Raw genomic sequence first — 288,358 nt, forward strand, 5'->3', positions numbered from 1 at the left:
CTTCAGCACGTGAAGTCTCTGAGAAGAGCAGCATGCACATAAAATGATGCTTCCCACTCACAAAGCTCCTTCTCAGTCCTGCTTATACAGCAGCTGCCAGCATGGGGCACGTTCAGTCAGACAACACACAGCTCTGTGCCTGAAGCACTTCAAACTTGCTGTTCTCCTCCTTCAGCTTGGAGACACATTGCTCAGCATGGCCCGAGAGGTGACTCTTCATGTGGCACCTGGTCCAAGCAAGGCCACTGTGACAGTCCTAGAGGGGGGCACAGTTTGCAGAGACCTGGAAGAAACTGGAGTAGCCATGCCGCTTGCCAAAGGAAAAAAATAGGTGAGGGGTGTGAGATTTCCAAACACTGAAAAAAAGCCAGCTAAGGGGTGTAGGGAACAGGTGACAAGGACAGACATGGCCAAAGTAAGACTCTGGCCATTTCGCACCAAAGAGGAGCCCTTCTAGCTGAGGTAAGGGGAACAGCAGACACTGACTGCTACTGTTTGAGACCCTGACAGTCTAAAAAGTGCAATGAACAAAAAAAACCCCAAAGGTGGTGGCTCTGAAAACGAGCTGGACAGCTACATGATGGCTACTGACAACAAAAGTTCACAAGTGATTTTGAAAAGCTGTCTAAATGACTAGCAAGCATAATGTATAGTGATATATGGCTTTAATGGTTACCACAGAGCTGTGGTAAAGTCTCTTGCACAGACACACCTCCCCCTTAATCTAGCCCCTCCTTAGAGCCATTATCATTACTGGGTAAGATTATACTTAGTGGCTTTTCTATTCTTCATTGATTAGAGAGTGAGCAAGGCTTTGCTCACCTACCTCTTTCACATCTGAGAGCTAAAAGCAGCTTATTTGGAATAGCCAGCTTACCACAGGTCAGGAGAAAAACAGCTTAACTGTGAAAACCTGCAGCAATTTTGTTATTAGTCACAGCAATAATGTAGAGCCTGTCCTTTCTATTGCACACCCACCTAATTTCCTTAGTCACCACTAACCCTTGAGCTGGTCCCAGTTTGCACTTGCTGAGGGGGGAGGCTCTCCTTCCTCTGCTTGGCAGCAGGATTGTCCTCAAGGAGCTGTGAAGAGCAGGAGACTGCTATGTATGGTCTGTCACAACTTCTCACGGTTCTTTATAGTTTCTTCCCCTTCCACGAGTAGTGCAGCTCATTATTGCTTTCCAAAATAACTCCCAGATCACAGCCACTTGTTAGTCAAGGCATATATTTTAATCCTGCAGGAATAGCTGAAATACTGCTTGACGCAAAGCCTGTGTGAAGAACACTGCGCCTGTTATGCCTTTGAGGAAGAGGGGAAATCTGCATTACAATAGATCATTTTTTGTATTATGGGACCTCTGAGTACCCTCTCTGGTGGGTCCCCATGGATGCCCAGGGGTTTTCTGTGCACATGCACTGAACTCAACAGTCCAACCAGGAGTGGCTCCTCTGTTAGCTGCGTGTAAAAGGAAGAAAAAAATTAAGACAACTTTGGTGGTTTTTAATTTTCTGCTTCATGCAAATGCAGTCACATCCAATACAGGTCCTGCCAGAGCTTCTGAGAATGAGTCCCAGCTGCCTGTGGCACCAGTCACCAGCACCCAACCTACAGACGGACAGAGTGGCTCAGACACCCCCAGCCTAGGGGGCACACACTCGTGGTTCCAAGCCTGAGAGGCTTTCAGGTGCCACCAATGCCCAGGAGCACAGGAAAAGGAAAATTGTAATGGATGTGACACACTTTAGATACTGCACAAGAGATGGAGCTGAAGGGTGTCAAGGCAGCCTCAGCACCACTCCCTTTAGCTTTAGCAACATAAATTAACTACTCCGAGAGGAAAAAGGTGTGTGCACTCTGTACCCAGTAGAGATAATGCCAGGATTCAAAAATCTCCTCATTCCTTATGCTGGGAATCAAAAAGATCTGGGTGTGAACAAATTAAGCTAACATCAGGATCTAACAGGAAAATTTTGACCACAAATGAGGCTGCACCACCTTTCTTAATATCCAGGGACAGCTGAATGTGTAAATAGCCTTAGGTAGCTGCCTATCAGCACCTTTCAGGAACAGAACAAATTTAATGGGCTACCTGTGGCTTGTGCCTTCCCCAGCAATGGTCAGCCTGCAGGTAAGAGAAATGCATTATATCCACAGGGATTTAAGAAAAGCTTTATAGATGGTTGGGTAGCTGAAGTGAATCATTGCAGACAGCTACATCAGCCAGCCACTGAAAAATTAAAGTTTACTGAAGAAGTAGCACAGAAATATAACTTCAGTTATGACCTGTGGCATTTAAATTGTATTGGCACTCCCTCTAGAGCTGATCATTCTTGACAAAATTAATTATTTTTTATGGACCATAGCATTTTCCTCCCTGCACTAGCGCATTTGAGTTTCCAAAATTAGGTGGCAAAAATAGAAGAACTGGAAATGATACTAGAAGGCCAGAAACAGCTACACTCTTCATAAATTAATTAAAAGGCAAGTCAAGGAAAAAAATAGGTCCAATTGATTTTTTTATTTTTTAGACTACTGCCAGAAGGGTTAAGGTTGCTTTAGGGGCTCAGGTATGTGGGAAGATTACTGTATAGTAAGCCATAATTCAGAGATAAAAATAAGCATTTGTGAGACAGTTCTTGAAGTGATGGTATTGCTAATTTATAGTTATGTGTTTCTTTACTCTTGTGGTAATAGTTTTGTGCTGAGGTGGTAATTCATGATGAAATTACAGGCTAATAACTTGCATTTGGTCATATATTTGCTCCAGGCCACTTCAGTGACCCCCCCCCCCACTGCCTTTCCCCAGCTCTTGGCATCCTGTCTCAAGACTACCCTTGGATCCACCTCTGTTGACCCACACTTCACACACCACTGCTGGTGCCATCTGCCCAACCTTCACTCAGGATATTCTTCTCAAAGTCCCTCAATTTGATCAAGTCCTGCCAAACATCACTTGGTAAAAATAAGAGACCTACAAAGGGTCTGAAGATGTCCTGCTTGTCTTGAACAGTTATGCCAATAACCATTGATACCATGGACAAGTGCAAGTTGGGTATGAGGCCTGACATAGGTGTAAGGCTTTAAAAAGCATGACAACCATTCAAAATAAAATAGCACACTGCTTTTGAAGTACCTGGGGGCTCTGAACTTAGGGGCTCTTAGTTCATGCTGGCTGAGGAAACTTCTGTTTTAAGAAAAATGACATTTTAATACTCATAAGGTCTTCAAGCTAAATCTTTAAAACTTTAGGGCTGCTGGCAGTAACATGAGGGCACTCTGACACTGGCAGAGACAACTGAGGCAGGGTTAAGTATGTCAAGTATCTCATAGCTCCTTCCAGCAGGCAAATGGTGACCCAGAGGGCTACAGAACCTCCAGCCAAAGGAGCCTCCTGGGCAGTCAGTCCCATTTGCCCTTGTGCCAGTGTTGTGCTTCCCTTTCTTGCTTAGCCTCTCAGTGAGTGTAACCTACAAACCCACCCCCTCAGAAACCTGTCTGTGTTTCTTCTGTAACAGATTTTCCTGGGTAAAAGAAATGCAGCAGATTCAAGCTACAAATGCAAGTATCCAGGGCCGTACTTCAGCTATATTATATATTACCTCCATTTGCTGCCATGACCTTAGACTCTGCTCCCTGGTCTACACTGGAGTCAGAGCAGCCAGCTTGCAGCCTTCCAGTACACCTGGCCATAGCTGCTGTATTTGCTGCTCACAAATGAGAGGTGCCCACCCCCATTTTACAGAGCTATTTATGATTTGTGCTGGCAGAATTGTAATTTCATGCAGTATTTCATGCACACTTCCTGTACACTTTCCTGAAAGATGTTTTTTCCAATTTAGCTTTCACTGAATAGCTTTACTTTATATTTCTGCCTGTCAACTTCCACTATCCAGGTTGCATGTGCAGTGTTATCATTCTAAAGGAAAACAAAAATAAATACTTTATTTTGACTTGGGGCTCCATATGGATTATCTTAGCTTTCTTTCCAGTTCTCATGCTGAGAGTGCTCAATACATTTTCCTGTTATCATTAGTTCTTCTAAAATTCCTTCTGCTTAACCGTAAAACTCACCAAAAAAGATTGCTGGAGAGCTTTGAAAGCAATCTATTTCTCTTCTCTAAGCCCTGCTTGCAGGGAGCCACTTCTTGTTGAGCTGTCTTGGTCCCATTGCTGAGCTCCCAGGTTTATTAATGCACTCCCTGTGCCACAGCTGCTTAGCATTTCCCCCCCAGTGGCAGCCCTTGAAGAAGAGACCATAATCTTCCTCATATAGAAAATCCACATGTGTAATAGATACTGCAGCACTCTTTCTGCCCCCAGTTTTGTAGGCTGGGAGATTGGGACTGTGGAAGGAAATTCCAATGCACAACCCCCTCAGATCTGCACATGAAACTGCAGTGACATTTACAGGGTCCCCCCAGGTAAGAATTAACAGCAAAGCTCATACTTTCCCATTTCTCATCCACGTGAACAGAAACATCCTCATGAAAATGCCCACAAGTGAGCAAAGCTTTAAAAGAACCAAAACCTCTTCAAGGTTTCTCAGACACTCCTGCCTTCATAAGTACTTAAAGTAGGGCTGCAGGGAGAAAGCTTCAGAACTGGTAATGATGGATGGAGCTGCCAAAGTTAAGCTTGTTTTAAACCTACACCTGTGTCATGGAGCAGCTTAAATTTGAATGTGGCTGTGCTTCATAAGGACTTGAACTTAATAAGGAAGGGGTAAGCAAGAATAGAAAAGGAAAGGAAAAAAAAAGCAAAAAGACAAGGCTTGAGCACATATATTTCACAGATGCAGCTGTTCATGAGCATCTTGGTAGCTACTTCTGACAGACTTCAGGAGTTCACTTTCTCTAATGCCTTTTTTGGATTTCTTACAGGTTTTTATTCATCCTGTCTTTCAAGAACAGGACAGTTTAGTTTCCCCAGCTGCTACATACCAACACTGAAGTTGTGGTGAATTAGAACAAAAGAAGCACAGACTCAATCTTCTAGGTGAAAAATCCTTGTATTGGCTGAGATTCTTTATATGTGTGTTGCAATTAAACCCCTGACACCACTGGCAGCAATAAATACCATAGCAACACAGCATCCTTCCCAGCATTTTCTGGTTGGATACACAGCCTTACTAAGCAGCCTAACTCCTGGAGCAGAAGGCAAGCACAGAGAGCTGCTAATCAGCCAAGGTCTCCCCAGCCTCAGTGTTGGGGTGCAGCAGCCACTTCCCACTGGGTGAGGGGGGCTCAGGGCTTGTCCCTGAGCTTTGGTGGGGTGTCCTGAGCATTGCCCTGCACCAGGCACACACACTGCTGGGATACTGAACAGGAACAGGTCTGATGTTTCCTTCGGGCTCTGGGAGCAAATAGAACCCATTGCTATTGCACACATGTGTGAGGGGGAAGGATTTGCTGCAGTTCAGTCCTGCTGGCTGTCACAGTGCAGAAGAGCTGGTTTATCCTGGCTGTCTTTACTCCATTGCAAAAAGCACCAGAGACAAAGTGCTTGACTTTGACATGAACACTAAAATGCACCACAGAACTAAAGAACCTCCACTACCAAATGCAGAATGTAAAGCTGTGCAGGCAGCACTCACCCCCCCACAAGCTGATGCACTGCTGACTGCCCCCAGCAGTTCCTGCTGCTGCCCCAGGGCCACACGCCCAGCTGGGTAAAGACCCCACATGCCTGGCAGGGCTCTCCAGCAGCTGCACACTAATTCATCACCCAACAGAACAATACCTGCAGCTATTTCTGAGAAAAATCAGAAGCCACAGCACACTCCCTGTGCTTTAGAAACCTGTCCCTGCTGTGACAGTGCTCTCAGGTGGCGGGGATGAGGAGCAGGGGCTGGTGCATGTGGGCCCGAGGCTGCTCACAGCTGCTGGGGCTGCTGCTGCCCAGCTGAGCACAGGGCTGATGGGCAGCCTGCAGAGCATGAGACTTTGCAATCTGGCATGCAAACCTGGGCAAAAAGTGCTGTAGTTAATTACCCTTGGTTTGAAATATGTGGGGCTGCTGAGAGGAGAGAGACTCTGATGGGGAACATTGTGTGGCCAGTGCTACCCATCCTGTGCTCACTGAAGCTTGGAGCACTGCCAGGGAGGCTGAAGAATGCAGGAGCAAAGAAAATAACAATTCAGAAAATAAGCACAACAGCCTCTAGAGACCTAAAAAACAAAACACCAAGTGAAAGTACATGCCTTCACTATGGTAATTTTCCCTTTTCTAGTAAGGACACTGTATAACATCATGCAAAAGAAAGCTGGATTTTCACGCTGGCCAGAGAAATAATGTGAGTGATGAGAGATCCTGTCACACCCCATGTGACAGTGGATGCAGAAATGGTGTTAAAAATAGCTGCTCATTGTGCTCCTTGGCTGCTCTCTGTACAGTGCCGCCCCAGCACGGCAGTCTGAAAGCTTATGCCTTATTGCTGTTCTTTTGGAGGTGAGATTGACAATCCCATGGAGTGTCTCAATATAGGTGTCAGCCACATTCACCAGACCCTTGGGTGAGAGGAGGGAGAATGAACCACAGAAATGGCTGCAAAGCTCACAGGGCCCAGGCTGACGTCCTGAAGACTAAAACTTTGTATAAACTTCCTTCTGGCCTGCAGGAATGACTGCTTACTGTGATCCTGTCACGTGTCCATCCTGATCTGAAAGGATCCCCCATTCCCATGACCTTTGGCTATTGATTCCTTTGCTGAGGTAGCCAACAAAATAATATTCATTGCTACCTCCTGCAGCAGTGTCACTGCCAGGGGCTTCCTCTGTGGGGTTCACCTTTGTGTAGGTCCATGATGAGGTCACTTTCTTCTGCAGCAGATGACAGGAAAGCAGAAGGTTCTTTGATCTCAAGTTTTCACGAGTTTTGTAAAAGTTCCCAGATACTGCAGTAGTGAACATAGTCTAAAACACGAACCAACTACAGACATGTCCCTTCAGGACATGGGATGATCATTTCACACAGGTCACAGCCAGTCCTCTGGTGATCTCTTTGCTCAGCAGATACCTAGGCTAGACTGAGGTCCACAGGACACTGCCTGGGGTGTCAGGATATTCACTTTACAAAGCACCTGAATTTAGTTTACAGTGAGCCTGGAAATGTGAATCTCTTTGCGCTGATACACAGCAGAAAGAAATCTGAAAAAAACAACCTGAATAATTTACAACCAAAGCAATAATATCCCACTGCTCCACTGATATCACTTGAGATACAAACCAAAAGCAACAAAACTGCTAGCCAGAAGTTCCAGAGAGTAATTTAAAACCACCTTGCTGATCTTAAAAGCACATATTCGACACAGAGAAAAGCACACCAAAGCAACTGTAATGTATAAAATATTTTATTACTATAATAAATAAAATTAAACTTCTTTTTTTTACAAATATTATTTGTGCTTGTTTAAAAATGTTGACTAGGGATATCATTAATGGAGGTGGCTGCATTTGAATCTGAAACATTCCCAGACAGTGTGTATACATACATACATACACACACTGTCTATCTACTGGCAGCTGCTTTGCTGACCACAAAAATAGTATCTACTCATTCTCTGTTTCTAGTCATGCTTCATTGAACAAAGTGACAAATGCAAAGAAAAAGAACTGAGAGTATTTGGTGGATTTCTGAAAGGATAAAAACAAGTGAAGTACATTGAGAAGCGCCAAAGCAACTGCATTAACTGCATATCAATCAAGTGTCCATGCAGTGGTGGCTAAATATTGAAACGCAGACAGGTCTCCAACAGATGTACAAATATTGATTGTATGTAGCTACAATAATATAACACATTCATTGGAAAACTTGGTATTTCCTTATATAGCAGTTCATCCTGATACAAGATTATTGAACTTCTTTCATCTACAGCTAAAATGATTCTTCTTCTATGTTAGTGGTCACAGATTTAGTGGGAAGGAGAAAAAAACCCATGAGCCTTTCAGAACAGTAAGTGAAAACCCCGAACTGTTTTGTTAATATTAGGCATTTGGATCCAGTTACAGAGATGTTCTGGGATTACACATCAAACATGTTTACACAACACTCAACAATCAGCTTGAAACAAATTACAGTTGCAGGTAAATTCACATTAACTTTGTTGATTTGTAAAAAAAAGTCTCTGAAACAAACACTTTTGCAATATGATGGGTTGGCTCCCTGATACACAAAAGTGTTTAGACAATAGCTATCTCTCTTTGTTTTATGAGGGGAGAGGGCAATTGGAGTAATTAATTATTCTAATAAGAAGGCAATAAGTGGAGAAAGAAATGTGATTACCAGCAAGTGATTTCCATTAGATTTAGAAAGCTAATCAAAGTGCTTCATCTTTAGGCAACACTGTAAATACTACAGAACATTAAGAAGGAAGAAGAATGGAATCACAGTTTGAATTATATCACTCATGGAAGGGTCTTAAGGCTAAATGCTGGATATATCTTATTGCAAAAAAAGCTTTATTTTTATTTAATTGAATCAATGCTTCCCACAACAACGTGGTCAAAATGATGTCAGATTGGAGGATACAGTATCCTACTGTGCCTCACTTCAAATTTCTGGAGCTTCCCCTGCATGGGACTCTCTCTAAAAGGTTTGTCTTGATGTATCACAAGTGCAGCGAAAACACAGACTTTGTTATTGCCAACACACCCACAGGAGACTATGTGGAAATGAAAAATTCAGTAGAAGATGCTTTTTACCACCTAACACCAGGACAAGAAAGCAGAGGTGCAGCAACCATGTGTTATGCTGCCCATGAGAAGAAGGATAGGCTCAGCACCTTTGAGACAGCCCCTGGTACCAGAAAAAAACAAATTCCACCATCTCTCTTGCAGGAAAAGCCATGAGAAACACTACCAGGGCAGCTTGGCTTCAGAGATACTGTGAACAACAAACACCAGCTTATGAGCCTTATCCCCACCAACTAGGATACAGCATTTTTCCAATTTCACATGCATTTCTCCTTCCTGACTATCATGACCCTCACCAGGTCTTCTCTCAGTCACACTGTTTACCAGAATCACAGTATTAAGTTGAGGCCAGCTAGAAAAATCAAAAATCATGGCCTTAAAAAGTTCAACAGTTAACAAACAAGACACTAACAGGACACTCAGTGGATGTCTACTGGGAAGATTTAAGCTCCCTTCTTGGACTGGAGTCAATGAGGAATGTGCTTTTACTTAACAGAAATGCAATCCATAGAGTTATCTATACATAGATATTATATATATATGTGTGTATGTACACGCATCTGCACAAGCGTAATCATACACGTTGTTTATATAGTAAAGACAAATTATGTAGTAAATTTTTTCACAGATTGGTTAAGAGTGATTGAAAAGATATCACCAGATAGTCACAGTAAGTATCTTGTTCAGTTCATTAAAGGGAAGTACTGTAGAACAGAACATCACCTTCGAAGCTGTTAAACGGGGTGTTCGCTGGGATTCAGGGCAGAACTGTGGAAGAGATTTAAAGGAAGAATGGTGTTTTCAAAAGCATACTTGTAATACCAGACAGAAGTAAATGTATCTGAACAAGGTAGGGGTGAGGGCTGGGGTTTGCTTTTTTAATCCTTTTTCATGTGCTGCGTATTTGTATTCTTTGTAACCATTTAAGCATGAACTTTCAGAAGTTCCCATTTGACCAAATCATAACACCTTCTCTCAACTACCTTGCTTTGGCTGAGTTTAATTAGACAATAGAGTCAAAATGCAACACATCATCTCTTTTGGAATTGTGCAGGTCATTTAGAAGGTTGTTAAATGGCAGAAGCACTATGCCAGAACGCAGTTAAAACTGAGGCTTAGGTTTTTGTTTGGATTTTTTCTTTATACTATCTACAAGCATTTACTTCTGAAGGGGCAGAGTCTTATTTTGACATCCTTCAGTTCTAAGCTGGAAAATGATTTAAGTGAAAAGGCTTAACCAACATAGAGAGGAACAAGAGAAAAAGGAAAAGCTGACAAATAAAATTAAAGAACTAATAACAATTATGATGGATCCACATGCCATCCAGCCATAGGCATCTGTCTGAGTGTAAGGCTCAGTGGAAAAAGATGGATTTTGTAACACAGGGGCTTTTAGCCACCTTTAAAGGAAAAGTGCTGCATCAGCAGAGCCTGAGCACCATAGCACAGGTTCAGATTAGTCTGGGCTCAAAGAAGTGGGAATGGATCTGTTCATTTTTTAAGCTCCTAACAGTCCAGAGAATACAAACACCAAAATTCATCCTAGATAGTATTTTTTTTTCAGATTCTCTTACAACAAATACAGGTTGCTGAGGGATGATGAACTCTCCTACAATCAGTTTTAGTGCCTGACAGTTCATAAAAATGGGCCTAATCTCAGTTACAGCTGGACAGGTCTGACACTGCCTGCTGTCAGGCTCACCAGGAGCAGACACCCTGAAGATGTCATTGTAAGGAGCAAGCAGAGTTTCTCTGCCATTTCATGACCATAACAAAATTAAATTTGGCTATAATCTTCAAAGACATTAAATTTTTAGTGGACTTCAGGAGTGTGCTACAAGCTTTGAAGGCTTTAAAACTAATAAATGTCTTTATAGGCCATTTTAAGAGCCTGAAAAAAGCCTTAGAAAAGGACTGGGTGTCCCCAGCCACTGTTATACAGGATAGGGAGGAGTTTGGTATCATTCTGAGCATCAGGCTACACCAGGAGCATCCCCAGAAAGCGGGGACTTGTCTGCCTTTGTTCACAGGCCTGGGTAATTACTACAATTAGGGGGCTTCTGGGGCTGGTTCCAGGCTGGGCAATCAGCAACAGCAGAATCACCTTTAACATATCCCTGAGGGCACACAAAAGTATCACTGAGAAACATCAGTTCAGTATCAGCATCAAAGGGGCAGGAAACCTGCAACTGCATGTTTAATTTTAGGTCTGCACTGCAATTTGAAAATACTAGGCACATACTTGGGAGGCTGTAAACATTTCCTCCCTTGTCCACCTGGGATAAGCTCATGTCCATGTTTATCCAACTGCAGGTAAATGGGTGACACTTACATAAAGGACTTGCTAAGACTTTCAGCCTTTCAAAAATGTTATGAAAAAAATTGTCATGAATATCATGCTGGTGAGGATTTGCCTGGATCAGGAAGCTGAGTTGCAAGGCAGTCTCTAAAACCTTGCTTAAACTTTTGGTAATCAATTACAAATCCTTGTGTATCAGTACACCTGGGGTTTACTTAGGTGATAGTTTCTGTCTAAGAAAACTAGAAAGAAAAAAAAATCATGACAGTTTCTCACAGAAACTGTGGATGGATGGGTTTCTGTGGCAGCTATGCCATTGCTGTTGCAGGTAACTGCTGCCACTTACAGCAATTAAAGCACCAAACACAAACAGCGTGGCTTTGGTCAGAGAGCACCTTCCTCAGCACTGCAGGTCTGCAGTGAGCAGCTGTAAAAGACACCAGGTGCCACTGGAAAAACCTACACATGGAACCAGAAATAAGTTAAGGAAGTAGCTTCTTGGTTTCAGAGCAACCCACCTCCCTGCTTGCCTTTTCTTGTGGGAGGAAAGAAGGTAACCTACAGATTTGAACCCAAGAGTTGTTTCTCAGGAGTATTTCAATCCTTGGGTATGAATTCACAATCTGTGGGCACCTCCATTCCAAACCAAGGAGTAAGACAGTGAAAGCCAATCCTTAACCACCTGCCTCTGGACTTAGAAATGGTGGTGCTGTGCTTGGAATAATAGTCATCTTTGAGAGCAGGGGCAGTTACTGCAGCAACAGGTACAAACAAACACTGTGACAGCAGGACCTGAGCTGGGAGCTTTGCACAGCACGGCCTCACCACTGTGCCAGTCATCAGTGGATATCCCAGCTCCCCAGGGATGTCTGACACAGCTCTGCATTGCACTGTGCAAGCATCAGGCCAGCAGAAATCATTAAAATTGATCGTGTTCCTTGCCTTGCCTCTTCTGTACTTAACATGAACAAAAATCTTCCCCCAAAAAATCCTGTGTTTCTTTGTAAATGACTCAGTACCAAGGAAAAAGAATGAGATTTAACACACACAGTGTTAAGACCTATTGCCATTAAAAATGAAAACCCCTTAAGGTGTGGTATGGTACCATGCTTCTGAGATCTAAGCTACTGTTGAGCAGTGAACATACCAGATCAGTGGAGTGAATATATTGTGAATATACACCTGTATCCCAAGGTGAGAACACAAGTCATGACACTATCTATGCTACCCTACATGAATAATGAAGAACAGTTTTGGTAAAGTGCTTCAATCTTCTTCTGAAAAAAAGTTATGAAAATATAAGTTTTGGAAACATCTCCTTCTTTAAGAAGCAGATCTCTCTGTTTCCTTGCTACAATAGCACTTGCATACAGTGAGCACTGTATTTCTACCTCTACTATCCATTTGCTTCCAAGCTAGATTAGATCAGGAACAATACATCTGGATGTAGAGGAAAATGCCACCATCCTAAATCGTTAAAAATTCTGTGAAAGCCTTTGGCTACAATGAACATTATCAAAACAGAAACTTCTGAATAATAATTTAACAAGAATTAAAAGAGCAGATTCATAGCAGAACAGGACATAAATGCCACAGTATATTTTCATCAGAAGTAAATCTGCAGGACCTGTTAGTGATGTTTTAAAGATGTTGTGCCTTGGGCTGCTCCCAGGTACACTGCACATCCAACCCTCCAGCAGCTGGAGCTGAAAGCAAGAGTATTAAATGTTGAAAGACATCTGAAACAGAAGATAAGTCTTTTCAAAACACAAAAAGTTTTGAAAAAAACATATCCTTGATTCAGTGAATGACAGTGTGGAAGATGCCATTTATTAACAGATCTGAAATACTGCGGGTATTTTTGAAGATGTTGTCAAATGTAATTGTTTTAGCAATATGTCAGTTTGAAATAAAAAGTACCATTATTTTTTCATCTTATTAGCCCTTCCTTGACTACCCAAAAGAAACTTCAACACACAATGAAATACATGTCTCCTACTGCTCTTTGCATTATTACAGATATATGAAAATATACTGTGGCATCCAACATGCTATAGAGGTGACTGAGACAGTGACAGCAGCAACAAAACAAAAAAACAAACAACCCACCAAACACTGAAAATATAAGCACCCTGGCAAGTGCTTATTCATATAGGCATAACCCGAGCTAAGGACATAAGGCATGCTTCAAAAACCTCAGAGATCACCTGGGGCTCACAGGGGTGGCTGCTGCTGCCAGAATTCTTATTCCAACATCCCCAGGGAGAGAAGGGGGTTGGGGGGGGGGCAATGAGGACAAAGGGTGAAAAGAAAAACTTTAGAAACTGTACCCTTGCTGTCAAAAAGGCTTCAAAGTCAGCTGCCATCTTGACATGAGGTTGCAATTCCTGTTACCACACCTTTTTAGACAGAGGGAACATGCTTTGTGAACGGGTCCCTCACTCGTTTTCAAGAAAGATTAAATGTAAAGTGTTAGGGGGGCTGTTTCTTTGTTTGTTGGTTTGTTTGTTTTTAAAAAGAAACACCTCAGCTAGCTCCAAACACGTCTTTTTCTGATTCTGGAGACTGGGGCCTTGATATTTCAAACAACTCCTGTGGCGACTGGGAGCTTCTTCGTGAGGTTAATATCCTAAGTATCTCAGCTAGCTGATTTTCTATATTGGTCATTTTTGTGTTTAAAGCCTTGATGTCCTCTTTCAACTCGTGTTTCACTTCTAGCATGGTGGCCTGAAGAGTCTGTTCTGGGATGGGATAAAAGGAATGCTTGACCTCGGTGAGGACCGGGCTGTGGTCCTGCGGGCTCCTCGTCTCCCCGGCGTTATCCAAGCGCAAGTCGCTTTTTGTAATGCCGCTGTCGCAAGAGTCCGTCTTCTTCAGGGTAGCTTCTCCCGAAGCTTTAGTTCTCTCGGGTAAAGTCTCCATGGACTCTGCCTTAGAGACCTTGTTCCAGTCCTCCCCTTTGCCGCAGGCCTCCCTGAACTTGGCCCAGCCCTTGCGCCGGGGGTGCTCGCCGGCCGCCCTGCAGGCCGCGTGCTCGGCGGGCGGCGCCTGCAGCTTGGCCTGGTCGGAGGCGGCCGAGGCGGCGGCGGCCTGCAGGGACACGGGGGTGGCCGGGCTCTCCCGCACCGTCACCACGCTGGCCTTGACCACGGCGCGGCCGGAGGACTGCTCCCCGCCGGCAGTGCCCTTCTCCACGTCCGGCTCCTCGGGGTCGCGGCCCCGCTCGGCCGCCAGCCGCGCCTCCTTCTGCTGCCGGAACCTCTGGAACAGCCGCCGCACCGGGTGGTCCGGGGGTAGAATCAGGGGCGCTTCGTTCTTCCTCTTCATCCTCTCCTCCTCCTCCCGCTTCACGTCGCTGATTTTCCGGAACACAATCTACGGGGGGAAAGAGATTGCACCCTGTCATTAACTGCACTTTAAGGGGGAAAAGTTGGAGAAAAAATAGATTCTTTCAAATAATTCTCACTGAGAAGTACACAACCTCTGCACATTTATAGCAACATTTTCAAATGTCTCAGGTTGTGTGGAACATGGCTTATTTCATTATTTAAGAGCAGACACCATCTGTCTTATAACACCAGAAAGAAAAAAAAAACAGAAGAAAAAATCCTTCACCAGGTCTGACAGGTCAGCAAGGCAGAGCCATTGAAAATGTAGTGATCCCAGGAAGATACTTGTTCTATTTTGTACTGAAAAGTGACTTTTTGTATTTGTTTTCATCCCAGGAAGATACTTGTTCTATTTTGTGTTAAAAAGTGACTTCTTGTACTTGTTTTCCTGACTCCATGGTTTAGCACCAAGTTTCTAATGTTACAGAGCCATTCCCATCAGTCTCAGCTCAGAGCTCACTCACAGCAAATGATCTGATATTATTTTAGTGCAGCTTGACCACTCGTGGTGCCAGTACAGCAGAGACTACTCTGGACTCTTTAACATTAGTTTTTAAAGTGCTTCTTGTCCTCCCTTCCTCTCTCCTATTCTTCTAGAGGCAAGGTGCAGTTTCAGGATGCAAAGCTTCAGTCAGTCCCAAAGCCAGGGGCACAATGGGAGATGGGCTCAGCAAGACATGGGGAAGCTGCTCATGGCTTGATTACCTCAGAAGCTTGTAGAGCTTCATGGCTTGATTTATCTCTTGTATGCAAAAGAGAACACTTTTGCACAAAGTAGCATTCATTTTCCATCTATCCTGCTAATTGTATCTTCCTGAGCCTCTAGGCTAAGCGATCTCCATAGGAGCAGCCCAAGGATCCCACAGTACTGATAAAAGCCTCACAGCGCCCCAACCTGTAGCAAGCAAAGTTTCTTCCTTGTATGTGATGGAAACACATTCTCCTCAAAAACTCGGTGCATTTTACATTAGTATGGGTATTTTTCAAGCAAACTCAAAAACTCCTGCACTAATGAAGAACCAGTAAGTAGTCTTGTTTGAAAATGAGAGGTCCCCAAAGCTGAATTTTGCAATACAGAGTGTAAAAGATGCAGCCTCCAGCTTCTATTGAACCCTGATACCTAATCCCTTTAGCTGCTTCTGGGAAAATCCACTCAAAGACCTTACACTTCAATGCAGAAATAACTTTGAGATTCAAATCATTACTAGGAAATGTGTAAATAAACCCATCCCTCTGTTGCAAACAAATTTAAATTAAACTAAAGTTAATAAGCACTTCTTTACTGGCACACACAAAATGAATGTTTCTCCAGACTGCAATGCTTCTTGACAGTTTTGTCATTGTGGAGCAGGGAAAAAAAACATCTTAACAGTGCATCTTTGGAAGGAAGAAGTTGTCAGACTTGGCAGCATTTCCTAAATACAAAAGAATAAAATTAGCAGGAAGGATATTTTATTTCCAAGCTGCAATTTAGAAACTAAATATGAGATAAGAATAAGAAAACAGGGTACTTGACATTCTTTTTTTCCTTCCCTCCAGGAAACTCACCCTGCAATGAGCTCAGTAAAAAGTGGACAAAGCAGCAGAATCCTTAGAAGTGAAAGAATAGCACTCACAGGGAAGGGAATTCAATGCAATCCTGCAGGCTAATGGCTTCCCACACACTGGCAGCCTCCCACTTTACCTGAGGGATGAGTGTCAGCCTAGTGTTAGGGCAGCTGCCCTGCTCACTCTGCTGGAGCCCAGTGATGCCAGGAAGGGTCTCAGGGGGTCACTCCAGCAGCATCCTGAGGCTGGCTCTGGGGACACAAAGCCCTGCAAACCAAGGCAGCTACTTGACCAAGGCAGGTCAATTTGTCCCTGCAAAATTCTGTGTCCCCAAGCCTTCCCTCTCCTGGAGTTTGTATGCTAGCTGTGGACATCCACATCTGTGCCAGATGTAGCTAACAGGGCTCTGGGTTGGCTCCTTTTAACTGACTCCTGAGACACTGGAGAAACAGCTGTCAGAGAGCAACTTCTCTTTGGGAAGCTCAGGCAAAGCTGTCATTTGTCTCCTTTTTTGCAAGTTCCCAATGCCATATTTTCTCCAGACAGCTTCATATTTATGTAGTAAGCAAAAATATTATAGCTATGCAAAACTCAGTAGTAATTGAAAATAATTAACTCCATTTTGGATTTCTTTTCTGTCTTTTCTTAAGATTAAATGCAAGTCTTTAAAAATACACATAACTTTAAAATGTACTCTTTTCTTACAAATGCTCAGGAAAACACAGTTTTTAAGCGGTTTATCTTCAGCAGCAGCCAACTTATTCAGAAAATCTGGTTGATATGCCAATGGATGTACACCTGCTCCTACAAGCAGTAAGAATACAAAGGAAAAGAAAATAGATTTCATTTGTTATAAGGAAGAAAAGTCTGGACCCACTCAGAAATTTTCATATGGAATTTGACAGGGCTACAAATATGCAAAGCACTCATGTCTGTCTGGGAAGGGATACAGCTTTATACCCTCAAAATCTCCTAGCCTGTGAATCATACACTGCTCAAACAGAGGACTTCACAAGTTATGCAGTTCTCCATAACATTGCACTCTTCAAGATCTAAGCACACAGGTCCCACAGAAAAAACCTAGTGGAAGCATTTTAACAGTATGTCAAAACCAAAAGATGGACAAAGAACCTGAACTGAGATGAAATAACATGAAATATAAACACCAGGCTAAAGTTGCATATTTCATACCTCCAATCTTAAATCTCATTTCATAATTCTACTTTTATTAAAAAGGTGCTGAATCTTGTACCTCCACAGGGGAGCTGCCCAAGCTGCCAGAAGCTGGAGTATTGTAGAGGTGTCAGTCTAGATTTGCCAAAACCTTGAAAAATAGCCCTGTTAGACATAGGTTCTTGCAATCATATAAACATTTAACCAAGGCATGCCGTGATGATGACTCAATAACACTTTTATTTTTTGGAAAATGCACTCAGAGACAAGTGGAGAAATGCACTGACATGTTCTGGTGCACTCCTGCTCCCCTATGTCCCCACAGACCTATGACAAAACACTCTGTGACCATATTCCTGTCTGTGCATGAGTCCTGTCCAAGAAAGATGGGGTTACACCAAGCACTTTTCCCTTTTCTCAGTATTACCTAGTTGTGAAGATGAAGTCTTAAGTGACTTGGGGTAAAAACTCTGCCTCTTTTGGATCATCATAGAATTTTCAAGTTGTGTTTCTAGAATCAATGTTTTAAAAAGTATTAAAAAAATGAGGTAGACGTAACTGAATACTTGGTTTTCAAATGTACCCAGCAACTGTTACAAGGATTTTACTGTGCTCAGCACTGAAACCCAAGCATCAGTTAAATAATGGAGCATGGGCATTATTTGTGAATATGACTTTCCTAATTTTTTTATGAAAAGACCAGGAGAACAGATGGCAATGTGACCCCCAGGCATAAGGCAGGCCATAGGATTGCTCAGAAGGGGCATTCCCTGGGAGGAATCTTGTTACCACTAGATTGCATCTTTTAGAAAAACATCCAGTTTGATGGCAGTAAAGAATCCATCATGAAATCTTGATGAAACATGGCTTCAATTTTTGATTCAAGACTAAGTTTCATAGAATAATAGAACCATAGAATGGTTTGGGTTGTAAAGGACCTTTAAGATCATCCAGTTCAAACCTCTCTGCAATGGGCAGAGACACCTTCTACTAGCCAGGTTGCTCAGAGCTCCATCCAACCTGGCCTTGAATGCTTCCAGGAGTTCCAACTTCTCTGGCAATCCTCACAGTGAAAGATTTTTTCCTGCTGTCTAATCTAAACCCACTCTTTCAGTTTGAATCCACTCCCCTTGTCCTGTCACTACAGACTGTTGTAAGAAGTCCCTTTCCATCATTCTTGTAGGCTCCTTTCAGGTACTCTAAGGCTACAGTTAGGTTACCCTGAATCTTTTCTTCTCCAGACTGAACAATCCCACTTCTCCAAGCCTTTCCCTGTGGGAGAAGTGTTCTGCTATGTGGCCCACTGTCTGTAGTTGTTCTTGTCATGAACAGCCCACTGTTGGTTGTTTACAAACCCCACCAGAATGGTGGTGCTGCCAAGTCATGGCAAGTCATGTCCTTTGCCTCTCCTCACACTGCCAGAAAGGGAATCAACAGAAGGGCAAGGCAGGAATGATGTATTAGCAACCACATTTTGGACTTGCATGCCAGCACTGCATGAGACTTAAAGATCAGTGGATGCTATATTTAGACATATTGTGAATATATTGAAAACCTTACCCTGGCAAACGCTGAAAGAGACCTGCTTGCACCTGCAATGAAAGGAACTTTTTGTCTTGTGCAAAAACATCCAAGTTTTTTTTTTCCAGCTCTGGTTTGTAAGGACTGACCCAAGACCCACAGGAATAGATAAAAGTACGGATTTCATCATGTTTTGAATTAGACTGTCATCATGGAGTTACAATTATGAGGCCTCTAGCCACAAAGCTGCTGCTATTATTAGCTCTGCAATCTTCCCTTCTTTCCACCTCTAGAACATGCACAAATACTGCAAGATTTGGCAGGTCTTCCTCAGCATAACAGCAAGTAGCATGGCATTTTTCTCTGGTGCCTAATAATTCTCTTTCACAGATACAGAAACAGATTCCCAGAGTCTGGAAGTGCCAAATATCATAAACAATTAAAAGCTTAAAATTACTTCATACAGTGCTCACAGAAAATGAACTTAAGCATGAGAAAAACAATAATGAAAAGGCATTCATTATTACACAGTCCATCTAGGATCTGCCAAGAACTGATGAAAATATCTTCAGGCTGATGTTAGTCCGATGAAAATTGGATCCAATCTTTCTTCCTCTTTAATTTAATTTTTTCAAGAAGCAAAAAGGGAGGAAAAATGGAAAGAGACAGAAGGCTCAACAATAAAAATGCTTTTGACATTGATGTTAAAGAAACCAAACTGCATGTGATCAATGTAGAGTGTGATGATGAGGAAGCAGTGTATTAGCAGGTGCCAGGGCAAAAGGAGTGTCTTTTGCAATTACATGGGATGGCTTGTCAGAAAGGAGGGAATCACTGGTCCTATGTTCTCATTAAATATAGGATCAAGAGAATGAGCAATAATGTTGCAGATGTCATTAAGTTCTCTGTAGTTTTACTGCCTATAACAGAAGAATTTTCTTTCTGCTTCTGAAGAGGAACGAGTTTCTCTCCAGTTAAAGCCAAATCCCTTCTTGGCATTCCCAGATATTTCTAGTTTTGATTAATTATCTGAAAATTCAAAGCAAACTAAGATTTGGAAGGTCCTGGCAGTGGGGCTGTAAAGGAGTGCTAGTACCAGGAGTGCTGATGTCAGCAAACTTCAGGGATCCCTGGGAGACACAAAGCCCAAGAGCCAATGTGGATGGGCACAGCCCTTTGTCATCACCCTTTGTGGGGTGTCATCACCCTGCCCTTCAGACAGAGCAGTACCCACTTACTTCCCAAAAACCAGACTTCTGTGCACTTCATTAATAGACAAGTGCTTGGAAGAGACACAACTTCATCATTTCATGAGCATCCAGGCTATCCAAATGAATAGAGGAAAAAGAGTTTCAGTCCCTACAAAACAACATCTGGGCTAAATGTTGCTGTCATGAGCACTATCAGCTTCAACAGTGCTGAAGTTCTTCTCAGTGACAGCCTGCTTTGTAGCCTGATTACAAATTCTAGCAATACCAACTCAAATATTAGTGTTTAATCATGTCACTACTACTTATTTAGAAGTTCTGCACAACTCAAGGCTCTACTCCTCATTCTAATTCATGTATACAGGCTGTGCTAGTGTTGAGTGAAAAGGGAAAAGCTTTTACAAAATACTACTGAAAGTAAGACAGAATTATGTCTAAAGCAATCAGTGGAAATAATAAAAAACCCCTGCCTGATCTGCAACAGACTCCCTAGTAGGTTTTGAGGCATTAAGAGATGTCTCTCCCCCAAAACAGACCCCAAAACACTGTTGACTGCAAACTTAGGCAACTGCCCAGCTAAAAACAAAATACCACACCTGTTTGGATAGACACAATTACAGCACATTATAGCTCATTTAGCAACCTCCTTCACAAATATAGAACGAATGCAAGAGAAACAGGGAAAAAAGAAACCATTGAAATATATACATATTACTAAAGATCTACTAGAACTTCATTATTCTGAAAAGTAGCTGTCACAAGCAAATAACTAATGTATGAACAAGAGCTTTAGGGAAATTATGCCAGATCTGAGCGGTGGAATGTTATCCCCCTGAGAACTACTATGTCCATCAAAATGTGAAATGCTCTGTAGGACTTTCTTATTTCTAGTAAATGAGGAAAAAAGGAATGTTTATGGGTTTTGACAGCCAAGTGTCAGCAGTTTCCAGCAGCAACTCCTATAAAATACTATTTTCTTGTTTGTTTGGTGGGGGGGACTGGTGTTTACATTGTTTTGGGTTTTTTTTAGTTTTCTTTTTTAGCACATGGGGTGCTTTTCTAGCTGTGGGGAAATATCAGAAACACTAACAATTCATGTAGTGTCATCTTTTATTCCAGATCAACATACTACCTGCATTCTTGGGCAGACAACACTGCCTCACAAAGTGCTTTAAGGAGAGCCCAAGGCACAGCAGGAACTTACCTCTCTGTCACCTAAATTACAACTATACAAAACGTCATATAATCTGTACAACGTGCCTTCTCAGGACTCAGAGTCTGTTTCTCTAAGCTCCCTGTGGCTTGCTGCCATTTACTAAGTGTTTCCTGGAAGAAACCAAGCAATTTGTGAAAGTCAAGGATTTGGGATTTTTTTTCCCCCGCCTCTAACTCAGACACAATTTCACTTGAGATCTGAAATGGATGCAGAGGTTGTAGAGCTGAGAAAAGCAATGATGTGTTGAGGGAATAGTTAAATTGCATAGTTTGCTTTCTGTGATTACATTTTGGATAGTAGCTTGCCATTAAGATAATTTCCTCTTCGCTAGTATCTGCATTCACTTTTTTCCTTCTGCTCTCCCTCATCTGCCTTCTGTCATTAGGCTTACAGTGATTGACAGGTATTTTACTTTTCAAGAGAGGAATCAAATATATTTTCAAATGTATTCAAATTAATCAGAGCTTACCAAGAGCTTACAAGTCATTCAGCTACTTTCAAATGCCCACTCACAAACCAATCCACACAAATACAATGCTCCATATTCCCAATGCACAAAGGTTGTGGAGCTCTTGAAATTATAAATTGAGAATTACACTCAGATGAAAGTTGCCTGCATAAATTGCCTAAGAGAACATGAACTCTCTTTTATGTGTCTCTCTCTGAGTTAACAGGCCTAAAGTTCAGCTATAATATTGAAGAAAATAAAATAACCTGCAGCCTTGCACAGAAAGAGAATAAATCTACCCAAGTAGGTGGCCCAGTTTGGCTGCACAGTCATGCACAGTCAAGCACCCAGTGCCACCCAACTGGTGTGTTCTGTCCCTGGTCAAAAGCTTGGATAACATCACGTGAGAAGGAAACAATCTACTTATAACTGACTGAGAATCAGCAACAGAAAAAGTGCATTGCTTACCATTTTCCAAAGTAGCTGTCAAACCCTTTCAGCCCTAACTAACAGCCAGGAGCCTAAAACCTTGAAGGGAAGACAAGAATTGTCTGTAGTGAGGTGTTTCAGACCTTTTCATTACAAGAGCTCCTCTAAATTCGCTGTTTCTAGAAACAATCTCTGCCAGTTTGCCATGGTCCAGTTGCAGCTGGTGATGGGAAGTGACTGCCTTATCAGTTGTCAAAACTGAGAGCTGTCTCCCATCTGCTAAATCCAGAGGTGAGCTAATTAATGTAGCCAGGACTGACTGATCCCTCCAAGTAACTTCACAGAGAATCCTTTAGAGCCGAATTTCTTGGTTTTGCTTCAGGTATTTTAGTTCTTGTGAAAGCAGACACTTCAGTCCCATGCTGAATGTAGATTCCAATACTGACAGAAGTAGATTTCTGTCTTATCAGTGCATTTTATTCCCAAGAATTTTATAGCAATTTGTCAGTCTTCCCAATATGAACAATGCCATTATTTTTATCACTTACATGGCACCAATGCTTAGGGTTCTACTGGGCTTTCAATTTACACACACACAGAGCAAAATCTCATTATTCAATGAGATAAAATGACCTGTTTCATGGGAAGACATCACAGGCCCAGCACATATTGCAGTGTCTCATATCAGCCACACAAGTATTTACCAGCAGTTTGAATTGTCACTTGTGCAAGACATCCCTTTCTGATACAACTGGTGAGAGTTCACCCTTACAAGTTTTAGATAAGAGATCCTCAATACAATTTGTCAAGTGATTTCAGACGCACTAAACTTAAACATTCATTAATTTCTCCTGAAGAAAACACCTGCTCTAGAAGAGGAAAACCAGTATAATTCAGCAGAACATTGTTTCTTCACAGCAGACTGAAACCCTCATTTTAAAAATATTTACAATCATCTGTATTCAAAGAATGACAAAGTTAGATTTGAATGTTGAAAGCCTCTACACACCTTTCACCAGGAGCAGTAGGAACTGCAAACTCCAGACTCTGAGACCATCAAATGTGAGTCTAAATAGCCTCTTTTTGTATCTTATACAGATATGGGCAGGTACATCGTGGTTAATTCATGCCCAAATGCCTTTCAATCATAATTCAGGCTGCATTTGAAACCAGTTTTATTAAAATATTTTGTTTAGAAAAAGTGTGTGCTTGCATCTGATGCTTGGACACCATGGTCATGGTTTTGTCTACCTTTTTTTCCACGAGTAGTTGACACTACTCATAGACAGCAGAAAGTAAATCCCTTTTCCCCTCTGCCAAAAGGATTTGAACAGCTCTTTAAGGAGCACAGCTCTTAATTGTCACCACATTATGGGGACAAAAACTCACTTCAAACTCCAATGTGCACAGAGATGGGGACAAAAACTCCGCTCAAACTCTGATGTGCACAGAGATGCTGTGAGATGCTCTCCCTCTCCTTCCTTGCCTTGCCAGAGCTTTGCCCTGTGATGAGGTGACTGTGATGAGATTCCCACCCACTGCAAGCCAGACAGGACCAGGATGGCTGAGGTTGCCTCAGGGAAAGCTGCTCCAAGTCTCCTCTGTGTTTCATTTTGGAAACACACACACAACAGGACATCCTGCCTTCCCACACACGCTACAGAGACATTCAGAGCCAGTGTTTCCTACAAGACAGGCTGAAGGAAGTTCTCCTTCTAAAAGTGTGAATTGGAGCTGAGGTGCCCCAGCTTTACTGAGGCAGGTGACAGGACTGGTGCTCCAGTGTGGAGACAGATCCTCACTTCTGGCTCCTGCTTCAACAAACATCCTTACCACTGATCCAAAACAGAAAAATCTCAGCTGGGGAGACAATGACACCTAATCCCAGAACCCTTCCTGGATAGCAGCTTTACCATTCTCTTCATCTTCTCAAATCAGTGAGAAAAATTGACTTCCTGAACCTGAAAACTATCCCATTTTTATCAAATAGTGCCCTCCTTCTGCTCTGCAACTCTAACCCTTCATTTCCCCGAACTAGAATGTTTCATCTCATCTTACAGACAGCTTTTCATTTAAGCTTTCTCCTCTTCTCCTATTTTTCCACTTCACTGAGACAAATGCAAAACATTTAATTTTCATTTGAGAGGCAGGCAGGTTTGAAGAGTTCAGCTTCAGCAGCTGAAGTGAGGCACAGCACAGAGTGTACACTGACGTGGCTACATGATTTTAAGTAATCAATAAAATATTGATTGTTTACTTATCATGCTTTGCCATCTCTACCTCTTCCATGTTCTAATGTTTGGGCTAAACTGAAATACTTCAGGTGACATCTCCTTGCTTCCTCCTAAGGAACATTGTTAAATCAGTTTTCTCCTTGATCCCCTGTTCTAAGAGGGAGATGTGACACAGAGCTCACCCTTGAGCAAATTGCTTCTCTTCCACTGGTAGTACTGGAACATTAAGCCTTAACCTCTAAGCATCACTGAAATGGGATATATTTTAGTTTCAGATGTGTACTGGTATCCAGGAGAAGCCACCACCAATGCTGTATCTCAGGTTAGGAGTGCAGTGAAGCTTTGTAATCTCAGTTTAACTCCTCCTCACACTATGTCAAAGGCTCCTTAGTTCCTCATGTGCATTTATTTTTAAAAGAAGAGAGGCATCTCTCAAGGAGCTTGTCATATTATGTTTTGTCACCCTTTTCCTAGTCTCATCTTTCACATGAACATGATTCTTATCCCAAGTATAGGAATGTAAAACACCATCATCCTGATCAGAGATAAAATCTGTGAGCAGCATTCTATACTCTCACTTTACTGAGAATGGGAAGAACTGCAGCCATGCAGAGGCTGGAGAAGCTGCTGGAAGCCAGGTGGGTTTCATGGTGCCACAGAGCCAGAGCAGGTGCTCCAACATTCTGCTTTGTCACCATCACAGTGTGAAGTTGTGCTTGAGTAGAGGAAATGAAGGTTTTCCACATCCCTCGTACAACTTGGGGGACACAGCCAAGGCATCAGGCACTTGAGATCCAGTTGGGAACAGTTCCCAATACTGTAAAGTTTTTCTGTTATGACAATGATTATGTGATTGACTACAGTGTACAAATTTGTTTATATGCTCAGAATTAAGCAAAGAAAGGCAAAAAACCATCTCTTCATGTCTCCATGAGAGCTCTTCTCTTCTTTCTGCTTTCTCTTTATGTCTTTATAAGACATCTAGTCTGCAAGAATTACTAGTCCCAAAATTCACTTAAATTTGTCCTGGTGAAAAGATGTATGATCCTATACCACAGGCATAGGCTGAGACATTAAAATTATTTATCAAGGAAAGGAAACTATATCCTTAGCAACTGAAGAGTGCAGCAGACACTTCAGCAGTTAAGTACATGTAGAAATAATACCAGACTCCATAAAGAGAGTATTTCAATATAGTGGAAACAATTTAATGGAAAATGCTATTTTGAGATCCAAAAAAAGACCTTTTCCAAAATAATGTTAGTCACAGATCTAAACTCAAGACAACAGCAGATATTGCCAGTGCATCCCCCTTAATCTGAGTAAACAATGCCTAGATAATCTTTAATGTGTGCACACCTGACAAAGACACAGCTGGACAATCTAACAGAGAGCTCAGAGAAAATAAAAGTGTTTGCACAAACAGCAAACCCTGCTGAAGAATCTCTTCCTGACATTGTTTTCAATGAAGAGGTTACAATCCTCAGAAACACAAAGCAGTCAGCATTATATAACCAGCACCAGCAACTAAAAGCTGAGTTTTGGCAACAGCTTCATCATCCCTCAGAAATGAAAAGTGCTCTTAATTTTTCACATCCTAATCAAATGAACTGCTTTTAAGACCATCTCTCTTACTGCATAATAACCCCACTTCTCATGGGAACTCATTCACCAGTTTGAATCTGCCACCTAGCTTCTGTGCACCCACATCCCTGCTGCAAGCACAACCCAAGAGCAGGTGGACCTGAGCCATGGCTGTGCTGTTCTAATCACAGACTATCCAGGGGCTGGGAAGGACTAACAGATTTTAGAGGACTCAGAGGCCTGTCAAAGATATATCTCATCCTCCACCCATGCTGTGCTCTCAAATGCCCCATCTCTTCCATCTTTCTTACCAGTCTGCCCACAGCACAGATTTCTATCAGGCTTTATCTGGCTCTGTGCTACTGATCAAACTGGGCCTCACTGCAGAGATTTTGGCATCAGATTCATAAAAAGAAGCTACAGTGCTTTCAGACTTTCAGCAGGTTTTCAAAAGTCCACAGGACAAAACATTTTATCTCGAGATGAAACAGCCCAATTCCTACAACTCCTGGCATGGGGGCTCCACAGTGACCCTGCTGAAACAAGCCCACGGCACATGCACACACCTGGGCTACTCTGCACAAGGCAGGCTTGCATGCTTTTAATTTATCCATTTCCCAACACTTGGAGCTACTATTATACACCAAATAAAATCCAGAAACTTTAAAAATGTGACTTCTGACCCTCCCTTCATGATTTTTATCTAATGTTGCACTTCCCAGCAAATACTTGACTGCAAAGGCATAGAAGGGGCAAAGAGATGGTGCACTCATTACACCAGCCCACTGGCAAATTTGCTTCATATTCAGATGGAAGCCATTTGGCCCAGAAGCATCATTGCATAGTAAATCAGCTGTTCTTTCCATTATTCTCATTGTGCTGTAGGGGCATCCAGCCCAAAATGCCTGTTTGGCTGAAATGGATGGAACCACCATGCAACTGCTGGATCCAGCTTTTGTTCTTCAGTGACAGAAGGCTCTAGAAAATGCTGTCAAGGAGGCATGGCAATGCTGGCAGAGATCATTTAATCTCCCTAAACTCCAAAACCTGCTCACTTACAACTTGGCTCTGATGCCAGCTCTCAGGACAAGAGTCCTCCTGGCAGGATGGCAGTACTGGAGCATCTCTTGACATGCTGCATGCTTTCATTATGTGGAAAAGCTGTTCTCCAGTTCAGTGATGGGTACTGAACTCCCCACTGTGCTCCTCACCTGGGTGCCTGTCCCCATCCTCAGAGGAGAGCTCTCATGACCACCAGCCCCACAAGCAGAGGGTGACACATCAGGTAAGTGTCATCAGGGTGGCACATGTAGGGTAAGTGTGGTGTCCTTGCTGCAGGGCAATTTGGAGAGGGGAAGGCAACATGCTCTAGGGCTCCCACTGCCTCCAAAAAGTGTCTGAGAACAGCAAATGCACTGCCTGCCTTTGCCCTCTCAAAGCCAGGTCTTGCACCAAAGGAGGTCAAGAATTAAAATACTTGCCAACAGCCCTCTTCTCTCTCTCTCTGTCTCTGTGCTCCCCAAAGCTCAAAAGTGGAACAGGCAGGGCCAAAAATCTTTTCCCAGTACACAAAGGCCCCTCTCTCATGTACAGACAGTAGGGAGTGCTGGAGATCACCAATTTCACCTGCAGCCCATTTATCTCTAACACAGTGCCAGGCCTGAAACTTCTTAGGAGAGTTTGGGGGATGGAAAAAAAAGTTTTGAAAAATAAAAAAAAATAAAATAAATATATTTGACTTCTCAAATCCTAGAAGGCCCTTGGGAAGACTTGTTAGAAATGTTCTGTGTTGTTGAACACAGGCACTGGCAGGAGCAGGAGCTGTCTGCATGGGTGTGATGAGCAGGGTGGTGGGAGGTCTGCAGGCAGAGCTGCAGACCTTGGCAGCACATGAGCTCAGCTGCTAACAGGCATTCCCATGCACACAGATGCAATAACTTCCCCAGCAGTCCAAGCTATAAAGTATGGGTCAGTCATGATGTTGGACTAAATGAAAACACCCTTTGAACAAGTGGTGCTCAGGAATGTTTTCAATTTTAGTTGCAAATTCACTTCATCTCCCCCCAGTAATCTGAAAAGGCCCAATCCAGCTGCTATTAGATACTTTTTCTAACAGGAGAGTTTGCCAGATCTGGTATTTGAAACAGATTTTGTCTTTAATATGCCTTTTACTTAGCATTTGCTGTTTCATACATGACTTCTTAGGAAATGTGGTTTATTAATAAAGAGGATTATTTCTAGAACATTAGTTTGCATTAAACCAGCTAAAATTCTAACTATTGCTCTTCAAAATCACCATCCTCAGAATACTATAAGTTAAAAAGCTGTTGCTTCAGTAAGTCAATTTTTAGCATTTATCTTAAATATGACTATGTCTCATCACCTGTTCTGCAACCCAGCTGCCCCCAGCACACTGTCTGGAACTGAGTTTGCTAAAAATAAGAGTCTCTCCTGAGCATCTTCTGGTTTTTCTTGCTTTGCCTTTTTTTTTTTTTTTTTTTTTTAAATACATTTATAGCATCTGCATCCAACCTTCCAACCTTGCTCAGGTGCAGGGGTGATTAAAAGAAGATCCTTCAAACTTTGTTATTAGAACTTCTCCCCTGTGAGAGGCCCATGTTTGCTGCTAAAAGGTGCAGAGCTGCCTGTGAACAGCTGCTGCTGTAACGTGCAGACCCAGAAGGACCCAGCAGCAGCACAGGATGCTGCCATCACCCCCTGTTAGCTGAGTCCAATTACTTCATGGGACATACTGTAACTAATCAGCACACAAACCTCATCTTTGCCCAGCTCAAGAGAGAGGATTCCCCAGAGGGAAGGCAGAAGTTTTTCTGTCCTAATAGATGTTTGGCATATCATATTGCATTTGATTATCTTCTTAAAGAAATCATTTGCTGGATACATCTACCATAGCAAAGCCTGAAGAAGCAGTCATGAGGCAGAGGAGACGATTCAAATAAAGAGAACACTTTCAGCCTCTATCTTGGGAGCAGGGAGAATCTAGGCTCATCTCTGCATCACACCCAGCTCTGAAAGCACTTGGTCCTTGTGCCTGCATGGTTATGGAAACTGCCTCTTGCCAAATGATGTCCAGCCCTGGTGTAAAGCCGTGAGTCACTCTCGACTGGCCGAGATTTTCCAAGGCATTTACACGCTCCAATACAATTCTGTTCTTGTTCTCAGGGAGGCTTCTTCACATTCAAACCTGCTCAAGGACAAACCTACTGCTAGCAGCTGCCAACAGCAAAGCAGTGCTGAGACAGACCCAGATGTTGCTGTTGTTTTTGTGGTTGGTTCTGTTTGTCACAGTGCCAGAAGCTGCGCAGTGCCCACCCCCATTAGTGCCCATCCAGGACTGGGCTGGGCTCACAGCCCTGAAAGGGAGGCAGGGAGAGGGAGCAGGGCAAGGGTTCTGCTGCCAGGTTCATGCAGCAATTCACTGACCAGTCACCACATCTCAGATGTGAACCTCCACTCAACCCCAATGAAGTGGGAGTGTGATAGCAAGGCTGTTCAGTATGATGGTAAAGGTGCCCCAGGAGACACAAAGAAACCTTCTGCACTGCATGAAAATATTTTGATGGCAGTGGTGACACCTGCCAAAGAGATGAAATCAAACCCCAAACAGACCACATTATCCTTTCTCTACACACAGACCATTAATTCTCCAAGCTGTATTCTGGCATGATGATGCCATATCTATTTTTCAGAAAGGGAACAAAAGACAGAAGAAAATAAATTATTTCTTAAATACTGCCAGAGATATCTTTTAGCAGATCAGAGATGTAGATTAGTATCTCCCAAGTCTCACATTAATGCACCACACAAAGGTTGTTCTTTCTCTTGTAGGTTTGGACTAAGTGAAAAGAAGCTTTTTATGATACCAAGCACTTTTTTTTATTGATACCAGGCACTGCAGAAGTCCTGCAGGACCCAAGTGCTGCATAGTCTCTGACAGACTGAGGCAGTGACAGGGACATCCAGCTACGCCTCTCTGGGTTTGCAGATAGCCACACACACAGCAGGCAAACTCAGAAAGCTTCTGGCTAACCAAAATGCCTCCAAACACAGCCACAATTCACAGACCAAACACCCAAGTGGAAAATTGACTGGCCTATGTCCTCACTTTGCAGGAACAAATCAGGCAACAAATTTGCAAATGCATCATACACTGCATTGAGATGTGTTTTGCATGTAAGGGAAGAGGGACTGGCATACTTTAGACTCCCTGTGGCTGATGGCAGCATCTCATCTATTTCTGGCTTTTGTTAATTTGCCCTGACCAAAGGCATGAGGGTCAGGAGTCAGGACAGAGCTGAGCTTCCACTGGGAAGATCAAGCCCTCCCAGGCAGTGCAGGATGCAATGGGAAAATTCATCACCTCTGATGAGGCCATTGCTCCAATGAGATCTTTCAAACTCTGATGGTTATAAAAGGAGACCTAAATGCCTGAACAGGTGAGGGTGACAGTTCTACTTTCTCCTTTATGTTCTCAAAGCTGAGATAGGGTCTGCACTCTGCTGCATTTCTTCCTTCTTCCCACACTTCACTGCCAGATTGAGCCCTAAATTTTGTGCTTAACTATAGCTGATGGCACCCTCTTAGCACTGTCAGTTTTAGGCAACAAGCAGATGTCACTGTGCCTCTAACACATTGGTGGACATAGCTTTAAAGCATCATGACTGTTGAGAACCTCTCCAGTTTGCATTACTATTACAAAACCAAGCAAGTAGAATAGAGACAAAGTTCAAAGTGTTTAACAGATAACAAATTCTGCTTCACAACACCCAGGAAATATGTGTCACAAACAAAAGGTTCAGAAAATCAAAGCCGGGCCTCAGCTGAGGAACTATCCATACAATTTCATTTCCTGGCCACCTTCTATCAATTCTGTAAATATCTGGCAGTCAAAATGTCTCCTGCACTCTGTCATATAAAGGACATGGTCAACACAAAAATAACTGTCAGAAGGAAAAAAAAACCAAACCCCAAACCAACAAATAATTCAACTACAGGAAGTGTCCAATTTTTACAGGAGCTTTCATACTGAGATGAATCACCATACTTAAATCCCTTCACAGGACAATGACAGCACATCTCTTAACTTTTTATATCTTTCTCCCTATCTAAAAAGATCCTTCTTTAAGATTAGATCTAGATTTAAGTCCAGCTACAGTGTCTAGGTCACTGAAGGTGTTTGGGTATGCTCCAGGAGCTCAACAGTCACTATCCTCCTCACAGAATAGTCCAAGACACGAGCATCCAAAAATTCCCACTGATGTAATGACAGTGAGGAGGAAGACAGAAGGTCTGTGTGAAGCCCTTCATTCCAACTGAGAAACTATGCACTGTCAAACAAGCAATCTTCCTCCTCACTGAGAAAATAATAATCAGTAAAAAATCCCACTAAAATACATGCTTTAGGATTTGATCTAAAATTTATAAGCAACAGCAGTGAATTTCACCTTTTTTGCAGGTTTTCTTTTGGTTTTTTGGGGTTTTTTTTACTACTGATCTAGGCTGTGGAATAAGCCTTGGTCTCTCAAACACCTTTTGCCTGGGAATGTTAAGTAGATTCAACTTTGTAAAAGCTTCTGAGGCAAGGAAAATATTTTGCTGCCTAACTGAAGAGTAAAGACAGAATATTCAGCCTAGCCTTTAAACTAGATGCCTGCAGTAGAAAGAAAAGCAATCCTTGTTTTCCCAGCAATACAGGATGTTCATTGTAAGAAGAAATGTTCAAAGGGGTCATGTATGCTTGCAGAGCAGTTACAGATAGTGCACTGAATTACCAGTGCAGTAAATAAATTACTCTAGCTTGTGTAACACAACAGGAATAAGAGGTCCCTTCTTTTAGTTCAGTGTGATGGGCTGCTTCCAGGCAAAGAGAAAGACATGGTGGTAAAGCATCAAACTGCTACCATCACAATAGAAAAGTTAGTTTATCCAAGGGCATTTATTTGACAGTGTTTTACTAGACCTATCTACAGATAAAATAATTCACTTCAGGTAAATGCAAATGGACTTCAATCCCACTATGGTGTGCAGGTCCCATGAATGTCCATTACTGTAAAGAAGCTCATATTGCAAGGTTAAATTTCTCAAGTAGAAAATACTGCATCTATAAAGTATGTCATTTCAGAGATCATAGAATAGTTTGGTTTGGAAGGGGCATTCAAAGTCTAAATCTAATTCCAAAGCCCTTACCATGGGCAAGAACACCTTCCACTAGACCAGGTTACTCAGAGTGCCATCAAACCTGACCCTGAAAATTCTGGGGAAGGGTCCTGTCCCAGTGCCTCACCACCCTGACAGTGAAGAATTTCTTCCTAATCCAATCTAAACCTTCCACCTTTCAGTTTGAAGCCATTGCCCACTGTCCTATAACTACCTGCCCTTTTTTAAGTCCCTTTCCAGCTATTGGAAGGTGCTCAAAGATTTCTCCAGAGCCTTCTCTTCTTCAGGCTGAACAATCCCATCTCTCTCAGCCCATGTGCACAGGAGAGGTGCTCCAGCACTCTAACTATCTTTGTGGCCTCTCTAGACTGATTCCAACAGGTACAAGTCCTTCCCATGCTGGAGGTCCCAGAGCTGCAAGCATTATTTCTCAATTGCCAGAAGATGACACTTTCATTTCTGACTGCTGGGGCATCCCAGCAATTTCAAAATCAAAACCAGTTTAATTTAAAAGCTTAAATAGCTAAATTCTCAATGGAGCTGAACACCCTCAACCTCCCCATTTCTCAGTGGCTACACAGAGTGCTCATCACTGACCTTAAGCAGTTTCTCAGCCTCTGAAACCCCCCAGGCATCCCTCCCTCACACACACATGGAGGCAGGCTCACAAACTGCACTGGGGCAAGGCTCAGGCAGACCTGCAGCATCACAAAACCTCCAGCTCTGGTTGCCTCTGACAGCCCTGCTGTCTGCCTGACATTTCTGATGAAAGCCCTGCCCTCTAGCCCAGGGCTCCTGTGTTGATGAGCAGTGCTGAGCTCACCAGGTGCTATTTTTCACAGGGCTTGGCATGACCTGTCCATCAGCCAGCAGCATCCAAACCCTGCACAGCCAACAGAGCCATTTCCTCCTGGACTTTGGGTGCTGCAGTAGCTTTATCCTTTCCAAAGATTAATGAATTCCCCTTTGCAGTGCCCTGTGACATTTCACTACCCATGTACCCACAGAAGAAGGATTGCACATCTGCTCCTAGTATGTACTCATGCTTTATAATTAAGCCAGATTGATTCTGTAATATCAATACATGCAGTTCATCCTTTAACTTAAATCAATATGGATCAAAACAGGTTATGACTTCTGTGCAAAAAAAAGAAAAGGTTTGAGACAGTCTGTGAACAGCTGTATGGATTTTGCTGAGCCTGAAGGATGGCTTTGTTGAAAGGATGGAAAGTTGCACATTTTCAAGTAGTTGGAAAAGGATGGAAATGTCATCAGCTAGTGTCAGTGCAAGTGCACCTCTCAGGAACGCCAGAAACTAAGCAGGACTGGGGAAATGATTAAAGCATACTGCAATGCAACACTCACACAGACACCCCAACCCATACTCATTATATATATACAGATTATATACATATATATATATATATATATATATATATATATATATATCAGAATGTAGGGAGAAACCATTGAACTATACCGTGATCTGTCTTCTTTGTAAGATGTTTGTCTTTTTTCTAGGCAGCTCTCTAGGAAGAGCCAGATAAGAGGAAGAAACAGCAGTTGGAAGCAAGGGATTTCCTAAGAATAAGAATTCTATTTTCAAGGAATCTTAAAAACATCCAAAAGAAATAAAATTGTAAGTGCATTGACTTTTTTTTTTTTGGTAATGAGAACCAGCCCTTGAAAATAAAATAATTTTTAAAAAAGCCTTTGCATGCTAGGCCAGTAAAAATTTTCCTTAAGTCTAAGGAAAACTGAGACACAGCACAGCTATTACTCAAGAAAATGTGGCTTCGGAAATGTCTGGTTTACCAGTTCGATACATTTACATTGAAGAATGTTAAAAGCCCTGTGCAACGGAACAGAAACATAAGAGGCATGAGTCAGCAATAGGACAGGATCATCTTTCTTTTGATTTAAAAGAGCTTGAAGAAACTCTGAAGCACAGAAGCATTCAGATGTAAGCAATTTGAAGAAGATTATAATTTTTTCAGTCTATACAGTGGGGACTGACTGGACAGAATTAATGGGTGTTTTGCAAAAGCCCTGCAGTCATAGCAAGATGATTCATGCTACATTGTTCTTATATAGCATATGTGTATGGAAATCTGTATGTCATATTTAAATGCTACAATATATTCACATTGTATGCAGGATTTCATGGGATCAGAGCAAGAAAGCTTTTCCACACTGAAAAAACATAAATTGTGTTTTATTTTAATACAACTGATACCAAGCAAAGAACAGTCTGACATGCCCATACTGTGTTAAGCCACCCTCACCCTGAAAAGAAGGAATTGTCAGCTTTCCAACAGGTACCTGCTGTAACTCTGCACTGTAGAGATGAGACATCTAATGGGGATTTCATTCAGTGAGATGGCTAATGGAAATTTCATTCAAAACAGGCAGTTTTGAGACACCATTGAGCTCCAGCAAGGAACTACTCCTACTGCTGATGACAGGATAATGGAAGAATATCCTGGACAGATAATTTTTTGAGAAAAAAAATCCATGTAATTTTTTTTTTAAAAATCAAATAATGTGGAAAAACTGTACTCAGCTCATTTCAGATGGTACCAAAAGGCCAGATTTCAAGACTGGCCACACAGAGCCACAGGTTTCCTTAGTCTCTAGAGCCACCAGTGGCATTCATATAATCATACAATCATAGAATAGTTTGGGTTGGAAGTGGCCTTTAAAGGTCACCTAATCTGACCCTCCTGCAATGACCAGAGAAATATTCAACTAGATCAGGGTGCTTAGAGACATATCCAATCTGACCTTGAATTTTTCCAGGGATGGAGTGTCTGCCATCTCTCTGGGAAACATGTGCTAGTGCCTCACCATCCTCATTGTCAAAAATTTCTTCCTTACATCTAGTCTGAATCTACCTTCCTTTAGTTTAAAATTATCAACACATGTCCTGTTGCTACAGGCCCTACTAAAAAATCTGTCCACATCTTATAGACCCCTCCTATTCTCCTATTTTTATTTTTAGGAAAACATAGTGGGAACATTTCTGTGAAGCACCACAACATGATTGTGATGCTCCTAAAAGAAAACTGTAAAGTGGGCATGGAACAGAAGCCAAGCTTCTTGAGCCATAGTGAAATTAAATGTCTGACAAAAAGGCTGAAGTGAGGTACCTAGTCCTCAACATATCAAGATAGCAACTTGATTGTTTGGTGCATTAGAATTAGATTTTCAGAAGTCAGTTTAATCCTTTACAGATGTCATTGCTTTGTTTTGGTTTTCCTGCTAGACTGAAATCAGTTATCTCATACATTTTTAATTATTGTGTCCAAAACAGAACTTATTCTCCACGGTTCAATCATCCTTTACAATGACAATTTTAGAGGAGATCATTTTGCCCTGGCTTCACCTCTTTTATTCTGTGGGAAAGATAAGGATGCTGAAAATGGGCTTATGAACCTGCTGTCAGCAGAGCAGGTGACAGTGCTGTGACAGAAGCTACAGGCTCCCTTCCTGCATGGCCACTTGCATTAGGAAAACTATTGTGGACACAAAATTGTGAAGGACACAATGATGCTACAGGTGGTGCAAGGCCTGGGAGGTTGCCATGACATGGATAGGACAGTAGGTTTGCTAAATTTCACTATGGGCCATTCCTGCCCTGGAAATGGCCAATTTAGGAGGGGCCAAGCCCCCAGTCACATCCTTCAGAGGTGGAAGTTCTGCACAGCTTCACTGACATTCCTGGAATTATCTAAAGAGGAAAGCAATTACCCAATAACTGAAAACCCTGCTATACAAAAATCTATCATTGAAAAAAAAAAAAGAAATAAAAGGGAGAGAGTAATTTTTGAAGATACCCAACCCTTATTTTGTGATCACAAAAATAAAAGCTTTAAAGCTTTTAAGCTTAAGTTAAAATAAAGCTTTAAATCTTTAGTTGAAGTAAGCTCCACAGCAAGCTGGAATTGGGGGGCCAAGTGCTGACAGCAGCTGTAGTTAGAGCCATGCTGGAGTTCTTAGGACACCTGAGACCCAGCACTTACAGGATTAAGTTCCCTACAGGTCACTAGCACATCTGTTGAAGTGCTACATACCTTTATAGCATTGAAAGAAAAAAAAGGTTTTGTGACAAATTAAAATATTAAAAATTTCCAGTATCTGACAGCATCTTACAGGGATGTTCAAAAGTTGCCTCCATGCAGTTTTTATTCTGCCTTTATTCACTGACCCACATCACTTCCTTACTGTGCTGGATTTTAGAGCCAGTCTTTTCACATTCACATTTTGCTCAGTCTGAATCTTTAAATGTCCCTATTTTACCATTCAAGATAAGTTAAAAAGTCCAACTGAATAGCAGTGCACAAATGAGCAATTCTGCTACCTATTGGATAAATTTTTAATTTATCTTCCCCATCTGAGGGATGCTTTAAAGCATCAGTCTAGGCTCAGATCTGCAGTGCCAACCTGCTACAAATTCAGTACACTATGGTTCAGTTCAAGTATGCAGCCTGAGCCGGCTTTTTTGAGAGATGTAACTCTAGGGAGTGAGAAGTAGTGAGGAACTCACTTAATCCATTACCACTCTGTCCTGCCTTTAAAATCCCATCAAAGCTGGTGAGAAAGGCCAGTGTGTGCACATGAATGCTGTTCTGGGTCTCTCTTCCCATTCTAGAAAGGAGCTCTTTTGAGGTTTGCTGGTCCAAAGTGTTGATGCAGATGCTCAAAATTGGATAGGTTTCCTTGGAGTTTTTAAAAGTGCAGACATGGAGGGGTTTTGTTTGGTTTTGGCTTTTGTTGGTTTTTTTAAATTGAGGTTTAGTATCTCTGGAACAGCACTAGAGAGGCATATGGATTTAGTATGGCTTTTGGGTTCAGAATCCAAAAGACCATATCAAATCACTTCTCACGGATACACATTGGATTTCCTATGAAGTAAAGTCTTATTCCACTACTGTTGTGGTGACTCACAAGAATACAATGCCAATTTTCTTCATTTCAGTGCTTTGGCATTTAAGCAGGTAAAAGTTACTGCTCAGGCTCAATAAACTGGGAAATACAGGCCTTATTGCTCATCCTTATGAGATGAGCAGAAAGGGTACAGCTTTTAAACTTTTTTTATAACTGCATTTGTTCAATTGCTGCTGAAAAAAACCCTCCCATGCTTAAACGAGCAGATGTTTTTTGCATGGTTTGTCCTCAATTCACACATAAGATACAAGAAATTCCATTGCAAAAAAAAACAAAAAACAAAAACCAACAAAACAAAAACAGCTAGGACAGAGCAAAGTGAGAGGACATCACAATTGAAACAACAAGATTATGCTTGCGTGCATGACCCTTGCATAAAAATACTTCATTTGCTTCTGCACGATGCTACCCCACAAAAAGGTCAGATCTACTGTATTACCAACCTATAAATAATTCAGGGTTATAAAGCTTCTTATCTGATGCTGAAAATGCAGAGGGCACACAAGAGTGCTTTTTGAACCAAGTTTTCACAAACCTTGCAGAGCAGAGAACACGGAGCTGCGCTGCCTTTACCCCAACCCTGAGGAGCTCTGCTCCCTTCCCCTGCAAAGGGCAGGGCCCTGGCATGGCTTGCACGAGGGGCCAGAGAGGATTCCCTGCAAAGCAGCTCAGCCAGCCCAGCAGCTCCAGGATGAGTGCACAGCCTAGGCTGGGCTCAAGAGACACAGACCAACCTTGGATTTGCACAAGGGTTCTTTTGTGCCAACAAGAAGAGCCCATGTTGTCCAATGAGGTTTTGTCTAGGTGGTCAGGAGAGGAAAATTCACTTTCTACCATCACAGACGTCTGTGCAGACAGAGCTAATTATCAGAAATCAGGCTAATATTAACTCCATATGCCCATACTTTAAACCCAAACACTGCTGCACCTGAAACAGGAATCCATTCTGCTGACAGCTCTGATGCCACTATCCAGACATTGCAATTATCACGTAATGCTGCCACTTCCTTTCACTAGCTCCCTTTGCAGAGAAATTTTAAAGAGTAACATCAGAACTTTTGTTTTCACAACTATTCCAAATATTTTAGCAAATGGCTTTTCATTTTGTTGAAGTAAACCTGATGTGAAACATCAAAAGGCTAACCATTTTAGAGTATTTGTCATCTTCTGAAAACTGCTACCAAGAATTAAATCCTCTTTCTTTTTTTCCTTACTTGTGACTTAGAAAATTTATTCTGGTTCTGTATAAAACAAGGAATTAAGGAGATAGCTTTGAAAGTGACTGGACTTTATTAGCTAAATCAAAACTAATTACTTTTCATTCTCAATGATGTTTTAGAATATTTGTAATAAAGCAAAAATACACCCTTAATCTGTTTGAACCATTTTTCTTCTTTATATATTTTCCAACTCTTTTTATGGATTAAAAAAATGCGTCAAGATGAAACATCTGTTTGACCTTAAAGCACACAATCTGTCCATTGTGTCCTATGGAAAACAGAAGTTATATTGATTTTCCAGGTTTTTTTCCTTCTCTGCAATGAAAATTAGAAAATTACTTCAGCATGCTTAGACCTTAACCTAGACATGGAGGACCCAGCTGGTAATTCTCTAGGCCACATTGATTCTTTGGGATTTTTTTTCTGCCTCTGCAAGTATCTTTTCCAGGTATCTTTTCCCAGAAGAGATTGGGAATAGCTGCAGGGGATGACTGCTCAGCACTGGCAGGTGACTGTGTCTGCTCCTACACCCGAAACTACAGCCACAAATCCCCTTTGGTGGCAGGAGTGGGGTTAGGATGCACCTGAGATGCAGAAGAATCAAACATCAGTGGGAATTCAGGGGGCATGGAGGGGGAGCACGATCCATCTCTACAACTCACAGGATGGATCTGCAATACTTTTATCTGAATAAGCCACTGTCATGGCTAGCTGTTTAAATAGCTGCTGTGTGCTCCACAGGCATGCAAAAAGTAAAATCCTTGGTTTAAAAGGTGTGCTGTCCTGTGCTATACAGCTACCACAGAGACAGCCTGAACTGAATTGTCTCCTCACATCTTTGAGCACATGTGTAGAGAAATGAGCTACCTGCTGCCTGACCAGGGGCAAAACATGGGGGAGCCAATCCCTGCCTCCTACTCTGATGAACCATCCACCCAACACAACGGGGAAGAACTCCACTGGTCAGGTCAAGTAACAAACACAATGCTTCTCCTGGAGGCTGCAAATTACAATTTTCTCGGAACAAAGTGGAGAAGTGGTAATTTTTTTTGGATGGTAAATCCTTTCCAAGGTGCTGTGAGGAGCAGCACAGCTACATACTGCAATTTATAGAAAGATGATGAACTGTGACCAAAGCCCATACTCCCCAGGTTAAATCACTGCTTCTAGAGGACTGAATTCTACCAGAGACCTACTGCAATCAATCCCATTCTCATAGAATTACCAGCCCAGAACATACAGCAGCAAAGCAGCATCTCAGATGGGAAGAGGAAAAGGAAGAAAGCCTACAAGCAGCAATTGTCACGATTTTCATTTTCTCAGTATTATGCTTCCTTTTCACTTGTTTATCTTGTTCCAAAATTCTTATTTCTCAACAAAACAGGAAAGTGGGTCCCAAATGCATTATATAAGTGCCTCAATAATACAGTCTTAAAAATTTAAAACGAGTGCTTACAATGTTGTTTTCATTTTATTTCGGTGAGAGAAATAATTAATATTAATGCAGGGAACACAGTATTATTTTACATTCATTTTGTTAGCTGTTAAATTGCTGCACATTCCCCACTCACTCCTATTACTCATCGCTGTTTTCCTGCTCCCGTGGTAGCTGTAGGAGTGAACTCCTGGCTGCTGTCTGTCCACAGCACGTAGCTGTCTCTCAGTCAGCTTCAGAGCCTTAGCAGTCATGCTCTGATAAATCTGCCATGGTAGGAACAGGATTTGGACTTACGTTGCTTTAGCAGGATCAGAACTAATCCTTGAATCCTCACACAAACACACACACACACACATTCTCACACTCACAGAGACGTGCCAGAAATCAAAATACCTTCAGTGCTCCCACAGCCCTGCAGAACCTCAGCTTTGCACCACTTATAAAGATTGTTAAGCAGTTCCCTGGACAGGAGTCCTGTGTTGTGTGAGCCATAGAGCAGGGATGGACAGCAGCTCAGATGAGTGGGACAAAGGAGTCCCACCACAGCACAGCCAGGGACAGCGTGTCTGCCCAGGAAAGGCATGGCAAGGGATGCTGAGCACAAGGCATCCTGCCAACAGCCTGACCTGTCTCCTGGGCTGCTGCCACACACCAGAGACTGCCTAGAGCAAAGGGGATTGCAGTGCCCAGCAAGGAGCTAAAAGAACTGAGCCCTGTGAAGAGCTGTGCAGGCGGCACCTGTGGCAACAGCACAGACTGGGTCCTGGGCTGCAGGAAGGCCTAAGGCTTTCCAGGAGGCTTTCTCCTCCCTGTCCCTGTGCTGAATGCCTGCTCTGGGAGCTCTGGCCAAGCCTTCTTCCAGGTGCATGGGTGTCTTAGGTTGCAACACAGGATGTGACCAAAAGTATGTATTCTATCACCATTTGCTGAAACCAGGTGGGGCAGTGATTTCCTCATCTCCGTGGGATATATCCTCTGCTAATGGGCCATATGTAAAAACCAGCTGGGGCAATCATCTTTATCTTTTCCCCAACCCATCCTTCCTCCAGGAGATATCATCTGCTAATGGGCCATTGAGTCCCACTGTATGACTGATAAAATTACATCATCCCATTGGGAGATGCTCCACCCAGGGGGAGGAGCCAAACCTTTCCTACCTAGATAAAAACTGAGACTTGGAGCACCAAGGCTGCCTTTTCCACTGGATTCTAGAGGAAAACTGGACCTTTCCACATCATCACTGGACCTTCAGGGGAAAACTGCACCCTTCTACAGGAGCACTGCTTCAGCTGAACCACATCTGTCGCTCCAGAACTGCAACCACCACTTAATGGGACTGCTACCAACACCCTGACTGACAGGGTGTCAGGTTGTATTCTGACTCTGTCAGTGGTTTTTCTTTTGTTCTATTGCATGTATTTTATTTTTCTTTTTTTTCCCTATTAAATTGTATTTCTGACTTGGAGTCTCTCACTGCTTTTGCTTTTAAAACCATTACAATGGGACAGGAGCACAAAGAGACACATCCTGCATCAAACCCCTTGTGTGGATATATCCTTAACCTATGATCTGGAGAACAAGAAAGCTTCCTATGCTCACCATAGCCCACATGTTAATTAGTTTTGCCTTAGAGAGCCAATCATCTCACTTATCCAGCTGCAAAGACATGGCCCCTTCCACACACTATAGAAATGGTGTGAGAGCAAACAGGATGTTCTTGAGATCCCACAGCACAGGACAAAATTTGCCTTGAGGACTTCTATTCAAGTTTCCTGTCATCAGTCTCCAAAGACAACTGTTGTTTCATGTAAGCACAGACAACTGTGACCCCCAGTTGGGGCAGAACTGCAATTACAACACAAAGTCACAAATAACTGGCTATACCTACAAGTATCTCTTAAAGAGTTATATGGAGATCAACTATCACAGCAATATATAAAATGGAAAAGCCTATTTTGTGCAAAACATACAGCAACAGAAGGAAGTAATGGCACATCTACTACTTTGCTAATTTTTTGACATATTAAAGTACTTCAGAAGACAAAGGTAAATCCTCTGTCACCTCTAATCAGATGCAGATGCAACTATAGAATGAGCAATGACACCAATGAATATAAAATCTACTTAGCTGAGTGGACAGTCCACTTGAACATTTGGGACAGTCCACTTGAACATTTGGGAATCATACTCTTTTTTCAAACCTAGCTGGTAACAGGCACATAGGCACACAGCAAGATAATGGAGAAAGACTTCTCTTGGCCTTCAATGTCTGGCTAAGCTATTCAGTTAATAATAACTCTACAGTGACTTATGAAACTTAAGATATCCAAACAGTTCAACTTTGCTGCAACATTATGGTATTGGGAATTTACTATTTCCTCACAATAAGGAAAAACGTTAAAAATGCATTTTCTAAATAAAAATGGAATAAACAGATGGAAATAGTCATCACAACCAATACTTAATATTTTGCTTTAATTTGTCTTGGTCTTAAACCCCTGATTTATAAGAAAAGAGGGAATGCTCTTAGATGGCACACCCCAGGCACGCAGCTGGCTTGGGGGCACATGCTCTCACATAGGCAGTGCCTGACCTCTGTTTTCTCTACTAAACCCTAAAACTGCCATGCAGCTAAACCAGATATGAGCAGCAAATGCCTGATGATCCACTTGCAGTTACACTTTGCATATTAAAGGAATTATTAAAGAAAAATAAACAGTCGGAAAGGGGCAAATGAAATTTTAAAGGTTTCCCTTCCCCCCAAAAAAGCTATTTCTGGCTTTGCTTTAAAACTGGCTGAAAGATGTCAGACATGCAAATTCCCTCCCCCAGCATCAGCTCCAAGAGGAGCAGAGCTGCAGCAAAAAGAGGAGCAGAGACCAAAGCTGAGCATCTGCTGTGTTAAGTGGGAGCTCTGCAGCCTCCACAGCTCTCCTGGCTCCTTCCAACCCCTCTGCCCTGCACCACCCACCTCTCCTGTGAGCCACTGCTCTCAAACATGGGCCCTCATCCTTTATTTCTCCTTCCAGTCCTGCAGCAGCTTTCTTGGAGCAGAGTTGACTCCTCTGCTGCAAGGTGCACTGCTCCTCTGAATTAGGAGCACCCATCTCCCACATGGTTGTCAGACAAAGCCTGAAATATTCCAGGTACTCTTCTCAGTGAGAAAATACTGAGCATTTGGCAAACATTGCTACAAAAGAAACTGCTACTGGATTGGGGAACCACTTTAGGAAACCTCCAAGGGTCAGCAGAAAAAGGGCAAGTAGAAGAGGGAAGCTAAGTTCAATCTCACTTGCAAAGCCCTGGGCAGAGTATTGCTGTATCTGCTGTATTCTTCTGGGACCTGTGCATGTGAAAGGATAAGTCTATGACACATAAGTACTTATTTCCAGAACATACCTTTCCAGGGAAAATGCTCACTGAGCTCCAAGTTAAGACACTGTGACTTCCACCACTGTCCCAAACAGCATTCATTAAAATGTTTGTGCAGTTTGTCACATCAGCCACCAGCTGAACATCCCCTCCCACCTTTTCAGAGAGCAGGAAAGCCTCATTCTGCTTCTGAGGAAAACAGCATCAATATTTGAATTCAACAGCAGCAAAGAATCCTCATTCCTGTAGAAAAGCAGAGGCAAATCTCATGGGCCACTTGTGTAAGCATGAAATATCCATCTAACCATGAGACAACAAACACATTTCCTTCAGTGTGTCCCCTCAAAAAACCTGAAATATATCCCTGATTTCTAGAAAACCATTCTGCAGGCTCTGGTGAGATGCTTCCCAGCCTTCCCATAGAACACACAAGTTTTTTTTCAGCTCAGTGGCAGGATTTTAGACATTGCTTTTGTACAACAGGAAGGACCATCATTGTCCATCTCCACACGCTGGCTTCTCAAATATATGCTACAGAGATGTTCTCAACAACTAGCACTGATGTATTTAGCTTCAAAAAAGGAATGAAAAATTCTGATGAAAATTTGTTTCTGCTTCTCACAGGAGGCATTTTCAGAACCATTGCACTAACATGGCACAGCTGCCCACAGAGAGCTTACAGCAGAAGGGCAAAACAACAGCAAAGAGGATGTTAGATAACCACAGCATACAACCTTCCACAACAGGCAATATCCATGGGTATGAGAAATGGTAGCTATCCCTTTAGTGCAGACCTCAGGGAAGACAAGAACTAGCCTGGCTGGAGAAAATTGAGTATCTGCAAGGTGTAGAGGAAACATCCACTGACACATACCTCAGCACAGAGTCAGTACCTGCCACTGAGATTTCATTCAAATAAGTTGATAAATAACTGTATATACATCACTTCTGTTGCATTAGTCAAGCTGACAGCTCTTGCTTATAAAATATAAATAGGATAGATAACAACAGGATTAGTTCAGTTTCATCTAACTCGGCACTGTGAATATCTTTTCATAAAAATGCACTCAGGAGTCTGCCTTGCAATCATCCAGGCATAACTTAGTTATCATGAACTAATTATTATAGACAGTTTGCAATGGCTACACATTTCTGTCTCTAGTAAACAGATTAAATCACTGAAATATGTCTACAGCAATAATCAAGCAAGACTGTTATGGTGAAAACTCCATTTGCTAATCTTTTTCCTTAATGCTCTGTATATCACAAGCAACTGATTCACTGGTGAGGACTGCCAGTGAATGCTCTAGGAACATCATAGGGGAAAATGCTGACATCTTTTGTGGAAGAGTGGGAGAAATATAGCTTCAATTTTTACCTCACCATGATAAAACACTAGCTCAGTGCTACAAGACACACTGAGTTAAATAAAGTTCATGGTCTACCACTACACACATGATCAAAACCCACAAATATGAGCTGACATACAGGACAAAAGAGACTGGACAGCCCACAATGGTGCAGCAACAGCATTGCCAGTGACTTACCTACCAATGTGATGTCAAGGAAAAAACCCATCTCACTGATGGTTAATTTTCTACCTGGGCCTCACCACTCTCCTATAAATTCTCTCCTGGAATTTACTGGAGTTGATAACCACCCAAGAGGCAGAAAGCAGGCACACCACCCATACAAACCTTTTCCAAAGCAATTCTTTGCTTCTGGTGTTTTGGCAGCTCCAACTGAGTGACAATAAATCACAGCTGTTGGCTGAGTCAAATGTTGCTTTAAATGCCATTGTCTGTAAAAACTCATACCAATTTACTGGTGCTATGCTCTGATGAATGGAAGACAGCAGTGTTGAAATCCATTTTAGAGTGACACCTTTACTGTCAGTATTTTGTAAACAATGTAGAGGCTGATCTGGGTATCAAAGAGGAGCATGTAAATATTTTGTTACAACATTTGTTGGTGGTATTTTATAGATAAGTAAATTATATGAATGTATATACATAGAAATTGCAATTAAAAGTATTGGTTGATTCTGTTCAATCCCTTTGTTCTCTGAAGTAAAATTCAGTCTTGTAGAAACCTCACAGTATTGTGAACATCTAATTGGAAATGGTTATTTTCCACCATTTAGCTTTGATTATCTCCCACAGAAGCTTTGTTTTTCTCCTGGTGACAAAATAAACTTGGTGCAAAGTTCCAGACATTAGTTACACGTATCTGCAGAGCCTAAATTATAGATTTTTCCAATATTCAAAAATAAAAAAGCAGGAGTGGGTTGTCTACACAATGAACAGCTCTTTACCTTGGTATTAACCTGAGGCTTGAAACCAGACTGGCTCAATAATCCAAGAGTTTCCTAGAGCCACTTTTATGAAGAGGATGAAAAAAATGAACAAACCGACTATAATGGAACTTGGTTTTATCACTCAATTGTCTAGAAATTACCAGGTACATTCACACTGCTGTTGGAAAACCATTATCATTAACAACCATATCGATTCCCACTTACAAAGAAGACTTTGAAAAAGATAATTGCCCAGTCTGACTAGACAATTCCCTTTTAACCACACAAAGAAATATGTGGCATTGCAAACCCCCTACACAACAGGGTGCTCTCTACCTTTGCTGTGAGTGAAGATATAGTAAAGAAGCTTTTTGTGATCTATGGAATAATTCCATTGATGGCACTGCTTTCTCCTTTACTGTCCTCCCAGTGGCACTTAATACAGACTTAGAAGAACTGTATGTGGAATTTCTGTCTGTTCAAGCTTTGTGTCAACGAAATATGTCCATCTCTCTATCTTAAACTGACAACCAACCAATGGCTCTTGCTTTGGGATGTACACCTCCCCTAAAAAGGGGCTGTTGGTGCTGTTCTGCAGGTCCTTTAAAAGAGGAGACTGCTTGCTGAGGTGCTTGGCTGAAGGGAACACTTGGTGCCCCTTAGGAGACCTGCTCAGATTTCATCAAAAGCTCGGAACAAACGGCAGGGTACTGCCAAGAGCCTGCCTGAGTGGTGGAGCAGACATCCAGGGAGGAGTGGAGCTGGTCAGGGGGCTGAGCACCCACACAAAAAGGCAGGATCTGCTGCTAATTTTGATCTTGTTGCTGGTCTTGTGCCTACTGCCTGTTCCTCAGATCAGTCTGTTCTGAACCTCTCGAGGGAGGAAGAACAGCTATCAGACCAACACTTGACCCCACCTACACGAAATCAGCAGACAGTAAATGTTCTTCCCAAAGCAAGTTCCAAAGAAATTACAGATCTCCCTGTGACTATCTCTTTCCTGGAAATAAAACTTCTGAGCTATAAATTTAGAAGTAGAGACCAGTAACAGTGTCAGCATCTTCAACAAGGATAATTTGCCAGCAAATCCTAGACTCTAATTTGAGAAGGAAATAACATATTTAAATTACACTGCAGGTTCAACAGTTCAAAACAGATTTCTCTCAATTTCTATGAGAAAAAGCTTTTCTCTTAGATCTTTTATAATGCTTATTCGCCTTTTAACTAGTTTTCCTGCAGGCATATACTATAAAGCCATAAAAGTGGATTTTTATACTGCCATATCTTAAAAGTTGTGTGTCTGCAGCTACCTTAATGTTATTCTTTATTGGAGCCAGCACCATCAAATTTATCCTCTCATCATTTGTAACCCTCATATAGCTGATACAACTGCATGAAGATTCAGACACATTTATTTCCAATGCATCTACTTTTAAACCATTAATTTTGCTTGACTGTTGACAGTCCTACATGGTAATAGAAAACATTTTTTATTAGCTGAAATAAAGCACCCTTCAAACAAATGAAGTCTTGATGAGGGTGTCATTTTCTATCATTGACTGAATTTGTTGAAGTTCTCAATATTTAAAGTTGTTTAGACTAGTTGTTCACTTGGGTTGAAATTTTATTTTTTACCTATTTGTACTACAGTTTATAGATTACTTTGATCCTGAATAGAACATCTAGGATGAGGTAACAGAAATATTTCAGTTGTTGTAGATTCAAAGGTTTACAGTGTCTGCTTCTGTGTGCAGGATGGAGCCAGAAAGATCTTAGAGTTTCTGGGATTACATTTTTTACTATTTTGAACCAAGGTCTTGGCTTCTGCTCTTCCTCTCTATAACATTTTCTACTCATCCTTCTATCCATTAGAGCCACTCAAAACTTATAGCTACTGCCCACACCATCACCTGTGTGATCCTCTCTGGTGATGTGACACAAACCAAACATTCTTCCCTTCTTCTTTTCTCCAAGCAAAACATCTCCAGCTCCCTCAGGTGCTCCTCACAGGACTTACTCTCCAGACCCTTCACCAGCTTTCTTAAAGATTACACAGACAATCAATAAAAATCTAAAAAATGGATTGCCTAAATAATTCTATAAAGGTTCCTTTTCTGTTCAAAAAGGCAATTTCAGCTAAACACACCCTACATATGCTGGGGTCCTCAAGTGAGGCTCCTTGACAGTGGCCCACCTTAGGGAACAATGGAAGGAGAGATATTTCAGGCATATTTCAGTTTCCCTTGATATTTAATTACCCACAGTCATCTTTATTCAATCCTGAATGCTATTCTAAACATCAGCTCCTTGTTGCATTAAATGCCTCTGCACTCCCAGCAAGTCCTGCACTGAAAGTACAGGCTCTGTAAACTGAATGGAAGCAAAGAGCAGATTTGGTGTGCAGGGATGGATGAGGGAATAGGGAGAAGTGTTCCCCAGCAAAAAGTTCTGTGCTTTTCTATCTATAACATGACAGCCAAGCCTTGGGGAGCTTTAACAAGATCACTGCTAAAAATGGATTAGGAACAATCTCACTCTTCTTTGCTGGGTTCTGCTTTAAATATGCTAAATGAAAGTCAATTCAGTTTGTAATCAGCGGGCAGCTAAATCACAAAATATCTTTTTATCATCTCTTCACTGGGAATGCTTCTGCACTGACAAAGTATCAAAGCACACACTCAAATTTAGCAAACAAAACCTGCCACTTCTAATGAATGTTGTGCTAAGATTGATTTTTAGAAGGCAGAATCACCAAGATAAAGACAATGGTACTGGAAGCCACAGTATAAAACTGAAATTCCTTTAACATTGACTTTTCCAGTCATGGATAAGTGACAAAGAATCATTTAAACTTTTAAATATTGGCTTTTTGCAAAGTGAACTGCAGTAATTTTGTTCTCAGGAACACATTTGAATCCTAATGCAATAAAGCCATGTTAAAAATCAGCTAGCAGCACAACTTCTCCATAGAATCATAAAATCACAGAATGGTTTGGGTTGGAAGGGACCTTTAAGATCATCCAGTTCCAACTCCCTGCCATGGACAGGGACACCTCCCACTAAACCAGGTTGCTCAGAGTCCCATCCAGCCTGGCCTTGAACATTTCCAGGAATGGGGCATCCACAATTTCTCTGGGCAGCCTGTTCCAGCTCCTTACCACCCTCATAGCAAAGATTTTTTTTTTTTTCTTAATATCTAATCCAAATCTATTAACTCTTCTTTCTCAAGAGGAGATAGAACAAATTCCCACTTTGCAATACTACAGCCTTAGCAACAAAGCTAATTTTTACTAAGCTGTTACTTTTACTGTTTGTTAAACATTAATACCACCATTTTAGAACAAGATATACTACTTTTGCATTTCAGTATGCTGCTTTAAAGAATTTATTAGGTTATTATCAAATAAGAATCTAGCCCAGGCTACAAATAGACTTGAAAAACAAAATGGCACAGACTCATAGTAATTTAACTTTCTATTCTGTAAGAGAAAGATTTCACTTATTTAATTGCCTTTAAAGAAAACACACAAAAAATCACTTAGCTTATTCTCTCGTGGTAAGGAATCACATTAGAGGTAGATACAGCATTCCCCTCTCACTCTATTTTCCATGTCCAGGCCAGACAGTCCATTGGCAAGAGGCAGATTTAGCACAGGGGGTGATTCCAGTGACTCACAGACACCTCACTGTTGTATAATCATGCAGAAGGAGATGCAGAGGCTTCAGCACAAATTGCTCATTTGTGGAAGCAATTTCAACTAAGAGCAGAATAAGAAAGTTGGTAGATACATTTATGCTATAATCCAGGGATGATGGATGCCAAAACACAGGCAGGACATTTGCTGCATAAGTCACTTGGTGTCTCAAGACTGACAAGAGCAAGGAATGAGACATAATCAGAAGGAAGCAATTCTGGAATAAACACTAACAGTGGAGGCACTGTAGACATCTCAAGGCAAAGACTGTTGCACAAGTGTGTGTGTAAATGTTTGTACACTCAGACCTGTCTGTAGTAACAGCAGGATTTGAGAGGGCAGAGGAAAGGGGAGTGAAGAAGGGAAATGCCAGACATAGTTTTTGGTCCCTCCTGGCTCTGCCAGCGCCTCTGGCTGGGAAATACTGTGAAACAGAACTGACTCAGCAGCTTTCAGACTTTGCACCTCAAGCATAAATACCCTCACGCAGGCATGATCCTAAGTGCCCATGTGATTCCTCCAGAATAAACAGAGCTATAAAACAATTCTTGCCAGCAGGACAGGGAACAGAGGCTTGGAAGCAATGGCACCTCCTCCAAGTCCAACCGTGTGCTGTCACAGACAACTGCAACCTCTTCACTGGCTTCACAGCTTTTGTCTTTGACCTAATTTGACTCTTACTCATATTTAAAAGCCACTTACAACATCTCATCCTTTCCATAATAAGAAACCTGATTTTGAATTCCATCTAAATTTATCCATGATCAATGTAGATCTCTTTGGCATAAGCCTCACTCTTTTTTTAGTAAGTTGTGGTCATTAAGTCCCATTTTATTTCCTCTTGGAATTCACCACTATAATATTTTATATCAAAAGTAAGACTATGCCATTCTCTGCTTTCAAACATATTGTCAGAAAACGATTTGACCACCAACTCTAAAAGAACTGAAGAACAGTATGTCTTAAAAGTCCAGCACATGAAATGATTAATGACAGATGCCATACTGGTCTTTTGCTGCCCATGGAGCATTCGTTGTGGCCAAGAAAATGTTTTCAAAAAGCCAAATTTGGCAGAAAAGGCAGCCTTCCAGCTGGCTGGGAGGTTGCTCTGTACCTGTAAAAAAACAGTACCCTGTTTCCTATTTTTGGAAATTGTTAGGAATTCTCCACAGTTTCTCCAGGTAGCTTTTGGTGGGGTTTTTTTTTGCTGTTGCACTATTCTTATTTATTAATTATAAAAGAAGGATCATATTCCTAAAACCAGCTTGTCACAATATGTTTGTTTGTTATTCAAGTAAATACAGTAGGTGGAATTAAAAAAAAAAAAAAGGTTTAGAGCCTTTTACCCAATATTAATATATCAGTAAGTATAATCAGACGCCTACAAAAGTTAACTGCACATGCATAAATAAATAAACAAACAAACAAATAAATAAATATATTTACATTCATAAAATATATAAAACATACTACTTCTGTATGAGTGTATGCCTACATCTTTAAAACACAACAAAATATATCTCTGTGAAAACCTTCTCATATCCAAAATCTTTAATGAAAGTCCTATGTCTTGTGACTACATTCTTTCTCTTGCCCTTTATTTTATAATGAAGTAGCTATTTTATAAATATTATAGGAAACAAATATATTTTTTCATCATTATTTTAGTATTTTAAAATTAAAACCTAATTTAAATAAAAAAATAAATTTATTATTTAAAATATATTGGCTATATACAAAACAGAGGATCAATATAAGACCTTGAAAAGTAATGCTAAGATTGGTATAAAATAATCTTGCTGCTTTTTTCCTCTTCAAAACAGGGAGGAGATTATATTATCAACACTAGTATTCCTTATCATGCAAATGAGTTTGGAATTCACAAGATTAGGAACTAAAAATACCCTGCTTTTTAGGTTTTGTATTGCACATTTCCAAGTATTTGTAAGTGTGGGATTCCTAAATGTATGAGTTGTGTTCCTTGCATAGATGCTTGTATCCAGGAATTGTGCCATCAGGGGGAAAAACACCAAATGGAACCTTTTCATGAAATTACAGGAGCTGGCAAGCGCTGCAACTCTTGCTATTTTATTGTGAATCTTAAAATATAAAGTGGGGGTTTTGAAATAGCCAAGTTCTCAGAACGAAACGGTGTCTGCAAATGAAAATACTTTCAGTAAGCAAAAAGAATGAACTTGCTGTTGGTCTGTAACAGGGGGTAGGCTGGCACTCCGAAGTATTACTTTAAATACGTGGTAAAAAAATTCTTCACCATCGCGTGAAATGAGATTTCTGGCACATCCTGACCCCTTCATCTTACACCATCTGCTCTACCTCTCCTCTCTTCTGAAGGCAGCTCTATCCCCACCTTCCACCTCAGTGAGGCAGAAGTTTGTGCTGCTGAACATTGGGCCAGCGCACGTTTTTTCTTCTCCAACCCTTCCATCTTCAACACGACTTGTTTTCCTAACACTATACTAAAGGAAGCAAACCAGTCAAATACAAACCATTCATCATCTGGACAGAAGAGTGCTGGAAAATTAAGGGGGGAAAAAAGAATACATGAGTTTTTTGGTTTTTTTTTTAACAGAGGCAAAAAATGAAAGTCCACCAGAAAACAGGAAAACCATTGAGAATTTTCGCAGCTTCAGAATCTGAAAAACTCGAAGCGACCGAAGTGCAAAAAGGAAATAGTTTGGAGCCTGTGTAGATTCATTACACCTTATTTATGCTATTAATGCAGCCTCAGGTAGTTTTAGGAAAGGGAAGAGCACCTTGGAGTTAAAGGCTGCTCAGAGCAAAATGCAGTTGTGCATTAGGATTAGATTCCATGCAGCATTCCCTTCTCAGCAGAACCTGGAGGCAAAACAGTGGCAGGGAACAGAAGCAAATGGAGAAGGAAGAGCAATAAATGAGGAAGAGCTTTATGTCATGTTGCTGGAGTGCTGCTGTCAGTCTCTGCCTCACCATTCATTTGGCAGACCTTAACTAGGCACAGACTCTTCTAGAATTCCAAGCATGTTTTACCTTTCCTTCAAATTAAAAATTTAAAGCCCATGCCAAAAAGCAAACAATTTATATTGTAATATTTTCATTTTATTCCCTCTACTTTGGGAGGTTCTCAGTACTGCAGCTTTTAAAGCAATATCAGAGACATTACAACGATATAAGGAAAATCATGGGCATTACTGTAGAAAAATGAAGTCAATTTAGCACCTGAAAAATGACCTGAATGCTGAGATACTGAACTGCAAAATGAATGGAACCAGAGTAAAAAGCAGGCTGCTTTTGAATACCATGGTGAGGTACATTTGGAAAATAAACAAATTAAAGCCATTTCTATTAACATCAATGACTTTGTTCCAGAGGAATTACTCAGACCCGCTGCTTATCCCCATTCCCCAAGACTGATCAGTATCCAGCTTACCTAGAGGGCACTATGGAGAATCTTATATAGAAGACAGATGTGCCAGGAGGGAAGAGGGGCTGGGAATGGAGGAGGCAGTACTGGAATTGCTGTCATTGTGAGAGAAGAAGGCAGAGCAGGCTCAGGCCACAGACAGCAATGAAGGGTCACCAGCCCTGGATCTGAAACCTGGAGCATCAATCTGAAAAGGCATCAGTCTCAATAAAGAGTGTATTCCAATGATGCTGTGGGGGAAACAGCAAAGCACTTCTCAGCCAAAGTCTTACAACCAGCTCCCCTGGTTGTACAGCAAAGTGGTAACAAGCCTGCACTCCACACTGCTCTCTGTGGCCTGGGACCTGACCATTTGCCACCACAAAAACTCATTTACTGAGGCTATTCTCCAAAAAGGCTTGAAGCAGCTTGTTCCCTTCATCTCACCCCCTCCCTGTGTTCAGCAGCTCTCCAGAGCTCCTGCTTTAACAACAGCAAGAAATAGCCCAGGCCACTGCTCATTTTGTACCACTTCTCTCAGTATTGCTGGCAAAATAACTCTGATGTTAATATTACTGATTGCAACCAAATGCAATGAATTCATTACAGATTTCGTTTCATAAATAACTATTTTGGTCTTGCATTCTTAGATGCTTTCAGAAGTAATAAATCAGTTAATAAACACAGCAAGTGTCTTCTTTTTCAGTGCTGACAAGGTACAAATTTTGTTAATTGCAAATGTCAAAGTCTGTCATTAAACTAGTAGGCATACTCTGCATAATAAATACTAAACAATCACCCTTAATTCTAATTTATTTTCTGCACTATGACAGTGCATTTACATTTAGAAAAAAAAAGAGTAGTTTTAAATTATGCAAGATGTGACTAGTTATCCTGAAAAAAATTAGGGGGAAAAAGCAACTTGTTATCAGATTGTTTAAATTTCATTATCTATGTTTTAATAATTCTACTTTTTCCGAACAAAACTTTGTTTCTCTCTGGAATGTTCTGATTGGAAATCATAAAACATATAAATTGGTGACAAAATTGTAAGCAAACTAGTAAACATTGGTAAGAACAGCAACAAATAGGCAATTTAATTAGAATGCCTGCCTAACTATGAAACAACTTTGTGCTTTATTCTGTCTGGAAGTGTTGATTTGCAAACACTGAGGCAAGTTATATGGTTCTAGATGGAGATTTGATTCTCATAGCAAAATGGATATTCACACTGTGGCAATATAAAATATTTTTTTCTTTGGTATCAGAGGTAGAAAACTGCAACCTAAGCACTGGAAACTGGAGGGAAAATAAGCAGACTTTAAAGTAAGCCCAGAAGACTTGAAAAAGGCCGTGCTGGGAGGCAAGTGCAAAATGGCACCATGGTATTATACTGAAATATTCACATTGGAGCCCCTTGTTCCATGCATCTGTTTCCAGATATGTTTCAGAAAGTATTTTCATATTCTCAAAGAGCTGAGGTTGAACTTGGCTTTTAAATTTATTCCTCTATATACTGAAGAAAATGTTTCTTTAATAAAGACTTCTAAATTCACCTCAAAAACTCTGACACTCATTTGCAGCACGTTTACCTTTCCAGCACAAAGTAACATAGGTAGAAATCTGATCTGATTCTTTTGTTTCTGAAACACTCAATGGCATAACTCAAATGCAACCAAGAGAAACATGGCAAAATTAATTTATCCGTCACGAAAATTTTATGATCATCTAAATTTTGTGCCACTTTACAGGCCAATCTGAACTGAACTGAACAAATTAAATATGAACAAATTCCAGAACTGAACAAATTAAATACGTCAGATATGTTCAAAAACATTGTTAAAAATTTAATTAGCCCAGAATTAATCTGGGGAAGTAAGGAATTTTTTTTTGTTATTTAGAAAAAAGCAGAAAGCACATGAGTGCCAAAATTCAAATACAGTTGTATTTAAAGGTTCACCAAGAAAAAGATTAACAGCAGCAAGGAAACAAATATTTTATGTACATTGTCCATCTCACATGTTTTGTCATCATGCTATGGAAACTGAGGTTCACTCCTTCACTATAATTTCAATTCCCAGCAAATACAACTCTGGTATAGAGCTGTGATATTCCCACTTCAGCCTTCACATATACAAAATGAGATGCCATCATGATGTTAAAAATGGAAAAGGGAGGGAACTGCCCAGCCACCTATTCCACTTCTGAGCCAAGGAAGCATTTTTGTTTGATTAGTTTGGGGTGGTTTTTTTATAATATATACTTCAATGATTTGCCAAGAATAGATGGGCAATGTGATTTACATTTCTTTTGTCATACTTTTTAATGAACTAATTAATTCTAGCTGTAATGACCTAGATAGTGCTCGAAATTCTTCTTACTACAGGAAATAATTTGCATAAAATAATAAAACAAGAGAATTTTTTTTCTTGTTGGACCTTTATTGAAATATGGCACACAGAAAGTCTTATCATCTAGTATGTTGCAGAGGACCATCTATTCATCTAGGAAATAATTCAGACCACACAAAGTAACAAGCCACTACTGCTTGTCCCTTGCCACTATTGCTATTTGTGAAAAAGCAAACTGGGAGAGACCCAACAGTTGCAATCTGCTGGCTTTGAACTACCCACTCATTGCTATTCACACAATTACCAGCCAATATGTGCATTTCTATTTCTCATTTCTTCTTGGAACTAATCTCTGAGCTGAATCATAACCACATGAAAGATGACTTTTCCAAGGCAGCAGCATTTCAAAATATAGTGTGTACATCAAATATGGCTTGCTTGTTTTGATCACATTGCTTTTACTGGACACTCCCTGAATTACTGTGAAAAACACCCCACCCTCTGCTGCTCCTATAGCCAGTGGACTCTCTGCAAACCAGCTCATAATGAAAAAAATAGAAAGGTTTTGGTAAAAGGGTAGTTTTTTGGAAGTCTGTCAGCCTTCCTCAGCCAGAAAAAAACAGACCTGATTCCCTACATTCTTTTCACAGGCAAAATGAGCCACTTGGTCTCAGCCACGGAATGAAGAAGTTACTGCTGATGAAGGTTTCAGGCAAGCGTGAAAATGCTCTTTAATTGGAAAATCAATCCCAGTATCTTAAAAGAAATGAAATCCAAATGTTCCATAAAGACAGAAGAACTGCAAGAAGTTCTTATGAAATATAAAGGAGGGTCTCCTTTTTGACATACACATCTCACCCAGACACTTCAATCTCCTACTGAGAGATAGGAAACCAGAGACTGAAGGTCAGTCAGGAAAAATCCAAAACCAAATTATGATATCCCTCTGGGTTCCTACCCTTTTAAAGATGCCAGGCACTACTCTAGAGTATTATTAGGCCTACAGTTTACTACCCATGTTTTGGGTTTAAAAACAAGAAGGAAATTAATAAAAACATAAATCTGAAAACCACAGTAGGTTCCAAAATCATTCACTGTTATCCTGCTGGCACAGAGATTATTTGTTTTTAATTTCCACCCAGTGAGCACTACGCTCTTCCAGAATTTCTTACATGCACATCCAGAATTCAGCAGCTCACTCCTCTGAGTGACTTTGCATTGCCATCTCTTGTTTTTCAAAATGCCTCTGCTGTGTGAAAAATAAATAGCTTCCCTCCTCCACAGCACTACTCACTTAACATTGTGGTGTTAAATAAATATTAATATAAGACCAGGCTCCCACTGTTTTATTACAAGTGGTACCTTACTCTGCAAATATTTCCATTCTCTTCACCAGAGCAAGGTATTCCTCTGCAGCAGGGAAGGAAGCAGAGCCTGGCTCAGCCCAGCAGCACCACTTAGTCCTGCTCCCCCCAGCTGAGCTTGGCCCACTGTGCAAGCACAGAAACCTGTGAGCAGGGCAGCAGGGAAAGAGCCCTGCAGGACACCACACCTGGCTCACAGCACCATGGCATGGGGACAAAACACAATCAGGAGTCACCCAGGCTTATAGCCACTGTCCCACCCAACTAATTCACCTTCTGCATATTGTCAGTTTGCAAAATATTCCCCTTGCTTCAAAGACTCGTCTATTCTCTCCAGTTTTACTCTGTGATAGAATAAAACAACAAATATTATGCTGCTCTGTGATATTTCTCCACAGTAAAAAAAGTTCAAAGCTGCAACTTCTATTGCTCTTATTTTCTGCTGTTTGATTTTTGTTTTCTTTCTTAACTATTTGCAATTTAATTCATAGTGTATTGAAAGACCATATATTTTTTAAGAAACTGTTTAAAGGTATTTAATCATTTACCATATTCTGAGCTTCCTTCAGTTTGTCTTCCTACATTATTCTAGTAACATCAACATGCCAGCAACTAGGTTGCTATAGGTTCATGCTATACACAAGTTACATTTTTTAAAAAAATACATAATTAAGAGTACATTTGAAAAACTCATATATTCATATCTGCATTCCCCATTTATTTTCAGATTTTGTTCCCAGTTTTATTACACTAATTTGTCTAGAAGGTCCTGACCATATGTTTTCTTCTTCTAAACAGTGGTCTCTGACTTGCCACTCTAAGCTCTTTTATAAGCCTGTGCTGCTTTGGGCTGGGATAGAGTTAATTTTCTTCCCAGTAGGTAGTGTAGGGCTGTGGTTTGGATTTGTGCTTAATAAAGGGTTGATAACACAGCATTTCCACAGTGATCTCTGCTTCAACCATTTCAGACTTCTGATTGGAGACAGGCATAGATATGTTCCAGTTCACAGAAAACAAGGTCCAAAATATTCCAATCAGACAATCAAAGACTTTACCACCCAAAAAACAGAAGTACCAAGCCATAAGGGTTCAAGCAATCTTTAGGAATGCCTCTGCCTTAGTAGCCAGGAGCAAAGTAATGTATTCAATTGCACAGTGTTTTAGATTTATTGAGAAGAGTCAGATATCACAGTTAATAAATTCTGCAGAGTAATAGAAAAGGTTTTATGATTCTGCAGATTAGCTATAAACACAGATTAAGCTAAGCAAACACACTTGGAGTTTCTGAAGTTGACAGTTTGGTTCTAAGAAGACTAAAATTGCCCTGTATCCATATTTGCCTGGAGTTTTGTGCTATCAACAACAAAAAAAAAAACAGAATAAAAGAAAATATTTAAGCAGAGGGTTCTTTGTGTTTTATTTTTACCTTTCTAGTAAGCAGTCAGACTGAAACTTTCAGAATTAAGCTGATGATTAGATCACAGCTAGATGTTGAAGCAGTCAGAAGAGGTACAGCTAGAAACCAGAAAGGGCAAAACCAAAACCTCTTGTACCAATATCTGCATGAAGGCTGCAGGGAGACCAACCCCTTCATACTGACACCTGGTTCTGTGCAAACCCTGTGCATCCTGGATTTTGGCTAGAAGATGGTTCCCACAGCTGGGGTGGAGCCAGCCAGTGCTGATCTGGCTCCCACTGTGGAACAGGTGGAGGTCTGACAGCTGAAAGGCTGCAAGGCAGCACAAGGACGGAGTGAGACAATTCACTTCTTCAGAAGAGAAAAGAAAATCCCTGTTATCTGCTATGTACGCTTGAAAAATGCTGATTAACATGGAAGTAAGCTCCTGAAAACATCCTCAAATTATGTACTTTGAGGAAAGAAAAATGCTTCATTTTCTTCTCAAGGTTTTTTCCTTTAATTATATTGGTTTGTGTTTAAATGTTTTTTTTTTTGTTTTTTTTTTTTTTTTTTTTGTTTTGTTTTTTTGTTTTTTTGTTTTTTTGTTTTTTTTGTTTAATTTAACCATTATGAAGCGAACAGCGGACTTTGAATTTGTGAAAACAATTTTACGTCCTAATTTTTTCTCATCACGCTTTATTAGTCAAATTCAACATGAAGCTGTGAATGACAAGTAGTCTCACACCTACCTTGGGGTGGGGGAGAGGAGGAGAAGGAGAAGGAGAAGGAGAAGGAGAAGGAGAAGGAGAAGGAGAAGGAGAAGGAGAAGGAGAAGGAGAAGGAGAAGGAGAAGGAGAAGGAGAAGGAGAAGGAGAAGGAGAAGGAGAAGGAGAAGGAGAAGGAGAAGGAGAAGGAGAAGGAGAAGGAGAAGGAGAAGGAGAAGGAGAAGGAGAAGGAGAAGGAGAAGGAGAAGGAGAAGGAGAAGGAGAAGGAGAAGGAGAAGGAGAAGGAGGAGAAGGAGGTGTCTACAGAGAGCTATAAAATCATTAGTGTCACATTAAAGGATGGGGAAATGCTGCTGACTCTCTCTTCTGATGACAAATTAAGTGGTATTGAATGGTATTAGCAGGTTGAAAACAGAAAAGGCAGCTTTTCTCACACAGCTGACTAACCTTTAGATCTCTCTGCCATAGACCTTATGGATTTTTAAGTCTTAGTTTTAAGAGGACTCAAAAGGTACCAGAACAAAGTCACAGAAGAAAGATACACAAAGGATTACTAAATACAAACAGACTGCTTCTGATCCTCTCTCCTAATTGGTTGGGTGCCAGAAGATTATTGCAAACAGCACAGTGACATTTTCCTCCTGTACTTGTGCTGTCCCCCAGGCAGTACTGCTGGACACTGTGTCACAGCAGACACCCAGTTAGATGAACCTCTGAGAGGAAAAATCTCTCTATGCTTGCACCTATGCTCCTAAGATGGTTGAATAAATATTTATTTTAAGACACCAAAGCAGCCTGAGTCCCAGATCTTTGTGTTACTATCCTGGACCATGCTTGTTTCCCCCTGTTTTACATAACTGAGAGAAAAGCAGAAATTCCACTGGCTTTGCAAAACTGCATTCCACCCAGACGAAGGTTTAGCAACCACAGCATGCAAATACATTCTCTAAAGATGTGCTGGTGAAAATGCAAGCACAAGCACTCTCATTTATCAGGACAAACTGAACGACTGCATGCACAGTTCTGGAGCAGGAATGCACCAAAGCCATGCATGGTAGTGCTTGAAGACAGACAGGACTGTGGACTAATTCTTTGGACTTAGTAACAAAGAGTGCACATTTTCTGAGAACACACTGCAAGCTTTCATTAAGGTAGCTAACATAAAACCCACAGACAGCAGTTTCAGCAGCAATGTAAACTAAAAATTCCAAAAAGTCACAAAAAGAAAGGAAATAATTGTAAGCTGGGGATTTATACTTAACAGACTTTTTCATGACATGAAAAATGGCTTCTTTTATGTTGCTTTGTAATCTTGAAATTCTAATACAACAACACAAATCCTAGATAAGAGCTGGAAGTGGGCAGAATATGTCTCTTTGGACTTTACTCCAAACCTATTCCCTCTGCGCAGAAGCAAAAGCCAGAGAGGTAATTTATTTCTAACAGTTTAGAGATCTATTAATTCCTACTAAGCAAATATGTTACTGAAAGCTACATGCAGCCTGCTAACCTTTATCAAAATCCTTCCTTACTTCAGTGCTTGTAGCAAGGCACTGCCACTGTACAAAGATCTGAGAGAAAATAAGAAAGATGCTTGCAAGAGGCACAAGATTTATAGGAGAGATTATTTGCATTACAAAAAAGAGGCTCCACAAAACAATGACAGATTACAGGAGCATCCCATTGTGATGTTTGATAGAATAAGAAATGCTTAGTATTCAATCAGACATCTTTACTGTAATGCAATAGAAGAGTGTAACAAAGAATCCTCCACTGTTCAGGCTGATGCACAAGGCTAGAAAGAAAATCAACATTTCTATTTTTGGTGTCTGTGACGTTGAGCACATGAGGTACATGGAAGCCTAACAACTACCATTTACTGATTGAAAACACTTAGCAGGCATGCTGACAAACTCTCCCCTGTAGCTCTGCACAGACAATGCCATGAAGGAGATTTAGCGTGAGAAGGAAAAGCTGGAACTGAGAGAAGTACTACCAAGGCACAAGGGATGTTAGAACATTCCCATATGCTGTATCTGAGCCTGCTACCATAGATGCAGCTGAAGGCACTTTCACACCCCAGAGAAGGGTGGTGAGTGGAAGCTCAGCATGGGTAAAACCCACCCAGCTCTTATTCTGCTCCTGAGGGGCCCTATGGTGCTGAGTATAGCACCAACCAGACTGTCCTTGGAGGTTCACAGGTTGGACACTCCTCCTCTAGGCAATCAATTTTCAATCTCACAGCAAGAATTTAACAAAAAAAAAGAAAAAAGGATTTTAATTCAGTGTCCGCCCTGGAGACAGCAAAACTGTCTCCAAAGAAAGGGTAAGGAGCCCTCTTAGGATGACAGAGCTCTGCTTCACTGTCTGAGCTGTACCCAAAAGCTGGCAGGAGACTCCAGCTCACAGAGAAACCTCTAAAGGACACAGCTGCCCCACTACATCTTGAGGCCAAAGTCAAACTGCCACAACAGCACAAGGCACAAGTGAAATTAAATTGCAGTCCCTCACTCTCTGAAACTTTACCGTCAGATAAATGACATCACCACAAATTAGTCATTGTGAATGTATATAATTAAGTCAAGGTCAATTTGTCTCTACGTTGGGTTTTCTAGCTAAGCACAGGATTGTGATTAAAGTAAGACTCAGAGATTTCTATAATTCAATATTTCAAATGGTAGTTTTTAGTGATGTGTCATTAAAAGACATGCTACTACTGAGCAAAAATGGCTACAAATGCAGGTCTGCTTTGTAGTTTTCTAGTCTAAGAGATATTTTGACTTTCCAGAACTGCCACTTGACCTACAGTCTCTTTTTCAGGATCTAGCTTACAGAAGAGCCACCCTAGAAAGTGCCTGAGGACCTGGAATGGGAATCTGACCGTCTGGGTTTAGTACCTGGGTCTGTCAGAGATTTCCTGTGTGAACCTTGGCAGGTCATTTAATGACAAGGGACAAACAATAAGAAATATGTAGAGCAAAACTATTAATAAGGTTTAGTGACTTTTATGGGCAACTGGACCCTGACAGCCTTAGGGAATCCCACAAGGTACTGAACTCTTCTGTTGCTTCCAACTCTTCAGAGAGAGATTAATTCCCCATCACTGCAACAGGAATCATGCATCCTCTGCCTTAACCAGTCTGGCTTCAGAGCAGTATCTTTGACATGCTGACTGAAATAGGCAAGTCCAAGGGTCTCAATTTGCTAAGGACACTTTTCTCTTACTGACCAGAAATCATGAAATGCCACCATCACAACCACTGTCCTCAACCCTCATTGAGGGCACAGAACAGCAGGAACTTCTCAGCACCTTGCATTAACATGCATCACTGCCCAATCCCAACTTTTAAAAATTAAATCTGGAGTCAGAATAGTGTCAGACAAGTAAAATAGCCATCACTGGCGTATTCTGTGGTCTAGGAAAGATCTTTTCAAGTTAAAAAACAAAGTAAGTCTGTGGTGGTTGGCATAGCAAAGTCAATTCATCTGCTCAGGAGGAGTCTGAGCAACATTACTTTGACCATCTCAGCTGTCTGACAGAGATTCTGTCCTTTCCTCTTTGATGCTGTGCTTGTTAACTCAATTCATTCTTAATTAGACTACAGACTAACACAATTTCTAATTATTGTAGACCAGCAATGCAAATCCTCAAGACCATTATCTTTTCTGATAAAAACACATAAAATCTCAACTTCTCACTGAATTCTTAAGGAATGTAAAACCTTGCTCAGTTTCCCATTTTCTCCCCAGTCCTGTAACTTCCAGGGGTATGTTAAAAGCATTTCAGTTTTAGAGGAAAACACAAAGTCTTGTGTTCATTGGTATGGAAACTACTTTGTAGTGTAAAGGCAAACTCAACTCTCCCCCAAGGAAGAAGAATCTGCCTAGAACCTGAGAAAAGACAGAGGAATGGCAGCATGACCCACAGCTCATTGCAAGACTCCACCAGAGAGGGGGAAAAGGCAGCAAGAGACAACAAACCTTTTTTTTCCATAGGGAAAATTACTGCAACAGTTGAATCTATCAGGTTGTTGCTGCCAGAAAGGGGGAAACCTCACTAACCTTTCCACTCCAGCAGCTCACTCACCCCTGCTTCCCAGCCACCTCTTGTCCTTTGCTCATACCCCATGGTGCCCATCAGACTGGAATTCCCCTGACCCTTCCTCTCTCTTTCTGCCATGTCCCTGAACTGAATGGGGCTGCAGACAGGGTCTGAAGAGTGTTGGAGCTGTCAGACACAAAAGAAGTGCCAGAAGTATGCACCAGAAACAGGGAGGAGGAGACAGCAGGGATTCCTTGCTATCAGCCACTGAAACCTACCAGATTCAATCAAGTCACCTCATGTGATTCTAAATTATTTGAACTACTCAAGCTTTTAGAATATAAATTGTCTTTCAAAGACAGAACAACCTGAGAAGGCTTCTGTGTAACTTTTTGCATTGGTGGTGTGCTCCAGAATCACAAGAAGAGAATGCATTTTCAGAAGATTACAGCACTGCTGGAGTGCAGAAAAAGTATCCCTTTGAAAAAGAATACAGAAAATCTGCCTACAGTCCTGAAATGTAATCCATTCATCATTGTTCAGTGGAAATGCAAAGCTGTTTTTATTGTGAATTACTAAGATCTTTATTTTTACATATACAGAAAAACTCCATTTTTCTCAATACTCACAAAAGCTCCTCAGGTATGAGATTTCACAGAAGGAATTGCACAAATGGCTCCTTACATTTCCCAGAAAAGTGGAATGCTTAACAGGTCAATAAGAATGATAATAGGTCTGAAACACTGAAGAAATGATCACAGCTAATGAAGAAGAACTGTTCTAGCAGAGGAAGGCAATTCAGAGTAGGCTTCAAAGTGACTTCCTGCAGTTCCCAATACTATTAAGGGATGATAAAAAAGAAACTTGAGTAAAGATAAGACAGATGAAACAAAGAGGGTGAAGATTAAAGAGCTGCTGGGGATGGAAAGGACAGGAGCTATAAGCAAGAATAAAAGTGATTTTCTAGCTTTCTTAATGCACAAAGTATGGGGACATGTATTAAAGGAGATGACGTTGAAAAGAAGTCGTTCCAAGAGACAGCACCACTGCTGTGCTTGTGCAAGAGCCCAGCTCATTAGAGATGGAATTGGCATTAGGAGATGCAATTGGCATTAGGAGGAGGATGAAGGGAGCACCCTGAGGCTTTTCCCTGCCCAGCCTGGCCAGTAGGTGTCACAGCAGTCAATGCTATCAGTGCACAGCAGCTCCAGGCCACAGAGGTATCACAGAGTTTGGAGAAGGCTAAATTACTGTACTTAAAATAAACCGGCTTTAATTAAAATTAAAGAGAAAAAAAAAAGTCATTAGTCATGTCTATGACTTTCTATCAGATATTTCAAGTATCCTTGAAGGGTTTGGAAAGAACGCAAACAGATTGCCAAACATGTCAGCAAACACCACAGCTCTTACACCTGCACTTAGGGCTTTAGTGAGGCATTAAACACTCTGAGCTGGCACAGGTTAAAAGAACAGAGATGCTTGCTGCCCCCTCCCCAGCTGTATCAGCCAGCCTAACCAGCACACACAGCTCAGGTTTGCTCCCAGACATGCCTGGTCTGAGAACTGCGCCTAGAAAACATGAGGTTGTCACAACATGAACATAAAGCCAGAGCAGTATGAGTTACAGAAGCAAGAGAATTTAAAATAATTTTTTAAAATTTTCTACTTCAAAGGAAATTGAGAACAAATATATCTAGGAGAGCTCCTTGGGTTTAGTTTCTTTTTTTTCCTGGTGCGAATGCTCCAGCAGCAAAACTTCAGGCTGAGTGTTTTCCAACCCTTTCCCAGCACCAAGGGAAGCAGATGGGCTCTAATCATGCTCTGATATAGCACAGAGAAGAAAAGCATATGATGGCATTCCCCATCATGAGTCTGCCTTAATGCTTGCCAGTCAGCTGTGCACACATAAAGCAATCATGACTTTGTTTGGCATTTCCTCTGGAACATATGGTGATTTGCTATGCAGTTTCCAGCATGTATTGACACTGTTTTGAATTGCACTTAAATCCTTCCCTACTACACACAAAAACATAAATACATGTGGCTTATGATCAGGGTCATGTCTACCTGATAGCAGAAGGAACATACCAAGAGCTACAGAGCAGCTGCTGGCAGCTGGGCTTTATTTTTGGCGGGAGAATATGACAACTTGCTACAAAACAAGACAGCTTTAACCAGATCTTCAGTGCCCAGAGAAACCCCACTGCCTGGCTGAGCACACCAAGTAATTTCTGTTCATCAGCATCCAGTCCTGCCCTATCCTTTCTGCCTAGTTCCACTGAGTAGTGGGTTGCATAATGATCCAAAAATAGATCACTAAAATATGAAAATTATTAGACATACTTAATAATAATCCCTGCAGCTAAATTTTTCGTAGCAGGCAATTGGCTGGCAGGTTACACAATACAGCATCCAAGATGTGAGTCAGAGCAAAAAAGGGAGAAGCTGAAGAACATCAGTTAAAAAAGCCCTGGAGATTTTAGGCAGTGCTCTCAGTTCATTACCAAAATACATCAACTGTGGCAACTGGACCTTCAAACCCTGTGCAACTTTGAAACAAGTAATAGTTTTCTTTTCTCACCAGTGGTTGAAAAGACCATCCAATAATTGATTTTCTCATGTGAGGAAACACACTTTTTTCTTCAGTAGCACTGGTATGAAGAATATAAGTTAGATTTAACAGTCACTCAAATTTTGTAAAATCAAGAGAGTTACTGAATAAAAAGCCCATGAAACACCAAGATTGAAATATTTTTTATTGTATGCTTTTCTTAAAATAAAAAAAGGAAATCCATTGGATTGCCACAGTGTCTGCTGATTTTTACACAGTCATATTTGTTAACACTCTTGAAACACTTAAGAGAGGCAATATAGTCTTTTAGAAGACAGAAGTAATTCAAGTGAGCAACTCTTTAGCCCTCCACTCATAGGGAAAATAACCATACTGCCCACAAGATGCAACTCATCAAGAAAATGTGATTAGGTATAATTACTTCACCTTGCTTTTAATAAGCTATTACCATTTGCTGTTCTTGGTGCATAGGCTCCACCTTCTTTGATATACATGCACTAAAAATCTTAACCAAAGTAAACCAGGATACTGAATATACATTTACTTCTCCAAGGAAAAGAGATGAGAAAGAACAAACTACCTAAGGCAGATGCTTAGATATTAGTTTGTAGGTTTGCTTTGTGCTTCACCAAAAGACACTGGGATAACACAGTGAAAAGGCAGTGAGAGCCTTCATAAACCTGGATAGAACTAGAAAAAGGAAAAAAAAAAAAGCAAATATTTTAGCAGTACAAGAATTTAGCCTAACCAGGTGAAAACAGGCTATTTATAGCACTTTTAGAGCCTGAAAAAGCGTCACTCAAGCAAGAAACCTGCCTTTAAACATTTAATCTTGGATTGCATTAAGCAAGCCAGATAAGAAGCACTCATGATTGCTCAAGGCACTTGGGTGAGTGGTTCTCTCACCCAAAGCTCCCACCCATCTGCTAAAAGCTGCTGCCTGCTGGCTTCCAGCTCTGAGATTTACTGAGCCCAAGAATGACCTGAACAAGAGTGCTGTACAGTATCACACTCAGTCATCAAAACCTTAGTTTCAGCAATGGTCTGATCAAAACAGGTTTATCAGTTAAAATAATAAATAGAATAATGCTATTGTTGTTTTGCAAAGCCCCTGCTCCAATCTCACCTAATGCTGCACAATCCCCACCTAAAAGGGTAAGAAAAAGCTTTGGTGTTCTGCATTTGGCTACAGGCTGTAATTTCCAAGCTCTGTAGAGCCCTGTAGCTCAGTCCCTCACTATTTAACTCATGCCAGGTTGTAGAGGGGAGATGTTCTCTGGAAAGCACAGGTTTCAAGGGAAATCAAATGGGAGCTCCTATCTGGGTGGCAGCACTAGAATCATAATCAAGGAAATAAAAGGAGCTTGATGGCACCCTAACAAGCATGAGTCAATGTATTTCATGCTTGTCTGCCATCAGTAAAGCAGAGACACTTTACCAGTGCCCAATAAAAAGAGCAGTTTAATTTCCAATGTCTAGCAAGCAGCTTGTTCCAAATCTGTTGTTTGCTTCATTGGAGTATAAAGCAAAATCAAAATTAAATCGTTTGTCTGTTTCTCTAAATCACTTAGGATGTCTAAAGGCAATTGAAGCTTTTTAATAGGAAACAAAGAATATTTATAGCACAAAACAATCTTAAACAATTAGTATTATGCTATTAAAGTGTTACTCTTTTTCTGCATTTAATGCAAGTTGCCATATCAATAACCTAAACAAAAAATAAAATGGGAAGCTTCCTAATGCAATCATGATTAGTATGTCCTAAGATAAGCATGTGGGAACTAAAGACTAATGGATCTAGCAATATCCATGCTGAAGTTAGTAATTATTTAGTTAATAATGTTAGTAAATATTTGTAACTCCTATAAAATAATTATTAACATTAGCTTTCTTTACATTACAAAGGTAATTTGTTTAGCTTATCATTATCATTATTACAGTTGCATCTTCACACCCCATATGAGCCCTTTGCATGAAGTACTCTATCTGTATACCTTAAAATGTGCAGTAAAGAAATTCTGACATGTAATAAAATTATTAATAATAAATATTATTAAAGCTGATTTGGTAGGGGCCTTATAATTCTATGAAGTGTGCTTTTCTGAACAGCTCTCTGAAGAGCATGATGGGGTTTGGAAAATCCTACAATTGACTGGAAATGTGGTGAAACAAGCAATATGCAATCTTTAATGGGAGATTCTCAGAGAGCATACCAAGAAACATCCCAATATTTTTGAAGTTGTGCCTTCACATCACTAACAAATATGCTACATGTAATAATAACAGAGCAACTGCAAATTTAGATGAGCTTTTATAAATTTTGGGAATGTATTACAAACCAGAAGCTACAAGTTTTCCAGACTCCCTTCATGGCTGCATCTGTGTTACAGAATGGTTTGGGTATGAATGCTGAAGGTCATTTTTATGAAGTATTTTGATTGTCAAACACAAATGACCATTTTCAAGGTTGCTGAAAAAGACCACTGTAATGCTTTTATGTTACAGGATATAACTGATCCCAAATGACATTCCAAATAATAGCTTTTCATTATTTCTTCTTCCACTCACTCCCATGAATTTGTCATTGGACTAAATTTGAATCTCCTCTTTCAGAAAGGGTACAGGATAATTACTGAGAACATGTAAGACACTGAAACTTTTACTCCTACAAGACTTGCTGCTTGAACAATTTGAAAAATGCAGACAAGGAAAACCAAAGGTTAATATTTCTAGACTACATCAAATTTCTAATGGCAAAGCCAATATCCATTTGTTAGAGCTAACACTATTTCCTTCCTCTATTATTGCTTTGCATCTTAGCATGACCAAAGGTTACAGCATCCTCATATTTCCACTCTAGCCAACTATCTGATCAAGTATGTGATGGAAATCAACAGCAATTTTGTTTTCATTAATCAAGATAATAGCTGGCCATAAATAACATCTCTGCAGTTACTGTGAAGCAACAGCAAAACCTTGAAAAACAACAAATTGCACGTCTCCCTACTTAGAGGAGGACTGCAACGTGCCTCACTTCTGCAGCTCTACAAAGAATGCTGGAATTTACATGACATTTAAATTTTATACTAAATCCAGGCATCAGCCTTGAAGATGAGAGACACAGATGTATCTAGTCCAGTCAACCTGGGTATAATATTAGTTCCTTTTAAAGTATTTTGTTTGGGTTTGGTTTTTGGTGGGTTTTTTTAAGAGTCAAAGTAAACAAGAAGGTTTCAAAAGAGGAACATAATTCTGTATTTTCACACAAAGTCAATGCTTACAAAAGTAAATAATGTATTATGAAATTATTGTGGCAGAAATTTTCTTGGATTCTCTGATGTCAGCTGTGTAAATGAATAATGAAAAAATTTTGTTTTGTAGTATATTTACTACAGAGCATATGAGAGAAATGACCAACCATGAAGTATGTCAGAATGGTGGAAGCACATCCTCTGAAATTTTAAGATGGAGGATGAATTGCAAGGCAAAGCCAGGTTGGGGAATGATGGGGAAATGTTGTAGATGTGGTTTGCCAAGTCACAAAGACTTGGAACAGAGAAGTACATTTCTGTGTTTGGAAAAGACCCCAGGAGATGGCAACAAAAAAAACCACAAAGGTATATGGTAGTAAAAGCCCAAAGTATTCAAGTCCAAACATTTCTTTAATTGGGCATTAGGTTTTCACATGCATAATGCTGTAATAATTAAAAATGGGATTAGCAGACTTAGCTCCTGATAAAAATCTGGTGAAAACATTATGGAGTCTCACAGCTGCATAGACAGACAATGGGTGTGGACCTGTGGTTAATTATGATCCCTTCATGTCCAGCTGCATGGCTTTTTGTGGACAGTGAAATTCCCATTCCAAGTCCTATAAGGACAGAATTTTGGTACAATGAGTATACTCAGAGTAGGCTACCACTGTGTGCTCCTGCTTCAGTTGAGGGAGGTTTTACTGAACACACTGTAAATATATATATGTGTGTGTGTGTGTGTCTTTATATTTTTATATATACACATTTACAAACACACAAGATGCTGAAGTTCACATCCCATTTTGTAATGCAAAAAGCAAAACAGAAAATTAATGGGAACAACAAAAAAAGTCATTAAAAGAGGGAGAATATTAATATTTTCAAGCAGAGCTAAGACTCCTCTGCAGTCTGCTAATTTAGAAAAAATTACTCAAAAAAACACTTAGTAGAGTCACTTGTATAGGGATTTTACATTCTACATCAGTGTCAGGTATCACATTTCTGTTTGAAAAGCTAAATTCAAACAGGTGTTTGACACAGCACATAACAAAGTGCACTTCCTTTTGAGGAAGGAATCATACACAGTTTGAACAAAATCCCAGTTGCTGGCTGCAAAATTAATACCAAATGAGAGGGGATGATTTGTGATCCTACTCTAAAGGCACTTCTCAAAGTAAGTCCTTATACTGAGCCACAGCCCAATAGACTCCTTAACACCTGGTTTTAGCTGTAGGAATAGCTGGTAGCTGCAGTTATAGCAGATGACTGGCAAGGTGCCCTATCAAGCTTTGTTTGCAATTGGTTCATTCCCACTATGGCAAAGTGCACTGGATTTTAAATTCAGAAACTCTCACGAGGCCCCACCTCGTCACTCCACTTCAGATGCAGCAACCAAACACTCCAATGTCCTGCTGGAATGGGCAGCAGCCTGCAGGGCAGGTTGACATCAGACACTGAGTTACCTGCCTGACTTTTCACAGCAGACCTAAGGAATGTGGCACGCTCCTGGCTATTGTCCCCTGGCAAGATGCTCTTTCAGAAGCAACTAAAAGGATTCTCAAGGATTTCTCAAAGGAAAAACATGTATCAGCTGTCTACACACATAGGTTTTACCTCTCAGTGTTTGAGGTTTATCCTTCCCCAGATCAAGCTGTGAAACTGCTCTGGTTTACACAAAATCTTAGCAGGATTTATTGCATTTAAGGTCAACTACTTCTTTTATGCCCATCATGTGGCATAGCAGATAGAGCTCTCAGAGGAACTGAGGCTGAGGCACACAGAGGGAAAGGACCTGCTTGGTCTCACTGTCCAAGAGCTCATAGTTGTGATAAAAGTCTCAACATCTCAGCAAGGAAACAGAGGACCTGGAGGAAGGGTTTGGTCTGGAGCCAGGATCACAAAGTGTCTACACAACACTAGCTGCAACCTCCAGAACTTAGTTTCTTCTACTTTCTTTTTTTTTGTTTGTTTGTTTTCCCATAGGGGGCAGTTGTTTCAGCTTTCATTGCAGTGCCAAAAAAGGATCAAATGGATCACTTAGTGCTGTTGGATGCTGCTGGAAAGCAGGGAAAAAGAAACCTTGAAGCCTTAAGTTTCTCAGGCTTCACAAGGACAAGAAGGTAAAACAATGATTATACACCTGCAGGGGGTGTGAGAGCCGTGTGAGTGTCTTGTGATATTTTGTAGAAAGCATATTTTCAGAGAAGTGTAGTCTTCTTGGACCAATGAGTCTTTTCTACCTTGTTTTGCATATATTACCCTACATATAAGTGTAATGTTTCTTTGAATAAAGCTCTCTTTTTCTGCTTCTCCATTGCACAAGGAGCTATGTTCCATTATCCTTTTTGCCACTCACCTATAGCCTAAAATGCAACAACTTAGATTATAATTGATTGCTCAAGGATGTAGGCTGACCAATGTAACTCAGCTTTCATATTGCACAGTTTTTCTGCATTTTCTCTCCTTCATGGAGCACCTTGAACAGGTTGTGTTTGGATCTGCAGTCGTATGAGTTCAGCCCTTTCTGACCCTAGAGAAGGCCAGAAGGTCAAAGCTGTTATGCTAGGAAATCATTTCCTTTTAATAAGTTTGTCCTGGACCCAGCTGCTTCCCAGCCCAGAAAAAACATTTTTAGAAAAACATAATACAAGAGGGTATGAAGCCACTGTTCTGTCTTTTGCTTGGTCAGTAGTGCTTCACAGTGAAGCACCTGCTTATACCAAAACATAAAACAACCAGGCCACAGAGGTTGTATTGTATCATGCATTATAATTACACTAATTATGTCAATGCCATGGTGGCATTGACATAATTAGTGCAATTATGATACATGATAGAATGTGGCACACACATTCAAAAAAGCCTGGGTAGCAGCATGAATGTATTAGAAAGAGTGTGTGACATTGGAATTACTTGGAAGCTTCAGCAGTAAGTCACTCACTGTACACACATATTTATACACACATATACACAGACAGAGATGGCAGGCACCAAAAAAACCCTGTACCTAATTTTTTCAACTAGAAATACAGGAAATATTTCAAACTCTGGCCACTCAGCCATGGTTGCTTTGGAGAAAGGGTAGGAATTGTGTGAATTCCCCTGGAATGTCCCCTCTTTGCAAGCTTGGTGGAGGATTGGACTAAGGCACCTCTTTACACTTGGCTGTGAGCAGGTGGTGGAGTGCCACACATGTACTGAGCACAGCACGCAGACAGACTCCACATATTACACTTCTGCTTCTAAATCAACACATCAGTAGGAAACAGCATGAGTTTAAATTTGGGATTAATCCTTCCTTCTGTAAAAATGCTAGCAAGAATTTCACTGTTTTCACAAGGAAGACTAGATTCCCAGACTGTGTAAGAGCGGTTACACTGTCTTTTGGATTGTTGTCTTCTGTCCCTGGTGGTGGGCCAACATATAGAACTTCCTCAGTTCCTAGGAAATGCATTTTCTGTTTTAAAAAGGCTTGGGGGAGCTATTCTGGGGATTCCTCATTCACTCTGAATAACTTTTCTCTGTATTAATATTATTTCTATGCTTTTGTCTACGTGGGTGGAGGAGGGTAAAAATCAAAGCAATGCATTTTCTTCTGTTGGGATAAACAAGTTGTTGTGGGTGGTTGTGCATGTTAAAATGAGACAAAACCCTTTTTTAATGTCAACTTCCTATTACTCATCTGAAAATAGTTTCACAAAAGCCAAATGTGTCTTTTTTTTTAAGGATTAAAAAAGTATGAAAATAAATTTTATTTTAATTCACCATTGGCCTTGTTAAGTGCATTTTTCATCTACTCAGAACAGCTTTCCCATATATGGAAAGACTTTAAGAACACTCTATAGATCTCAAAAAAGTCAGAATTTTTTCTTTTATATTTAAGTATAAAAGTATACTTTTACTGAGTATTTTATGGGTGACTAAGGAAAAAAAAAAAACCCTTTCAAAAACAAATCAAGCAGGTCTTTTCAAAATGTGATAAAACAAACAAAGCATCAATTCACTTTTTGGATTGATGAATGAAGTGCTTAACCCCAATTGCTGGTTGACCAGAACTCACTCAGTTTACTGCATTTTTCTTCCAAATACTGACATAGAATTGGAATGCCTTTATTGACATAACAATTACATAATTTTCTATACTTAAAAAACATATTGTGAAATAGCCAAAATTCTGGGTTTGCAAATTTAGTCTGAACACATATAATTCCTAATTCAGTGATCAGAATGCAAATGATAGTTAAGAATTTAGTGACCAGCATGGGAAAACCTATAAATCTACAATAGAATAGGAAATATTCCCTTACTGAAGGTACTTCAAGGCAGTTATGGTTTTATTATCAGCTTCATAAAAGAATCATATTCTTCCATTTTAAGGTGAATTGGAATTTGAATTTCATCCATACCAGCTCTTCCATCAATTTTATTGATAATTATTAATACCTATTGATGGCTGCATTATTTTAATGGGATTTGCTAGTAAATGGCCTATCAGAACTTCAACAACTTAATATTTCTATTAAGAAATACACAGCTTGCTTTGTATGGCATACTAAGTTACTTCTTCATAACAACTGTACAGACATTATTCTACAGCACCTAAATGCATGAAAATTGCTCATTATTCATAGTAGCAGAAGGCATCTCAAACATGTGATGAATTCATTAAATCAGTTTGGAAGGGATTAGTCATTTAGGAGCATTCTAAAGAAGCATTTTGCCACTTATCTACAGAGTTTTATCTCAGTCACAGCTAAAATTTACATGACAACATACCATGTAGTGAGTGACAGCAACAGAAAGAAATGGCAGAGAACAAGTGTTATGAACCAACCATAACTCCCATTCCCCACACTCTTGTCCTGCTGAGGGGAAAGAAATAGAAGATTTGGGAGTGAATTTGTGCCTGGGAAGAAGGGAAGGAATGGGCAGAAAGTGTTTTTTAGATTTTTTTTTCCTTATCTGCTGTTATCCCACTCTGATTAATTGATAATAAATTAAATTAATTTCCTTCAATCAGATTTGTTTTGCCCATGATGGTGATTGGTAAGTGATCTCCTTGTCCTTATCTCAACTCACAAGCTTTTAATCTTATTTTTCTCTCCTTTTTCTATTGAGAAGGGGGAAGTGACAGAGAGGCTTGGTGGGCACCAGCCAAGGTCAACCCACCACAGTGTTTTAGAACTTCCCAGTGAACTATGTTTCCTGTAAACTATTTGTTTGTAGCCAGATTTTCCTCTCTATAGGGCTCCAGGCCGTAAGTACTAAATAGAACAGAAATAAGTTTAGAATTTTGAACTTTTGGAAAATAGATAATGGATTTACTTTGGCTTGAACACAATCACATATGTCAACAATCACTGTAGGTGTATGAATGTCAAAGGCTTGCAGTTCATCAAATCTTCTCTAAGGGTGGCTGTTAATGTTTTACGTGGAGGGGTCCAACAAAGAAATCCAGGGGTGCATCCTCCCAAGAGAATGAGGTTTGAACCGTAGAGCACTGAAATCATCCACAGTAGATGTGCAAACTTTATGGCACACAGTGCCCCAGAGCACCTACAGAACAGAGTGTAAAGTCCATCTGACCAAAAAATCTGTGGGCTAGCTAAAGAGTTCTCTGTTAGAGACAGAAGTTAAGATGTCCAAGGCCAGAGGAAAGATGCAAAATTGCAATATGGAATCTACCAATGATGAAACAAATAAAATACATTTTGTTGACATAGAGAAACTGTGAATACAAGAGCACCCGACTCCCTGAACAACTTTTAAAAAGCAGCATGGGAAAGAACACAGTGCTTAGCTGTTTATTTACATTTGGACAGGTTTTTTTTGGAAATTGACAACTTTGTTTCCTTGGGAATTTGGCATAATTCCCAAGCCACAGGCCCTTCCAGACATCTCAGTCATGTCCAATGTCCTCGGTTTTCAGGGCTGTAAGATGCATGCCAGTCAAACATCAAAATCCTCTTCCCACAGGACTTGTGGGATTGTTTTGGGAGAGTACAAACACAGGAGAAAGGAGCAGGCTGTCAGTTTGACCATTATGAAATCCATTATCAAATGGGACAATACTCTAAAATTAAAACCTTTCTCTTCTCAATGTAAGAAAGCTTTGTTGAAACCTTCCAGCAAGTCTGGCTTCTGTGTACCAGAAAGAACTCTGGCATACCATTTTGAACCTCTAGCATGAAAAAAAAAAATCAAAAACATGTCAAATGGAAGGGCAGAATATAAGACCATGGACTGCCCCTCAGAAAACAAACTGCTGCCAACACCTCCTGAGATTTAAAATCAGGGCTTGAGGCACTCCAAGCTGAAATGAATGTTTTGAGAGAGGTTCTCTCTCTTGTGAGAGCTTGCACTATCAAAAGAAGAAAGATTAAGCTCATGCTGAAGAGGAAAGCACAATTACATTTTAAAATTGGTTTTTGAAAGAGATGCTGGGAGTCCTGTCCACTGGCACAGCTGGAATACCATGGAAAAAACACATCACTACATGTACAAAAGCAAGTAATCTTACACTGCCAAGGAGAGAGACTATTCTGTTACAGTCACTGCTCTCTCAAGTATGTTCTGACTAGGAGCTTTGGCTCTAACTCACTAAATCATATTTGATTTGTAAAAATGCAGACCATTCTTTGCCACTTCTTTCACTCCAACAAAATCCCCTTAACATACCTAGATCCTACTGCCTTCCTTCTTTTACAACAGGATACAAATTTCAGCTTCTGCCAAAGCTACTTGTGCTTTCTATCATGACACTCCAAAGTAATCAGAATTAGTAATTTAATCTCTATCCAAGCTAAAATGGCTTACTAGAGAAATCTCAGCTTAATAAATTATGTATAAGAATTCTCTCTTTTATGTAGTGTGAGCAGACATTTGAGTTATAACATCATTTATGGCTGCAGCAGAATGAAATGAGCAAATACAGGGTGGTACAACCCAGCAGAAGTTAATGTTGGTCACGAAGCTCATACACATGGAAAGAAGCAAGTCCCAAAGCCAGAACATTTGCCAAAGGCCTTTCCCATTCTTAAAGACAGCAAACTTGCAGCCCATCACAAGCCAAAGACAATGACAGGTAGGAAGAAGCAAGCTTTTCTCTTCTTATGCTTCTGCCAGCCTGGAGCTATGATGTCCAATTTGGAAACCCAGAAGTGTTTTAATATTTGGAAAAGCCAGACCTGCTCCTTCCAGCCTGTGAATCCTGCTGCCCTCCCCACCTGCAGAATTTCTTTTGTCCAGCATACCCTTCATGAGGGTGAATTTGTCACCTAACAATCCTACAACACCCCCAGTCTCTACACTCTGGTTCCCCTCAAAGATTCCAAAAATGGAGGGAAACGTCAAGTTAACCTGCTTTGATTTCAGAACATTGCTACAGCAAGTATTGCTCTGAAAAACCTCTGTCAGCTTCCTTTCAGCTGCAAAGTCTTCAAGTCCAACACACAGCACCTGCAGGCACAGATTGCAGTTTCAGTTTCTTAGGATGCTGGAAAGAGAGATGCAGCAGATGATTATCCCCCTGTTCCCACTTAGATGAAAATTTCAGTGACTGGCAGCAGGAGGAGTTAATTAAAGGTTTGCTTTCTCTTTTCCTTTAGGAAAAATAAAAAGTTTTCTAAGTCTGAGCTCCACTCTGAGGTAACTAGACAGCTAATAACTTCAGGAGGGATTTTAGTCACTTGAGGAAACTGCTCAGGGAGTCACCTGACAGCAAGCTGACACTTTTAGAAAAGAGGATATTTCACTGCCATTTGTTGAGAAAGTGAGTGAAAGGAAACTGCTTTCACAGCACAGACAGGGACAATGATGACATGCCAGGCACACTGGAAACTTTTCCCTTGGCCACCAAGTCTGTAAGTCTCACAGGCAGCAACATTTTGTACCTGCAGGCCAGCTCTAGGGAAGGCATGAAGGGGATACAGGGACTGTCCTGCCCTCCCAGCTCAGCTTAAACCACATTCAAAACAAGTAGGAAAAGCAGCACAAGGAATGTTGCTTTTTACTTTGCCTAAATCCAGCTCTAGGTTTAGCTTAGCTCAAGACCAATTGACCACTTTGGGTACCTTCCAATGTGTCTGCCTATTTCTGTCACAGCCATCAGAACATCTCTTCACTGGCACCAAGGAGCCTGGGGCAGGGAGCCCCAGCTCCAGCAGGGATCACTACAGGAGACCCAGCATCCAAGGAATGTGTGAATATGGAAAAAATATGGACCAATGCTCACTTGAGCTGAGTGAAACTTGGCTACAAAGCACTTAGCACTGCAGAGTGGGACTGGGTACCACAACCAGCTAAAGGCATAGGTACCCTGAAGATGGGGATACCTCAGAGGAATAACCAAGTCTAAAATATGAAAAAAATACCCAAAGCTGCTTTTTCATGTGTTTGGAATCTGCATTAATATATTTGGGAGGAATATACAGTATCTACAATTCAATCTAGTTGAATGCTTTTGGAGGCAGAGATGGAGCTGTTTATTAAAATGAAAAGTGTAATTCTGGTATTTATATTCCAAAGGATATGGAATACATCACAAATGTAACTAGCAGAAGGTACCAGTTCATCTTAATTCTACAAAATTCCATTTGCAGAAATAGACTAGAGAAGTGTTAGAAGCGACAGGCTGGGGAGCTATTTCTAAAAAAAAAAAAAAAAAAAAAATCACAGATATTTAAACCAGAATAAATTCTAAATTCTATAAAGTTGCCTTTTAATGTGCTTCACCTCAAATCTCTAATGTATTGTACCTTCCACACATTTCCAAGAGCATATCTTATTCACATTATTTAACATTTGCATTCTGATTGCAATCAGCCTTCTTTTAATAAAATAAATAGTGTTACAATCTGTTAACCTAGAACCATCAAACTCTTGCTTCCATTATCAATCAATGCCACTTTTCTGCTGACTGCAACTCAATTAAAATCCAATTATTTGAATAACTGGATGGAAATTGCTATCATAAGATGTACATTTTTATTAGGAACATTTTGTGTAGAAAATTGACAGCACAGGAGTTGTGACACTATGGTTAAAAACTATTTTGTAACCTGGGCAGGGAAAAGCAATGCAAATAAACATGGAAGGACAGACTCATTTCTGAAGTAGGTATTTGATCCTAAAGTTGGGTTTTTTCACTCAAAGCAGGTCCAAAATCAAGTGAATTCTGCTAGCATTACTATGAGTTTTGAAAAAGTTGGTCCTTCTAAGCCTCAAAGCTTGCTATTTCTACAGATTTTAAGAAAGAAAAAAAGTATTTATATTCTAAGAGCATCTTATCACATTACCTATGCAGTTAATTATAAAACATGTCAGTCAGTGATACTGATTCTTGAGGTGATAGCAATGTCAAATTCTTTCATTTATTTTATTTTTTACATTAGCTAAGACCAGGTAAGGAGCTGTTTATTAACAGGACATCTCTCTTAATATGCTTGCACCTGTGTACCTTATAAAAAATGTCTTAGGAGGAAATCCCCAAGTATAAATTTGCTTCTTAGTTTTTAATTACAAAGCTCTGATTTATTTCACCAAAGAGTGGATAACACATTCCTCTTTCATCCAACACTTAAAAGCTGAATACTTTTATACTGATAACACACGCAGATAAAAAATATCATCACACTACTTTACTTTCAGTATGCCAACTCTATATATTAAAAAAAATCTTTAAAAATGTCTAATTGTAAAGTGTAATTTTACTAAATAGATTTAAAATATTAAAATATTTCTCTTTTTCATATCTAATTATCTAAGACTCACTTGGCACCTGGAAATTGCTATGGAGAATCATTTTTAGGAACAAAAAAAGTCTCCATCTAACATATTTCTTTAGCTGATCTCAAATACCCTTATAAAATAAGTACAGGTTCTCTAATATATTTCTTTTCAATGTAATATTATTGTCTTCTACCCTGCATCATAGAATCATATAATCTGAATTATACCTACTACGGTTTTAATAAATTTCTGCAGAGGTTGTTCACTGAAGATTACTCAGAGGATTTAAACTGGGCTATTAGATTATGATTACTTGCATTTGACAAAATAACTTGAAATGGCACACAGCAAGGAATGAAAAGAGCCAAAGAAACCAAGGAAAAGAAAATGGAAATATTATAGATAAGCAAAGTAATTCCAAAATGTGATTTTTAACAGAAGAAATAACTCTTGATAGAATGCCATGCTGATATTACTTTTCCATCGTGTTTACTCTACTTGACTTTTGTTCCATATATTAGATTTTATATCTTCCCTGTCATTTTCCTTGTGATTTCACGCAACACCTCTAAAATATTTTTAGTTGCTTTACAAGCTGTGAAGTTGCATTAAGTAGTGAACACTGTTTATCACAAGTGCATGACAGTTTTCATATATGCTGGAACCTGTCTACTTCCTGGAAATGTATATACTTTTACATACCCACAGTCTAGCTCCCTCTGAAGCTAATAATAAATATGTACTCGTAGCCTTTTGACTCTACATGCTGGCAGGGACTCTTAAGCAAGCTCTGAAAAGTCATCTTATAAAAGGGGTCCACTAAAAATTCCAGAATCCAAGCCACTCATTTTTTTTCACACAGACAGCTCTTAAAAGTGAGATAATTTACATGATGTATGTTAAAATCACAGCCACTTACCCTTTTTCTCAAGTTGTAGGTCAAAATGAGATTTCTGGAGAAGGAGTGTGAAAAGGCTGTGTAGAACTCCAGCACTTTCTGCAAGGCATCCCTTTTAATCACATGGAGATCACAGTAAGTCAGAGCTCTCACATTAGCACAGGACTGGGCGAGAGTCGACTCCTTCCAGAACACATCACCAAAAACGTCTCCTTTGCCTACAGAAAATCAACAGCATTGCTTTCAATAACAGCACTATTCCCATCAAAAATATAAAAGAACAGGCATCTCATTCATACAGTCATGTTCCTTCTATTTTTGCACTCAAGAAAAAAACATTGTCAAAAAAAAAAAAACCCTCAACTTTGAAATATTTAATTTATAACTTTTTCCATTATCTTTTTCTTAATTACAACAGCCTACCAAAACTTCATAAGAAGAAATCACACTGAAAAAGTGTTCTATGTGACAAGTTTCCTTTAAATATCAATAAAGGATTTTCTTTAAAAATCGAGAAAAGTGGTTCATTCTTGGTTCATGTTCTCTTCTGATCCCTTTCACAGAAATTAATTAAAAGGAAATGGTTTTTCCTTTCCTCCTTGAACTGTCACACAAAGGATCTGTTTCTTACATCTGTGTGGATGATTTTTCTTAACCTGGCTAACATTTATCCACTGTTGTGTCAATGAAAATCATCCTGTATCACACATTAGTGCAGTTACAGCTGCAGCTGCAGCTAAACAGAGTCCAAACCAAGAAAAGTGCAATTAGTTATCCCCAACATAACAATGACAAGGCAGGAAAGTTTAGCTGTTTCACACTGGAAGGAAGAAAATAACCACTGCCTCACACCCTTCCCATGTGCATGTCTCTATGAGATCGGGGCAGCCAGTGAAATCCCAGCTGTGGAATACTGCAAGGATGGCATTTGCACCCTTCTGGGTACCAAAATCTAGCTGAGGAGCAGCCCTCAGTCAGGATTTCACTGGTTACACCCCAGCTTGTGCTGGGCACAAGAAAAAGTGTGTAGGAGAAACTTACCAGTTCATTTACAAGAGTAATGGTCTTATTTCCTGTTTTCCAATACATAACGCTAACAAAAATGTTCACTTGTTACCTTAATAATGAAAAGCTACACTGTCCTTGTTTTGAAATGTGTTTTCCTCCCAAACTTCTGCTGTGCTGTATCATCACTGCCCATCTCTCAAGACCAATGTAGAAATACATCCATATCTATCAAGTTGTGGTAGGAATGGATACATGTCTTCTAAGTAATACCTTGCCCATAGCAATTCTTAAATCCAAAGCATCAAAATATATATTAGTTTACTGACTTCACCCAGTTTCTTTTAGATTTCCTTCCCTAAACAGTCATTTTTGAATGCCTATATGAAGTTAAGAGAACTATCATAAGTAAAGAGCTTAAGAAAACTTTTAAACTCAGAATTACCATCTCAGGCCTTCAGCTGTACTTCCACCCTTACCTAATCTCTTCCATTAGATGATAAGCATTTTTTTCTTTGAGAAAAAGCTATCAGCCTGATGGTAAACTGCCCTGAATTGCAATAAGTTGTCGTTCATGCTAATCCAGGTCTTCCACAGAAGACCTAAACCATCCACCCCATCTGGATCAGTTTGGATCCTGACTACTTTAGACTTCATTTTAATTTTAAATGTGTATATACACTGAAACCACCTGTTCTGTTAGCACAAAATTAGGCAAAGACACCATAATCTTTCTTCCACCTCTAGTCTCTTGCATAGGACAATGCCAACACCTGGAAATAGTATAAAAGCTTCATATCACCAAGCATGGTGGCGGTCCCACAGCCCAGTAGAGAAAACACCTTTTCTTTTCAATAGCAGTGACTTCTCACATTTTCAATTATTTGTATGGTTTTTGCTAGCAGATACATTACAAATGTCTAAAGGAAAAAAGCTTCCATGCACTTGAAACAGATCATCTACAAGGCTTTTAGACAAACACACAATATATTCAAAATTGAAATGAAACAATTTTTATGCACCATAAAAACTGATATGCTTCACTGGGTAAAAATGGATTGTTTGCCTTTGGAATAAATATGCTTTTATTCACAATCTTCCAGGCAATTAGCTAAACAACTGTTTTAATTAATGCTCTGGAATCTATCAAGCATTGAATTGTGCCATCACTGATGAGCAACAGTTAGAGCTGCTAGTCCAAGCACAAGGCAGAGGAATTCTTACTCATTTCTTAGTGTATTGCTTAACATCATCAGGGACTAACTTCCCTACCTTAAAATGACAACCATTATGTTACTGCCCCACAGTAATGTGATGAATAACTAGTACAATCCAAGCACAAACAGCGTGGTGCTGCTGTGCCTACCTCAGAAGTGAGGTACAACAGAAATTTGTTATGTCTTTGTCTTTTTGATATTTAATTCTGTTTTTCCCATAACAGAAAGACACAACTTTGTCCTTCACTTGTGGCACTATTTGAAACTCTTCCCTCTGACAAAATCTCCCTCCTGCAGTGTCCTGCCACCTCCCATAAGTGGCAAGAAGAGCACAGGAAGGAGCTGGGTGTCCACTGAGCCAAACCAGAGAAAAGCAAAACATGAGCACCAAACTCAGATCACAGAAGACCCTGTTTTTAAGAAACAAACTAAAAAACCCACAGAAGTTGTACTCTTTTCTTTTATTAAAAAACTTCCTTGAAGTTAACAGCTAGTGATGTAGCTGAAAATGAATCCTACACTGTATTTCAGTTTCCAAGGCAAGGCACATGCAGCACTTCATTGCTTTATTTCTGTCAAGTCCATTTTCTAAATTATGTGTACCAAAAGTATTAAATTTGATTGTCAGATTCTAAAAAAAAAAAAAAAAAAAGCCTTGTTTGACATTTATAGAAAAATGAGAGGGGGGGAGGAACAGTAGAAATCTATATAGCAAGAAGGAATTAAAATTCCACCCAGGATTACCTGCACTGCATTAGAACAATTGGCCTCTTATGCATAATAAGGAATTGCATACCATCTCCCTTTGTCTATATGTTCTCCACAAATTAAGATCAATCACCGTGGAAAATGGAATTTAAAAAAAAAAAGGTGGGGGGCAGACTAAGTGGGTGTTTGATCAAAACCATCTGCAGTTGGAAAGCAAGAAGGGTATGGTGATACTTCTGAGTCAGAAGGTAGTTGGCAAAGTCCATTAGGGAACCTGAGCCAAAAGCCTCTTTTATATATAACTCCAGGCTTTATGTATTTCACCTTACCTCTGAAGAAAGATTAAAAAGCTAGAGAAATGCAGATGGCCGCTTGTTTGTCAGTACTTTGCATTTCTCATTCCCAGCTTGCTGAATTCCAGATGTTTGCCAGGAACATTATCTGTCAATCACACTTAAAGTGGATGATCTAAGCTTTTACCATCAATCATTTATATTCCCTGCTGGTTTTGTGGGATGAGGACCTTTCCCACCATCAGCTCAGCATGCATTGGGAAGCCTTTTATGTTTACTTGTTTGTTTTAATTATAATAACAAGTCCCCAAACCCTGAGATATTTAAACTGTGAAGAAATTATTTTATAAAACTGACTGTTTCCATGTTTGCTCTTTTCCAGTTTCTTCTCCACATCAAATCTGCTGTTTATCTCATAAGTGAAAAGATGATTTCTCTGTTAGCACTGCCAATTCAGCCTGAGTCAGGCATAAGGTCAAGCCACATTCATTCTGTCTCCTGAAGGCAGCACCAAAGAGGAAGATCTGATTATTGCAGCTTAGTTAGGTGTTCTGATTCTAAGAACCACACTCTCACATTACAATTGCACTGCCTTGATACCACAACATCCCTTGGCCTTTTCTTTCTTGGAAGAGGAAAGATTGAAGAGCTCTTCTCTGAGACAGAAGATATTCCACTCTACTTCAAAAAAATATGACTCACGTGGAATATGTGTTTGGCTGATAACCTACTCAGTCCCCTTTTGGGTTCTGGTGCAGTTTTGGTGTATAAACTGGGGGAGAAGATGAGGCTATGGATTCATGTGTTGCAGGTCTTTCAAGTATGGATTTTAAAGGCATTCACATGAATCCATGGATTTTCAGTATATCAGAGAAAATATTAATGTTCTAATCATTCTCAAAGTAATAAAATGGTTGTTACAGCAGCCAAAAGCAGAATCTAGGTCATGTCCTCGCCCAATTTGCCTTCATCTACATGCTTGAACAACAGAATTAGGATCTGACACAGTGTCAGCAGATCCAAAGATCAGATAGAATGGCCAAACATTGCTCATGGTTGAGCAATGAATGACCAAACATTGCTCCCCTCGGTGACACTGCAGCATTAAGCATGTCTTGGCAATCAGGTGTTCAGCAAATCTATTTATCTGTGATGTTGACCCACAGTGGCTGCCACAATGACTTTCCCTGGAGCTCCCACACTGGCCTGCACTCTCAGGATCTGCTCTCCACCTCCAAGCAGTGGGAGGGACTGACTGCTGTAAAAGCAAACACACATTTTCCAGGATCAAACTCCTTCTGTGAGCATCACATGATTATTTGGCTTCAACTCAAAATCCTTCCCTTCTCCTCCCTTCCCTCATTTCCTCCAAATCTAAGGCATGCAATTTAAACTTTCCCACTTTACAGGGAGGAGAAAGACTTACGGAAAGTAAAGACACTAGGGCAAAAATAATTTTTCCTCTTGGTGCATTAATGCAACAAAAACTGTCAGCCAGAAAAAAACAGAGCTGTCATTTGGCATTGAGGTGGAGTATTCAGTATCTGTCCTACAGATAAATTGCACAACTTGACAGCCACTGAATAGCCTTAGTTTGGTTCTCCAACACAGCACAGCTGGCAGGGGATGATGCATGGAAGTGGTGCTTGCTGCTTTGGATTTTCTTAAGATTTCTCAAGTGCAAACTGAGACACGTAGTGAAAAGTGAATGACCAACTGCACTGCAGAGAATACACTATTTTTCATTAACCAGAGGTTTTAACTACTCTTTTCCCCTAACTAGACCTCCAAAAAGCCTGGGTATCTTTGCCACAGAAACCAAAGTACGTGCTACAGAGATAACAAACTGAAGTTGCTCTTTCAGTGATTTGCCTGGTGCACAGACAGAAACAGTCTATCTGTTCATGCTGTAAACCACAGTCTGGCAACATTCTGCAGACAGTTTACTACACAACTGCACCAATTTTCTCTGCTGAAACACATTACTGTACAGGCAAAAAAAAACATTTATCTTAGAGATGAGTAGCAACAACATGATTTAGTTACAGCAAAAATTTCTGTTATTGTTGCTATGATAATTATTTGTCTCTCAGAATACAGCATGGATTACATTTCACTACTGATGTTTTAAACATCAACTGGGTCCTACCAGGTTTATTCACAAAAAAAGCTTCTCCAGAATCTGCATCATTTATCCTTATTTGCATTTTAATGAGTACTATAAAAATGTTATAAATATGTGGCCAGTTGTACAAACTCAGAGGATATGGAGTAGCTCAGGTAACTGGTGTAATAAATATATTTGAATGTATTTGCACTGGTTAAGTAATAGGAAAAAGACAGGCTCAATCTGTGTCATCATTGCATGGGCAGTGCTAATTCTCTGACCAAAAAAACACCAAAAAACCTATATAAGAGGCTCAAATTGCATTACCCTCTGAGTTACTTCCCTGATTACTTAAGGACAGGCTTTATATTCTAGATATTGCTTGAAACATACATTAAAGCCCCAAAATTTGATTATTTTATTTCAGACAGAAAGTATTCACAAGAGTTGAAATAGTAACTTTTCTGTTCTGAAATATAGAAAGTAAATATTTTGAAAACCTCATGAAATTTGCATCTATCTTGTATTTAATTTTATTTATTATTTCTAGTAATATCTCAGTATAAACTTAACAATGTTACAGAAACATATCTCTGAAAAAAAGTATTAATTTGAAATTTGGAGAAAACAAAGAAAAACTAGTGTTCCATGAAATTTTTTCAATTATTTTTTAACCTGTCTCTTCAGAGAAAAATTCTGAAACAGAAAGAAAACCCTACCATCCCCTTACAAAAAAATTTTTTTCAGTGGTGGAACAGAGAGCCTCATCCCCACCAGATCTCAATTTCAGCTGCAGTGTCATGGATCATTGCTGTCAGTGTCCTGCAGACACTGCCAACTTCCAAGGGGCACTTCTTCCACATGCAATGCTCTTGGACTGTTTAAGAGCACATAATGCAAAGGTATAAATTCATGGCAATAAAACATGAAATGTGCCCAAGAGTTCCCTACTGAGGCCTCTGTTCACAGGGAACACTCCTCCTTCTCAGCTTCTCCAGCAAGTCATCAAATGTTTTAAAAATCTGTTTTTAAATATAGCCTGCTCAGTCTTAAACCATCTACAAACAGCAGTGGACAGGAGCTTTGGCAATTCCTACTTTAATGAGTCAGAAATTAGACACAGAACAGACAAAAAGTCTCAAAAATGGCAAGTCCTGATATCAGCCCACCCCAGATATCACGAGGACAGGAATAAGGAACACTCTCTGTCTGAAACCACCACATGGGATAAACCTTTATTTCTCAGTAAGAGTTTCAGTGCTGCTCCTGCACCCACCATGAAATTAAAATATTACATTAATGTAGACCTCTTTATGCCATGACCTTTTAAAAAGTTCAGCTGGATCTCCATCTGTAATGCTTTTGCTAAGTGTGCCTGGACATTCATTGAGCAAATCAGACTCTGAAAATTGTTCCTTCAGTTGATGTTTATTGAATCACTTCAAAGAAACATGCAACTTGTCCAATCTGTCTATATAAATCAATCTAAAAAACCCCACCTCTCAACTATAAATAGAAAAGTACAATACAACTACTGAGGATAAAGATGGATTTTAATTTCAATCATTACTTTGTCAAAGCACTGCTGGCCATGTTTCAGTCTTATTCAACAGCATAAACAATGCTGTGATATTTGATACTGTCAGAAAACTCTTAATGCCACCCATAATCCTGCAACCATTTCTTAAACCTGAGAGCTCAGGGGCTTGGCATTTTTAACACAGGGAGGTGCACCTAAATTTAAAATTCAGGTGAAAAATGAAGCAGAGAAGTAAGGGACTTCTTCAAAAGGTTCTAAAATAACAGAACTAATTTTTGAAAATGGGGTAGTACACAGAGTAGTTTAGTTCAGGGAAATCTAAGTTAGCTCAGGTACTAGGGACAATCTACAGATAGGAGCCTGGGCTCAGTTAATTTATCTGCCATGTTCAAGTCTGCTGAGAAGCAGTTTTCACATGGCTGTGTGGAAGTTGCAACATTTCTAACACAGACAATACTTCTGCACTGCTATTGTCCCTCCCTGTGGCACAGCTGCCCTTGAAGTTGGCACTGTCCTATCTGGATGCAAATCTGTCCCACCAAAACCTGAATCAATCCTCTGGTGTCTGTGTTTGAATGAAATGCTTACGGCAAAATGAGTAAGCTAAAGCAATTGTAAAGAAAACAAACAATTATTCTTATAACATTTCTTTAAGACTGCAATTAGATCAAATTAAATCAGCAGGAATTTCTCCACACAAAGCAAATGGAGCATTTAATATCTTGCTGAAACAAAACAAGGCACACCAAGGTCTCCTACAACATCATGTTAAAACTACAGTCTCCAATTTTGTCAACTTTGTAGCTTTGTAAATAACAATACAAGATCTGTATTTCAGGGTCATGCAAATTTCACTTCCTCAGCTTCTTTAATATAAATCTATGTGCATCCTTTGCACACTCCCTGTCCCTCTCCCAAGAAATCCCATTCTTGACATTGTGTTGCTTGCATACCTACATAATAGCTCCATGCTGTTATTGCCTTTCAGCTTTGATAGCAGCAAAAGGAACAGCAACAGCAAACTGACCTGCTGGAGAGCAATTATATTCCTTACTCACAATAAATTCCTGCCTTGACTTCCCTTCTTGCCTCATTCACTTTACTTGCCCTTTGTGAAGCCAGGAGTTGGACTCAGCAATTCTCACAGGTCCCGTCCAACTCAGGATATTCTGTGATGCTAAACCAACAGTCAATAACAAGGTTTATTCTTTTGAAAGTTTTTAGCTCAAATAAAGGTAGCAAGAACATAAATTCAGAACAGCTGGAATGTAACACTTGGAACAAACTGTTTGGTGGGAGAGTGTTGTTTTTTTCTTTTTAACTGAATCTTTTAGTTAATGCTATTTTTCTCATCCAGTGCTCAGCTCTGAAGACCACACTGTCTTTCAGGGCTTTAGCTTTTAGTTGTTAAACAAAAGCTTAAAGCTCCCTGTCTCTAATCAAGTCCACAAAACTAACCTCCAGTCTTACCTTCCATACACACATGGCCTCCTTGCAGGAAGTATCAAGACCATTTCAGCAGCTTTGAACACCTCATACAAGTAAAGATCTGCTTTACAGGCCCTCTAGGAGCCATTAATTGACAAAATTTGCAGCAGTCTGAAAATTTAAGTACAAGACACTGCTTTCCCCATTGCTATCTAGAAAAATAAATTTTTTACCCTAATTTTTAAGGGTCTTCTGCTTCCTCTCTCTAGTTTTTTACTGGAATGTTTTCCTAAATGTCAAAAATTACCCCAATTTCAAGCACAAATACTTTGAACCAACTTTGGTACTAACAAGGTCTCCTATCCAGCCCTTCCATGTATTTGCAGAAAATATGTACAAAAAGTTATTTTTGCGGCTGTGACATTCTTTTATGTAATTTTCATTAAATTATCTAAGCACACACAATTGGAAACATAGCACAGGAATCAGCACTTTTTCAAGCAATGGTGAGGAGAGATTGAAAAGGTTCAGACTAAATGGCTGGAGGGCATCAAAGTGCCTTTTCCCCTGCATATTCCAAAGAAAGCTGCAGTCAGACCTTATGCTCTGTGCCTGGAACAGAGTTAATTCAGGAGGAATATTTTGAAGAAGTTATTTGATAAATTAAAGCATAGCCAGTCTCCTGAGCACAAGTGGGTTTTAAATTTTCAAAGACCTGCAGTGATATCAGGTTTTCAGGTGGTCAGTGTCTGAGTCTGAAAGATCTGCTCCAGAACAGAGAAACTAGAGCTGCTAAATGAAGTGCACATAAACACTTGATTGTTTTTAACAGGAGGAACAAAGCCTCACATTTTTTCTCACCATATTGAGATAAACAGTTAAGTCTTTAAGTAAGAGTAGTCAAAGAAATACTGTCAGTCTCAGGTGGATAAAGCAGCATCAGACCAAGTGGGACGGCTCAGGAAAGTTAAAAGCAAAGCCAAGTTGAAAACACTCTCTTATCAGAAGTCCTGCATGACCTGTGCTTTGCTCAGTTCTCTTCAGGGCAGGGACTGTGTGATTTGTCTGAGTCCTCCTCAGAGTGCTGAGTGTACGTCAGCACTTCATCCTACACAGTAACAGCAGTGTCAGTGGAAGAACAGCAAACTACCAAAAACAGAACTGTGTCTCATCCAGGCAGCTTCCCACCACTAAACTTCCCTTCTGCATAATCCCGCTCTCATACTTACACACTAACATAGAAAACAGAGTAATAGATGGGCTTTTCTTGCTAAGTCTTCTTTTTCTGACTCATTTGTATTGGAATGAATCACAAATAAATCAATCACCTGGCTGAGAGGTCATTTTCTACACTTTTGTTTCTGTTTCTTTGACGCACCCAATTCAAAGATTGTGTTGAGTGAACATAAGTAATTTCTGTATTTCAGCATAGATTTTGCATAGAATTCAAAACATGTATCTTTTATCCTAACAAATCCAACTTCATATGAAGTGCACCAATTCCTTTAAATTTTTACTAAAAAATACAGGTTTGGGTTTTTGGGTTTTTTTAATTTGCATATTTATGTATTTGTGTCTTAACTTAAACTAATGGGAAAGGCAATCTTAGGGGACACACAAAAAAAGTATCTTTTTTCACTGCTAGCCTATGTGCAATTTCTTCCAGCTCGTATTAATCCAAGTCAATCAAAGTCAGTGTTTTGTTCTAAGAACAAAAGCCTGAACTGAGAATATACCTGTCTCCAGAGTATTACATGCAACTGATTTGGAAAGATATTATGCAAGTGTACACAGCACACTTCAGGGCTACATAATACACTCTTATAGGCCAATCTGCAAGGTTAAATGATTTCAGAACTTGAAAATGTTTCCTGTGAATTGGATCCTTTAAGGATTAAGTGCAGTTTGCCTTTGGTTTATGTAAAGCTGGAAAGAAGTCCCACAGACTGATTCAGAGTTGCAATTCATTTCTCCATTGTAAGGAAGATACAGGCTGCAATGCAAGCTGCAAAGGTTGCTTTATTATGTGACAGCCAGAGCTGAGCAAATAATTTGCCTTGAATAATTTGTGCACTTATGTTTTTCATTTTCATTTCCAGAATGCCTGAAAGAAGATTAGAGTCTCTGTAACATACCTGTCAACTAAAACTACCCTATGGAACTCCTCACATTTGCTGTTACATGCCTGGTGTTCACAGCTATGCTTGGTTGGGACTGGTAAACAAAATTTATGGCATAGGTTGTTCTGGCTGAGTGATCAGCAAAAACCCTGTTCCTTGTACAATGCACTCCCCTCCCCCTTGTAGTACCTGTTTTTCTCTGTTATACATCCATCAAGAGCTTGCAAGTTTAGCTAATTATGAAATTAAAAAAAAACAAAAAACAAAAAACCAACAACCAACAAAAAAATCCCCACCCCAAAACACTGTTTTCTACAGATAAGAAAACAGAGTACAAAGAAGTTAGAGATGAAACCCTGACCCATCTTCTGGTGCATCCTTCAGTAGTGAGGTGATTAAATTACACAATGCTGAAGGAAAAAGAAGTTAAATTGATTTAGAATAGTGAAAAACTTAGTTGAATACATAATTTCTTTTCAGGATAGAGAAATCTTCAGCAGAATTCTTCACAGCCTGGGGGAGGAAGGTACACACATGTGTAGAAGGAAAGGGATTCCTTAGTCCAGAAAGTGAAACACAAAAATTGATGCTCAACCAAAATGAAATCTCACAGAATCCCAAACAGATCCCACTTCATTTTACTTTCCTCTCCACTTACAATATCCACAAAGAAAATGTGAATAAAACTCACCAACTTTAGTGAGAGCCAGGGAACTGACTCCAAATTTTAAAAAGAAAAAGAAAGAAAAAAAAAGAAGATAAAAAGTTGTGGAGGGAAAAGGATCAATAGTTACATCCCAAGAGAAGAGCAGCAACAAAATACTTCTATTCATCCAGATACCAAGGGAACAGCCTCATTTATCCATGGCTATCACTCTGCAGCAGAGAGCAGGAGTTAGGTTTTCTTAACACTGATTCCTCAAGCAATCTTGGCTGAGGGTTTTCTAAAGTGAGTGGTAAGATAAAATTCAAGAGTTAACAGAAAGGTTGAAGAGAAAATTGGTATCTTTAAAGAACACTTTAAAGTGTTTTTTTGCCTATACTCAAATAGATCAGCAAGATGTTTTGAGGTTTTCTTCTGAGCCCAGGTGGTGTCAGAGGTACACAAACTGAGGAGTCTTAATTTGCATTCTACATTTGTCATGTTAATTCATGAGAGTTCTACATGGCAAAAGGTAGCAAGTTCTTGATGTGTAGCATAAACAAGCAAAAGTTACAAATATCACATAGCACTGAGCAGTACAGGTGATTGCAGAACAAAAGAGAATCAGTTGTCCTCCATCTTCTCAACTTTTTAGCTTCCTGTATGGCACAAAGTATTACCAACTTGGTTCCTCACAACTCTAAATTTACTCTATGCTATACATGCAATCCTGTTCAAAAGTAGAAAAAAATTTACCTCAGCATATTTTTATTTTCCCCCTCAATTTCAGCATTCATCTTAGGAGAGACGAGTGTACATGTCCACAAATAGTAAGATTATCAAGATATTTTATTCTCTTTTTTCAGGCTGCTATGAGTGACAGTTACAGGATTAAGACAGCATGATAATTTACCTTATCACAAAAGGGCTTGACAGAATCAAATGGTAAGTATCACCTCCTCAACGCTCCAGCCACCCCATGATTCATCTACATCTATTGGATTATCCCACTCTTTTCTGTTAGCTTTGCCTCAGAGTGCTGCTCACACCCTATCAGATTCTTTTCAAAGCTTCCAACCCAAAGCTGCCATTCCAAATTAACATAAATAAGCTTTAAGTGTTTTAAATTACTTTCATTTTAAAATAGATAAATATTATTTCAACACAACATCCTAAATAAATCTAACTGGAAAAATCCCAGCAAAAGTGGATTATTATGAGGGTGGTGGGAGTGAGGCAGGGAAGCCAGGCACTTCAAAAACAAGTTTTCTGACATTCTAAATGGAATTTCTAATTAAAAGGGATGTGTCAAGACAGGGGAAAACCCAAAGAATGACCAGGACCCCATGCTAAAGTAGTTTCCACTGACCAGATGAAACAGGGTTGAAGCAATCTGGGTATCAGATGGTTGCCTTTTAAACCTCTCCAGGCTGTGCTAAAACAAACTTAACTGAAACTTTTTAAAGAACAAGTAGAAGAGGCTACAAACTGCTGCACGTATTTGTATTTATGCAAATGCTCTGAAACTCACCTAGTATAGCAACGACTTCATCATCCTGGATTACCTCCAAAGAGCCCGAGACCACGAAGCACAGGCTGTCGACGCTCTCGCCAGCGTGGTAGATGAGGTCTCCCGGAGCACAGTGCACTGTCTGGAATTCCATGGCCAGCGCCCGGAGGCAGCCGTCACTCGCCAGCCTGAAGGCAGGGTGCTCCTTGAAAACCTTGCGGTTCAGGTGCACACAGATATCTGCTCTCATGTCCTTCGGGCAAATCTGCAAAACCTGACAGGGAAATCAGGCAATCAATTCCTGTGCGTGGCTTCTATGTGCCTGCTAGGGCACAGTATACCACCCAAGGTTTAAGAACTACTTTCCTTCTTCTTATAAAATTTCTAACCTCAGACTGTAGGTTTATTTTTATGTTATTTATCCATATAAGTCACAATATTAACTTTGTAACATCTACTTTATAACATGTCCTAGGTTACAATGTAAAGATATGCCCAAAAGTATGTATTCTATCACCAACTGCTGAAACCAGGTGGGGCAGTGATCCTTATCTCTGTGGGAGATATCCTCTGCTAATGGGCCATCTGTTAAACACCAGGTAGGGCAATGTTCTTTGTTCTTCCCATGACCCACCCTTCCTCCAGGAAGATATCATCTGTTAATGGGCCATTGAGTCCCACTGCATGACTGATAAAATTACATCATCCCATTGGGAGATGCTCCACCCAGGGGGAGGAGTCAAACATTTCCTACCTAGATAAAAACTGAGATTTGGAACACCAAGGCAGCCCTTACCCATTGGTTTCCAGAGGACAAGAGCTAAGGATCACTGCTTCAACAAGATCCCTTCATCTGGACTGTTACCACCACCCAAACTAGCAGGGTGTCAGGTTGTATTCTGTCTCTGTGAAGGGGTTTTTTCTTTTGCACTATTGCATGCATTTTATTTTTCTCTTCTTTCCTATTAAATTGTATTTCTGAGTTTTGCTTTCAATACCATTAAATATCATCTGAAAGAAAGCACTGTTTTCATCTCAGCAACATGCTCTGATGGATATTGAATTACCAGAAGGCCTAAGGTTTTTAAGACAATAAAACTCAGAGCACAGCAGTACAGAAAGTGTTGAAGAAAAGCTTCCTGAAGAATTGTTTCTAGAGGGTAGGTCATTTTTTTTGATAGGCAGATTCCATGAAAAGCCTGCACAAGTTAAAGGCTTTAACAACTAAAATAAATTATTTAAAATTTAATTAACTCATAATGTTGAGAATTGCAGGTATCCTTCTTTACCCCTCAGTGGCACTAACAAGTTTTTTGTTTACGCAGGGAAGGGACTTTAAGGTATGATGCTGTTTTGGGCAGCTTTTGATGTTCCAAATTCAATGCTCCTCACGGCAATCCATGATGTGTGCTCCTAAGAGAACACAAGTTGATGCTCAGCACAGCGGGTACCAGCCAGGGCCATTTCTGAAGGGTTTTAGTATAATACGGACAGCAGAGTGGAAAGAATACAAAATCACTGCCGCATGTACAGATTAAAGGTGGAAAGAAGTAACATGAACAGAGTTTGGGGATAACATAATCCTTGGGGGATGGTCTATGATGAGGCATATCTAGGACAATTATTTGAGAAAAACACTCAGCAGTCTCAGTCTGCCTTTTTTTTTTTTTTTTCCTTTTTATTATTTTCTTAGTAGTAACTATTCCATCTAACTAAGAAACACTCTGGTTGAGCTTCAGAGTTACTCCTACACAGTTTCCTAGATGGAAAGAGAAGACTGTATCACTGCAAATACTCCTGAAAAACATAAAGGTAACACAGGAAGTACTATGGCTATGCCTACCCTTTGAAATGGGGCTCTGTGCAAGATCTGAGCAGAGAACCAAGCTCTTAATTCTGTGCATGGCTCTGGTTCCAGATATCATGCCTGATACTCCAAAGGCAAGTAACTCCACCACCAATATCATCATATTTGGCCCACCTCCAAACAGATATTTTATTACAGATAATACTTCTAAAAAGAGATGTATTTCTATAGTTCTTAGGTGTAGGGAATTCATGGATGATTTTTCTTGGCTGCCCTGTACAGAAGAGCTGCCAAACCTGTCAGTTCTCACAGAAATGGGCTGGGGCAGCATTTAACATGGAACACAGGCAGCAGCCATATCTGTCTTTTCCATTATTTCATTTACTCTGGCAACAAAAATATTCTCTAGTGGCATATTCTTGCCAAATTTTACTACTGGAATTACACACACATGCAGTTACCTGAATATCACACACAAAAAGATTTCTTGTAACAGAAATAGTAGCAAAAAGCCCTGAATATACAAGAGAATGTTTAAAATTGTGCTATTTTCCAAAAACTTCTTGGTATAGCAGTCTTAGAGTAAGTTAACTAATTTTCCATTCTTTATTTAAAGAAGTTGTTTCTAGACTTCACAAAAAATGAAAGGGATTAAAGACATTTGAGAGTTACAGACAAATGGAAGAAGACTTTCATTTGTATGGGAGGTAAGAAGTATATCTTCATGCATCAATTTTAGAATCTTTCAGCAGCTCTTGGTTAAATTTTGTTGTACTGGCATTTTCTAGACCAATAACTTAGCATGTCTGCAGTGAACACAGACAAATTTGTGGCCTACAAAATAGTGATGGGACCAGTTCTGTGCTCAGTTTATATTTAAGTCTCTGCCTCATCTGTAGGAAGCTGTGCTGCATTTCAGAGGAGCATAACCACCACTGCTCTGTCTCACAAGCAATACATGTTTTATTCATGACAAGACATCCCAGAAGTTTTACACAGGCATCAAAACAACAGAGCTCAGACCTGGGAGGTTATGGATTGGCACAGCCAGCCACAGCTTTTGCTGTGCAGATGAAAGCTGAGTTCTTGGCTTAGCAGTCATGGCCAGCAGCAGTTGAGCTCTGAACACACCAGTTACTGAAAACAGCTCTGTATTAAGCTCTTTGGTGTCCTGACAATTTGAGACTTTTTTCCTGTTTATTAAGATAATTCTCAAAGGCTACACTGGGTATTGTTGTGCTTGGCTTGGTTACTCTGCTGTCTCCAAATGCATCCTTAAAGCATTTCTCTCCTTATCAAAGGAAGCGAAGAATGAACTTTGAAGATAAGCTAAAAAAACCCAAACCATGTTTTACATAGCAACAATTTTTTCTTGTTGTTTTGTTAAAATGATGACAGGAGTTTGTAATGGGGGCTGAATGAAAGCACCAGCACTCATTACACTATGTATCCTCAGATGTCTCTCCACCTTCCCCAAATGCACCTACCTCAAATCACAACCCCACACAAAGACAGATTGTGAGAAAACATGCAGAACAGCTTCTAACCAGTGCTATCCAGCACTAAAATACCATTTCTTTCTGAAAGCTAGTGTGGCAGACAGTGCTTACAGAATCATGTCTGGGATCTAAAAATGGCAGATATGCTGAAGACCATTTAGGAAAGCAAACAGTGTCCTGTGTGCCCTTCAGTCTCCAGGCTGCTCAGTGCAAGGCCACATCTGTTCTATTCCTTCATAACAATGCTTTAACAGCTGTACACAAATGACACTGTTTGCTCTTTAACTGCATCACCCACAGTTCAGAATACTAAATTAAGCTGCCAGCCAGAAAGCTGGTGACCAGAGCATTGCTATGATTTCCTGAATGATCCACCGCACAAATCACATCTCTTTACAAGCAGAAGAGAAACTGTCTCTCTCTACAAAAGCTGGCAACTAATACAAAAGCAACAAGGAGTTACTTTTGTACATTTGCTCTGGTGAAAGGCCATGTGTTATGTTAAAATACACAACAGGAATTTATTTGTAAATTCAATGAATCAGAATGACAACATTTGCCTTACATAAGCAATACATTATTAAATACTTCCAGTTTTTGTTAATATCTTTAACCTGCACACACAAAAATGACTTTGTTTTCAGACCCAAAGGGCTGCAAGCAACTTCACAAAAAATATTGCACAACAAATCTCATTTGGAAAAACTGTGAGGTTGTGTTACAATCCGGAACTTGTTAGTTACTTATCACCTTTATTTATTGTAAACTGAGCTTTTTCCTGTATCATTTTTGTACTATTTCATGCCATTTCACTAGCAAAACATACATACTTTTACCACTATTATATGTCAGTATGATAGAATAGCTGAAATGCTGTATTTGAAAGTTTAAACTTAAGGGAAGCTGCTGCTTAGAACTATTTAAAGAATATTTGTCTCCTTTACTAAGACAGCACCTCCTGTTTATTTAAATGGACTACTTTCAGGATGTGACTTCTTTCCTTGCAGTTTAATTTACTTACCTTTTCAGTATCTATTCCTCTGGACATTGACCAGGTGGAAACGATGTAATCCATCACACGTTCACTCAGTCCTTTAGGGACCTGGTAGAGCTTTAAAAAGTCCCGGACACTGTTCAGCATTTCGTGGTATCTGTTTGTGTTAGCGTACATCTGCTGAAATATGGTTGTCACATTACCAAAAATGGTGGCATACAGAAGGGCTGTGAAAAAAGAAGAAAAACCACAGAGAAAAGACATGGTAAGATGTGGTGATCAGTCTGTGTTTCACTGGGCTTTAAGACTGGAAATGCTAGGTCATAAAAATGCATGAAAATATTGGTGCTTTATTAGGAAGGCTGATGAGCACAAGCTTTTTATAGGTCACCTTCAGCACTACAAATTGAGGACCACCACCTGCTTTTGTGAGAGCATGTCCTGCATTACAGAACATTTAATACACGACTGTTTGTCCATCAAACAATTCAGTAGTCCCCAAAACTTTACAAAACCACAGCAGAAGACAGAAGAATTTTAGGAGAAATAGCTTGACAGCAAATGCTTTAGTCTTTCATCTCAGGTTTATAGCACCTGAGTTGAAATACCATGAGTGACAGATTTCCAGGCTTTAAGTGCATTATCACAGTAGTAAGCTGAGTCATCAGCACCCACCTCAGTGTGACATCAACAGTGCATCAAAGCAGAAGATGGAATATGCAATAAAGAGCTACCATGGGTCAGTAATTTATAAACAGAAGTTTAATAATACATAAAAACTCACATTACATTTTATATTCTTCAGGCAAAAGAGCAGCAAGGCCTGAGGCAAGAGCTAGAGCCCTCAGAGGCAGACCTTTGCACAGCCCTCCTGACTTCACACAACACAGTCATGAAGCCAGCTGGTTCATCAAGATGGGTTTAAGAATAAACACAAGGAAGAAAAAAAAAGGCAGTGTTTCCAAGTGTGGAGAGAAGCAGATGAAAACACAGGAATTGAGAAGATCCATCTGCTGAAGCCCAAGAGAGAGCAGCAGGCTGTGGCAGCCAGGTTTGATAGCTTGCAGAGGCTGAGGCTCTCCCAGCCAATCCAGCCCTGAATGAAATGGAGAGACAGGAAGCCTCAAGGGAAGCTCTCCTATGTTGTGAGTCAGGTCAGTGATATGTGACAGGTTGGCTGTAGAGGGAGAGGAACAGTGAGACTGCAGATGTGATGATAACCACCCATAAGTGCTCTGGCTTGCTGAGTAAGTTCTTCTTCTTAATCATTTCCTGTCCCCCCAAAACAAGCACTAAATTGTGAGTATCATATCTCTTCCACTTGAGATAAAAATTAATCAATCAAGAAGCTATATTTATAAAAAATATATTTCACCTTACTGAAGAACTCCTTTTTGCTGTTTATTTACTCTCTCATCATCTATTTAAAAAAAAAATCTTCATCCCATTCCTTCCTTTCCTATTTATTCAGGTGAGTGTTATAGGCAGACATCCTTAAGCCAACTAAGATGCTCTAGGGTTCTAGAGGTTCAAAAACCTTTGATACTGTGCAAAACAAATTTATGGGACTGTCTTCTTTGCCCTGATCAAGAGATGTAATTTAGGTTTGCTTAAGGCCTTTACACTGCTGATTTTATGTTGAATTCCTTCTTGATGCTGCATGAGTTCTTTTCTTTTTATGAGTTTCTGTAGAGAACAACTCTCCCTTTTTCCACCTATTTCTCTGTAAAAACAGGTATAAAAATGTGGAGAAAAACATGCATGCTCAGTTTAAAGAAAAGTGGAAATTATTAATGCAGTGACCAGAAACACATTTTCCCTGTTTAACCTTAACTTGTGCCTGAACAAAACCATACCAGGCAGCCCAATAAGTAGTGAAGAATGATAAAATGCTTTGCAAAACAGATTTACCATGACAACTCCTTAATCCATGAGAATTTTTGTATTAGATCAGCATTACCTGTCTCTAAGAAAGTCCTGGCTTGCTCTCTGTTCTGCAGATGCAAACATGACCCTACAGGAGACTGCAGCAGCACAAGGCAGCCAGCACAGCACTGAAATAGGTGACAAATTAGAGAGAGGCTGGCAACTAGATTTTTATCTCTAGATTTCCTGAAAACACCTCTTGTGTCCATACAGCTCTCTTTGCTCTCTGGCAAAGTGAGACCTAGGGGTTCAGTACCTTGGCATGTACAACTCCATGCCAGCAAAGGTAAAATAAAGTCCCCCCTCTGTCCCATTAATGTCCAGCTAATGAAGCTTAAAGAAAAAACAGAAGTTTGATCAGATATTTAGATTACTATGAAGCAAGCAATTCCCACTGCAAATTGTAGCTCTAGTATGACAATTATCTTGGCAAGAAAACTTATTCCTGCCTAGATTAATTTTTTTAATTCTCAAACTTAAAATACTTAATTTATCATTAGCCAAGCATTTCATTACTATTAAAGACACATTAAAGCCTAGGATTTTTACAGTCTAATATTGGGTAGATACATTAGCATATTAAACCTTGAACTCTTCTGCACAGAAATAGCTGGCTGTGTGCCTTTCCTTCCTTTCAAAGGAATAATGAAATGAACCCACTGCAGTAGACTGCAGCCCCAGAATGATTTCAGAAACACAGACTCTACTAAAGGAAGAAAGTTGGGCTATTATTAAGGACAGAGCAAAACCTCCAGTGTTTCCTCTCCAGGAATGTCAAGAACCCTCAGAAATGATATAGACCTCAACCCCTGACATTAATATTCTTTTCTGAGAATAAAGAAAAACATGTTGTCGCCAGCAATGTGGGTGCTCATTTACACTGCAGTCTGTGATACCCCATTTAAACCAGTGTTTAAATAACATCACAGATAGGACCATAGTAATTGCAGTAGCAAATTACCCACAAGTGAATCATGAAGGTCAGACACAGGTTGCAAAATCATCTGCTATTTTTAGTGATGTAACAAATAAGAATAGAGAAATAAATACAAGCTATTGTAGGCCTCAGCTGCCACAGGAAAAGATTTGGGGTCTGATTTTAGAATTATAAGAGGAAGAATTTCTATCTGTAAGAATGAGAGGTTTACAATTACCCCAATTACAGATGTAAGTGCTGCATTCAGCTCCTGAGATGAATCAACAGATTGATGATGATTTGTTCAAAATGCACTAATCCAATGGCCTGGCACACAAAATGTGTGCAGAACTACACAGCAACAAGTGAGACCAACATCAACTAGTGAGCAATCTCATATATTGCCCCCTAGACTTGCAGTGCTTTCTGAAAATGAACTGCCTTCATTTTTGCTGTCTGGGAAGCTGATAGAGAAAGTCTGTCTGTCTGCACATAAATTCCACTTAATTAAAAGATCAAAATAAACCCCTTTTACATACTACACTAACCAAAGTACTATTCCAAGAGCAAGCACCTGCATTTGCAAATAGTAGATGATTTAAAGGTAAATTGCACTTTTGTTTCACCAACAAGTTCCTAGTATACAACAAATTATTCAGTTCATAGATGGCTGAAAGCACAGCCTTGAAAATCTGTTGCACTGTATCACTTCTTACTGAATATGAAACACAGCCATAAATTAACAAAAAAAAAAAAAAAACCTGCATGTCTCAAAGGCATTTTTCAGATAACACATCGTGAGGTCACACAAAATTAACATTGATCAGATAAAAAGAAAGGCAGAAATTAATTGTATGGATCATCTCATAATTATATGAGAAAATGACATTATTTTCAAATGTGCAATTAGAACAATGTAAGAGCTTATAATTGCTTGAGATTAGGGGTCTTGATTAGTGGTAATTATGCCTACTTATGGGTAGAGAGCATGCAGTTAAAACAAAAACACTGAACTGTTAAATACAATATGCAAGCAAATACCAACACGTATAGTAGAGAATTGTTTACAGAACTAGTTTTGATAGAATTGTTATTTGTAGTCTTGCAATCTGATATCAAAGCTTCTAAAGAGAGATGTACTTATCAAGTGTCTACACAACCTTCTAGAACAGTACAGACAGACCCAGAGCTGCTTAATTTGCTACTTCTTAGGAAGCTTTGTGTATTATAAAGTTTCCTTTTGTAATCTTTTATCTACGTTTTGTGTTCTTACTAACACAATGTATAAAGATATAATTCCATTTAGCTAGCAAAGAATAAATGTAAACAGCCAAAATCTAATAGGTCAATTAATTTTCTGCACTTCATGACTTTTCACAATATATATCCAGAACATTTTCACCTGCTTTAGAAAAAAATTACAATTGCTACTCTTAGCATGCACATCACTTACTGAATTTCACAACCTGGGGAAAAGACATTTTTTCAAGTGAAAGTAAATTCCCAGAGGAGCTCTCCCCCATGCTGCCCCAGTAACTGTTAAATCCTGCTCTTCCCACAGCTCTCTGTTCTCCTGGACTGAAACAATACACTGCTCCACCTCCCTCTTTCATGCCACCAGCTTCCAATTTGCACCTCTGAAGCAAGGCAGCAGCAATGGCAAAGATCAGGGAACTGGCACACTACTGAGCAAGTCTGAAAATCAATTTAATGGCAAAAAGCAAAGCAAAAAGCCCGAATAGGCCATGAGGGACATGCACATCAAACCAAGTGGAGCAAGCACTTGACTTCTAGGATGAAAGATGAGAGACTACAGGCAAATTTTATTAAACTCTTCATTGAATCCTACTGCAAATCTTCCCACTCCCATCATCACATTTGGTGAAATCACCCTGCTGGCAGTAAAATTGGGACAGAAAAGGACAACAGTAGGCTCCAGCTACAATGGAAATGTCTCCCCTGCAGAAGGGTAGGATACCAGTGACACAACTAATAAAGGCTAAACAACAGAGCATCAGCACATAGGGTTTTTTCATCTTCCCATCACCAAAAAAACCCAAGAACTGCAATGAAATGAACGTCAGAGACATAAACAAGGGAACAGCTGCTCTAAGAAGCCACTTAAGCAACTACCAAGGACCAGGGTAGTAGAAACATCTGTGCACCTTAAAATAGGCTGTCTGCAGTGTGTAAGGGCAGAAAGGGAAGTGAAGAACAGATATGGAACAAACACCACAAGCAGCTCCCGCTGCTTCTCTCCTCACACCCTTTCCTAACTCTATAAAATAAAAGCAGCCTGCTACTACAGCAGCACAGCCATATAACTTCCTGTTATCTCACTGCTTTGAAATTACTTATATTTTGCCAATTTAAGACATAATATGGAAGAACAGAGGCAAGTGTTGGTAAACTACCAAACCTTCTCAAGATGCTGAACTCCAGCATCCCTTAGGATGCTTTAAAGCTTTTTTTTTTTTTTTTTTTAAATTTTGATCTTGAAGCACTCACACAGCTGATAGCAGCAATCACAGGTGTTTTGGCTCTCAAGCATCATGCACAGCACAACTCTCTAACAGGTTTTGCTTTTGCCTTCAGCATGTTTGGGCTAAGATAAACAGCATGGAAAAACACACAGAGCAAAACTGATCAGAGGAGTGATTGGAGCCAGAGTGAGTACAAGTCAATAGAACAAACCTCAGCATCAGCCCTGTAACAAAGCTCTTCAACATGAGCTGCTCTCTCCAAACTCACAGTGAGGGGCCAACACCACCCTGCTCTCTATGGAAGGCTGCATCTTGGATCCAAGAGCCTGCTTTTGAAAAGAGAGGATGTAGCCTCCTGCCAACCCATACAAAGAGTGGTGCCTATTAGCTCCCTGGCCAAGGCTTCTATTTCTGCACAGCAGCACCTGACTAAATTAACACAGTCCCACTAATTAACACTGTAAAATTTTGACAAATTGAGAAGGGTCTAAACGAGTAAAATGGCAAGAATCCTGATTCATAAAACTCATCACTCATTTTTTTGACAGCTACAGTTTAGTATTGTATTTACCCTGAAAGTTGCCAACAGTCACCAGAGGGAGATTTAATGGCAGCCACAGATTCCACTGCAGCCAATATGCTTGCAGAAAAGCAGATTACTAAAGTAATCAGATGCACAAGAAGTCAGAAGTAGCTTGTGAGGACTTAGATGTGTTTTTGGTTGTGAAATTAAGGAACAAGAATCTGGTCATACATTACCTTTCTGCTATAAAGGGACACCAACAGACAACAACAGAAGCATAATGCTGAAAAGAATTTAAGAGAAGAGCATCCTGGATACAGTGAGACTCCAAGCTGATAGACTTTGAAATTCCTAACCATGAGCATTACAGGGAGCATAATCATTTCTCACTTTCAGGGAAACAGGGTTGCACACTCTCATTCTATAAACAAACAGCACTTGCAGACCAATGAGTTCACCTGACTCTTCTTACTTAAATTACATGAAGGCAGCCACTTTTCTGCAAGGCCCAGCACTTCCACTGACTGGTGAGTCCCAATGGGGGTAGCACTGTTTTACATCCAAAAGTGCATCATAAACCAGACAGGAATGTGTATGTTCTGCCTCAACTTACAGGCAAATTCTTAAGCCTGACAGAAAGCTATAACTAACTCCAAACACAGCAATACCTAGTCATTAATTGAAATTAGGGCCTTAACCTTGATAGCAAAAAGATTTTCCAAGAACCACTACAGTTTAATCAAGGAGACCACAGAAAACTCCTTGCAGAATCAATTTATTTCAGTCAAAATATGGGACAGCAAGACCAACAGGCAAGATTTGAACTGGGAAACAACAGCATGATAAATCAAAGATAAGACTAGAGAAAAAGGAATATTCTATAGAAAATGGCACTTCCCAGTCACCTCTCCAAATTTTATTCCCCACAAGATCAGTTTATCTCCGATAAGGTAAAATGGAATGGCAAGAAAATGTACCAATTTTCACAACTAGTTACAGCCACTACAATTCCTGTAAAGAGCAGCATATTTATCACAATATCTTCAGGAATGTCATAAGGGATTAGTCTAGAGCAACACTGAAGTACACATGCTCAAAACATGGAGCATCATCGAGATCTTGCTGGATGTGCCAATTTGATTACCAAGAGGAAACTAAGTGTACAAACAGATAACAGCTGCAAAAACTATCTCTATTCCAAACATACCAGAGCAGAGTCCCCAGTGGGACACTTTTACCAACACAGGATGAACTCAGCTCAATGTATTCACTAACAGGTTTTACCAGAATGCCAAATCTGATTAAATCCTCTGCAATTTGTGAGAAAAGACATTCTTTTACTGTTTTGTAGAATTTTATGGACAATAAAATTTAAATTGTCTAGAAAATTGAAATGGATTTCCATTTCATTTCCCAGCACTAATGAACAGATCACCATTTAAATGACGACAGAGCCATTTAAGGGCATCATTTTTCTTCTACAGTTTATATAGGGTAATGCATGGCCATTTTCAATTACTTGGTTAAAATTAAATCTACAGATACTGCTTCTAGATTTTTACTCATTTGCACCAATATGAAAGCTTTTGCTCTCAAAAGTAGTTTTATCTGCTCTCAACTTAGCTCAAATGGTTTCCCCCAATTAAACACAAACTCTCTTCATTTTAAAATCTATTACTGAGATAGAACGACACAAACAAAAGAACAAAAACTAAAACCAAAAGCCACAATTAGGAAAAGTTTTCTTCATGTGAAACTGCTTGCCTACGTGGTTGTTAGCATTTCTCTGTTCATGCTATTTCCTCTGTGACTTGTATGAGCTTTCCACAAGGCCTTGCAGGAGGGAAATCTAGGGACATCAAGGACATCATCTGTTATCCAAACTTTGTGTTTAGGGAATTCCTTTCCCTACATCGCTGTCACACGTTCTGCTGGGCTTTGCACTGCTGCCTCAGGCTTGTTCCTCTTGGCAACTATCTGGCCTCATTTTGCAATAACCTATCCATGGTCTTTGAGAGTCCAGGGCTGAATCTGAAGTTTGCACACCAAAACCACCATCCAGCACTTACACATATGGATTTCTGGACAAAACTTGTCCCCATCACTGATGCAACACAAGAGTTTAATGGCTAAAGTCACTTGTAAAGTTCAAGCAAAACTCTCCTGTCTGACTCCATTTGGTCATCGCTTCAACTTCATTTAATTAAGGTATCTTACATTTGAGTAAGGTATTTAGAGTAATTCTTTGCTCCAAATGATAAATGGATTCAGGTGGCTTCTCTCTACTCCCACCAGAGCACCCATGTGGGAAGTTCATAGCTGGCTGGATTCCTTGCTGATCATGTTCAGATCTGAAACCCCCAGTGAGACCACAAGGAGGAAGGACCCAAGGCTTCCCCTGAGACTGCAGTGATCTCACTTCTCATTAGGCTTTAAAACCTCTGCTCAGCTGTGCTTTAAACACCACTGCAAGGTGTGGGCATGCCTGCCTGTGATGAAAGTTCAGGACACAGTTTGGAAAAATACCAAGACAATGCATTTCTCCTCGACCACTAACTTTCATCCAATGACTTACAAAAGCTTCTGCTGTCTGTGTAGCAGTACAATAGTCTTTTTTTAGGCTTTTTCTTCTCTGAGAACAAAAGAAAAGGTAAAATTTTAATGCCTATAAATTACCCCAACATAAAAGCAGAGTGGGATGGAGGTACTATGGTTTCATTGTGAAGAGAACCAGGGGTGGGTGGTAGAGTGCTGGCCTCAACCCAACACCTGATGGGAAAATCACATATCCCTTGTCTCACAGGCTCCAGAGAGAAGACACTTTGGATTAACTGTATTGTCCCCAAAATTAAAACTAGTTAAACAAAATCCTGAAAACAACTGAGAGTGTGTAACTGGAAGCCTGTGTCTTCTGTAGCTTACACTGAGCAGGCCCTTCAAGCTGACTTTGCTCTAAGCAGTCACACTGTGAAAGCAGCAGTGACCTCTGCACTGACCAGACACCAGAGAGGCTGTGCTAATCACCCAGGAGCTCCAGGTCTGTTCAGATGACAGACCAGCCAGCAAGAGCTAAGGGCATGGCTGCACCTGACAGGATTAATGGGTACTGCACATAAGGACAACAATTAATTCTCAGTTCAGATCTCCTCTACTGTGAAATTAAGCCCCTAAAGCTACTGCACTTAACTGGACTACACTGCACCTGTGTGCTTTGCCTCTCTGCAGCTCACTCTGAAGCTTTTGATGCAACAAAGCCTTGGTAAGCCACCCTGGGGTGTTCTTACTTCACTAACCACAGCCAGACTGCAAGGTGACTGACCTCCCAGTCCCTTCTTGCACATGCACAATTTTTCTCCTGGGTGCAACAAGTACAAACAAGGACGTGACTATATTCTACACAGGGTTTTCAAACACTTCCCAAACAAACCTAAAGACAAAGTGGTCCAAAACCTCCCCTTTTCTGGTATCACTAAACAGTTACAAAGATTTAATACTGTTAATAATGAGGATGATGAATTTTGGAATTATGTTGACTAAACCAGTGAGGTCAGAGACAAAGATGACATTTACCAACGAAGATGAATTTGTGGTGGTTAAAGAATAATTGTCACTGGAATGACTAGGTCTGAGTCATGCTCCTCCCACACACTAATCACAGGTGTGCTTGCAGACCAAAATCAAGAGGTGCACACAGTACTTACAGAAATGTGACATGAGAATAACTCTCAGGCAGTGGCTTCTCAAGGGGGCCCTGCTTTACTGATGAGTGAAATGACAGGCTAGTGAAGACACAGAGGGTTTATCAAAAAATAACTGGAACCACTGTTGCATTTTTAATGACAAGCCATGGATGACTGCATGTGAGAGGAATACTTGCCTCTGGAGTGGTGAAGAGGGTTACAGCCTAACTTTCCAAAGCAGGTATTCATTCTTAAGTCTTAAAAGTACTTCTCTTCCAGGCTGAGCCTGCTATTTTATTAGAACTCAGCAGGAGTAAAAGCAGAAGTAAACATGCATACAGCTGTGAGTTCCATGCCACAGTTCCAAAAAGGATTCTATTTATTATGATATTCAGGAGTAGATGCTATTGCATAAGAGATACTGCCTAAATTCTTTTTAAAGTAAACTTTACATGGAAATCATCTGACATCTGAAAGATGTCAGACAGTTGCATTTTGTGCTTTGGTAAGTTTGTTATCAAGTCACCACAAAATGCAAATATATTTGCACATAAACACACATATACAGACAGAAATAGGGATGTCTTAAGGTCCCACTGGGACCTTTTTAGAGAGCTATTCTGCTTGTGCAGTGCCTGCCAGGCACAAAGGAATGGCATTTGTGGATGCTAATAAGCTGAAGCTGTCCAACAGAAAGTACAGAGGACTCTCAAAGGTAATGAAATATCTCTGTCAGGAATTTGCAGCTACAAACCTCATCCAATAGTCAGGCACACAAAGCTTTTCCTTGCTTAGGGAAGAACGATTGGGAAGATTATGCTTCAAGTATAATCCCCTGCAGTCACTGAACATCTGGGATACAACAGGGCTATGTTTCAAATATCATGCAGGACCAGAGACCTGAATTCAGAATCTTCCATTTTTCTCCACCTAAAGGTGACTGACTATTTTGAATCAAAGAAAAAGGAAAGGAAAAGTGTTTTTACTAATAGAGCTGTTACAATCTCCATAAATACAGCATGGGTGCATTCCCAATATTTCCATATCCTGGGAGTCTTTGAATCATGAAATAATGGATTAGAATGGAAGAGGCAGATATGTCTGGACATAAACACAGACTTCTCTGCTCTCACCTCTCCACAGAGTAAAGTGTTTTCTGGCAGGCTTGCTCAGAGAAGCTTTACTTGACCAGCCACAGCAGATTGAGAACATCTACTACCCTAGCATTCCCAAAAGATCCTAGGAAAAGTAATTTCTAAGATTTGTACGTATGTACATGAACAAAGTCTTAGGAATCACAAGGAAATAAGACAGTTGTACCAACTGGTGAAAGTAACCAAAATCTCACCATAAGTAAACCCTAGCACATCCACAGGAGTCAAACCTCAGAGTAAACTTTTCATCACTGTGACATGGGGTACACAACATAAGAACAATGGCTCCTCCTGAACTTAAATCCTGATCTTTAAATCCAAAATGAAAAGTCCCCCCAGATGCCCTCTGTTTGCTGACACATTAAGAGATGTAGCCTAATCCCACAGCAGTTACTAAGGTCACATTCTCTGAGAGTTCTTACAGATCAAAGACAACTTTCACAACATCAGAGGACTTCCAGAAGAGTTTTTGCAGTTGTCACAAGTCTTTTCCTTGTTTGAGCACTGAAGAATTTGCCTTCTGTAATTCAATTCTCTGCCATGTACTGGATCACCTAAGTAACATCTTAAATTTCCAGATCTTAAATTCTTCCTTGCCACTGATGGAGGCAACAAGAAAATGTTACAGCTCATTGGAGATGAGCAGTAAGATTTAGGCAAACAATTGTGGTAAATATATTCCATGTCATTTACAGGTATTGAAATTGTCAAAGTATAAAGAAGTAAAAAAGCAGGAACTTATTTTTGCACCTAAACTGTAGTAATAAGCTGCATGCTCATTTTTTGAAAGCTATGTGAAGTGAAGAACTGTTTGTAAGCTGTGTGTGCTACCATGAATATTCATTTACTAGTCTTCAGCACAAGGCAAGGATAGAATGCTTTTCAACAGCTTGAATTTTTGATATTGCATAGCTACTACTGGCTGACAGATATTAATGATTCTTGACAGAATGCTTATCTTTGAGCTGTTGCTGTAATCAATCAGCACAAGAGCAGCAGGCTATTAAAATATTTTTCTGTCAAGCTCTCTTGACATGCTTTGAATGGTACACAGCCTCGATGTTGGGTTTGGATTTTTTTAATGCTTTGTTTGTTGGAGTTGTGTTTTGTTTGTTGGGGTTGGTTTCTTTGTTTCCAGTTGTTTTTTGGCAGGTGTTGTTGTTGTTCTGGATTGTTTTCTTAAAAAGAAAATCTACCTAAAACCACACAGCTGGAGTTTCTTGATCAGCATCTCTTGAAGTTGTCCTTAAATACCAGCCCTGATGCTGAGCATTCAGAATCCAGTCACCAAGTCTTCAGCTCCTTCTGACAAATGTCCCTCTGTCTTCTTTCTATCCTGCCTTTCTCCATCTACACATGCACACACACTCTTCTTTAAAACTATTTCTCCCTGTCACACTCTTGTCATCTACCTGGCCCATAATTACTCTTTATGCTTCCAGAAATTCTACCCTCCTGTTTTCTCTCACTTCTTCCAATTTTCTATTCAATATCCTGTCTTCTCCAGCCTTTCAGAAATCTGTCATGGGAGCAGTGATTTAGCAGTCTCTCTGCATCACAAAGCTTGTAAAATTTAAATCAACAGCTTAGCAAACCCATCAAAGAGGCTGCCAGACCTTCTTGGCCTCAGTAGAGAAGCCTAATGACTAGGAGGGAATCAAAGTTAAATTAGATGGTCAGGAGAATTGGGACTCTTCACATATCAGAGGAGGGGAAGGAGAGAAAGAACAGGGATACAAACCTAAATATGCAAGCAAGGAGTGAAAGAGCAGAAAAGGAATACAGGTGAGGTTAGAAACACAAAACACAAAGGAGCAGCTGACAACTGAACTCATGAAAAAAGCACAGAGAGAGTTTAAATGTCCAGTTTTCTGCACAGGCTTGGTTTTACTGGTATCAGTACCATCCAAGATTAAAAGACACTTGAGGAGCACTGCAGAGGGAGGGAATAGATACACAGTGGTATGGTGTGTGCAGAGAAAATCATTCTGCCCTGGTAAGATGTGAAGAATTAAGAGTGGCAAGAAAGGCAAAGACCAGGAGCAGATTGTGTATGGTCATAGAGGAGTGTGTGACAGAGCTGGGAACTCAGCCCAAACCCGCCAGCTCAGGGCCTCTCCCCTGACCACCAGCCCCACACTGTCAGCACTGAAGAGACAAGCAACAGGGCTTTTTCACCTTTTGCTTTGCTTTTTGCCTATCAGCTTATTGCCTTTGCAGTTTTCTGTATCCAGAACCTTCTGCAAATTCAAGAGGGCAACAAGCACCAATCTTTGAATGTTCAGTAATCAAACTCCAGAAGAGAAACACTGTCTCTGGCTGAATCTCCATTACTCCATAAAAAGAAAAACAAAAAAGCCAAAAGCATTCTTAGTGAAGAAACAGTTTGGGTTAGGACCACATTCACCAAGATCAGTGAGTGAGATGCAGCAGTAGAAGGCTGAGCTATGGCTTACATGCAACCCTAAAAACTTGGCTTGAAGAGCGTGTCAACATCATGACTGCCATGCAAGACACTTTAGACTAAGAAAGTCAGACCAAAAGAACACAGTGCCAGTGATAACAAATACTCCAGTGAGAATGTAGTCTTTGCTAGAGGCTAATGAATATAAATTCATCCATCTTTCTGTCTTAAAGCAAATACTCTATTATTTTTATTTGCTTTTCTCCATTATTTCAATGATGAAAGCTTAAGGAATAAACCAGAAAGATGAAAAAATAAACACTTTAGAACAAGCCAAGGAACACTAGACAACAAATCCAGAGATAATTTTGCAAAGGACAGTAAAGAGGACTAAAACATTGGGTCCTAACAATATCCTTCATACAAAGCCTAAGTAAACAAGTTGTCACAAGCAAGGTGTGAAAGAGGGATGAATTCCTTTGTGTTAATCTGAAGACTGACAGAAAAGAGCTTTGAGAGCTTCTGCATGGCCACAAATCTCTTCAGAGCATTTTCACTTGCCCAAGGTCTCATCATCAGAGACAGCATCCATCCCATCCACACAGAGACCACTGCTCTGCAGCTGGGAGCAGAGGATACAGTGGTTCTTCTGAGCATGCTGCCAACATTTTGCATGTTGAACCACTTTTCCTCCCCAGCTCTGTGGATCTATCCCTTTTGTCAATATTTTTCTATCAGTGGCAAGCTAGAGGTGTTAAATCCTGAGCACTTTGAAAGGCTACCACATCCCATACCTATCAGTGTGGTTTCAGAAGGGCACAGGAAAGAGGTAAATTGCTTAGAAATCCTTTTTGAATGGAATCACTATAAGGATACACAAAGTAGAATAGACTCTGTTTTCATATTCCTAATCCAAATGCAGAAAAGAAAAACCACATATATGTATCACACAATAGGCAGAAGATTCTGACCTTTTTTACTTTATCTCACACATTAACAATATGTTTTCCATTCCAGATGATGACCACTGGGATCTGAAAATTTTCAGCATTTAATGTCCAGTCCTGACTCCCTCTGCTGGTACTTCATACAGTCTCCTCTTCCTCAGCCTTAGAATAGGAGCAATGTCCTTTTAGCAGTTCCAACAGTAGTGCATAGTGAGAAAGTCTTTGTCACAGCTGTTTCATTAAAACATATAAATATTTTGTTAAGTCTTAAAAAATATATTGGAATCTTTGAGGGTTCATTATCCCAGTTTTTATCTTTCCTGTATTATTCTGCCCTTGTACTTACTGTCTAGTACATTCAGGCTTCCAGCTAGACTAAAGTTAGAACAGAATTAAGTAGTAACAAACATAAAACCTTTCCTTGCCTTAATGCATGATTTCACACTTCATGCAAAAAGGACAACTGCTAATAAAAGTCTTAAAGACAATTTATCAACACATCAATAAGAGTGAAGCACAAAGAAAGCTTTAAATACTAGAAGTTGCAAACTGGCAGTGTGGGAGCTCATTAAAAAAAGCACTGCACAAGAATGCTCAAGGCAAATGCCAGTCAAACTTTTTCAACTCTGAAGTTATTTAATCGTCACAGCAATCACAAGGGATAAGGCATTGTTTAAAGGAACTGGCTTCTGTAGGCTTGGTGCTGTTCAGTCTTCTGGAAAGGTATTCACTGTAAATGTGCCATCAATTTTAAATGCTCCTCAGGTCTGAAAAGCAATCTTTCTGACCTGAGGCTTGATACTTCAAGTTGCAGAGCACCCTCAGCTGAAACAATCCAAACAACGAGGGGCTTCTCAATGCCCCAAAAGACCACAACCACAAAACAGGGTCAAACTGAAATATTCTGCAAGTAGAAATACCGGTTTTACACACATACAAAACTAAAATAATCCTGGTCTGTGCGTTTGTCACCAGTAAACCAGCATTCAGACATAATTTCAGCATTAGTACTTTGTACTCATTCCCTGAGCATTAAAAGCTAAGATACCAGGGCAGTGTCAGGAAAGTCTGTTTCCATGCAATATACATTTGCATGGAACTGTCCAGTTTCCCTTTTTATTGCATTTGCAGTCTCTTGGATTGTTGTAACTGAATGAAAACATGCTAAAAAAGCAGCATGGAAATTACTACAATTGCTAGAAAGCTGTGGACAAGCCAGTCTGAGATGTCTGCTTACTTATTCAAATCTAAAAGATCTGAGTTATTCTGGAAAAGGTGTAGCAGCATCAGTGCTGCCACACAACTCCCTCCACCACAGTTACAATCTTTTCTTGCTGAAGTATTCATTTGTACACTGTTTTCTGCCAGCTAACAATCCATACAGAAGAGCCACTTCTCTCCTTGCTTTCAGGAAAACCACAACCTGGCCCAGCCTTCCCAGATGTATGTTTAGTGAACCACTGAGTTGTTTTTTTCTCATGATCTGTGTATCCAGCACAGCATCCCACAAAGTGCACACATGCACCAAAAGGCAAATGAGCATAAAGAGGTGCCATAGGCTCTCTCCATCACCTTGGAGAACAGTTACACCTGGAAGAACTTCCAGAGAACCACAGTATAGAAGTTGATCAATGACATTTAAACTTTTATCACAGGGTTTTAACGAGAGGAAGTTTAAAATTACAGGGAAAAAAACGAGTACAGTTGTTGGTGCTGATACTTATGTTGGTATCACACACTCAGTACTCAACCCTGCCAAACTGAAGCCAGCAGGTTTCAGAAAGACCCCAGCTGAGGGAGGGCTTGAAGACAAATGATGTAACAGCTGCTGTCTGGGACAAGAGTTTAATTAACATAATCAAACCCATTATTAGGCTAATCACCAATTAGCATCACCAATTAACTCACTTATGGCCAGTCCCAAATATCTAAAAATCAGTGCCTGAAATGAAGCACACACAGCACTGCTGTGGTGTCACACTGGACTAGAGAGAAACACAGCAGAAGAGAACTTACTCTCCAAAAGAAGACACAAAAGAGGATGCTTTTAAGTATCTCAAAATAACTAAACAAAACAAACCCAACCAAACAATATAAAAAATATAAAAAGCCCCAACTTTTATAATAAAAATGTCACACTTGGCTGAAAACCAGACATGCTAAAAAAAGCACCTGTGCACAGCAGCACAGCTTGGGCGAGGTAAGCACAGAACCTCCCATGCAGAACACCAGAGCTGTGCTGAGTCAGGCTTACAAAGGCACAGCTGCCAAAGCCCAGCCTAGCTGTAGGGACATACTATACACTGACTAAAAGGTCAATCTGTCCATCACCCATCATCTTTCCCCAGGTGCTCCTAAGCTTCCCACATGCCCTGGGCTCCAGCAGCACCATTTCTTCACCAGATGCTGCCACAGCTGGGGGCCAGCCCACGCTGCTTCTTCAAGTGGCTGCTTCGCCTTGGCACATGGCTGTGTGTAGGCTGGGCTGTGGGCACTGGCAGCTAAAGGGTGCCTACATGTCCTAGCTTGTCCTCAGAACAGTGGCTTTCAGGACCTACACATGCCCATCTTTTTCCATGATTCATTCTCTTGAGTTTCATCCAGAGAAGGCAATACATATAATTTTCATGTCTATTCTGCACTTCCACTGACATTAAACTATGTATATGGCTATCTCAATAACTGCATAATCTTGTGTGTCTTTCAAGTTCAACACTTTCCAATAGGTCACTAGTAAGTGTACATTGTTGGTATCTTTCTTGAAAGAAAACTTGTGTTTTTTCTAAGAATCCTCTACGAGTATTTTCTTGCTGCCGAATTTCAATATCCAGCCCTGCTGTTCTTATATACCTGCTCTGAAGAGCAAAATATCATTTTTAAAAATGGATAAACACCACCCTGGCTCTCAGATATGGCTGACCTTGATTATCTCAACTTGAAAATTGAAAGATTTAGAAAGTTACAAACATGAGTCAAATGGAAAATAGAGAGAAAATGTGTAGACAACTCTAATTATAGATATTGTTACATTTTGTTCTAACGCTATCATGATGACAGCAGACAGATAATAGCAGTAAAATCATAAATAGTAGGAAGGATTCAGAACATAAGGAATAACACAAAGCACATCATCAGCCTGTGGAATGAACAAAACCATCAGTAAAAGAGCTCTTTGTTTTTGGATTGTGTTTGTTTTCCCTTTCTAATGAGAAAACACAGGTTCAATCAAGCTGTTTTGAACATGATCATAAATCACTGAAATTGGGAAAGACCTAAAGAACATCAACTGCCACCCCTGCACTGCCATGTTCACCACTAAACCATTCCCCAAGAGCCACATCCACATCTTTTAAATACCTCCAGCATGGTTACTCCACCACTCCCCTGGGCACTCCTTCCCATGCCTGAATACTAAGAAATTTTTACTAATATCCAATCTAAATTTCCCCTGGTGCAACCTCCTCTCATCCTGTCACTTGCTGCCTGGGAGAAGAGACCAATCCCCACCTGGCTGCACCCTCATTTCAGGGAGTTAAGGAAAGTGACAAAGTCTCCCTGAGCTTCCTTTTCTCCATCCAGGCTGAACACCCCAGCTCAGCTGCTCCTTCCAGGACTTGTGCTCCAGACCCTCACCAGCTCTGCTGCCCTCCTCTGGACTCACTCCAGCCCCTCAATGTCTTTTTTGTAATGAGGGGCCCAAAACTGAACACAGGATTTGAGGTGCAGCCTCACCATTGCTGAGTATTAGGAGATTAATTTCCCTGGTCCTGCTGGCCATACAATTTATGATAAATAGTTGTTATCATAGCTGTTATGCTCTGATTGCTTATCTGAGTGTGATTTCAAAAGTCCACAGTTTGAATTACAGCATACCCAGTGTATTCACTACCCAGAAGGAGCACAGAGATCACACACAAGGCATACAGGAGCCCAGTATGGTTTTGTTGTTGCACAGATATCAGCACTACCCTTATCTGTTGATACTGGCAGAGAGTGAATATTTGCAAGGTGCAGCTCCTGCCTGACAGGACCAGAAATATTAGTGCCAGCACTGAAAGTGCAGCTGTTTCCACAAATAACTAGGGGGTTTAAGATGGTAGAATTAGCCTGTGCTGCTAGACTTCTCTGGTTTAGTTTTTAATTCTCATTTTAACTTTTACAGTTCATCTACATTTTCTCCATTAAAATCCTGCTTAAGTGCAATTGACATACAGGTATGTACATCCCTAAATTGAAAAATCATATACTTTTATGCCTCTCTTGTCTGCTGTTATCTAAGGTCAGAGTTTTCCAGTGGGTCACCAACATACATAGTTAAAATTCTTAATGCCAGGTTCACTGTTTTTTATAAGTATGATAATAATAAAGGCAATAAATTATAAATCTATTCTGCCTCTGAGGCATAGCAACATAAAATCAGGTTTGCAGTGCACCAAACGGGGAAAATCTAAAGTTAAACCACGAATTATCAAGCACCCATGAAAAAAAGCACCTGGTCAAAAAAGATGATGTGACAGCACACAAAATAGTCTCCAATTCCTCCAATAGGCATTTTTTTCTTGAACATTCAAAATTGACAAAATTTAAAATCCACCCCAATATGAGGAAGAGTAAGTGCATTTGCAAGCAGAGATTTTGAGACAAGTTCAGAAGAAATCCAGCCCTTTAATGAAAGATGTTTTACCTTCCTTTTCTGCAAAAATGAAGAAACTTTTTTTTTTAAAGTTGATGCTTTCAAAACTCTTGAAACTCTGGCAGTTCTCACAGGGCCAAGTCTTTGCAACTCTTCCCAGAACACTTCAGGTAGGCATGGCTGGAGTCAGGAGAGGAGAACTTGATGCAAAAGTAAAATCTGACCTTTAAGGTAAACAGGTTTTGTGGGCTGTGTGTTATTTTCTTCAGCTGGAGCATTTCTATGCTGCTCTCCCTCTCCTTGGAGACCTGACCATTCAGAACTGGGGCACCAAGGAGCAGCTTGCTTCCTCTGCCCTCCCTGGCCATGGGCTCAGCAGAAACTGGGAGGAAATTTGCTGTTTCTCAGCTATAACTACAGTAAATGCTCTTTTTTCACTTTAGATGAATCTACAGCCTGTTGAACTGTGAGAAGCCAGAAATCTTGAGGCTTTTAAAGTGACCAACAACCAACAGGCACTTTAAAGAGCAGGTTGTTTGGAAAAGCAGCCCTGCTTTGCAAGAATGCTCTTGATTCACCAGGCAACTGATGGCAAAGTCCTCCAAAACTGCTAAAACACAAGAACTGCTGTGTAGCTACTGAAGGACAAACTTTCCCATTAGCAACCAGCAGGAAATCTGGCTGTGTGGCCTTAGGCAAAAATTACTGTGTATCAACCATTTTGTGCATCACTGCATAGAAAATGGTACAAAACTAGAAACTCTTCTTTTAAACGTATAAAGCAGTATTCTCTGTCAGGTTACGGTTAGAGACAGCAACTGAAGGAGGAAAAAGCAATGCCAGCAGCACACACACTCATGCACAAACATAGTCTGAGATTTAATTCTTTCTTTTCTTCAATCTATATTGCCTTCTTCTGGGAAACAGCTTGTTTCACTGCCCATTTAGCCAAAATTAATTAAACTCTTCAGCAATCTCCAGCATGACCTTAAAGTGTGGGCCTCCAGATCCTTCCCCCCAGCCCCTGAAAATAGCCAACATCAAAAGCTTACAGGAGATATTTCTCATTCATATGCAGCTGCTTTCCCAGAATTCTTCCCCACTGCTCTCCCCTTCGGACACTGTCTGGTATTAAATCTCTGGAGAGTGAGTACAGCCATGATGGAGATTACAGAGCAGCTGTAGGAGGAAAAACTAGGAACTCCTGCCACAAGGGCAGTACTTGTGTCACCAACACTGATTCAACATTCACCCTGTTTGTGCAGAGTGTGCAAGGCTAGAGAGTTAGTTCTGTTCCTGAGCAGTTCTACCACAGGTAGTGCCCCAAAGCAAGAGGAGAAGACAATCTTCACAGCAGACTGCTGTCCTTCCCAACTGAAGGCAAACAGCTTGAGAAATGTGGTTGCCCTCAGGCTGTTATCTTCCTCAGCTTTTGTCTTATCTACCCCAGTATTTTACTGTTGAACTGCCCATTTCATTGTTCCTTGGACCCTGGTGTACCAGGACTCCATGTACTGAACCATTCATATCTTTTTGGATATAGCTGCCTGCTGTATCATATTTTCCATTTCAACCCAAACTGGCTCAGAGCATTTTCTTCTGTCTGGCTGCCCAATGATACAAAACAATGGTCTCATAAAACAGTAGTCTGCCCTCCAGTCTTCTGTATTATTGAAGGCTGCATATGAATAAAAAATAACTCCATTCTGGACCTGAACTGCACCCTCATGAAGTCCCTTCTATGTTGGCATAATCACAATCTCAATCTCATGCACTTTGTACAGTACAATATCAAACCTGATAAAATCAGCACAGCCAACTGGCCATATTTACCTCATGCCCCAGCATGCAGTTTTCCTCACATAAATAACTCTCTCAAATTCCATTGTCAAGTCCTTGTCAGCTTTAAGCATCATCACACTTCAAACCACACTCCTTCAGCCACAAGGGCCAAAGAAGAGAAATACTGCCCATCTTTGGGACTACTAGTCTGTAACCAGCATGAGGAAACAATCATCTTAAACATGCACCATATTAGTTTCTGTTTGTTTTGGGAAGCAGTCAAAAAAGAAGTTTAAGAGTTTTTAAAGGAAAATGAGAAACCTTAGTTTCAACTTCAAGTTATATTTCTCTCTCTCTCTCAACACCTGCTCTCCCTTTTTCTCACCCACACACACCTCATCATAACAGCAAAAGGTGCCAGGGAATCACAGTAACCCACATTCTTCCATCTCACACCTGTCAGTGCACTTAGGAACTGACCAGCAGAAGCCCAAAAAAGCAGACAGTCAGCTATACTGGCCTGAAAGGACCTTCTGATGCCATCACTGGAAAACTGGAGCATCCATCTACTTGGCAGCTTTGAGCCATACCCCAGAAGGTGCTTGGCAATGTCATTGAGATCTCTGCCTCATAGGTACTGCTCTTCTCATGCTTCTAAACATACATGGAGAAGTTTGGATTTGGCTCTTATAATTCTCACAAGTATGCTGTCTTCTCTTATATCAGTGAGGGGAAAAAACTGCGACTCACCTGCCTCTCGCCTTTTTCTTTTTTTTCCAGAAAGCTGCCCTCTTGGTCAGATGGCAGCACCATGCCAGCATCTACTGGTGAGTCACTGTTCTCAGGTGCCTCCTGGAAACACCTACACCAATGCATGTAGCATGAGCAGCAAGCAGGATGTCTTGGGTTGCAATACAGGATGTGACCAGAAATGTGTATTCTATCACCATTTGCTGAAACCAGGTGGGGTAGGGATTTCCTCATCTCCGTGGGAGATATCCTCTGCTAATGGGCCATCTTTAAAACCAGGTGGGGCAATCATCTTTATCCTTTCCACAACCCATCCTCCCTCCAGGAAGATATCTTCTGCTAATGGCCCATTAAGTCCCACTGTATGACTGATAAAATTACATCATCCCACTGGGAGATGCTCCAGCCAGGGGGAGGAGCCAAACCTTTCCTACCTTGATAAAAACTGAGATTTTGAGCACCAAGGTACCTTCTTTCCTCTGGATTCTAGAGGAATGCCGGACCTTTCCACATCACCTCTGGACCTTCAGAGGAAAACTGCACCTTCTACAGGAGCACTGCTTCAACTGAACCACATCTGCCACTCCAGGGGGACTGCAGCCACCATTTAATGGGACTGCTACCAACACCCTGACTGACAGGGTGTCAGGTTGTATCCTGACTGTCAGTGTTTTGGGTTTGTTCTTTGTAATACTGTATTTCTGTTTTAATTTTCCTAGTGAAGAAGTGTTATTCCTATTTCCCATATCTTTTCCTGAGAGCCCCTTAATTTCAAAATTATAATAATTTGGAGGGAGGTGATTTACATTCTCCATTTCAAAGAGAAGCTTCTGCCTTTATTGGCAGACACCTGTCCTTCAAACCAGGAAACAGGAGCATCTGGAACATAAGGCAGGTGCCTCCCTACCTCCCTGCACAGTCTAAATACATAAGAATGGCAAAGAAGGGAAAATAGGGCATGGAAGGTAACACCACAGGTGAACACCTCACCTTGACATGGGTCTCAGCTCCCTGTGTCACACTACAGGGCACTAGCAACTGGATTGCAATGCCTCTGGCAGACAGCATCTGGCACAGCCTCCAGTCACTTCAGTTTGCCATATACATGAAGGTTCAGAGCACATTATTTTATTATCTAAAATAATTAGACAGTCTTTTCACTGCATGAGTAGATCAGAACAGCATTATGAGCCAAAGGTGGCACACACTGATAGGTCATCTTCTCCTTTCCCATGCCCACAGTCTGTGCAGCACGTACCCTGCACAGTGGTTTGCTCAAAGTCATGTTTCTGTTTGGTAATTCCTCTGTGATTTTCAGAGGAGGTTGCTAACTTAATGTGGAATAAGGCTCCTTTCCAGAAAAATGCCCATTTTCCCCCTCACACATTCTGTAGCTGTCATCTCATTAGTAACCTGCAGACAACTTATTTGCAAGGAGTGTGAGAAAGACAGTTTCTAGAGTCTTTAGTTTTGGCATATTTAGTTCCTGATAAAATTGATTTCATAATTTTCTAGGTCATGCAAAGACAGGCTTTTATGAAGAAAAAATAAGTAGAATCAAAAACATTCAAAACAGAAGTGAATCAAGCAATCAAAACTTATTTGCACTGCTGCAATACCGGAAATCACCTTCATTTCCCTCCCATCCCTCCCGATTTAAATGCAGCAAAGTCAACAAGAATTTTGAAGTTCAGCAAATGGTTCAAGAATGAGAAGCTCAAGGAATTACAATTTATAACAACTTCCCTCTCAAAAAGCAAAGGGGCAGAACAAGACAAATTGAGTATCTTTTCTGGTTCCTTGTTTCTTATTAAATTTTCTCTGTAAGGAAAAAGAAATAAAGCCAGGATGATGGTGTTAGTGTGGGATGGCAAAGCTCAGAGTGGTGACAGGTCCAGAAATGAAAGTTTATAGAGGGAAATGAGTGAGAAAAATGGTGGTCCATTTTAGGAAAGAGAACAGGAAATAGGTCACATGAGATTTAGGGTGCAGTTCTGTGAACTATTCTCAGTGGATACTGAGATTTCCAAGACCAAATCATTGCCAGATCTGTGTGTTTGATGCAAAAGGATGCACGCTGGCCAGGACCATACATACAAAGTGCCACAGCAGGCCTGACCATGAAATTCCACTTATTTGCCTTCTGAATATGAAAGAGGGGAAAGATTTTGGAAAGGAATGTTAGGATAGTGTTGGTTCAAAATAGCAGCAAGTGTTCTACTTCATATTCTGCAAAACTTGTACTAAAAGTACAAACCGTCACTAAGTCATACAACTGTAACAAATAAGGTTACAGTTTTCGGAATTCACTTGATGGAGTTTTTAGAAGCTCTGAGACTGTTTAAGACCTTTGTGGACCAGGATGACCCAAAAACTTTATTATTTTTCATGCTTTCCTAGTAAATCTTAATTTTATCAGAAAATAACTTGCAAAAAAATTCCACATTCAAGTTCAAAGACAGAAATTATTTATCTTAAGCCGAATTCTGTCTCCTTGTATATGGTCTCCCTACACTTATAAGATATTATCCATCTCCAGTTCCCTCTCACTTAGTAGTGAAAATCCTGCAGGACCTTTGCAATAACAATGAAGTACCAAACCACAACCCTGACTCATCCCACTCACCTGCACTCATCAACCAACACAAATTTGCTTTTGGGATGGTGACAGGGGAAGGAAAGGTTTGCCTGTCATCTCACCAGAAAAATTTAATTCCACACCACTTCGTACAGTCACTGGTTTGATTTCAAAGAAGGAAAAAAACAGTCCTAATTCATGTTGAGGTGAGTCAGAAAAGTCAGGCCTTAATACCTCAACTGTTTCATTCTTTACCATAAGGCACATGAGATTTTAGAACCCACTAGCTGCCAAAATCCTTTGGTTAGAAGAATAAATTTTCTCCTTTTCTTCCAGGCAATAGGACTTATTAATATGTTACTTGTCTCCTTCCACATTTTTCAAAAGCTGCTGTACAGTGGATAAAATATACTGATATTTTTACATATATTCCATATTCTCTCAATAGATCAGAATTTCTTCCAATAAGCTGCTGCTTATGATAGAATATGTCTTCAGATAATAACTCAAGTTGAGATCTAGTGTATTTCAGAACTTTCAACTCCAAGAAGTAGACTGCATATGACCCACAGCAGCATTTGCCTCCTCTAAAACATTCCCTATCACTTTTATAAACAGCCAAATCTTTCTTTAATATATAAAAGCAGCCAAATGCACTAAAACTCACTGATCTGGTAAGCACAACTAAGCCTTATTCATTCTCAAGATGTCACAGACAGCTTATTTAAGTGGTTAAGATCATACCATGATCTATAAACCACTTACCCACTCCAGCTAGGCAAGCTATTTCTCTCCAACACTTTGTAACCTACAGCAAGCCTGTTTGAGTTCAGAAGAAAATATAGATATTAAAATAACCATACAATTTTTTGAAGCTGATGCAGAAGTGAAAAGTGCTTACAGGATGCTTCAGAACTTCCATCACATTCCACATATTAGATGACAAGTGGCACCATGTGTCATATGGGTGGATGTGCTATTTCACTATTTCTCCCTCCTAATGCCTACCTAATTGCATTTTTCTTAGTCAGAAATGGACTTGAGAAAGACCAAATCCTTGTCCAGTATTCCCTTCCTTCAGCAACACAGTTGGCTGCTTAAGAAAACCTTCCCAGCAATGCAGAGACAATGAAAAATTTTGTCATGCTCTCTGTACATTCCACATATTTAGCCAATTCCACAAGTGGGAATTCATAATACAATTCTGACAGACAAACCATGCTCTTCTAGATTGCACTTGTGTAATTCAGCAACTTGAGAATAAATTTGTGAACTGAATCCCAAGGTTTGCTATCCTGCATAGCAAAGAACTGTCTTTCTTGCAGATTTTTTTGTTTTATTGTAGGGAACAAAATATTTATCTTGTATATTATCCCCTGGTTCCTGCCTGAAATATTCTTTCTTCTTTTTATATTCCTCTGCTCTCTCAGTCCATGTCCTGGATGCATCAAGCTCTTCTCTCACAAATTAACTTGAGTGAATCCTATTCCTTTAGATTTTAAAGCAAGTTGGTTGCACATTCTGATTAAAGTTTGATAAAGCCAGCACATTTCAGTGTTTTAAAGCTACTTATAGGAGGTAATTTTAGAAATGTCTAAAGAAAGCAAAATCCTGCATGTGATATGAAAGACATCAGGTGCAAAAGAAAGATATCCACAGCTGGGATACCTTATCTTTTTCCTTCCTATTAAAGAGTTAAAAGACAAAATTTAGAAATGCTGTGTGAAAGAAGGAGAAAAGGCAATTATCTATAACATTACTGTAGTGTGAGCTCTCCCCAAATACTGGAAAAAACAAACCATTAACACTTCATAACTTTTATCTTCTCTTCTGTCAAACAGAACTATTTTTTCTCCATTTGCATTTACAGTTCTTTCAAAAGTTGTCCAATGTCTTGGGAAGCAACGTTAAGCTCTGCAGGAGAGAAATGGATTGTAAAAACCTTGAGAATAAGAAATTTTTAGAAAAATCTCACTTCAAAAATTGTTCTGATTAGATTTGCAGAGTACTGGTAGAGATATGGACTATATCCTGGGACAATTGTAGCAATTAAATTCTAATATATTCTGAGTATCTATTAGGCTGAAGTACAGCCTGAAATATTTTGGCATTACAGCAAGATAACATATCAATGGACAATTCACAGAGCATAGGTATAGATGTAGCTCTGGAACGTCCACCTTCTTTTTCCCTACAGCCAAAAGTACATGAGCAGTTTACACTTGCCCTTTCCAAATTATAGTTTTCCAAAAATTTAATAGCAATAATTTATTCTAGCTTTAATCTGGTCATATATGCTTTCAATAAAAAGAAAAGGAATACTGGTTACTCATTTTTGCATTCTAAAACGTAACATCTCACAGAGAATTAATTTAAGCTTCCCCAACCCAGGCCAGGAAACAAAGTACTACCACACTAATATACTGAGAGAAAGTACATACTTTCTTCTTGCTTTGAAGTGTGTTGGGCTGAGGAGGGGACTAACCCCATATGAATATGGCCATGGTGATTAGGTAAGTCAGATTTATTAGAGCATTAGCACTTGTGTTGCAAACCTGAAAAACAACAGAGCCCATCTTAGCCTGGAGATCATTTTTGTTGGAATTCACTATTTAGGTAGGTGTCAGCTAAAGGCTTTTTTCTGCCTTTAACAACCAGTGTTTTATCATAGAACCACAGAACCATTCAAATTGGAAAAGACCTTTAAGATCATAGAGTCCAACCTTATCCCAGCACCGATAAGTACATCACTAAACCATGTCTCCAAGTGCCACAGCCACATCTTTCAAATACCTCCAGCATGGTGACTCCACTACTCCCCTGGGCACTCCTTTCCCATGCCTGAACACCCTTCTTATGAAGAAATTTTTACTTATATCTAATCTAAATCTCCCCTGGTGCAACTTGAGGCCATTTCCTCTCATCCTGTCACTTGTTACCTGGGAGAAGAGACCAGCCCTCACCTGGCTGCACCCTCATTTCAGGGAGTTGAGGAGAGTGACAAGGTCTCCCTGAGCCTCCTTTTCTCCAGGATAAACACCCCCTAGTGTTTAAAACACCCCTCCTTGGCGACCTGGCTCCTGTTCAGTCCCTGTCACCAGCATTCCCAGATCCTTTTCCACTGGGCTGCTTTCCAGTCCCTGCAACCCCAAGCCAGTAGAGCTACACGGGGTTATTGTGACCTTGTTGAACCTCACCATTGGCCTCAGCACATCAATCCAGCCTGTACAGTTCCCTCTGCAGAGCCTTCCTGGCCTGGCTGACAGTACACTGGACCCCCTCATCCAGGTTATTCAAGAGGGTATTAAACAAGACTGGTCCCAGTGCTGAGTCCTGGGGAACAGAGTTGTGCTTCAGTACAAGCAAGCCTGAAAAAAACCATGTAGGTCCTGGACATCCTTACCCAAAGAGGAGGCAGCTTTTAAGAGCTGGGTTCTGACTTTGGAGCTTGCTGTGTTGTGAAGCCTGTCAGCACTGATTGCATCTCTCCTCCCTGGCCTGTCTGCACTGAATGTCAGTGATGCAGCTCTGTGCAGGCCAGATGCTCTGGCTCATCAGTGGGGCTGAAAATGCCACCACCACCCGGCGCACCCCACGTTTACTGAGGAGAAATGCCGACAGGCTCCGCTGAAAATTGCATCCCTCGGGACTCAGATGTCTGAAGGATTGTTCATATATCCAAAAAGCCAGAAACAACGTTGTCTATCCCTTTTACTTCTGTTTATCACAATGACTTTGAGGTTTTGGTAGGTTCTGTTGTTTTTGGAGTTGGCTTTTTGTTGTTGTTTGTTTTGGTGGGTGTTTGTTTATTTGTTTTGTTGGTTGGTTTTTACTCATTCTTTACTCTTACCAAGAAAAATTGAGACATTTTCACCTGCAGAGATAATCAGACCAAATCCTGCCCTGATAGTTAAACCCTCTTCTAACCTATAGGGAAACTCTACCCACTTTTCCGCCAGCCCTATCACTTTAATGAAACTTGCTGTAGCACAGAAATATATCCACAACACTTCTGATGGTTCATTCTAGTGGAGAAAGTATCCAAGCAAAATAACATTCAGAAATCCCAAACAGCTGCTTAACAATTACAGCAATAATACACCATCTCTTCAAATATCCTGACTAGCATAAAAAAAAAAGTAATAAAGCTCAGCACACATGGGTGAAGGAACAGAACTGCAAAGACTGGCCATACTTTATTAAAAAGAAATTTAAAAAATAAATACATAACCAGACATTTAAATTAGGAATTACTTGCTAGAGTAGTGTAGCTCTTGGCTAAGACAGAGAATGAGAATTAATGAAAACTATCAGCCCTATAGAAAGCATGTTATCTGCAACCTCAGGAGCTTGCAAGAGATCCGTGGCATCTGAGAGATTTTTGTCTTCCTGCCAGGGATGGGACAAAGACCCGGAATTCAAGAGACAGCTTTTGCAAGACAAGATTTCTTTTTCCTTTCCCAGCATGTCCCCAAACCCAAAAGACTGCACTGGCAATACCCATGAGCACAGAGAAAGTTGCTTTGGGCCTTTCTCTTAGGCCTTTGTGCTGCACCCATTAATGATACCCTCAGCAAACCAAACTAACACTTGGCACATGGCTGGCCCTTAGCTTCAGGCCACCAACTTCCAGCTAAAATTATTCCAACACATTCCCCCAACACCTAGAAGGTGTTCTAGGGGTAAATGCATTTCCCTTGTCATTAGATACATGTTTAGTAAATGGCAATTTTCAATTTTCAATGCTTTATGAGGGGGAAATCATGCCTCAGGAAGATCATCAAATATGATGCTGCAATGCCTCCATATCTTGTCCAGGTGTTTTGGCATCAATAGGTTAGTTTTTATCAATTCCTCACTACCCTTGCTCACAAGAGCCACTAAACACTTCCAACCCTGCTGGAGATCACCAAAGCTCTGTGAGGCTGTGACCTTCATGATACCTGCCACCAAGATTTTCTTAAAGCTCACAGCGATGGTCACATCACTGTTCCTTTCAGCAAGAATGCTGTAAACAAAACTGCCTATGTTTTCACATTTACCAAATGTCATTCTCATTTTTGGATTGTTTGGGTGTTTTGGTTTGGTTGGTTTTGTTTGTTTTTTGGTTTTGTTTTTTTTTTTGTCTAATGAGAAAGAAACTATTCACAGAAAAAGCTGATCAAAGCTGAGACAGTTACTCCATTCTCCTGGGATCTGTGTCTACCTTAATCAGAGAAACAGCTGAAGTGCTGCAGGACTGCATGATGCTTGTGCTGCACACCATCAACAAAGAGGAGTGGCTTGGGATTCTGGACTGTTTTGATTAATGGACTCAGTGGCTGATAATTCACCACAGCATGTAAGCATGCATGGTCATGAATCTGACCTTTTAACTCCTCCTTTTGTCTTCTTCCATGATCCCTCTCACTTACCTGGTCTAAGTAGAGTGATCACAGGGGAATTCATTATTTCATTCAGCATTCAAACATGTGCCTTTTTCTTCATACTTTGGATGAGTCAAGCCCTGTAGTTCCAGTAAGTTCCTACCTAACAAAGGTGAATTTAGCATAAACAAGCACTAAAAGCTTGGGATCTTTCAATGCAACCGAGAACACCAACAAAAGGCTCCCAAAAATGATGGATTTTGCTCCATTGCTTAAAATCCAAATAGGCAAGCATCCATCAGTATCATTTTCTGTCAAAAGTCAAGAATGCCAAGCATTTTTAGAACTGTTCATGCCTACTCTGCCTGCATAGCTAGGGGATTGTTGACACAGTACCCAGATACAAAAACTGCAAATGAAAGTCCTTGGATTTCTGCTAATGCTAAGGAAAAATAAACAATATCCAACCCAACCTGACAGAATCACTGAGAAAAATATATAAAGACTGTAATTTCAAGTCCTATGTCTCCACAGGGAAGAAACAAAAAATTGAAAAAGCTTTTTTTTATTTCCTCAAGTATTAAAAATGGAAAATATATGTCTTTCTGCAGACCTAGACAGTGGTTTTAAGCCTGGTTTTATGTAACATCAGCCTCACTGAAAGATCTGTCTGTAGACATATTCCCTATTAATTAGCAATTTAGTGGCCATCTGTGGAAAGGGATAAGCAAATACGTTTTTCATTTTAAATGAAGCTGAGGAGTTAATTGCTTTTACTTCCCATAGTAACACTCATCCTTCTCTCTATATATACATACACATACACTCAATAAAGAAAGTGAGGCAAAACCATGCAGGTCAGTTCACAGATGTGAAGATATTTTGCTTTGCACAACTAATTCACCATATGTTCAAGAAAAGCAGTTACACAGTAATATGAAAAACAAGCTTCCACAGAATACAAATTGTTAAAAGCAGCCACTGGGTGCTTCACCTCCATTTTAAAATAACTTGAGCTTCCCAAAAAGATGTGCACTACTTGAGGTCAAGAATCAAGAGCAATTTTCACCTACCCCTCCAGTGGAGCTGACAAAGTGACAAAACATCCCTGGGGTTACGAGCATGCCACAGCCCCCCACAAATCTAATTAGAGGTTTCACCTTCCCATATCAAAACAACCAACAGCAAAACACTTTCTCTCTAAAAACTGCAGCCACAATGAGGTCAGTAGGACAGCATGTGCATCACTGCATTTGAGAGCACAAGAACACCTCCCTGCAGAAGGAGACCTTGAAACAGACACCAGGGCTGCTGAGACAAAGCCACGCTTTCTTAAACTTTGTCCCAGGTGTAAACCAAACTAACAAAGTCAGCCACCCAGGCTCAATACCCACACATGACTTATTCACCACAATCATGCCTTCCCAGGGTCTGTGCACAGCTAATATGATGCACCCACTTCTACAAGCTACATACATTGAACTTTTTACTGGGTCAAAAACTGCACTCAACTCAGCTGAAATTCCCACTGGTCCAGGACAGCTTCACTAAAGTATTTATAAATTTTTAATTAAAAGTTACCTGGATTTATTATTTACCATAATGAAAGCTTGAATAAAAGAAAAAATTGGTCTTACCTACTTTTTTAAACAGCTGTCTGATGTCTTAGCAAAGTATTATTACTAGTGTGTCTACAAAGAGTTAGTGCAACACAAATGAAATTCTGCCACAGGATCAGCTTTACAGAGGGAGTAAGCAGTGAGCAGAAGGGGACATATCCATGGTGAGCAGCAGGGCAAACCAAATTTGGTCTTATGGAAGATGGAATTACAATGTTAACTCCATCTCTCTGGGCATAAGCATACTAAAGACACATGGAAGGACACTAGTTATGAACTGCTTATGCTTTCAAATATATCCAATATTCTGAGCCTTTCTGACACAAACACCTCATTTGGATGCCACCACAGGCCTGTGCTGACTGTAGCACAAACCTTCCAGTCAGTTTGCCAGTGGAAAAGACAGCAATGCACATTTTAAAAACACTTGTTTATGCAGCAACTCCTCTTCAGAAACAGAGGCTCAACAGACAACAATCCAAGATCAAAGAAAAAAGTATCACTGCTATTCACACCTTTCTTCTTCAGAAACTATTCAAGATACTGAGCCACTAAATCACAACAAAGCTAGAACCCAAGCTGATAGAAACAAGGACTTGAAAGCCTTGCAGAGTCACCACACCACCTGGCAATGTATGCACACCATGACCAGCCTTTCCCAGAGGTACAAGAACCTTGCACAATCAAATCCATTGTACTAAAAATAATTCTGAGCAGGAAGAACTCACAGTTCTAAAAGCAAACTCCTCATTTCCCTTTACTTGATGCCAACATCTGCACTCCAGGGAAGCAACTCTTGAGTGCCCCTTCCACACCATGCAGACACAGCTCACGAAGCAAACTGAAGCCAAGACCATCAATACCAAAAATCAGAGGGAGGGTGCAAAGGCAGTGTTGTGACTCTGGATGGATTCAGGATCCACAGAGCTGCAGCTTGACAACCATCAGCAGGAGGGAAAGTCCCTGCCCTGCACTGCACCCTGACTTTCTGCAGGGCAGCTTCACATACAGCCCATGCAAGAAAAGTGGGGCTTGAAGACATTTTCACACGTGTTCACTTTCTCCATCACCATTTCCAGAAAAATCAGCTTCTTTGAGAAATAAAGATAAGATAAACACTTCAAAGGTGATCTTGCTAATGAAATTGTGACTGTAAGCTTAGCTGGCCAAAGATTTGTTTAAGCCACTAGTCTTTTGATACAGCACTTCTTGCTATTCAAATGAGCAGTGGATAAAACACATAAAAAGAAAGGTTATCATTTTCTTTCTGCTCATCTAAATCAACATTATTTACGCACAAATTCAGTTCCTTTCTGCCACACTGTCATATGAAGAGTTTGGAAAAGGTACAAGTCCAAAATTAACCCCATGTACATTCATGACTTTTTGAAGGCTATGGTTAATCATTGTTCACACAATGTACTAAATAATAATACTGATTAATACTAGCTGTTCTTGTTCTAGCTAGTATCATGGTCATAACAATAAGCCAAAGAACAAGATATTTCCTATCAAATTGGCACCTTCATCAGGAAATATGTTTGGAAGCCTGTTTTGTGCTACACCACTACAGTGTCTAATGCACCTTCTCGTGAGAATACTGCAAAATTTTATCCATGTTTTATTAAAATTTCCCTTCTCCTACAGGGTGTTTTATTAGAATGATGGGACTCTTAGCAGAGGAAAAAGCTAGAAGAACAAAATTAACAATTTTTATAGCTAAAATATCCCAATTCCTGTGTGATCAACAATGCTTGTCTTGATAGTTTTTCTCACTAACCTTCAGCAGGCTTAACACTGCACATGTAAGCTCAGTGTGTGACTTCAGTGTTGCTGTAAAAGGACACATCAGAATAAAAGGTTCACATTTCTACAACAGGCACTGTGCTGCTAATTGAGTTTCATTATGTATTTGGTTTTAATTATCTGCTTAGCAAGGATTGACTTTCTCCTCCTCTGGATGCAGTATTACCACACAGAGGCTTCTGTCTTTCTCCATATAATGACATGTTTTTCCATGGACAAAGCAGATTCTTTATTTTCCATATTTTGGTTCAAACTCCACACTCATCTAGAAAAACCACAACCTAGTTTAACAGTGGCTACCATATGGTTCTTAACTCCAAGTAGCTCTCAAGGCACTTTGAATGTGGATCCTGCATTGAAATGACTACATGGCCAACAGCTGGACAGCTTGGCAACATGTATCCATTCTGACAAGGATGTCTGACCAGAGGTGCCCAAGGACAGCATCACCCCCCTTGCTTTAAGATATATCTGTATGCTCAGCCCATGGCAGTTTGTGGTTCCTAAAGAGTCCCAGTTCTCTCTCCCTTAGAAGATGATGCTCCTAGACCTCTTCCCACACTCTGAGCCACTTATTAAATGTATACAGCTCTCAGACATGAAAACAGTTTGCCACATACTAAAACGGTAGAGGCAAAAAGGTGCATTAATTCTTAACAGTTCCTGCTTTAAGCATTTTATGGTTTACTTACATGAGCATATTGAAAGGATATAGACAGAATATTCCTTCCAAAATGACTGAGTTTTTGCTAGTCACAACAATACCCCTATTTGTGATTTAAACCTAACCGGTAAGTACCTGTGTAATACCTAAACTGCCACCAAAAATATTTTGAGTTGCACCACATTTACCAGGATTCCAGATTGTCCTAGGTTACAATGTAAAGGTGTGCCCAAAAGTATATATTCTATCACCATCTATATAGAGTATATATTCTGTCACCAGGTGGGGCAGTGATTCTTATCTCTGTGGGAGATATCCTCTGCTAATGGGCCATCTTTAAAACCAGATGGGGCAATATTCTTTATTTTTTCTCAGGACCCACTCTTCCTCCAGGAAGATATTGGCTGTTAATGGGTCATTGAGTCCCACTGCATGACTGATAAAATTACATCATCCCATTGGGAGATGCTCCACCCAGGGGGAGGAGCCAAGCCTTTCCTACCTAGATAAAAACTGAGATTTGGAACATCAAGGCAGGCCTTACCCACTGATTTCCAGAAGGCAAGAGCTACCAGACCTTTCTACAGGATCACTGCTTCAACAAGACCACTTCATCTGGACTGCTACCACCACCCTAACTAGCAGTTAGTGTCAAGTTGTATCCTGACTCTGTGGTTTTGCTTTTGTACTATTGCATGCATTTTATTTTTATCTTTTTTCCTATTAAATTGTATTTCTGACTCGGAGTCTGTCACTGGTTTTGCTTTCAAACCACTACACAGATGTTCTTATGAAATCAGCATTCGTGATATACAGCTATTTGGTGTTGTGTATGAGAAAGACAGAATCTCTAGTACTTACAGCCAATCATCATCATAGCCACGGCAAAGATCTTCTCCCCGTCTGTCGTGGGAGCAATGTTCCCAAATCCCACACTGGTGAGGCTGGTCATGGTGAAGTAGAGCGAGGAGATGTAGACGGAATCTTTGCTCGGCCCGCCTTCCCACTTCCCAAAGCCCGAGGTGTTGAAGCGGTAGGGCGTGCCTATGGACTCTCCCAGCTGGTAGAGCCAGCTCTCGGTGCGGATGGTGTTGGTGTCCTCGTCGATGACCTCGTAGTCGCCGATGCTGTACCAGATGCAGGCCAGCCAGTGCGCGGCCAGCCCGAACACGCACACCAGCAGCACCAGCACGGCCGCCCCGTACTCGATGTAGTGGTCCAGCTTCCGAGCCACGCGGCCCAGCCGCAGCAGCCTCACCACCTTGAGGGAGCTGAAGAGGCTGCTGATGCCCTGGAAGGATAAAGCAATAAAGCACAGTGGCCGTTAGAATTTCAGGTGAAAGCAACAGTATTCGTTACGGTGGCTTCCTGAGAAATAAGGTGATCCGTAAAAAAGATGGCCACCAGGTAACAGAGAAACTGTGAAACACTAAAAGCTTAGCTCCCTTTCCAGGGAGGAACATAGGCACTCTTGCCTTCATCCACTACCATAATGTGGGTTGCCCTCTGAACTCCCTTTTCAGATTATTTGAAAAAGTTTACGAATACCTTTGTAAAAACTCCAAACAACAGGCATATCCAATTGTGAATTCTTATGCAATATGTCAGATGTAATACCTCAGATATAACACAGATTGTAATATTTAGCTCAGAGATATTAGAAAGATAAATAAAAAAGGCCAAAAAATAGTGGAAGTACCTGGAAATTTGTAGTCTTCCTCTTTACTACAATGCATTTCCTATGACTCCACTTTCCTATACAAATTCCTGCATTGATAATCAGTTCTCTGACATTTCTCATATAGCTTAAAATTTCAAATATCTCACTAATCCCCAAATTATATCCTTTTCATGACAGCTTTGATATCAATGTAGTATTTCTGTGCTGAAAATAATATGGTTCCCATAAAACTGAATTAAACCAGCATGCAGGATTTTGTATTAACATTTATACAGATTTGCACAAGAAGTCAAATCAAAAAATTCAAACTCATTTGGGGCATAAGAAGATCTAAATAGCCTATCATAAAAATCCTTTGAGTTTTTTTTTTTCCCTACTTCCTCTTACCAAGACTGTTTCATACATAGAAGTCTGATTAAAATTTAAGCAGACTGGTTTAATGAGTATTTCTGGAAACGCATAATTGCATACTTCTGGTCACCAGCTTTTACTGGAAGTTTGTTTATTCCTGCATAAATACAACTGCCTCAGTATCTTATGCTACTTCAATGCACTAGAAAAGATGTTTTATTAAATAATTACATAAAGCATATTGACTCATGTTCCCCAGGACTGCAGCAATATCTTTTCCCTTTATTTCATGAATTTGTCATGATTACATTGACTCATTTTCAGAGACAGATGTAATTTGTTACCTGGGAACACACTATCAATTTCTATTAAGTATCTGGACAAGATCTAATGCAAGCAGGGGGTGGGGAGTAAAAAGAGAGAGAGAAGAAAAAAAAAAAACCAAAAAAAGAAGATAAAATAGCAGCCTTCCTTTAAATCAGAGATATTTGCAGAAATCTAGAAGAGAGCAAGTGAACTATTCTTTCCATGAACATCTATGCCAAACTTTTCAAGTCACGAAAACAAAAATTGCTACACAAAGTAAGTTAATTTCCATTTCCCATTCATTCCAGACCCAGCTTTGTTTTGTAAACACTGGAGCAAAGCCTCAATGCCAATTCTGAAAATATGACACAAAAGCCTTAATTTCCAGGGGAGAGAAAGCAGGTATGGCTGAACACTCAGTATGGAGAGAAAAAGCAAAGTGGAAAATGCAAAAAATTATAACAGCATCTAAGAATTGGGTATATGCAAGTCCTGCACTGACAAGCGCATTTAGTCTCTGCATTCTAAATATTCTGACATTACAACAGAGCCTTTGGAACTTTTCCCTCAGGACCAATCCCCATTTCTCTTTTTCTCTTTACAAACCTTAGCAGTGAAACACTAATCTTTCACATTTTGAGAGGACTCCAGAAATGGTGCACTTTTAGCTTCAGTCTCAAAACCAAGCTTTGTAATCACACAGTGCTTCAAAATCATCACCCCAACATCCAAGAAAACAGTTTTATTTTTGTTCAAAACCAGTTCTTCAAATTAAACATATCCCTGATATTAAAAAAAAAAAAAAAGCCAGAAAAAGCCTCCCAAAAATGTTGTTTGTCAGCAAGACTCCTACCAAAGCCAAGAAATAATAATGGTTTAGGAAGGACTTAATTGCTTAGAATCTGGTTAATTCTTAATCAAAAATTAAAATGACTGAAGGATTAGAAATACTTGGGGAAAGGAAAGAATCACAGAAGAGGAGTTCAAGAAATTGGATATGAGAAATGGGAACACTAATTAAAATACATGAAATCAGATTTTAAAAGTCTAAGCCAAAATACTTTTTTCAAACATTCTCTTACCATAATTTCCCTTGTAAAATTTACTAAAAGAAATTTTATTTTAAAAATTGAAATGGGATTGAACTGCATCATTTGAGATTAACTGATTCTACCAAATTCTGACCAGAAATAGAGAATAGGTTCTTTGTACAAAAAGAACTTGAATACTTACATAAAAATATATGCTTGATTTGGTAGCACTGAAAGGATACATTAAATATTCTAATTACTCCTAATACTCACCTGACTGCATTGCCAATGAGATTCTAAAAGTTCAGAAAAAGTTCTATTAAAAAATAACCAAATTATTTTTATTTCAGTGTTAACAGTGTTCTACTTTTGATTTCCTCAAAGGAAAGGATTTGTCAATCCTAAATGGATCAATGGATCAAGATCAAGAACTGCACAGGGAAATGATTATGCATATAATTCTTAAAAATTTCTAAGTGAAAGAATTTCAAATGGTTACCAACAACAGAAACTTAATAGACTGTTTCACAGATGATAAATTAGGAAAAAAAAATCAGATAGTCCTGTAATACTTTAAATCAGTACTTTTTAGCAAGTTATATTTTAATGCTCACTGGAATAGATCTGCTGGATTGAAAATTTGACAATTTTAGATTACCACTTTCCTAAATAGAACTGTACTTTTAGATTATTGTCCATTTTAATGCTCTTATCAGTGCAGATTATTTTTATGCTTTTATCATACAGATGGCTCCACAATGTCACGCAAAGGAGCCTGAACTCAATTTACTTCTCCTGATGTGTGCCCCACCCTCTTGGTCTGCTACTCCTGCCAGTTTTGAGAGGCAGATGCAGAGACACCCAGAGATCCTTCTGTCCAAAGGAAACAGGAAAACCTCAGCTCATAAAGAGCTGGAAATGGCACTGCAGGTCCTAAGCAGGCACCCCCAGATGTTGTGCTCTAAGGGGTCACCGTAAGGAATATCTGTGTGGCAGCCAGGGAAAGGACAAGGCTAAGTAATATTCCTTGGAGTTCTATCTGTGTCTGAGTTACCCCAACACTGTTGCAACTACTAGTACTCTATTCAACAGAAAACATCCCTTGAGTCTATGCAAAAATTAAAAAAAAAAAAAAAAATCTGTTGCATGGCCAGAACAGACTCATGGTACATTTTTACTATATTTTTTTTAGAGAGAGAACTTGGGTGCAGTGTTCACTTAAAAAGCAGCACTTGGTCAAGTATGTCAGAAAATACTGAATTTCATACAACTTGTATTTCAACTGATTTGAAGCAACTGAGTAAGACTAAAAAAATTCTACTGCTGATACCTGTATATAGATGTTGATAAATATTTCATAGTTTGGCAGGTTACTTTCATTGCCAGTGATGGCTGCTGCATAAAAAAAGGAAGAAAGTGTAACCAGTCCCTTCCAAACCAAAGGGCAAGCTCAAGGCACTGAGATACTGAAGAAATAATTCCATAGCCACTGATAGAGCAGACCTGAATGTCAAAAGTCCTTAAAATTATAAACACAACAACTTCCCCTCCCTCTCCTTCTACACATTCTTTGCCAAGTAGAACTGTACCCCAAAACCAGAAAAACAGAGCAGCCTCAGTCCCAGGGGAAAGCAGTGCCCACATATTATATTCAAAGATAACACTTCATAAGTTTGTCCATGAAATATTGCCAAAAGTAAATTTCCATGTATAATTTGTCATTAATTAGACCTCCTCACTATATATTGTGCACATTTACACATTTTCTTCTGTATTTCCTTGCTTTCTGCAAGATCTAATCTATTGAGAGTAGAGTGGACCCCTTGTCTCACACTGGTACCTCAGCCATGTAAGTAGCCTTGTCTCCAAACACAGGATCCAGGACATCCATGTTTTGGCTCTACCTCTCAATCAGACAACTTGAGATTTGTGCTGTTACTTTCACACCCAGAAAATGAGACAGAGACACTGAAAACATAAAGGCTGTAAGCAGGGCAATTATTGTTACTTGTGTCATTATGGTCCCCAAGAACAGTGACAGTGGACACTACAGTGATACATGCTGTACAGATAAAAATAGTGGTGGCTGTTCATTTGCCATGCAAAATTAAATTCAACTCAGTTCACTGAATAATAAAAGTCCACCTAGAAAAAAATCAAAATACAAATTGTTTAAAGAACAGCCATAAAAAGTAACTGAGGCCACTCTACCTACCCCCCACTAAAAAAACCATGAGAAATAATTCATTTGCCATTCCAAACAAGATGCATCGTGAACTGCAGAAAATAACTAAAATGCTACATCCACCCCACCTCCTACAGCTGCAGTAGCACAAGTACTTTAGTAATAGATTCAATCAACATGACAGTATTCACTTTTTAGGCCATTATTCACTTTCTACATGTACAGAAAGAAAATGCACTTAACCCAAGCATTAAGATTTTTTTCCTAGGCTCAAAGACAGGATAATTTACTTCCTACTTACTACCTATTTTTAAAAAGAGAAATATTCAGTATTAGCACAAATGTTTCCTAAGTTTTCCAGCACTTTTCTCTCATATGGAACTGCTAAAGTTCAGGCTTCATCTCAATTAAAGGGAGATGCAGCAGACTAAAAGCTAACCATTAAAAGAAAGAGAATGAAACAGACAAAAAAAATAAATTATTTATTACAAAAGGGGAGGCAATGAACCAAATTTATCACTATTGTGAGGCAAGAGAGAGAAAGCACTGCCTTCTTTCTTGACACTTGATTTGAAGTCAGCCATGCCACAACCTGGCTCTGCCTATCTGCAGTAACCTGGCAGCCCTGTCAGGTCATCATTAGGACTACACATTTCCATCATTTGTCTCCTCTGATTTTCTTAATTAGGTCTGAGAACATGACCTTTCCTACAGTTTGCCATATTTAGCAACCAAGAGATGAGATAGTGTTATGTGCAGGTCAAAATCAATATCTAAGCCCTCTGGATACTGCTGTGGTTTTCAGCACTGAAGAAAACAGATCTCTAGACTCCTGAAGCTTATTTTAGTCAGACATCTGTGAGCTTGGTTAGAACTAGGGGAGAAACAGCAATAATTCATGCATAAGAGCACAGGGTGTGGGAAGAGATGGGAAGGCTGATTTTGCATTTGTAAAACTATGTCCACGCTTGCCTTACATGCATACATGCACACTCAGGAAAAAAAAAAAACAAAACCAGGAAACAAACTTTATTTTCCTTTTACTTTATGAGGAAGAACAAGAATAAAGATGAACACATAAGTAACCTAAAGACATAGACAACAATCTGTTTTCCAATGCTTCTGATTCAAAGCAACAGCCAATTCCAGAAGCTTTTTACTTATGTCAAAGAGGCAAAACACTCAAATAAGACTTAGTGTTACTGGCATCTAATACCTCTCCATCTTCCCAATTCTAATTCCATCCCTAATATGAAATAGACTGCAGAGCAACCACTTAGCTACTCAAACAAATACCCTTTGTCATCTCATCTGACTTTCTGCCTCAGACCAATACAAGTGTGCTGAATGGTGGGAGAAGAGGAGAGTAACTGATCCCTGTCTTTGGAACATGCTTTCCTTTATACACAGTGTAAGCCTCACTCTAACAGCAGCTTTTTGAAATAATTCAGAATCTAATATATTCAATTAGCTCTTCTACTTGGACAAAGACTATCACCATACATTATCACTCAAAATGTAATTCAGCGTTATAATTCTTTTAGCCTGATTCAGACTGAATAGCTTATGTAGACTACTATTCTCTCTTTGACAGAATGATAGATCATGTCTGGCCTTTCAAAGCTATGAAGAAGTAGCCCTGAAATCCAATAACACCCTTACTTATCTGTGGCTTAGCAGAAAGACTAATCTGAACATTTGGAGTGCAAAAGGAGAGGAGTCAATTGGCATCTCAACAGCCTCAGTAGAACCTATAGAGAAGGTCAACACCAGGCATGGACACAGAAACACATCCTGCTCTGGAATTCTCTTTTGGTATGGGCTATCCATCAGCAGCAGATATCTCTGAGTCATCAAGGTGTATGAGCATGGGTAAGACTAAGGAAAGTAGCAGAACTAAAATAAACTCAACACCAGAAACAGGCTTACAGCATAGGAGAGAATTTAACCTTGAATGTCTTCCAAGGCATAAGAGCTCTGGAGTGTTGATATAATCAACACAATTTGGAAAACTGAGGATTTTGGGGGGAAAAGACAGCCTGCCCCTTCACAGGGTAGCATTAAAATGGCATGTGATGGGTAGCATGGAGGTTGGGTTTTTAAGGAAGGAAAATAGAAAAGGTCATATTTGACTGGGGGAAAAAAAAAAAGGGCGGGGGGGAAGAAGGATGTGATGTGAGGAGATGTGGAACAAAGCAGACAAAAAAGAGACTCCCTCACTTGAATTCCCAATTCCCTGAACAGCAAGTGCTTCTTTTGCCTACCTGGTTTATATCTTGGCTTGTGACTTCACCCCAGTAATCTGCTTTGGACCATTTGCATTCCCCAAAGTACTCCTTCCACCTACCTGTCTGCTGAGGAATAATTCCTGCCTGGAAGTGCAGAACAGAGGCATTTCCAGAAGTCAGACAAGCAGCCCTCCTCCACCACCACTGCTTTTCCTTTCCACTGCACTTCCCTTTTTCCACAGTTCAAGCCTGCCAAGCTCCTTCTGAAGCTCTAAATTCCACCTAGGAGCCACACCAGGGACCTTCCTAGCCATGCTCCAAGGGTTTTGGGCAGGTTACAGCCCCCAGGACACACCTCCTCTTGCACTGTCCTGTTTCTCAGGGGCTTCCAACACAGGGACACCCAACCAAGCACATCTCCTTCATCATCACACCCCCAATCCAAGGCCTCCCCCTACCCTATCTGGGCACAAAAATCCTATTGCCTGATCCTTCCCCAGGAGCCCCAGTAGGTGTCACCCAGTCCACAGGGTCTCACTTATCCCTCCTCATCTGCTTTCATCTCATCCAAGAACCACGTTTGCCAACATTTCTTCCATGCCTGGTTCACAGTGATACACAGCTGGGGGTTTTTTGTTAAAGACATTACATAAAAAGTAGGTTATGACTACGTTAAAATTTCAATTAGCCATAGAAAATTATTCATTCATTACTAAATTTAGCAATAGGCTCACATGCAAAATACAACACTAGCCTCATTGGACAGATTCAAATGAGAGTGATGAACTACTGTTTCAAACAGATTTCATATTACTCAGCTGTTTACAGTTTAAAAATACTTTTTAAATTCTATTTTCCATTTTGCAAAATTCATCTAACCCAAAATCTTTCTTTATAGGTCCCAGTTTATTCCATAAAACTGTGAATATGATAATTTATTTCCTTGCCCCTTATTGCATGCAGTGGTAAAAAAAAAAAAAAGGAAGTTGCATGCTTTCCAGTGTAGCCACTTCAGTAATTCCTAAATAGCTAATTTGTATTAGCATGAGAGATTATTCCATTAACAAGGTTTAAATTAATCTATTGCAAAAGTACTGCCTCAGAGAGTTGCCAACAATTTGACCAGCAGCACATTCATTTTTTCCTCTCTCAACTCACTGTTTACTTTCCAGCTACACCACACTCACTTAGCACTAATTATCTTCATTTACTTCTATTATTCTGTATTGTATTTTTTTCCTGGGACTTTTTTATCATCATCATAAATTTTGGCCTTTCAAAGCTGTAAATCTTCTTTGCCTACATGCTTGCTTCTCTCCTATTCATTCACTTAAGTGAGCACTAGATCATTTATATTGAATACATCTTTCCTGATGATCTTTTACTATGCATTTATTTCTCTTCTACCTCAACTAATAGAGTGATACATGGTTCTCAATTTGGCATCAGCCAACAATTGATCACAGTGCTCTGCTCAAACACATATAGCAATTACTACTGCAAACTCCTTACTTCAGAGATTTATACGGTGGTGACATGACTGGATTCCACTCCTACCATGAGATTTCACAACAGCATCACATGCAATAAGTCAAATTTTTTCCAATATAAATTATATCTTATGGCATTATGGATGAAAACCACAGTATAAAATTGCTCAAGCTGACACTGCAAAAATATGCTTTGGAATTCAAAGTCTTAAATTGCACTGTTCTTGGCAAAAATTGTGGAATTTTCTTTAAGCCTGATTTTTGTTAATTTTACTGATTGATGTCTGAACACAAAAAGATAACATTATCCCCCAAAGTAGGTGGTATTTTCTTAAGTAAGGAATAATACTAATTACTTTAAAGAATTACTGACAAATGCTATTTTGATCATTCACATTTAAAAGAGACTAACATCACATGTTTCAAGGGCTGTTTAAATTTTAGACCAATATTTTCTCTTCTTACTCAGACTAAATTACAGCATGATGTATTCTCCTAACAATGGAAAGTTCAAGCCTAGCATTAAGTTGATTCATCAATCAGTGGTATATTTTCTTCTGTTGAAATTCTGTCAGGTCAAGAAAATAATTAGTATTTAACTGCATAATTCACTTCCCATATATAAAAGCCAGGAGAAACATCAATAACTTTACTTTCATTTGGGTAACAACACAAATTTCTGTACAGCTACTAATTTCTTCATTTATTGAATTCAGCTCATGTCTGAGTATGAAATGCTGTACTGTCTCTTTGAGCATAGCACTTGAGATCAGTCTCTTATATAATTATATGGCCTTGTACAAAGACATTAATGTTTTTTTCTTTCCTCTTCCATCTGTAGAATGTGGCTATTCATACTTAAGTGCCTCTTGAATTAATTGTAGTTATTAATAGTTGTATTGATTAATAGTTAATGAATTCAAATTATTTTTATGGACAAAAATATTCTCAACCATGTAGAGAGGAAACTGGAATTTCAATTATATTGAAAAATGTGAATTGAAAATATACTAATGCTCCAAACTGCAACAAACCCAAAGAATTTTGAAATTGTCTGAAAACCACAGAAGTCACACTCAATTTTGTTTCAAGAAAATATTTTCTGTTATATCTTATAATGGAATAATGAAGTAAATTGCAATACAAAAAGCTACTTCAAAAATAGAAAACAAAATCCAACACCAGAATCTTTTCAATTGAGAGTCTGCTTGCCAAAAATATTGATCAGCTCTAGTTTCACCTATTACAATTAGTGGATCACTTTAGAGATGACAAAAATGGTTGCACTATTAATCTAGAGGTAAGTCACAGGACAGTCCCAAAACTGACCAAAGGGAAAAAAAAAAAAAAAAACCCTCAATACCCTATTATGCAGTTTTTTTAATTAAGTGCTGCAGGTCCTGTGTCCCTTGCAAATCAATTAGTCTCCATCACAGTAATTACAATATTATTAAGGACAAATTGACTTGTCAACTTAGTTCCTCCATGACATTCTCAGAGTCTTCACTGCCTTTCTTTTTAAGAGAGAATGACAGCAGACAGCAAAATAAACAAGCTTCCACCTAGCCCAGTCCTTCTTCATTACAGGGACTGCAACAAAGCCAGGATTCTATTTCCTCTTGTTTACAATCATGTACGGAAAACATCAGACCAGGAAAACAGCAATTCATATTCTTCATTTCATTTTATCACCACTGTCAACACTGGGTATCATTTCATCTCTGGCCATTTGCAAAAGGATATTCTCATTAGGACTTCTGGAAAAAAAAAATTCCTGCAGCAGCCATGGCCAGCTACTGACTCCAGTGCCATGGTTCCAAGGGAATTCCCTGTAGCAAAATTAAATTGGCACACAGATAACAGTTCAGTTTGCTATCTGTATGTTGAGCAGAGCAGCCTTGAACCTGAGTTAATCCAGCTGCAAAGTTATATGCTGTATAATCCAGGGCAAGAGACAGGTAAATTTAAACCATCAAGAAAGGAAGGGAGTTGACCCACAAGGGAATGCTCTACACAACAGAAAAAAAAAAAAAGATGAAAAGCAAAGATTTTCTGCTTTCAAGATTCCTTGAATATGGCTTTTATTTTTTTCTTCTCTAATAAAAGGTTATCTTTCTCTCTACAGGCAGCTCTTGAAACAGTGATCACCATATACTGTCCCAAACCCCTCCTGATATGCACTGTGTTATTCTGCTGGCATTGCTGGCAAAACCCCCCAGGTCCCATAAACAGCCTACGAGCTCTCAGTAGAAGCATGGCAATTTACACCAGTGGAAACTCTGCTCTAATGATTCTACAGTGATTTATCCCAGCCAAATGTCAGAACTCACTATGGGAAATGTAGATGAACAGTCTTGAAAAGACAGCATCAAGAAAAATCTTGATTTTTTTTTTTCCTTGGGCACAATAGTGGAATAACTAAAACCAACACTGTTATACTGATTAAGGAGAGTTCTGAAGAGCCAGGGGAAAACTGAAGTACCAATCAGCTTCTCATTGCCACAAGGGTACACTGAGATGGAGAACCTGCAGAAATATCAACTCACACAAGAATTTCTCTGCAGAATTGCTACCATGAGTCCAAAATCATCTGTGCTCAGTTCGACGGCTGTCACAGCCACTGATACAGACATTGTCCTCAGGGATGTTCTGTAGGTCACATCACCAGTCTGAAGTCAAAAAGTGTTCCTTCAGCAAAATCTTCACCAGGTTGCTTCTATCTGCCGTGGGTGAGAAAAGCTTCCTTCCTCATTTGTTGGTTTTTGTTGTTTGTTTTTTTTTTTGTTTGTTTGTTTGTTTTGTTTTGTTTTGTTTGTTTGTTTCTTGCTTTGCTTATTTTGAAATTTTATTTATTATTTTTACTCTTTCTGTCTAAATGTCAGAAACTGACATATGGCCACTCCTTCCATCACTTCATCAGTGTCACAGCAAAGCAATATGTGAAAGCCCTGCAGAATAATCTGCAGTCTGGGTCTTTCATATGACAAACAAATACTTAAGGACAGGTCTCACAAGGCTTTTTTGTTTGATCTAATTTGTGTTATTTCAGTCTGTAGCTGGATATAAAATGAAAACTTCTCTAGGGAATTAAATGTCAAATAATATCACATTTTTTCCACTGCATTTAATAGTTTGCCTACCTGTCCTCACATCATTGAGAAAACCACTTTAAATTTTATTAAAAATAGTGGAATTTTTAAAAAGTAATGGGGTTTGGTTTTGCCTATATTTCATTTGGCATAGTTTTCTTTTGATAATTAGGCTGTCCTCTGTAACATGGGCATATTTTAAAAGAAATCATAAAATTTAAATTTTACAGGCTAAAATTTAAAAACTAAGCCCTGATGAAGTAGGTATGTAAATCCCCCTCCATCTCTGGATGCAATCCTGTGCAACCTGGGTGAATCTATTTTAGAGTCTGGGCTGGACTAGATAATCTCCAGAGATGCCTTCCAAGCCCAGCCATCTTGTGATTCTGTGATTCTGTATCTTACAGCTTTAGAATGTGTCACAGATAAACTCAGACACATAACTAGTTGATGGTTTTATAACATATAACCAGAAAGCAGACTGCTGCAATCCTCTAAGATTTTATTAAAAATTAATTAACTCTCTGAATTCTTTAGGCACAGAACTTTAATGGATTTACCTTAGGAATATTTTCTTGGCAGACTGATCCAAAAAAGCAAGCAGTTAAAAAATAATTGTTTTCTGCATTTAAGTGTTTAATGTTAGTTCATTTGCTGGATTGTGATCTATTCCCAGAGAAATGAAGAGCTAAGGAAGAGCCTGGATTTCCAGATTTCTCACTACCCTTTCATTTAATTATTACCAAACAAGCACCTTCAATTCACTTCACCTTCCTCTAAAAATACTGCTGCCAAACAATGATGCACAGATCACCAGGTATCCACACAGTGCTTTCTAGTGCTCTAAGACAATTCAGTGAGTCACTGCCTGCCTCTTTGCCACCTGCTATGGCGTAGAAGCAGCTGATAAATGTGTATTTTACTTCCCAATTGTTCCTGTGAAGAATTGGCATTAGCAGAACTACCCTGATCAGTCATCAGTGAAAGCAAGAACAGTCTGCCCCAAGAAACTGTCCTGACACAAAGTTTAAACTATTCCTAAGTCAGATGGAACAGTTTTCCTCAGTGCTGTACCAAGGTGCTGCTGTCTGCCTCTACCTGTCCTGAACCCTGAGGATGCACGAAGAAGGAAAATAAACATGGATTTTTAACGCCAAAAACTACAGCAGCAATTAAAGGATGAGCCTTCTGGCTAGCACTCATAAGCAAACTTCTGTGGATGCTGTGGGTGGTTACCAGAGACATATGTACAGTAATTCGATAAATTTAAAAACATAAATTTTTTTCCTCTGTCCCACACCTCCCCCCAACCATCAAGTGATAATCAATGGATGGAAGTGGAAGTAAGTGGTGTACTGACCTCATCAACATTCTCAAATGCATTGATGACATCATATGGCAGGCAGGAGAGCAGGTCAATCACAAACCAGGTCTTCAGGTAATTCATGCGGATCAGCTTGGGGTCAGAGATCACCTCTCCTGCCGGCCCCACAAAGGTGGTGTGGAAATTCAGCACAATGTCAACCAGAAAAATGACATCTACAATGCTGTCAACGACCAGCCATGCCACGTTGTTCTGTTTGGTTTTAAAGGAGACATTGTAAGGGACCAAAATAGCAGTGTAGAAGGTTAAAATCAAGATGATCCAGTCCCAGGTAGTCTTGAATACACAATAATGCAAAATTATATGCGGTGGAGTCTTTGGTGCCTCTTGTTTGTACTGTGGGAGGATTTCAGAACCCAGCTGCAATACCTGTAGTCAGAGAGATTTGAGAGCAAAAAGAAAACATGCTTGAGTTTTTCATGGTATTTTTCACATTGTAGATTCTCAAGCTCAGTACAGAGCTCATAAAAATTCATGTCCATTAACTCCTTTTATCACCACCAAATGGTAAGCAAGGCAAGAAAAGTATTCTGTTACACACATCAGCATCAAACTAAGAACAGTTGTTTCTTTTAATGCCATTAATTATTTTTTGACACTAACATGAGGAGTGTCCAAGACAAAAAGAGAAGAGAGAACCCCTTTAGCTATCTAGATAGACGAGACAGAAAAATGATGGGCATGAACAGGCAGGAAGGCTGGTGTGAGTAGAAATTGATAGCAAAACCGGGAACAATACATAACTGAGTTCCAGTCCAGCAGCAGGACCACTGGACCACATTTTTTTCAATATTGGTTATTTGACTCTTCACTACATTGTGTCTGGAACAGTCTCATTCTACAATCTATCATGAATGCACAGGCCTTTCTTCCTCTTCTTTGGGCTGTGCAGGTCCAAAGCCCACAGATATCTATCATTAGCTTCAATAATCTCTTTTTGGACTTCACCTTTTTCATTCAGACCATTTCAATATCTTAACTACCTGATGAGGTAGAATCATAGAAAGATGGAATAATTAAGGTTGGAAAAGATCTCCAAGATTGTTGAGTCCAACGATTAACCCAGTACCACCATGTTCTCCAACAAACCACATCCCCAGGTGCCACATCCACACACCTTCTGAACCCTTCTATGTACAGAAATGCCACCATTCCCTGGGAAATCTGTTCCAATGCTTGACAACCCATTCAGTGATGAAATTTTTCCTAATATCTAATCTAAATCTCCCCTGGTGCAACTTGAGGCCATTTCCTCTAGTCCTGTCATTTGCTGCCTGGAAGAGAAGCTGGATTTCTCCCTTGCTACAACCTCCCTTCAGGCATTGTAGGGAGCCAATGGTCTCCTCTGAGCCTCTTTCTCTCCAGCTAAACAATCCCAGCTCCTCATTAAACTTGCTCCCTAAACCCTTCTGCCTTCATTGCCTTTCCTCAGACATGCTCCAATGCCTCCATGTCCCGCTTGCTGTTTTGTAATGCCTAACTCACAGAACCTGTGAGAAGTATTCAGGAGCATGGTTCCTTTTTCACATTTACTTACACATAGTTCAGAGCAATAGGAAGCAGGGAAGGAAATTAAATGGCAGCTTTTCTCTGGGAAAAGATAAGACAACACAGCTAGAATAGAAGGATGTATTCCTTTCATGCTCCTTATCTCAGCTTTTTTATGTCAGTTATTTAGACATGGATTTTATCTGCAGGCTTTTTTGAGTGCCTTTTTTTCTTCTTCTTCTTCTTTTTTTGGTGAACTGGTGAGATTTTTTTCCAACAGTTTCAGCCCAAGGGGACAAAAGAAAACAATCAGCTACAAAAGTTCTACTTGGACAAAACAGTCTCAGATGAAATTCCCTGCTGCTCTGAACTTCACATAATCACTTACTCATGTACACAACAGGGGTCAGACACTGTCAGATCACAGTTCCTCACACATGTGTAAATGAGAATGGGAATTGCAAGCCTACTGACTTTGAGCACAGTATGTTCTCCTGAAGAGAATTAACATGACCTGCTCTGACAGACCTGCATGTTACCACAGAGGTATTAAGAGTTTGAGAAAAAATTGGTTTTAAAAAAGTAAGAGGACTCAGTATTTTTGTTTCACTGAGTTTCTAGAATGACAGAAAAGAGGAGAAAAGAACATTTCACCTGCAGACCCAACTAGGACTCAGACGTGTTCACTGCAGTATTATGTAGTCTATTGATCCCGACCCTGATTCATGTAGGTTCTCCCTACTACCAACAAAAAAAGGGAATTAAGCTCTCCTGTGTTGAGAGGAGCTGGAAACAGCACAGGGCACATGCAGTCTCTCTTCTCTGCAGGAGGCAGCCCATGCAGTCCCCAAAAGTCACTGGTGTGACTGGAAGAGGCAGAGATTGTGTACTGAGTCCGTGTGTTACTCAGAGCATCACTCCCTTCAAGGCTTGTTTGCAGTCCCAGTGACAGATGTTGTGATGTCTTTTCCCAACAAAAGCTCTAGCCCAAATCAATATTGCAAATATCTCCTGCCTTTCCTGTTTGCACATTGCAGCTGTACCTGAATCACTTGGAAAGCAATGAGTTACTACTGGTTTTTATGAGGCTCTGCATGAGCAGCAGCTCTAACATAGGATCCTAAGCCTGAAATATGCTTCACTGGGCAAGGAGAGACCTCTGCAACACTCATTCACTGGAATAATCAAGATAAATATAATCAATAAACCAAGCACCTCCATCACACAGTAACATTTTTCATTTTGTGGGATTTCAGTTCTAATGCTCAGATTTTCCTGGTGTGGGGAGGCAGGATCTCCCTTCAAATGCAGCAGGAAAGCATAATTGCTTCTTCTGCAACCACAGACCTACTACAGCTTATTTTTTAGCCCCTGGTATTACATGAAGAAGTCCCATATTTTGGTAACTATTCTAATCAGCACAGGAACCTCAACCATGAAAAATTGAAAAAGAGTTTGCTTGCTCTTGTCAGATGGTTCTTACTACACATACATAAGTTCTAGACTGAGAATTGCATAATGTACTCCATTTTGGTCACTGCTGCTGTTTTTGTACTCCAAGAATTTGTGGAAATATTGCATTAACAAAACTAAATCTACTGGAAAATATACTAATATATACCTGCATATCCAAATAGGGGAAAAGGCAAGAACAATCTCTGGCAAAAAGAAGGGGCTAAATTATGCTGTCCATTATTTTGTTGTAAATAGAAAACAACATAAAAATAAAGCCAGTGGAATTGCAAAGATGTAAAACTGAATGCAGAAAAAACAGACTTCTAGTTCCAACTCGTTAAGACAATAAACTGCTGCTTCAGTATTTTAAAATGTCATCACCAAATACAAAGCAGTCTCTCTTTCCTTGTTTGAGATTCAAGGGCTACAGCACAAGAAAATAAAAGGATTGATGACTGATTGATCTCCTTCCTTTCTATTTAGAAAGTAAACATACTCTAAACTCTGAATAGCTAGGGACCTTATTAATAAGTCTTTTGAACTTCTGTTACCCCCTTGGTGTGTCTGGTGAAGCCCTGCCAATGGTTATTTAAAGAGACCAGGGGCCATGGCTTTAGTTGTTCTCCAGCAGAAGGATGTGCACCAGCACTGTGGGCATCAATCCTGAATGGAGGGGCAGGATACAGGCATCAAGGAATGACACAGGGATTCCAATCACTCACCAGGTGGGGAAAGCCACCTGCAGCAAGCCTGAGGTGCCTCCTCTTTTTGGGTTGGGCTGGAGGTGACAAGTTCTAGCCTGGGCTGCCTCTCACTGCATAACTAACACACACCTTTGTAAAACCACCCCATCTTGCTGGCACTGCCAGAGATGATTTCACAGCCTGAGGTGAAAGAAGGGCACTGCCCCAGCTCACACTCTTTCCCAGCAAAGGTAACTTGCCTTGCACACTGGAAAATCTCACAGTGCCCGGCATTGCCAGCCAAGAGCTTTCAAAGGCACCAAAATCTTCATTTCACTGGAAGGAAGAGAAACACGCCTACAACAAAGCTTTATAATCTCAGAGAACAATCATGTGCCTTTATTGCAAAGCACATCAAAAGAGCTCAGTACTGCACAGAAACCATGGAAGGAGGTCCACAGAGCTTAGTGCTAAAGCTCAAGGTTCTGCCAGGTCACTGCACGCAAGTTCCAAGAGCTCCTTTCTCCACTTTTCATGCCAAGGGCCACACCAAGTCTATTTCTTCACTGTCCTTCCCACACACACACCACCCCTGGGTCATCTGGAGATTAAAAGCTATAAACCCCACTCTCTCTGCACCATCCAGCAAACCCAGCTCGATGCCAAGTACCCTCTGCCCTATTCCAAGGGGCTCCTGCTGCACTCCAGCCTCTAGACTGGGTAGTGCCAACCTGAGACAGGTTTGCTAAAGCACTCAGGTGTGGTTACACACCCACATGAACTAACCACGTTCAAACTGCTTGTAAAGAGACTTCTGGAGAGGAAAAAAAACCAAATCCCAAGAGACTGAAATAAAAGTAATCATGAAGAAAATGTACACAACTAAATAAACCAATATGCTGAGCTTCCATCCATGTGCACTGGACAATTTGATTACTACGATTTTCTGAATAATTGAAACAACTCTGGTTTTGGAAGATTTTTCACTATTATACAGTTTTATCATAGTAAAAGAAATATTTATTTCAGAAACTTATTAATGAAAGTATTATTTCAGTTACTTATTAGTCATCAGATAATACAGCTGTATTATCTGCATTTATTATTTGTGGTAATGATGCATGATGCTTTAATAGCTCTCTAATGCTGGAGAATTTTATTCCAAGAGCAGAAATGCCAAATTTCATCACGGGTTTTACAAGACTGTGTTCTTTTTCAAACACAGCAATTTTTTAAAAAAAATCCTATTTTTTTTACAAAATGGTGAATATATCCCAAGTCAGGAGTCATAAATTGCATCACAAGTGATTACAATGATTTATTTATTTTTAAGACTGTATGACTGGGGGGCAAAAAAAAGCTAACACATAAACACTCACTTATTTCCAGCTTAATCTCTCCTTTTCATGTTTTCAATTGCACCTATTTGCTTTCTCTCACTCTCCCTTGCTTTTGTTTTCCCAAGCACCCACACAAATTGCTCCCGAGCTAAGGGCTAGGAGCTAAGCCTCAATATTTTGATTGGCAGTTTTAATGGCAGTTATAAGTTCCTGGTAAACAATGTTGAAAAAAAAATGGCAGAGGTTCCATTCTTAAGCAGTGCTGCTAAGCACCATTATAATTTCTCTGCTTTTATTTCTCATAACTATCATATTTTTTTAAATTTTGACGCAGTCTTGTTTGCCCAGAACCACCTGGCAAAGGTGCAGAACACATTAGCTAAGACCAGAGGTGCAGATGACACATGTAATCATTCAGCAGTGACCAGGAAGAACCATCCCTACAATCAGCTCCTTGGCAATTAAGCAACAGAAATGCATCAGTTGCTTTACAAACTCCTATTGCAAAATGTTGTCTCACAGTTACCTAACACCTTTGTGTTAATTGCATAATTAATTTAAGGAGTTTTCATATGACTGCTATTAGAGAAGTCAGACTAAAAAAATGTCTGTGCCTACTGGCGAAAGTCGAGACTGAAGCTTCACAGACACTGCTTGTGTTATCCATGGCCTGTTAGTCTGTCACTAACACCTTCCTTAAACTGTTCCACAAACAATAAAAAATTGTAAGCTGTTGTGGCAGGCTCCAACACCTTGCTCTGCTCAGGTTCTAGGATGCAACAGCCTCCCGAGACATTCAAATATGTAAGTGATAAATAACTAAGAGCAACACAAATAACACTGCAATAAACGCAGAGCCTTCTCACACAAACAAGATTGATGTGAAATGTCAAAGTGAGAAGCAAAAGAAAAAGGATGAATTTTAAAATTTCAGATAGGCTACTACAGGGATGAAGAAAAAAAAAATTTGAAAATACAACAGGGAACTGCTAAAGATTCCATATTCAATATTATCAAGAAACCTTTGCAGAATAAGAAGCCTGGCACCCCATCTATCTTCAAATAAAGAAAAGTGGCCTTGTCTGTATGATTATCTGCACTCTTCTTTTCTCTAGTGTAGTTCTATTGACTTAAATTAAATTACAACAGAAAAAAAAGCTACCTAACATTGCAGCTGGGGCTAATGTTCTTTGTAAAATTATGACCGCAATATTCAGTCAGCAATTAAAGAAACTAATTTCAGACATGTACACTATACACTTGCCCTTTATTATTTGTAATGAGTCAATTGGCTGTGCCAGTAAGAATACTTGCAAAGGCTTGTTGAGCACATGGACTTGCAAGAAGTTTTGGTAACATGAAGTCTTTGACATCCATGCCAAATAGAATAACCTAGAATAGAATAACCTTAGACTCTTCACCTTACATTTTGATGCCTACATTTTAGCATGAACTAAAGTTCAAGGCTAGGCATCTAAAGAGAAGAAAGGATTATTTGATATGAAGCCTTGAGTAGGATTAGGGGGAAAATTATTCAAAATTCCAGGACACTAAAGCAACCTCAGGGTAGACATGTCTCCCATCATCACATGGATTCCCTGGAGTATGGAGTCTGTGAACGTCTGTGAATGTCTGTCCCTTCCCTGTCCTAGTATGATCCATGTTCTTCTCTGCTTCCAGCAGAAATTGGCTTCCCCTTCGTGAGCTCCTCTGTATTAAATACTGAGCAGGTAAGATCCTGTCTGCAGGAATTTTGCCATTATACATGATAACAAGACAGGAGATTTTTAGTTTGCATAGAATCTAAGACATATACAACAGGACCCATAGCATAACTGACTATATGGAGACCTCATGGCACCCATCAACGCCTTACACCTCCAGCTGCACAGGAAAATCAAGAATTATTGTCAAGCCATAGCTGCTGCCATGGCATTCACAGCAGGAAGTGACAGAGGACTGCCATGTTATATTGGCTGTGCTGTCATTAACACCATATCAAACCTCTCCCCAAGCACAGAGACCCTGCTACTGGCCCAGGAGACAGCTACAGGAAACTTGGGACAGTCTCTCCCCCTCGTGGTGAAAGCCCTCAAACCCTAAGTGCTTTGAGGGGCCTTCTCTGCCTGGAGCTTATCTCAAAACTTTGAAAGGCTATTTAAACCACAAGATCTCATTTTCCCAATCTGTCTGCAGTGTTGCTTGTGGCATCTTACAACTGTTCTGTCCATAAAAGCAGTAACTTAAACATAGGTTTTAACCAGTTGGTAATGGAGGGTTGGGATCCCACTGAAAGGTAAGTAGATATAAATTAATTCAGAGAATAACCACATCATGGCTTCTCCACATGGATTTTCCATTGTGTACTAGACCAAGTTTTTCTCACCTCAGTTTTATGTACGTAGATAGTCCAAGATCCTACTCTTATTAAGATCCTCAGAAGAATGAAAACTGAGCAAGAAAACATTATTTTAATAACACCTTTCTAAGACTTTGCCAAGATGGAACACAACACTGCATTTAGATTACACAAAGTCTCTGGGACACCTGTTTTCATTCTGCTGCCATAGGACACATTTCACAGCACATGTACCGGATTACCAGGGCAGGGAGGACTGACAGTCCTTGGCTCATGCAGAGATGACATATCCACAAAGGCTAAAAAATTTCTTTACAGCCTCCTAGGGAAAGAAAAAATTACCTCAGCAAGTCTTGAGTGCTTGTGAACATTCTCTCCTTTCTGCACGCTGGGAGCAAGCTGCTGCAGCACTCCTCTGCTGCTGGTGAGGGCACGGGTCAAGCGGGCAAACTTCCCCCAACCTTGAGGAAACATGCAAGATTGGACACATTACCAAAAAAAGCTGCACAAACATCATAAAACCTCTTACAAATAAAGGGAGAAAAAGACGTTAAAACAGAGCGATCTGCTTTAATACTGACCAGAAGGAAGTATAATTTAACCAAGTACCAGATAAAAGCAAGTCAGAAAATAGGTGTCAGCGTGGTACAGAAATAAAACCCATGACTTCTGTCACTTTGTATTCAATGACTCTACAAAAGTACTGCTACATGAACTGCATATTTTGCAAGGATAAATGTCCACTATGCAATAATCTCATATTAAATCTAATGATCAGATTTGGATCTCGCAGCACTGCAGAAGAACACTCCAGACTAATCAAGATGTAAGGCTAGAGTCATGCACAATGAAAATTACAGTTGTCTGTAACAGAAGTGAATCTGGCCTCAGATGCATCGAGCATAGATCTGGAATAAGCAGAGAAATATACATAAGATAATAAAAAGCAGTGCAGAAAAGCAAAACAAAATCATTAATTTTACTCTCTCTAAACAAAAGGGGGAATATACTAATAGATTTTCTCAAACTCAAATTAAACATTTAGCAGTTTCTGGCAGAGAAGTCATATGCTGAATTTTAATTCAGAATATTTTTTACAGTGGTTTCAAATATCCCTCAAAATAGAAGACCTTCAGCGACAGTCAAAAGAGCTAGCTACAACTATAATCTTCATGAGCAGTACTTTACCATAACAGAAAGGCAAAGTATACATCTGGATATTTTTGGTAGACTGAAAGGAAAGTATCAGTGCTTTTAGTTCCAATCTTGAAAAATGCTAGCACCACCTGGGAACTCTTGAGTTCATCTCCTATCATACTCCAACTAAGGATGCCTAGCACTTTTGAAGATGCAGTTTATATTGAGAACCTGGAAAATGTTGCCTACACTGCTTTCTTGTAGATCCTTTTTAGGTACTGGAAGGTGCTACAAGGTGTCCTTGGAGTCTCCTCTCCAGACTGAGCTCACACAGCTCCCCCAGCCTGCCAGCACAGGGCGGGATGAGCTCCAAGGGGCACGGGCGGTGCTCGGGCCGGGAGCAGCGGCCGCGGGACGGGCACTGCGGCGCTGGCCGTGGTGCTGAACCGGAGCGAACGGGGCTCGCTCCGAACGGGAAACACGACTGACCAGGAGCTCCAGCTCCACCCGGGAACTCGAAACCTGCCTCCCTTACCACACGCAAAATGTTTCTAATGGCAGGTAACATAGACAGCTCCTTTTAGTGACTCAAACCGGACTGATGGGCTGAGCATGCTCCTGGAAGATGCGAAATTTGGTTCAAAACCTGAGGAAAAACTTCGAGTGTGCATTTTCTTCCTAACATTGTTCTAAGATTTGGCCTATTCGGATATACACAGAGAGGGTGAAAAGAAAGCTCACTTGAGCTTTCTTGCACAAAAGCACTGCTAGATAACTCTGGGGTGTGAGCTGTGGCTGTGAATGCTGAGCACCTTCGGGTGCACCCCCTTCTTCCCAGGAGTCGTCTCCTTCTGAAAAGTACAGCTTAACCCATTCCTCTCTCCTCAGCATCCCCTGCAAGCATCTCCTCTGCCCTACGTGTTGAACATCTCACTTGTGGGTGCCTAAATGGCACACAAAAAAACTGTTTCCGCAAACATTAGCACTCACCCTCTATCCCAAACTCTGATCTGAAAGCAATATAACTGTTTCAGGCAAGAGATTGTGTCATGAGGCAGGGCTTTTCAGCTTGGCTTTTTAAAGCAGTGTAGACATAAATCGGGAGTACACACCCTATTTCTTTCTACACCTAGGGAGCCAAACTTGGTACAGTATGCTTAAAACCAGGCACTGAATCAATGTGCAACGTGTAAGAATTTCATCTTTAGAACAGAACATTCTCCTCCTTGTATTGCCTTTTGGGGTTTTGGTTTTTGTGAAAGAAAAAGATAAAAAAAAGTGGCTAATCCAGCATGCAGTTAGACCTGCAGATTGTGGCACAGGAAAAAAGAAAATAAAACTTAAATAGAATGCGAGTATTAAACCTTTGGAATGATAACTTCTCCAGTAATGCCTGAAAAGACAACAGTATCTGTTGAATTTATTGCAATGTTTCCTCCAGAACTGTAAGTAGAGACACAGCCAACAGCAGGTCAATTATCTATCACAAAGACAGGTCAAGTAATTGACTTAAGCCGTAGGACCAAACACAAACACTAAATTTTAAGGGTCATGGAGCTTTCCAAGACAAGGAACTAAGCTTCAGAATGGTGTAAGAATATATTGGTATCAGTCCTGCTAAAACAGAGGGACCAGACAATATGGATTAGGAGTATTTTCTCCTAATCTCTTTCAACATAAGCAGTTGGCATAACCCTACATCCATTATTTTCCTCTATAAACAGAAAAAATATAGATTAAATTTAAATCTAATAATCCTAGTTGGTTCTAATATAGGCATATATATATTCCTCAAACAAGATAAGCTCACATAGAAGAGAAGACAGCTTGAAATTCAGGAACCAAACATAAAGCTGGATACCACCCCATGGTGGTGCTTGTCTGTGCCCCTGTCTTTGATTCTAACCCATTTTAATCATTGTCTGGTCTCTTTTCTCAATTCTGCAGAAAATATCATGCACAGACAAAGCAACGAAATGACATTAAAATACTTCCAGCTTCAAAAGGACAGAAAGCCTTCAAGATTAACAGCACTGATTCCAGCACTCCTGCATTCCACAATGCTCTTTTCAGTTGTCCACCATTTCTTCGCAAAAAGGTGAATAGAAATTGCTTCTGATAACACCCGAGACAAGATGATTACAAAAGCTGTCCCCTGAGATTTGTTTCATGTGAAAATATGGCATTGAAATATACATTTGTGATGTGGCATTTAACTCATCAGAACTTTTCTTCTTTAAAGCATGAAGTTTCATTTAACAATGGCTTAAGTTGAAGAAGCCAATTTTCTGTATTTTTAGGTAAGTTGATACTCAAGCACAACAGCATTTATTATTTATTTGTAGGCAGCTATTTGTTTCCTACCACTCTTCTCAATTCATTCCTGCTAACTCAAGAATTCAAACACTGGGAACTGTGGCAGTTACAGAACTCGTTACCACCTTGCTGATCCATGACTTACACAATTCCTAGAGTCAGAACAAGAAGCTGTTGTTTGCCAGAGAAAAAGCTTCTTTGTCCACAAGTCTGCTGTTCATACAACTGTGTAAATGTTAGTAAATCAAGATTCCAGCAGTTCTTGTCTACAGTCAAGCCACTTTTGTATTCCCACACATGAAAGATCCTTTCTTACATCCATCCAGCTCCTCTGCAGTGCTCCTTCTCTTTGAAACCTCATGACTAAAACAGTATTATTTTTCCATCTGGACTGGGAAAGTATACTGAAGTTTTTTTAATATACTCACTACTTCCCTTTCATTTGTTTCCTCTTTTTAAGAAAACATTTCATCCAGATGAAAAGAAAATACATCTTAATCAAAATATTTCAAACACTGGCTCTGTTCATATAAATACATCTTTAAAAACAGAACCAAAAATCCTAAAAAAAAAAAAAAAAAAAACCAAAAAAAAAACAACCCAGAAACAAAAAAGCGGGGTGGAGGGAAGGAAATGTGAATTTTTCCCTGAATTAAGATGAAGGAGACAAACAAAATATTTTTTGTGTCTGTACTCCTGCTTGTTATGCAAAGGACGCCTTTGCTGCAGAATGAAATAAAGCATCTTCTGCAGAGGAGATGGCAACTGATGATTGCTACAAAGCACAGAAGGCTACATTATCTTGGAGGATAACAACCATTTACTACTTGATTCAGTGATGTTGAATTTGACCACCTCTTGGTATAAAAACAAAATATCAAAAGCAAAAATTAGGATCCAAAGCTTAGCTTTCAGACTCCTGTGAGACAGCATAGATGCTTCTGGTTATGTTCACCTTCTACTCATACATTCAAATCCTGTTTAGGCAAACTTCTTAGAAGCTGCTCAGAGTGCAAGCACAGTTTCTATTTGTCTGCACAAATAATTGTTTTGCATAAAGTGATGCATTCCACTTTATACAATAGTCTCAAGCATCTCATATTGGTGTGTTAGATCTCAAACCAGGAGAGATATATACAGACAAAATGCATTAATTCCAAATATAGTATATACTTTAAAATTCAGCTAAGAAGGTGACCTACCACTTGACAAGCCAAATTTAGCTATGCTATAGCTTGATTTTGCCTTCTTTTATTCAAGTAAACCTCGTTTCCTTGATTTTTTCCAAGGGGCAAGCAAACGGGAAAAAGTGGAAAGAGGTTGTTTTAAAATATTATCAACATCACTGACATGCTATTTTTAAGTGGTTTTATTTAGAACACACTATTTTTAAAGCTGCTGCTTTAAAAGCAAGCTTACTTACCTACCATGGAAGCCATAAAATAAACATCATCTAAATTTTCTGAATCAATTAACAAAGGCTACAATGAGAATGTTTTTTATGTGACTTTCTTGTTTCATCTATTCCAATGTCTGATACTATTAATCAATTAAAAAAAATAAGCAGGAAAAATGGTACTGGGACCTTCTATCCCTCTGAGTCACCTTCAGATGAAAGATGCCTATTCATCTTTGTGTAGTCAAACACCTGCCATTACAGCTCTACACTTTTCACTCAAGGAGCTGCATCATTTGCAGCTGAACAATTGAGCATTTGCAGCTTGAAATTGCCAGCAGGTGATAGAAAACCAAGATACACCACAGCTAAGCAGGCTTAGCCTGACAGATTAGTTGCTCTTTATGTACTACAAGAACATGATCGATTTAATGTTTTCTCTACATAGACATACAGGCATTGATTTTGAAAATCTTAGATACTTTAAACTGTAACACTCTGCAAATGTGCAAATAGCACATTTTATTAACATATCAGCATCTACAAGCAGCCTATTACATATTAGGTACTCATAAACATAGGAAACTGATTACACATACAAACACAGTAAAAGTACTTGCTAAGCTGACTGAAGGTAAAAGAAGGAAAAATAATTTATTTAGCAATCAGTTTTCAGTTCACAGTTTTAGTTTTTTTTAGATTGAGAGTTCATTTGGGTTGAGAATAGGAGAAACATTCCCTTATAAAAGAAAGCATGCCACAAAGTTCCTGTGTAACATTGTACACAGCACAAAGAATATGCCCTCCTCAAAGCTCATGTGTGCTAATGATTCTTAGAACAAGCTAGTACAGTTTTACCTTTTTTAGGTCTTCCAGAAACATTTTTCCACTCTGTGAGTGGAAACATACCATAACACCCCATACCTGCCTGTTCTTCCCCCTCTCACAGTATACAATTGCACAATGAGATCTAACATTAAAGACGTGGACACACATGTAAAATTCTGTTTGACAAATCAGCTCCTCCAAGACATTTCTCATCTAGCCATCAAGTGTTGGCATCAAATTTTGTTGTGTGATCCAATATCACACAAAAAAATTCCAAAGCTAGCCTGCAGCAAGTAAATTATAGAAGAAAAAGGGATAAATTAAGGATGAAAACAGAAAGTGCAGTTCCATCTATATTATGCTTTTATGATTTGTGTATAAAGTGAACTCTTACCAGCATGAAACTTCTGCAGCTTTATTAATTTTAGTAGATCCAGAAATATTATCTGAAAGACATTTAGTGCACAATCTCTTCTGTACATGAAGACATGGCACTCAGAGAAGGAGTGCTGAGCTGTGAATCAGTGGCCTCTAAATAATATATCAGTTCTGTTTGCAACCTCTGTTAGTCACTTTGCCAGTTTCCATGGGCCTGAGGGAGAAATTCTGCTTATCATCAACTCCTCTGCAAGTCCATACACTTATGTGTAGGTTTACTGCCTATATATTGCTGTAGATATGTAATCACTGAGAATTACCATGCTCACTGCAAGAGCAGCATAATTTCGAGATCCAAAGAAGATTTTAAAAGAAAAACAAAATTAACATTCCCTTTCTTCAACATACTTGTATTGGAAAAAAAAAAAAAAAAAAGTTAAAGTGTTTCTTTGTACTGAAAGTGAAGGACAAACTGCCTATCTCTACCACATTAGGGAACTCCTGTGAAAGCAAAAGGACAGAGCTACCACTTGTGACAGAAAGTCCTGCTTATCAACTGACTAAATGAAGCAAGGTCCTGCACTACCAGCAAATAAATGAGAGCCAGCTTTACTGCATCATGTTGATTTATCTGAGCTGTCACTCCTCATCAGGATACAGTGAGGACCACTAGGCAGGGAAAAAATACTGCAGACTCAAACTTTCTGACAAGGTAAGTTTTCTTAGTTTTATTAAAGCAATAAGGAACCAAACAAATAACAAGAGAAAAAAATTATCCACATAGTCTGGAAAAGGGTATGTTTGTCAAGGTTGTACTTCCTTTTTCATGGTAACAGGTGTTTCCACTTTGAGAAACTATGTTTTTAAAGAATAATATTTTGAGAACAAATGTAAATCAGTTCATCTTCACAGCAAGTTTCCTGTTTAATTTAATACTACAAATATTATTAAATACTACAAAAATGCAAACAACAGGAGAACTTACATCCTTTTTTACCCCAGAAAATGCAAGTCTCTGTAATTCTCCATAGGGTACAAAAGGTCTATTTCTGACAGGATCTGAACCTGAGGAAAGTTTATGCTGCTGTCACAGCTGAGTTTGCTTCCAGATTTCCAGGCTGTAGCTCAGCAAAGGGTTAAGAGCAGAACACTGCAGTGCTATTTCACTCACCAGAACAGCTTAAACCTGATTCCACTTAAGATAACTGGAACCTCTTCACATAGGCTAAAGGGAACTAGTCCAGAACTTTAACATAAGAAATCTCATAATTTGCTTGACTCAGCCAAAGTTAATTCCTCCGTTTCTGCATATAATTTCACACACAATTTGTACAGGGCCGTCCAGCAACATTGTGAATCCTTGAAGGCTATGCTGGAGAGCAGGTTAATAGTGTATTTTAAAGGAAGAATAGTACCTATTTACCATGTAAACTGGGCTTTCATTAGCAATGACCCTTTCCAGAGCAGGCCAGAGCAATTTCACTAAAGAAACCAGCAGCCATTTCTTGCACAAATGCCATCCCCAGTGGCACAGCTACAAGCTATTATAGCATTTAATTCTTTGGCTTGGGTATTTAAAGGACTTCAGCTCTTTCAAGACCAGGGCAAACAAACAAAAGCAGCATAAATATATAATTGTGAGAAAGACCAACCTTTACATGAATCATCCTCAATGGGCTGCTTGAAAGCCGTTATGTCATTGAAAGTGCAAAGAAATAAAACCACTTTATCCTGCTCGTTTCGAATTGGAGCAATTTTCACAAAGAACCAGACAGGTGTTCCTGGAAACAAACACATCAAAGAACTGGTCAATGGCAGGCAGAACAGTAAATGTGCCAGTTTAGATGTTTACATCTCAAATCAGCCATCTGCAAAAGTTACTTTAATGTTGGCTTTTTTTACAAACACCTATTTGGAAAAATAACAAAGCAGCTAACAAGTCTGTCATTTAAGTTCTCTGCTCTGTCCCTGCTTAGCTTTTTAATCTTCAGGAATCACTCAATTTCTGAACTTCACCTGCAAAGTTAACACGAACTTATGAACTGCTTTGTGATCTGAAGGAAGAGTCCCATGTACGTGCAAAGGCTGCACACAACAGTGTCTTGCTGGCTCTTGCAGGATTTGAGAACAGGCCAGCTGTGCCTAGGACATGAGCATAACACAGAGTCTCAACTCAAGAATATAACCAGTTTGGTTGACTTTATAATTCCCTGCCAACAGGGAGTGCCCTAAAAAAAGACCATGCCCTAACTGCTATAGTAGCCTATGTCTAGATTCAGAGCCAGACTCCAGGAGCTCTGGTCCAGCCTGGAAATCCCCCCATGGACGGGAAACCCTTCACCAACTGCTTTCCAGCTTGCCTTGCCCTGGGCCTGCTCCCAGTCACTCCAGCATGGAGCAATAGTCCACTGAATTCAGGACAGAATAAGTCATTAGGACCAGAACACAGGCTGTGGATGGCATCAAGTTGCACTGCACAGAACTGCACCTTTCTAATTACTGCAGCAGATGAACTGCTAATTAAAAGTGCTTGAGAGATTAAAGCCTGCATATTGCAGAAAAAGTTGGTCCCACAACAGAACCCTTCAGATGCTGCTGCCATTTCTCCTTGACCTCTATCCACACAGATCACCTGGAGGAGAGAATCTGTCAGTCAGCCCTGCTTTTCCACATTTCTGGCAGTTCTGCTGGGACTGCTGAGAAGATCCTAGTGATACCAATGATGTTCCATGTAACAAGGCAGCTGTTCCACCAGACTCACCACCCTGCTTTCAGTGATATTTGAGTATAAGCTGATTGGAGGGCTCAGAATAAAGCACTTGGCTCCTGTATGTGATAACATGACCTCCCTGAAGGCACCATTTCTATGGCTGCAGTCTTTACTTCATAGACATAAAAAGATGACTTCTCCCACTCTGAGGTACATGGCAATAGGGACACTTCAGACCTCAGCCTTCAGGGAGTTTGTACATGGGTTTTCAGACTGTCCCTACATCCTCACAGATTATGAAAACAACTCATTATTGCTTTTGCAAACCCAAGAAGTAAGAGACAGAGAGGATTCAGGCTTGCTTACTGTGAGCAACTATTTTTTTAACGTGTCCCTTTTGAGTTTTGTTTGGAGAGAAGGATCTACATACTAGGGGTCAAAATAAGATCAGGATCAGCAGGAGCTTGACCCTCTGGGAAAGCCAAAATAAAGAGCAGCACACAATCTTTGTCACTCACGTAGCAAAGTCTATTTGAGAAATAGTGATCTTAGAAGACTATTACTTTTCTTTCTCAGGACACAGGACCCTTCTCTATGCTAGTGATCAGACTGTATTTCACCTGAATTGCTCAGTATTTTAACATGAGCACGACATGGTATATTTCATGCAATAGTTTTAGTAACAAGGGCAACTTGTGTTTTCTGGCTGTCAAGAGGTCACAAGAAAACCTCAGGTATCTTACAGGTTACTGTTCAAAAAAGGAAGCAAAGGCAGCTTTTTTCCCAACCAAGTTAATATAAGAGAGGTTGTTACCAGTGCTTCACCTGACTGTTTCCCAGCCTCACTGCTGAGCAATCTTTTCTGGCTACAGAAAGATAGGGCATCTCCAAAACCCATGGACAACTTCCATAAACCAAGTTCAATTCCTAAGGCTCCCACTGTGCCTGCATAACACACAAGCAGTCTCAAACTCTGGCTGAGATTCCATGCCATATGTACAGATACTTCTATAAACAGCAGGGTCTATGATGCATGGAGGCCTCTGCTCAAAAAGCAGAGAAATCCAGATGGAATCACTGGTGGCCATTTCTGAAATATGCCTGCATGGCAGAAAGTATTCAAGGGTCAATATATCTCTTTTTTTAAAGAGTTAACATTCCTGAACAACTCCTTCAAAAAAAGTATGAACAAACAAATATGCTAAGTGTGAAAAAAGATTCAGCAAAGTAACCATGCCAGTAAAATCATCACTAACTTGCTAATGAGCTTAGAAGACACTGCCACAAAACAGCCAACAGCAATTTTCTAGACAGCAACACCCTTTACACTACCCTTTCTCAAGAGCTCCTAAAATTGCCTATCTCAATTTCTTCTTGCCTACTTGTTTTTCCCAACTTCACATGTGAACTATTCTGAGGCTGATCAAATCCATACCCTGCTTTTACAGAGACTCCTTGGTGACTGCTTTTCATTTTACCCACTTCAACACCCTTCACTAACACTGCAACTTTTTAATCAGCCAAGATCTCCATCCACAGCCTTGCTTTTTGATCTTTATCTACATGCACTTTTTTTGATTAGGGATTATTTTCCCCTCCCCAAAACCACTTTAAACCACTTTGCATTGTTTTACTGCTTCAAGCTACAGCCATTCTGCTATGGGCTGCTCACAATATTAACCTTCACAGAACTGAGGCTGAATTACACACTCAGTTTCTTCTCTGCCTCTCATAGCTATGAAAACTTACTACAGTGCTTTTGAAGATGCTGTACTCAACACAGAAAGGATGCAATTCACCCTCCTATTCTGGCTATTTTTCAGATGTATGATGTCATCTTCCCTTTATAGTTATGCTGTAGTATGTTGTTGGAAGATTTTCCTAACATGTTCTGAATGCAGCAAGAGGACTTTTCCCAATAACCTCTCTAAGGCTGCTGCAGGGCAAGGAGCTTTTATCAGCAGGGTTTTTACTTTCTGACTCCCTTGACTCCCACTCATGTGTTGCATTATTTATAGGAAGAAGGAAGACAAAACACTTTTTTACCTAGAACCAAGTTATAACCTAGTGACACACCCCACATGCTAAAAGAAAGAGCCAGATGTTCTTGACAACTAAAAGTAGGCATGTTTGATGAAATGCAAATCAAATATTTGGGTACCCTTGTAATTTCCATAGTGCCACAAACAGAGCAAAATGCAAAACCAAGGTGGCACACAGGGCCTGCAGAAATCATCTTCCAGTTTGGGATCTACACAGCAACACTTCAAAGGCAGAAATAAGTAGATGGAAAATTCTGCCAGGCCATGTACCTGCCTCCACAACACTGTAATTTCTCTGCAGTCCCTAACATCTTGTCAGTGTCTCTTGTGAGTAGGAGACAAGTGAATATAAAAATGCAGTCATGAGGTGAGTGCTCACAATACTGGATTACATGGGCTTTCCACAGTGCTCTGCAACCAGGAGCTCATTGACAGCAGAATTTGGATCTGAAATGTGGGAGCACCAAATGGCTCAACCAAGAAGTGGCCATGCTCAGCTTTTGTCCTGCATACCAGTTTAATTATCAGAAGAATTTTACTTCTCAAACAGTTTATTTAACTATTAAACAGGAAAGCCTAAAATATAAACTACTTATAAATCAGGTCGGAAACTAGAATTTCAGCGTCCTACAGGCAGCCCTCATGCTCTTGGTGTCAAATCCAACATCCCTGCTCAGCCAGAAAACCATGACAAGGCAGTGGCACAAAAAGATTTAATCACAAAAAATGTGATTTTCAGATTCAGCCTGTGGGTTATTCAGGCAGTAAAACTGCAGCATGTTCCAGAGCTCTCAAGGCAAAAGAAGAGTAACTTCCCAGTCTGCACTGATGCACAGCCACACAGAAAGTGTTTACCAGTGTTTCCAACAATACATCTACTTCCATTTACATTCTGTTTTTAGTCCTGGCAACCTCTTTCCCTGGTAAAGTTCAGTGACAATACCAGTGCACAAACAAAAAAGTAAACACTCATGAGCTACATTGGCTTCTGTTAGATTTGGAATCAGCAGTGAAAGAATGCAGTGTTTGTCTAGTGGAATAGCACCAATCATGCTAGAAAAGGGAATGCCCCTTCAAAGCTGCAGGGCAAGCAGTGTGGACAGCTGAGAAATGAAAATCTACAATGAATGTGTGACAGTACACATAGAACCAGCCTGACTCATGGTACCCAAGTTACTTAGCCAATCCAGAATTAACAGGTGCAGCTCTTGATAGGCTTTTATGGCCTAAGCACAGTCCTTATGGTGGTGCCTTAAAGCAGAGACTATTTCAAGGGCTGTGATTCACATCCCAAGTCTTCTCCAGACTAACACACTCTAAAATTCTGCATATCTTTCAATCTCCCATCTGAAAGACAAATAGTACTGTGTCTTCCCTATCCTTTTTTCCAGTCCTGTGTCTTTCATCGATATGTTCAGCCTCTTGCTGGGCAGGAGCACCAGCATTTCATGTGCTAGTTAACTTTGGTTGAAGTCTTTCAGAAATTCTTACACCATCAAAGTGAAAGAGATCTGAAAGGTCTATTCCAGCTTCTTCCCAAGCATACCATTGAGCTCTCCTAAGTTTTCCCTCCTGCCAAACAAAAATAGGTTACATGAAAATCAAAACCACTGTTTAAATGTGCTCTTTGCCCATACCTTGAGCCATTTAACCAAAGAGGCCAACTGTTTCTCAAAACTACAGAAAGCATAGTTTAACTAAAATTGGAATACACTATTTTTCCTTCCACTAATTAAACAATATTTAATTTTAAACTACAATGAAAAAAAGCCATGTTTTGACAATTCAGCTGACATTAAAGAATGGGGCAAGTTTCCTCTAAGCAGCACAACCTCTGCATTACTTGATAATGTCTCAGTCAAACAGTTCAGATACACATTGTCCTGAAGGGAAGCAGTTGAGCAGTATGGAAATAGAAACACCTGCCCTTTCTCCACCAATTCCTGCATGCAGCAATGCAGACAGCAGGAGTTAAGGTAAATAAACAGTGTGGCTGACCATTGCAGCCACTCCTTTTAGGGTTTCACTAATGCCCAGGTACTCAGTATGAGATTGTTTCTCTCATGAAACAATTGAACATTGAACAGTTTTACAATGTTGAACTAGCAAACCAGCTGATGAGGTGTGATCAGAGAGAGTTTGGCAAGCCATTATGCCCACGCAGATATTTACCAGGTGTTCAGTGAAGCCCATGAGATTTGACCATGCAAGACAAAGCAAAAGTCTTCCTGTAGACTCCAGCTTTGAGCAGAGAGTACCAAAGGAGAACAGACCAACTCAGCATGCAGCTCACCTCTCTGTACCAACAAGAGTGAACCTTTAAATACATTCCCAGCAATTTTAAAGCTGCTACCTTCGTGTCTTCTCTATCTGGTGTAGGATGCTGTTGCACCTAATGCTTCTAAAGGTCACATCTTTACATGCTAAGTTAAGAAAAAATCAATTTTAGTCCCCAAAGGTGGAATTGCTATTCACAGGGGTTATCCTATGACACTGAAACAACACAGTAGAAAACAAAATTCAGCACACACTCTTGTACTGCAGTAGTGCTGGCACAGTTCACCTGATTCTGAGTTCTCTGAATAACAGAACCTGAGTATAAGGAAGACACTGATTTTCTTTCCATTTACCCCAGGAAAAATATTAAAGGATTACTACTGGGAATTCTGTACATATTTGTGGAGAGGACGGCAGGTCTTGCTTGCCGACACCTTTGAAGTTGACAAGATCAATAGGAATTACCAGTTTTATGAGTCCAAAATATTTAATTTGACCTTGCTGAAGGTAACTGAGCTCACACAGATGGATTTCACAGGAGATGCAGGTGTGCATACTGCTTGACAAATAATGGAGCTACACTTCAGTGAGAGGCTGAGGAGGATACAGAAGGAGGAGTCACTTAACTCCAACACCCTCATTCTTTCCTGCTTCTGTTCCTATACAACAATATGGGTAAGCAAAGGTTTCCATCTGGAGACACTACAGGCACAGCACACACAAATATAAATGGGTTTAGATGCTTTGAACCAGTAACAGTTATGAGATACTCTTTAGTGGAGGGCAATCACAGGTCTACCACCCTGAAGTGAATTTTGCTGCCTATAAAATAGGATGGGGCTGTTTGCTTTTGAACCTCTGTAGAAAGCACTGATCCCAAAGATAAATGCAAGTAGAATCTACCAAATCACTATTTTAGGCTGATTTGTCATTTTTTGACATCTGAAGGCTTTCTAGTACACTGGGGGGAAAAGGGAGAAAGAAGGAGGGGAGGAGATTGTGTGCATGTTAAAATGAAAATTAAAAAAAAAACAAACGATCAATTAAAAAGACCACAGACACACAAATATTCATGCCAGTAAATGTGTTAAATGTTCAAGCACCCAGAAAACAGGGAGGTGAGCCCCAGCATAAATTGAAAGTGCATTCCAGCCTTTGGCACTGTCACCATAATATATCCACCCTGCAAAGAGCTACTGCTTTACCAAACTGCTTTGCAGTGTGCAAAATAGTTACCCACAGCCAACCCAGCATTCTGGCAAGCATTCTGCTGGTCCTATCTCTAAAGAACTTCTGAGACAAAAAAAAAAAGGTGTCTTAACACCCTCTCTGCAGCACAGTTGTAGACCATAAGCAATGGGAATGCCTCTGCTCAGACAGGGGACACTTGAAGACTCTTTCTAACTCTTGATGCACTTCACCTTTGACGAGTTCACCCTACTTCAAATATTCTTCCACTGAAGTAGGTCAAGTACTGCATAGAAAAGGGGGTTAGACTTCAATTGGACATCACCTCTTCAGGGGCAGATAGAAGCAAGTGAATTTTGTACTCTTACAAAAATTTACTTAATCAATAATGAAAGCAAGTGCATATAGAACAAGCCTGCTTTGGCACCACTTGTGTGCCAGGCCTACAATGTAGAAGAAAAACAAGACAAAGAAAATCCAAGTTTAATTTACTCAGCCATTTTTAACTCATGAGGCTGAATATAAAGTTTAAAAACTTAACAAATGTCTATCAAAGTCTCATAAGAAGTTAGGTATTTAAAACACATGGATTCAGGTAAGGTAAGATATGACTAAGGCTAGATAGAAAATATTTTCTAATACATTAGCTGTACCCTTCCTTGGTTTAAGTTCATTTACCTCCACTGACTTCAGATTTAATAATGTTTTAATTTTCCCATATAAAAATAAACAATACTTCCAGCGTCACTGGGTGTTCACATCTAATTAAACAATGGAACTGAAGCTCTCATGCGAAATTACTGTCAGTCTGTCTGTTGTCATTTTGCAGTCCTGATTAAAGAAAGCTTTTACTTTGTCTCCTTCCAGGTATGACAATGAATCCCCACTGAATGCAACTGGATGGCATCAAAGCAACAATGACAAAAATCTGGTGGCTATGCACCTGTTTGCTCTAATTGCTTCCAATTATCCTGAAGAAGCTCTGTATTTCTGGGAAGCAATTCTTCCAGAGAATAACAATGATTTTTACATATCTGCTAAGTTATCTAGGGCCTAGCCCAAGGAATCATCAAATCCCTGTCACAACTTCAAGTTCTGAAAACAGGGAGCATAGTCTCTTTTGGATGCAGAGAGGACAGGACAAAGAGAGGAAAGGCCAGGGTAGAGGCAGCATCCATAAATGGCAAACATGATGAAGGTAGGAAATTTTATGTTGTTTCTAGAGTTAATACTGTGAGCTACAATGAAGTTTGTGGATATACTGTACCTATCACCAGATGGATGGGGTACTCTGATCAGACAATCAAGTAAATACTAGCACTGGGTCACTGCCATGGAGAGTGCCAGGTCAAAAAAAAAAAAAAAAAAAACCAAAAAACCAAAACAGACTATCATTTCTAGCTGCATCATTAAATGTCTCAATCTGCTTTGACATGTAAGACCAGGGAATAATTGTTACTCAGAGAAAGACAAAAATGGCTGCTGCTCCCAAAAAGTACAAGACTGGCTTGCACTACAGACATCATTATTGACTCAAAACTTCTATTTTGTTTTCCTTTTTGCCTCCAAAAGGATAGAGACTGTACTGTTAAAACAGCCAGAATAACATTAAATGTAAAAGATGTGGAAACCATACCAATTATCCAACAACTGAAAAATGGGACAAAAACTTGCTATTTATTGTGACTATTAGTTTATAAGGAGGGTATAGACAGGTAAAGAACAAGAAAAATCTATTTCCATCAAGTTCACTGGCTAATTTGAAAAAGGAAAATAGAATGAGGAATGAACAGAGAGACCAGAGAGAAGAAACAAAGAGCAGGAAAAAAATGTCTAACAAAATTCAGGGTCCTTTCCCAAGCTTTCAGACTGAGAGTAGGTTAGAACCAATCATGTTCATTGCCATAGCTGAAGCAGAGGTAAGGTGACCACAAAGGAAAGGCCACTGAGCAGTCTGGGTGGTAAGTGACTGGTAAATAGGACAGTGTTTTTCTGTGATGTGGCTTAAAATAAATAAATAAATAAATAAAAAGTTCCAGGATGTTCTTTTTTGATATTTTTCAGCTAAAACTCTCTAGGGTTATTACCAGTCTCTGTAACAGTAGTTAATGTATCTCTCAAGCTGCAAATCTAACAAACATTAGGCGCCCTGGGGTTTGTTAAACCTGACAGCAAGCTCTGTGCTTTCCTTTTTCCCATGCCTGTGACCCTCTGCAGGGAGCAGAGCCATGGCAGCTCCGTCCTTCCACATGTCACACAACACAGCTACTGCACAGCTGCACTTTGTTCTGGGCCACCTCTCCTCGGAGGAGAGCACTGCAAGGCAGGAAATATCCCTCCCTCCACGGTTACCTTGCTTTAAATCTGCATAAAAGGCAGAGAGGCCCCAGGCTCTGCTACAGGCCATATGCTGCAGCATGACAGAAGAGTAGCTGCATAGTCTCTTGGTGCCAAATCACTGATAACTAAGAGAGAATTCCAGACTCTCCCAGATCCCAGGACTGCAGCTTATTTATTTGGCTTTGGATGCATAGATGTGAGCTGCATATGGTCCCCATGGCCACAAACTGAGCTAGGAACAGAAATCAGCTTTTAGAAAATAGGTAAACATTAGAGGCAGGTAGCCCTAGGAGGAAAGCAGCACAAAACAAGGCCATACAAACTGTGCATACAGACAGTTCCAGCTTCATTATCAGAAGGCAAAATTGTTAAGAGCAAAATAAGTTACAGAATGCAATTTTTTCAGCTTAACATCTGGCCAGGTTGAAGACCTCAGTGTATTTACACTTTAGTTGACATAAAGTAGATGGAAATAACTGTGCATGACATAGTCCACGCTAGGTGAGACACCAAGTCTGGGGCAAGTAGTTCATCTGCTGAAATGTGCAGTTACAGACAGATTGAATTTCAAAGGAAAAAAGTCAGGTGCCAATTAAGGATTTTTTGTCCAAAACAAAAGACGTTTCATCTGAAAACATCAGAAGTAGTTGAGTTTCTAAAACAAAAGCTGGCTTCTTTTTATTCCAAAGACTACTATATACTGGCTTTGCTACATCAAGTTTTCAAAAACTGAGAAAGTATGTTCTCTGTAGTGGAAACTTGCCTAAACTTAGCTTGTGTATTACCATTGTTGATGGAATCTTCAGTGTTGTCTTAAAGCATCACACACAAATTACTCTAAATGTCAGAACATATCAGAAAGCTTCCTCTGCCTCCCTGAGTGACTTTCATCTCTAATGTTCTCATTTCTCCCCTTCAGGCCAAGTGGCAGAACTGGGGCTTATTTAGCCCTAGATGAAGCACCGTCCTCCAGGGTGACAGAATTGCAGTTTACACTACTATTAAGAACAACTTTATGCACCTACATGAGTGAACAAACCAATCCACTACTTACTGTTCTTCTTGTACATCAAGATTTCAAAGGAGTTCATCTCATAGTTCTCAAAGGTTTGCCGGACCTTGTCAATTGTATCTTTGTCTGTCAGCTCTCCATACATAAAACTGCAAGTAAATGGAGAAATTCAAGTCAGGTACCAGACAAAGACACAGAGACATTTTTTTACCTTGTAAAAATGGCTCTTCCTTGATTTTGTTTCACCTGGAAAGCATATTTGACAGATGTAGCCCCAGGAGATAAAAAACAAAACTGGAATAAACAGATTACTTTTCTTCTCAAGCAATAGGCACAACACTACAAGCTATTTTACAGAAAATAAATCTGTTCTCAAATACCTGCAGGTGCTGCTTTTTTGCATAACTTCTGCTCTGTGATATCCTGATAATTTGCAAAATCCATCATTGCTGTAGACAATGGGCCAATCCACGATCTGGGCATTACCCAAGACAAAATTAGTATCTGTTTGAAAAAACACATCAGTCAGACATTAGTCAAAGGTACGGTTACATTAGAGGAAATACTCATTTCAGAACCCAATCCCAATTGCTTCAGTCCCCACACAGTTTTCCTAGATATCACTCCCACTGCAGTCAACAGCATTGTACCTGGTTTCAATTTTAACTTAATTTTTATTTTTGAAAAAGTGTTAATTACTCAGAGCATAAATAAAACACATGATGGTTAAGCAAGTAAAGTTCACCCCTTGACTGAGGACAGATCCACCAAACTGTTTCCCTCTGTGCCACATGCACTGATCCACAATGACACTCAGTTTGAATGCAAAGCCTCTAACAGGTGGCCAAACCAAGACATGAGCAGTATTTCTCCTCCCTGAGTGCAGACACAGGGACTCCTCTCAATACTGTCTTCATTGCTGGACACACAGCTCAAATAGTTGTGTACAGCACAGCATTCCAAACAGGACACCAGAACTAGGGCTAGAAATTACACCAGTAAAAGAACTTGTTTGCAATACAAGCCAGAAGAAGTTTCAATCAGTACGAAAAGAAATCTAAGCAGGATTCATGCCTCCATTCTTGCTGGAGCTGTGAGTGCCACATTTTTTATGACTGCCAACTCAAACCTACACCTGGTGCCAAGACAGACAGCAGTGCTGCTCCCTGGGCACTGGCAGGCAGCAGGAGATGGTGGCTCCTGTCACAGCTGCAAAGATCCTCTGGCTGGGCAGTCACATGAGAACACAAGGCACTCCTTTTTAAGGAAAACCATTACAGGAGTCCACCACACTGTCTACCTTTCAGTATCAACTCCAGCTACTCACACATCCACAGATCTCATTAGTGTTTCCTCCAACCAAATGACATTTTACCTATTAATGACAGAGAATTTAGTTTGTTTCAATTGCCCCTTTCAAAATCTTTCAGCCCAAACTTCAAGTGGGTTTAAATGAAGCAGTACTGTAGCTAGCTAAACCCACTGCCCAATTCCACAAGCATGATTAAGTGTATTTTTATACTCTCTTTAGAGAGAAATACACCAGTAACATAACTTCAGGATATTTCAGCTGCTGTTTCTCACAGCCTCTTTTGAATACAATGGGATTTGCTTAGCTGAAGCACTTTCTCCCCAGAACAATACACCTCTTTTACCCATTCCTACTAATAAGCAAACCAAGTAATTTCTCACTGCTAAAGCAAGTGCTTTTGAGTATCTATCATAAACACTACATAAGACTGTGATAGGATATTTTTAAATTTCATCAGCAAGTACAAAAAATTATTTAAAAAAAGTAAAATACAACCAGGCCAAGTCCTGCCCTCATCTGAATGATGTTATTTCATGCATGAATTGCTTAAGAATTGCTTCTCACTGCCTTCCCTTCTCAAAAGGTAACTTCCCCTTCTCTCCACTTCCTACAGAGTTCCTGCTAAGCATTTGCCTGCCTTTCATGCTTAAACCTTATTGTCTTCAGATAAATAATCTCTTGGGTTTTTTTCACCAAAGGCTATATAGGACACATTTCTGATAACCATCACTGTGATAATACTACTTTTATCTAGCCTTGCAAGGCTTCTGTGAGTTACAACAATGCTTGTCTCCTATATATAGGTGAAAACAAAGCTCTAAATCCATAAGGGAATTCAATCTCCAGAAGCTGAGATTGCAATAGCTTAGTCCCTAGATGCCCTGCTCTCAAAGACTTGGGAGATGGAAGCTCTGTGAGCAGTGTTGGAGAAGAGAACTGAAAAACTTTAGCACAGCAAATAGAAATCTGACCAAAGTTAAACCACAGAAAACAATTAAAAAGGGGGATATTTTAAGGTTGGTTTTTTTCCCCTTTCCTATGTTTGTTACAATACCTAATATTTAAACACGAGCCCAGTTCTCACAGATTATACTCGATTCTTTGCCATTATTGCAGGAACTGAAGAATTAAGTTCCCACTTAAGCTTTGGCCCAGCAAAACCTGGTTTTTTTGGACTGGCAGTTTCCAAAGGATGCATAGAGAACATGCACACATTTCTCTCCCCCAAAAGCAGTTTGGACACTCTGCTAGAAGATGTAGGCTACCTTCAAAAAACTCAACCATTATTTCAGCTCTTGAATGACTTTTCTAATCATCAAGCTACCACAAGGAATAGATGCCAACATCCTCACCACGTGATTTGTAAGTCAGTATGACTTGGCTGCTGTATTTTATGCACCCCTATTATTCAACACTGGGTGAGCCTCTCTAGCATGGAGAGGTACAATGTTTCATGAGAGTTCAGGTTGGGTTTAGTTGTGAGTTAGAAGCAAGCTGAGAGATGTTTATGTACCCATAAAGTTTTAAAGGAAAAATTTTGCACAACTATCAAGCCAAAGAACAAGTCAGAGACTCTGATGATCCCATTGTTCCATAAGTGTCTCTCCCTTCTAGCTCATTCCAACTTCATGCATCTTGACCTTTCTTTGATCTGGGCTCTATGTGGCTGACAAACACACCTCATTTTTTCTGAAGTGTCTCTGACAGCAGTGCCTGTGTGAAAACACTGGCAAGACACAGCATAAAATAAGGACTCCCACTTATAACTTCACTGCATAGCTTGTTCCAACAGACAACCCAGAGGTAGAAGGGCTGTCCTCCTTGCTATCATTTACATTCAATTGCATTGACATCCCTGACAATGTGCTGCTTGGGGACAGCTCATAATCTGCTAAAAATTTTTCCTAACATAAGAAAATACTGAATAACATCTAGTGATGCAAATACTGCCATTCCATCTGCAGGGACACAGGATCCCAGAGGCCAGGAAACAGCTGTGGCTTTGTTACACAACAAGCATGAAGGGATGCTCTAGTGAACTCTGAGTATCACAGAGCAGAGACCCTTGGGGACTCACAAGTGGGTCAGCAAGGCCAGGAAAGGGGTTGGCCAGAGGAAGACCATGAAGAAATCTACTGCTAAATTCTATTCAAAGACAGGGATGCAATGGACATGTAATAGCAGCAGTATCAAAACTATTTAGTGACTTGAAGCACCTCTTTGAAAGGACTCAATGAACTCTCCTGCCTGGAAATCAGTTTTTGTCACAATGGTAACTGTGTTAGCAGTATTGCCTGGCCCTTCTTATGAGCTCCAAGAAAACCTGAGCTAGAACTGGACAGGGCAGGTTCATATAGAAGACCTGGGCTTCTGGCTTGTGTTGCATTTGGCAGTCTGAACAAGACCATTGGGAGGCAAGGAAATATGCAGAAGTGCAGCACAGAGCACAACATGCTGCAGAAACACAAGTAAGAGCTGTAGCACCACAAAGATAGCACAATTACCTGCATGAGTAGGGCAGGCTTCTGCAGCATGGATTACTTTGTGAAGCACATCACTTTATATTTTCTAGTCTGCATTTTCCCCAGGTTAGCTATGCTCACTGCAGTATACCCACGTCAGCATCTACACACTCACATGTCAGATCCAGTTCGGATTATCACTTTAAAGCAGACATGGCCACTCAAAAGCAACAAGAAAAACATTTTAACTCCTTCCAAAATGCAAGAATGGGTTTCACTCAGTCACTGAAACCAGTACTTTCCTCCACTCAGAAAACAGGCCATCACAGAAGAATCAGAAAATGTCTTTCTAAATAACCTTGGTCCTTTTAACAGTAACAATCACAAGTGAATAGAGCACCCATCTTACCAAAACCACTCTATCTGCTGAATCCTACTGTTACATTTAGTACTTTGTTTAACCAAAACTCTCCATCAGCTTCTAAAATTCCTGTAGATAAGCTGCACTCACAGACATTTATCTGGCCAGGACTAGCTGACTGAGGAGTAGTCACCCCCCTGCATGAGCGTGGAGTAAGTTACTGAAATGTTTTCCCCCTACCATTCACTGCCCTGCAAAGCTACATATTCACTCCCACTGCATCCCAGCCTCTCTGTAACATGGATCTTGCCAAGCTGACACCCCCACCTCTTTCTAGAGCCAGCATACCAGTTCTACCTTCCCTGTCCCACCAGTGAGACACAAGTCCTCTACTGGAACACTCTGGCAGGAGGTCAGAGCCAACAGCCAAACATATTCCCATAGCACTGTCAGACACATTCCCACACTGAAGGTGTTCCCCCACTGCACAGAGGAGCTGTAGTGCAGACCTTGGTAACAAGAGAGGCTGGTGCCCACTGCAATTTCCCATATTTGGGTCAGTAAAATCCCCCAGGGTGCTTGGGTTTGTGTAGTGAACAAGTGTGATTTAAATGTATTAATAGATTTTCCCATAGTCATCATATAAATGCAACACTCAAAAGTTTTGTTCCAAATTTATTCCCCTCAGTAAAAGGAATACCAGGCTCAGCGTGGTGGGAAGACCTGCTGGGGAGAGGGAGAGGGAGAGGGAGAGGGAGAGGGAGAGGGAGAGGGAGAGGGAGAGGGAGAGGGAGAGGGAGAGGGAGAGGGAGAGGGAGAGGGAGAGGGAGAGGGAGAGGGAGAGGGAGAGGGAGAGGGAGAGGGAGAGGGAGAGGGAGAGGGAGAGGGAGAGGGAGAGGGAGAGGGAGAGGGAGAAGAGAAGAGAAGAGAAGAGAAGAGAAGAGAAGAGAAGAGAAGAGAAGAGAAGAGAAGAGAAGAGAAGAGAAGAGAAGAGAAGAGAAGAGGAGAAGAGAATTGCCCTTCTCATTCCAGACCACAGTCTCCCTCATGCTGGGTGATGACAGCCCTGGTTATTGAGACCCACAGATCTTTTTTTATCCTGTCTCAAACTCCTCCCATGGATCTTCAGGGAAGCAAACCTAGTTCTTTAGCATTACCAAGCACAAACCACTTCCACAGCAGAACTAAAATAGTTGCACATCAGATGTGTCTCTTACCCTACCATGGAACAGGGGGAGGATACAGCTACTGTAGCCTGAGCTGGGCACAGAACAGCAGAGATGCTGTGTCACAGCCAGTGTAAGAAATGTGCACCAGGAAAAAAATCATGTGCCACTATCATAGCAGTAAAGATTGTATCATACAGCTTAAGGACAAGGGACACATGGTATTTACAAACTTGTGACTTTGCATAACAAACAGCATCATTTGGATACTGGGGGGAAAAGAGATTGCTTCATTTCTGTCTAATTTCTTCCCAGAGTCATAGATACCAAACATTGTAAAAGAAGCCTGTCAAAATTGCTAACAAAGGATAGGTATGTATGAATTTTTCACTCATGTTTAGTCTTAGCTTTGGAAAAAAAAGTAAACCAGAAGCATTTAGTCACACTGATTAGTTACATTGTTCAAATGTAACTTCTGAGATTAAAAAAATGGCCCTGAGTCAGTACAAATAAGTCACACTGAATTTCAAGTACTTATTCAATCCTTTTTTTGCACACATGAGATTTGAGACTTGCACTTCAGGAACCAAGCACATTTTCATCCTAACAAAAGTGGTGTAACTGTAGTCAAAGCAAAGACCTGCTCAAACGACAGGAAGACTATTCATATGGTAGAATAAAAAAAATTAAGAAATAATTCTGCTCTTCCACCCACATCCTCCTGTGGAAGTCAGTGGTGTTACATGAATACTCCTATTAACTCAGTATCTCCTCGTATTCATTCCTACAGTGGAAGTGCTTCAGTGTTTAAATATCCCATGGAACAACTTGATCTCTCTATAGAATAATGATACAGTGGCCTCAAAATTATCCATCCTTAATATTGAGGTCAAAAATTTTAAGCTTACTGCAATATAAAAAACATAAACCCCTATAGATAGGTTCATTTGGGGTGTTTTATAAAAGTTTTATAAAACTATCTATTTAATTTCCAAAACAAAATGGATTCAAAAGTTCCTTGGTTGCTACAGCATGAACATAATTTCCTAAATACAGACATTTCATGTTTATTCAAACATGACTTACACTGTCATGTGTACACCAGAGCAAAGTGCAAGTTGAAAAGAATTATTAAAAAATTTATATCATCATTTTTCCACAAATAACAAGAGAGATTCTAACTAAAGCAACAACCTCAAGTGAGTCACTTTAAATCATTACAGAAAATGAATCCTAATTGCAGCCAGTAGAATAGACAAAAACTACCTTTTCCATCTCAACATTCTTACTTTGCATTATTATAGAAAATATTTCACAGCAGGCATCCAGCATGAGAAAAGTTTAAATTGAAAATTAAGCATTGTTCTAACTCTTGTAGCTATAAAATCTTCACAATTATCTATACTTTTTAAAAATAAAACAGAACAAGAACAGCTGAAATGGCACCAAAATTGTGCCAAAGGCGTCATATGTATCCTATGGATAGCATGGTTTGTCATCTATACTGCCCATACTGAGAAACTGTAAAAAATATCCAACACAACAAAAAAAAAAAAAACAAACCACTAAAACACAAATCCCACAACATTTACACACATATGACATTAGATTGAGATAATGAGATGATTTTCAGAAATGTGGAAGTTCATCAGTTGGTAAGAGTCAGACATTGCACCACTTTTATTAAATGACAAAAACACTGTTTAGCAGTGAGACGTCATCATTCAGCTGGTCAGAGGGATTGTTTTTCCCATCCCATATGATCTGAACACTAATCCAGAAAAAGACATACTTTGGTTGCATCAATTATGAGTCTTTCTTTAGTTTAAAGTAGCCATTTGATTTACTGATAACAGCCTTGAAAGTACTTGAGACAAGACCCAACTCCCTGCTCACTTTTATCTATGAATTACAAAAATGCATTAACCAATTCTCCAAATGGGTTTCATTAAGATTTGTTTTACAATCTTATTCTAGGATTTAATGTAAAACTGGATTGATACATTGATTTATCACAGGAGAACTTCTTGAGCTCTCAGAACATTAATTTTAAAGCACATTACCTGTCATCTCCGTGCTGTACATTTTTTCCTTACTATCTATAAAAGGAATTTTAACAAAATCAGGTCATAAATTTCTAAATGCATAAACGCACACATTCAAAACAGACTTCTGGCCTAGTAACAGCCAGCACAAAAAAAAAAGACATTTTACATTCAATTCCAGCAATACTGAGAAAAAAAGATTGTCAATAGCAAATGGTATTTCAGTGTACTGACCAACTGTGTGAAAAGCATGGATGAAAATATATCTGTTCCTACAGTTGTTAATGTGGGAAAGAAGGAAGATCAGGAAGCAATAAAACCCTTTCTTTCATTAACTTCAGGAAAATGTCCTTAACACAGAACCTACAAGCTGTCCTCTTGCAGTTTCTGAAGGTCTGCTGTTTTCATTCCTCATTCTCCATTAAGTTTCCTTTGCATTTCTCTCTGGCTGAACACAAAACCAGTCTTTTCAGTTTCAGAAGTGTTTACAATAAAGTTAATTTCTCTCCTAGGTCTCAGATGATGGTATAAGGTTAGCATGCCCAAGATGCAAAATGTTTATTGTACTGGGACTTTATAGTGTGTGATAAAAGCAATGCCATAAATCATGCAAATGTCTGTAATACTCAAGATCTATGTCTGAAGGTACTTTTTCTTTCCCTCTACAGGGAACTCTCTGCATTCTCCATCAAAAGATGCAGGTTTGCTTCCATAACTGATGTCTCCTTAGTGTGGTCCCAGGGGATTTTGTCAAAGGAAAATTAAATTCACAAAAGCCTTATTCCTCCTAACTTACCTTTATTCCAACCTCCTTATTTTGTCCATAAATCAGAAAACTACCTGTGACTTCCATTGAAATTCCAAAGCCATTTAAACACGGGATTTATATTTTTTTTTATATAAATTTTTTGCCATCCTTATACATGCACAATCATCACACACCTCAATGAGAATTTTGACAAAGGAAGCACTAAAGAATTCAGCTGGCATTTACACAAATCAAAAACTATTTTTGTCTCCAGATATTGATAAAGCATTTGAATATCACAAATAACCACTATCCTCTACAATAAACTGCACCAGTTGAATTGGGTGCCCTGGCCACGATCCAGGTTTAAAATTGTTATTATTACAGTTATTATTACAGTTATTATTACAGTGCTTGTATACTGTGGATGTATTACATTACCAAGAAAAACATTAATATCACATTAGCAGTAACCATCAGGGGCTAGTGATTCTTTATATACTTCACTGTGTTACAGCATGGGCTCATTTTCTGTCCCACTGGGTGTTCTGGTCTTGAAATATTTCAATGCTTCAAAGAAATTTTTGTCAACCAACCACTGCATGCAACATTTATTTTTCTAGCTCTGCACAGCTAGTATAGAAACAGATTTTAGACATTAAATACAAGATGATCAGAATTATGCTGTCCCTAATTTCAAAGAAGGACAAACCTTAAGCTTACACTTCATCTAGAAAGTCTTTGTGTGAGGAAAAAAAAATCACAGAGAACCAGACAAGGTCCACAGTCTAGGAAGATGACACATTACATGTTCTTTCCTGTGTGTGCCATCCTAAGGCCATCCCATCCTCTCTTTACTCCAGTGTGTGGGAAGGAAATGCTTTGCAGCTCTGACCCTAGCACAGCTCTTTTAGCTGGCATTTAGTGCATGAGAACCTGTCTCAGTTGATTTGGAGCCTGTGAAGAAGCTCTCCTTCCTAATAACTCTGAAGCAGACAATTCAGACCAAAGGAGTCAGAGGCGAGTCCTGCTGCAGAAGGTGTGCTATGAGCATGAGCCAGATTTTAACCCTAATGGAAAAAAACCTGAACTTGCACGTCTACTTACACTGCTACCACCTTTAGCCACAGATTGTGCATCAGCTCACCAGTCCCACATCTGACATGAAAGGCAAATAAAAAATTCCTTGTTAAAACTGCTGGTAAAATAATGGTGTGATTAGTGCTGTCCTTAGAGCAATGGTTACAAAAGAGGCTGCGTGCCCATTCCTTTGTTATCCCCTGAGTTAACACCCCCTGCCCCAAAACACACTTTCCTTAGTCCAGCCATGGCTGATGATACACATATCATGTACAACTTCCTCCAAATGAAGCACTTAGTACATTATTTCTGCTCAATGACAAAATTCCTCTCTTTTCAAAGGGAATCTTCCCCAAATTAGGAACATTCCTATATCTGTATCAACTCAATATCTGTTGACACTACTCAACTTGCACACATGTGCCAGCAAATACAAGCTTGACAACAAGCCCAAGGTTTATTTGGCAAATCCCAAAACGCATAGATAGTTTCATTGTGGGTCACATTACTACCCAATTGAACAGAGCCAAGAAAGGGGAGCCAAACCTCAAGCTTTATGGGGCCATTTAAGCACTCATCCTGTGGGCATCCCAAATCATCTCAATGGCCAAGTAGGCAGGACAAGATGAGACAGGCAACAAGGAGCTGGCATGTTTCCATACTGCCCTCGTGCTGGTCAGCACAGCCCTGCCTCAGCACGAGAGAAAGGAGTCTGTCCCTGTCCCTTCAAACACATGAAATTAGAAAAACTGATTCATCCAACATTGGTATGTGACAGCACCACGTTTACTGCAAAACTGGATTGGGTCAAGCAAAAACTTGAAGGCACATCACAGAAGAAATAGACTTCTAAACCTGAGTCACTTTCCTAAGCTTATCCTAGTATGCCTGAACTGTGCATAGTTTCCTACCAAGCTTAATCTAAAAACTTGTATTGATTCCAGTCCTCAGGACTTGCTGAGTATTTAGAAATGGAGTGCTGTCATTCTACCTGTGCTGTCTAGCATCACGCTCTGCTTTGACACCTTCTTAATAATGGGGAAAGAGAGGAAGAAACAGAGCACAGCTTCTGCTGCATGATTCCCCCATCTCCAAGCCTCAATTGATTTATTGCATCGAGGCTTTGGCTCTGAAAGCCAAAAGAGGAAATTGGTTTTTAATGAAGAAAATAATCTACAAAGTCGAGACAGTTTTGAGAAAAACCTTCAATAACTGTTGTTGGAAGATTAGAGAAGCAGCCTGAATGTGATGACATGTAACATTCATTTTAAAAGACATAAAAAATAAGAGGGCACAATTCACTGTAAGACTGGAGAGCAATTTTTTTCAGGAATGCAGCCTCCAGCCTCCTCCCTTCTACAAGAAAGTTGCAGAGAGAAATAACCTATGAAAAGAGAATAATTTTATGTGAAAATATGGTCTTATCAAAGGCTGGTTCTCCAATAATACTGCCCAATTAAAAAAACTTGAAAATCATTCCTGGGATCATTGGAGTTTTTAGCTGCTTATCAAGAGGGTTAATTGTCTTTGCCTTATCAGAACAAACTGACTATGTTTTTAATTAATTAACTCCTCTTCAAAAGGAGCTTGATCCTGCGTATTCTCAACCATACTACAAGTTCTTAATCCCTGAAGTAACCCCATTGAAGTCAGCAGAAGCATTGAAAATGGCACAACTTAGGCTCGGGGCTTTGAAAGAAATGTACATGCCTAGGTTAAACAAATCCATGAACGCTTGCATGGTCGCCGGCTCACAGAGGGAGCAGCTCTTGGTAAGTCCCTAAGTGAAAGAATCTGGATAGCATTAATACATATTTGCATGCAATTGTGAAATTCGAGGCATTTTCCACTCCACAGTTTTCCAAGAGACAGACCTGGTTACAGCGCACTAGAAAAAAAAAAAATAAATAAATATGTGCCCTCAGCCCTCAAAATGGCAAACTCTCCTCACTTGAGGCAAACCTTCCCTTAAGCCCCCGCACCGGGAGCATCTCGAATCCCCGCACCTCCTCCGGCGCGGCGGCCCCCGCCGCTCCCCGGCCGCCCCGAGCCCCGCTCGCCCCGGGGCGCGGACCCGGCCCGCGGCGGGCACGGTGCGGCTCGCTGGGCTCCGCCGAGCCGCGCACCTGCAGCCCGAGCCCCGCCGCCCGACCGGGGGCTCTCGGCACCACTTGGAGCCGCAGCCGGCTCCGGTACCGGGTGCGCTTCTCCGGCGGAGCCGCCCGGAGCGGCCGGGGCTCGGCGCCCCCCGCCCGGCGCGTCCCCGTCGAGGAGCGGCGGGCTCCGCGCGGCGGGCGAGCGCTGGCCCGCGGTGCCCCCTTACCGTTAGACCTTCGCACGATGTTCTCCAGGAACGTGTTCTGAGGCGCCACCAGCCCTCGCCTTCCCCCGGCCATAGTCGCTCTGCGGGCGCGCAGCGCAGCGCGGCGCGGCCGCTCCGCTCAGGGCCGCGCCGACCCGCGCTCTGCCGCGCCGCCGCCCGCCCGCCCCGCGCGCCTCATCCTCCGCCGGGACCGGCACCCGCGGCTGTGCGGCACCGCCGCCGCCGCCTCCCGCGCACCGCAGCCCCGCGCCGCCGCCGCCGGCCCGCCCCGCAGCGACCCCCGCCGGCCGCCGCCGCGCCGCACCGCCGGGGCTGCAGCGCCATCGTCTGGGGCAGCGCCCGGCAGCGCCCGGCCCGTGCGCGCCTTCCGCGGCCTCTGCCCCTCAGCGGCGGCTGCCGCCCCGCTCGGGCCCTCGCCGCGGGGCTGCGGAACGCGGAGCGCTCAGGGGCCGCGCACGAACGGCCGGCGGGCACCGCCGCGTCCCACCCCGCGTGGGTCGCCGCGAAGCCGCCCTCATCCCGCTTCCCTACGATGATTTCTGTCAGAAGGCTACTTAGCATTATGTTAACTGATTAACAGCTCCGTGGAAGCAGCGAGACAAACTTAAATATATATACTTAAATATAATCTTTGACAGGTCTTGAACTCTGTGAGATATTCACCTAAGATTAAGTTTTCATTCGGAGATTAATCGACCTCGTTCTTCCCCCCTACCAATCTATCAGTAAACGGGAAACACTCTGATCTTTTAAATTTAGGAGACATAGTTTTTCTTGCTGTAATGCCTCATCAAGTGCAGCACCTTCAGGCTCCGCAGCTCAAGGTGTATTGGAGACATGAAAATGTTTCTGATGTTCATGTGCTTGAGGAAAAGCCATTTCTCACAGTCTGAGCAAATAAAGCATGGCAAACACAATGGTGTGAGTGTGTCACCCGGGATTTTTAACCAGTGCCCCTGTTCCCACAGAGTTCTGGCAGTGCCCAGCTTGCTCTCTCCAGGACCACAGCACAGCCAGGAACCACAGACAGCTCCAGCACAGCCATGCACATGATCCAATTCAGCCACACAGCTGTGACCAAATGCTGTCTGTGACACAACACTGCCTGAAAAGTCTCATCTCCCTGCCACCAGCCTCCTGCCTCCCACAGCATTTTTAAGTGAAGAGTGAGAGACTCCAGGGGTGAAGGCAGGTGACAATTTCATTGCAGCAGGAGCTACAGATCGAGTCCCTGAGCATCCTGGTGCCAGCAGTCCCTCACACAGCCGGGCACCTGGGGAACTCCTAGAGCCCCCATGGGCCAGCCCAGCTGCCAGGCAGGAATTCTGTGCCACAGAAGCCTCTTTTAATCTGTATGCCTAATTAAACACACCTGCATTTGCTGCCAAAGAGAGGCAGGTTAGGAGGAAAAAAAAAAATCAAGTGCCTGAAGCTGCAAGAAGGCCACTAACTCTCACTGAAATGTTGGGGTTTAAAAGAGCCCACAGAAGCATTTATTTGCATTTTTACACATCTAAGTATCCCTAACAACCATTCATACACAAAGACCCCAGCTTATTTAGTTCCTGCTAGCTTCAGCAGCACAGGCCAAACCTGAAGAGATTCTAAACTCTATGACAAAATTGTAAATGTAGCCTTTGACACTGAATTTACACAACTGCTACCAACCAGGAGTGAGGTTTGGAAAACTGGGATGTGGAGTAGTGTTTCATTATTCCTCAAAGCCACTGTGCCAGAGGATTAGTGCATGCTGAGCTTCTGCTGGGCTCTGCAGGAATATCTATGACTTAGGAGACACCTGGCAGCTGACGTACATTACAGGAATTTTGAGGCCTTTAAAGGAAAAAGGTTTTAAACTGCATCAGCAAGTACACAGAAGTGAGAACAAGGTGACATAGAGTAAGAAACTGAAGACTTTTTTCTGGAACTCCATGAAACGTAGTTTATGTTGCTGCAGTTTATGTTGCATTATGTGGTCCAGTCTCTGATTACCCAATTTTTCAGTGTCATGCTTAATCCTGCAAGTTTCATGTCAATGGTATTATTTTATCTGATTTGGGTTTACATCTACCCAGTAACATTGCAAATGACTAAAATCCTATAGCAAATTGTGGTGGGTTGACCTTGGCAGGATGCCACGTGCCCAAGTTGCTCTATCACTCTCCTCCTCAGCAAAATAAGATGGAGAAAAACCCTTGTAGATCAAGAGAAGGCAGGTTACTAAAACAAAAGAAAATTAAAGTGTGCACACAAGCAAAGGAAAAAAACCAAAGATTTTATTATATACTTCCCATCAGTGAGTGATGTCTGGCCACTTCCCAGGAGGCAGAGCTTCAGCACACACAGTGGTTGCTCTGGAGGACAAACACTGTAAATAACAAATGTCCCCCTCCCTCCTCTTTCTCCTTAGCTTCTGTATCTCAGAAGGCATCACATGGTATGGAATATCCCTTGGTCAGAGGGTCAGCAGTCCCGAGTATGTCCCCTCCCAAGATTTTGCCCACCCCACCCTCCTGGTGAAGGGAAGATGATGGAATGACAGCCTGATGCTGAGCCAGTGCTGCTCAGCAGCAGCAAAACACTGGTTTCTTATGGGCACCTTTACAGCTGCCAATGCACAGCACAGCTCTGGGGGCTGCTGTGGGGGAAATGAACTCCATCTCTGCTAGACCAACAACAAATGGGAGTTTCCCCAAGTATCTTCTACCTCCTTAAGACCTTCTCCCCCCTCCAAAATATGACTCTTGTGGCAGTATGAATTTTTCACCACTAGAGCAGAGGGATAATGTTTTACTGTGATTATTTTGAATTCTATACTCATTTTCTCACCATCACTGGTAAATTTTGCAAATGATACAGAGCTGGAGGTAAAGCCCCACTTAAAGCAGGACTGTCCAACTTCATTACTAGTGAGTTACCTCTCTCAAGCTATCATTTTTTTCAAAGTTCAAAACTGGAGGTGCTTAATTTGCATGTTTATTAAAGCCTACAAGACACCTAACACTTCAATTTAAGGCTAATATACAAGGTGACAGCTTGTAATAGAAGACATTCAGCTGCCCTCCATTATGCTGCTCTTTCAAGCCCCTAGGTCAGGACACATAGTATCAATCACCCCAGTAAGTGACCAGCTCTTGGCTGCAGAGCCTTAAACTCCTGTTCCATGGTCACACTGAGCAGATGCTGCTGTAAAAGGGACAGATTTGCCTAAACTGTGCATATTTGTCACCCCACTGAATTGAAAACCAGTCTGAAAAGGGCAGCTAAGGCATCTCCCTCTTTGGCAGCAGCCTGTTTTTACATTAACTCATTTACTAACGTGACTGTCACCTTCCAGTGTTCATACACACAAACACCTTGAAAACATCAGTTCCAAGAATTAATTTATGGAAGGTCACTTAACCCCACAGAATCTATGAAATAAAACCACTGGAACTGGACAGAGCTCACTTCTTTTTGTCACATGGTACACCCTTGGGAGATGTTAAGATAACTTTTTTAACTTTAAACTTTGTCAGCCATCAGAGTCCCTTGGCAATCTGTTCCAACATAGAAAAAATCTTGTGAGAAAGCTTTTCCTAAAATGCCACTAAGTCATCTGGTCTTTGAAGCCAGTAAAAACTCTTCCTTCTGCAGTCACAAAAATCACCAACCCTTTTGCAAGCTTTCAAATGCATGAAAAGTTGCTGTAATGCTCATCTGTCAGCTCTTGCTGCCTCGCAGTGTGGACAAGCCCAGTTCTTCTGAAGTTGCACAAGGCTTCTGCTGTCAGACTCTGCCAGTACTTTGGGACTTGTCATTTCACTGTCACAGCATCAAATGGTTAAAGAAACATTAGGGGTAGTTAAGGACATCTCACAGGCTAAGAATTTAGCTAGTTTATATTGAAAATAGCTGGTTTATTTAAGGTCCTTTTGGTTTCTTCTCTGTTTTGTATGCTTCCTTTTGCTCTTTGTAAAAAATAAACTGTCAAAACCAAGAATTATAGCACCGTTAGAACAAACTATTACCAACTCTGAAAATAAAAAGAGTATTCACTCTTTAAATTGAGGTCAATTTGTATACTACCATATGGCTTTTGATAAACTGCCAAAATAAAATACAGTAATTGACAGAATAACAAATGACAGAAGGTAATACACAAGTTACACTGCCATACAGATACTAAACAAAAAAAACAAAAAAAAAAAAAGAAATTCTGAATTCCAACTAAGATGGAAAAACAATTGTAACTTTATTTATTTTTACATTCAAATCAATAAAGCAGTCATCATTGTACAAATTCTTACCCCCAAAGGAACGCAGGCAAAGGCCTCCTGTTAAGTAAAAGCATCCATGAATACTTAGTTGCTCATGATTAACTTATTTGTTATCTTATTAGTGGGAAGAGCAATGAGAAACAGAAGTCCTTAAAACTAAGGTTTCATTAAGGTAAGTCAGTAGTTTAACAAGCACGTGTCCATCAAAAGGAAAGAATTTGAGAAGATATCTATGCATCTTACTGAAACTGTTCAATTTCTTTCTCCACTATCTCAAGACACTGGTAAAGTTCAGCCTGAGGCTCCTAAAGGTCCAATTATTTCTATAAACTCAAAGAAATATCCAGTTGCACAGCATTCTGTAGACCTAGGAACCGAGTTATGTTAGTATTTCCAAGCAGCCATAACAAATTTGTCAAACAGTAAATATTAACACTTTTCTAGTTTTGGAATGACTGAATTTCCTCCAGACTTTTTATGGATAACAATTATGGAAAAATAACTAAAAAAATCCAATGTTCTGAAAGGAAAGAAAAAAAATCTCAAAATAAAACTGATGAGGGAGTACACAGCCAGTTTTTATTTATACATCTAACATTTGGAGTGTGGGCTAACAGGGAGGAACTGTTCCTCCTTAAAGAACACCTCAAAAGGGCATAGAAAATTTTTCCTCATTTGGGCAGCATGTCCATCTCCATTTATTTCAACAGGAGGAAGCACCCTGGATTCCCAGAGTTAAGGAGGGAAAAAGATAAAACCCTCAGAACAAAAAAGCCCCCACACACCCTGTTTGGGACAACAGCTACTATGACAGCAGAGGCAGTGACCCACTGATGTTGTTACTTAGAGAAGGGACAGAAAATACCCATGGCTTCTCTGGTTCCAGGTTTGGTGGGATTTTTTTTATTAACAATTTTATTGTGCATTTTACTGGCCTCATATTTCCTGTGTCTCTCAATATAAAACAAGGCAAACTTAAGCAGTTCAGATGCAGCTTGCTTGAATTCTAACAGAATGCAGGGACCTGCTAAGTAATTGTAACAAATAATTTTATTTGCATGCCCTGCCCACAATAAGCCTAGGAACCCATAGTTCTGGGTGATTGTTTTTTGTAAAGGAGCAAGGAGCTCTGCAGGCTGAATTACTGTATTGTTACTAACTGCATCTTTATCTCTCAACTGTTGTTTAGTAGTCTCTAATGTAACAACATTTTTAAAAAACACTTTTAATTCTAGGTTTTCACCATATACTGTCCAAAGAATAAAACTGAAAATTACATGGTTTAGGCCCAGATTCAGAAAAATAACTCCTAGTTAGGAATATGCTTGTGCTAGCTAGCAGGTCCTCTTTTTTTTTTCTTTGTATTCTACTATATATAGAGAATAATACTGAATCAGACTTAAAGAGCCTAAACTCTTTGGTAAATTTTAAAAGCCCAAGTCTTAAAAGCCTCATTGTTTGCTTTCTGGAGAGAAGCATCTACCTGTGTGTAGTGTGTGTGCTAGTGCCCCTTTTCCAGCAGCCTCTCCAAGAAACACACCTTGAAGAGTACCCAGCACAAAACTATCCTCAGCACAGTGAATAGATTTCTTGCACAGAGCTTATATTGTATAGGTTTTGCCTTACATGGACTCAGAATTCCTGCTTGGAAGTGACATATTCTATAAAGTTTCTTACCTTAAGACTTTTACTATACCAACTCCTTGTACTTTTTCAGTTATGGAAGGTTTATCAACAGCCAGAAATCAACCTCTCCTCCAAATAAAACCCTAGAATAGAGAAGAAAAAAAAAAGCAGACTAAACTCTTCTCACTTTATTTCATATTTTTCTTGAGTTTAGCATTTCATCACATATTTCCTGCTTACTAATGTCAACAGACTACATTACTCATAGTATTTGCCTTCTGTATAGACAAAACTTTGTTGCATTCTTTGACAGTGGGAGGGAAAAGCAAAATTAGCCAAACAACTGAGGCGCATAAATCTGGGAAGGAAGGGAGGGAAGGGAGGGAAATTGGTTTTGTAACTAGCTTAGGACCACCATTTTTTTTCATTTAAAATTTAAATAAAGTGATAACAAGCTTTTTCATTCTAACTAGTGTCTTATTGCTATCTCCAGCAATTGCACTGAGAAAAAAAATTACCAATTTTTAAATTTTGATCGTATCTTAAAAGCAGTGTTTTCCACAGTCTTTATCAGCACTGGATTCACATTCATACCTCGTGACACTTGAGCTATTGATTTTCATAAACACTTGTATACTTGCTGGGGGTGGGGGGGAAGTTTGCCTTTTCTAATTTTGTTTTCTTGTTGTTTTTTTTTACAATACAAGTAAAACAGGATTCTCTTTTTTGCTTCCACCTATTATCATGAAGGAAAGATGACTACCAGTTAATTGATACAAAAACTTCTATGTAAAGTCACACAGTACAGAGAAGTATCAGGACATTATTTTAGAATACCCAGACGTATCTGCAGCTACCAAAGTAAAATACAACATGTGGCACATGGCAAGGTGAAATTAGGAAATGAGTGGATGGGGTGGGAAGACACTTGTTAGAAGAGTATGTTTACACAACAAATATCAGTAGAACATCATATATCAAAAATGCCCTTGGCAGTTCTGCTGTATTCATAGGGAGGGATCTCTGGCAGTGGGCTCAGAGTGTAACTCTGAAACCTGGGTCATCTCTTTGGTTTTTTAGAACAATGTGTCTAACACAAATGGACCTCATAACAGGCTCCCAGACTGTAACATATTTCAACTTTTAATTAGTTTAATATAACTGAGGATAAAAGCCACCTTCACTAAAAGGGATACAATTTAAATGGAAGATAGTGAACTATACAGCAAGTATAAACATCATCTCCAGCAATAAGAAAATTTAAAGAACTGGCAGAGAGTGAAGTTGAATGGGTGTTTTTCTAAAAACCAACAATAGCAAGGTCCTACTGGTATCCAACATTTTCACCCTGAAGTTGTGTAGGCATGAACTTTTGTTTTTCCTCTCAGTATAACAAACACTCCAGCAGTTTTTTGTGAATTTTGTGAACAGTTCATTCTTTCCAAGGACAATTTTGCTACTGCAGATTGACCCTTTATGTACCGATCCATACCCTCAAATGCAAAATTGCAGATTTCAGTTTTATATTTATGTAGTCATATCTGCCTCAGACAGGATAAGAGAGAACACCATTCCTGGAAACACTGTATAATACAACTTGAAGAGCCAGATACAGCCATATTGATTTGTTTGTTGCTGAGCTGCTGGGTTTTTTTAACAGGATACTTTTAAGAGAACCATTTGCACTCCTAGAATATTCCAGTGAAACAGTATTATAATAACAATTTCCATGTGGAAAAATAAATCTTACTTTTATGAGAAAAATTCATTAATAATTACATTTTTGTTGCTTGCAACTCCATCTTAGACATATTCTCAAAACGGAACCTCTTGCTGATCTTTCCTCAGCTGTGTATCTGAACTGTGGATCATTACATGAGCCAAAGAGCAGTTAGAGCAGGAAAAGACATGACACTTAAATAGCAGTAATGTAATGATATCTACACAGTCAGCAACACTGACCTTCAAAATCCAGCACAGCTCCATAACACATGGACTTCTAAGAAACAGTGTATACTTTTCTACAGAAACTACAAGATAGAAAACAGAAATACAAACTCCTATCATACATCAGGAACCTTCTTTTGGTCCTAAACAGTGTTATTTTCCACTTTATACCTGCCTCCTTCCCCCCACCCTTAAATACAAGAAGCCAGATAGGACAGGCTATGGAGGACAAAATTTAGAAGAAGGTCCTGACCATTCAAGGCCTTAGACCTACAGCAAAAAAAGCTGCCACTACTAGTTACTACACCACTCCTTGCACTTTTTTCCACATGTAAAAATACATCATCTTCCTCAAGCAAAGTCTTAACATTTGGTTCTTTCAGATCCCCCAAGATTACTCCTGCAACAACACTATCTTAAACATGGGAAGTAGAGGGTTACAGTAATTTTACATTACCGTATTTGTCCATGTTGACATATTACTGATGTTTCCTTTATTCTCCCTTCATTTTCCTTTCCTAATTGGAAATTCAATTTCCAATTACATACGCTAGCTGGATCCCAAACAAACTGTAAGGTGTTTGCGGCAAAGTTCTCTCTACTTCAGGATTAAGCACACAACAATGGTAACATAGCAGAGCGTTTTCTTTTTTTATTGTACTGTTTTAAAGAACATTGTTCTCAACAAAATGAGTGCTAGGTTTTATTAACGGCAAGGAGAAAATCCTGCACAGTGTGCTCCTTTTGTGATGTTGCTTCATAGAAGGAAAAGGAGGAGAGATCCATAGGAGAGAGTGTAACATTATTAACTCACAGCAAATGGTCACCTCTTCAAGTTAGCACAGCGACAGACAACCTGACAAGAAGGAGTAAAGGATAAGTTTAGCACAGTTTCCCCAACCACCTGAAATCAAAGCACTTGCTTTGCTTCGTACGTAAAAAAACAAAACAAAATCCCTCTCAGACCACAACAAACAAATGCACAAAATGTAAACACCATGCAGGAGAACCAAAGTACATTTCTTACAGAAGTCCAACAGCTTTAAGTATCTATTAGGTGATCTCTGCCCTGTGCTGAACAGTCCTATGAGAAGTAGTTTAGGTAACAATGCAACAGTGAAACAGGACAAATTAAAGCACAATAGCTTACCAAAACAAATACAGTATCTTTTTTCCCCTTCTATGGGAAACAACTGGCCCTAAAGCCAAATTATTTGTAAAGAGATGCTACCATTTCAGCCATATACACAAGATCTTCATACACAGTCTGAGAATCTTCACTGACAATACTGAACGTCAATGCTCTGATTCAAAGACATACTGCCAGCTATTAACAAAATTCCCTTTAAAGAGGGTATGCAAAAATGTAAGTGGTTAAATGATACCGGTTGTCCTGAGTTGTCTATGTAACACAAGATTGTCAGCTACACTCAGGCTTTTCTCACAGCGTGTCATCATAATCAACCAGACACAGAACCTCTTTTCTCTTTGCAAACAGTACAGCCCACCAGATACTTAGATTAATTGAAGAGAAATGAAACAATGATTCTGAAAGGGCTGAGCAAGAACACCTGTCCCTTCTGTCAAGAAAAAGAAAAAATAATTTCTTTTTAAAGAAAAAAATATAATCATGCAGTGTAAGTAAAAAAATGTAGGAAGGCGCTGAAGCAAGTCTACAAATATGTAAAGGTGGAACAGAAGTTTTCATAAGATTTTTTTTTTTTTAAAGATGCCAAGCTTTACACTTCAGAGTAAAAATCTTTAGAAGACCAAGAATGGGCTTCTTGCCAACACAGAATGGAGATTATGGCACCGGCTCCAAAATGAGTTCCTCTGTAGAACTGTCAGGATCAAAGCACAGGGCAAGATGGATGTAAGCACTAACCCATTATGCTTGCTCCTGAACAAGCCTTCCTACAGTGCAACAAATAATTTATCTCAAAATATTATTTTTAACAGAGGGCCAAGTCCTAATATTGCCACTCCATGCAATGTACATCCACTAGCACTGTACAACACAGTCTGAGTCTCAAATTTTGGCAAAGGTTTCAGAAGAGCGTGATATGATACCTGGTGACAGAAAAGTATCTACAACTGCTGAAGTCCTTAGACTTCTCAAAGGAACTGCAACTTTCTCCATCTCCTAAGAATAAGTTACCAACTGTCCTGATGCAGAAAAATTCCATTCAGATCTGGAAAGCAGATAACTCTTGAAACCTGTAACTGGAAGACAGCACTACAAAAAGTAAGACAGCAAAAAAATCTCAGTTGGGGGATATTAACAGTAGAAAGGAAGTTAGCAAATGCTTTGTTGTTGCATTTTAATGGCCAGTTATAGAACCCATTTTTACTAATTTCTACCTTAAAACATTAAGACTAAAATTCAAAAATACTAGTAAGTGCTATATTCAGCTTGAGACTGAAGGCCTGATTTTCCAGAGCTGTAGAAAATCCACCATCTTCCATTGGTTCCACTAAAAAGTTAAGTCTTTGGAAAATTCAAGAATGCTGAATGAAACACAGCAACAACCACCAGTGTAAAAGAACTAATAAATCTCACCCTGTCCACTCTAAGCCACCCAGCAGGCCTAGATGTGTTTAATATAAAAGTAACACAGTACTTGACAGATGACACCTATATATTTTCCAGCAGAGGCGTGAACAGACTCCAAGCAGTGTAAATTTATCTGAAATTACCTTGATCCCAGGCATGCTTTTCTTAATGTGTTTATGATGACAAAGAGCTTACTTTTCTTTATGGAACAATTATAAACCTTCACATCAAAGCACAAGCTTCTAGGCTGGATATTGCCAAAAGGTTTCCACAGTCATCCTATTTTCTTGGGTTTCACACAACACACATCATCTATCTACAATTTTTCTGGAGAAGCATCACAAATCTGTTGACCTGTTTCCAAAAATATTTAAAGACACAGATTTTAAATGGTGTAAAGCAACATTCCCAAAACAGGAAACTGTCAAAATGCTCTTCCAAAAAAAAACCTGAAGGCATGAAACTGTCACCATAAGATAAAAAGGCCAAACATGTGATCTGCAATTCTTTTCCTTGACCTAAAATCTAATTAGTTAGAAATTTAATAGGTGAGATGGGCATAACATATTAGAGGTGCTGAAGAGAATCCAAAGAGCAACAAAGCTGGTGAAGGGTCTGGATCGTGAATTTTATGAGGAGCAGCTGAGCGGGCTGGGGTTGTTTAGCCTGGAAAGAAGAAGGCTGGGGGGAATATTCATCATGGCTGTCTACAACTGCCTGAAAGGAGACAATAGCAAGGTGGGGATTGGTCTCTTCTCACAGGTAGTAATAGATTGGATGAGAAGAAACAGCCTCAAGTTGCACCAGGAGAGGTTTAGATTGGATATCTGGAAAACTTCCTTCACAGAAATAGTCAAGCATTGGAACAGGCTGCCCAAGGAAGCAGTGGAGTCACCATCCTGGCAGTAGTTAAAAGAAGCATGGACATGGCACTTAGGGATGTGGTTTAGTGATGGACTTGGCTTAATGGCTGGACTTCATTTTAGAGGTCATTTCCATCCTAAATGATTCTATAGTAATACTGGCATGTTAAAACCTAGGTTTAAAAATATAGTTTATTCTGAATAAACAGTCTTTACTTTCCCCTAGCTCACCACTCAACACTTAATGCTGTTAATTAACCTTCACTGTAAGGTAATAATATGCAGGAGTCTACACCCTAATATAAATCTGGTTTTAAGCAATGAATTCCACTCTAGCAAAAGAATCCACACTAACAAAAACTGCAAGAGGCTTCAACCCTGTGTGAAGCATCCTCAGAAGCCGTTTAGGTTTTAAGCTGAGTTAATTAATGGATAGGGAAAGCTATTTCCTTTTGTGCTTCTGTTTCTACTTTTTAGCAATTTCACTAAAAGGAAAGAAGCAACTACTTCATCTTTCTTGTCTGCAACTTGTCTACTCCCCAATTCCCTTCCTCTCTGTTGCAATCCACTTTGTACTCCAAGGATCCCTGCCTTCCTGCCCAAACACAAACCTTCCCCCTGAAGCTATGACTTGAGAAATACGTTTTAAGGGGAAAGCATTATCTCCAAGAATGAAAAGAGATAATGAATGAGAGGCTCATCAAGAGAATCTCTAGACTGGCCCAATTTACACCTTCTGAATGCATTGCTTACTCTGCTGCCCTCTAGGGATTATGTTCACAAACAAAAAATACAAATAAGGATGCAGAGAAGGAAGGATATACAGAAGAAAACAGACAACAGAAGGCAAGGAGAGGTTGTGGACGCCCCATCCCTGGAAGTGCCCAAGGCCTGGTTGGATGGGGCTCTGAGAAACCTGATCTAGTGAGTGGCATCCCTGCCCTTGGCCACGACTTGGAACTAGATGATCTTTAAGGTCCGTTTCAACCCAACTCATGCTGTGATTCTACATGCTTATACTGATCTAAAATAATTCCTTATGCATAGTTTCTGTAACAAATGCAGGAGCAATCTCACAAACAACTATTTGATTATCATGTCACATCTAATCCAGAAGCACCCGTATACTAAATGTGACAGAGGAACTGTGGAAAGAGGGATAAAAAAAACAAACAAACCAAAAACAAAATTAAAACATAAGAGGAGGATAAGACAAGAATCTAAGGGAAGAAATAATCCAAAGTAACTTCCAGACTGCATGGAGAAAAAAAAATCATTATACATCTCTGCTAATATCTAAGTGCTTGACTAAGTGAACCTATGCCCTTTTATTGTAACTTCCAAAACACAGGTCCACAACAGCCATGCAAATAACAGAAACAGAAAAGGTCAAGCTCTTCAGACAATTCTCCTCCAAACCATGCTAAAGGAATCTTTCTTCCTTTCTGGTGGTTACTTTCATGACACCTGTAAGAATTTAGCATTCCTGAAAGCTGTAACAACTTACTAGAACTTCCAGTAGCTTTCATCAGTAGTTAAGAACTGTCAGGCAAATGCAGTCATACTGATACATACGCTCAAACTTCACATCCATAGAAAATAAAAAGTCTCAAGAGAACTAAAACAACAAATCAAAATTTCCTGCAAGTTTTCATAATGATTTTATGCCTGAAAAGTAGAAACATTGGCTCAAGATTTTCCTCTGGCTCCGGCATCTCAGCAGTTTCTTATTGTGAGTTCTTTTGTGTACATTAAACTGTGAGACTGCAAATCAGTTGTTGAGGCACCTGCAGGCAGTCAACCACCACTGTTCCTACCTTCTCCTTGCTAATCTCTCTCTCCAGCTCTTGAAAAACAGCAAGCATAGAGGAGTCACAGCTTGTTTACTTGCATTTTTGACAGCCATCTGCTAAAAGTTGTCACAAAAACAGTTCTTCAAAGACCACAAAATTCCCAAAGCAGGAAAAGTCTTGACAATATTTTCCTGACATATTCTAGGAAGCATACATACACCAAAGGTTTTTCAGAAGTATATAATCTGACCATAATGGGCTGCTCTAAAGGCAAGTCTCAAGAAACTGCAAACATGACCAACTACATCATGTTACAATCTCACTATAAGGCACTATGAACACCTAGTAGCCGTAAGTATGGACACAAGTAGTCATCTCTCCTTTACCCCACTATTCCTGCTAGTACTCTTCAATCAATCAATCAACAAACCAAACAGCTTGGGGTAGACAGTCACCAGGGCAGAGTTTGGGAAGAACTGCTGAGATGTGACAAAGATAATGGATCGTGTCAGATAACCTTAGCTAAAACAGGAGACTTCAGTTTCATATACAGCAATTTAAGTTTATACTTTTCTCCCTATATCCGGTAATCAGACGGACAAGTTATCACTGCATCACTAAAAATACCTATAACACATACTAAAACATAGCCACAAGAACATTAAATGTATTTGCACAGAAGAAACCAATAATGCATCTCCGGATTAAGTAACAAGACTGTTGTCACTCAGCCTCGATCAGGAGCCCGTCTCAGCCATTTTTTACCTCATAAAACGTGAAGATTTGAGATAAACTTGATGGCAACACCGCAACATTCGGTAACGCGCCGGAATTGCACTAAACAGGTAAATAAAGAGATTACTTTTTGAATGTGAAAAGAGAAAAACCAGCACGGGTTCGCACATGGTGTGATTTCAGCGATGTGACAGCACCGGCTTTCCCCGCCGGGGCCCGGCCCCATCCCCGTCCGCCCGTCTCCGCTCGGCCTGCCCGCTCTCCGCCTGTCCCCGCTCTCCGCCTGTCCCCGCTCTCCGCCTGTCCCCGCTCTCCGCCTGTCCCCGCTCTCCGCCTGTCCCCGCTCTCCGCCTGTCCCCGCTCTCGGCCTGTCCCCGTTCTCCGCCCGTCCCCGCTCTCCGCCCGTCCCCGCTCGGCCCCTGCCCTGCGCGGCCGCGGCTCCTCCCGCCCCGCCGCGGCACCACCGGCGGCCGCCACACCGCCCGCCGGGATCCCTGCGCCGCCGTCGCCGCCGGGAAATAGTCCCCTCTCTGCTCGGGGCCCGCTGGCCGGGACAGCCCCGCGGCGCGGCGGCACGGCCGCGGCCTGGGAGCAATCAATCCTTCCGTCCTTCCTCCGGCCGCGCCGCCAGCGCTGCAGCCGCATCCCCGCCCCTCGACGAGATCCGGCCGGGCCGGCGCGGAGGGATTCCCGGCGCCGGGGGAGGGGGGGCACGGCGGGCGGGGGGAGGAGGTGCCCGAGGGGGGGGCGGGGAGGGGGCAACATGGCGGCTCCGTATTAACTTCCCCCCCCTCGGCAGCCAGCGCTGCCGCCGCTCTCCCCCGCTCCCAGCCCTGGCATGCCGGGCGCGATGGAGAAGGGCGCGGAGCTCTTGGGGGGTAAGAGCCGGGCAGCCCCCAACGGCGCCAAGAGCAGCAGCCCCTCCAACGGGCACTACTCGGAGCCGGAGAGCGGCGGCGGCGACAGTGGCGACGAGCACGGTGCGAGCCTGGGGCCGCCCCGCCGGCGGCGGCAGGGGGGTGGCGGAGGCGGCGGGAGGGGCGGCCAGCCGAGCCGAGCCGCCTCCCCCTTGCCGGTGCCGGGGCTCCGCCGCTCCGTCCGTGCTGCGGCCGAGCCGCGGCCGCGCGTGTGCGGGGCGGGGGCGGGAGCGCGCGGCGCGGCCCCGCGGCTGCCCCCGCGGTACTTAACGATGGGGAGGGAGTGTCTCCCGGGAGCCGCCGCCGCCGTCCCCATTGTTCCGCTGGAGTAAACTCCCCCTTCCGCCTCCTCCTGCCCCCTCCTCGGTCGTCGGGGCTTAATCCGCGGCGGCGGTGGGCGGGGGGGTGGCGGGGGGAGGAGGTGGCTTATTCCGCACGGCCGCGGCGGGGGCTCCGCCAGCCCGCCCGCCCGCCGCACGGCGGGAGCCTGGGACGGCGCCCGGGGACGCTCCAGCCCTTAATTTCTCTTTCCCACCTTTGCCTTGCAGATGTAGGAATGAGGGTCGGAGCGGAATACCAGGCGCGCATTCCTGACTTCGAGCCCGGTAAATGGCTTTTCGGCTGGAACCTGACATCTCCCGCGGCGGGAGGGGTGGGCTCGCCCGGCGCTCTCCGGGCTGTATTTATGGTGCTTTTGAGCCTTTGTGTCGGCGATCCGGTGCCGGCGGCGGGAGGCTTGGCCGGGGCAGCATCTGCGCTCCGGGGGCGGGGGGCATCGCGGTGGGGGATTCTCACTTCATTATCGGCCGCATTATGTGTATCCGGCGGGAGGCGGTGAAGCAGAAAAAGCTTGATTTTTTTTTTTTTTTTTTTTTTCCTCCTCCTTTTCCCTGTCCTTAAACCTGTAACCATAAGAAATATTTGCCGAGGGGTGATGGATGTTGTCGGGCAAGGGTGGGAAGTGATGCGCCCTGCCGGAAGCGGAGCAGACCTGGCTGCGTGCTGGAGGCGCTGGGCGGTGGAAGATGCGCTCGCTGGGAAACTCCTGCTCCTGGTTTTGTGTGCTGTAGTAGCCTCGCTGGCCCCGCCGTGGCAGCCTGAGCTGCTCTCCTCCGCCTTCCTCGCCCCCCCAGCCCCGCCCCGAGAATATGGGTACGCTCGCAAAGCCTGGTACTCGGCTCTAGCAAGTTAATGGCTAGGATGCTGCCGTGCCTTACTACGCTGAGCAGCCCTGCGGTAGTGGTCAGATGAAGGCTGCCTGCTCTGCTGCTCTCCAGGCAGGCTCCACGGTGTCAGATGATTTCTTAGCGGAAGAGGATTGCTCTCATAGAAGGCTGGGGCAAGCCTCTCTGGGTGTGTTCAAGTCCCCACTGGCCAAAGAAAAGGCCGGGAGTGGGATCAAATGGATGCGTGATCTTGGCTTAAGGGAATGCCTTTCCCCTAGGAAGGAGCACGCAGTCCAAGTCTCTTTGTTAATAAGGCTAATTGTTTGCACCCTTCATTTTTACATTGCCTGCATAAAAAGATACACAGATAAAAATGATAGTTTCTAACCTGCAGTTTAGGTTTGCTTTTCCTACAGGCCTCTTAAATTAGAAAAACACCTAGTGTTTGTTTTTCTTTTGGTTAAAATAACTCTCCAGCCCTTGTAGGACAATTGAGGTTCTGTGGTTTCAATTTTGTGAACTCTTTATGCAATAGTACCATTACATTAGTAACTACAGAACTAATTTTATGCTCTCCTATAAGCAGACTTTTTAGAGCTCCTAAGTGTTTCTGGGAGATGGTATTCAATTAATGCCTCTTTCCCAATAACTGGGATTCATATTTACCCTATCAGTTTCCTTAATAATGGAAATGCTTCTTTAATAACTTCTGAGTTAGAGGCATAATGTTTTATTATGAGGTATCATCCTTCTTGGAATGTGTATTTTGCTTATTAGGGCAAGAAGGTAGTGATTTATTTGAGAACACCTAAATCTTACAAAATAAATTTAAAAGTCCATCAAGTTTAAAAGTACAGCACTTAACTGGTAACAGTTTGAATATCTGAGGAGATATTAGCAAGATCTCACTCTTTCATCTCTTTGTTTTTTTGGTTGAATTTTTTTTTTTCTGATGAGTTTTGAGGTGTGATTTCTTAGAGATGGAAGTAATGAGATACCAAAATCTGTGCTCTTACAGCTACATTTAGGTTACATTTTTGTAGTGAGTGTGGTAATAAGCTCACCTTTAGTTCTAGGTTTGCATTTATGGATAGGGCGCTATATTTAATTTTGTTTACTCTTGGAATTGTTCTAATGCTCTTTTTTGAGGGTTTATCAGAGTATGTGTTTATTTGCAGTACTCTTGAGTGCTGTTTTTTAAGCCCCTTGAAATAAATAGGTGGGAGAAGGGAATCAGTGATGGATAGAAGTAGACATAACTCTAAGACACAAAGCCCTGATAAACCCACAGAATACTAAAATGAGTGGAATAATACCAATCCTTGGATTTCACTCAGCCTGTCTTGAAAAATAGCCATAAGCAATGCTCTACAACAATACACTGAGGAACAAAATATTCATGATTAATGTTGTGATGGCAGTAAACTTTTTTATTAAACTTAGTTGATGTATAAAACAAGATAATTTTTTTTTCTAAAGAAAAAGTGCAACTGTTTCTAAATGTCTCATGGAAGAAGTGGATTGTGGTTGGAAGCAACAATTAGGAGAAGTTAATTTAAATATACTCTTTTACCCCTCTCCACACCATATTCTTTTTACAAGCAAACTTTCAGATAGAGCTTAAGGGAAGTAGTGTTTTTAATTTTCACCAAATATTACAGCAATGAGAGAGATTTTGTCACTGCAAGAAACAGTTTTAATAAGGAAACTTTGGATTTCTATTCTATTTAATTTACTGAGTTAGCATAGCATCTCTTGCACTCCAGATTTTTGTCTCTTCCTCCTGGTTTTCCTATAGTATTTTATTATCTTGGTGAAAATTTTTCTGCTTGTACTTTCTGACTCACCTATCGATCCAGCAGGATGTTACAAAGCTGGTATCCTTATATTGTGGATTGTTTACATTCTTTTGGAAATCATGGTAGAGAATGCACCATCCTGTTGTGTCATCTACAGATAACTGCTAGAAAAGTTTTATTCTACTCAGTTTTAGACTTCACAATGGTATTTCACTTACTTAATGCTGAAATACTTAATTTCCCATTTACTGTCTTTTCAGAGATGGAGTTGGGGCTGTCAAGAAGATTTTATACCATTTAAGATCACTTAGGAATGCATTTCTTTGTATGTCTTCATAACTTCTCTCTCTAGTCTTCTAATAGCAGAACAGGCTTTCTTAAATAAAAATCATTAAATGGTGTGGGGAAGGCTTAGTCTTAAGGTACATTTTGTGCTGGAAACAAAGGTCATTTTAAATTGCCATGCTACTCCACAATACTCTGTTTTGTATGCTCCTGGATGATCCCTTTATTCTCAGTACCTGGAATCCTGTATAGAGCTGTGCATACCTAACTTCCAGTGTGAAGCTGCAATTTAGAGAGGGTCAGTTTGCTGCTGAGACTTCCCTGTTCTGGGAGTGCTGCAGAGTGCCTGGCTGCATTTCCTAACTGGTGCTGGCAGAGGGGTGCTGAAGTACAGAAACCCCTTCCTCAGTGGCTTGGAGGTGTGTTTTGGGGAGAGGGAGACTTCTTATTCCTCAGATGTAGCTCTTGGTCCTTCTCTTCCTTGCTGGCTTACAGCTCTCCTAACACGCTTTGGTTAACATGTTGCAGGGTATTTCCAGCCCCCCGCCTTTGTAAAAAAGATGATGTTGCCCTTGAGGTGTAACACAGCCTCTTTGGGGTTGGGGCTGCTTGCTTGAGTGCTTGGGGCACAAAGGACAGGCAGCAAGTTCTCAGGGAGGTCAGTCATGTTCTGCTTATGGAGATGGAGGGATCCCTGTCCTACAGCTAGGGACATCCTGTGCTGAGGGCAAGCTGCCTTCCTTCAAGCTACCTGTATGCATCTCATTATTCCTTTGTCATCCTGTCTTTTCTTTTGGCAGTGTGAAGGTGCCACCTGAATGGAAGCAGATGTCTGATTCCTGCTGGGGACAAGGCACTGCTTTGAAAAGGGATGTTCTGGTGGTTGTTGCTTGTTTGTCACGTGAGGGTGGCACCTCAGTAGGGGAGTGTCACCACAGACATGATCTCCTGCAGGCACAAGAACTCTGAAACTATTTTTTTTTCACTTTAGTATTCAGTACTTGATAGTATCCATGGTATCCAATTGTCTGCAGGTTATCTTAAGTTTAGACATTTTTTCTTCATAACCTGAGATTTTAATACATTTTCTGGTGGTCCTGCTTTCTCCTCATCTTTAGTTAGAATGAAATGCAGCATAGTGGTCATTTACTTGTGATAAAACCAGAGAAATGTAGTGCCTGTGACACACTTGCCTTGCTCTTCATAAAGTATTGCATTCCTAATGACTGAAAATGTTGTGCTTTTTTTTGTTCTAAAATGGGATGTTACATTAAGGAGTTAGTTCTTGTATGCTGAAAACCTTTCAGAGTTTAGTAGTGCTTTATGAGTGTATGTACATTCTTAACCTGTTACAGAGTGTATGCTGCATTGAGCTCATCTGCCTTACACATCTCATTTTGAAATGGTGCAGGAGTTCTTTTAGTTTTTCTAATTAACTGTTTTCAAGTTCACAGTTGTGATGGATCAAGATTGCAGAGATGATAGCAAATACAAAATGCTGCCAAACTGAATGAGGAAGAGCAACAAAACACAGTACATAAAGGGAAAGCACTACACTGTTCTTTTTTTCCAAAGCATTGGGTTTGGTTTTTTGTTTGCTTCAAACAAGATGTAGAGCCTAAATATAAAGTGTGTAAGCTTAAAATGGAGTGAAAAGTTACACGTTTCACTGAAGAAAAAAAAACTCTTCTCAGAGAAGGATGCAAGGAAAGTTCCTCTGAGGGTGATTACTCAAGGAATTCATACTGACATTAGATATAAATCCAATTGTTGAGCAATTTCTTAGCAAGATAAAATGTTGTAAGCAAATAGATTGTAAGGGGCTTTGTTTTAGACAACATGTCTGAAATAGTAATGGAAAGTGAATCTGAATTAATGCTTTTATAGTATTGGGGAGCTTTCTTTTACAGCATGTTTTCAAAATTCATATGCTCTGATTTAGTGCTTCAGTGTTTGCACCAATATTGCTCTGTCCTAATGGGTTACAGTACAAATTACTGCTTCCCTTGCTATGTTGAGGGGACGGTAAACAAACCAAAACCAAAAATTACTTTTAGATATAACTGCTTTCTCCAGCTGTGCAATTTGGTTGGCTAGGAATATTAAAATTAGAAATTTAGAAAAATCAAAACCAGAGAGAGATGAACAGAATAGTTTCTGGCATAGTTGTTAGTATAGTTTCTTGTTGAAAGGGATCAGGGATGGTGACAGGATTCTAGCTCTTAAGGAAGAGCTGCAAGGAAGTTTTAAGGAAGCCTAACTGACCACAGTAGGTCCTAGTACTCCTGTGATCGTGGTAAATGATAGAGTACTAATTGACAATCAAACTTCAGGAGAACAAAGTTGCATCCTTGCCAACTTTATGGAGGGTAGATTTAGATGTGAGAGAAATTCCTCACTATGGGGTGGTGAGGCACTGGCACAGATAGTCCAGAGAAGCTGTGGATGTCCCATCCCTGGAAGTTTTCAAGGCCAAGCTGGATGGGGCGCAGAGCAACCTGGTCTAGTGGGAGGTGCCTCTGCCCATGGCAAGGGAGTTGGAGCTAGATGGGATTCCTTCCAACTTAGGCAATGCACTTGGGTGGTTTAATTGTGGTAACCAGGATACTGTCTAATATTTAGGTGTACTTGAACATCCTAAGAGTAGTGTTCAGATTCAGCCATTTAATATCTTAAGGAAATAATTTTGAATTAATGATTTTCCCCCTCCTCTCCTTAGTAGCTGGACTTCTTCCTGTGGTTGGCTTTTGCTTACTGTCACATAGTTGTTTTCTAGATCATAGTTATTAAATGAATACTGAGAATTACTTGTTTTCTTACAGGTGCCACAAAATACACTGATAAAGATAATGGAGGGATGCTTGTATGGTCTCCATATCATAATATTCCCGATGCCAAGTGTAAGTCCTTGCCTGCTTAGGGATTTGGGTGCTTAAGTAAACTAAGTAATTGTTTCTGGTGTGCCTGTTTGCTCTTTATTTTACATACAGTGAAACTGCAAATGATTAAACACAAAGCTTCTCTTTTTCTTTATTTAGAGAACTCCAGGTAAAGGAAAGATGACCTTCTCTTATGTTAGTAAAGTCTTTGTTTCAAATCCTACTGCCTGTTTTGTATTATCATCCTACTGCCTGTTTTGTATTATCATCATCATTGTCTGTGAAACCTTTTGTTATTATTTAAATAATGAAATATCTGAACATGAGGAAATTGCTGCTTTAAGTTTCTAGGAGAAGGAGTTGCAGTGGATGAAATCAGAAAAGATTTGAGGCCCATTTCAAGGAGAAATTATTACTGCTGTCAGGAGGAAAAACCAAACATTTTCTTCCTTTAGAAGTGACCTGAAATACAGGAGTCATCTGACTAAATGTAATCAGTTATCTATTTATTCTAGTTTAAACCTGTCTTCTGTGCTAGAATTTCCCATATGTAATATAGGGGAGTAAACTTTGAGGATGCAACCATGAGAACCTTATCCTCAGGACAATGTTGATCTAATACCAGTAATTAGAGATTTGTGTCACTCTACATTTGAGGGAATGCACCTTCAACTACTGCAGAACAGTTAGAAATAAAATACAACTGTGATTATTAAACACTTTTTTCATTCCTTTAAAGTATAACTCTTTGCTGCAACAGTGCATGGCAAGGATATCCCTTGTCCATTTTAATAAGGAGGATATGATAATTTCCTTTTCTTGATCATACTTCGTTTCAACTATTTAGTTGCCACTTAATTTTGAGCTCTAGAAGGTAAATGGGAAGAGGTTTTTGTTTAGAAATAAAAAAGTGGGGATTAATTTCAAAATGATGGAAAGTGTTCAACTCAAAGCTGGCTCTATTATTGCTAAATATGATTTTTAAAATGTTATTCCTTAATTTTGTTATCTAATTATTGCATTTTCATACTTTCTATTGAAAACTGACTTAGTGTCATGGTTAAAATCCATATTGGTCAGTGAACATTATAGTAATCTTGAGGATATGCATAATCATTGATACAGGATCTCCTTGCTTTAATTGTCAGTGTTTGGGAATAGGAGCAGTAGAAGTAGTTCAATTTAAAACTAACCCAGGAGGTGGTTTCAAAAAGGCATAGCTATTCAATAACCTGTTAGTCTCTGCTTTAAATAATTAAATAAATTATGAGCCTCTGTGGTTTTGTTGTAGTAAAACTGTTAAAGAAGGCAGAATTGGCTTGTGTAAAAAGTTCATAAAATTAAATCTTCAATTATGGTCAGTGGGTTTATTTATTATTGATAAAGCTGTGAGTATATTTAACATTTTGGGGGACCTGGGCCTATGCAGTGTGTTAAAGCATGGGGAGACTTTTCCCATGTTAGATTCTGTCATAGGGCAGAGCTAAAAGTATTAAAGAATAATTCTGACATTGCTTTGTTACAGTGGATGAATATATAGCAATAGCAAAGGAAAAACATGGATACAATGTGGAACAGGTAAGTGCTGTGGAATGAGAGTGCTCTTTTAAAGGATATTTTTTAAATGTAAAACTATAACACAAGTCTTATTTTTCCCCTTGGTTACCATTAATTAACGCTGTTTCTCTTCAGGCACGGCAGCAAACACTGCAGTTATATGGATCTGCATACAGTTGTGGTCTGGATTCTCTGCAAAAGATTGAGCTCTTTGTTTTCATGACATGCTCAGCTTGTAATGTGCACTTTTGAAAGGTTTGGTATGTTTCTTGATACACTGGGCATGTCATGCAATTTGTGTGTGTATATTTAGCTAAAGAGTTTCTTAGGGAAGCAGCTTACAAATTTAAAGTTTAACATTAGAATGCAAATGCAGTACAATTTTGAACCATTAATTGATAGGGATGGCAGTAAAGCTTTCTTTCACACTTGAAAAAAAACTGCAAACCATCCTCAGTTGAGGATTTTTTCAGAGGCAGGAGAACAGACTCAAACTTTAGCTCTGAAAGTAACAAACAAATTCACTTTTTATTTAACAACCTTTCATCGCCATTCCTTAAAAAGTATGGATAAAACTTTGCTGGTCTGCGTGTAGTTCTATCACAAGTTTCTTCATAAGTTAATCAACCTATGTAAAACTGAGATTACCTATTGCAAAAAAAAAAAAAAAAAAAATTTGCTGTACAATTTACAAAAGTTGTATGATCAATTTGGGAAGATGAAAGCTTGCTCATCAACTTCTGTCTGACAGAGGCTGCCAGTGTTACAATGTCCAGAATATACCTGGTTTGGTGTTGCTTCTTTTTGCCTTGACTTCTGATAGGCAAGAGGAGGAACTGATGGATCTCAAGTCTCCAAGAGATGGATTTCCAAAATAACTTCTGGTATAAAACATTTGTAGACTCATCACAGTAGAAATTCTCTTTGCAAGAGGTGCTTGTCACTTGCCATTTTAACAGGAGCAGAGGTTTGCTGTGTCCAGGTTGTTAGAAGATGTGAAATCAGGGGCTTGAAGAGATGCCTGGGGATCATGTCTGCGCTCTGTGATTGGAGCTGAGAGGATTGCATTGCCCAATTCCCATGCCTGAATCATGGCATCAAATCTGCCAATGATTCTCTGGCAGAAAGTCTAATGAACATGAAATTCTTTTAGAATATCGAGAAATGAAATTACATAAGAAAGTATATTTAAATTTCCATTCCTAATTAGGTGCACATGACAAAGTGGCCATGCTGTTATTTGTGGATTGGAGAGTTGTAGAAAGACCACTCTCGCTTTGAACTTTCAGACTTCCATTTTGGATGATCCTCTGGCTACTTAAAATTATTTTTTTCTTTTTTGAGTGGGCTGGTAATAAAGGCCTAAAAGGAACTGTAGGTGATACATACCTGCAAAGTAAGAAAGCAGGTCAGATTTGAGCCTCTCAGCCTAGTTCATGCTGCTCTAGAATTACTGCTGCCATGCCAACCTTAAATTGTCTGGCTTTCCTACCATTAATAAAGTATAGATGTGCCCACTGTCTCCAAAGAGAATTTTGTAACCTATAGTAAAGAGCCAGTAAAATTGTAAATAGATTTTGACAAGGGATTCTGATAGTCAAATTTTTATTTCAAACAAATCAATTGCCTGTTTGTATTTAACTTGTCTCAATGTTTTAGAAAATTGACTAAATCCAAAGAGGGACTATTTCTTTTCAAAGGCTCTCGGCATGTTGTTCTGGCATAAACACAATATTGAGAAGTCCCTTGCGGATCTCCCTAACTTCACTCCTTTCCCTGATGAATGGACAGTTGAAGATAAAGTCCTATTTGAACAAGCATTTAGCTTCCATGGAAAGAGCTTTCACAGGATCCAGCAAATGGTAAAGTAATATTTTAATCAGAAGCATTGAACAGCTCAGATGCACAAAGAACAAAAGCTCCTGTTGGGCTAAAATTTCATGTTGATTTTGGTGTAAAAGCTTCAGGAAGAACCTTGAATATAAGATTTAATTAAATTTCATCATGTCTCTTGGACATAGAGCTTTTTCACTCTAATGAAAAGAAGCCTTCTCTTTTTAAAAATGTGTATGAAATACATCCCTCCTTTCAATCTTATCAGTCCATTTAAAATATTGTTTAAAGATGGTTATAAACAGAGCAGAATTATAATTCTGTGTGGAATTTTAAATTTTAGAAGTGTTAATCTGTTGATGAATTCTTCTAGCTCCCAGACAAGACCATTGCAAGCCTTGTAAAATATTACTATTCTTGGAAAAAAACCCGCTCCAGGACGAGTTTGATGGATCGTCAGGCTCGTAAACTAGCTAATAGAAATAATCAAGGTGACAGGTGAGTTTTATGTTCTTAAGTAGCTAACCAGAGACTGAAATCTTCCTGAGTAGAGATGGGGAGTAATTCCTAGCCATTGTTTCAGTGTGAACCATGTGTTTCAGGTTTGAGCCCCTGTTGTGGTATCTCTGATTTTAGCAAGGGGTTTTTACCTGTGCTTTAAGAACTTTATCACTCCAGTCTGTATGAATTGTAATAAGAGATGGGAGTGTTTTAATGGTTAACTGTAAAAACAAGGATTTAAATCCTGAAGTCTCTCACTGTCTATGCAGGAGAGTTTTTGTGGGTGTGTGGGGGGGTTGGGATTGGTTTTTTTGTTTGCATTTTGAACTAATATGGAACTAAAACTGAAAATTCAACCACTGTGAAGAGCTGAAGCATTTAGAATGCCTACACATTGTTTTATAACAACTTTTTATATAAAAAAAAATTTTTAAGGAGACTTAGAACTACTATTAGTCAGAGGGAATTAGAGCTCAGAGTAGTTTTGTTGTCTTGCAGAGAACAGAATAACATTTCTCACAGTTACTATGAAATTAAAATTTTATTGTGCTCAGTATATTTAATTATTAATTTTAACTTTTTAAAAGGTGATATGTGTTGCATGTATAAGTAACAATCTATGACTATTGAAAGCTGTAACTTTATATCTGTAGAAAATTGCTTAACTGGAGCAAAAGGAGTCTTTTAAATTATATGTTATTTTCATTAACTTCTGTAATCTGAAGTTCATATGCTTATTTAGTGATCCTATTTCTGAAAAATTACAGGCTAAAATCAGTTTGCTTTTAGCATAGCAGTTTGGAGGGATTTGGTTTGTTTTTGCATTAATTTGTTCAGAAATTATATTGTCAGAATGACTGGATATAAATTGACTGTTCTCTTTTTAACCTTTTCTCTTTGATTTAATTCAGTAGATTTTATTTCCCTCCCCTAAACTACTAGATTTTAAGCACATTGGTGAAAAAGCAGTCCCATGTTTTCCATTCATATGCCCTATGCTCCCCACAAACTTCAGCAAGAGTTTATTCACCTGATGCAGTGGCTTGAAAATTGCTCTGTTAAAACTAAGGGAGCAAATGAAAGGTTATTTCTAGCCTTGGTATATAGTTGGCCATATAAGTGTTCACGTTGGCACAAGTGGTTGAATTGAAGAAAGGTGACACCAAAATTCTTGGCAGCAGTACCAGCACTGCTTAAAGTAACTTTGGAACCATGGTTTAGGATTGCTTGTTTATCATAATAATTACTAGAATTTAATGCAGAAAGTCATGCTTGTAACAGCTGTCTTTTAAAAACTACAAATAATTTTGAGATGCCATACACTCAGAATAGATAAATTCAAGTAGATAACTCTTATCCAGTTACATACTTAGATTTGTTTAAAAAGCAGAAAAGTGACCAGCTTTTTTCTAATCTGTCTTTAGTGATGATGACATAGAAGAAGCTCATCCAATGGATGGAAATGATAGTGATTATGATCCCAAAAAAGAAGCCAAAAAGGAGGTAACAGATAACTTAATGGTGAATGTCAGTTTGTTTGTTTTCAGTGAATGTATTACTGTGAAGAGTGAGTTTAGGTTACAGAGGTTTAGGTTTCAGCCTGCCAAACTCCTAGGGTCTTTAAGTAGTCAAGATCTTGATGACTTCTCATTGAAACAAAGTTGTATCATACATTTTTGCCATTTTGTGGCTGTAAATGTCTCTCATTACCTCCACTGTGTCCTGAGAGATCTTCAAGTTTTGTAAGAGATGTATCCTCTCACAGCCTGGTAAAACAGGTTGTATTTGCCCTCATTCAGTCTTGTTAATATGTTTACAGTTTTACTGGTTATGAATTATTTGAATCAAAATGTTTTCTTTGAATTTTAAAATTAAATTACATTTTTCAAAGAACAACGTTTGTTGTTTGTTCAAACCACAGTAAGGTGATGCATTTCAAATAATATGGGGCTTTGCTGAGATGCTTTCTACTAATAAATGTAGAGGAAAAACATTTTTGTACTAATGAGCTCTTGCTGTTGGTTTTACAGATGACTGCTATGTTCAGGGTATGTTCAGGTTTTAGGGGTTTTTTTTGAGTTGATGTTGTAAACGTTAAGCTATCTATGAACAAGACTAGAGAAACACATTAAAGTGTGTTCAGTTGTTTCTTTGATCAACTTTAAGCTTTTGTGATCTTCTTAAATCAGCCAGTTTATGCTTTTCAAAAGTGAGTGGAGAGGTTATGCAAAACTTCAGCACTCCCATGAAGTGGTATCTAGGACTATGAATAGAATTTTGTGCTTTTCACAAAAATAATATTGAGTAAGAGACTAAGTTTAGTTTCTGTTCTGAGCTTTGCAGTGACTGATGTATCCCTTTATCTACTGGCCTTGGGGGAAAAAAGGACAATTATCTCTTTCAATGAAAGAGTTTACTTTAACATGGGAATGTTTTATAGTACTTGAAATGTCACATAATGTCTGATAATGTACCTTTTTACTTTTATGCTGTTCTAACAGTGTCTTTGCAATCTAATGATTGGAGCTGCTGCATTAGCCATGTCTAAATAAGGGTATTTTGCTCAGTTTGCTTGGTTATAGTTTGAATCATGCCATGCAGTCCAGAATGCAAGTAGTGTATTGATAGACTTCTAGGAACAGGACAAATAGGTTTGCAGTTTCTGATGAGCTATTTGGATCTGCACAAGATAATTTTGTGATCTAAAGTTCTGGTAGGATTTGCGTACTTTCACTTCCTAAGCAAAATATAAACTGAGTAGGCTGCTTGAACACACAGAGCAATGGAAACTTTCTGTTACCTAAACTCTATCTCAGCAAGACAAAATTGTGAGAGAATATTTTCACTTTAAATCCAGATTGAACACACAGGAACTGCAATTTCATACCAAAAGAGCAATGCAGAACCAAAACCCAAATAAGTATAAACAGGGCAGAAGTAAACTTAACCTTTAAATTTTTAGATATCAAAGATGTAAGGCTCTACATCAGTTTTTCAAGGAAGAGCACATATCTTAAGTGCTTCTAAGGTGGCCTCTATAAAGTCTGTGGGCTGGATTAAGATGTTCTATTACCTGGGGAAGAGAATGTGGCACAAGGTCAAGTGTAGTAAAACAACATTGTTTGCTGCTCTGAACTACTACTACTACAGAAAATAATAATAATGATGATAACAATAATAATAATGGCTGCTACACTTGGTTTTGCAATCACTGTGATTAGATGACCACTTCTTCTTAACATGCATGGATGCCAGTAGGGACCTACTTCAAGTAGGGAAAAGCCTGAATTCATTTTCTGTTCTGGTACTAAGCATTTCTTTGAATTAGAAAACCCTTGCAGAGAAGGTAATTTTTGTGTCTCTGCTCCTGGGCTATAGGGAAGCTGCTCAGTTGCTCTGAGGGAGTCACATGCAGAGAAGCTGTGCAGCAATCCCCATTGAAGACAAAGATGAAATATTTGGGTGCCCAAACATAACAAAACAAAGACTTTGTTTCCTCTTGGACATTCCTTTCCTTTCCAAAGAAGCAAGCAACAAAGGCTCATGTTATCTAAAATACATAGATTTTTATAATGACTGCAGGGGTATGTCCATACTCTCTCTTCTAAATATCAAACCAACTCCTTCCTGTTCCCCTAAACTAAACAGTACAGTCTTTCTATAGAGCGGTTACAGCAGGGAGAAATGTAATTTTGCATTCTTGCCTGGCCTGGTTGACTTTGTCATTCTTCTCCTTTAATCTTTGCCCAAATTCTTCATATCTGATGAGAAATAAATGTGTGAAGTCACTGATTATTTGTTTTAAAAACAAGATACATGCATGTGTATTACTTACCCTCTTACTATACGTAAGAGGTCTGTAGTGTTTGCCCTATGTCAAAGTAATCAAACTGAGATTTCCAGAGCACTTTCTGTATTTGTGGCCATGTTAAAAAGTTTTGAAAACTGATCTTTTAGACTAGTGCAGGCTTATCCAGCTCATCCACAGGTGACTGGTATGCTCCATCAACTCATCTGCAAGACATTCTTGGACACTACATGCAAAGGAGGATGTTAGCTTAAATTTTATAAATATGACATTGCAATGCTATCTGATACTTCATTCTTTTTAGTAAAGTTGTATACAAGATACTGTTATTCTTTAATGATTTATTTCTTGTAAATTAAAGGGCAATAATGAGCAGCCTGTCCAGACCAGCAAAATAGGTCTGGGTAGAAGAGAGTATCAGAGCTTGCAGCATCGCCACCATTCCCAGCGTTCCAAATGCCGTCCACCAAAAGGCATGTACCTGACCCAGGAAGATGTGATAGCTGTTTCCTGTAGTCCCAATGCAGCCAACACAATTCTTAGACAGCTGGATATGGAACTAATCTCGTTAAAGCGACAGGTACCATGGGTTATTGGTCTTGGTTTGTTTTTTTTTCATCTCAGATTGTTCTGATTGTAATGGTTTTGAAGATTATCTGTGAAGATTCTGAGACTTCTTTAATGTGAGTCTTCCTCATTTTGTTCCACAGTTATCACCACAAGTGCTGGACAGTAGCTGTTCTTCAGTTTTGTTTTTTTTATGTTCATCTGCTCTTTTGGATAAAATGAAGCACGATGACTTTTTACTTATTAAAAAAATGGGTAGCATTAAAACAAAAGGGTAGCATTAAAACAGGTTTGGGTACAGGAAAAATCAAAAGTCACACTTAATTTGAATTTTGTTGAGTTGGTTTATTTTGGTTTTTTTCTTACTTTGTTAGAAGTATTTGTTGGAAAAGTAAAAATGAGACCAATGGAGCAGAGGAAGTTACATTTGTTATGCTTTAAATTGTAGCAATTTTTCCTTTCCCATATTCTATGAAAGTATGGGAGGTGTGTGGAAATCATGGACCTAGTTATTTCTCTGTTAAAAATTATAAGTTTTCTACTTCTTATTAAATTTAGAAAAGCTTTTTAGTCTTCACCTTTAAAAGGAAAATTGCCTGCATCCTTTGCATGAAGAAATTAAATTTTGGCATTTAAAGTTGAAACATGTAATTATTCAGCTTCTAAGGGTACAGTATGCTTGCTTTCTAGGAACGATGGGGCTACAGAGTCAAGGCTTATCCTCTGGAATTTTTGCCTCCTTATAGAGCTGCCATGTTGCAAAATCATGGAGTGAATAAAGGGTTTTTTTTCATGGGGTTTTTGCTCCCTTATGTTCTTTTACAGGAGAGATAAGCCTCTTTCTGTCACAGCAGGACTCTGGGGCTAAATAGCATAGGTGGGTTTCACTCTTTAGCCTAAGTGTAGGTGAGTTACAGCCTTAAGGTTGTGTTTTGGTTTTTTTGTTTCTTTTTTTTTCTTGCAGTGATCTCAGAGATGCAGCCTTTGGAATCTCCCACTGAGTTGTCTGCTTTTGTGTCCATACTTAAGAACCTTTGTAATAGCTGTGCACCATAGTATGCAAAACTATTTTCTTACCTATGTTACCTTATGTGCATCAATTTCAGATTTAAGTGGTTCATAGATGTGTGTATGTACAATTTGGAAGGTCTGTCCTTTTTATAAACTAAGAAATATTTTAAATAATTTCAAGAATCCCCTCTAAAGAAAATCAGAATGATCTCAGGTCATCTGTCAGAAGGAACTAACTGGAAACTTCTCATGAATTTTTTTTTTTTTTTTTTTTAGAAGGAAGAAGTTATTAAATTAATATATGCAATACATCTCATATTTCTAACAATGAAGTTTTGTCTAGAGTATTCTTAATTCTTCAAGAACCTATGCATTCTTATCAAAAATCACTTGTTATGAATAGCTTTTATATTCTTGCAGACAAACTGTTCTTTTGAAAGACTGGCTTAATTTTTTTTTCTCCATAGTAAACTGTGATGTGTTTTTTGTTTTGGTTTAAGTGTTTTTTTTTAAACAGTTAAAAGTAGTGAAGCCTTAAACCATAATATTTCTCTTTCTAACTTAGGAGGTACACTTGTGGCAATCCTAGTGAAGATAAATGTGTAAAGTGACCAACTTTCTTTGTGGAGCTGATTAACTTTGTTGTTTTTGACCAAGGTTCAAAATGCTAAGCAAGTAAACAGTGCACTTAAACAGAAAATGGAAGGCGGGATTGAAGAATTCAAACCTCCTGAGGTAAATCAGAATAAATACTGAAACTTGTGGCCTTGCACTTACATTAGTGGGAAGCTGCAGAAATGAGTTTTGCTACAGCCTAGTGTTGGCACTCCAGCAGCAGCTAAAACAGGATCCATTAAATTACATGCAGGGGGGAGTCTGGCTTCTTTACAAGAAATCAGTGGTAGGCTTTTTTTTTTTTTTTTTTTTTTTTTGTGGCAGCTGGTTGAAAAAAAGAAGTGGAAAAAACTGAAATGTCATGTCTGTTCACAATAATAGGGAGCTGAAATTGAGCCCTGATACATGGGGGCTTTTTGAATTAAAAGTAGGTAATATAAATTGCCAGTAATAAATGGTGTTCTTAGTGAAAACATGACTATATATACATTTTGGCATCTAAAATTAATTATCTGTTACTACTGAAGTTCTGGCTTTGCTTGTTTTAAAGGCTTGGATATGAAACATAACATGAATTCAAAATGGTCTAAACACCAAGTCCAAATAGTTTAGATAAATGTTACTATAAATTCAAATTCTGTCTGCATAAAGATCATTAGCTTGTGCATAAGTTATTATATAGCTGATAGTAAGAACTGCAATAAAACAGAGGAAAATCTGCTGGCATAATTCTAAGCTCAAATTTGTAAACACTATTTCCTCTGTGTGAAAACAATCTTAAACTATAAATTCATGGCTTATAAGCAAGAGGTTTTTTACCTGTTTTGCAAAATGTTCTGCAAATAAAACACACTGATGCTCAAATATTTTGCAGCTGTTGAAACAATTTAATGATCTTTGTGCCATTTTTCTAATTTTAATAGTCTAATCAGAAAATCAATGCCCGTTGGACCACAGAAGAGCAGCTTCTTGCAGTACAAGGTATGTTAATAGTAGCAGCAAGTTGAAATCTGATGCAAAGGATTTGAAGAGGTGCTTAGGCTTATATTTGTATTTCCCTCTAATGCAAAGCTAAACTCTTTCTGGTCACCAGGAAGGCAGCAAAACTATTGAGAATATTTAGGATATTTATTTAAGCAGCACAACACTAGGCTTTCTGTTACCCATGTTAAATTTCAAAGAGAAAAGCTAAGCAGGATTTAACAACTGTATTAGTACTAGAAAGTCCCTTCAGTCATCTTTTAAATAATTTTACATTAATTTTTCTAATGTAGAAGACTAAAGCAATAGTTAAAGTAATAAAATTTGAAGCATTTAAGACATCTCCAGTATCCTAAAGTAGGAAAAAACAGAAGTAAATCAGCTTTACTGTTGCTTTTCTCTGTTCATGTGGGAATAATGGGCAGGTATATATCCATCAGGCCTTTTAAGAGTCTGAAGCTGGGTATGGATGCTTGACTAACAGTCCTACTGGTCTGTAACCCCAGCATTTTCTGGTAGGCTATTCATACAGATAATTTGCATTTATTTCATTTATATGGAGGAAAACTGACTCTTGTATTAGCAGGCACTGCCAAATCAAGGAGCATGTAAGGGAAATATCTGGAGATGCTGTGTTGAAGGCATATATTGACTCACTTATGTGGATCATCTTTTATAAAGATAATAGCTCAGTTATATCTATCTGCTTTATTCCTCTATTCTTCACCTTGAAAATGAGAGACTCAGTTTTAGTATAAAATATTCAGTGGATCAAGATATCAGTGTAAAGTTGTCAGGTATGCCATAGCTGGTACTTATTTATTAGTCAGATGACTGAACCTAAAGTTAGGTTAATCTGAAGTGTGAATGGAAATGCAGAAAGACATGTTGTGTTTTAAATCATTCCTTTCAACTTATTTGCCTTAGGCTTGGATTTACCTCTCCAAACTGTCCTCTGTCCTAAGTTCATTTTCTCACTCTTGCCAAATACTTCAGTATTTTGTTCCCAGATGCAGCTGAAGAAATGCCTGTCTCTAGTATGATAGTCTAGCAAGTAGAAGGCTTGCTGGAAGAGTGGGGAAAATCCAGGGTCATTGTGCCTGCCTTAGAATGAAAGTATTCAAACCATCCTGCCTTTCCATAGTTTAGTTACTGGAGTTCTCACTAACCACACTTTGGGAAGCGAGAAGAATACATTCAGTTTTCATTAAGTTTTTGTTAAACTATGGCACTCTGTGACCAGCAAGACAAATAAACTAGAACCTGAGCAAAAGAGAATGAGGATTAGTGGTTACTCATTGGAAGGGAGATCTAGTCTTCTGGTCTCTAGGGATGTTTATAAAGGTAGTCAGACTTAAGGGTGGGGTGAGAAATCAGACCTTCTGGAAGAAATCTGCTTTAATTGACACATGCTTCTTATATGTATTGTTTCCTCTGTGGTTCCTCCCTTGTCACTATATAAAATGGAGATGGGAGAGAATCCTAATGACAAGAACAAAGTGCTCTAATTATCCTTCCCTTACTTACTGCTTGTTTTCTCTCCTGAAATGTATTATTAACCTCCCATCCCTCAGGCTAAGGACCCTGAATTTTTGCCTCAAAGCAATTGCTGGAGGTAGTAAACTCTAGGCATGAAGAAGCCATGCTGTATTTTTCTCTGGCTTTGTTTTTAGCAGGTAGCCACAGTTGCTCTACTAAAAGCTTCCATAATGTACGTTAAGCTTGGACTTGAAAGTTGACTTGAACATGGGGACATTTAGTTTGTATGCTTTAAAATATATTTATTTCATTAAATGTATTGGTATATTTTGGCATATGCTTTTAATAATTTTACAGAAATCATAAGCATTAAGCAGGTAGGTGGCACTTACGTGATACGTTCACTTGAATTTGGACAGTAAATCTAACCATGGAAATTGTAAATATAATCTACAGTAATATAATTTTGGTACTGTTTTTTGTAAACATGAAAAAACTCATTATCTACAGGCTAATCTCAAGGGATTGCCAGTAACTAAGGAAGAGGTAATGAGAACTTATCTTAAAATAGAGCTGTGTGTAATCTTAAAAGCAGTGTGGGTGCCTACAATGGGGTTGTGGACTCAGATTTACGATCTCTGAACCAATATACTTGCAGTATAATTTATCAGGTAACAGTTCAGCTTTGAATAGTTGTTGAATGTAATGGGCTAGTTCATCAGTTAGTGTTCTTAAATTACAAGCTTTTATGTACAGAAATGTATAAGCACCATCATATTTTCAAACTAAGATCTTGGCCATGAAAATGCAATTGCAAAAGTGTTTTAATACTCATTCAGGACAACAGAATTTGCATTGAAAAGCAGAGCATGACTTTCATGGTATTGCAGGGAAAAACAGTTGGGGCAATCAAGATCTAACTCTACATAAGATAGTTGCCAGGAGCACTGTAATCCCATCACAGTGGAACTGCAGCTCCCATTAACTATTTCTGGCTTGTTGTGGTGCTGTATCATATTGCTTTGCACCCTGATTAATATTGTTTGCTGTGCTGTACAACATTAAACAGTGTAAGCAGCATCAAACTTGGATTTATGAGTTTCTCCAAGAGAGACATTCAAGATGAAATGCTGTAATCAAGAGCATGCATGTGTTCCAATGTACATTTGCAGCTGGGTGAAGTTCTGAAGAGCTTGAAGGATTCCTGTGAGCTGGGCTGCTTTCAAATGAGTTGGGAGAAAACCATTCATACATGTGAAGTGAGGATGTGCAGTCATCCTTTTTGAGCTTTACTTTCATCAGTCTAATAAAGTTATTTTTATTGAAAAACTGAACATGTGAGAAATAATTTGGGGATGTTTAGCACTGAATTTGTATAAGGATGCATAAATAATGTGCACCAGTTTGACAGGGATGGTGGCTTGGTAATCACTCGTAGAGATATGCCATCACCTTACACATTAAAGTTTCATAAACTCACAGTGAATTTTCTCTATTTCTTATGTGGCTTGAGAGGCTTTTAAATACATCATTGTGGTAGAGCAGTAGTAAAAACACTGAAAAGAATCCAAAATGAGTAGTGCTGTGTGTAGCTAAACTAAGGGAATTTTATTTTTTTAGCTTTTTTTTAGAATTGGGTTTTCAGTGAAGGCAAGAACACCTTGTTTTCAAGCTGTTTGCTTGGAAATAGGGTTTAAGACCTTATTTGTGACAACCTGAGCTGAAAATAACCAACAGGCTCAGTTGTTTTCCAAATTAAGGGAGGAAAGAAGTGTAGCCAGCATAATAATAGAAAAGGCTGAAATAACTAAAAATCTATATTAGATTTTTTTACCAGAAATGTGCTTTGTACTGCTGGGCACTTTGTTCAATTGATTAATTGTACAGGATGTTAGATAAATTGCAATGGACGTTTCATGTTCATTATAAATCAGTAAGGGTGGTAATGGTAGGGCAAAGAATACTAAAATACTGGAGGCAATGTTCTGTGGGCACACACAGCTTTTAAGGAGTGTAGCTGATACCTTGTACAGCTGATAAAGCACAGAACCAAATCCCTGTCTTTGCTTTGCCTGGATCCATGCCCTCCCACATGGCTCTGAAATCTTTCCAAGGTTCCTGCAATCAGGAGGGTTGTATGTCCCAGAAAAAGATACTAAATAATGTAGCTGGGCTCTTGACAGCTAAAACATCAGCCTCAGCTACAGAATTTGTTACTGTCCTGGAGGTGAACTTTTCTTTTAAATTGCAGGAAGTGTGCATTACCACATCAGAAGTGCCTAATAATGAGGAAAATAGAAAGGAGCAGAACAAACTGAAGGTCACACTCTTCACAATTAAGTTGAAAAGGAACATAGCTTTCACATTTGAAACAACTCTCACTTTCTGAACACTTTGCTTCATTTTCTGAAGTGAGGCATGAAATCAGGCATAAATTTCTTTTCCTGTAATGAGAAAGAGTGTCCTCTAAGAACTGTAATATGTTCTGAATGAGTTTAACTATCAGGGGCTTCACAGGAGAAGTCAAATTGTAATTCTCTCATGCATAACTGACAGCAAAAAAAAAAAAAAAAAAAGAGTCTTCTGTTTATTCACTCTGGGACAAAATTGGTTTATTTCTTCAAGTCTCCAAACTTTTTGACACTTGTAATTAAAAATATATTTTGTGCAGCTAAAAACTGTTCTAGGACATGGGAGAGGCTGAGGATTTCTTAAACAGGAAAGGGGAAGAACTAGACACATACCCTAAATATAACAAAATCAATATATTTTTTATTATAACTCAAATTTTAATTTAAAAACTATAGAATGTTGCATTCAATAGGTTTTTTTGTTATATGCAAATGTAATTTTAGAAGTATTTAAAATATATGTTAGGATTTTCTTTTGACGTGCTCATAAAAGTGGCTACTTATGTCAGTACAAAAATTGATGAAAAGAACAATGCAAAGATTACCTGTCATGCTGCTTATCAGTAGGGGATTTGATCCTGGAGGATTGTGCTGGGCCACCTTATAAGCAGATACCAGCACCTTAAATATATTTACATTCTCCAAGGTGGTTGTCCCAAACTCCCAGATTTTTCTGCCCAGTCTGAATGGTGAATGAGAGCTTCAAACAAACTTTGTGAGGTGAACACTTGCCAGTTGCTCTGTGTAGACTGAGTAGAGCATGTCACAAGTGCAGGAATGAGCAGTATATTGTGATTGTTCTGCCCTCTGCCACTCCTGCCCCACTGGCTGTGGGAAAGAACCATCTTCATGCAGCTGGTGTGGAGGCAACCTGTAGGAGCTATCAGTGTTTGTCATTTGATATTGCAGCATTTTATTCTGTTTAGAGCCATTCATACATGCTCAGTCACCCTTCCTCCCCTCTTGAGCTGGTCTTGGGCTTCTGCCCTTACTGTGAGCCTGATGAAAGATTCACTGTGTTTGTCAGAGGCCAGATCTCTGTGATTTTAGGTTGAGAGGCTTGGCGAGTAAGCCAGGATCTTTTAAGAAGAATGGGTAATGACTTTTTAATAAAGTTCTTGATTTGTATGTTGATAGCTGTGCTATTAAAAATTACTTTGTTTTAATGGAAATTGAGGCCTTCTCCTAATTGAGAAGTTCTCCTAATTAGCGAGCCCTCGGTTTGCAGGTCCCATAGGTTCTCTCTATAAATACATCACACGTAGCTGTGTCTGACTGATTCTTCACAGCTATGTTATTTACTTTGCCTTCCAGGTGTCCGAAAATATGGTAAAGATTTTCAAGCTATTGCAGATGTAATTGGCAACAAGACTGTTGGCCAAGTGAAGAACTTCTTTGTAAACTACAGGCGTCGGTTTAACTTAGAGGAGGTATTGCAGGAATGGGAAGCGGAACAAGGAACCCTGGCTTCTAATGGTGATGCTTCTGCTTTAGGGGAGGACACAAAAAATACTTCTAATGTGCCATCAGGAAAGAGCACTGATGAAGAAGATGAGGTGTGTTTTGTGTACCAGAAATAAGTAAGCATGGGTTGAGGAACAGCATTTTATTTAGTGATAAAATATAAGGTTAACTGGTGTGGAGTGGCAAACCGCATTCTAAAGAATGATGATGAGCTTGCATAGAACTTCAGCCAATGTCGTTAACCAGCTGGGAGCAGGACTGCACCTTTGATAGTGACGATCACGTTACTGTTTTAGTGTTAAAATACACTTCTTGTTCTAGAAGAAGACTTGCTTCGTAAATATTTTTAGTTCTGCTGTCTATAATGTTTTGGTTGGTGATTTCTTTTCAGTAACTTCTCAGTTCTTTGGTTTTATTTTTTTAAATGCTGTTTCCTGTGTAGTGGCCACTGGCAGCCCAACCGCGTCACGTCCCGGCCGGGCCGGCTGTTCACGCGGTCTTGTCTTTGTCCTTTGCGCAGGCACAAAGCACTCCGGCCACTCAGTGTTTAGGCCCTTCACCTCCAGCGCAGGCATCTGCTCCAGCACCTGCCGCTCCCCCGGCAGCGCTAAACCAGCCGCCGCCGCTGCTCCGTCCAGCGCTGCCCGCCGCTCCCGCGCTGCACCGCCAGCCGCCGCCGCTGCAGCAGCAGGCGCGCTTCATCCAGGCGCGGCCCGCGCCGAACCAGCCGCCGCCGCCGCTGATCCGCCCCGCTAGCTCGCTGCCGCCCCGCCTCAACCCCCGGCCCGTGCTCGGCGCCGCCGCCCAGCAGCCGCCCTCGCTCATCGGCATCCAGACTGAGCCGCAGCCCACGCTGCACTGAAGAGGTGACGGCAGAATATGCTAACTCCCGCCTTCGAAAAATTGTATCCGTGTACTTTCTTTTGGTTTTTTTGTTTCCAAATAATGAAGGGGAGAACAGAGCGAGCCTTCACAGGTATGAGACCAGTTTTCCAGAGGAGCAAGCTAAGAACTAGAAACGGAACGACGTCAAATGACCACCTGTATAAAAATATTTTTATGCCGAAGACTTGTACAGCAGAACAATGCCTACACTGCAGCCCTCCTCTGTATGAATAACTGTTGAAGGAAGCTAACTTCTTAAATGAATAAATGTTCAACACACCAAGATTTTGTTTAACTGATTTTTACTCTATTTATTTTATTACAGTTCTTTATAGTCAAGCATCTAACTACAGGAAAGTAGTCTGGCAAATCTAGAAATAGGTAATATTGTAGGAGACTTAAATGTAGTATTGAGATTTTTTGTGTGTGTGAATTTTTATTTTTTTTTTTTTTAATCTTTTAGTGAAAGAAAATAATGGCTTTAGGTTCAGAATGTTTGGCCCTGTTTAGATAACAGTAGGAGCATTTCACACGCTTGTAAAATGTAGGTCTTCTCTTCATGTTTTTCCCAAAACATCTTATCTTGTTTTAAAAGGTACTGGCGCATTAAATACTCCTCTTCCAGAGTATTCTGAAGACTCAGTGAGCTGTTGTACCAAATTTATTAAATCTCATGTATGTTCTACTCACAGAATTTAACTGGAAGCAGGAGTCCAGTTTCTTGCTGCAGTCTTGTCTTGTGGGCTGGGCAGGATAGAGTGGTAGCAGCTTCCAGCCACCCAGGGGGATGATAGGAGAGGAACCATCTAGCAAGAAGTATTAATTTAATTTGTTATTCCACTAATTCTTCTAATGTAAGTACAGTAAAATTCCATCCCTCTGAGAATGACTGTCTGCAGTTCGTGTATGTTAGATCACTGATACCTTGCTCGAGCATTAATGAGGGAAGTGTAGAGGCTGGTGGTGCTGGTAGGATATTATGAGAGTAGTTACCTGCTCCCAACCCAGTCTTACTTTTAAGTGATTATCTCTTGACTTCTGCTATATTTCTGGCAAAGTTGATTACATGAGTTGAGGGTATTAGGGGAAGGACAAGGGTGTTTGTTTATTTTATTGACTCAGTAAAACCTGCATTTAGGTATTCATATTGCTTCCAAATTATAGGAAAGAAACTCATTTCACTGCAGTCTCATCTGAAACCTTGATTGATGCCTAGCACTGTTTTGGGGTGTGGGGTTTTTTGGGTTTTTTTTTGTAAAAGCAGATGCCTCTATCCTCCAATTAAAGCAGGTTCCAAATATGAGTAGCACTGTTTGAAACTGTGTGATCTGAATTAAGCTCTTGAAAAATAATGCATTCTTGATTATGTAATAATGTTCATGTTGACTGTCATACTATTTCAAAATGGTTTTTTTTTTGCTTATAGCTGAAATGATGTCTAAGTCTTTTTACTCCTTTTTGTTATTAATTAGATTTGCCCTTCACTAAAATGAGATTTTTTACACAAATAGGATGTGTTCTCCCTAGTTTTTTTTCACAGATAAATTGGGTGGTGTAATGATCAGTTTAGCACCTAAATAAAGTCTTTTTTTAATGTGCAAAGGGAAGTCCTTGAACTATCAGCTTCTATTTAATTTGAAAATCTAGTATTAAAGTTTGTTAGTTGTAACCTGAATTGCACTTAAAGTGTTAACCTTTATGTTTTAGTTCTTCATTTTAAAATATTCTCAGATCAAACTTGAGAGATTTTTCTTTCTGAAGAACTTCCACTGGTGTGCTGAGGTGTCATACAAAAGGTCTTTCTTACAAATTTTCTTTTGCATCACATAGTGGCTAAGCACTATGTGAGCATCAGATGACCCCCTGTCTAAGTAAAGCAGAATTTTAAAACAAGCACTAAGGAAGGAATTTATGGTCATGGAAACTTGTGTTCTGGGAGTCACAAGTCTTTAGTGTGCCCTCACCAGCTACACACAAATCTGGCTGCTCTCTGGTCTTTAAAACCAATACCAAACCAAGATGGTACATTTTTACAGTTTAGTTGTTAGCAGTGGTAAGATTCATCTTCAGGATTTTTTTTCTTTTTTTTTTTTTTTTTTCTTTTTTTTTTTTTTTTTTTAAACTTTTAAGCATTGAGTCTCCCAGGTGTGTGTATTGTACATCTGCTAATTTTTGTCTTGTCTCTTGTTGATAGACTTCAGTATGCAGAATGTTGGGTGTTACAGTACAGTTGGCCACCACCAACTGCTATGAAACTGTTCAGTACATTGTAATTCCGTTTAATCTTGTTTAAATATTCTATAATTGGGCAAAGGTGCTGTATTTGAAGGGGGAGGGAGGGCCAGAGATAGGTAGGGTAGTATTTCTTAATTTACCTACACTGTAGCACACAGTAGGGAACTCCTAGCATTTGTAGTACTAAATAAGTATGTACATAGCAAAATGTCTTTATTGTGTGCTTTGCAGAATATGTGCATACAGTTTGCACGTCCTGTTTTGGGGGGTAGGGTTTGTTTTAAGCAGTGTTTGCCTGGAGAGTGATATGCTTGCTGCTTAATCAAAGGATTAAAGTTTCAAAGAAATCTGTGTCTTCTATTTTTATGTACCTTGTAATGGTCTAATATGTTAGGGCCCTTATACTGTGATTCTCTTCTAAATTCATTTATATTTTTTTAAGAATTAGAAATAAAATTATACAATGGTGTTGATTTCAGTGGGAAATTTCTTTTGCCATATCTAGTCTCCTGTTTTGTAATGTAGTAATGAACTCTGACTTCAAGGTTGGCTTAATTTTGTCACTTTAAAAAATGTACAATGTTTGCACACTAACGTTTGGCAGAGAACGTGTATCCTACATTGTTCAAAGCTAATGTAACTCTACAGCTTTTTGTACAGTTTATTTTAATTAATAAAGCAAAACGGTACTAAAAAATTAAATTTTACAAATGCAAGGCATAATTGGAACAACATGTATTCGAGAGACCACACTTGCAAAATATGGATGTACAAGAACTATCAGATTTAATTGTTGCACTTTAAATCAGAATGGGTACGAAGTTGAGCAGGTATTTCTGCATCTAATAAAACAATCACTAAACATTGCACATCATAGTAAAGCAGTTTAATTTGTTGCTCCTGAACAAAATGAATTAGGTACTTTTGTTCTTAGGGTTTTTTTCATACTTATAGGGCTGGATTTTCTTTACTCTGGAAACCTCACAATGCATCAAGAACAGAACATAAACCAGTAGCTTACAGAGATGGGATTTTAATGATAGAGACGGATTGCAGAGTTTAGGGAATAGTTTGGGATGAAGGTTACTAGGACTGTGATTTGCCTCTTTATAGCAAAACAATGGGATAGACTGAATTTACAGCTGAGGCCAGGCAGAAATGTAGTGAGGCAAAAGCAAAGCCAAATATGAAATAGTGTGCTTGGAGATGTGTTTCATAATGCAAGGGAAGTTGTAGAGAAGTCAGCACTGTTGCACTGTAAACAGCACTGAATACAGCTCAGTCATCAGCTGAATGCAGTGAACCTCCAGCTTTTCCTGAGGCTGAGGTACCAAACCTCAGGGGTTTGCCTTTTTCAGAGTGAGTTAAAACCAGGCATTGATGGGATACCTACTTTAAGATCCTAGGCAGTTGTAGATGAGATATAAAGGCAAACATGATCTCTTTAATAATACTTATAGTCCATTGCTGATGAATTAGGCATCAAAAATGTACAGTCCAGTAAGGGAGGAGAAGCAGAATATACAGGCAACAATGTCTGGACTATTTTAATTATTTGGTGTCCCCTTTTAAAGAACAGACATCCTCAAAATTAATTCTAAAGTACAACTTTGGAAAATACTTCGTTTTCACCGCTATTGAAGGCTGCTACTTTTTTGTTCTGTCAATTCTTTAATCTTAAAGCTCCTTTTCAGTGCAATTTTGTACACTGAAAGAATTCTAGCATCACAATAAATCCTCATTGCTGTTACTGACTTGGCAGTTTTCCCTTGGATTGGCTCAAAAGGAAACCTGGAGATTCAGGGATTGTGATCTCTACTGCAGTTTCAAGGATGCAACTTTGTCTGTATGCAGACCGCGCCTCCTGTTATGCTCACTGAGCCTGAAGTGAAGAGGGATTTTTAAACTAATGCCTGCACCCTGATATCTGATGATTTTATTGATGGATCTTCATCCCCACACAGCACTGTTCTGGGGAATTATCGTCTGCACTGGGAGGATAGTGCAGCCAATGACCAACTTAGCAACCTGATCCCATCTCTATAAACTATTCATTTAAATTTATAAATATTTAATTACAGAAACATAACGCCTGTTGTTCTGACGGATCTTTCTGTGAACTTCCCAGCAAGTAGTGCCAAGACGAATCAGAATATTCCTAAAAGCTAATAAAAAAATAAAACCAACCTCATTTTTGCAAGAAGGAGTGTTTTTAAAAGTGTCTGTTGTAAAAATGTCTTTGCTGGTCTCCCAGAGTCAAAGTACTATGGACTTATTCCCTTGGGAGCGGCAATTCTGAGTCATTTTAGGAAAAGAAGAATCATTCTGAAACCATTTTATTAGTATTTTAGAGCTCCTTTGAAGGCAATCCAGATAACACATCCCAATTGCTTCTTTTTTTGTTAGCCTTAGTGCTTTTGTGCGTGTGCTAGGATGGAATGTTCCTTAGAGACTGGTTTTCCCAGAAGTGGTTTAATGTGAAAGGCAGAACAAAGTGCAGCAGCAGGTGATGTGGCACAGGCAGCAAAGCCCTCGCACCAGCGCTGTTGGCTGGAGGAGGGCGGCGTTGCTTGCCTTTGTAAGGAACCCGGGTCATTGGCCAGCAGTCCTGGCATGTAATAGTAATATTATAATAGCGAATAATAACTGGTATGTGGCATGCCCGTGTGCTTTGCCTATTCAGCTTATTTTCGCTCTTTCAGCCCCGCAGGTGTAAATAATGAGAGAACAACTCCTGCCCTCCCTGCATTCAGCGAGTGCCGTGTCCGCGCCCCGCCGCCGCTCCTGGGAAACTCCCTGTGCCGCGCGTACCGAACCCCACCGGCGCTCGGGAGGCTGCAGGGCGCTGCGCCGAGCCCGGGGCCGGCGGCAGGTGAGGATGGGCTGCCGGGGAGCCTTCCCCGGCCGCGGGTCCCTAAGGAGGCGGGGGAACGCCGCCGCTCCCGCCCGCACCCGGGAGCGCCGCCGGCGCCCGGAGCGGGGCGGTGCCGCCGCCGCCGGGGTCTCCCCGCCCGGGGGTTGCCATGAAACCGAAAGCCGCGGGGGTGGCGGCGGCAGCGGCGACAGCAATAGCGCGTTCTCGCCGCGCCCCCCGCCCGCCGGAGCCGCGCACGGAGCCGCGCCCGCGCAGCCGGCCCGGCCCCACAGAGCCCGCCGCCCCCGGCAGCCGGCCCGGCCCCACAGAGCCCGCGCCCCCGGTAGCGCGGCCCCGGCCCCACAGAGCCCGCGCCCCCGGCAGCCGGCCCGGCCCCACAGAGCCCGCACCCCCGGCAGCGCGGCCCCGGCACAGGTGCGGCGGGGCGGGCGGGCCGCGGAGAGGGTCCCGACAGCGCCGGAACACGGGCAGGGGCTGGGGCGGGCCGGGAGCGGGGCCGCGCCCGCGGGCGGCAGCGGTGGGGACTGGCCGGGCTGGCGGCGGTGACGCCTCCCTGAAGTGCCTCTCCAGCCCCGCCGTGAGCTCTGCTCTCCCCCGCTCAGAGAGGGGCCCGGCTCGCAGAGCCGAAGTTGGCGCCCCGGGAGTTACGCGAGGCGCGGCGGAGCTCGGGGCTCCCTCCCGCCCTCAGCCCTGCCCTGCCCGGGATGCGCACGGCCGCGCCCCCAGGGATGCCGGAGGGAAAGGTAGGCCCGCGCCCGCCCCTGGGCCGAAATTTCGGGGGCTGGAAAGGACACAAAGCCGGGACTGCTCGGGTGAATGAAGAATGTCTTTGCAGCTCTGATCTTTTCAGACTGCAGGGAACTGTAAGGAGCATCCCCGCTGGTGTCAGCTGAATGCTGCTGGGGGGAGGGAATCTCCCCTCTGTGCTTGTGCAGGGAGTCTTCTCATTTTCCTTGATTAACAGCACTCTGGGAGCATCTTGAGGCAGCAGGCTTTAACCAAACATTTTCAACACTCTTCATATTTAGAAGGAAAAACGAAGAGCTCCTATTGTTGGCACTTCTTGAATTGCTTTGCCTATTGTTAGCTTGGCTGCTCCTTCCCGGTGCCAGCCAAGAACAACTTTCCTCATAACTTCCGTTTTATAAATACGGGATGGCTGAAAGGAGTGCAGTGATGCGCTAAAAATAGCCGGGTGTATTCAGGTCAGGCACATCTCCAGGCTGGCAGCAGAAACAGTTGTATTTTTAAACTCCCCTGCTGATTGCACACAGAGCATGCGGGTTTAGTGATGAAGGTAAAATCGGGGTGCTCTGGAATGCCCTTGTGCATGAACCTTAGCCTGGCTGGTTTTTCACTTCACCCTCCTCTGAGGACTGTGTTACATTACTGCTTTTGAGCTAAGCGTGAGGTGTGGTGGTGATGTGTTGCACTCAGCCTAAAACCACCCAGGACAACTTCCTTTGCTGTTAGCCTTGATTATCTTGTTTTATTTCTGTTGTGCAGAGAAGTGTTTGCTGTGGTTGAAGACCCCTCTGTGCGAGCAGAAGGCAAAACCACAGCCCTTGGCTGAAGGGAGTTTATAATTTCACGTCAGGAGGGAGGGACGTGCCTGCGTGCAGAAGCAAGAGGAGACAGTGCAACCCTCTGGATCACCCTGATAGTCAGAAGCCAGTTGTTCCCAGCTGCTTGGCAAAGGACATCTTGGAGAAGAGATTTGAAGTAGATCAGCCTGCTAATATCTCTCAATAAAAACAAAAGTCTGCCCTCCCAGCATACAGTTGCTCAAGCACATAACAAGGAGGCAGTGGAGCTTGTTACCATTCCTTGGACAGAGAGGAAACCTTTATATCATTGGAGGCAATGCAGGGGCAAGTGGAAGGAGACTAGAACAGGCTTTGAAAGTGAAGAGGTTTTGGTGCACTGGGAAGGGAGGGATGTGAGAGGTGATGTGGTTGTTGCTTAGAAAAATGATCCCTGTGGCAGCATGCAGAGTGGATAAATGACTAAAATACTTCATTTCAAGAAAAATAAGTGCTCAGAAATGAGTGTTTCCCCTATTCTTGGAAGTGTTCAAGACCAGGCTGAAAGGGGTTTAGTGAAAAGTGTCCCTGCCCTTGGCCAGGTAGTTGGAATGAGATGTCTCTAAGGTTCCTTCCAAATCAAACCCTTGATTTGATGAAAACCAGGGAATGATAGTGATGGAGGACAGTTTTATTTGTTTTAGTAGACAAGAAATACTGTGTCATACAGAGACATGAAGCAGGAGAAGTTGGTGAGGTATTGTGAAGATCTAACTAAGGCCTGAGAGAGAGATGAAGGTTGTGGAGCTGAGTGGAACAGGGTCTGGCTTTGTCAGGTTGGGACATGGGCTGTGGGGGAAGCTTGGGTTCATCATGCTAGCCCTGGGCTGGTCATCATCCACAGCCCAGATATCAGGGGAGAGGTTCAGAGTTCAGACTGTGCAGGAAGATAGTCTGTGGTGATAGGGCACATCTGTGAGTACCTGGCAGGAAACTTTAGGGTTAGAAACTGAAGAGTTGTAAGCTGCTGAAAGATAAGATTCCGAGTAACACCCTGAAGGAAGAAAGAAAAGCTTGTGGCACTCACAGAGTATTTCTGGAGTTTCAAGAGTGTAAGGAATCACAGCCAGGAGGGGATGAGATTTTAAAACTAGAAAGCTGCTCTTGTAGACTTGGACAAAAGGAATTCAGGTAAGTGCAGAGGGCAGAAACCAGACAGTTCTTTATTTCACCACACAAGCTTCCTAAGTCAGGAACAGTTCTTACACAGCTGTCAAAGCTGTGGGACAGGTCAGGAGCTCTTCATTCTCTGCCTCATATTGCTTGGGTCACTTTGCAAAATCCCTTCAGTGGGTGGGTGCAGATTTGTAGGGTGCTTCATCTCCTGGACTTTATTTGTGCCCACTTTTAAGTTATCCTACAGCCACCTGTCTTCTTCAGTTCTTTGTCTGACCCTTTGATTTTGCATAAATAGATACAATTCATCATCAGGAGTCATCTGGCTAGGGAGAGACATTCCTTTCTCTGGTTTTTCAGGGAGTCTGGGTGAGTTGTCGTTTTCTCGGTCTCTGATCCTGTGGGGGCAGGTGGTGGTGGCTGCAGGGGTTCAGGTAGTTTCTCACAGACAAGTTCCATCTTGGGAGTATTCCTTGCCCAGAGCAGCATGGCAGCCTGAGGATGCTGCTGCAGGACCCAGCCAGTGTGTCCTTGGGTCTGAGCCCTGAGGTGAGGATTTCAGAAGCTCTTCTTTTGCTTTCTGGGGCTTTTCTATCCAAGTTTCTTGGCAATAACTGAAGGGTTAATGAGCACACTGTTAGTCATTGGTCCCTTATCAGCACCAGTTTGGGCTGCAAGTGTGCAGTTGTTCCACTGTCTTCCCTCAGCCCAGGAAAGAAGCTGACCTCTTTACCCTGGTGTGTGGCTGGGCTCGGGAAAGTGAGGAAACTTGAGTCATTCTGTATTGTTAATAAAAATGTTGCAAAAATTTCCAGTTTCCCCTGCTCGATATTGCAACAAATACACAAGTGTGTGAGAAAGTCTCTGCACCTAAACCACAGTGGTTTTGATATGGGATTGCCCGCAGTGCTCTGTAGTTAAGGATGTTTGTCTCCAGGAGTAGGATTGATAAAGCAAGTTTTTGTGTGTAATACACTGATGTTTGCATACAGGCATTCTGTATGGGTAAGTTTGTTGCTGTGAACTTACTTTACAAAAGATTATATCAAAATTTAAAAGTTATTTGCGATTATTATGCAAAGCCACCTTGTGACTAACCAAACCTCGAGGTTAGGAATCATCTGCAAAGCAGATTTTCCCAAAGTAGGTACTGTGAGAGATGAAATGGTCAGACCTGTGCTAAGTCGTATGGCTCACAGTCTTGTCTGCTATATGCATGTGCCTGAAACTGAAATGTTCTATGAAAGAAACAGAAAAATGCTGTGGCTGTCTGGCCACAACATAAGCATGCTCAGGCAGAGCAGCACAGCTTTGCACTGCTCACTGCATTAGGAGAAGGGACCATGGGAAAGCACCACTCCTGGTTGTCACCTCTGTAGATCTCCAGCCTGTCCTCGTGGGAGGGACTTTTTAAGAGCACATCCTTTCTCCTGTTGATTTTTTTTTTTCTTTTTAAGAAAAGAAAATGGTGACAATATTTGCTGTCACCACTTTCCCAACAGCAAGTTCATGGGGTCCCCGATAGCGCCTGGGTTTTTACATTAGCAGTTACATTTTCAGTGACAGCTGTGGCTAGAAAAATGTGTGTCTACATGTCATCAGGCACCTGTATGTGCTAAAAAAATTTGAGCTCATCATAGTAATTCAGATGAATAACCATTGAGTTGATTCATAGATTTCTGTATAGATCCTGGTAAAGTTCATTATTAAGACTGAGTCAAAGGATCTAGGTGTGGAAAATTAAAACCAAGAATCTCTTGTGCCTTAAACAGATATTCATGGCCAAATCAACAGAATGGTCAGATCAGCTGAAGTCCTGAATAGTGTGTCCCTATAGGGCAGAAAAAGAGATGTGAATTTGAAAGCCCCAAAGACCTAGTTCTGCAAAATTTGTAATGGCCAATTATTTGTTAGGAAAAGTGAGCACTCACTTTGGCTTCAGTACACTAAAAGATAAAATAGTAAAGTCTGCTAGTTGTCTTGCTCTCTGTCGCTTACTGGTTTTATTTCAGTAACTTTTGTTTCTTGTTTTTCTGTCTCTTCATTCTGTTTCCTAAAAGCTGTTGCTGTCTGTCTTTTCACTCAAGTTCATCCCCTTGAGTTTGCTTGAAACTTGGTGAGGGTTTCAGCACTGTGCCTGGCACTGGAGGAGGTCAAGGGCTGTTCACAAACAATAACACTGGCCCACTGCTCTCTATTCATTTGCAGAGCCAAGCTGTTTAAAATTAAGATCCTGCTCCCACTCAACTTCTCCATTTGGGGTTTTCCCCAAAGCTTCCCAGAAGCAGATGGCACTTCCTGGAGCCATGCCTGCAGAGCACTACACTTTCTGCAGCGCTGCCTCCTCCCGAGGAATCCAGCTGGATGTGCCCTTCCCTGAGAGCTGCCAGGCTCAAGGAAAGCCTGTGTACCAGCTGCTGTGCTCTTCTGGTGGCAGCCTGGTCAGAGGTGGTGTGTGGTCTGCAGCCTGACCAGGAAGCAGAATGAGGACAGGTGCTGATTGCAGGGATGAAAGGACACCTTCTGAGTTAAAAAGCTTGACTGTAGAAGGGAGCTTAGGCTGTGCTGAGAAATGCAACTCAAATCAATTTAATTGATCCCATAAAGAAGCAGCATGCCTGCAAATTGGTGCCTTTCCCTTTGCCACTGAATTCATGATGAAATGATTTGTCTGTTCCAGAGCTCCATGGAAGGCTCAGGAAAACATGCCTAAGGTTGAGATACCTCCAGGGAGGGAAGACGGAAATTGAAATAGGCTAGAAAAGCTTTGGGAGAAAGCTCAGTTAAAAGGAAAAGGCAAAAGAAGGTATATGTTGCATTAAGTATAAAAGAGAATAGAAATTTCATTTGGAAAAATAGTATTTTAAATAACAAGAGACTTAAAAATTATTGCTTTCAGAGAAAATATAACAGGTTACTTTAGGAAAGAAAGAAAGAAAAAAAGAAAACAAGAAACCAGAAAGCAAAGGAAGAAAGCAGAGGAGGATAAAGAAAGAGTGGGGGTAGAGATGGAGCCTAGGGCACTGCCACAAGGGCAGCACATTTTGGACTGGGGAGGGAGGCTGATGCAGAAAGAGGGAGATGGAGGCTGCTAAGAATCCTGCGTGCACAATTAAGTTCAGACTACAAAGCCATTAGGGTTTATGGCCACTAAAGTTATTACAAAACCCAATAAAATGTTAATTTTCCTAAAATGGATTTTATTTCCGTTTGGGAGTTCTGTTTGAGTGTGACCTGCCTTTGCAGCCTGTGGCATGAGCTGATGTGACTGAGCCAATGCTGTTCCTCTGAGAGCTGCCACTTCACTTCCTGCAATGGGTGGGTTCACCCAGCTTTGCCCAGGCTACTGTGGAGGGCTTCAGAGGATTGGACCCAAATATTTCTTATAGCCTGTGTGTTTCCTGCTGTCCTTGTACTTTTTCTTTGATCACCAGTTTTGTGGAAGGTGAAATCTGCTCTGTATCTTGGATTCCAACTGTGAGAAAAGTCCTTGGTAACCTTGTGTTGCTCCAGATGGTAAAATCTGCAGTCCCTGTATCCTTGCAGTAAGGCAAAATACTTTTCAGTGGCTTGCCTTTTATCCTAACACTTCTAAAACATTTTTATACATGATCTTTTCAAAGCTACTCTGGGGGATTTCCACTCCCTTGCTGTTTTAAAATGCTCATACTGCTGTGTTAACCACAAAGCTCACGCTGGTACTCTCTCTCTCTGTCGCTCTCTCATTTTCTCTCCATTGAGGACCAGCTGCAGTTTCCAGGTATGGCTTTACCAAAACGTGTCTTGTTAATGCTGGCAGGAGCTTAACTTTGCCAGAATTATTTCCCATTTCTGAAGGGCTGTTCAGGAGCTTGGCACACAGGGGTTGGGGGAAGGCTGCAGAGCCAAAAAAACATCTTGAGAAACAAGTTCAGCCCCTGAACTGGCAAAGTGGTGCCATGATGTTGTAGGGGTGAGAAGCAGAGCCTTCTTACTGAGATTTCTGTTGGTGCTTGGGAATGTGATAAAACACTCAGGGATTGCCACTGAAGTGATGGCAACAAGGTTCTTTTCCAGCTGTGAATGAGGTTATTTTAAGGCATAACAATATTGTTTTGATTAGAAATAGATTTCTTGATAATGCAAATTTATTTAATTAATTATTTTTAGAATCTTCAGGGAAAACAGTAGATGTAGCAAATAAGTAAACTGGCTGTAAAATCAAACCTGCTTTAGCAGCAGACACACTTCATTAGTTGTAAGAGTGTAATTTTAATATTTTTTTTTTTAATGTTGTGTTGTAACCTGTGTCTTAAAACCCTGATGAAGTCTAGTCTTAAGGGAATTTACTGTAATGCTTGAGGGTACTTCTATGCAAAGGAAACCCTGCTGTCTTACTCTGCTTAGTGAAAATTTGCCTATGGAGATGAGCAAACTGATGCTTGCTTAGTAAGGTTTTACTGTGCCTTGAAGATGAGGTAATATTACAGTTGTAACTTCAATAGTATAGTGGTGTTTATATACAAAAGAAAATGTTTATTCTGCTGTCCTCTGCAGCAACATCCCCTGGGGTGGCTCAGGCACATATCCAATAGGAAATTGTTGCTGTTAGAAACACTCTCTCCTGAGTATCAGCTGGTCACTGCCCTGCAGCTTTTAAGTGATTAGGACAACAGCAGAGCAGTTCCTGAGCTTCACTTGCTGCCAGGTGAAGTGGGAGTGAGCCCTGAGTGTTAGCAGTGGGTCTGTGTTGGTGCAACAGGGGAATCTTTTCCCTCCTCAGCCTCTGTGCTGGAGGGACACACATGATGCTGCCAGGGTCCTTCTCCCACATGCAGACTCTGTAAGAATGTTTTGTTGTCAGCAGTCAAAATGTTCTAACCCTTCCTGGGCTGGAAGGGACAAGGATGATCCCCCAGTGATGTCAGATGTCATCATCTCCTGTTTTCACATGACTCCATATAACTTGCTATACCTTAAATATGCATCTCGAACTGTATTAGATACTTTTAGTCATTATTTAGCAAACTGTTATCTCTTCCACTCTGTGTTGAGTTGGGGCATATATTTCTTGTCCCCAAAATAACAGGGTTTTGGAGGGCCTTAGAGTAGTAAATCATACAACTTTGTTGTTTCAATTCAAAAGTACTGGAGGCAGCTAATCTGTTTATAAATGTAATATTTCATAAGGCAGCTTGGAGAGGGTTGTTTTAATGCAAGGTGTGTTCCCCCCCATCCTGTTTCTGCCCGTTACCTCCCTATGAAGTGACTTGATCTTAGACCTCAGAATTTGACAAAACTTTTCCCACTGTGACTAAGACAGCTTTGATCTACCATAAAAGGTAGATAATTTTAGAGGGAGTGACAGGGCATCTTCTAAGATTTGTCCCTACCAAGTGTCTTAGGGCAAAGCAACAGAGCTGAGCTAGAGCTACAGAAAGGTAGGTGCATAGCCTTTTCTGTGCCTTGTTGCATGTATGACATGGAAGCTGGCAGGTGAGGAAGGTGCTTTTTACTGGGAATACCCCAGTCCTGGGGGGTGGCTGAGCAGCACCCTCTCCTTATGCAGTGAACCTGGAAGAAGCCAGGCTTTCAGCCCCATTTGCTGGGCAGCAGGATCATGGATCCTGTCCCTGTGTGATGATCAAATCTGTGATAACAACCTGGATATTTTCCCTTCTCAGTCTGAGACATGGTGGCACCCAGTGCCTGTGCCTGCTGTCCTGAAAGTTTTTGGCTGTAATGGTGCACTCTCAGCTCATGGAATAATGTGCTAACCTTTCAGGAGAGCTTGGCTTCATATGAGAGAAAACAGGAAAAACATGTTCTCTTTTAAAAAAGCAACCACATCATAAGGAATGGTTTTTCCTGTGTGCAGAAAGTATGTTTTTGTGGCTAGAAGAAATTAATCTGTCCACAGTAGTTCTATGTGATAGCAAGGTTCCACACAGCCTCTGTAATTCTGACTGCTGGTGCTGTAGGTAGAGAGCTGCACTGCTGGAGGGGAGCTGTTGGAACATGGCTTCAAAATGTTGATGCAATTTTATATTTTAGTAAGTCATGCCCATGCTGATTTCTCTCCTTATTACTATGTTCTGTTCAGTTTCTGAACAAGAAGCAATGCTAAGTGTGAGCATTTTACTGGAAAATGTTTGGGCTCAGTTTGGTGTGGTGGTAGTTAAACCAGGATAGCTCCCAGTTTATAAAGTTTATTTTTGTTATGAAAATTCTCTGACTTGGATTATTTCCAGTGAGGTTAAGGCATCTGCATAGAAGGAATTGTTCCAGAAGCATTTTGCTTGTGCAGCTCGTGGTGCAAGCAGGGCTGGGATGCTGAAGTGGTGGGAAGGTGCAGCTGAGAGCTCTTTGTACTGCACTGCCTTGGAGCTCCCACTCATTGGTAGCTGTTTATAGGACTTTGGCTTAGCTTCTAGTGATTCATACCACTTTTTTTTTTTTTTTTATGTGTGGGCAGAATTAATTCTATTTATTTCAGTATAGGGAAATCCTTTTTATTTTTAATGTGTAGGTTTTTCAGCCTCCATAGGTTAGGGCGTTTTATGTGTGTGCTGTTGCAGTGGAGTTGCAGTGAAAATCCCTTTACAGCATGCACTGTGTCTGCTACAAGAGCATCATTATGCAGCACGAGCCTGCTGCTCAGCTATTTTAAACCAGCATTACAGTTCACAACTGTGCTGAAAAACTGCAGCACACACAAAGGCAGGACACCTTCCCCTTGCTGGAAGCTGTGAGCAAACAGAAGTGAAAGCTACCTCAGCCCCTACCTACGCTGGCCAGGCATCAGCGTAAGCAGGAAATTGATTCAGATAACCCTGGGGTGCTCTCACTGTCTCAAAACAGCACTTTTTCCCCTGACGGTTTCCCTTTGGTTTCAGTTCGGAGAGCCCATGCACTGGAAGGCAGAAGTGGGAGCAAGGCTGCTGCAGCCCGCCCTGAGTCACTGGTGAGTGCTGGGGTGGGAATGACACGCTGCCTGCGCTGGGCTGGATCGCGTCCCACCGAGTGCTGGCTGGCACGGGGCTGCTGCTTCTGCTCCTCGGAGTCTCCCCAGCTGATTCACACGGGCACCTCTCCAGCTCGGGCAAAGCGCTGCCAACTTCAGCCCCCTCCTGGAGCAGCCCATTTCTTCCAGCAGAACAGCTGCAAGCCCTGCAGCAACGCTCCTGCAAGGCTGGCAGCAGCGGTGAGCCCCCTCATCCTCTGGGCACCCAGAGGTTTCCGCTCTGCCCTCGGAGCAGGCAGCCTCCCCTTTCACCTGGGGTGCTCCTTCCTGTGCCCTGAGGTGCCCTCAGCTGTGCAGCACTACCCTGGGTGAGGCTGAGGTGGAGGAGGTGCCTTCATGGGGATGCCAAGAGTCTCCCATTTTTAGGAGTGGGATCTGTGTTGGGTGAACTATGAAATTGTTTAAAGAGCTACAGGCTCTCATTTCACCAAGAGGGTTGGAAGGTGTTGTACCACAGCACAGTGCTCCTTGCAGAAAGAAATGGGAGGGATTTTGCTTGATTTAATGAGCAGTGAAAGCTCTGGAGGAGTTTCTGGATGGGATTTTGGGCTGCTGACTGTTTCTTTTTAATGTGTCCCATAACTTTTTTGCCTAAAACATGCCACCCCAGCTGGGGTTTCTGGAGTTAAGGAAGATCCCTAAAGGCAAAATGGGTTAAACATAGAAATCTTTTTGTTGTTGGTTTTATTTTAGTGTGTTTTTACACAGTGTGGCATTAGCTTACTAAATCATACCATCAGATGAGGTAAGTGCTGGAGCATATTAGGACTGGGGAAGTTGGATGCCAAGTTAAAGGGAGAGAGAGCAGTAATAAGAGAGAGGAAGAAAACTTGTTTCAGGGCTGTCACTGACCCATGGCAGAGTGAGTTTTTAGGCAGTTCATCCTGTGGGTGGTCCATGCTCTGGAAATTAATGGTGACAGCTCTCCATCTGCCTTAGAAGCAGCAGGAACACTCTGCTGCTGGCATCTGCTGCTGAGGCAGCCCAGACATGAGACTGGTAATCCCTCAGGCTGCATTTTGTCATCTCTAGTTGATGTGAGGAAAATAGAATTGCTCCTTATTAGGTGTCAGGGAACCGGGAACCCCATTTTCTGAGGAGGAAAGATCAGCTGTTTAAAAATGAAAGAAGCAAATGGACAACCATGTCTGATTTGAAGCAGAAGGCTGTTCATTTGCAGAGACCAAACAGGGTAATTTGCAAGCTCCTATTGGAATAATAAGTCTTTAATGGCTGGAATATGATTATGGCTCATATTCCTGAGAGTTAGTGATGTTAGATGATCAGTTGTGCTGGAGTATGTCAGACATGCAGCCTGGTGAAAGGCAGGGAGACTCTCACAAGCTGGGGAGGTGAACACTGTGTACAACCACTAACGAGGGTGCTAAGTTACAGGAGCACTTAAATGTTGGCTGTGGAATACATTTTAATTGGTTAAGTGCTTTGGTGTGTTTTTGAATCAGGCACATTATCTGTCCACAGGATTTCCTCGCCCAGTATGGAGTGTTAAAGTAGAAAGGAAAATGGATGTTGCTCTCTGAAGCCTAAGGTGCTCTGTGGCAGCTCACTAATTGCTATTTTCCTGGGCCAGGAGGCCACTGCAGCAGGGAGGGAAGAGTGTCAGCACTGGGCACACTGTTTCATGCCAGGCACAAGGTTGTTAATGGTGATGTGCTGGCCCTGCTTCTCTCCAAAAGCAGCAAATGCCCTGGGTGACCTTACAGGAGATGAGTGAGAGCTTTCAGAGAGGTGCTAATGCCAGTAAGAGTGACTCCTGTGACTGACAGGAGTGGTGGTGCTCACAGAGAAATAGCATCCCACAGCACAGCTGTAAAACTGAGCACTTCCCTCCTGACATGAGCATCTGGAAGCTCAGGTGTGTCGTGCTTTTGTACAGTCCTGTAAGGAAAATGTCTTCTGAGTGCAAAGCTGCAAGAAGTGCCAGCCAGAGTGGCTACAGAGCTTGAGCTACTCACAGAAAAAAAACAACTTCAAGGTTGAGGGACTGGTGGCAAATCTCAAGGTTTGTGACTTAAGGCTTGGAACAAGTGTTGATAGTTTTCCTATTGGAAAATTAATGTTACATTCCTGTGCTGTGTATGAGTTATGGTAGGTTGAAAGAAAAACTTACATCATGCTTCTGATTGCAACCCTGTTTTTCTTTCTTTTTTTTCCCACCACTTCTTTCAGACAGAATTAATATAGCCAAAAACTTGCACATAATTAAGTAAAGTAAGAGTTTACTGCTAGAAATGAATGATCAACAGGAAAAAAAAAGATGTCAAGTTAAGAGGCTTCAACTCCTGTAACACCTAAACTGAAGGTAAAATACCCCTGGTGCCTTTTTTTTTTTGTATGCTCCTTGCTGTGAGCCACAAAGCCATCTCCTGCTTGAACAGTGCAATGAACTTGTAAATTCATGTGGGTGGGCTCTACTTTAAGTGGAGACTTTCCTGGTGAACATTAAGGCCAAGACTGAGACTCCTGTAGTTTTATAAGACTAAGAACTGCTGCAAGAAAATGAATAAAAAAATCAAAAACCAACCAAACCATAAAAATCTCAGTTCTGTGGAATAATTTTCAGATTGTGAAGCTCTTTTCCAAAGAAGTGTGCTTTGATGATCTTTGTTTTGTGGTTCTGTGAGTGTTTTATTGTTCTTCCATAGCTGGCACCACGTTTCCCTCTGAAACCTGTCTCCCCCCTGCAGATGAGAGCCCTCCTGGCAGCAGCAGCCGAGGCAGAGCGGCTGCCTTGGAGCATTTGAAGAGCTTCTCGCTGTGTCTGCTTGGCTCCCAGCGCAGCTCCCATGGCCTGTGAGGAGCCCGCTGCTCTCTCGGGCACCTTCTCGCGCCAGAATTCCTCCAGCACCGGCTCTCTGGACTTCGAGCCCGACGCCCACTACAAGTTTGTGGAAAGGCTGGAGGAGCGCTACAAGTGCGCCCACTGCCACCTGGTCCTGCACAACCCGCACCAGACGGGCTGCGGGCACCGCTTCTGCCAGCACTGCATCCTTGCTCTGAGGTGAGCCACTCCTCCAGGGCCACAGGCTCCCCTCAGCCCCTTTGCTGAAAACCAGCCCACATCTTCTGTGAATCAGCACTGGGTGCCATGATAATGTTACCCACCCGGTAAGAGTCAATGGGAGGGCTCTGCTGAACCCAGTGAGTGCGTGCTCAGGGTTTTAAAGGTGTCTCTAAAGACCTTGCCCCGTGCTGGTGAACCGCAGGGAAGTCAGCATAAAGAAACTGTTGATGTAAGCTGATACTGCTGTGTGAAGTGCTGCTGTGGTCTGTCTGTCTGCCACTGTGCTCTTCAGAGGAATTTGCTGCATTGATGTCTCATGGTGTTGGTGCTGGTGGTTTGCTTCTGTATAATTCCTCTGAATTTAGCAGAATTATAAAACTGATGTTAATATTACCTGATGCTGCAATCAGATCATAAGGCTGCTGGCATCCCTCTTGTTTGGTACAAATGAGTTTACCCTCCAGACCTATCTGGGAATACATTATGCACTCTGGTGTACCTGAGGGCAGATTGTCACCTGGAAAGGTTGCAGATGAGCCTCTTTATGTGGATGGATGTCACTAATTACCCTTTGTGAATTTTAGATGCTTCATGTTTGCTGCTTTGTCTTTGGATTGACTCTTTTGCATTGCCTCTGTGACTTTGTGACTGTGACTGGATGCCTTTTAAGAAAGAAGCCATTAGATCTCCTTTTACTGGCATAGCAAGGAGGGCACTGCTTCTAGTAGACAAAGGCTGGGTTTAAAGCACCCGGTGAGATTTTCTGAGATATGACATTTGTGAGCTGCAGATGGCCAGAGAGTGATGAATTCCTCTTAATTAAAAAACATATTGTGGTTTTTACCATTGAACACTCTTAAGACAAACTCTGCTTTCTGTTGTGTATTCATGGTTGCTGCTTTATGCCCTTTTTGAGCTGTGGGCAGAATTTGCTGTGTCGTTGCCAGATGAGAGTGTTTTTAAAGGACTTTTTTTTTTTTTTTCTTTATTTTTATGCTATCTACTGCTGACTTCTGTCATAGCCAAATTTAATAAAATAAATTGAATTTCCTGTGGGTTAACACAACTCTTCTTTTGATCTAGAGAGTTAAATGCAGTACCCACCTGTCCTGTCGACAAAGAAACAATAAAAATGCATGAGGTAAGTGGCTATAGCTTTATTTCAGCAGTCAGCATTTACATGGCAGAGGCAAGACAGCTTAGAACAAGGTGGCTTTTAGTCCTTAGGGCACAGCAGGGCTTTTGTCTCTGAAATAATGCTAAAGGAAGCAGTGTACTCAGTGATGCTCTCCCAGGAAGGAATTATGGCTGTCTAGCTAAAGCTTCATTTTGTACCTCATGTTCTAAAGTTATTTCATTCTAGTCTTCTGTATTTCCAGTAAAGTATGGAACAATTTCACAAAACTTTGAATCCTCCCAAGTCACCAGATGTCTGCTTTTTTTATGGAGATTTTATTGACTTGCTTTTTAAATGCCCTGTCTTGCTGGGATATCTTGTTTATCTGATTGTCTTCATTTTCACTTGGCTATAATTTGCTTTCTTGACTATTTCCATTAGATCTCATTAGCCCTGAAGACCTAATTTACTTTTGGGTAACTTTTAGAGGAAAAGAGAAGTTCATCCTTTTTATTTTGTAAGCTGTTGTTTTGTTTTATAATGGATTCATTTGTCCTTATTTATATTCCAAGGCTTAAAACTGTACTATATACTGGTCCTGCCAGAAATTTTCCAGGGAAATCAAATGTCTCCTTCTTCTCTCTCTCCTACTCCTGATGGGAAATTATAATCAGACCATCCACAGGACTTTTGTTTTCTATTTGCCATCTTCTACTTCTCACAGATTTTGATGACAACAGTGCAGGAAGATATCTAAATATGACTGAGAGTTTGCTCTGGGGGCTTCATTTGCTTCTGCATACACACCTGAGAAGGGTGCTGCTTCTCAGAGTGACAGAAAGGATATCTCAGCATCACCTCCGTCCCAAAGGCACTGATTGAACATAGTGGAGCAGCACAGAGCTGGTTTGACCTTTGGGGCCTGTTAGCTCCAGCTGCTTTCTTCCAGATACAGGCAGGCTCTGGCAGTGATTATACAGCTCCTGTGCTACTAGTCCTGCTGGTTGTGGGATGGATCAGCATCTGTGGAATAACTGCATGGTGGAGAAAAACCCCTATGCTTACTAGAAATGTCATAAATGGTTCAATTTATAGTTTCAATACAAATTTTCAATATTAATTATCAAGAGCCATACTCACAATTATGGCATCTACATTTGAACACCTCAAAGATCTGTAGTGATATTTTGTTCTTTATTTGTATTATTTATAACATCCCATGTGACTGCATATTAAGGCTGGTTTGCTTCCTTTGCAGGTATTCAAAGACAATTGCTGTAAAAGAGAAGTTCTCAACTTGCATGTATTCTGCAAAAACTTTCCTGATTGCAATTCAAAAGTAATTCTGGGGCGATATCAGGTTGGTTTGCTTGATCAAATTTTGGAGCCTTAGATTTTCATGCTAGCTCTGTGTATTTATGATCAGCTAAGTCCCCGTGGTTGTCTTCAGAGTTATTGCAGCAGTGTGGTTTAAGTACAAAGATTATGACAGCTATACACTGTAAGAAGCATATATTACAGCTTTTAGCTTGTTCCAGCTTTGCCTTAGGGTTGTTTTGTTTTTAATAAGAACCATTTGCTCTATGTAGCCTTTGTAAATCACAGTGTCCATTCATATTCTGAATGCTTAGGTGATTGTTGATTCGAGGGCATGTGCCAGGTCACACTGGCCATTTAGCATTTAATCTGCTGGTGTGTGTTGCAGGAGCATCTGCAGCAGTGTTTGTTTGAAAGCATGCAGTGCACTAATGATGGATGTCGGGATCAAGTTCTTCGCAAAGACTTGAAAGAGCACTTGAGCCACCACTGTAAATTCCGAGAAGAGAGGTGCCAGTACTGTAATACATACGTGGTGTTAATTAACATAAAGGTAAGATTATAAAGCATTCCCAGGAATCCATAGCACCTGTCTCCCCTTGATATTGCTGAGTCAAAAGTTCTCACCATTGCAATGGCACTTAACTCCTGAAACAAAATTTGTCTGAGTAGTTGAAGGAGAAAATATAATCAATACGAATTCTTGAGGCTGTCTTATGAACAACAAGGTGAAATGTGTCTTGCATTTGTATGTCTGGGACTACTTTTTGCATAGATTCCTCCATATATACTACTTTACAAAAATGAAAGCTATTGCCTTTTTCTGTTTCTTTTTCTTCAGAATCATGAGAAAAATGACTGTCCTGATTTTCCTGTGCCTTGTCTCCAAAACTGTTCACAAATAATTCTGAAAAAAGAGGTACTATTATTTTTTTTTTCAGATACTGTGATTCAGCAGATCACATACATTTATGAAAACTGAAAGTTATGCTGCAGACCACATTGGCCTATGCCAATAAAATTTCATTGCTCTAAGTGTTTCCTTTGTTCAATCCTAAAAGGGATATATCCCCCATCTTCTAAGTGGATTATTCTGTCACTGCAAGCCATTGGTGTTTTGCAGCATGGAAAAATACCTGGCTTGTTTATTGATTCTGAATACTTGTTTTCCTCGTAAAGCGATTGGTGGTGTCATGACAGTGGCCTTTATTCACCCTTTTTGTAGACATTTAGATTTTATTATGCTTTGAATTACTAAGTATTTATTTAATCACAAACTGCTTCATTAACACATGCAGATTGAAAAGCACCACGCTGTGTGTCCTGAGGCAGAAGTGGACTGTCCCTATAAGCAGTATGGCTGTCATGTAAAGGTACTGTTTTATAGATCTTTGTCTGTACCAGGACTGGACTTTGTCTCCCAAACCAATCAGAGTAATTAAAACAACCAATTTATGTCCTTTCACAACCATTTCTGCTGGCTAAGTGCAATACTAGAGAATCAGGAGTGCCCTTCCCTCACTTTCAAGTCACAGAGGAGACATTTTGAATGTTTGCATCAATAGATTTTTTTTTTACCAACAGCTTCAAAAACCTGCTTATCTTATTATTTTATGCTTTCACTTCCCCCCTCTGCCTCACTAAGGTTAAAAGAGGGAAACTTGCTGAACATGAAAACAGTGCCCTGAGGGAACACATGTTGCAGATTTTAGACAAGAACTCCCGGCTGGAAGAACAGGTAAGTCATAGTTAATGAACACTCTTCACCAGCTCTTGACTGGTTAGAGGATGATATGAGATTCTACATTTGTTGCCTGGTTTAGCTCAGCTACATTTTAAAAGGCTTTTTTTATGGTCTTTTAACACCTCAAAAGACAGAATAAGCTCTTCTATTGGAGTCAGTCAATTACAGGGAATCTCTCTGTGCTCAGGCATGTGTATTCTCCACCAGGCACAGTGGGGGGCTCCTTGCTATTGCTCACCTCATTTGCTTTTGGTCTCTGCTTTACACTGGATATGAGGTTTAGAGATAAAGTATTTTAAAGTTTCATTGGCTGGCCAGGTTGTTCCAAAAAGCAGCCTTTAGCTGCCCAGGTCACCTGCTCTGTGTGGAGGCAGCACAGAGGACAGCAGAGCCAGTTGCAAGCACCTTTCTGATCATGATCACTTCTTTGGCTCCCAGGAGGAGACACTGGGTGTATGCCCATTGCTGCTAAACCAATGATGGTGGACATTCTCTTTGCTTGTTTATGCAAGAACTAAGAGTCCCAAACTGCTGTAACTTGGTTTTGAAGTGTGTATCCATCACTGACTTATCCCTTCTGCTGGTTAGAGCTCAGTAGAGGAAAATAATGCATATACATACACACAGAAACAAATGTGCACGTGTGCATGTTAGTATATATTATCCCACTATAGAGTTGAATGGATCATCATGATGGGAATGAGAGATAGGAGCCTCTTTGCACCTGGAGCCACACAGATCTGCTCAAAAGTCTGATTAGCTTAGGTGCAGTTCTTGCCTTCAGTGCTTATTCACAAATAGTGAATTAAGGAATGCTCTATCTAGCTCGCTTAGAGGATTTTGCATTGTAAACTCTTCCACTGTCTCTTATATAGTCAGATATATTATAATTCCTTCCTTGTATGTTTTGGTGTTCCTTAGCATTTATACTCTGATTTTTCCATCTGTAGATATCTGACCTTTATAAGAGCCTGGAATGTAAAGAGATTAAAATCCAGCAGCTAGCAGATGCCATTAAGAAGTGTGAGAAAGAATTCAGACAGTACACACAACTGTTTGGTAACAATAGCAGCTTGATGGTAAGCACTCAGGTGAGACATTGATTTCACTTTTTTTACCAATTGCTTTCTTGCATCCCAAAATACGTTTCTCCAGTAATAGTTGTCATTAATAGCACAGCAATAACAAACTTCCCCAAGACCTTATAATTTTTTTTACAATATGGTATTGTCTATTCATTTTAGTTGATACAGAATTTTGGATATGTAATCTGGGCAAAAAGTACTATACAAATCCTCATGGTCAGATGCCCAGCGCAAATGTGCAGGTGTAAATTTGAATAATGAGTTGAATTAAGTGGTGCAGCATGAATGGGTTCTGAATGAGGGATGGCTTCTCAGCCTGTAAATGTTCTGAATTAATCACGAAGGAGCACTGGGATAAGTTCCTAAGCCAGCAGAGCACTTTGAATGCATCATATCATGCTGACATGCTAACAACTTCACTATCTTAATTCAAAGCAAATAGCTGGTTTATGGATATCTTTTGTCTCTAATTCCCACCCTCTTCCAATGGCATGAATTGGGAAGGCTCTGGCCAGTCACCTGGATAAGTCTGCACGCCTGGAATCACAAGTGAAACAGTTAATACAGATGGCAAACCAGCAGCAAAGCAAATTGGACCTGCGGCCCCTGTTTGACACAATTGAAAACGTGAAGCAGAAGATTGCCCTGATGGAGACGTACGACCAGCGCTTGGGTGTGTGCTGGCACTTTCCTGCACAGGTGGGGGGGTTGCTGATTTACTGGTGGCTGAGTAGAGGCTCTGGTGCTACACTCAGTCAGTTGGAGCTCTTCACTAGAAAGGGCTTTCTTCTTGCATTCTGAGACCAAACTCTGATGGTGTGTGTGGTGTTTTCCCGCCTTTCCCTACTGCACAATGTCTCCTGAACTCCAGTGGCACTGCAGGGCCACAGAGCTGGCCTTGGTTTGGCTCCTGCACTGTGATGGAGGCCATGGTGCTATTCACAAATTCATGATTTATAGTTGCCAGCTTTTCTTATTCAACTACCAGCTGCAATTACAGTTTTAAAAAGTTAACAGCTGTAGTTCATAGCCTGTACTCAGGCTTAGGTAGATCAGGTTTGCTAGCTTGAGTCTGGGTGCTTGTTTTATCCAGGGCTCTGACAGTTTTATTTTACCAAATCTCTCTCTCTTTTTTATGCTATTTCTTTTTTTCCCCTTCTTCTCTCAGTTGTTTTGGAAGATCAGTCCAGCAAACATGATCTCCAGATCAATATTCACAAAGCACAGCTCAATAAAAACGAAGAACGATTTAAGCTTTTGGAAGGCACGTGCTACAATGGGAAGTTAATCTGGAAAATCACGGACTACAAGCTGAAGAAGAAAGAGGCAGTGGAAGGCCGTGTGCTGTCCATAGCCAGCCAGCCCTTCTACACCAGCCGCTGTGGGTACAGGCTGTGTGCCAGAGCCTACCTGAACGGGGACGGCTCGGGAAAGGGAACGCACATCTCCCTCTACTTCGTGGTCATGAGGGGCGAGTTTGACTCGTTGCTGCTGTGGCCTTTCAAGCAGAAGGTTACACTTATGCTTTTGGACCAGAGTGGGAAAAAGAATCACATCGTGGAAGTCTTTAGGGCTGACCCCAACAGCAGCAGTTTCAAAAGGCCAGATGGAGAAATGAACATCGCCTCCGGCTGTCCGCGCTTCGTGCCGCACGCTGTCCTGGAAAACACAAAGAACACCTACATCAGAGATGACACTCTCTTTTTGAAAGTGGTCGTGGATCTAACTGATCTGGAGGAATTGTGAAAAGCGTGCCCCATCAATGTGACTGCTGTAAGCAGGAGGAACTGCTTTTGTAGTAAACACCAGCCATGCAATAGCAAATTGCCACCAGTCAGGCTACTGAGAATGTGTCATGGCTTTGGACTACAGGACAGATAATGAACTGCCAAAGCATCAACCTTTCCTTTTCTAGCCTATTTTTCAAGACTGCATTTTTAAGGCAGCTAAAAGTCCAGGTTGGTGCAAACATGCATTCAATCCAGATTGGTTCAGTCCAGGCTGGGGGAATGCTTGGCTCCCATCACCAGACTGGCATTTGGAGATGAACCTTCTCCAGTAAATTCCCTGGAGCCCAGGCAGGCCTGTGGGCTCCTCTCCCTCACACAGAAGTGAAGCCATGCCCAAACATGCAAGTGGATTTCATCTGTCTGCAATGGAAGCATTTCAAAATTAGCAAATACGAATCGATGTGTCTTGATCCCTCCATCTCCTGGAATTCTGAAGCAGGGAGAATGGCTTCAGTTAGGCAGGGAAAACATTTGCCAAGTATCTTGCATCTTTTTTATTTAATTGTGTTTTTCCAGAAAGCCCACAGGAAGGAGCCAATTCCTCTTTTTTAGCCTGTTTTTTCAGCTGTACAGAGTACCCCCAGGTCACAACATCTTTCTTGTGTCCTTTCCATTCCTGCCTAGTGCCTTGGGACTGGTTTCCATTGGTGGTGAAAATCCACAGTCCCCATCTGAAGCCAAAAGCTGCCGGTGCTTCTCAGGACATGGCCAGAGGCAGGGCACTCAGCCAGCCTGCCAGCTCCTGGCTATGCTGCTGGAAGAGGGGCAAAACTCCTGTTCTTTTGCTTCCACAGCTGTGCAAAATAGATTTTCTGGCCTTACCAGCTCTACAAATGGCAGAAAGACCTTGGGGAATAGCTCACGTAACATACAGTTTTCCTCTCTCCTAGGAGTTTGGGGAAGAAGGGGGAAAATGGATTAGGGAGTGAGGTTGGTGTAAGAACTCAGTTTTCACAACCAGTGCAGCTTTAGTGTCTGTTAAAGGATGACACAGCTGCTTACTGTGATGTCTGAAGATCTTAATTTTTATTCCAAGTTCGTTCCATACTGCAAGGGAATGTGTGCATTGTACAGGGTTTATTTGAGACACACTAAAGCCACCAAAATCAGGCACTGAGGAACAAGTGACTCAGAACACATGTGCCTTTTCAAAGCCCTTTGGGTGCCTGTAAGAGGGATGTAATTTTGCATACTCAGTCATTTTGTTATTACAAGTGGCAGATTTTTGAGTCTCTCGTCTCTTACAGGTCAGGTAGGGAAACACCACAGAATTATCTGTTGCTCCAAAGCTTATCGAGAGATAGCAAGAGCTAAACTGCTTTTAGAGTAAGAGTAAACTAGGCAGGATAAAAATCAAAACAGGGCACAGACTGAAAGGTGTAAGACATAAAATTCAGGATGGCAAATGTGGCAAAATGAAAAATGCCCTTCCTGTGTGGGATGTTGGTAACAATCTAAATAATTCAAGAACTGATACCAAGATGAAGGCAAAATATTTTTTGTATGTGCAATCTTACTGCTAGATATTTACTTTCTCACATGGTTTTCAGGACATAATTCAGACACATGTATTTTCTAACTCAGGGGTGGGGGGGAAGAGACCTTAGTAATCTGTACCTCATGGTGGGTTAGCACATGTGAAATCTTTGTTTTGATCTAGAAGTCCTTGTTTTACAATGTCAAGATGTATTGAGTCACTATAGGGGCTTTCCATGTTCCTGGGGACAGATTGTGAGGAACAAATTTTATTCTTGTGTACCACCACTGTTGACCTCAGGAGTAATTTCAGTAAAACAGAACTAATTATGCATAACACTTTGTTACAGAAAGAGCAGGCTTGTTCTAACAGTGGAGTGCCATTCTGTGACATCAGCCCTGAGCCTGGATTTCATGTCAATTTTTACTTCAGTATTTGTCATGTAACTTTCAAAGTGACACAACTTGCATAATAACCACTAATAACTGATGGGAATGTACCATCCCTGTGTCCTGGGGTTCTCCAGCACTTTGAGTGTTAAATGCAGAAAGTGATAAAGAACTCTGACAAGCAAGGAAGCAAGATGAAAGGGATGTGTGTAGTCTGTATCCTGGCAAATTCCCAGCCCTCTGCCTCCACCACCCCAAACGTCAAGTGGGGATAATAATACTTGCAGAAGGGTTAGGGCTATTTAAGTGTTTGTGAAGAAGTTTGAGCATGAAAAGAGCTAAGTATTATTAAAACTCCATTTCTAATAGTTAGAATAGGTGATGGCATAGTGACGTGGATAAGTGTTTAGTGTTTTCCTAGACAGATTTTGGAAGCATGTTTGGTTTTAGGCAGTTCATACTGCAATCTCTCCTCTACCTACTGGTTGGGTTTAGGTTTTTGCCATGAATATTCCTTTAAAGATTCTGAAGCACAAATTCATCCTGGGTGATGGAAACATCCCTTTTGAAATACTGCCTGTTTTATAAATAATCAGTTGAGAAAATTGATTTTTTTTAAGACAACCTTCTTTAAATTGGTTCTTTTTAGTACAGAAATTTAGAGATTTACATTAAAATTTTCAGTGATTTTTTTTACTACTTGTAAACAGGGTTTTAAATTTCATCCCATTCCTAATTAAAAAAACAAACGTTGTATAGCATGTCAGGAAGAATTTTGATGTTGCATGAAGAATACCAAAAAACTTTTCAATAATATTGTACTGGGTAAGTAACCAAAAGAGCGTAGGGTATTTCTACATCAGCATACCGTATGTTTCTAATGTATTTATTGATAGTTTGTAGTTGTTTATCTCTTATTACAACAGAGGCATTTTTCTAGATGAATGTCTTTACTGTGTACATAGACTAATGTAAGAATAAATAATTTTATCATCCTTCTGGAGGGACTGTGGCCTATATATTCCTTTTGGCTTTGAACAGACTTTTAAGGATGTGGAGTACTGGGTTTATTTGTTTACACTAATTAAAAAAAAAAAACAAAACAACAAAACCAAACCAACACTGCTTTAGATTAGGAATCAATGTGCTTCATGGGTATTTTGGTTTGCACTTGGATGTTGCAGAGCAGCCGCACAAGCTCAGATCATATGAATATCCTCGAGGTCTGAGGACGCACTGCGATGGTAATCTGTGTTTGGGGCGCGTTTGGGTTCGGCAGGGGTTGGATTTGTTTCTGTTCTGAGCAGGAACAGGACTCATTCCAGTATCCCCTGACTACTGCGTGCTTGGGAACACGGTATTTTGCACCGGGGAAGGGAACACGCGGCAGGGCGAGGCCCCGGGGCTCGGCGGGCGGTGCGGGGCCCCGCTCCCGTCCCGGACCCCGCCGCTGCCGTGAGGGAGGGCAGAGTAGAGCAGAGCCCGGCGGGCGGTGCGGGGCCCCGCTCCCGTCCCTGAGCCCGGCGGGTCTGCGGGCGGTGCGGACGCCCCCGCCCCAGACCCCGCTGCCGCCGTGAGGGAGGCGGAAGCCGGCGTTGCGCGGCCCATTCCTTCCGGGCCGAGGGGCGGCGGAGCCGGGGCGGCCGCAGCCGCAGCCGCAGCGCCGGTGGGTCGGGGCCCCTGGGGCGGCCGGGGAAGGGTGGGCCGGGGTGGGGCGTGGGGCCCTCCGGCCGCTGAGGGCCGTGGGCGGCATCGGTGATCCGGCCACAGCCCGACACGTAGGTGTGGGTAAAACCTCCCTGGCGCCTCCGCTATCGGCACCCAGACGCGGGCCTGGCCTCCGGTTCCTGAACGTGTTTTCCCCACGCTGTGTGGTGCAGTGTCATGGGAGCGCGATGTGCCGGGATGACCTGTGCTCCGGGATGACCGTGCTGGAGTGGGGAGGTTGGACCCGGTAATCCCTCTGCGGTCCCTTCCAACCTGTCCCACTCTGCGGTTCCGTGGCGCTGCCCTCAGGCCTGCTCGCTCGTTTCCTCTCTTTCTGAGCCAACTCCCCCCAAGTCTTGTGGATATGTTATTGAATGTCCTGTTGCTTCTGACTAGATATGGATAACAAGAAGGATGAAAAAAGTCGGACGCGGTGTGCAAGCTCAGAAGAAGGGCTGAAGGCCCGAGGTAGGTGCTGTGAGCTGTCGCTGTGGTGTTTGTCCGTGTGTCACCCTCTGTGTCACTTACCGGGTTTGCTGATGGCAGTAGAGCATGGCACACTGGCAGAGCAGGGAAAAAAACACAATCAACCACTCAAAAGAGGGGTTTGTTGTGTTTAAATTCTACTGAGAGTCATTTCTGTAGCCCTCAGTCACTAGCAGGCTTGTCACTGTTGCCTTGTGTTGCTGTCAGGAAAAGAAAAAAGGAAACGGAAGCGCAGCAGAAGCAGATCTTCATCTGTTTCATCCTCATCGTCTTCTGGCAGTACATCCATGTCTTCCTCCTCATCACGCTCATCCTCAAGGTCATCTTCTTCCAGCAGTAGTAGAGGTAAGCTACCTCCACATGCACATGGTGTTTTCCAGTTTTGATAGCACTCCTGAGAACGTTTAAAGCTTATTTTAAAAGTGGTGAAACCACCACAAAGTGACGGTGCAGAATAGCAGTGCTGTTTTTTCAGGGTGTTTCTCTCAACCCTTTCCTGTTGTGTGTAAAGGTGCCACTTCTCAGTGCCACACAGTTTGCAGTGTTCTTGTGTTAATTTGAATTCCTTCAAAAGAGAAATCGCCTTTTGAATAAATGTAACTTGGTAACAATATGCTGTATATATTTAAGCCCTTCCATTTTTTACATTTTCAAAACACAGATCATTTTTTACTTCACCGGTCTATCTAGACCAGAGGTATGAGTTTCATATAATCCTGCTTTGGTCTTAACATTTCAAGCAATTAATTTTGAGGACTCAGGTAAGGTAGCACATCTGCAGAATCAGTAAATCAGGTATTTTCAGTTTCCATGTTAGTCCAGTAAGTGGCAGTAACTTAATGTGTTCTCTTTCTCAGAGTTAGTTCAACCTGTGTCAGTATACAAAGCTGAACTGAAGCATTTTCTTCATATGTTTCGCATTTCTCTGTGTCTCATCTGGAAAAACAAATGCCTTTTTCAGAATGCTAAGCTTACAGGGTTTGATTTTGTTGTTTATTTTTTCCTTAATTTTAGATTCTCCTAAGTCTAAGTCAAAGAAGAAGAAAAAAGAAAAGCACAACAAAAAGGTAAAAGTTTACAAAGTAGCTAACAAAACAGTTATTTCTATTTCAATAACCTTAAATGTCATGTAAGACAATGCTTTTGTCTGTGGCTGTGTAAAGCTAAATCATGCTTTTATGATTGGTACCATATTGGATTGTGGTAGCTGAGCTGATAAATGGGCATTTGACCTTATACAAAAAGAGAAATAATTTAAAAGTTACTTTTGCCAATCATTGCTGGTCCAGCTGGAGTTTAGAGTAGTGTCTGAAGAAAAGAGAAGTTGGGAGTCTTGATTCAGAAGAAGTTATTCGTAGTCAGTGAGAGAAGCAAGTGGTAAATTCTTGCTGTTGTAATTTTTATATTCTGTTTTCAGTGGTTTTATATATTTATATATTTAAAAGAGAAAGAACAGGGATTCAGAGCTTTTCTGTTCCTCAGAGTCCCAAGGGTTGCTAACTCTGGTGCATTACTTTCTTGTCCAGCAGTGGTAAGGGCAGGCACTAGTAGCTATCTTGATTTGAGTGGCCTTGAGAGATCCTTGTGCGTTTGGAGATTTTTTGCCTTGTTAGTCTGCAAGCATAAGAATGTATGTCTTATCCTTGTAGAAAAGGAAAAAGGAGAAGAAAAAGAAGGAAAAGAAGAAAAGGAAAGAGAAAACAGGACCTGTCCAGCTTTCCAAGGTATGCTGGTCCAAGTGTGAAGCCCTGTTTTATTTCTCACCTTCCATCCTGTCCTGAAATGTTTATAAGATCTTTGGTCATCAACCAGTGAAAACCGCTCTCTGTTGTTGTGGGCAGTTAGGAAGTATAAAAGATTATTGTCTGTAATTTTTAAAAAGATTTGTAATGGTACAGAACAAAGCTTATGTCTTTTTAACATGTGATCTCATTTCAGTTCTTCAAAAACAAGAAGAATGAAAACTACAGCATGATAACTGGAAAGAAAATTAAGATGAAAATAAAGAAGACTAAGGAAGATATAGAGGTAAGAGTTAATTAGTGTAAATGTCCCTAAGAAAAAATACTGTATTTTTTAGTATTTTTCTAATAGTAGTGTTTGTAGAAGAGTGGATCTTGCAGGTAGGAGTTGTGAACTGAGTGTAGCTTTTAGTGTGGCTGTGATGCCCTCTGAGAAATTTTAATTCATTCTTTTGGCAGGGTTTATGCTATGAAGGGGCTTGGAATACTGAGTCATGAGCAGATAAACCAAAGGATGCTTGTGCAGGTTCTTAGAATTTTAGCCTCTAATCATTAGCCAATTTGTAGCTTTCTTTTACACTGTTGTTAGTTGTACTCATCTTCTTTCAGTCTCTTGTGATCAGTTGTAGTAATTGCTACTCTACTGTGTTTTTCTAACGCATGCAAGACTAGCCTTTATTTAGAGTGGAATTTATAAAAATGCAGTAGTATTATTAGGACCACAAACTCCTGCATTTTCTTAAAGCAGTCAAATTTTTTTGCTGAGATACCCAGGGAAATAAGTACCATGAATAGTGTTGTGTGCTATTGCTATGAATGTTTTGACTCAGCACTTAGATAATACCTTCACCTTTCAACAATTTCCACACCTTAGGGTGGCCTGTAGAGGGCTCTGGTACTGGTCAGGAAGTGTGACTTCCTTGAGGTATCCAGCTTGGCAGATTCTCGTTCAGCCCCAGTGGTTCATTCTGCAGCTACCAAAGCAGTCCTGAGCATTCTGAGTTAAATTTGACTGAAAACACTTTTTATCTTCTCTCTGTGACTCTGTAAAATGTGTACTAAATTATGCTGGATGTTTGCTAGTTCTGTTCCAGTAACCTGCTTGTTACGATTTGGTGTCAAATATTTGATGGTCGTTTTCTTGTTTGGTGCCTGTGATCTTACTGAATTGAACAACATCCATTCTTTATAATATTTAAGGATTCCATAATTTTTTATATAATTGCTAGAATTGACTGGTTGGGCCATCTCATATGTGAGGAAAGAACCTAAACTCAGGGTTCTGTTATGCTGCATAAGCTGCTGTTCGTGCATAGGGAAAAAAAGATACTTCCCAAAGCTTCCCACAGGACTTGATGTGAGTACAGTGAAGGTTGCCTCAGCCACCAGAGAGGAGCATCTGTTGTGCCTGTGATTTCCCTCCTGGGCAGGCTGTGAGCTGCACGATGACAACCCAGTGGAGCCTCCTTAGGGATCCACTTGGGAAAAGTCTCATGGAACAGTGACAGCTCATCTCCCCAGTACCCATTGCCTGGCACTTCCCCTGGGCACACACGCCTCACTGGTAGCTAGTTAGACCCAGCTGTGTCAACGGCACTTGCTTTGGGATGTGAAAACCCCTGAGGAAATAAGGATCTGTGTTCTTGCTCCTGAGGACAGGTCTGTTCAACCACTGCCTCTGCTTGTCTGCTCTGCAGAGAGACCGGAACCGTGCACAGCTCCTGGAATTTCTGAACTCTGCCTTGTAACGGGAGGAGTGCTCACCAAGGACTGGTAGATGCACCAGTCCAGCCATCATCCTAGCAGAACACTAAAGGGAACCTCAGGGAAAAGGACACCAAGTTGGACAAGACCAGACCTTCCTACTGAGAAGAAAATTGGGATGTCCTTTTTAAATGGCAAAACAAAGAGTAGCTAGCAACTTGTAATGGAGAGCCATGTCCTCCTTTTGAGATCCTAAGGTAATAGCCAGGCTGTGGTGTTTTAGAAAAGCCTAAGTGTGTGTTGTTCACAATGATAAGAAATGACACACTGAAGTCCAGCAATGTAGTTTCTATGCTAACTGCATGCAGAATGCACTCTTGATTTCAAGTGTCTTAATTTTTCTAGTAGTTTAAGCAGAGTATTTGTAAATGTGTATTTGAAAGATGTTTCTTTTATATATATTACTTTCTGGTAGTGGTTATGTTTATCCTAAAGAGCAAATTGACCATTGTAAATAGAACATCCTTTTACATAAATGATTTTTTTTTTTTTGAAGTTCATTCACTAGTATGTTATTTTCTTTCAGAATTTGAGATCTGGTGTTTCTCTGAACAGTTTACTTCTCTCTCTCTTTAGAAAGTGTAACAGCAAAATACTCTAGAGCAATAATGATAACAAATTATTTTTATCCTTAAAAAATAGAAGCAGGAAATGTCTCTGGTTTTGTTTGTTCCTAGATTAAAAGCTCTGGAGTTGTGGCCTGCTTTTCCAGTCCTGTGAGCCGTGTATCCAATATTTCTCTCTCTGAAATGCAGCAAGACCTGTACCATGGACATACCTGAGTCTGAGCTGTGGAGTGGTGTTGAGGCAGGCAGTGATGGCGACTTCACAGGTCTGTTGACAGTGCACTGTGAGATGAGGCAGGTTTGGGCAGGCAGCAGGAGCCCAGCACAGCTTGTGAGTGTGCCAGCTGTGGTAATTTGCTCAGTGCCTGCACTCTTCGTTCCACACCTTGACTCCTGGTTACCCAGCAGGCCCCTCTGTACAAAACCCTGCTGTGGGAGTTCCATTTGGACTGCTCCTAAAGCAGGTGCTGCTCAGGAGCTACATCTTAGGAATGCCTGAAGGAAGGACTCAAGGGGAGTTTACTTTGACAAGAACATCAAGTGTATAGCAGTCAGAGTGGGGGAATTCATTAAAGAGCAAATGGAAAACTCTCTCTCTGTCTGCTACCGTGTTTTGAAGTAAACCTGAAGATTTGTACTATTGCTCAAGGGATAATTTTTAAGTGTTTTGATGTGTGAAACCTTCTGAAGCTGCTAGAATCCTCTCCTTTCCCTAGTGTTCTTTTGTTATGAAGCATTTTGTAGTTGTTACAGAGATGTAACTCTTCAGAGACTAAAGCCCTGATCCAGCAGAGCAGCTCCTTACATCCTTATGAACATAAAACATGCAAAAACATAGGTGGAAATGGAGTTTCCTTGACTTTTAATCCAGTAATGGAAAGGGTTTTTTTGAAAGCACTGTTCTGAAATGTCACTGGGGGAAAAAACCAACCAAACAAGAAAACCCGTTTTTATTTATTGTGGGGATTTTTATATTTTGATTTATGCTACTTTAGTATTTCCTAGCTAGTGATGTCAAAGCATCTTGCCCAGATAAGCAGCTTTTGTCTCTGGACTTTGCATAACAAAATTAATCCCAAACACACATTTTTAGAAGTCAACATCCTTCCCATTCTCTAGGTTATATTTTATGTAAAGATAGTGTAATTTTTTAAAACTTGGTGTGGGGTAGGGAGTAGAAATTTGGAAGATGGAAAGAAAATAGGAACGGGAAACGCAGAGATTACAGTTGTAAAGAACTGCACTGGTTGGAAGGTTCATACTTAGTTTAGATAATTTGCTTTTTTGCCCTGGTCAAGGTCATAAAAACTGCCCTATTCCATATTCCTGTGGAAAAGGCAAAAGACCTTTAATAATATGATGTGGACTGCTTTTCCTTTAGGGTTTTATTCTCTCATGGTACAAAAATGAGTCAAACTATTTATTTTTAAAAAAAGAACCTTTTTTGTGGTGTGTGTTCAGGACAGAGAAATTTTCTGTTAGTTTTTCTTGATGTGCTGGGTATGCTTTGGTGATGCTTTAAAATATTTCTGTGCCCACATTTGCTTCTAAGCTATCATTTCTTCTAGAAAGCCGAGCTGCTGAGTCTCTGAGGCAGTGATTCTGCTTTATTCTCTCCTGCCCAGTCAGTCACAAGTGCTCTCTGAAACTTCCCAGCAGTTACTGCTTTTATAGGCCTCCTTTTCTATCCTGCCCATCTCCATGTAGATTCTCAGGTTTCTGAAGAGGCTTGAGTTATGTTGCATCCTTCCCTTCTCCATCTTTCCCCAAAAGCACTGAGCCCCTGTGCATCTTCTTGTGCCTGAGTATCTTTGAGGCTGCTGTTGTGAAAAGGCCATCAGATTCCAGTCCTCCCTAGTGAGCACAGGTCCTTACAGCCAGAATAATTTTCCATGCCTTGCACCCTCAGGGAAGTTCATTTCATTGACCTTTTCACTAAAGCATAACTTCTTAATGCTGCTTCAGATCCCTGTTGTGGCAGCTGCACCACAGACTGAACCAGATGAGAAGGTTGCAACAGTAAGAATGTGGTGGCAAACAGGTTGGGAATTTGCATGAAGGAACTGTAAGCAGCATGGGATGTTAACCTGATACACACATGGCTGATAGAGAGACTTGCTGCCACGTCTACCAAGTAGTGTATGTCCTGGGCAAAGGTGAAGGCTGGAACAACAGAGCAGTGGAAAAGGTGTGAGGTAGGGGTGGAGGGAGACAGCTGCTGTCAGAAGTCATGGAGTGGGGCAGAGGTCAGGTGAGGAGGCAGGGGCTGCAGAAACTTACCTGGCTGGGCAAGTTGAGGTTCTTCCTAAAATTCTGAATCGTAGAAGTCTTTTAGATGTGAAACCTGCCTTTTGTGTGAGTGTGTGTGTGTATCAGTCTTCCCTATTGCACCCACCTTCTGTGTTCTGCACCATTTTCCATTCTAAGAATCATGCAGAACTCAACTGAATTTTTTTAGCAGCAGAATTATCAGAAACAGAAGTCACTGTCGTGGGAAGGAGAGGAAGGATACATTCTCTGAGCTGCTGCTGCCATGCCCTTCTTCCTTGGCACTGTTTAAAGTATTGTATCCCAGCCAGTCCTTGTGGGCAGTGGAATCCTTTGTTACTCATTTCCTTTCGAGTTCGCTTGAACTTCACTCTTTTGCCCACACAAAAATGTAGCAGAGATGAAAATCTGAGGGAGTATTGATAAATGCCACTTTGACTTGGAAGTACCTGGCTCCATGGATCTAAAGTGTCTCATCCTGCAGAGCTGAGCAGGGCCTGCCATTTTGGTGACAGTTTAATATTCAGAATGGTTAAATTGGGCAGGTTGTGCTGTTTGGATGTACTTGGGGTTTTGTGCTGCAGGAATGTATCATTCCCAGTCATTCTCTGCAGCAGGAAAAGCTGAGTGAGCTCTACACACAGGGGAAGAGCAGAGATCAGAGAGGCTGAAGTGACTTGCCCTGGGGTTACCTGCTGAACCTTTCCTGCTGTGGGCAAGGGCCTTGATGGCTGGTGGAGTTCTGATGTCCTTTCATGTGTTAAACACACTCCTCATGGTCTTTGCTGTGTGGGTTTTGCTGTGTGTATTTAGAAATAAGTTTCCAAAGTTCTGATTCAGCACTCACGGTTGAGACCTCCACTGTCATTTGAGGGCTCCATGGAATGGCTGGATTTTATGTCATAGTGGGTTTTCCTGAAGGAATGAGGTCCTGGGCACACCTGAGAATCCTCCAGTATGCACTTGGTTATATTCAAAGCTGTAGGGTGATGAGTTTTTGAGGACCTACTTCTTAAAATTGTTGGCAAGCACCCATCTGCCTAGTTCCATCTCTGGACAAAATTAATCATCAAAACTATTGTCCTGTGCAGAGATTGTGATTTATTTGTCTGTTGGAAACAGGTATTTTTTTCTCCCTGCCTGTTCAATTTCAGTCTGAAATTGTGCTTCAGGAGTATGAATCTCAGGTGTTGTCTGAGGGAGGGGCAGGACATGGTGCTCAGGGGTCTAAGGAAGCCTCTTGAGAGCCCTTTGGAGCAGCATGAAGAACATCATTACTACCCATGTCTGGAATATGCTGGAATATCTGCCAGTAGGTGGCAATGCTGTCCAGCTGGAATGTCACAGAATTTTTAAATTTTTTTTAACCTTTGGACATTGGCCTTGCACTTTCTTATTCTGAAACCGTATAATTAGCCAGCAAATACTTAATTATGGTTGTTTGTGGGGAACATGTGTTACTGCTGTCCTATGAATTTAATCCAGTCTTTGTTCCTGTCTTGCCCTTGGCTGTGCTGAGGACAGACAATAGTCTCTTCTGCTGGTGCCTGTGTGCCAAAGGCAGAAGGAAACCTTTAACTTCTCAGTAGCTGAATGCAGCAGGAGCAGGTTGCTGAGAGACAGCAGGGGCCTGGAAGGTGCACCACCATACCTGGGGCTGCTGAGTTCTTCAGAAACTGCACTCCACTCTTCTCCATCTCCTAAACACCAGTGCCAGATTATAGAAAGAAAACTCCTTAACATAAGGAATATTTCAGTGTCACTGCTTCATAACACATCTGGTTATTTAAATAGTCTTCAGACCAAATTAAGTGCAATCTGTTGCTTTAGGCAGCCTGACACTGGAAAGAATCAGGTTGGAAAAGTACTGCAGATGGACTGTGACCTGACAGAGGCCTCTGAGGATACAGCATTGTGAACACTAAACAGATGTAATAGTAATTATATTCTGAGAGCAGATACTCTGATGTCAAAAACACAGAAGCTCTTCTCACTTTGGTGTCTCTGCTCCTGGGTTAGATTACATTTATTTGGTAAAGGCAGCATGTGGCTAAAAAATAGAGGTAAGATGCTATAATCTGTGGGATAATCCTAGCCAGGACCCTAACAATTTATATTATCATGAAGCATCCAGTGACAGTGTGTACAATGTATTCTTGTAGGCCTCTTCCTCACCTTTCTGTCGTGTTTTTTAAGATCTCATCCTGTAAGGATTTTCCTTTAGTCTGAAAATATCTATTTGCAGAAAATGCACAGAAAATTCCCGGTAGTCATTGGGAGACCTGGGCCCAAGACCCAGCACTCAGGGCCAGCAGAGCATCTTTCTGTTGTAAACCAGCTTGAGACATGGCCTGTCTGACCATGCAAAGGGAACAAGAGGTCCCTTGTGCCAACAGCCCACACACAGACAGCAGTACCAGGGAAAGACAGGCACTGAAATTATGATGTCTCTGCCTGGCACAGGTGGGTGGAACTGAGGGGGGCCTAATGGCCCTTCCTCTGTTGTAGGGCACAACCAAATAGGCTGTGACTGATGCAGTCCAGTTCTCAGAATGTTTTTTTGGGCAAAACTCCAGTATAGTGTCTTTTAGCAGGGAGGTGTAGCAGAAGACAGGAATATCAGAGTGGCCATTCAGTCAAGCTGTAGTTTTCCTTCTGGGAGAGGCCTATAGCAATGTCTGGGGGAAAGTAGTGTGAGCAACAGCACAGATTTGCTTTTCCACAGCTTCTGGCAAGGAGGAGCTTAAGCTCTGTGCTATAGGCTGTGTCTAGAGCACTGTGGTTTACTAACCCCCTGTACTCACACAGTCCCCTTTTGGAACCACTCATCTGTTGATGTGCATAATGTGCTAAGCAGTGCAGTTCATGCTTCAGTAATACCTCATGTGGAGGGAAAAAAGGTCCCTTTTGTTAAACACATGCCTGCTTTCTATATAGGATGCTTAGCACAGGGAGCCCTGAGCCATCTGGGGCCATCTGCTGATATATTAAAGTGTTCAGTACACAGGATCAGGTATGGAATCAACAGAATGACTCAAAAGTATCTGGAGACAAAACACCCCTTTTGTCTCTCATATCATCTCATTTTGTGGTAATACTGGCTGATGTAAGACGTGCTCAGAAGCACGTTGATGAAGACTTCAATTCAAGGTTCTATCTGCAGACCATGTAGCTCCAGTGAACTTCAGACCTTTGCAATTGCTTAATGCTGGTTATTTACCACCTCTTCAGATCTTCAGATCTGATTGTAGAGGTAGCAATGTAGATAGAAGGTGGGCAGCTGCATGGGTAGCCTGTAGAGAGAGGATGGAGGTTTTTTGTTTAGATCAAGTGCCTTTACCATTCCTGCCTTCCTGCTTTGATACATACACAGTAGGGTGGTAGAACAGCTGTTGTGTTTGGCTAGATATAGACAGATTATATTTCAGGAGATCTTTAATTAAAGACAACATGTACAAATAAATTGGTTTATATTCCACAGCTTTGCTTTAATTCTCCAAGGTTCCGTGTTGAATGTACAAACAGTGCAGTGTCAGCAGACAGGTATTTCCCTCAGAGCTTACTCCAATTCCCCATGGCATGACAGCTGCCTGAACTCTGCTGATGTGGATGAGGAACCTCAGCTCCTGCCTGCACATCCTTTTTGGCTGACACAGCCCGTGGCCAGGCTCATCTCTGGAAGCCACAGGAGCAGGGCTGCACAGCCTCCCTCAGCAGAGTCGTGGCTCCAAGGAGAGCTGGCCCCTGGCAGCTGAGCTGCTGCCATTACTTACTAGAAGGTATAGCAAGTCTAGGGCTGCTTTTTCCTGGGTGTGACAGTGTCCATTGGACAGCACAACACTGTCAGCAATGGGGCAGCAGTGATGCTCTGAGCTGATACCAAAAGCCCTGCTCAGTTCTGAAAGAAAGTTTGAGGATTTAGAATGATTCTTATTCAGTTCACTTCTGCTTGTTAGTGATGATGTGCTGCTAGTTAATGTTTCATTCTCCTTAAAGAACTAAGACACAGGATGAGCTCTCAGGAGGTGCTAAAAACAGATCAGAGGGCCTCATCAAGATTTTTTGGTTTTGTACACTAGCAAGTAGTGCAGCCCAGGAGGAGCAGAGCTATAGAGTCAGACGGTTACCAATGAGGACCTGATCTTCACACTACACAAGTTTCATGAGAGTATTTGAGTATTTGAGACCACCATTATTCCAGATTTATGGTTTGTGAGCCACCTGCAATGGATCATTTGGGTTGGCTTTAGCCAGAAACAATCTTGTTAGCCTGCTGTGTGTGCCCAGTTCCATGGACCCTAGCACAGTAGGTGGGGACAGGCAGGAGGTTCATGCTCCTCATTTGAACTGACACTAACTTAGCCATGCCAAATGTGGAATTAGGACAAGGCAAACACAAGTGCATAGTTGTTGCTGCATGCTGAGACCAAAGGATCATTTAAGGTTCAGTCTACAGCATTTCTAGGAAAAATGAGTACCACCAGCAGTGCAGCAGTCGTGCACTCTGATCACCTCCCAGCTCTGCCTCAGTACCTGCTGCTGCATGCACAATGCAGGAGCTCACAGTCAGTTTCCAGGCAGCTGCAAGCAAATGTGGTACTACTTCTACCCCTGTAAGAGTACTTGATAGCATGGAGTAAGAACAGATCTCTCAGAGATTGGTATCTGAATATCCCTCTATCATCAGATCCTACTGTGAGCCCAGTGTAACTTCCAGAAGTGGTACAGGGAAAGTGATACTGTTTAAGAGTCTGGATTATGTTTTGTTGTGGAATTAGAAATGATAGGTAAGTTGAAGCAAAGCAGCTATCACAAGCACTGCCACAGCTGGCCTCCATAGTGTGCAGGGCTTTGACCAAAGGTCAGATCTGTCTCACAAGAGTGCTGTCTGCCAGCTGGAAGTTGTTAATGAAGGGCACAGCAGGATCACAGGCTGCTGTGATAGTGTGAACACCCTTCAGTGATTTCCTTGGCTTAGCACATTGCTGCAGGGAAGGTACTTACTGCTGATTCTCCTTAAGTGAGAGTGAGCATACTACTGACACTGTGCTGTAACAAAGATCTTTGTGGCAGCGTGTCAGAATGTCCTGTGTCTCCCAGCAGTCCATCCAAAATCGCATCGAGGCAGTCAATACTGAAGGTGTCCAACAGAACATAAGTGCAAATAAAATGAATACAGAGCTGCAGCGTGAAATTCATGAACTCATCTCAGTCTTCAGTACCGTACAGAGGCTTGCAAATATATTTTAAAAATATGGCTGACTCTTTTCCAAACAAGAATTGTTTCTGCAAATTGTGGTGATCCCTTGCTAGAGATCCTACATCTTCTATACAGCTAAAGCTATGCTAAGTATGTCAAGCCTTGGTTTTTACTTCATATATGCAATCACATTTATTCACCAAGGACATATGGCTGAAAAACACTAAGCTGATTGTCAGAAGGCTTTACACTCTCCATCACTGACCTGGAGTTGAAATAGCCTGTCCCAAACTGGATGCTGTATTTGGAAGCCCTGACTTTCTGATCAAAAGTGAGCAGCTTTCTGTCCCTAGGAGGGTTGCTGGCAGCAATGTTTATCAAGGAATAGAAGCTGCAGCCTGGTGCTAGTAAGAAAGCCTTGTATTCAATCTTACATAGCCCAGAGGGGAGAGAGGAAGAGTCAGAATCCAGTCTCAGAGAGCTCTTAGGGGGCTGATCTTGATCTTTGTTTTATGCTGCCTTCTTCCATCTCTGGAAGAAACTGCACATTTCTAGCCCAGGATAGATTTCATGCACTGGAATTCTTCCCAGAGTTGGCACAGCTTCAAAGGGTTTTAATCTTGGCTGTAGAACCCACATGCTGTTGCAAAGATCCCCAGGGAAAAATAGCTGGAAACGGACAAAAGAACAACAAAGCTACCGGGTCCTCCAGGAGGCTGTACCCCACTGAGATGATTCCCCAAAAGCCTGTCACACAAGCAAACCCCTCTCTTCATTCCCCATCTCCCGTTGGTCACCACAAAGCATCCCAGCCCTTGGGTTCTCTGCAGGACACTTGACTTTCACAGTGTGCCCTACTGTTCCCTTTGCTGGTGAGAGCTCTCCCTACAGATGCTGAGTTAGAGCCTCAGCAGCTTTTCCTTAGTGGCATTTTCCTGTCTCTTCAAGGTCTCAGAAGAGCCTTCATCTGCCAAAGCACTTCAGTCTCTCACAGCAGCAAAAGTTCAGATGATCTCAACAGTTGACACTGTACAGAGAGCCCTGGAGATGAATGCTGAGTCCCTTCACCCTTCTCTTTACATGGATACTCTACAGGCTCGGCCACAAACACTGAGTTCAGCCCACTGATTTATTTCTGGGGTGTAGGGTGGAGCACTTAGCTCAGCAACACAGAGCACTGAGGCCCCAGAAAAGCACTTGACAGAGCACCAAGGTATCCACCTGTGTATACACAGCAGGTTGAAAAATTTCTATCTGCTCTGCAGGTGCAGGGTTCAGGGGCTTCTGCCTGCACAAAAGAGAAATACCCAAGAAACTTGAACATGCATAAACTGGTGGTTGTGGAACACGATTGGTCTTTAATCTCAGAAAGTTTGGGCCTGTTTCCACTCAGGTTGGATTGTGAGCTGTCAGCAAAAAAGCGGATCAAGAGCAGTGCTGAGGTTACCTGTGAAGTTTGTTGTAGCACTGAAGAAGGCTATTAGTTGGAAAAGGAAGTTCAGTTCCAAATCAGATACTAGCTTTAACTCACAAGCCTGATCCTGCAAACCTCACTGATTTAAGTGGCTGTCTTGCTTTCAGCAAGATTGGTCCAGCCAGCAGCTCTCAGTAGCTTGAGCCAAAAGTTTTTATAGATAACTGCATCCAGGCTGGAGGGGAAAGGGAGAAGACAGATGTAGCAAAACTAATTCATTTTCCACAAGAAAGCAGCAATAAAAGTGAGATAATAAGTGAGCCTTGCCCTTAAGGTTACTGAATAGCTACTGAGTTAAAGGAAAGGCTACCATGTTTGGTAATAAATGGTGTCACAGACTGCAGGCATCAGCAGCGGTTACTACGGACACAGCTTCCAAGACAGACACAGGTAGGAAAACAAAGATGGAAAAAAGAAGAAACAGTAGAGTTAAAAAAGGGTTAAGTGGGATTTTGAAGGATCAGTGTCTAAAAACCTTATTCAGTATAGAGTCAGAAATCCTTGGTGTTCCGAAATTCTGGCATGCTCCAAACCCTCCTGTTGGGCTGGGTGCCCCGTTCCACATCCTCAGAGATGGTCTTGATGTCACTGATGAATGGGGAAATCCTGGAGCGAGATTTAAATGTTGTTAAGGAGAGGCTGGTTCTGTTCTTTGTGTTCCATTGCCTTGCAAGCTTCTTGGCCTCTTCCTCCTCTTTGATCTTCTCAGCAGCTTCCTGCAGGACGGAGCGGAAGAGCCGGGACACTTCCTGCACTTCTGGCTCGTACTCCGCAATGACTTGCCTGAACCTGGAAGCACAGTCAGGGCACAGCTGTGATTAAAAACATCAAATTGCTGATTGCTGCCAAGTCGCTGTGCTAGGCTTGGAACTTGCACTTTCCTGCTAAATGGGACTCCCTGGACTGAAGGGAACAACAGCAAGGAGGGGCCGTGAAGATATGCCCAAGGTCTCTAAAATCACAAGCAAGCCAGGAAATGCAAGGAAGCGATGAATCACTGATTCTTATAAGCACAAGAAATAATACGGAGAACCAAACAAAGCTAGAAGGCAAGTTTGAAACAGAAGGAAGTGCTCTTTTCACACAACACCTATTAAACCAGAACTCAGTGCTATGAATAGCTTAAGAAACAAAATTATTGGACAAGTTTGTGGGAAATGTCCCCATCACTGCTGATTAAACATAATTGTCCAAAGGCATGTCATTGCTTGAGATCCTCCCTGAACTGCAGCTTACCAGAAGCTCAAGGTATACCAGGGAAAGCCCCTCTAGACTTCCCTGTTTTCCATTCTTGTTCCCGATAGCATTATTCAGTGGCCTCTAGACAAAGGAAAATCCAGTCACTTTGTTTGGTAGTCTTTCAATACTCAACCTTCAGTGAAGTGGTGTTTCATCTTCCTATGGATTTCTGTAACATAATGGACTGTTTCCAGCTGAAAACATCTTGGTTGACAGCACAATGCTGCACCTAATTAGATAACTCTGAATTACTCTGGTGCCTTCTCAGCAAAGAGCTCAAAACAGAGTTTTTTGAAATTTATTAAGCTAGCTTAATACCAAGGAAGCGAAGCACCACTACTGTTTATTTTTCAGGTGAGGAAAATAAGATGCAGGTCAGAATAGTTTTCTTGAAGCCACTGAGTGGGCCACTGGCTGGGCAATGAAGGGGTCATGCCATTCCTTACACGTTGTTGGGTGAATTGTCCCCAGTCTGGAGAGTGTGGGATCTGCTCCCAAGGCTCACACACTGGTCACATAAATACTCTGATTGTTCTGTAATAGTATGCATTTGTGACAGATAGTAATATGGCTACTTTTCTAATAAATAATCAGTTCTTAACATAAAAATCATACCTGCAAGCCGACATAGAGCTAAACCAGTACGTCACTAAAATCCAGGTATTTGTACTTCAGGGAAGCTAAAGTGTATCAGGTAAGCATTTTGATATTTTTTTCCAACAGAACTTAACAAGGATGGAAAACAGGAGGACTGTATTTAAATAAGCCTAATACAGCAGAAGCTGACAGAATAAGTTATTGCCTCTTGGGTTTTTGAAAAGCCCCAGAAATGTAAGAAGGAGTTTAGCACGTACTGAATTGCATTGCTTAATGATGTGGCAAAGGATGCCCAGGATAATAAGGACAGAAAGCAAGCCAAAGAGAAGCCAGAAAGACTTTTTGTACTTTTATATATTTTGACTCCAACTGTGAAGGCTTGAAATTGAACACACATCTTGACACCCTGCTGTATCCCAGATATTTCTCTCTCAGCAAGTACTGGCAGCTATAGGTATAGTTGTGGAGACACCAGTGTTGCTTTCTGAGGGAACTTGGTGTTAGCAGAAGCACCAATCCCTTCCAGTGTCAAGCCAAGAGTAGTTTGACACAAAACCTTCCAAAGTCACCAAAGTGTTTCTTAACTGCTTCAGTTGGATGAATTCTTAATCTACCCCCTCCCCAAAAACCTCTAAGCTTTGAATGTTTGGGTGCAAGAAGCCTCTGAGGTGCTGCAGTTCATGCTGGTATTTAAGTACTGACACAGTGGTGCCAAACTGAATTGTGCAGAGCCTGGAAGGGCAAGAGACAATCTCTTGCTGAGGGTTAGCAGATAACATTGCTGGAATTGCAAACTTCCTTTCTGCCTTCTGACAAGGCACTTTAGTTGCATTGTCAAAGAGCCCAAAATACAGTTTTCACAATAAATACATTTTTCCCTTTATCCTATTTGAAGCATAGACAGGTGAGTCCATAGAAACTCAAGTCTTCACAACATCCTTATTATTATACCAGAGAAAACAGCTTCAAAGGATTACTATTGAAGAGGTGAACTAGAATGAGTCATTCCATTATTTTACCTCAATGTGTGTTTAAAAGAGAGGCACTGTCATATTTTATATATATATATATCAGTACATCCTCCTCTTTTGTATTGGCAATTGTGCACTCCAAAGGCCTCCTCACTGCCACTTTAGAGGCTGTGTCATGCTGCTGGATTGTGGCTCCAGAGCAGGGAGTGGCAGGTATCAGGCTATTACTGGGGCAGTGCCTGGCTCTGGGAAGAAGAGGGGAAATGGATGATATGACAGCAAAAATACCCCCTGAGCAGAGAGCTCTAATGCTAATGCCCTGTGTTGCTGATAACACTCCCAACCAATGCAGCTGAAATAATTTTCTGGAATCAGGGTAACTTTCCACCTGCACAGCTATCTGCCTGTTTGCACTCAGCTTAGTTTTGTCAACTCTGCTGTTATAATTTAACTCAAACTTTTCAGCACCAAGATCAAAACTACTTTGTAAGGATTTGAGCAGGTCTAAGAAACAAAGAGAAAGCAATCTAAAAGACTATCTGCCAGACACACAATGAAAAGCCACCCTTGTTCTGGTAGCAAAGAGAAAGGGGATCCTTTTCTCTCCCCTAACAGAATGAAATAACTTCACCCCTTCACTAATGCCCATCTAACTTCAGTACCAGCATGTTGATGAAAGGGACAGCTCATGTAAGATGTCCAAAAGGAGTGCACACCACAAATACTTCTCAACAGAAAATATGGACAGATGAGCTCCAGCTAAACCAGTCTGTGTATCAGAAGATGATGATGTTTTTGCTGCAGGCACCTACGCATAACCAAAGCCATCTTTGGTATCAGTGAGCACCAGCTGATGTGCTGCGCAATCCAGCTGCCTCTGCACCAAACACCCAGTATATAAAAACAGAAAACCACTGGAATCAAGGCATATGGCCTTGTATCTTGGGAAACAAACTCCCCACAAAGCTGCTCAGTGAGGTTAAGAACACAAAATTACACAAGGCTCATTTGTCTTCTAGCACAGGTTGACACCCTCACGCTTTTGCATGGGATAGTTTCAAACTAGGCAACTGCACAACCATGTCCAGAAATATCTCAACAGGGTTTCCTTTCTCATCATAAAAGCAGACCTCTCTATCTTATTTGTGGCTCCAGCTATGGAACTGCTGGTAGCTATCCTGAAATACATCACGTAGGTCACACAGTCTGAGACATGACAGAAGCTCACCTTGAAGCAGCACGGATCTGGGGAGGATGTGCAGGCATACACAGGGATGAGCACATTCCCCAGCCCAGGCAGGGTTTGAATCACAGTTCAAACAAATTTGTTCTTTAAATTGTGAGCCTTCCATTGCTGCACAGGGCTGTCAGATTTCAGAATCTGGCTGTGCTTGGCTCATACTGGCACTGCTTTCTAAAGCGCTGTCACCTGCCTGTGTTATTCTGTAGGTCCCCCTGGACTTAGGTTCCCTAAGTAGAGCCTGAACTTTAAAGACCTGTAAAATCCAATGGAACTGTAGACTTAAACAATGTGCTTATAGTTCAGGGTATTCCTGAGTGCCCATCTGAACTGGGAGCTCTAAGTAGATTTAGTCATTCAAAGAAAATGTGGGTTTGCTTAGTGCTAATAATTAGCTGCTGACTCCTGAATCTATATTTTTCTGGTTATAGGGTAAAGCTACAGACAGCTTTGCTAGAGAAGGTTCCCAAAGAATTACAGCATTCACACTAATTGCAACACTCACATCACATCACCTCAAACTTAAGCTTGTAATTGTAAATAATTCCATTTATGATTTTAGTCATTTGTCTTACATTTAAGATTACTAGGAAGGCCACTTCAGCTATACACAATCCTTAGAAAATTACAGTCCTTAGCCTGTGATATTGATAACAACTCAGATCACCAAAATGCAGGTTTACATTTCCATACTAGGGAGTATTTTTTGTTTCCCTCTGGACACAGCAGAACAGAAACCAACTGTTAAACTTTTGCTGAAACTGAAAGAAATTAAAGCTCTGACTAGGACTAAAGCTCTGAATAAAGATGGGGAAAATCTAGCATTTTTTATTGGCAACATACTATGCTGCTTGTTCAGTTTAACCATGGCAGTTAGGTACTACAGGCCTCACCAAAATCACTGTCACTTCCTTCAGCTGGCTCCAGGATTTAATTTTAAATAGGCAGCAATCTGTAACCCAGTAACCTAAAGCTAAGTGACTCCTGAATGCAATGGCTTTATTTTTATGGGGTGAATCAGAGTCTCCAGATATCTAATGCTATTTGCAGTGTATTTGAATCCTTCCAGAATACCAAGAGACTCAAAGAGAAGTTTCTATTGACCTCAAATACAAAGTAGGCAATTTGGAGCTGAAAAAATCCCTCTCATTTGTGAAGTGCTTCTTTCCAGCCTCCTCCACATCAAAAGAAACAAATTTGGAGAAACTTTTGTCTCAGTAAATGAGGCCATACCCACAGAAAAGGACAATTTGGATAATCATTTAGACCTTGAGAGAATGAAGTGACATCTCTGACAGCTCATATAAAAATGTTTTGTTCTGGCTTTGACTCTGAACTCAGAGTCTCACAAGGAAGGAGACCTTGCATGACACAAACAAAACAAACTCTGCAGTCTTGCAAGATGCCTGCTACTTGAGTTATTTAAGAACTACGTGCTTGTTGGGTGCAAAAAGGACTTTAAAAAGGACCTCAGCTCTTCAAATGTCTAAAATTGAAGGGAAAGGATCAAGCTTGCTATTTCAGTCAGAACCAAAGACTTTGGTAGGGTATACACTCTGCATTTGAATTTCCCAATGCAAGCTCACAGACCTTTTTCTGTGGCAGATTTTTCTAAAAGCTGCTACATATTAGGAAGTCACAGAGTACTCAAGAGAAAGCATCACCAGGGCAATGATCTTTTTATTAAAATACTTCACTGGAAATGTGGAGGTGTCATTGCATTCCTATTATACTCATCTTATGGAATTTTGGGGAAGTTACTAAAATCTCCATCTTATCTCACTTTCTGAGAAGAGAATTTATCCAATTTTGGCTGTTTCATTTAAATTGCAGGCTCTTTCTTTTTTTCCTTCTTTCACCTGCACATTTTCACAAGCCCCATTCTTTTTCTTTGTTTCCTCATCAGCAATGAAAATTCCATGGAATGACAGAGGTAGAAAAGAAGAGGGGTCAACTCTTAGCATTTCCAACACAAGATGAAATGATTATTGACTAAAAATGGGAAACATTATCTTAAGACAAGCAAAACACAGGTTTTTTTGTAGCAGAGTTGTAGTGGAACTCTGCCACAGGGTGCCAAAATGTTTAAAAAAAATTTTAAAAAAAGTTTAAAATTTACATGTGCTCAAAAGGAGAAAAGCCTCCACAAACAAAACAACTGAAAAAAAACCAAAAAAACAAAAAAAACAACACATCAGCCAGTTATGGACAGAAGGTCCACTTGTGGCTCCAAAAGTCTCCCAGTTAAGAGGCACAGTAAGTTGGATGCTATATTTGATGTAGTGTAATTGTCCCTACTGTTGGATTTGCTTCCTTATCCTTTGTTCTTTTCCTTACACTGATGCCACTGGCTGCTGTCACATACAGACTGCACACACAGCTCAGCCAGACCTTTGACCCAATCCAGTTCCATCATTTTTGTGGCTGTGATAGTCCCTACTCAATCACAGAATTGAAACAACAAATGTTATGAAATCCTCTTTTTTTTCTTAGTGTGGCTCTGCTAACCATGCAAGCTCTGTAAAACATGCCACTTCTTGAATCATAGTGTAATACAATTTATGACAGCACCCTATTTGTAAGAGGAGTTTTAAGAGGATGGTTTTAGCCTTTTTCAATCATGCCCACACAGAGTCCACAACGTTGTTGAGTACATTTATCTACTGCCATCACTATGCTGAGTCCTCAACAACAGTGAACAGCCATTACAGGCTGCACTGAAATCACACATCTTGCACGATCTGTCTCAATTTTAAAAAAAGAAAAAACAGCAGAGCAGCAAGTTGCATATGGCTCAGCTTAATACTTTCCTGAAGAGGATGAACCTTGGGGCCTCCCCGCTCCAGCAGCTGAATCTGCTGTCATGGAAATAACCTGTTTGCCAGACAGGCCCTGCTCAGTGGCCCTGGGGATGGTAAAGATAGCTCTGAATCCCAAGGGTTTGGAGTGGCTTGTTTACAGCAGAGCTTGAAGTTATATAAATACCAGGTAGGTGCTGTTCCCAGCAGATTTTCCATGGAGAGGTTTTGGTCACTGAATGATCCCAAATCTCTGCTCCTGCCATCATGGCAACCTTTGCAAGAGCCAAGGCTCTGCATGCCAGGTTGCTTCCCTAGGGAAGACGAGGGCTAGAGAGATGATTCTGGCATTCTTACCTGGCTGCATGTGCTTAAGACAGAGGACCAGCTATTTCCAGCACTTTTACAGCTGCAATTCAGAGGCTGTAGATCCATTTGTTCAAAGGAAAACAGGAGCCAGCATATGCAGTGAGGGACTGCAGGGTGCTGAGCCCTCTTGTCTATGTTCTGAAAGAACTATGTTCACTCTGATCCCAACTGAAGAAAGTGTTGGAGCAGGGGAAGTTGATCATAAAGGCCCATTTCACAACTTTGCTTTGGCTAAGGTGCCCTTCAGAGTCACCATTCCTAACTTTGCCAAGTTTACCTCCACTGTGCCAAGTGCAAGAGTTTATATTAGAACAACCACTCCAAAAGGAAAAGAGCCCTTCCCTTCCAGTCTGGAGGCTACAGCAGGCTTAGATCAATTCCTACAGGCATTTTCACAGGAGGTCACTCAGCTGGCAGGCAGCAATCCTAAGTCTAGCACTTGGAAAGCTCAACAGCAAGCCCAAGAGGCTGTGTCTACATCTGCACTGCAGAGCTCAGAAGCACCACTTGGCTGTTCAAGCCAACTGCATGCCCCACCTGCATCCCATGACTCCATGTCTAGGGTGAAGAGGGAGGGTAGGGAAGGGAGGCATTCTCTGGGAATACCTGGCTCACAGGCTGAAAAAATAATAGCACCCTTTGGCTAGTTTGGACACTGGGGACAAGTGCCAATAGACCTGCTGGACAGCTTAAATTGAGGAATTAAAGCTCCAGTGAGAGGGGGAAACATCAAAGGAGGTCAGAGATATTCATCAATGGATAGGACAAGGCCCTAAGCAACCTGATCTAACTTTGAAGGTGGCCCTACTCCAAGTAGGAGGTGGAAGTACATCCCTCAAGAGATCCCTTTAAACCTCAGTTTCTCTAAGACTCTAAAGTCTGAAGCAAAAAAAGCCATCACAATACTGAGATGGTACCTGTTCATCAGGCAAGGTAAAGCTGCTCTGGCTACTCAGGAGCATAAAGTACTCAAGCCAATGTCAGAGGGAAATGGCATTTTGTAACTTCTTGGAGGAAATGATGTTGTGTTAAAGTGACTTAAAGCTTAGTTTCCCTTGTTTCACAAAGACACTATCCCAGCACGAGTCATGATACAGGATGCCAAGTTCTGCTTCCGTTGGTCTCAGCAACTCTCCCTCTCTCCTCACGCACCATGAAGAGGAAAGGGGGAAAGGAAAGGTCTGCACCTTGCCATGCTTTACTGTACCTGAGTATGACAGGCCCGCAGTAGGAGGGGTGTATTTTGGTGCACATGTCCTCCAGCTGCAGCCTTTCCCCGGGGCTGATGTCGTAGCTGTGCTTTGGGTAGCTGACCAGCCAGCCGTAATCCACCCCCGTCTTCATCTTGCGGTATTGGTTCTCCCGCTCCCGCTGCTGCTTCTCCGCCTGCTTCATCTGCCAGCTCAGCTCCATCATCAGCGTTTCCACCACCATCTCGGAGGGGTTCCTCTGGGAAATGCGGTTCGGGGGCTCGTTCCACCTGAACCACGATGCCAATGACATCGTGCTCCCTGTGTCTTTGCTGGAGAGGGTTGAGGGTAGAGAGGGAGAGAAAAAGAATAGTGCCATCATCAGCCCACCTCAGCTGAGAGCGTTCTTCCCCCCACACCCCTCCAGTCTGGTGTTAAAATTGCTGCTGGAGAACCACTTGGAAATAACTGGTGCTGGGCAGAGAAATCTCACTTAGCAGGGTGAGGAAGCACAGGCTCCCTCAACTTCCACTCAGCACGTAATTAAAATGAGTCACAGTCCTTACACCTTAATCAGGTTACAAGGATACCTTGATCCCTCCAGGCTAGACTGGGGAAGCATTCTCCTGCCCACACATGGGGCTTGGGTTCACCTGACTGAGCCCTCATGGGAGGGCACGACCTTGCAGCAACATTACCTGGAAAAACTCAGTGTATGGAGTCCAAGGATTGCTGGGAGCTACATTCTAGCCAGGAGATCTTTAGAGAGAAGGCAGGATTAAGTGGCCTGGTGCTGATGCTCACCAAGTGCCCACCAAAGCTGCTCTATCACTCTCTTCCCCAGTAGGACAGGAGAGAGATAATGCATTGGAAGGCTCATGGTTCAAGATAAGGACAGAGAAACATCACCCAGCAATTACTGTCAGGTGTAAAACAGACTCAACTTAGGTATACTGGTTTATTACTAATAAAATCAATTAGATAATGAGAAATAAAACAAAATCTTAACCTGGGCTCTGCTTTACTCCCAAATTCTCTACCTCCTCCCACCCAGCAGCACAGGTGGATGCAGAATGGGGGTTGTGGCCAGCTCCTCACATGTTGTCTCTGCACTCCTTCCTCCTCTGGGGCAGGATTCCTCACATCCTTCCTCTGCTCCAGCATGGGGTCCCTCCCATGAACTCCATGGACTTTTCCAGTGTCAGTCCTTCCCTCGGGCTGCAGTTCCTCATGAAGTGCTCCAGCCTGGGTCTCTCACAGGGAGTGCAGTCCTTCAGGAACAGCTGCTGCAGTGTGGGTGCCCCACGGTGTCACCAGTCCTGCCAGCAAGCCTGCTCCAGCATGGGCTCCTCTCTCCATGAGGTCCTGCCAGGAGCCTCTTCCATGGGGTCACAGCCTCTTTGGGGCATCCAGCTGCTCTGGCATGGGATCCCCATGGGCTGCAGGTGGATCTCTGTTCTCTGCTGGACCTCCCTGGGCTGCAGGGGCACAGCTGCTTCACCATGGGCTTCAGGGGGATCTCTGCTCCATTGTCTGAGGCACCTCCTTCTGCACTGACCTTGGGGTATTTAGAGCTGTAGCTCTCCCATATCCTCACTTCTGTCTCCCAGCAGCTACTGCTCCTTTGTTTTTTCCCCTTCTTAGACCTGTTACCCCAGAGATGCTACCACCTGGACTGATGGGCTCAGCCTTGGCCAGCAGTGGGTGCTTGCTGGAGCCACCCAGCATTTGCTTTGTCAAACACAGGGAAGCTTCTGTCAGTGTCTCACAGGAGCCACTGCTGTAGCCCCCATCACTACCAAAACCTTGCCACACAAACCAAATATACCTGGGTAGGTTTGCTGCTGCTGCTGCTGCTGCTGTTGCTGTAACATCAGCAGCAGAGCTTGCCCCTGCCTGGGCAGCACTCACAGGAACCTGAGCTAAAGGCCAGACAGAGCTTTAACCATTATTTAGCAAATGTGTTGCTGCATGCAGCAGAAGCTACACCACCTTCTACAAGCTGAAGTCCAATTATTTGCTTTGCTGCAGGAGCACTCCTTCAGCACCACCCCCAGTGCCAAGGGAACTGAGGCTGCTCTGAGAGGGAAGCAGAAGTGTACCAAGGTTTAAACTGTAATTACTTCTAAGTGAAAGGTTTCTACTGCTGGGGAGTTACCCAGCACTTAGAAGACAGAACAGATTGCATCAATCAGCTCAGAAAAAGATGGAATTAACTCCCCACCCAGCCAATCCCTTCATGTTGTCCCTTCAGGAGGACAATGCATGGAACAAAGTTATTACCTATTGTACTTGTATTTAAACACAATGGAATCCAAAACAGGCACTAGGGAGCTGAACAGGAGCAAAACAGCATCTGTTTCTTCACACAGTGCACTTACGTGCCTTGTTGCTCCCCTCCATTAGCCCCTGGGGAGAAGGGGTGGCACAAATAATGATTGCAGCTGGGATTACAGACAGGCTACTCCTGGCAGCAGCCCAGTCAGGACATGGCGTCAAAAGTTAATGTGAGGGCAAAGGATTAAAGAGCCTGATTCTGCAGGGCCTGAGCAAATCCTCACTGCTGGGACACAGACATGAAATGGAGAAAAACATGCTTTTGATTTAAGCTTCCACCTTGGGGGCTAGAGCCTTTAGTGACAGTGAAAATCACCAAAAGCTCATAACTGCACAGTACTCCTGCTAGAGCTGAGAGCCATGAGCTCCAGACTCCCTGGATGAGAAATGATCAATAGGATTCTGCTGTGACTGCAAGGAAAATATGCTTCCATGCATCATTCACTTGTCATAAAGTAGCCTCTTCTCTTTCAAAAATGTTCATACTATGTAAATACACCACACCATTACAGGAAAATGCTCCAAAAACCTGCATAGAGTCCCACATTTGAACTTACTTCAGGGTCTAGTGCCTAGGCTTTTCTAGAATCAGGAAGTTTTCCAAACTGCATCAAAGGACTAGTTTCTCTAGTCCTATGTCCTACCTCTCCCAGCAAGCAATACCAGTTTCTTCAGAAGGCAGACATGAAAGAGCTGAAAGCTTGCACGGGTCACAGATGCAGCTACCTCAGAGTGTCAGGCTCAGGTCCTCCCCCCTGACTGCATCAGCAGGAGCACCTGGGCTGGTTCCCAGTGCTCCTGCAGGAGAGATCCCTGCATTGACTGTCCAGAGCCCCAGCTGGGATTGTCCCTGTGACAGCAGCCACAGCCAGCAGCTGCTGCAAGTACTGCTGCTCCTGCCTGTGCTCTGGAGGAGGAGGAGCAGCCAGCCCTTCCATTTGTGTCTATCTCCAGGGTGACTCCAGCTAACAGCTCCCACAGCACCACAGAGCTCCAGTGTCTGCCAGAGACTCAGGAACCAACTCAGGCTGGAACTGGTGTGCTGACAGCTTCAAGTCTGTGATCCTGCCACTCCAACCTGTACCTGCATCTTGCTACATGGTGGCCTCCACTCACCTTACACATCATTAAGGATGAAGACCTATTCCTAGGTCTGGTCACCCCTTGTGTATCACTAATAAAAGTGAGGAGCATAACAGGCCACCAGCTGTTGCAAACAAAGTCTCCTATTTCTTTTCACTTTCTGTGATGACAGTAATTTTTGTAAGCTCTTACAGGTACCATTATTATTTCCATTTGTGCCTTTATCTGATGAAGGTGAACATGCCCTTATGTACTTTAATTCTGGCTATGACCCAGTCTCACATTGGTTTAACTCTGCTGACTTCAGTGGCATTAGGGGTAAATCAGTATAAAGCATTACAACTGTGAAGCTGAGGAATGCCCTTCCAGCTATTCCCAGCTCACCAGCTGTTTCATTAGAAGAGGAGCAAGAGGGGAATTTAGTGGTCAGACTGGGAAAGAAAGCAAGGAGACTTGGATTTTGCATGATCCTGGGCAGCTCTTTATGGTTTTTAGTTCCACAGGTCTCCCTCAAAGCAAGGCATTCTGCATGAGAACCATTTTACCCAGCACTAGTACTACAGAGAATAAGCAGAAAAATATTTTAGCTACCTTGTCTGCTGACACCAAGGCCTGCTGAATCTTGAGCTTTGCCCAGCTCCAGAGCTTTTAGAAAGCTCTGATCAAAGACAGAATTGCTTGTGGTATGGGAACATGGATACCTCTGACCCCAAATGGGGCTTTTGACTATCATAAAAAAATCTGCTTCCAGATGAGAAGAGTATAAAGAAAGGAGATCACCTCACCTGCAGTTGAAATGGCCTGTTCTCAAATGAAGGAATATCCCATGCAAGTGTTTCATGCACACTGGCAGCTTGTGCTGACTGTTCCTAAGGGAGTCTTGTTTGTATGAGATTGTTTCCTTCCCCTTCTCTCATCCATCATCTCTTCTTTTTGAGAGCTGGCAAGTGGCCATCTCTATTTAGCAGGCTCAACAAGCCACCACTCTTCCCACTATTGCTCTTAGCAGCCTGCAGAAGATACTGTGGGCTCCATTAATTGTGGCTGCTGGTTTTAATTTAAAGTTCACAGGCAGGCTAATCATTAACTGACTCAAAATGGCTTTCCCATGTGGAAAAACTCAAAGGACTGTTGACAAGATGTGGACAACTAAAGAAAGGCAAAAGCTTCAGCCTGACCTTCTTATTGGGGAAAAGGACAAATTTACATTTTGCAAGTATTCACATTAAAATTTTTTTAAAAAGAGACATTGCCCCAGCTGAATACAGATCTTTCTGTTGCACAATTAGTCCTTTTTCTAACTCCTTCTAAGAGGCTATCCTGGGAGCTGACACAATCCAGTTGATGAACTACTCTGGTGTTATTCAAGCAAAATTTCTGAGGGGTTTATGTAAGTTCCACTCCAGAAACAGATCTGGGTTTTGAGACTTTGCTGTCAGTGATCCTAGACCTTTGTCCAGAAGGCAACAAGCCTTCCCCTCACACTGTTGGCTGCAAGTCTGACCAACCGCCTCACAGAGCTTTAAGCACACATTTATTTACCTTAGCTATGCCAAAGTCTGGAACACCTTTCTCTCTCTCTCTCTGTTTTTCACAGTCTCTGACAGGTTGCTTCAAATTTTATTAATTTTTAGTAAGTGCCTCTGAAAGATTTTCATGTAAATGTTTCCTGTTAGTTTTGCCTTTCTTCAAAACTCCTTTTTCCTTCTCTACACTGTCAGCAACTCATGTGTTTTTCTCCTCATGCACTTTGCAGCTTTGTCCATTCTTTTGTCAAGGCATGTTCTGAACAATTTCACCTCATCTTCCACGTTTTTACCTTCTCCCATGTTTCCCCATGTGATTTCCTCTTCTTGTTCCAAAGAATGCACCACAGAGTAATCAGAAATGTCAACATTCACATGCCTTATCTGTTTTTTCACCTTCTTTAAATGGGGTCTCAGCCCTTCCTAGCCCTTTTACCAGCAAAGGGAGCATGTTTCCTTGCCCTGCACTCTGGCTGGCTTGGCCAACTGGAGGCTGTCCATACAACCTGACAGACACAATCTCCTCCAGGATCCTGCAGGCTGGATCATTGCTTGCTAAGACTTGTTACAGCAAGGCTGCTTTCTGGTAAACCATGAATCAATCAGCAGGGCCAGTTTAGTGGATAGAAAATGAACTTCTGGGAATAAAAAATCCCTTTACATTGATCCTTCTCCTGGCTCCCAGCTTGTAATGCCCTCCAGGAGAGGAGAGGAGTATGCAGAGGGTGGGAAATCTGCATTTTGAAAAAAATGAGAGTAGAATAGGACTCTCTATAAAGGTATGCCCTCTGTTTGACAAGTCTCCTGTGGTTTGCCTTTGCCTTCACAGTCCAGGAGTGCTGCTGACAATCCTGTGTGCCTCTCAAGAGCCTTAGGGGTGTAGTGATTGTGTAGGAGCAGGAGAAGCCTTAAAGGGGTCAGGTGATAGGAGCCTAATCCATAATTCAGAGATGTCAGTAGACAGGTTGTCACCCAGCTGTAGACAGATTTCCAAGAAATCCATCATCATCCAGTCAAAGCATACCAACAAACCAGGCTGAGGAGCTGGGAAATGCCTTCCCTCCCTTCTTGTGGGTGGTAGTTCCTTACAGCTAGTCAGCAGAGTTTGCTCTTGAAAGATACCCACTTAGCCTTTTTTCCACACATGACAGATTACAGGATAACAAACAAGAAATTCATTTCTAAAGTGGGTCAAATCTCCAAACTGTCCCCATAATTGTACTTCTTAGAAGACACAGTCACAGGGAAAAGAAATGTGAAACTACAGAGCACATTAAAATTTGCTTTAAATTATTTACTTCTTTACTAAAGTTTGGATTACATTGTCCAGGAAAGTCCAGTGTCCTTCAGATACCAAAAGGTATTAAGTACCTGCTTGGACTGCAACTCACAGGTAGATTAAAATTGGTTTGGCTACACCCATCTTCTCTGCTAACTGATGCAATGTTTAACCAGCTGTTCAGGCAGAAATTGTGGTCATGGCTATGCTGCTGGCTCTATCTGCATGAAGTAGTGTTAAGTAGCATCAAAGATGAACCTCAAAATCTATTTCTCTCGTGATGGAGATACTTTAATTTTGTTCCAAGGAATCTTAGCAACTTCTAATTAAGAAACTGCTGCCAACACCTTCTCAATTTTATTTATATAGTCCACCATAGCTTTGTAAAAGAATTCCTGTTCTCTGCTCTCCACCACTTTCTGGTTTGTTCAGCCTGAAGAAGAGGAAACTGAGGGGAGACCTCACTGCAGTCTACACCTTTCTCACAGGGACAACCAGAGGGGCAGGCACTGATCTCTGCTCTGAGGTGCCCAGTGACAGGATCAGAGGGAATGGCCTGAAGCTGTGCCAGGGGAGGTTTAGGTGTGATATATCAGAAAAAGGTTCTTCACCCAGAGAATGTTTGGGCACTGGAACAGGCTCCTCAGGAAAGTGGTCACAGCACCAAGCCTGGCAGATTTGAAGGACCATTTGGACTATTCTCTTGGACACAAGGTGTGACACTTCAGGATGTCCTGTACTGGTACCTGGGCTAGACTTCAATGATCCTTGTGGGTCCCTTCCAACTCAGGATATTCTGCAATTTATTTTTTTTTAAGTTACTTGCAATTATTGTCTTCATACAGACAATTTTACCTTACCATGGCCCAAAGAACTCTACTTCCTATATGTCTGGAATCTCCTTTCTTGTTGAGTGGCATGGAAGGCTAAGGTGTTTACAGCTACTTGCCATGTGATTGTGATCTCAGTGGAAATGATTATAACCTCAGCCTGAGACACTATGAGGTAATTAATGCTGGAAAAGCCATAGGTAGAGCTTGTCAATCAGGAAATCTAAAAGCAATGCAAATATCATGATATTAACACAGCAGCATTCCTCATTCTGACCTACAAAATAAAGAGAGAGAACTTTGGAGGACATTCAGATGTCTGCTTATAGCCCACAACAGAAAACCTGTGTTTTGCTTTATAAGCACACTGATTCCCCTGTTGTGATGGACACAAGCTATTTCTGGACTAAAAAAAAAAAAATTTAAATCACAGTGGTTAAAACATTTCCAGGTACATGACCCTGGTACAAGTGGCAAGGAGCTTTGAATAACAGAAGTGCAGGGGATGAAGTGAACGCTTTAAATGCAACCTTATTGTCAAGTCTTTGTGGCTGCAGGAGTTTAAGGACAGCCAAAAGCACCTCCCAGCAGCACCCAGGAGTGAGCCAGCTGGGACAGGGCACTGTGGCACCCAGCAGGTCCTTGCATGCCAGGCCATGCCTGTCTGTCCCCAGCAGGGCTGACAGCTCCTGCTGCTGCCTGGCTCTGCTCCCAAAGAAGCGTGACAGCCGTGCTGCTTCCCTGTGTCCACCTCTCTCCAGCAGGCTTGGAAGCGTCAGCATTATAGAAAGGGATTGGCTCTTGCTCTGCTGTCATTGCCACAGAGAGTCACAAGTCACTTAAGCCTTTAGTAAAGGTGCATGACTAAAGATCACCTCTAGGTAAACGTGACAGGAAAGCAGTCAGAGCGAACCAAAGGGGCTGCAGGACAAAAAAGAAACAAAAGTGGTACTATTTCTGCCAAAGGAAAGGTTGAGTGGCCTTCTGGAAATACCACAACAGCAATTATATACATGACTACATCACATTTTTTACTGCTGGTAGCCCTCACAAGATTTTTTTTTTTTTTAATGAAAGCCTTTAAAATTGAGAACACACTACAAGTATTGCTCTTATCTCCCCAGTATTTGTGTACTTTGTCACACATTCTTAGTGCTTCAATCCTCTAGAAAACAAGTCTATCTGATGCATTTTAATCTGCATTTTGATTGCAAGAGGGCTAAAGAAACAAGAATTCAGTGCAAACTGGGCCCCAAGTTCAGGTATGAATGAGAAAGATGTTTTTCAGTCACTAACCAAAACATGATGAGAAAAGGTAGCTGATAACAGGTGATCATGATCTACAGCAAAGCTGCACAAATGTAAAACAGATTTGCCTCGTTGAAATAAATGAGAGCTCTGTTGATTAACTCCAGATGAAAATCCAGTCTTAAAGAGTGAAAGAAGGGTCTAATAGCTTGGAGCTCTCCTAATGCCTGGCACTCTCTGCAGAAGATAATCTTTGTGTTATCTGCAGAACTAAAAGGGTGGGTTCTACTCAAATCTGCTCATGAAGCAGAGCAGTATTTTGCAGTTTGTCTACCTATCAAAGCAGATGAATTCCCTCTGTTGAAAAACAGGACTATTTTCATGCCTATTTCTCACTCATGCTTGAAACAACGTTTCTAGTAGCAACCATAAAAGCACTGTCATACAACTTACACTAAACTGTTACCTAAACCTCCAGAAAACAAAGTTAAAGCACAATGTATTGCTCTGTTTGACTGACTTGTTATTAAAACTTCTATATATTGCTCAGATCTGGCCATGGTGGATCAAACACATTTTCAGTTCTATACCTTGCTTTGATCTCTGCAGACTACAAAGCCAGGCTTCCAGTCAGGACAGAGGGATGTAAAGTATTCTTCACCATTCATTCAGCTGTGTAAATGAGAGTTCAGAAAGTAGCACAGACCCATAGCTTTTCTGTTATTAAAATCATTCAAGCCACCAGAAAAAAAATATTCTGCAATAAAGCATCTGATAGAAGGCTACAATACAAAAGGCTTTCAGAATTAAAACTCTCAGAGATCCCCAGCTCATCTTTCTCTATTCTACTACTAACTACACAGTGTTATTAAAGGGGCAGTAATGTCACAGATTGAAGTTTCTATTACTGTCATCCACTGCAGATACTCATATATAGAGTTATATAAAGAGATTGAAACTCTGACCCAAAGGCATATTCCACCTGTCATCAGGTCCTCTGAAGTTTTTTATTCACATATTGTGGCGAAGCCCAGACTAAGTGCTGTGCAAACAGGCAGGTGAGATGTGCATTCTCCATCCAGACTGAGATGCAGAGAGTAACTCATTGCATGGTAAGGTGAGAATACAGTTTAACAGACATCTGTACATTTCTCTTCAGGACTGAATCTTAGTTACAGTATCTACCAGAAAGAATATTGACCGAAGGTCCCTGAAGTCCCACTCTGCCTCGATTCACTGCAGAACTACTCCTGTAGTGAGAGTTTTCTCTGTACTGCAGAATACTATGACCAGTGTTAAAGTCTGATCATTGTGACAGGAGCTACTTAAAAATATACATTGCTCTAAAATTAGCAGCCAAAAGAAGAATGCTAAATTTACAGCTGAAAACTTAAGCCTGTCATTACGGAGATCACCCACAGGATTGGCAGAGCTCTGGGAAAGCTCATGCCTTCCACCCTGCAGTAGCTGCCTGTCCCACCTGTGGGCTCAGAGAGAGCAGTCCCTGTGAGCAGGGAACAGCACTGTCCTCACAAGGTTTTAATTAATGTATCAGCACTAGATGTGCAGTGAGCTCTATCCTTAGTTACACTGCCATAACTCAGAAGCTGTCTGACTGACCTGCGTGGTACCTCACTGGGGTTAACAAACACTGGACTTCCACACTGCAGACACTCAGTAGTGTCTAATCGGAGAGATTTTTAAAATGGAATAAGCATAAGGCAGCACAAACCATGCTTTCCTCCTCGATTGCCTGTCCTTACATAACCAGTCACCCAGCGCTCATCCATGATCCGTGCCCGAGCCCAGCCTGGGAGAGCTGTCGGAGCTCCCCGGCCCCCTTCTCTTCCCTTCCCTTCCCTTCCCTTCCCTTCCCTTCCCTTCCCTTCCCTTCCCTTCCCTTCCCTTCCCTTCCCTTCCCTTCCCTTCCCTTCCCTTCCCTTCCCTCCCACCCATCCCACCTCACCTTTGGCACCGGCGCTCCCGCTGCTCGTGCGGACAGACGGACCCAGGGCGAGCGGAGAGGATACCAGGAGGAGGACGTGGCTCGAAGTCAAGCCCTCTAAATTGTCACGGCAGGCTTAAACCCACACTGGGGTACGGATTAGCCCTGGTGACGAGATATAACAGCTGGGCTTACGGCAGTGCTTCTGAGCGATTAGGGCTTGGTCCAGTACCTCCTCAGGCAAGGAGCCGGCACCTCTCGGCTCAGCCAGGCTTCGGCACCCGTTTAAAAGTCCCTCCAAAACACGAAAACTTTGTGGGGCTTTCTAACCTGCAGCTGAGGCGGCCCTTTGAAGAACGCAGGCACTTGTGGGCACTGGGACTTTGTGCAGGCGGCACGGCGGGGTTCGCTCCCGTGTCCCCGCACAGACAGCGGTCCGCCCCGCCGGGCACAGCACCCGCCCGCTGTCCCGGCTCCTCCCGCTCACCGGGCGCCGCTCCCGGCCCGGGGCAGCGCCTCTCGCCTCTCGCCGCCGCTCCAACCAAGTTGAGCGGAGCCGCCGCTCCGCCGCCGCCGCGCCCCGCCCGCCGCCGTTCCCACAGCGACCGCGAGAAGCGCGATGGGTCCGGGCCGTGAGCTCCGCCCGGGCATCCCACCGGCATCGCACCGGCATCCCACCGGCACCGCCATCCCACCGCCATCCCACCGGCACGGCATCCCACCGGCATCGCACCGGCATCCCACCGGCACCGGCATCCCACCGCCATCCCACCGGCATGGCATCCCACCGGTACGGCATCCCACCGGCACCGGCACCGGCACGGCGCCAGACCCCGTGGGGACTCGCTGCTGTAAACTGAATTTGCACCCACAAATAACGGAGCGGAAACTCTTCATTCATTTTTCTCGCCGAGTCCTTTGGGAACAGAAAGGAACGGTCTTCAGCCACAGAAGCCCCAAGGGTTTCGCTGGGTTTGGAGGGATGAAGAGGGGTGAGGGTCGCCACGGGAGTTGGCAGGGCATGGGGGACAAGAAGAGGAAAGTTTTTACAATTTGGGTGCTGAACACAGGTTGCCCAGTGAAGAGGTGGATGTCCCATCCCTGAAAACATTCAAGGGCAGGTTGGGCAGTGCTCTGAACAGCCTGACCTACCTGAAGATGTCCCTGCTCATTGCAGGGGACTGAACCCAATGGTCCCAGTCACACACGGCCAGAGTGTCCTCTGTGAGCACACAGCTGCCCACCCAGCCTCTTCCCACAGTGCAAAAATGCACAAAACCATCCCCAGTACCATTGGCCAAACCCCCACCAAATTCAAGGAGAGCCAGGCAGTGTGAGAGGGTTGCAGAGCTACAGCCTTGGGTAAGGACAGCACAGGGACAGGTGACACCAGTCAGTGACATGTGCAACCTGAGCACGTGTGTAAAGCCAGTCATGTCCCACTGAAAAGCTTTCATAAATTATAGCCCAAGTTCTGACATCTTGGTATTTATGCAGCACTCACATAGGCAGAGGACAGAGGTGTTTCAGGCCACGCATGTGTGTGCAGCACACACATAAACCAAAACAGCCCAGCTAAAAAAATTAGAGATCACAAGATGCCCAGCTCAGTCTAAATTAAAATGTATGAGGATAGGAGGTTTTAAAGTTTAGTTTATTATTAGATCAAAAACCACAACTGGACTAACAAAGAGATTAGAAGCATTTTTCTGTGCTAGGTATCTGTGGAGGACTACTTGTCTGTCCTGACCTTCAATGCCAGCCCAGTCTGTGGAGGTTTACAGCATTCTGGGTATGCTGTGCTCTAAATGGGATTGTTGAGTTTAAGTAAAAAGTCATTTTACACGAATAAAGACCATTATATTTTCATATATTAAATCCTATTTCAAAAGTCATCAACTCTGACTAATGCAGAACAAAACCCCCTTGAAAATGCTTAGTTTTCAGGTATATTTTCCAGGTTTTATTTTCAATGCAGCTAATTCCTGGAAGTTCTTGTCATGAATCAGAGACACTGATGACTGGGGAATATCTTTGGAAATATTTCTTTGCAGATACATAAGCCTCACAACTGAAAAATCATTCATCTCTCCCATACCTTATTTAGCAGCTGAAACCAAGGATTATTTTACTTAGCAGATCAGTCAGTACTCAGATCATGAGCTGCTTGGTAGCAATGCTCTGGTAACATAGATGGAGGGAAGATTTATTCAGTGATACATTTTCCAGGACACTCCATGACAATCAGGTTTCACCATACTGCAATTTGTAGTGCATTTGAACAGTGTGTAGTGTAGTGCACTTGGGCCTGCTATTTCTCACCATTTGTCAGATGCTGCCCTGACTCTCCTGAGCACACTGCTAACACTGCAGATGTTGCCTGCAGAGCCTTCATATTTTGGTGTCAAAGTCATGGACTTCTGACAATGGCACTGAGGATGGACTTCTCCAACAAGTAACAATCATATTGCTGCTGTCTTCTGCATGGGTTCAACCACAAGAAACTAATCTCACTCAAACACTGGCAAAAAGAAAATTTAATATGATAGGGTTGTATTTGGCCTGCTGCTTTTTGGCTGAGTTGCTGAAGCGTGCTGGTTAATAAAATGGGGCTTACAGAGGGCTCATACTGCTTTTTCATAGACTTACAATCTTGCCCAGAGAACTGCCACTTTCAGAGCTAAATACCCTTTTTTTTTTTTTTTTTTTTTTTTTTTTTTTTTTTAGTGCTTGTTTGCTTGTTTTCCCTCAGCAAAACATTTTTCATTTACTGAAACAGATCTTCATGCTATTTACTTCAAATCCAGTTATCCCACCCACACAGAAGTGTACCATGAGCAAAACAAGGGAAATTTCATTCAGTCTCCAGCAGCAGTCCCCAGGCTTTGCAAGGCTGAGGCTCATTTAAGAATAACTGGTAATGTTGCCAAGTCTTTCCTAGCTCATATTTCTTCCTTTCCTCTCTACCTGTTCCCTTTCTTCCTCCGTATGTTATGGCTGGGTGGTTGGATTGTTGGCTGTGCTCAAAAATACTGAAAATTGAGTTGTCAGGAGCACTGGCCCAGGAGTTTAAAACAATCATCTCAGAAAGGATTGTCCTGGATCAGTAAAGGACAGATTCTTAGGTATGGTGTTCCAGAGCACAGCTGGATGATGGGCTTGGTATACAGATCTTTCTCAGGAAAAGTTAGAGCTATCCAGAGCGGGATGTACTTTGCCCAGGACTCTTGGATAAACTTACCATAGAGAGGGAGAGCCTGTGACTAAAGTGAACAGCCTTTCTACTGTCACCTTCTACAAGCTCCTGAGTGAGAGGCCCCTTGCTGCATCTGAGTAGGCTCTGATGTCGGATTTTTGCTCTCCTTCCCTTTTTCAGGAGAAGATGATAGCTATGGTTTATTAAAACTTAGAATCCTGAAGCTATAGAAGAGAGAATCAAAGGGTGTTACAATGCCAGGAGTGGGAAAAGATTGCTTAAAATAAGTATTAACTAGAGAAAAGGAAGAAATTTAAGGATAGAAAATCAGGCATAAGCAGTGACTTCAGAGAAAAGATTTGTATCATGGCCAAATATTTCTTGTGGATGAGTGCATTTCAAAGGACTCTAGGAAAGCAATAGAAAATGCTTGCATCACTGTAGGAAGATGGAACGAACTGCCTATGAGGAGCACCATACCTCTAACCTCAGTGGCACTAGGAAATAAAAACTACAAATGTTTCTTCTCTGCTGCTTGCACTGCCCACTCAGTGCAGCCAGGTTTCACTGCTGATTCCTGCTGACAGACTGCAGGGAGGCTGGGTCTGCACTGCTCCTTGTGTACTTCTGAGCATCCCTCCCCCCATACAGTTAGCTGGGCACCCCAAAACCAGTTGCACTCATGGACACCACCCAGAGCACAATAAACAAACACCCTTCCTGCTGTGACATGTTCCCTTCTCTCTGAAGCATCCTCTAAGCCAGGGATCCAGAGTGAGCACTGGAGGAGATGGTAGAGCCCCTGATGGTTTTAACTCTGTGCAGCACCAGATAACCTGAGCTGCAGTTTTCATGCAGCTGCTGCTTCCTCCTTGCTTTTCTGTTCACCACTTAAGAGTCACTTAACAGTAGTGTAGTGGTGTGTTCAATTGCTGATTATCTTAACCAAACAACTTCACTGAGTAAATGCAAATTCTGTACTTTCAGCTGAGTGAAAATGATGAAGTGTCATGAAATACTCAGCCAAAAAACAGATGTAATAAGGCAAGCTGAGCAGCAAAAAATACAACACAGATGGTCATGATAAATTAATTGAAGACACAAGGGGGAGAGATGCAAAAAAAATGCCGTGGAGCCTACAAGTAGACAGATGTCTAAAATATCTGTGATTATGCACTTAATTGCACTCTCTGTGATTGCTTGATTCCTAATGTACACTGTTAACAAACAATAATCTTCAAAGGGCATTGCCAAGGTTGTTGGCTTTTAAATGACCACATCTCAAACGCTGACACAGTGTATGATGTCACCTTTGCAGAGGTAATAATTTTTTAAACATTAATTTTCATTATGTGATGAAAATTTCTCTAGTACTAGACATGTACATACTTTTACACTATATTTGAAGGGGGTTTGTCTCTGTCTTACCAAAATGTGTGTTATTTTATCTTGCACTGATGCAAATCCAGCTGACAGCAATTGACAGATTTTCATTAGCCACAAGAGGCTTCAAATTATTTGTCCTCTTTCATTCAAAAGTGGATTTTTCCCTGTTCAAAATCCAGTACAGCAGGAGTTTTGCCATTAAATTCAACAGGACCAAGATTTTGTCCATGCTCTGTTTGAGCTTGTTTCACAAATCAATACAGGGGGAGGAGGGATTTAAGCTGATTTGGAAAGGAATTTTAAAAAGGAGGAGAGTGTAATGATAGTGCCATCATTTCCCTGAATACAAATATGGAGGGAATCTAATTATTACTCCATTCAGTGTGTAACCTCATTGAATCACTGAAACTTGATGGGATGGGCTGTGCAAGAAACATTAATTTTTACACAAATATCCCCTTCAAGAGAGAACAGTAGGAAGAAAAAAGACAAGGACATCTAAGCAACTGCTTTGGGGATTTGAAACTGAAGGACTAAACAGTAGTAAGATTCTCTGGAGGCAAGAACTGAAAACTCAAGTCCCAATGGGATCACACTGTTTGTGTAGAGGCTCCCAGAGAAAGCCAACTCCTCCCACTCTGGGACAGACAGAGCTCTGGGGTGTGCCTGTATTCTTCCTTGGGTCTAACAGATGCTTCTTTTAAACACTTAGGAAAAGATGCAGGGTACCAAATCTCCCTGTCATTACACCCTGAAACCTTAAAGCCTACGTTCCACAGTCAGGGAAGCAGCATCACTTCTTCATTGCCAACAGCTCCTTAAGAATGAAGGTTTCTGAAATGGTGATGTTTCAGAGAGAGACACCCTTTGGGCATTTGAGTTAAGCCCATATTTTCTGAGATATCATTTATATACATGGACTCTTTCCAGGGTCACTCACACAGCAAATGGGAAGCACTTGTATCTAAGTAAGTTTCAACCTAACATTTGGGGTGCCCCTTGCACTGCTCCACTGACCTGCTGAGCACTCCCACATTGCCATAAACCTCAAATACCTCTTGGCACAGCTGGGAGCAAAAGCTGGCATACTGCAACCCTCACACTGGCTTGGCCCTGGAGAGGATTTTCCCTTTGGTGAGGCTGTTTCCTGCTTTCCATCCACTTTCACCTCTTGAGCCTGCTGCACGGAGGGATCTGCTGCTGCAGAAGCTGCAAGAGACACTGGCTCAGATGGACTGGGAAAGCAGAGGGCAGGCACAATAATTTTCCCATTCCTACACTCTGTGTTTTGGACAGGCTGAGTGAGTGTGTTTCCTCTGCTGCTTCCTGACTTTATGTCTAAAGCCTGGAGAGCCTGAGTGTTGCAGGGACAAGGAGGCACTTTAGTTGCTCCTTGTGGGTCACAAACAAGCCATTAAAAAAGCATCCCTAGGGGAAGGTGGGGAAACTCCAGCATGAGTTTATTTTTCCAGGTTTTATCAAATTTGCTCTTTTTAAAACGTGAATTCTTAAGGTAAATCTTAAATATCTTGAACATAATTCCTTCAGTTAAACACCCATTTTCCCAAAGATATGTAGCATTACCCACGCACAGACGTGTACTTCTTTCAGTGTGGGAGGTCAACATTTGAAACTCTAATCCCAAAAATGCTGAGACTTATTCTAACTCTGGAGCCTGTAATTTTTATCTATTTAGTTAAATTGTTTAGATTTCATTTAAATCCAACCAAATGAGTGTCCTTCCCTGAAGGCAGGCTCCAGACCACTGCACTCATTCATTTCCTAGCATTACACTGGGACCATCAGCAATTGAGGGCAGGGGAGCTTTGCTGGGCAAGGTGTTAAATGCAGGGATTTGGCAAGAGGTTCAGTCTTGTAAGCAGAAGGTGATCTACAGAAGCAGATGCATCTAGTGGATTGTATTCACAACACCTAGAGAGTCTGTTCAACCAGTCCTGAGCATCTGTGCCCACCAGTGAGTTGTAGAACCTCACTGAAGCACAGTCCTGCACACCACTGGAAGATAAAATTCCATGAGGTAGCAGATGTAGGAGATCGTGCAGAGGCTGTTCCCTGCATCAAGAGAGCTATCCAGACTGAAATAGCTCAGGCTCAGCCTAGATGAGATGTTCTGATACTATGCTTATCTGACACCCCACCCTTCTGTATGTATTGTTTCAGGCCTGCCAGTGGAATGTTCTACAACTTAACTCAAAATACTAATTACTTGACAGGCTAGTGCTCATTTTCCTATCATTGCAGCTGTCTGTTTTCTGTTGTGATTCTAAATGGTTAAGCAAGCTGTGTACTGGGAGGCATAATCTGCTGTAATACGCTGTGGTCTGATGCATGCACCTAGATTGGAGTGTTACTTAAGCTTTAATCCCCAAGAAATCAGTGATTACCCACAGGAGACAAATGAAGGGCTGTTTATAGTATAGTTGCTAGACAACGGTGCACCATTGAAAGTATATTTGTCCAAAGATTAACTGCATCTCAGAGGCTGACAACTTTTCCAACCACCTGTTTTTGAAAAGTGAAGTTTAAGACATCTAGATTTTCACAGGAAAGGAGAGCAACCCAATAATTGCTTGGCATTTTCAGGGACACAGGGAAATGATGAGTGCAGTGCAGAATGTAGAGGAAAGGGCTTCTAAGGCTTAGTCTGCTGAGAAGTGAAGGAGCAGCATGATGAATACTCTGCACAGGTCCTTGCCACCCCTCTGCACACACAAGCTATGCATTTCCCCAGCTTTTATACACCAGTGCCAGGCAGCTGCTTTAAAGCCTTTCATTCCCTGCCTCCCTCAGAGAGTAAAACCAAAAATAGTAAAGAAATTACAGAAAGCATACCATTAAATCCATCTGGTTTTCTCCTGTTTCCTCTTCTGAGTGTTACAGCTACTACCTTTGTTCCTTTTGGAAAAGGGGGATATGTAAATGGAGCAGAGCTGGGCTGCACTTACCAAGATCTATTTGGCAATGCTCAAATGCAAACTGCATGGGTAATGTCCAATTTAAATGGTGTTTCCTTACTTACAGCAGTACTGTCACACTTAGTGACAATAGTTTTGCCTCTTCTTTTAGGTTTCTGGGTTTTTTAATTTTTTTTTGTTTGTATTTTTGTGGGTTGTTTTTTTTGTTTTAACGTCTCTTTGACCACACTGTTTTTATCTTCTCCCCAATACAGCAAATGAAGCAAGGAAGAAATATGTAGACATGGGAGGGGGTTCTTCCTGTGGAAGAATCAGAGGGACAAGAATCCAACAGAGGCTCAGAAAATCAAGATTTTTCCTGACCTGTCATTTCAAATACTGTTTTCATTTTTTAGGAATTTACAATATATGGCCTCTGTGTTACTTGGAAACTTTTTAAATTAATCTGGGTTGTTGGTTTTGTTTGTTTTTTTTTTTGCAGAGGGAGATCTGTTCAAAATGTACATGAATTCTTAAAAATCGAATCCCCTTAAATTATTTTCTCAAAGCAGCAGTGTGAGCAGTGCCACCACATCAGAGCTCCCTCTCCACAGCTCAGATCATTGGCTGGCCCAAACACAGGGAAAGGAGAAGCTACAAGGCAGATGTGGCTGATGCTGCAGGGGCTGAGACTCACCCCAGCCACCATCAGTGCTGGGACAGCATGAAGCACATGGTGGCCTTCCCTGACTGTTCTTCTTCTAATCTGTTCCTGAATGCACAGTGGCAGGGATCCTGTGCCCTCCCTTGGCTACTAGCTACAAGTTTCATGGTAACATTTTTCTTCCATCTAACATAAGTTTTTCTTCACATAGATTAACCTGATTTGCCCTCACCTTGCACCAAGCAGATGGGGAGAACAACTGCCACAGTAGAACACCAGTGACTTGTATTTATCCCATGACCTGCTGTGACCCCTTGTTCTTATTTTGCAGTACTTGTGCCACTTGTGTAGTTGTTCATTCCTAAATATATAATTTCACCTTCATCATCACTGAATTTCATTCTGGGCCATTTTCTCTGTTAGTCCAAATCGTCTTTAACTCAGGCCCTCACTCCAGGTGAGTCCTTCAGTCCTTTCAGGCAAGGAGGTCATAGCAAAATTATATAAATACATTCTCCAGTTAGCACCACTGGGCACAATAGTAACAATATCCAGTAGAGACAGACTCACAGCACATTCCTGTGAGACCTTATTTGAAATTACCTCTTACTGAGATAAAGGAACCAGAGAGAGCTCAGAGAGTGGTTTTTCAACAAACATTTCTTTGTTATGGTGTTTCATCTACACCACAGGGTCCCTAGTGCATCATTAACTTCTAAATTGTTGCACAGAAGTCTGTGCAGCCGAGAGCAGGATCTGGCCTGCACATTAGTAAGATTTGCTGTTCTGGTCTGTTTCAAAGCCATCAAGATGAAGACTCTCTGTTCTTAGCTTGAGTAGTGGCATTAATGCACAGCACTGCAAGGAAAGCAGAGAAATATGTTCCCCTAAGCACTACCTTTTTGTGGGACAAAGGCAGTCAGGGCCAACCATAGCTCCCAGGACACCCATTTTAGACATATATACACAGAGCCTCCAAAGTACTTGACACACATCCTCCCAGGCTGAAGCTAGAATTTGGAAATTCAGAGGAATATTTAAACCTGGGTTATCTGCATGAACTTGAAGGGACAAAAGATAAACAATATGGACTTCATTAAAGATGCCCTCCCAGTAGATATGCCAGGAAAATTGCATCCATTGTAACAGAGCATTTTGTTTCTTTTCTATGCATAGTGTCACAACATGAAAATTCAGAATGTGCAGGCTCAGTTTTGTGAGGAATTTTTCTCCTTTTTTCCCTTACCTAGCAGAAAACCCCAGAACAAGACAGATTTCAGTACCTTATGCCCAGTGTGGAAAACACCAATTTAATAAATGGGATTGTTTGTCCAACTAAAGGAACTGACACTGCTGGAAAAGTGAGGACTGGGTGATCAGGCAGCTCTGTGAACAAGAGCAGAAGCAGTGTAGAGAGAAAATGTAGAAGCAAGAAGTTATTTTCTTATGCAAAAGCTGTCCACCCCCTTATGTCAAGAAACGACAAGCCATTCCCTCATGGAAGTGAGCAAAAAAACACTGAACATCTCTGTTCAGCACTGCTTTCAATTAATTCTCCATGAAAAGACACTCTCTGTCCCATCACACTCACTTGGTGTCTCCATGGACTTAGGGAGGAAAAAGATTTGAAGTGCAGCAAGTGAATACTGTGGCTGCTCTGGTCTCTGAGAGGATCACTCTTGTCACCCCCCACTGCCAGTGCTTGTAGTTTGGAGAGAAAAGCCACACATGGAGATGAGCAGGTGACTGAGCCACGTTCCAGGGCTGGAGCTCAGTCCATCAGAGGGAATGGAGGCCCTTTGTGGCATTGGGCACAGCTTTTCCCATGGCTCTGCCTGGTTGGAGGTGGATGCTGCAGCTCTGCTTAGCAAGGGCTGACAGCCTGCAAGTGGTTCTGGTGCTAAAACACACCAGTTACTTTCTCAGCCCTTGTCTGGAAGTGAACATGGAAAGGAATAGGTTAAAAATGGAAGCCTCCTTTCTTTCCTGAGCACTGCTATTACTGTGAAATGGTCTCTGCTCAAAGCTTGCCTACGGGGAGGAAGAGACTGTCATTTGAGAGCACCTACTGCAAGGATATTCTTGTTCTGCTCTGAGACTGCTTTTCCCCAATTATCCCAAATAACATATTCCATAAGATTCGATGCTGTATTATTTCTTTCATGCAGTCAAGCCTCAATTGCCAGCAGAAGGCAAAACATAAACCTGATGGACAAGGCTGCTCTCCTGAAGAGGGAAGGCTGCAGGCACTGCCCTCTCTGAGGACCTGTTTTAGCAGCAGGTAGCAGAACTAGACAGATTCCCCTGGAAAAATTACTGACAAAAAGTCAAATGCAAAACAAATAACCTGTTTCATTTTCATCTGCTTATTGCTACAGCAAAATCACTTGTCAGCAAGGGGGACATAAACACACAGTATGTTGTCATGGCCTGGCAGCTTGTACCACCTCCATTTTGCAAGGACAGTCCAGCACAGATTCCTGCAGGCAGTGCCCAGTTTTCTCTGGCAGTCTGAGTGCTTCTGACAGGGAAGTGCTCACACAGCCCTAATTGTGGTGGGAAATGTAAGGAGTGAGATGGAGTAGAAGAGAACCTGTGATGTCCAAAGCAGAGAACTGCCATCTTATCTTTCCCTCCAGCCTCTGGATGTCTCTGGTCCCTCCTCAAAGCCCAGCCCTACACCTTCACATGAAATGTGGTGTAGAGAGGCTCTGGGACCAGACCCTGGTGCC

The 288,358-nt window shown here is 41.1% G+C and overlaps 5 protein-coding genes and 1 long non-coding RNA gene across 17 annotated transcripts; 3 read left to right on the top strand and 3 right to left on the bottom strand.

The window, feature by feature from the left end:
• Positions 1-13,475: 13,475 nt before the first annotated feature.
• Positions 13,476-178,988, bottom strand: KCNH1 (potassium voltage-gated channel subfamily H member 1). The gene is made up of 11 exons (XM_056487440.1): positions 178,916-178,988; positions 167,799-167,922; positions 167,461-167,567; positions 157,502-157,630; positions 150,137-150,255; positions 142,446-142,838; positions 129,586-130,015; positions 95,521-95,720; positions 91,215-91,467; positions 78,644-78,840; positions 13,476-14,368 (listed from the first exon to the last, which is right to left on the bottom strand). Exons 1-11 carry the CDS (start codon positions 178,986-178,988, stop codon positions 13,520-13,522), a joined length of 2,874 nt encoding a protein of 957 aa, XP_056343415.1. The 3' UTR covers positions 13,476-13,519.
• Positions 178,989-183,125: 4,137 nt separating this feature from the next.
• LOC130250786 (uncharacterized) lies at positions 183,126-193,326 on the bottom strand. Of its 4 annotated transcripts, none has more exons than XR_008840044.1 (6): positions 193,157-193,326; positions 188,906-192,794; positions 187,562-187,603; positions 186,763-186,830; positions 184,852-184,943; positions 183,126-183,541 (listed from the first exon to the last, which is right to left on the bottom strand). It is a non-coding gene; the product is annotated as an uncharacterized LOC130250786 (long non-coding RNA). The 4 variants fall into 4 exon arrangements; XR_008840045.1 differs by lacking the exon at positions 193,157-193,326 and having other exon boundaries at positions 188,906-189,655; positions 192,723-192,934; XR_008840043.1 differs by lacking the exon at positions 193,157-193,326 and having other exon boundaries at positions 186,763-186,821; positions 188,906-192,933.
• Positions 193,327-193,413: 87 nt separating this feature from the next.
• On the top strand, positions 193,414-219,954 carry RCOR3 (REST corepressor 3). 5 transcript variants are annotated; one of them, XM_056486841.1, is made up of 12 exons: positions 193,414-193,672; positions 194,158-194,214; positions 199,682-199,759; positions 201,264-201,316; positions 202,996-203,157; positions 203,502-203,626; positions 205,054-205,132; positions 207,799-208,017; positions 209,673-209,750; positions 210,554-210,611; positions 215,816-216,057; positions 216,486-219,954. In XM_056486841.1, exons 1-12 carry the CDS (start codon positions 193,531-193,533, stop codon positions 216,825-216,827), a joined length of 1,635 nt encoding a protein of 544 aa, XP_056342816.1. In that variant the 5' UTR covers positions 193,414-193,530; the 3' UTR covers positions 216,828-219,954. The 5 variants fall into 5 exon arrangements, with proteins under 5 accessions (XP_056342816.1, XP_056342815.1, XP_056342817.1 ...); XM_056486840.1 differs by having other exon boundaries at positions 193,425-193,672; positions 205,054-205,150; XM_056486842.1 differs by lacking the exons at positions 193,414-193,672; positions 194,158-194,214; positions 201,264-201,316 and having other exon boundaries at positions 199,704-199,759; positions 205,054-205,150.
• An 11,568-nt stretch (positions 219,955-231,522) lies between these two features.
• TRAF5 (TNF receptor associated factor 5) lies at positions 231,523-244,666 on the top strand. Of its 3 annotated transcripts, none has more exons than XM_056487292.1 (12): positions 231,535-231,602; positions 233,853-233,985; positions 234,371-234,684; positions 235,771-235,828; positions 237,063-237,164; positions 237,510-237,674; positions 237,963-238,040; positions 238,420-238,494; positions 238,767-238,859; positions 239,816-239,956; positions 240,455-240,623; positions 241,119-244,666. In XM_056487292.1, exons 3-12 carry the CDS (start codon positions 234,470-234,472, stop codon positions 241,694-241,696), a joined length of 1,674 nt encoding a protein of 557 aa, XP_056343267.1. In that variant the 5' UTR covers positions 231,535-231,602; positions 233,853-233,985; positions 234,371-234,469; the 3' UTR covers positions 241,697-244,666. The 3 variants fall into 3 exon arrangements, with proteins under 3 accessions (XP_056343269.1, XP_056343267.1, XP_056343268.1); XM_056487293.1 differs by having other exon boundaries at positions 231,537-231,602; positions 233,857-233,985; XM_056487294.1 differs by lacking the exon at positions 233,853-233,985 and having other exon boundaries at positions 231,523-231,602.
• A 462-nt stretch (positions 244,667-245,128) lies between these two features.
• Positions 245,129-249,405, top strand: LOC130251005 (ADP-ribosylation factor-like protein 6-interacting protein 4). Its single transcript, XM_056487299.1, has 7 exons — positions 245,129-245,272; positions 245,710-245,781; positions 246,007-246,144; positions 246,814-246,866; positions 247,449-247,523; positions 247,738-247,827; positions 249,239-249,405. The coding sequence occupies exons 2-7, from the start codon at positions 245,712-245,714 to the stop codon at positions 249,287-249,289; spliced, it is 477 nt and encodes a 158-aa protein (XP_056343274.1). The 5' UTR covers positions 245,129-245,272; positions 245,710-245,711; the 3' UTR covers positions 249,290-249,405.
• A 6,197-nt stretch (positions 249,406-255,602) lies between these two features.
• On the bottom strand, positions 255,603-277,879 carry RD3 (RD3 regulator of GUCY2D). Of its 3 annotated transcripts, none has more exons than XM_056487297.1 (3): positions 277,796-277,879; positions 267,235-267,549; positions 255,603-259,602 (listed from the first exon to the last, which is right to left on the bottom strand). In XM_056487297.1, exons 2-3 carry the CDS (start codon positions 267,528-267,530, stop codon positions 259,305-259,307), a joined length of 594 nt encoding a protein of 197 aa, XP_056343272.1. In that variant the 5' UTR covers positions 267,531-267,549; positions 277,796-277,879; the 3' UTR covers positions 255,603-259,304. The 3 variants fall into 3 exon arrangements, with proteins under 3 accessions (XP_056343272.1, XP_056343273.1, XP_056343270.1); XM_056487298.1 differs by lacking the exon at positions 277,796-277,879 and adding an exon at positions 277,487-277,572; XM_056487295.1 differs by lacking the exon at positions 277,796-277,879 and adding an exon at positions 271,423-271,721.
• Between the last annotated feature and the right edge of the window lie 10,479 nt (positions 277,880-288,358).

The sequence above is a fragment of the Oenanthe melanoleuca genome, chromosome 3 (assembly GCF_029582105.1).
Source record: "Oenanthe melanoleuca isolate GR-GAL-2019-014 chromosome 3, OMel1.0, whole genome shotgun sequence".
NCBI classification, from domain to species: Eukaryota; Metazoa; Chordata; class Aves; order Passeriformes; family Muscicapidae; genus Oenanthe; species Oenanthe melanoleuca.

Bases quoted from the DNA above. Each gene is read 5' to 3' on its own strand.
- TRAF5 (XM_056487294.1), top strand. From the start codon at position 234,470: ATGGCCTGTGAGGAGCCCGCTGCTCTCTCGGGCACCTTCTCGCGCCAG. The intron at 234,685-235,770 runs GTGAGCCACTCC...CTTTTGATCTAG, and splicing joins CACTGCATCCTTGCTCTGAG to AGAGTTAAATGCAGTACCCA. The intron at 237,675-237,962 runs GTAAGATTATAA...CTTTTTCTTCAG, and splicing joins TGGTGTTAATTAACATAAAG to AATCATGAGAAAAATGACTG.
- RCOR3 (XM_056486840.1), top strand. From the start codon at position 193,531: ATGCCGGGCGCGATGGAGAAGGGCGCGGAGCTCTTGGGGGGTAAGAGC. The intron at 205,151-207,798 runs GTGAATGTCAGT...TGTAAATTAAAG, and splicing joins AGGTAACAGATAACTTAATG to GGCAATAATGAGCAGCCTGT. The intron at 210,612-215,815 runs GTATGTTAATAG...TTTGCCTTCCAG, and splicing joins GCAGCTTCTTGCAGTACAAG to GTGTCCGAAAATATGGTAAA.
- LOC130251005 (XM_056487299.1), top strand. From the start codon at position 245,712: ATGGATAACAAGAAGGATGAAAAAAGTCGGACGCGGTGTGCAAGCTCA. The intron at 245,782-246,006 runs GTAGGTGCTGTG...TGTTGCTGTCAG, and splicing joins AGAAGGGCTGAAGGCCCGAG to GAAAAGAAAAAAGGAAACGG. The intron at 247,524-247,737 runs GTATGCTGGTCC...ATCTCATTTCAG, and splicing joins GACCTGTCCAGCTTTCCAAG to TTCTTCAAAAACAAGAAGAA.
- RD3 (XM_056487295.1), bottom strand. From the start codon at position 271,478: ATGAAACACTTGCATGGGATATTCCTTCATTTGAGAACAGGCCATTTC. The intron at 267,550-271,422 runs GTGAGGTGATCT...AACCCTCTCCAG, and splicing joins ACAGGCCATTTCAACTGCAG to CAAAGACACAGGGAGCACGA. The intron at 259,603-267,234 runs GTACAGTAAAGC...CTGTGCTTCCAG, and splicing joins TGCGGGCCTGTCATACTCAG to GTTCAGGCAAGTCATTGCGG.
- KCNH1 (XM_056487440.1), bottom strand. From the start codon at position 178,988: ATGGCCGGGGGAAGGCGAGGGCTGGTGGCGCCTCAGAACACGTTCCTG. The intron at 91,468-95,520 runs GTAAGTAAATTA...TTTCCCTGTCAG, and splicing joins GAGGAATAGATACTGAAAAG to GTTTTGCAGATTTGCCCGAA. The intron at 78,841-91,214 runs GTGAGTTTCAGA...GATTTTCTGTAG, and splicing joins TGAAGTCGTTGCTATACTAG to GCAAAGGAGACGTTTTTGGT.